This window comes from Indicator indicator, chromosome 7 (assembly GCF_027791375.1).
Source record: "Indicator indicator isolate 239-I01 chromosome 7, UM_Iind_1.1, whole genome shotgun sequence".
Lineage (NCBI taxonomy): Eukaryota > Metazoa > Chordata > Aves > Piciformes > Indicatoridae > Indicator > Indicator indicator.
In genome coordinates, this window is record NC_072016.1 from 5,688,061 (window position 1) to 5,962,780 (window position 274,720).

Genomic DNA, 274,720 nt, shown 5'->3' on the forward strand with positions numbered 1-274,720 from the left:
CCATAATAAGATTTTTGACACAGCAAGGTTTTTTGATTTTAAACTAATCCTCTTATGTAACTCAGTTACGTTCTTTCTCTTGCCCTGAATATTAATCTGATTTTCAGATACTCTTCATGATTTTGCTTCTGACTTTTGCATTCCTAGGGATGAGTTGTAAGTGGTTACAATAGTTTTAGATGGCAGTCACCTGACCAAGCCTACTGTCATAATCTTTTGAAGATAATCACTAAAAATATATCTTCCTTAATCTCCTTTGCTGGATAAGAGAGAAAGAGAAGGATTGGTAAGGGCAGTGTGCTGTGAGTAGTAAGCTGAATACATGCACTACAGGTTGCTTTACCTAGCTTCTTCCAAACAGAAATGCCATCTTTCCCCATCTTAAACAGCTTTAGGAAGCTCTGTGGATCAAGTAAAAATGAAGAACTGGTGCTAGAAAAGGTGAAATTCCGAAATTCAGTCAAAAGGATGTCAATTATTGAGGATGGGGATATTGCAGAGGTCTTGTATCTCATTCCTAAGCAGAGCTTGCTGAAGCAACTACCCTACTTGAATCCAGATGATTACTATTTATGTGAGCAGTTATTTGACACTCCTGAGGATCTGGGTAAGTGAGGATTGTCATCAGATCTTGGCTTTTGGTTGATGCATATGCTCAATTGTTTTACAGTTAGCTGGGTTTGTTTTGTATAGCAGCAAGATACTTTATGGCAGCAAATGTGCTCAGGTGTGGAGAAATATTTTGTCACTGACAGAGAGGAGGGAAAGAAAAACAAGAAGTTAAATTAGAATGTGAGTAGTCAGAAGCAGCTGATGGATAAATGTGCAGCTCTCTTTATGTGGCCATTCTGGGATGAAGTGGGCCTTAATCCGTAGAAATACTCAAACTAGAGAAATACCTTTAGAGAGCAGTGGTAGTGTGGTATGTGTTCCAGAGCAGTGCTATGGGTTTTATGAAACTGTATTCCCTTTCATTTGTTTGAAACCCATTGCCAAATAGTTTCATTTGGAACTGCCTCATTCTTGCATTGAAAGATGTCTTCCTGTGTTCACCTTCTTGTCACTTAAGAGTTTATTAGATGTCTGTTGTATCTTTTATCCTCCTTTTCTAGGCTAAGCAGTCATAATTTATTTAAATGCTCTTTGTGCCAGAACCAGTCCATGCCTTTGATTATCCATTTTACCTGAATTTTTCTAATGCTATTATAACCCTTGAAGAATTGGGGACCAAGCTGTATTCAGTGTGTAGCATAATGTGGGTATGTGTACAGAGTCATAACAATGCTCTTTGTTCACCTCAGTAGTTCCTACAATTTCATTTGTGTTTTTAATTAATATTGAACACTGGCATATTTCTTCATAGAGCTATTGGGGGTGGGAGGACTTATATCTGGAATTCATCAGCTTAACCAATTTGTTACAATCTGTTAAAAATTTAAAAAGCACAAACACTTCTCTGGAAACTCCAATCTATGAAATTGGCTGTAGGTGTTCATCTGAAGCTATCAGATAAATTTCAGAGTTACTCCCTTCTAGGTCTTGTTTTATGGACCTGAGTTTTGATAACCCAAAACATGATTCTTCCAGGGTGATGTGCCTGAAATTTTGCCTGTACTTAGTAGATCCAGAAAATTTGTCACTGTTGAGCTCCTCAAAATGTTCATACTGAATAATTGTATATGGGAGGCAAGTATTATTCCAGCATCTGCTTTTGAGTTTCTTGTTTCATCAGCACCACATTAACACTTAACTCTTCTGTGCAAATAGCTTTTTGCTAGTCAACTCTGCACCCAGTGAACATCACGTTGTAAGAGTATTAGTGGCCAAACCCCATCTGCTGTTTTGGATAGCTGCTGCTTCTGAGTAATCAGTTATCTTAAAACTGAAATTTTAAATAGGGTGTTGCTAAAACATGAGGCAAATATATAATATGGCTGTGAACCAGAAAAAGCAACTCATTCTGCCTTGCTACCCTCCATTTTCACGTTTCACGTTTGTATTCTGGAGAAAACTTCTACAAACGACTCAGGCATTTTAACAAATCACAGTTTAGGAGAGAAAATTAATTGAATGGAGAGTGAATTAATTGCATTGATCAGCTGTATGATCGATCCATGCAGGACTCCAGAGAAATTCTTTGCCTTTGTATAAGGCTGGGAGCCACCATTTTGCACAGGTGTGAGCAATCAAGAAGATAGTGGGACAGATTCTGATTAGCTTTATGCTGCAATAAATAATGCAAATAACTACTGGGGCTTTCTTTCATAGAATCATAGAATCAACCAGGTTGGAAGAGACTTCCAAGACCATCCAGTCCAACCTATCACCCAGCCCTAAGCAATCAACTAGACCATGGCACTGAGTGCCTCATCCAGTCTTCTCTCGAATGTCTCCAGTGATGGTGACTCCACCACCTCCCTGGGCAGCACATTCCAATGGCCAATCACCCTCTCTGTGAAGAACTTCCTCCTCACATCCAGCCTAGACCTCCCCTGGCACAACTTGAGACTGTGTCCTCTTGTTCTGCTGCTGGTTGCCTGGGAGAAGAGACCAAACCCCTCCTGGCTACAACCTCCCTTCAGGTAGTTGTAGACAGCAATGAGGTCACCCCTGAGCCTTCTCTTCTCCAGGCTAAACAGTCCCTTTTCTCCTACAGTTCAGGTACTGTCTAATAGTATAGTTCTTGTGGTCCTGATTTCCTGTGCCATGAGTAATGCTTAGTTGAAAGGCTGCAACTTGCCTGATGTCTTGGCTTTACTTAAATTACAAGAATTGATATCAGAATCTCACCTGCATAGAATAAAAGTGTTGGAATGGTTATTGAAAACTGCTTGGTTGTGAAAGTTGTACATGACTTTAAGATGTGAAAATGTCTGAGTCTGTCTCATAGGCCATGTGCCTGCTTGGGGATTATGGTGCCTCAAGTACTACAAGATTTAGCAGTTTATAAACCCTGCTGAAAGACAGTTTGCTGCCTGTATCTGGCTTTACAAACAGAGATTAGAAATTATGCTGTTTAAGGTATTTGGAGACTCACTAAATATTTTCCACGCTACTCATAAATAGAACCATAATCATCAGGAAAAGTTCTATATCTCTGGGTTTTGGAAAGTCAGGAATTATCAACAAGCCCAGACATATTTAAGATTTGAGAAGGGAGTCTTTTAAGTCTCTCTGATTTAACCTGTGATCTGCTTTTACTTAGCACTTGTACCATGAAGTTCCATCCCCTTCGTAAGGGGTATGTTGGAGGTTAAACTTGTCTCATCAGGTGAATGGTGGCATAATGCTGACAGTTAAAATACTCTAAAAATTGAAATTAAAAAAATAGTGTTCCCAAGAGGCTCTCACTGCTGAAAAGACCCTCATTCTGCATTTCCCTTGAGATCATTTGGCTAAAAACTGATGAGCCACCTTCCCTGATGAGGAAATGATAAGGGGCTGCTTCCCATAAGAGTGATTGCTGGCCACATGATTTCCTGCAGCAAAATCTGTCGTGGCCTGGAAGGCCTGGTTCAGCAAGTAGCTTTGATTCTATGGTGGCCAGACTCTGATACAAAGGATTCTTTAGAAAAATGTCTGCTATTCAGGACAGTTGGTTGCAAAATGGCAGTGGAATTTTAAAGAGAAAAATGTCTTGGAAGTGTGATGTTGCTTCTAGTTGAGATACTGTCATCTGTCACTTGTACAGATGGCATCTTCTCTACTCTTTCAAACTGATTAGCCTTTGGATACAACAGTGGTATACACCTGAGGAAAAGCAGATATGTGCCATATTATCTAACCAGCCTCCTGTGGGAGTTTAGTAACTGTTTATGTAACAGTCTTAGTTTAAAGTAGCACCTGTGAGAATGGCTGCTTGGTTACATCTGTTGGATGTAAAGGAAGACAGAAGGAACCTGAGAGGATGAGAAGGGCATGAAGGGAATCTAGAAAATACAAAAGCAGCTAAGTGATGAGACAGGGAACAGACTGATCTAGTGCAGGAAAATTTAAAGCACTAAGACCATATTTAACCTGCTGGGTAAAACGCTGGCTGAATGGCTGGACTGTTGTGATGAATGAACTTAAATCCAGTCAGCAGCCAGGCACAAGTAGTGTTCCCCAGGTATGTGCTCTGGGACCAGTTCTGTTTAATATCTTTATCAAAGATCTGGATGGGGGGTTTGAGTGAACCCTCAGCAAGTTTGCAGAAGACACTAAGTCAGGCAGAGGTGTCGATCTGCTTGAGGGGTGGGAAGCTCTACACAGGGATCTGGACAGACTGGATCAATGGGCTGAGGCCAATGGTACAAGATTCAAGAAGGTCAAGTGCCAAATCTTGCACTTGGGTCACAACAACCCCATGCAACACTGCAGGCTTAGGGCAAAGTGGCTGGAAATCTGTCCTTAGTAACATGCTGTAACTGTTGACCAGGCCTCAGCTGGTCAGGCAGTGGGACTAGATGACCATTATAGGTCCCTTCCAAATGAAATCCTTCTTTCTCTCTCTCCCTGAGGAATGGGGAGGGGAAAAGAAGGTCTGATTTTTCTGGGTGTATGCTTGCAGGGAGGAGAGGTCCAAGAGCTAAAAGTGATGATATGAGGGAAGACACAGAGAGAGGGTGTTCATTAAAAGAATGGGCTTTACATATTTTAAATAAAAGTTCCAGTTATAAAATGCATAGACATTTTAATCTTTACCCACTCTTTTACATCTAAATTCCTACACAATGCTTACTTGCATTAGTAGGGTTTTCTTGCTGTGTTAGGGCAAGAAAGCTAGAGCCCCAGCTAGGGAAACAAATGGGCACTGCTGTGTGCCCTCTTTTCCATTCTTAGGACCAAGAAGTGCTCAAGATCACCCTAAAGACTGCTGTTTCTTTAACACCAGTCCCTGTGGTGATAAACACAGAAAAGAGGAAGGCACAGATGGAAAAGAAGAATTACAATTTTAGTCTTTGATCTTCCCTGCTAATGGTCTTCATAGTAGCTCCCCACAGAATGTGACCTCCAGCCATAGTGTTTTAATGGTGCTCTGTCAGGTGCCCAAAGCTAAGCAATTTTGAATGACACAAGTGGTGATATGAGGGAGAAAAATCCAGGTTCTTTTGGCATTGTAGTAGGTGGTACTCTTGATGTGCTGAGAGGTGCTGAACAGACTGCTCTTGTGCTTCAGATAAAGTGGTTCTTCCTTTCGATAGCTTTTCAGATGGGTTCCTTCAAGTGAGTGTTCTCTCCTGGCCTCAGTCCCTATAATTTATTTATTTTTAGTAATGTTTTCTTATATGATTGGATAGGAAGTATGCTTTTAGTTTGTGGTGATCAGGTTTGAGAACATTTTGTCATTCTTCTACAGGACAATGTCTGAATTCAGAATAGCCCTGAGAAGTCAGCTAGATGGCTTGAAAACACGCCATTGAATTTCAGTGACTGAAAGTATAAAGTGTTGGGCTAGGACAGATAAGAAATGGAAAATAACTGACCCTACTCCAGACAAGTATCTGGAGGATAATGATACTTATCAGTGTCAGTATAGATCGACTGTATAACCCTGCTAAACCAAAAAAAGTAATTCTTTTTCTGGGATGTGTTAGCAGGAGGTTTGTACAACAAGGTAGATAATTTTCCTCTGTTTCTGTTGTCAAAGAGGACTGCTGGACACTTGTCTCTAGGTTTGGACATTGCATTTTGAGAAAGATATGATAAACTGGAAGTAGAAGGCAGTGAGAATAGTATTAGGAAAAAAGACTTGCGAGAAAGATTAGTAGAATTTGGTTTTCCTCAATCTGAAAGAGTGGAGATAAGTGAGGGATTTGGTCAGTCTTCAGATGAATAAGGGGTTGTCAAATGGAGACGTGCTCTGCAGTGGCCAGAGAAGCACATGCAAGTATGCTTGTAAAAAATACTGTGTAGTGGGTTTGTGTTTGAGTAACACGTTTAGCTGAAACTCCCTAATAATCTTTGCTTCTGTAAATATACACAGCTAGCTTGATATTTTCTTTTTTTTCCTATTTAATTAAATTTAAAACTAAAAGGTAATCACTTAGGACCAGTTCTTCATCCTCCACCCATTTGCAATATGTCTACTCCAATTTAATGCTGCTACGTTTTTTTACTTAAAATATTTGAACATTTAACGTCTCCTTATCTCTTCATTTCCTAGTTCAGATTCCCATTTGCTGTGAAGGAAGTTGTTGCCACTGTTCAAGATCAAACCTAGCTAATTTGCCTAGTGGTACATCAGTGGTTTAGCATTAATCTGCATTAACATAGCATGGTTTGGAGCAACTGAATTCAGCCTGTAGGGCTCATTGCTCCTTTTCTGCCTAAATTCTTTATTATATGGTGTCCAGTAAAGAACAAAATTGCAGTTTCTACTGTTATTAGATGCTATCAAGAAAGATGAGCAGCCTTCAAGTACCAGGGGGTCTGCAAGAAAGCTGGACAGGTGATAGGACGAGGGGGAACAGCTTTAAGTTACAAGAGGGGAGATTTAGACTGGATATTAGGAAGAAATTCTTTAGAGTGAGGGTGGTGAGACTCTGGAACAGGTTTCCCAGGGAGGTTGTGGATGTCTTCTCCAGTGGAGGTTGTCAAGTCCTCCGGTGTTCAAGGTCAGGTTGCACAGGGCTCGAGCAACCTGGCCTAGTGGAAGTTGTCCCTGCCTAGGCTGGGGCAGCTTGAACTAGATGATCTTTAAGGGCCCTTCCAACCCAAACCATTCTGTGATTCTATGAAATCAGCTTTAAGAAGAAAGAAATAATGGAAAATTTTGTGGTTTCCTCTGTGGCTCTATTCATAGGCAATAGCCTATGAATACACACTGCAATAGCAGGGTCAAGGTTGTTAAGGGGAATTGAAGCAAAGATCTCATCGGCTCTGTACTCTCTAATACTGACCAGCACAGGCAGATCTGACTGGAAAGAGTATTGCTGCTACACATCCCCCACTGTTTACAGGGACTCCTGCCTTTGTTCTGTATCTGATTGAAACTTCCTCTCCTGGGTCTGTCATTTGCAGTTGTATAACCTTGGTATTTTAATCAAACAACCGACAGAGAAACGCAGTCCCCGTGCTGGGCAGGCTAGAAGCAGGAGAGCAGGTGTGGCTTGTCCTCCACTGCTTCAAGTGCCAAGAGAGCAAGCGACCCACCGTCTGGGGGGTTCAGAGCCACCACAGCCTCATCCAGGCAGGAAAGGCGCAGGTAAATATGAAAAGGAAGCTGATTGGAGATTGAAGAAGTTGTAACCTTTCTGTCAGTGGATAAAATACTGGTGGCACTGGGATGGGGAAAAGAGAAATAGGAATTCTTATTTCTTCTTCTCTGACAGCCATTGTTTGGATCTTCTCTGTGTATCCAAAAGGTGAAGTAGCAGGAAGACTTAAGAGCAGTGAGAAGGTCTTGGGAAATGGCCGTCCTCACTCCAGTTTTGATATTGGGGCATGGAGGGAGTAGAAGAGGAGAGAGAGAAGCTTGGTACACAGTCTGTTCCCTTGCTGCTTCCGTTCCCATACATCCCTCATGTACTGGTTGAGGAGAGGTTGAATAGTAATTGCTGTTGGCTCCTTCTCCTTTCTGTCTGAGAGGTTAGGATATCAATTAGTAGACGTTTGTATACAGAGACCTTAGAAGTGGCTTTTAGTTTAAGAAAATGATGGATGTTTAGTAGACCTCTGTGGGGTTCTTTTTTTTTTTTTTTCAGTAAAAGGTCAAATAATGGAAGGAGAAGGGAAGGAAGGGAAGTAGGAATGCTCTTCACCCAGGTGATGCAGACAAGGTGCAGCTGAAGGGGGAAGAAGACAATATTACAATGGGAGATTTTGATTACAGTTTTTTTTTTATTATTATCCTGCTTGTGATTTTTCGGTTGCTTTCCTTTAAAGAGCAAGTCTTTATGGTGGGATGCAGAAAAAATGTGGTACCAGGAAGTGTTTATCACTAATTTGTTACCATGTGGATTGGGGGATTGGGGGGGGTGGGGGGTGGGGGGGGGTGCCTATGGTTTTTTCAACATAAAATATAGAAGCATCAAACTGTGAAATGCAAAAAGTATAAACCCAGCTGCTTAGCAGTCTGCATCAGTACTTGGAAGATTCAGTGCTGTTTGTTTATTTTTTAAGTTAGCAAACTCTCCTTTAAGATATGTGCCTCTTTCCTTTGGAACAGAGGCAGTAAGCCGTTTGGTTTGATGTAAATTAACCGTGAGCAAACCACCTTCTGAAGCAGCAGCAGCAGCAAAGTAGCTTTTGTAGTTCTCTTTCAAACATTCCAGTCAGTGCAGAAGCTGGAATCAGTTCTGCCTACTCTGTTTTCAATAACAATTCGTTATGTCTGCTTAGTAATTTTATGATGATCCTATTGAAATAGCAACAAACAATTTAAAAAGAAAGCTTCAAGTGTATTAGCTTTTACACGCTGAACCAAGTGACCTCCCTAGCTAGGAGATAAAATCACAGCCATCAAAAGTTACAGAAGCTGGAGCAAGGAGATAAAAATTTACGTTGCTGTAAAAGCTTGTTTGAATATATTAGTATTACACTGTGTAACCAAGTTTTATCTACATGGAAAGCAAATGTTTTATATTTTTTTAGAGTTCTATTTATAGTTTATTATGGAATCAGAAGAAAAGGAGTTTGTCATTTGTCAGTGTGAAAATTGATTGGTTCAGTTTAAATGTGAGGGTGATACATATTCAGTGTCCACATGACGAGTTGCCTCATCTACAGGGATCATGGACTTGCATTGTTGTATGCTTTGCTGTATGTTGTATTGCTCAGGCTTATACTAAAGGCTAATGCCTAAAGAGATACTCTGTCACATCTCTAGAGACTGCAAAACAAAGACCTTATTTCTTTGCTCTGCAAATTAGCTGATGGCAGGAAGCTGCTTCGATTTGGTGTTTCATGGACCTCTGACGGAGAAGCTCTTTAGACTAGTGAGCCTTTACTACACTGCTGCTGACTTCACTGAGCCAAAAACCCTCTAGACAGGCTGTGGGGCTTATTCTGCAGAGTTAATCCAATTCTGAAGTGGATTATCAATATCAAATCTCCTTAACCTTAGGCATGCACAGTAAAGCATGACACTTGCATATATGCTCTCCTGTTGGGGATTCCTGCCTTCATGCAAGCTATTTGTATTTTTCAGCAGTAATTGTGGTAATGTTTATGGTAATGGTTACTGACAGTAACATAACTCATACACAGCAACAGTACTGTCTATGATCATGATTTGGTTAGATGAATTCAATTTATAGCAGGTGAGTAGTGATGAATTTATATGGTAGTTATTTTAAAAAATACTGAGTTTAAACCACTGCCACTAGAGTATATTGCTGCACTGTATCTCAGTTCAGTGTCAAGTATGTGTGCATAGTGTGAAAGTTCACGCAGGTGTTAGGAAAGCATGATCTCCTTTCTAAGGATTAGCAATAACATAAGCACTTTGGAAGCCAGTTGTTCTATCAATAATATAAACGTGGGGTCAGAGGTAAATGTTTGTACATACCTGCAGTCAGATTACCCATCAATGAGCTTTGCATATTTTTGAGGTCACTGCAAAAAAAAAGGACTAGAATGTAACCATCTTTTCTCATCTGTTTCTAAAGAAAATATGGAGGTTTCAGGAGCTGTGTATTATAGGCTTCTTAATGTTCAGAGCAAAGCCAAGTGTCTTAGTTTCCTTATTTTGTTTTGCAGTAAATGAGACATTACTCTTACTGTTTAGTCTGCATTTTGCAGACTCTTATTGTAATGCAGAATAACAGCCTACTAAGAAAATCTTACCTGCAAGAAGTTCAGAAAGGCAAATATTTTTTAAGAAATCTAGACCTCTTAATACATCAGAACCTGAGAAATTTTTCCTGAGGTGTCTAATTTGAAAGAACATTACATGATTATGTTAAAAAAGCACCCAACCCCCAGATCCTGGCAGGTGGGAATGAATGTGCACTCTGTATTTTGCTGAATTAAGTGATTGATGTGTTTGCTAAATTTCAATTTCATTTTGCTTTAAAGGAATGATGGCAAACGATTGTAAACACCAATACTGCAGACTGTTTGTATTCAAAGTAGCATGACACAAGCTACACAGAAAAGCCCCAGCATAGCAGAAAAGCTGTGGGTAGGACCCAGGCCATCAGGCACTGCTTGTTTCAGGATCAAATTTATCAGGAAGGATAATGTGATTATCCCAAGATGCAGGATTGCAGGACCATAGTGCATCCTCAGAAAGAGCCACATTCCTCTCTGGTGGGTCTGTGTATGTTCCACCTAACTGTTTAAAACTTGTGATAGGACAACACAGAGGGTCTGTGGTGATGAGGTCAGTCTGTGGAGCCTTCGTAGCTCCTTAACATCATACTAGTACCACACAGGGCAGTGTGGTGAGGAGATGGGGTTAAGGAGAGTTTAGCAGCCTGAGAGTGTTGCACAGGCTACAGTGTGAAGTCATACATCAGAGCAAAAACTGTGGAGGGTATGGAAAGAAAGCTTTGGAGGATAATAGATTTACTAAGGGGTACTGTAAACCTGAAGAGACAAAAGAGCAACATGTTCAATGGCAGCCTTACTAAACACCTTATGTCTTTTCTCAGGAGCAAACACCCAGCTATTCACACATAGTGTCAGGAACAGTTTTGTCAGGTACAGGCTAAATTCTGCTCAGCAGTGTGTCTGGGTGAGGCTGACAAACTCCACTGACATCATCAGCTTTGGCCCACTTGGTAGCTTGCCTTTTACACGACAGTCCTTAAGAAGCACAACTGCCTGGGCTGTTTTCAGAAGATGGAAAATATGTCAATTGTCCAAATAGCTTAAGGGAGAGGCATCAGAGGACTAGATTGCTGGGGCAGGGTGTGTTCAAGAGAAATGGAAACCAGGAAAAACTGAATTGTATGGCAATCAGGAAATTCTGAATTGTATAGCTTTTGAGAATGCTTAAACTGGAAACTGTAGGCTTCCCCATCAGGGCCCTGGACCACTGCTGGGTCACAGGTCTTTTGCAAGAAATCCCATGTCAACATTATCAGTTTCCCTCTGAGCAGGCACAGTTAAAACAGGATAACAATTAGAGCCGGTCACCTTTTCTTTAAAAGCATGAGAGGAATCATAGAATCAACCAGCTTGGAAGAGACCTCCAAGATCATCCAGGAGGACCTCCTTCCTGGAGAAGGGACTATTTTGCAAAGTGCCATAGTCAAGACTTTATAGAAACGATGGCTCTGAGCTGACCTAGGCTGGACAGTGGTTAAGCTGTGGAAGCCTGTGGCAGGCTTTCTTGTCAAAATTGTTTGTGCCAGGCTTTTTGCCAGATGCAAGGACATTAAAGAGAAGGTATTTTCCTGGATGTTATTTATTAGAATGACTTTTCCCCTTTCTCTTTCTGTTTTCTAGTAGACTGCTTCCTTCCTTGTTTGATGAACTAGACATATAAATTGATTTTGAAGAAACTGTGTAAAAACGGTGTGCTGATGCTTCTAAGCCATGATCTCATCTGTGAGGAATGAGAGCAAGATAAAATTATGAAAGCCAGCTTTTAAAATGAGAATAGCAAATCTTAAATCATGGCTAAACTGCTTAGTGTACTTTTCCAACATTATCAATGTGCAAGAAAAAGCAAAACAAACTGGTTTAACTCTTTCCCTTTCTGGAGAGATCTCAGTATGACTCTCATGCCTTTTGCTGAATGCACTGGCTGTCTTTCATCACAAAAATAACAGTGACTTAAGCATGTTGTGTAGCTGTAGTGTACTCATTGCAACTCTACCACCCACACTGTGTTCGAGGGAGACTTTCATTTGTACAGTGCAAAAGGTTATTTAAAGAAAAAAGATTCTTTTTCTTTCCTTTCAGTCACCTCCATGTAGCAATAAGTACCAGGGATTTGTTTCTAGAGTTGATATCTGTTTAGCTTTTATCTCCAGTTTAGGCTATCTGAGCAGATTCTGCATTGTGCAGCAGGGTAAATTTTAGTCTTCAGGCTTAAAACAATATGATTAAAACCAAAAACCACCCCAGTGTAAGAAGATGGTATTTACAATACCAGCCTCTGCTCTTGGTATCTCTTTTCTCCAGGAGTAAATGACATTTGACTCGTAAATCTCCAGTATAATTTACTGCAGTCTGTACTTTTTTATTTCAGTACCTAACATTGTGGCTTTCCGTGGCTGAATGAGGTGAGGAAAGGCTTCTATTCAGCTGTGGGTGAGATGAGATACAGCAGTGCTAATCTCTAGCACATGTGAAAAATGGATGTAATGAACCGAGGGAACAGAAAGTCCAGATACCGGCAGGCAGCTTCCCTGTCAGCCAGCTGTGGGAACAAAAAATGACTTATGATCATTGCAAGCCTTTGCAGCATATCTGAGGGTCACAGGAAGGGGTTAACAGGATCCATGCATGTGTATCCACAGGCTGTGCTCTGCACATTAGATCAAACATTTATGAATGAAGGTCAGATGTGCCCCTTCCAAGGGGCCGTCCCCTAAATGTTTACAAAATACTGTTTGAAAAAGAGCTCAGCCTGGCTGAGTTACAACCTGACATCTCTAATGTGTCAGAAATGTGACATAATGGATTATGCCTCAGCATTGGTGGGGTTCAGCCTGGCTCCCCAGCTGAGCCTCAGATGCTATTAATAGTAACACACTGAGTCACAGAAGCAAGAATGTCAGACTGCCTGAGCTGTGCTTTTCTTACATGTTAGGCTGCTAACAATAGAAAGCCAGCCTAGATTTGTTAGAATAGAATAACTATTTTTTTTCCATGCATGTGCCTGAATCTGTGTCTCTCTTTCTCTCTCTCTCTTTCTTAGTTATTTATTTATAAAAGAATGTCACTGAATATGAAAAGTCTTTTGGGTGAGGCAGACTGGCTTGTTTCATTCCTTTCTGTCATTCTGGGTGGCATTTATACAAAACATTTAGAATTTATTTACTGCAAATATTTTTAACACTGTATGCCTGCTCTGATATTTTTTCCAGCAGGTATCAGCCATCTGCTGCTCTGTCTGGCTGATGCCTACAGCTTGTTTCTTTATATTAATTTCTCTCTCCCTACATATAGCAGCATTGAGAAGAAATTCCCCTGTGGAGGTGTAAGCTCCAGTTCAAGTCCAGCTTTCAAAAAAATAGGGGTTCTTCCAGCTCTGGGCTGAACAAAGCGTTTGCTTTAGGATGCAGGATAACTGTAATTGCACTGATGTGATATAACCTAAAGCACATTTGGCACTGAGTTCTGCTCAGTTTGAAGCTATAGCCCACTGAATCTGCCCATAATCTAGCCCAAAATATCTTTATATTTGACCCAGTTCTCTGCTACTGAGATCGTATCTGTGTTTGTCAAGGAATTCATTTCCCTTTGCATTTTCTCCACCTGTAAACCCCAAATGCTGAAACTTACTGGCCAAGCAAAGGAGTGATGGCATAGGTTTGTAGTGGTGAAGTCACTGGTAGCTAGCTAAATGCAGGAATCAAGTCAGCTATAAATAAGGGAAAAGTGTCATACAGTCATAATGATAGAGGGTCCCAAAGAAATCTTGATAGTGGCAATACCTGTGCATTTAAAATAATATGTGAAGTGCTTTTAAATGGGCATTGAGGGGTTTGATTAATCCTATTTCCAAACTTACTTCATACCTCTGAAGAAAAGTATGCTTATAGAAGACAAGCTTTGCTTCTCACCTGAGTCTGACCTGCATCTTTTAATAGAAAACAGAACTATTCTGAATCTTGCTATAGGACAATGAGACTTGGCAGTATTGTAAATGACTGATATGTTGTTGAGTTTTGTTTTTAACATCATATTGCTGATCTGTCTTTTCTAAGGCAGAGTTTAGTGTCTAGAAAACCATAAATCAAAAGGTTAGTTTGATGCCCAGCTCCACCACTGGTGCTTTGTATTGTTGGGGGTGTTTTGGGGGATGAAATTCACATCAAAGTGCTGCTGTTTCAGCACACTGCTCTCGGTTCCATGAGTACTTATGGATATCATCTCAAAAGGAATAACATAAGAGGTATTGTAGTTTACCACTATTTGGTATTTCAGAATACAGTGTGTACCTTGACTCACAGCAAGGATTTTTGTCTGTGATGCTCCCTGGCTACACATCTAAACCCAGATGCTCACTGAGCAATGACTGTTCTCATTTTTATTATTTTTGTTGTTACTTTAAGGTAGTGAATAGAGTCAGTGCTCCCACAGGTTATATGGTTATATAGGTTGCACAGGTTATATGGTACTCTCTTCTGTACTATGGTCAGAAGGCATGGAGAGACTATTTATAGCATGTTTTGTGGTCTACTAATTGGCATTTGGTAGCAGCTTTAAAGTGAAACCAGGAGCGCATAAAACAGTTCTCTCCGTAGAAATGCCATTGTGCCACAGCCTGCCTCAGTGCTTGCCTGTGTTCATCTTTTATTTCTCTTCTTGATCCTGGCTCTGTTTGAGTAAATAAAATAGCAGGAGACTTGGAAACCCCACTTGAGCTTTCTGTGAGTGTTTGACCAGCTCTCCTCTCTCGCATCTTCTCGCTGGCAGTCTTTTGCCAGTCATTCGGAAGCCAATTACATTGCCAGCTCGGTTCTGCGAGGGCAGAGGAATGCAAGGTAGTGTCAGAGGCTGGAAATGAGGGACAGTGGAATTCAGCATTTGTTCCACAGCAGCAGCTGTAGCTGGTTGTTTCAGCACAAGGGGCAGAGTCCGCATGCAGGGTGTGAGCTGCCACTAGCCAGAGGAAAAGACCCCAGTGGAAGAAGATAAGAGGCACAAGAAGGAAAGAGACAGTGACGAGCAATCCAGCGTGATCAGATCTTGGGGGAAATCCAACCAAGGGAAAGAATTCTCTGGAATAAGCTGCCTTTTTTTTTTGTTATTCAATCCACCTCAGCCAAACACTGCTGGAAAAAGGATTGTGTTTAAATTACTTCAACTAATTCTTGCTGCTCCCACTACGAAGACAATTTGTTTGCCATGGTGAGAGAAAAAGGTAATTATGTTTATTGATAGACTGGAGTTGAAATAGCCTAACGTGCCAGCCAGGGTCACCTAAGGTTTAAACCTTCAAATTTAAAACAAAAAATGCTTTGACTGACAGTTAGTGTTTTCCCTTTCTGTAAAACTGATGTGCCAAAACCTGCAATGGATTACACTGATTATCTTTGTACCTGTTTTAGTAAGGGTTAGATATGTAACACACCTAATTTAGGGCATTTGCATAGCTGGGTTCCTTCAGTTTGTACATCTATTCCTTTTTTTTTTATGTGATTTAACTCCAGTTTGCTGTTGATTGTTTTACCTGTATTTGCTACAGTTCAAAGAGCTTTGACCACTGAAGCAGTTAGTTTAAAATTTTAAAGATAAACATTGATATATTCAGCAAGTCTGGACTCATAAGGGTCATATTTTACCTTTTAATGAAAAAATTGAATTTGAATTTTGCAGCAGTAAATTAGATATCAGTTTCAATTACCTGTAAATACCTGGAAATAAAATCTTAAGCCTCACACCAAAGTGCTTGCTAGTCAAAGAATTCTGAAATGGTCATGGGGTCTTTCCTTGTATTAATAGTGGGCTGTAACATTTATTAAATTATGAAAATGTGAAATACATTCTGAATTGTATTTCAGTAGTGGATTGGATGTGAGCTTGAAGCATTACATTATTGCTGAGAGATCTGGGCTCTGTCTCTGTTTTGTGAAAAGGAGGATCTGTGTTCTTTACTTTCGAGGATTCTGCAAAAGATAATCTGGGGTCAATTCCAACTAAGGAAGAAGCAGAAATAAGTAGTGAGCAATTTTCAACTCTGAACACCCACATTAAGCTTTTTCAATGCTATATACGAAGAAAGAAAAAAAGAGTGAATGCAGCTTCATAGATATGTGGATTGAAGTGAGCAGACAGATGCCTTGATAGCTTGCCGTAGCGTGTCAGATGTCAGGAGAGTTCTAGTCATAACCATTACTGATCATTTTTGTTGATGAAAATCAATAGCCCAGCATAAATGCTTTTGGCTACTTAACAGATTCAAGATCTATTCCTTCAGATTTCCAGGATCCAGGTGAACTGTTGACCTGCTACCTCCCCCCCCCCAATCCTTGCACCTGCAGGTTTCAGGATCATTTGAATCAACTATGCTACTCACCTTTCCAGAAAAGTGTATTTTCATCTATCAGAACTGTTGCTTGATTTTAAAATTGGGCTGCTGATTTTCTTGAAGTGTACATAAGCTAGGAGTAGCCTTTTTAGCTCTGCACTCATTTCAATGTGCTTCTGCTCCCCACTCAGCTGATACACAGCTACAGAATACAAGAGTATTCTGTAAAGTCAGTTTTAACATCTTAAACATTGAAAGCTGTCATATACTTGTAAGAAAATTAAAGCAAGCCCATCATTTGTATAAAAAACTTGAGGAAGAAAACCTCCTAGAACCGTGGGGAAAGTTGACAGTGAATGGTTGAAAATGTGTGAAAAAGTTGCTTCCTTTCTTCCTCCCCACCAAGTTCAATCCATTATTTACAGTGGCTATTAATATTGATGTTGGATATAAATGTTTTTCTCTTCACACAGATAGAGAACTAAAATAACTAACTGCCTTCTTTATGCCATATCTCATGACTGCAGAGTGAGAAAGGATAGCATCTGCTAAGTGTTTTGCTTTTCTACTGTATTACTTTCAAATAATCTCTCTAGCAAAGTTCTTTTTCATTATTTCTTGTTCTTTTTTTTCCCTTTTTTGCTCTTCTTTTTTTTTTTTTTTAACTTTCCCCCATGCCCTCTCCCCCATTTCTGTCAAAAGGTCAGGAGTTACTGATATTTTGAAGCTGCTACAAGTACTGCTCTCCAGAGTGGTACTCTTGCAAAATGCAGGGCAGTGTAATACAGCTGGTACCCTCTCTTTCAGCTGGAATTGCTGTTTGGACAGGCTGAAAATGCATTCAGTCCAGTGTCATTTCATAAACATGTTAACTAGGCACTGGAGGGACTGGTTCCAGAAAGAAAAAAAAAATGCAATTCCAATTCACTGAATTGCAACACAGTTAGTAACAGTTTTTAGCAAATTAGCATGCTTCATTATGCTCATATTGTAGAATGGTTGCAGTGTCTGCCTGGTTAGTTCATGCACAACAAAAAAATTCCTGAGGCCAGGGTGTTTTCTGCTGACACCAAATGGCTCTTCCTAAATCATGTCTGACTGATACCACATTTCCATGTCTCTGGCTGTGTACTTACCTATTTCCAATTATGAGCCCTTATTATCTAGTTACTCAGCTAAATTATTATCACTGTGTTGCATCTGAGGGCGACTTTCTCTCTTTATATCCCTTGACAAAAAGTTTACATGTGCATATGCATGCCTTGTTATTAATTCTCTTCTGCAGTTTAAAGCCCATATGGAATAATCTGCGTTCTTGGTGCTGCTGTGTTGAGGTCGATGTGTGAATTGTGAGCCTGCTGGCCATGTTGCTGGGGGATTTAACTGTGGCAGCATCATCTTTTCCTAAACCAAGGCTTCAGCCCTGATTCTTGTTTTCTTGACCAGTCCATAGGAGGACTCTCCTAGCATTCACCTGACAGTCTGTGACACCATATTGGGAATCAGTTTTGTACCTCATGGTACAAATCTTGGATTAGATCATACATGAGCAAACCCATGAAAGGAGAACAGTGTATATTCATGCCAAAATTCTGCATGCTTGGAGGGGTGAGAGGCAAAAAGAGAAAAGGCTAAAGATTTTTTTTGGATTAAGGAACAGGTACAGAGCCTTTATAATTTCTGTTCTTTATATACTGATTCTGTTGAAGGGCAGGTGCTGGCAGCTACTGGGTACCATTTTGCAGTCAGCTAGATTGTTTCTGTGTTCTCACAACTGTCTCTGTGAGTATGCAATTGGTGCTGGCTTTTCCAGTAAGCACCACAGAAGATGTAATTCAGTAAAATGTTAACAAGTTTTCCTGTGCAATTTAGCCTATGGTCTAATTCAGTCTTGCAGACAGACTTAGTTATCTGGTATTTCTTCTTCATACTTTTGATAACACATGATACCAAGAGTTGGTAAAGCATGGCACTGATAACCCTTAAGGTTCTGACCAAGAAGTTTGTTTTTATGCTTGCAGTAGCTCCAGTCTTGTCTTTGCTTACATTTGCATGGCCCAAGAGCTGTAGTCTCCAAAGCAGTTTTTAATCTAACTTTTTCTTTTGTTGAAAATGGAACTGCTTTAGACAGGATTATCCTTGAAGAGCATGCAAAATGTTACCTGTGTGTTAATTTAAAGGTGTTCTCTATTTTGAACACTGTCTTTCTGTGTACTTGCAATCTTAGTGTCTCTTCCCAGCATGAATCAAGATAATGTTTAATAATGGAGTTTGGGCGCTGACACAGTCTCAGTGTCAGGGTTGTTAATGAAACATAGTCTTGATCTGAACTCATGACTTCGGAACTTTTAACCCCAGGTGACCTGGGAAAATCTCCAAGTTTGTTGCTTTTGGAGCACATGACAAGATTATGCAATCACACATTGGCAGGGGGAGGACTGGGAAGCTTTATTTTCTTTTTGCTTCAGTTTACTTACTTTCAAACTTAGTTCTGCTCCATGGTTTACTTTTGGTGATTGGCATTTGAGGTCTTGTTTTGATTAAGTCAATGTGCTACCTGGTACAAGAATGCCACAGAAAAGGCATTTTATAAATATGCATTTAACTCTTGCTGTTAAAGTACTGAACGATAGAGCAGTTCTGTGTTAGAGACTCTTAAGGTCACCTTGGGGAAGTAATTTGATCTCTCCTTGTGTTAATCTGTAAAATGAGGATAAGAACATTCCTCTTGTCTGCCTTGATTATTTGAATTAGAAGTCTTTGGAGCAGAGTGTTTCTTTTACTTCATTTCACAGCTATGACAAGGAATTCTTAGTCCTGACTTTTAATTACTTCTACTTGGGGGGGGGGGGGTGTGGGAAAGTCCAGGGGTAGGTGGATATCTTATAAACATCTTATTATTTTCTAAAGGGAAAACAGCTGCAAAGGAATTATGGTTTTGTTGGCAAATTTAAGGTGCTACATATATCTCTTTCTAAATTTATTTTTAATACTAGGTTTCAAATTGCAGTTCTGGTGTGCAACATTGATAGTGAGAGAAACAAAAATAACCAAGGAGATGCCAGCTCAGGCACTGCATGTTTGCTGGACTTAGTATTTATTTTGTAAATAGCACTTAGTTCAAATGAGGGTAGAAATACTCATACTCAAAGAGTCAGGCAAGCACAGTGTGCAGCCCTCTCATGCCTTGCCTAATGGCTTCCCCTGTTTCCCAGTAGTGGAATTCCATACATTCCTTGCATACCAGCTGCATATAGGAGCCAGCTCTCTGAGGATATGATGGCAGGTATTTTACACTGAGAAATGGGAGAACTTTAGCTGTTGATCTCACTGGAGGGGAGGGCTTAGTGGTTTTAGTCATTAAATATCAGACCACAGACTTCATGGGCTCAGGTAGCAGTACAGGCAGTTAAGCTGTTCCTCCATCTGAAACAGTGCTGTCGACCAGAAAAAAAAAATTAATTTATTTGCAATTAATGAACTGTTAGTCCTTTTAGTTACTAATGCTGGTGTTGAAAAGAAAAGCAAGCAAACAGATATTGGAAAAACATGCCTTAGCTTCTCCATCCCCTTTCTGTTCTCCACTCCCCTTGCCGCACACTATACTGAGTACCTTTGGTGAGGTGAGGGTGACACAGGAGGCTGGGGTTGGTGCATTCTTGTTCCTTTCATTTTGTTGCTCCTTCTTCCTTTCTGCCCCTGCTTGGAGCACTTGGTTTGGCTCAGGATTTCTTCTGCCATGCTGGCCCTCCTGCCCTGGCATTGTCTCCTGTGTCTCCTCCATTTTTCGACATCTCTGGTGCTCTGGCATCTCTCTTGCATTTCTTCCTGAGTGTCTGCCCTTTCAGTATTACTGCACCTTTTTATCTATATGTCATTCCTGAGGTGCTATGTGCTCCTCTGGTTCTATTTTGATGTGCAATGCTTCCATTTTATCCATTGCTGAGCTGCTCAGAGCCAACAATGACCATCCCAATGCAGTCCATGGCCACCTCCTACAGAGGTCACCACTGCAGCACCCTCACTACCAAAGACCTGCTAGTTAGGTTGAACACAAGTGACTAGACTGCAAATTATATGGTTGTTGTCCTTGGATGAGAATTCAAAAGGCAAGGAGTCTTGGCATGGTGAAATTATGCATGTTTAAAATACATTAGGTTATATATTTTTTTTTCAGAAGGGAGGTAGGAAGCTTAATAGGAAAGAACTTGCAAATCAGGATGATAATTTGGCCTGCTACTGTAGGATAGTCAATTCTTTTCCCCTGGTATGCATTAATTTTTCCATAAAAAGACTATGTTCCATTAATCAAAATGTGCAGTGCCCTTTGGGTGGGAGAAGCCAGAGAACAGCATTTTGTTGTTTCTGGGGGCATCCATAACTGATTTTAAAAGGATGATTTATTTAAAAAGTTGGTTTTTACACCTAGAGAACAGTCAGGATACCCCAAAGGATGACTAATCCCTGCCTTCCTTGAGCCTGGCTGGCTCTCAGGGTCGCTAGGGATCTGGCTGAGGAGAACACTTAGGCACTGTCTTAGCTTATTCTGTTCAGCAGAGTACCTTGTTGAGTCTAATTGAATCACTGGGATTTACGTTAAGTAAGTGCTTCAGTGTTGTCTCAAAGTCAACTCCATGGTTGGAGGCTTTCTGATGGTTTTCTGCAGCATTTTATTAATAGCAGTGATTTTGTGATGTATGTTAACTGTGTTGTGGGGTAAGAGACAACTAAAAGAAAAGAAATAATCCTGGCTTCTGTATGGGCTTGTCATACAGTGCTATAAATCCAGTTGCTACAGATGCCTTGAGCACCTCAGTTGTGTGTGTTATCTGCTATTATGTGCACAGAGACAGGAAAACAGAAGCAGGAAAGCTGAGGAATCTCCCCAAAGCTGTGAAGTGAGAAGTGCTAAAATAAGGGTCAAGCCAAGTAGTGCCAGCTGTTGAGAAGTGCAGTGTTGTTGCATTTATGCTCTAGGAGAGCCTAGCAGACAAGATTCTATAAACAAGGTCAACAAGAGAGCTCTCTAATTCCCACTGCTGTGCTGTGAGCACCAGTTCCGTATCACAGATGTTAGTCGAATCTCCATGGCAGTATTGTGGAACTTTGTATTAGTTCAGGATCTGGTACAGAAACAGATCTTAAAATGTTACCAGATTAAAGAATTGATCCAATATAAATTCAGCCTTGCAGAACAGTGAGGGTTATCTTTTATTACTAGTGGGTGAAACAAGAGCCAGTAGATGGCTTATTTATTCAAAGAAGCAGTTGCCTTTTTTTTCTTTAATTTCCCCCCCCCCCCCTCCAATGGCACCTCAAAAGAGGATTTGGTGGATTTGAGTGTCTGCTTGCTCTGCAGAACTTGAAGTGCTAGCCAGAGGAACAGATTATAAAGTGTGTCAGTCATGAGTGCTTTCTCTGTGATAGACTGTTTACCATATAGCATTAAAGATGATGGACTTTTGGAACATGCTGTTGTTTGTTCTTGAAACAACACACCTCAAGGAAAGTGCTGCAAATGTTTGTAGGGTCTAGGTGCCCACAAGGGCAGTTAACCACAGGGTAGGGTCTCTGAAATGTTTGGTTTATCAGCTCTGTACATTACAAAGTATCCTGGGAATCAGGAGCCACTTGAAGGCTGATGTTGCTCATGGATGCTGCTGTCTGGATTTAGTTTGAGGCTGTGTAGCTCAAAAGTGTTTAGAAATGTAAGAAATGAAAGTGGTACTGAATGATGGGCATTTGCAAGATCCTTGATTGAAGGAGAGTTTCTAAGTGTGGGCAACAGAGCTTCCACGGTTTAAAAACAATGTCTGAGGACAGGTTTCTGCAGGGGTCCTGTACAAAACCCTTGGTGATATGTTGGTGGTAGCTGAGGGGAGATTTTACTGCAGATTCTGTTTTGAAGGATCCTTGTGACAGGCCTGTTTCTGTGCAGGCCTTCCCTTGTTTTCATGCATGAATCAAAACTGCAATACATCATTATGAAGATACCAAAAGGTATCTGAGAGACCACTGTCTTAAATAGGTCAGTGGTGCTCCTTAGACAATCTCATGGTTAAACAGCAGGAGAATTGGTTTTTAAAATTAGCATTCCAATATTGACTTATCTCAAAAGGGAATTTAATTCCTTTTACTGTGTGGAGTATGTGGAGTACTTTTGACAGCCTCCAAAAAGGAAGTATAGGGGAACTTGAACTAGAGTTCCCTGCTGCTGGCTAAAATCCCCACGTGAGTTGCTGTTCAGGTAGCAAAGAGGTGTGTTTGACATTTGAGTGATATTCTGGGTAACCACCACTCAGCAGTAAGCCAGAATTTCCATGCTGTCTGAAAAAGGAATTGCTTTTTCTGCTAACTTCAGCAACTGGCTTTTGTGCAGCCTTGAGGATCCTTGAAGACTTGCAGTGAATAAATTGACAATTTTGTCTATTTAATCTTTTGAGTAAGATTCTGAGATGGACATCAAGTGATGTGCATGAGATAGTTGCTCAGGGTACTCTTAGGAGTGTTTGAATTTCTAATTACTCTTGTCCTCACTTAGAAAATGGCAAACCCAAACTACTCTTTTGAAATAGTGACTGGATCTTTTTGTGTGTGATGGGTGTGTTGAAGGCATAACTGGTGTACTTTGGTTATTCTAGCTGAAGAACTGAGTCTGAGAAGCACATATTATGGTGATAATTGAATAGGATATATAGAAAAGTGTCAGGTTTTCATAGGTTTTCACTTTGTTAATCAAGGAGAGATTAAGACCAGAGAGAGAGGACTGTGGGATTAGTCGTATCTCTCTGGATCTAAACCAGCACAGACTTAGGCTATGCTGTCCTTCTTTAGATGACTTTCTAACATGATCCAGCCCTCATTGCTGTGCTTGCCCTGCTTGCTGAGCTCTAACTTTCATCCCACCAACAGCCCCCCCAAAAAGGAGTGTGAATTATCATGGGGGAGAGCTGCTGGTGCCTTGCTCTGTCAGGATGAGTGCACTGAGCAGCTAGTATGCTCTCACATGTACCCTGTGTCACCATGATTAGCACACTGACTTTTCCAGTGCCAAAAGAGATAGTGTCCTACAGTGCTCTGATTGCTGCTGTGGGCCTGTTTGCATCTGCTATTTTCAGCAGCAGGCTAATTGTAAAGGGGGGAAATAGCAATACTTTTATGGAAAATATCAGAAAACATTTAAAAAATATGGTCGATAAGCAGAAGATTTATGATTTTTTTACAACAAATAGCTACTCTGGTTATATATAGACAGTGAAAATAGTTTTAAGACAAATTGGCACCTTGTAGGAGTAATACAGACAAATTCTTTGCAAGATAGAGTTTTAAAATTATTCTTCAGATATGATCTGAATGGCAATAGTATGAACAAACTACAGTCTAGGAGTTTGCCTTAGCCCTTTTTCATACATGTGTAGGCATGCAGCTCACTTGTACCTCTTTAAGGGAGTGCCTCCTTCTGGGATTTCCTGGAATTCCTGAAGATCCCCGTCTGATACCTGTGCCTAGTGACTGCAGTAACTTCTTTATCTCTTCCTGACAGCTTGGAGGTTTGATTTCAGTCTCAGTCACTCTTCAGTCACCTTAGCTGATAGGATTCTTGCAGATTTAAGATTCAAGAATTGAGTCTGCAGATAAGCAAAATGATGCTGCATTTTACAACCCTTCTTTTTAATAGCTGTTTCAGTAACTTCTCAAAGCTCCACTGTGCTGGGCATTTACAAAAGAGGAATTCCTCAGGGAGTGTGCAGGCTACAGACAGGCTTTACAAACCAAAGGTTAAAGATGTTCACCTCTGCAAAAGCACAGAAAGACAGAGGAAATTACTTTATAACTCTTTACAGAAAGAGCTTGAAAAAGGAGTAATAAGTTAGATCGGGTTCTCAAACTTGGTTCTCTGGAGTCTTTCTAGTGCCTTTCATCCCAGAACAGCTGCTTTCCTCACTTCTTGTACTGTGCACAGTGCTTACCTACCTCTGTTCCATCCCAAGCAAGCAGCTGCACAGCTGGAGTAACAGTACAGCTGCTTGACAGCATCAGAAACTGAAGGGATTTTAATTTCAAAACCTTCATGTTTTGAACTCCAAACGATGGCCTCCAAAGCCCTGTCAGGTGTTACAGAGTGAGAGGGCAGAGAGCACTGCTGCCTGGAGGAAGACTTGGTTGTATTTACTGTCTTGGAAATCTCTAGCATGTTCTACCTTCATTACCAAAAGCAGAAAGAAGCGAAAAAGCCCCCATAGCAGTAGTTCCATGCCATTAAATCTTTGCTCTGTTTTTCATTCTTAATAGTTCTGTCTCCAGCTAAGAAAACACAGTATCCAACTGCAAGTTAGCATTTCAGAGCATGCTGCCTGTATTAGGCCGCTCAAGATAGTGCCCATGCCTGTGCTGCTATGGGCACAGCATGATCTCAGTGCTGTGCAAAAGACCCCAGAGGGTGTGGAGCTAGAAGGCATGGAAATTGCATGAAGTTTGAAGTTACACCTGCTTCAACATCACTCGAGGTTTGTTTGTGAAGGTACACATGCAAATGTGAAAATAACCAAAATTCAGTTTAAAAACAATTGCCCAGATCCTCCTCCTGTTTAAATTTAGAGCAAGCTGCTTTTTACTTCAGTTTAGAGCAGAACTGAATGCAGCAGATTTTGCTGTGACCTCTGCTTTGCAGCATGCTCACAGCAAGGCATTTCCCAGAAGCTTCTTTCTGACTTCCAGTAAAAAGTGAAGTGGTTTGCAGCAGGGACATGGAGTCTTGCCAGGAGGAATCTGCAGCTAAGTGTCACTTACTTTGAATCCTTGATTTCCATACAGTTCTGTGTTCAGGGAGAGAATCATCATCAATGAGGGAGGCTGCAGTATTTATTTTTCTTTATTCAACAGCTGTTACTCTTCAGGTAGTTCCTTTAATTTCCATTTCAGAAGGGTTTGGGGTGTGGTTCTTTCTGGCTGATGCAGCAAACCAAATAATTGCTATTAAACCTTTGTACAATAATCTGCTCTACATAAAGCACGACTGACGAGAGTATTAAACTGCACAGCAAATTAATTCCTTCATTTTACTCAGAAACTGCCTTAGATTTTTTCATGTGAACATTAGGTTGTTATTGGTATTTTTTTATCTCTTTTCTTTCCTAATTGTTTTTTTTTTGTTTCCTTTGTAGATGTGGAATTATTTTGAGATGTCTTGAGAGAATGCAGTAAGGAGTACTCTCAAGCTGGTAGAGTTGCTCAGAGTTTCCATCAATGTAATGCAGTTGCAAAAATTAATGAAATCAGCATTGCATGATTCACAAGGGAGTGTAAGGGTTGACAACAGTTGTGGTGGGATGTCTGTGGAGTGATGCTAGCACAAAGCAATAGTGCAGTAACAAAGACTGTCCTCCTCACAGGTGAATGTGCTATTGAGGTTTTTTCTTGTGCTATTGAAGTTTTTTTTATTTTCTTTTTTTTTTCCCCTCCTGAATTAGACAATATAACCACAGCTGTTCCAGTAAGCAGTGTGTATATTGCTCTGTGTAAGTTGGACATTTAATGGGACTTTGATTGGTCTTATTGGAAACCCAAATGAGCTTAAGAAGGAATTAATTGTTCATGAATTAACCATTTAAGATGGTCTTGTAAGTAAGAGTGGAAATCTCAGCCCTATCTTGAAAAGTTCTTCTGTGTATACCTCATGTTTATACACCTTTATAAGGCTCACCTTTACATATCTCATGTATGTTCATTAATAAAGGGAAAAGCATGTCTTCAGGCAGTGCTCAGCAGCTTTGGAAGTTTAAACTGGAACTTTGGAAAAGTTTTGTTGATCTTTTGTAAGTAGTCTCTAAAACGGTAAAGACTCTGACAGCTTAAATTTCTATAGGTACTGCAGCTCTCAAGAGTTAATCATGAAAAGTGCTGAAGGGATAAAAATAAGACTAAATATTCAAAGAAATTGTTGCACATGTTTGATCTGTAGGTCTGCTTCCAGCATCCCTTTGTTCAAGTGTAGACACTCCAGCAGTTTCATTAGAGGTGGTTTTAAAAAATGTTTCACTTAGTAGCCTGGATACTGCTGGTGGAATGGCATTTCACAGAACCACAGAATGTTAGGGGTTGGAAGGGACCTCAAAAGATTATTGAGTCCAACCCCCGGGCCAGAGCAGGGTCACCTATACCAGATCACACAGGAACTCATCCAGGCAGGTCTTGAATATCTCCAGAGAGGGAGACTCCACACTGTTCCAGTGTTCTGTCACCCTCACAGTGAAATAATTCTTCCTCCTGTTTCCATGGAACTTCCTGTGCCTCAACCTCGACCCACTGTCCCTTGTCCTGCCATTGGGCATCGCTAAGAAGAACCTGGCTCCATCCTCTTGGCACTCACCTTTATGTATTTATAAACATGAATGAAGTCAGCCCTTAGTCTCCTCCAAGCTAAAGAGCCCCTCAGCTCCCTCAGTCTCTCCTCACAAGGAAGATGTTCCACTCCCTTATTCATTTTCGTGTCTCTGTGCTGAACTCTCTCAAGCAGTTCCCTGAGGTCCTTCTTGAACTCAGGGGCCCAGAACTGGACACAATATTCATTTGTTTGAAATGTGTTAGAAGGCATCTGCACCTTGCTGCTGTGAGCTGGACTGATAGATACACTGTGTTTAATCTTACACTAAAAGATCCGTGTACTGGTTAGGCTGAGCTGATGGAAAAATCACATCCTGACATGATTTGTATGTAGAGAAGTAGCAGTTCACACCAGTTTACTGGAACTGGTAGATACTTGACTTGAGTTTGTATTACACTACTCATGCAGTAAGTGTGAACGTTATGATATGAAGGCAAATATAAGTCTCAGTACTGAACAAAGAATGTGTTGCTCTGGTAGCATCTCTTCTTCAGAAAGTTAATTAGTTTGGAAGACAGTTATATTGTTAATGTATTTGGATTTCAAACTTCATTAAAGGCAACACAATTCCTTAAGCTGGTGTTTGTCCAGTCACACACTCTCCAATGAATACTGTTTCTAGAAACATGGCAGATGTGGGTATAAAACTCATCAGGACTGACATACTGTCTTAGCTACTTAGGTGACTCCATCCATCCCAGGGCTTGGGAAGCTTATCCTCTGTATGTACTCTCACAGTAAGGTAAATCTCACTGCTGTTAGACCTGGTTAACAGTCAGGGACACTCAAGACAGACAAACTAAAACATTCAGATAACCTCATTTTAGGCTGATAGGTTACAGCTCAGAGAATTAACTGAACTTCACTGTCTGATTTTAGTCCTTTAGAGTCAGGAACATGCCATCCAAAGAGCCCAGAGACCTGTTGTGGCATAGTGGTTGGAACATAGCTTATCCAGATCCTAAACTAATGTCTTGAAGCTAATTATAGTGGCTGGAGTCTGTTGCTATCCTAGTCATGATATAGATTGCCTTATGGCACCATCGCTGGTGGTGCACACTGCCTGAGAACATACGCTCCAGCATGCCCTTAATGTGAAGAGGGTTGATGCAGGCAGAGCCCAAAACGTTTACCATCTCAAGATGTGAAATCTCTGTGAGGAGAGGAGCCAAGGCTTCTATCTCAGGGTTTTCAGACCCAAAGCACCTCACAGTTTGCATGTCCAGTAAGCTGTCTGGACTTCAGTCAGAAACATTTAAATAAGCCACTTGTAAAGGTATTTTTCTTTTTTCTTTAATTCCCTGTTCTGTCCTCACTGATAACTATAAAGATCACCTCTGCCACAAGGAAGCCTTGTGTGTATTGCAAGCAAATCCTTGCAGGAGAACAAAAGTCAATTACTCAGTCTTGACCTACAATGCCAAATCCAGGCTAGTAAGACAAGCACCATAATTAGCTTCACTTAAGAGATCAGTCTGGAATTAGCAACGAGCAGTATTTGTATTCATTTAAATAGCTGTGAAGGCAGAACTGGGAGGAAGTTGCATCACCAGACCAGTCTTGAAAACATTTATTTGCTCTCTAGTAAAGAGCAAAAACTTGTCTCAGATCAACACCAGAAGATCTTGGCATGCAGAGTATACTAAAGTGTCTTCAACATGTGGGTTTGAGAGATTAGAAAATCACAGGTACAAATTTCACACTGCACCATATAAGCCACAGGCAGCATTTGCCCAAATCCTCATTTGAGCAACATTAAAAGTCCACTCTGTTACCTTTTCTTCCACTGGCATCAGGCTGCCTGGACCTTAGAGGGAATTTTCTCATCAGAATATAATTTGTTAGCACTTGTCTCTAGGTTTGCCTCTTACTTTTTTTTTTTTCTCCTATGTTTCCTTGGTTACAAGTTAATAGTTAATAGTCTTGTTTGGAAGAATAATAACTTCCATTCCAGGAATAGTGTTGCATTGCAGACTGTTAGATGAGGTTCACCCAAGGCAAGGCTTTCACTGGCCTGTTATTTAAATGGAGTTGCTAATTGAAACGCTGGTTGGCATTGCCAGCTGCATTCTGTTTGCCAGTATGGACTTGTCCTGGTTTTGCTGGGACAGAATCCTAGGCCAGCCATGGGCTGGAGGCTATTAGCAGCTTTGAGTCACCCAGGATAGCTGACTTGAGTTGCCTAGAGGTGTATCCTGTGCTATAAACATCACACTCAATATAAAGGGGAAAGTTTACTCCTCCCAGAGCTTTCTCAGGTTCCTCCTGAGCTGCCTTCTCTTCCTTCTCCTGCTCTTGAGGACTGCCTTCTTGTTCAGTATGACTGCTGTAACTCTGCTGGGCTGAGTATAATTTTATATACTTTGTACTGACACTGAGATCTGTTTGGCTATTTCATTAAATCCATTTCAGCCTGTGGGTCTCTCTCCTTTGAATTCCTCCTCTCTGCTGGGGAGGGGTCGTTAGGTGACGGAGCAGCTGCAAGTTAAGCCCCAGATATGGGCTAAACATAGGCAGGGCTGAAAACTGCTATGAGGAAATAGTTGAAATTAGGAGAAGGTATTAAAATTTTGAGCATGAGTAGAAGAGTTCAGTCACTTTCTTTGAAGGCTGAGGACAGGGGTGGTGGTAAGAACCAAATAGCAGCTGACATACTAGTTTGACAGGATTTAGAACAGAAAGTATGGCTTGGGCTAGTCATCCTCTATTCTATAGTCACACTGGACTTTTTATTATAAATCTTGTATTTATATAACACAAAATGATAGCAGCCTTTCTTCACTAAAGCATTTATAAAGGAGAGTAATGTAGAAGGACTTTATGAAGCAATGGGGCTTCTTCCTTAGAAATTCATTGAAGAAGGGGAGGAAACTGCTGTAATAAACATGAACAAGGTATCTGCTACGTTGCTGCATAAACAGTAACCTGGCAGGGGAGGTGGGGGGAAGGCATAAACCTGGCTGAGGAAATGTCAGGAATTGATCAGGAAAGGAAAAGAGTTCCAGAAAACACTGAGATAGAACAGTGAAGATGATTCCCAGTGACTGAGAGTGACGTAGGAGTATCGGCGCTCAGTCCTTTGTAGGCTAAAGACAGAGGTGTGGGTAGAGAGGTGTGTTTTCTCTGAAGTGCTCTGATGAGCATCACTAGTTTGAGAGCAGTGTTACAAGGAGGACAACTTTCCACTGTTAGAATGGGATGTGGGAGGGAGATCTGAAGGAACATAGTTTTGTTTGGGAACACTCTGTGTAATACTTCCCACTTCAAAGAGTACAGTTGAGACTCAGTCTTGTTCTAGCTTACGCCTGTGCAATCCTGCTAGGGCCCCAAGCAGCCACAAGACACATCTGAGCAGAAAGTTAAACATTTTTTATGGAAGCCAAATGTGGTGCAGTAAAACTTTTATTATGGCAATGAAATACACAATAAAGCTGACACCAGCCATTCCTGTTCTTGTCCAAGCTCTGCTCAGGGCTGGAGGATAGATGATCAATTCCAGTACTTGGAATTTTATCTCCTTAACTATATTGCAGATGCTTTGGTCATTTCAGTTATATCTTATTTTTATGTAGAGAATCATTTCTGCTAGAATGAAGGGAGTAAAACCAAATAATGATGGCTGGTTTTCTCTACAGATGTGCTTCCTCTGTGTTTGGTGTATGTGCTGTAGCAAAATGAAAATGTTTCTAGTTTAATATAGTCATTCACATGCAGAATCAGGATGCCTGGTTCATCTCATTTCCCAAAACATGTTTTGGAATTGCTTTCCTTTCATTTTTTCCCCTTTGGATTGCATTCTTTCTTGGATGAAAATAGCCCAGTTCTTTTTGCCTTGTGTGCCCATTGGATGGTTTACACACACTCATGATCTTGAAAAGAAAAGCTTAAGCAGTCTGAAACACTTTGTGGCACTGAAACTGCAGAGGGAATTTTTCCTTTTCTTTCCATGGCAACCTCAATGGAAAGAGACAGTGCTTGATGTTAACATCTTAAACTGCTTGTTTATGCAAAGACTACATTAAAAAAAAACTGGTGGTCACTTTTTAGATGAGCATAAAATGTGAAGAGATTCACTTGTATCATGATGAAATGTGTCTGAGAACACAGATTGACTTGCAGGAGCAAATATCCTTTCTGCATGGATTTAAATAATAATTTTGTTTGTTTGTTTTTGGTTTACAGTGGCCCATCCTCAGGAGCCTCACCACCCCTCTGAAAAGCCAGTCATCCACTGCCATAAATGTGGGGAGCCATGTAAAGGTGAAGTGCTCCGTGTTCAGGCCAGACACTTTCACATCAAATGCTTCACCTGCAAAGGTAAGGCCTTGATATTCGTGTTAGAAATGAGTAAACTTGTGCAAATGTTCCTTGAAGCAGTGCTGGAAGGCCTTGCTTCCTGCAACCAGCCAATTACAGGATATTCTCGTGGCTCGGTATCTGAGCAGCAGTGTGCCTGAGTATCAGTGGGTGGGGACAGCAAAGGGTGGGGGGTGAAATGGCTGAATCACACCTACACAACCAGCAAGGTGACTGGAACCACACAGAACAAATTCAATATGCAAACATCTGCAATTTAAAAGAAAGGTTATCACAGGATGTCAGGGGTTGGAAGGGACCCAAAGAGATCATCAAGTCCAAACCCCCTGCCAGAGCAGGACCATACAATCTAGCTCAGGTCACACAGGAACACATCCAGATGGGCCTTGAAAGTCTCCAGAGGAGGGGACTCCACAACCTCTCTGGGGAGCCTGTTCCAGTGGTCTGTGTCCCTTACAGTAAAGAAGTTCCCCGTTGTGTTGAGGTGGAACCTCCTGTGCTGAAGCTTACATCCATTGCTCCTTGTCCTATCACAGGGAGCAAGTGAGAAGAGCCTGTCCCCTCCCTCCTGACCCCCAGCCCTCAGGTATTTATAAACATTTATTAAATCCCCTCTCACTCTTCTCTTCTCCAGACTAAAAAGCCTCAGGTCCCTCAGCCTCTCCTCATAAGGCCTGTTATATGATTGTTGATTTTATTGGGAGGAGAGGAATGAATTTGCTGCCACTAGAAGACTCAAAATAGCACATTCTGCATGTTTATGTGTTAATTCCTTTCCTTTTCAGCATTCACTGGGAGTAAGCTACACAATGGATAATTATACCTGAAAGAGACGGGGGGGAAAAACCCAACTTAGCTCTCTTAAATATTATTTTCAATTTTATTTTCTTCACACAATTCTGTGTAGACATTTTCACATATTTCCCAAACAGTGAATTAGGACATAATCAGACTCTGGCTGCTTTGGTGAATTTTTTTCCTGTTTTTTATTTGGGAAAAATAGAACAACACTAAGCATCCAGGATGGAGTGTCACAAAACAAAGCAAGAGAAAGTGCACCCCTAGTAGCCACTCAGAAATCCAGTGTAAATAGCTGGTCTGGTTTCAAATACTGTGCTGTATGCATTTCCTATTATATTCCTATATGGAGTTAGGGTACATTTAGATGGGATGAAAAATGTAGCTTAAGAAAATTCTGTCTCTTGGAATTTATTTTTTTTTTCCCTAAGTGCTTTTTTTCAAGGATTTGGATAAATTTGGATTATTATTGAAAAAAAAAAAACCACATGTTCATAGAAAGCAGTCTGTCATTAGAGATAGTTACGAAAATTAAGCTGCTTTTAAGTGAATTGATTACTGTAAGTACATACCTGTGTTCAAAAATCACATCCAAAAAAAACCCTGATAGATATGAGAGAAACATGCAGGGTGGTCACTGTGGAGGGTGTGCTGGGCCAAGGGGCAGGGGGAAGCTTTGACCACACATTTTGGGAGAGATCACAGGATGTTAAGGGTTAGAAGGGACCTCAGGAGATTATAGAGTCCAACCCCAAGGTGCCTTCAGTGAGTGAGTGATACAGAGGACCATTATGAAAAGGAAAGGAGCAGGAGACAAGGGATATCTCTAGTAGCTGTGCTGACATCATGACACTTGGAAAAAGCTGAGCTGGATTTTTTAAGCTGAGTGCTGGAAAAACAATTCCTTTCCTTGCTTGTGGTTGGTGAAAGTGTTGGTTTCTGCACAGCCAGTTTGAACTCAGAGGGCCAGTAATGAATCTTGGAGGCTTTTCTCTTATTGTTCATTCAATCTGTGCCTTATTAGTTGGATTTACCAGAAAGTGAGTGTTGTCTTTGTGTTCTTTTGTCTTTCATTGAGAAAAAGGAAAGAGGGGTGTATGGGAGCTTGCTCCAAGTCTTGTTTTGTACCTTATGCCTGAGCTGCAGAACTTGTTTATGGTTGGCCTCTCATACTTAAGTGAATGCAGTTTTTGTTTAAACTATATGGTTATTTACTTATATTTCATGTTTTCTGACCATACAAGTAGGACACAGCTGTGCAAGTAAGTGGGATTTTTCTGAGTCTAATGGAGTTTTAATTTGACATGACTGTGACTCCACAGGAGCTGGAGTTAGACCTCAGTATGTTTTTAGCTAGAGGAAACAATTGATACTGGGACCAGAATATATCAGTTGCATCTACAGGTGTTTTGGTTCTCTTTCTCTTTTCAGTAGGCTAAAGTTTGCTCTTGAGACTCCAGCTCATCCGCAGTGTGACAGACTTTAGTAAGCTCATACTTGTCTGACTGTTGTCACACCTGCTGAAAAAGTTTAAGCTTTTACCCACAGGCAGTCTGAAGGTCTAGCGAAGATGCAGGAAAAAATCAATTTCCACATAAATCTATCACACTGTTGTATAGTAGCAGGGTTTCAGTGTGATCCTGTTCTTACTTCGCTCTGAATTTTGATTCCTTTTGTTTTTTAATTGCTATCCATGCTCTCAACTGTTTGTGCATATCATACTGTTGAGTGTACTGGATGTGTTATAGTCCAGCTTCCCTAGGTTATGCCAGGGATGCATAGGCACTCCGTGACTGCTTGGCATGCGTGTCAGTGGTGCTTGTTACACTGAAGGAACATGGGTGACTTAAGCCCCCACGCTGCATCAGCCAGCTCAGGACATGTGTTATGTAATATGATCAGACAATCGTCTTCCCCTATCATTGGTGCCATGTCCATCTCTGGAATCATTCTCAGATCAGAGTAACTGCTTCCTGACACAGATGACAAGCAAATGGCAAAGATGACAAGGAACCTCCACTGACTGATGTGTTTCCGTACCCCATGAGAAGATGCAGCTCCCTGTTACTCCCTGCCTGTTGAGAACCCAGCCTGTGCTGCTGGTTCATCCTATCTGCCTGACAGGGCTGGCTAGTGCTATTTGTGGCTCCAGATAAAAGCTGATAAAAAAAAAGCAAAGAGCTGAAAATGGAGTGGCCTGTCCCCCAGAAGGTGAGGTCTGCCAGCCTCTCGATAGGCAAAGAATCTCAAGAGGGCAGCAGCTGACTCAGAGCTGGAGTTAACTGGGGAATGATGGACACGGCAGGGATAAGACACTTATAGGAGTGCAGCTCAGGGAGCACTATTCAGAGCAGTTGTCTGTGGATGGTTTATAACACAGGCACTTACCTTGCTAAGGAATTACACTGTTGAGTTACAAATTTAAGTTAAATCTGATTTGGTGTTGCTTTCAGTTGACTAAATAAGTCTTCATTTCTCTTTCACCAGAAGTGCACTACTCTGACCAAGTTGTTAATGGCTATACCAGGCAATGGAAGCAGTAGGCTGAGAGGAGGGAGGGTTGGATAAGGAGGTTGGAGGGAGAATAGACTGAGCTGGAGACCTCATTGTTTTACTCTGTTATTAAGCATTAACAAGAATGAATTAGTAGCTTATGAAAAAGTATAAAGTTGTTTTTGTAAGCATCTATGTAAATTAATAACTTGTCTGGGAAAAGGAAGATTCTTCACTGCAATGTCTGTTACACATGTAAATGTGTGTGGGATCAGGCCCTAAATTGCAATGTGCAGGAACAGACCTTAATATCTCAGTTTAAACTGTGATCTGATACAAATGATAATTCCCTATCATTGCCAAGTGATTAGAGTTTGTTTTACCCTGTTGCAGGTGCTAGGAGAGGAAACTTTGAGGCTAGCAAAATTGCTATAATATGACTTTATTATTAAACCTGTGATTTATCTTCTGGGTCAGAAGGACATGCTGGTTGCAGTACAATGTATTGCTTGACAGATCCAGCTCTAGGCTTTCATAGTAACAATATAAAAGTTGGCATAGCTTGATTTTTGGTACATGTAGAGATTGGTTGCATTATCTTAATGAGATAATGTGGCCTTTGTGGTATGAATATTTGGAAAAAACAGTAAGCTTCCACATGGTAGTTTGAACTTTAAAATATATACATATATATATTTTTTTTATCTCATAAATAAGCAATTCTGCCATAGAAATCTGGATGGTCTCCTAAAGTTTTCTAGTCCTCACTGTGTGGCATGCATGTCTGTAATGTGATTAGGCCATGCCAGGTGAAAATGTTTCCCTGTGTATGAATATTTCACATGGTGTAGCAATATCCGATATCAAAAGGCAATTTCTAACTAATATTCTTAATACTTGTAAGCAAAGCCAAGTCTTGGTGTGCAGGAAGCATTCCACAGACACAGAGTATCCCATGGAAAGGAATTTGTTAGCTTCTATTAAAATAGTGATATCAATCAGCATGGAACTAATGTGCTAATTTTCCACCTTTGGGTTAAATGTCTTTCAAGGCCATGTCAGTATGTGCTTCCAGAAACCTTTCTGGTATATTTAGGTTCCAGGCACAGGCCTGTTTGTTTTATATGATGACTTCTGCAAGGCTACATCATCTGTGGTTCAATGAGATGGATGTGGAAAGGGGAGGGTGTGCTCTGTAGTCTTTGACTTTGAACTGCATCTTCCTTTCTTGAAGGACTGGGAAGAAGTTAGGGTCATGTAAGCAGATATTGTATAAACAGGCTGGAATGTGTTTTAAATCATTAGTTCTTTGACCTTTGATCTGTCATCAGATTCCTTCAGCAGCAGCAAGAGGAGGCTGCAAGCTGGCTGCTGGGTAGTTCATGCTATTAATAGTTCAGTGTCAGTGGATGGAAAGATTATATATGAGGACATTCTCATCATGGATACCCAGTGCAGTGTTTGAAAAGATCTCTGCATTTCCACAAGTACTTCTGAAACAGAGACATGGTAACATAACTGGTGGTTAGCACCTGCTGCTTCCTGAGCACTGGGAAATTATACAAGGTCCCTTGAGGCTCTGAATCACTGAACCAAAGAGCCTTCTTTATGTAAACGCTCTCCAGGCTTGTAATTCTTTCAGTACATGCTGGTTCTGCTTGCCAGCTTGTGAACTCCCCTTTGCAGCCTGGCTATTAAGCAGCCTTTAACATTAAGCCTTTTGATTTTTTTCAAGAGTGTTTGTATTTTCTTTTTTTTTTTTTCCTTCTTAAACCTGTGTCTCATCTTTCATCCAAATAAAAGAACATTTCTAATCATTCAATTACAAAACATTGTGAGGTATGAATGTTCTAACAGAATAGAAATTAAAAGGACAGAAATGTTACAATATTCTGGTTTGGATGGTCAAGACTTCAGGTATCTGACTCAAACTCTTAAAGGATTATGACTCCACATCCTTTATCCATGGTACAAAAATCCCACGGAATGGAATGAGGAAGAGTGAGTTGAGATTTTAAATAAAAGAGAAATCCTAGTTACTGAAGAGATTATTAAACAAATAAAGTGAAAAAGCAAAAAAGGGGTCACACCTCTGATCTGTAACACACGTTACCTCTGTCCACAAGGAGACCTAATGCAGGACAGCAAGAACACATTTAAAGAGCAGGAAATCAGGTCTGAGCAGTGCAGAAAGTCCAGGGAGCTATTCCTGGGAAACTAATGATGGTTAAAATTCCTCCTGTGGTAGGAATTGGGAATCAAATGTGAATTCATGTCTTCAGGTAGCAGGTAAAGCTGCACCTGTGAGAATAACTGCTATTTCTGTGTTTGTTGCTGTGTCTTGAAGCCTCTCTTTCTTTCAGTGGTTCTGATTGATATTTCACTTCAGATTCAGGCAAGGGCCTGGGAAGTTTGCTGTAAGATACATTACTGCAAAATGCCCTTCACCTTCCCATACCTCGTAAGCAGTGGGGAGGGCTTGGTCTCATTAGTGTTTTTGGGATGGCAATGGACTGTTTCAGCAGTGCAGTAGATTTTAAACTATATCCAGCCCTTTAGTGGTGATAGCTACCAGTCACCCTCCACACTTATGGAAAACAGTCTGTGTTAAGGATTCCTCAGGACCCCTTGCTGAAGAGACACAGTGGGTGAGGTGCACAGGCTTTGACAATAGGGCTCAGACTATTCCCATAGTTCTATCTCACACTGCTCTCCCATCCTCTGACCCTCTCTTGCTCATTCACGTTTTCAGTAGCCATTTCCTCTTTCACTTGGAATTTTTTTCCAATTTGTTTTATCAATTTTCATTTAAACCAACAGATCCTTAATTTTTGCTTTAAATGTTGACAAGGAAAAATTCCCATTTTGAAGTGGCTCCTCATTTTGCTCTTGGAGTTTTAATTCTATTAATAGGCATTTATTGACTCTGATCTTAGTTTAGCTGGCCTGAGGTCTCTTTCAGTGACCCAGCATTTGACAGGAAATGAAATTAATTGCTCTGCTTGGCTGATGGTGATGAATTCTGACAGATGCCATGTCAGATTTTAACAAGCTACTGGGTCCCATTGAAAGTAGAGGGCCAGGAAGATGCTTTACAGGTGCTTGATGAGTTGGGGTAAAGCATCCTTAAGAGAGGATGCACAGTTGCTTGGGTTTCTTGTCAGTGCATCCTTCGTTTGCCTGGGTTGGATTAGGTTGGTTTTGTTCTATTCTTACATATTTGGTTTGCTTATCTATAGTGGTTTTAGAGAGATCTCTCCTCTAAATAGTTACAGCCAAGCTATTCCAGGCTGAACTTTGACATTTTCCCAGTGATTACATTTTCTTCAAGGTTCATTTCTCACCAACCTGTAAATGACTTTGATCTCCACCTAGTGTTTAGTTTAATGTGAAAGGCGTTTTAAATGGCTGAATGATTCTTGCCATTGCTTCCACTGTGATGGACAAAACATTGATATTTTAGTTGGGAAGCTGTCATATTGGTACATTCTATGCGGCTGCTTGCTTATTGTTGAGCTCAGGTACTAGCTGTTGTCTGCTAGGTTGCTGGAAAGACTGAAAATAGCTGCATCTCAGATGCAGCCAGGGGAGTTTCCCTGTGCAGTGTTGTTTGTCTCCAGTATTACAGAGAAAACCAAAGAAAGCTGATCTTGTAGGACTGAAGACATTGTTACAGTGTTGACTGGGGAGCTAAGTTAAAACACAGCTCATCTGAAACTTGGCTGTGACTGGTAGTTTCAGTTGAGTGAACGATTGTATTAAATTTTTAGGGGATTCACTCAAGTATCCCATTGAGAATTACTTGTGTCATAATGAAAGTGACACTGAGTAGCCATGCAGACAATATCTGAAATGAAGAGTAAAAGTTTTTCAAAGGAAAAGGAGGGCCTGGCTGAAGGCTAGAGAATGCTTCTTGTGAGGATCCCAGACCACTTTAGGAGAAGACAGGAGAAATGAAGTCTCATCTTTTGCTCAGGAGGTGTTTTAGTTGCTAAACCTTTCTTCCAACTGGTGACTAGCTAATGAAGCAGATTTTAACATCACCTGTATTTGTTTGATGTATATAAAGCTCTTTTGACTGCCCAGCATTGTTTCTAAATTCAGTCTGTTGAAATGAGAAGGGATTCCAGAACCACTGGTAATGCTGGTTCCAAAGAGCTTGGATCAAAATGCATCTCTCATCAGTGTATGGCAAAAAAAATAAATAAATCTCCACTGACAGGTGTGTGACAGTTATCAGGATCTCCATTACAGCTGTTGCAAAAAGCTGGATGCACTTTCTCAGTGGTGTCTTATTTGCTGCAATGGTAGTGCTGCAGCATGGCTTCTGCAGTTCTCTGTTCTACAGTGGTCTACTGATGATCCTTTGATGTACATTCATTCTTGAAATGACTGAAAGAACTAGAGGTTAGACCATCAAGAAAATTAAAAGGAATAAAACAAAGTCAGAGAAAGACTTAGGTCACTTGAAATGTGGAAACTTTAAACTTTAATAAGAACATGAACCCTGTTTTCATCAATACAGGATTTGTTAAGCTCTCTTAGGGAAAGAAAAGATTTTTCCTGTATATTTGTTTAGATATAGATGATAAACTGAAGCGTTGCCAAATTCCTTTCTACCTTCTAACAAGAAACCCATTATGTCCTAAGAAATAAATGTTGTATGAATATTTCCCTGCTTAAGAAAGGGACCATTATTCTGCAAGGCTTAGAAATACAAGAAAGAAAGAAAACACTAACAGGAAATTGGATTTGCATCTCATTTAATGCATGCTGCAGATCGTTAGACTTTTTTGTAATGAGGAGCATTCAGTTCTGCAAACTGAGACCCATGTTCAGAGTCTGCTTGTGTGGTTTTGTTTCTTCAGCACTGAAACAATATTTATTAAACATCAGCATGGATTTATTTTACTAAGGGCCTGGGTTTTCAACTCACTGAAAATGACCCTGTGGAAATCCTACCTACTACTAAGTAGGATCAAATCCTACTTCTGTTCACTTTGAAAAAAATCTGACGTCTTCTTGATCACCATATCCGTTAGTGCTTGGAAGTGACTCAGTCTGGGAATGGTCCTTGTCCCTTGGAGATCACAGGCAATTGGATTGCTCCTGAGCAGCTGTATTTTGTCATAATAGCTCAGACTTGCTTACACAGACCTTGTAGCTTTGATAGCTAACAGCAGCACTGACAGTATCGCCAAGCTTTTTCTGCTTCAAGGATGCAAAATAAAGTTCCAGAGAGAAGTTCAAGAGCAAAAAAAAAAGCAGGCTGATGTTTTCCACACAGTGGTAGGGCAGGACTTTATTGCATCTAATTCCATTCACAAGACAGGCAGGATCATCTGTTTGGAATATGAAATCATTTGGTATACAATATATAGACTGAAAAAAAGGCTGAGATCCTCCAGGAGCTGTCGAAGATAATGGTTTTCTTTTTTCATTTAAAGTAAAATGCTGGGGTTTTTTTGTTTGGTTGGGTTTTGGGGTGTTTTTTGGTGGTTTGTTTTTTTTTTGTGTGTGTGTGTTTTTGTGTTGTTTTGGGTTTTTTTTGTGGTCTCTATGTTTGTGGTACCTCAGGAAACAGAAATGTTCCCCAGTGTCTTTCTCTTTCAGAAGGGAGGTTCTGGTCATGTAAAATGGAATTTCTTCCATTGGATTGAGCAGGAATGGTCTTGGGGAAATGTCATTCTCTTGTGCAACTATTTCTGTGTGATGGATGCTTACAGAATACCTGTGGCCTTTTGCCTTTTCAAACATGATTTGTGGATCACTGCAAAGCAGTTCTTTCAAAGTTGTTTTTTTATCCATCAGTGTATATAGGTAAAAGCAAAAAAAACATAATTTGATGTTTCCTATGAACTGTCATTTTGTTATTCATTTTCTTTGACATATTGGTAGCACAGCAATTGCCTAAATCACATTATTGGGATTTATAGTATGTGCATAGTGATTACACCTGGTTTATCTTCATTGCCTCTGCTCTTCATGGCATGAAGAGTTCTGGGTAGATGTTCTTCCTTTTCATATAAACAATCAAATTCATCCATCTTTTCTGTGGTATTTCTGCAGCGGCCATAAACACGTGCTAAGGCAATCACAAAATCACAGAATGGTAGGAGTTGGAAGGGACCTCCAGGGATCATCCAGTCCAACTCCCCTGCCCAAAGCAGAATCACCTAGGTCAGGCCACACAGAAATCATCCAGGTGGATTTTGAAAGTCTCTAGAGAAGGAGACTTCAAAACCTCTCTGCACAGCCTGCTCCAGGGCTCTGTCACCCTCACTTTGTGTTCAGGTGGAACCTCCTGTGTTCTAGCATGTACCTGTTCCTTGTCTTATCACTGGACACCACTGAAAAGAGACTGGTACCCCTCAAATATTTATAGACATTGATCAGATCCCTTCTCAGCCTTCTCTTCTCCAGACTAAACAGCCCCAGGGCTCTCAGTCTTTCTTCATAGCTCCAATCCCTTAATCATCCTCATAGCTCTCTGTATGACTCTCTCCAGCAGATCCCTATCTCTGCTGAACTGGGGAGCCCAAAACTGGACACAATATTCCAGGTGTGGTCTCACCAGGGCAGAGTAGAGGACGAGGAGAACCTCCCTAGACCTGATGGACAGACTTTTCTTAATGCACCCCAGGATGCCATTGGCCCTCATGGCCACAAGGGCACTAGGACTCCAAGGTCTTTCTCCATGGAGCTGCTTTCCAGCAGGAGGACCCCTAGTTTGTACTGGTGCCTGGTGTTATACCTCCCCAGATGCAGGACTCTGCACTTGCCCGTACTGAGCTTGAGGGGAGTTGATGTCAGAACCATGACTTCTGCACAGGTGCAAAAAGGAGAAGGAAGAAACCAGAACTGTTTAAATCCCTTCCTTTGTACACATCATTGTATTCCAAATGTGGATGCAGTCATATTCATCCTTTCTGATTTGATCTCTGACTCAAAGTGAAAGCAGCTGCCTGAAACAGCACTTTCCCAACCATGGATGTTAACAGTGTGGGTGACCTTTGTTTTGCCCATGTAGCCTAAAGCTGTGATTAGTGATAGGAACACATGTGCTAAATTGACTGCAAAAAACCCTTGTAATGTGGGGTTGCCAGGAATTGGCTTTAATTCTTGCAGATTGGTGTGTGCTTCCTGCTGTGAGTACACCAAAGATGATGAATCTGCTGCTGGGTCACACCATAAGCAGTTCTGCTTGTGCCTGAATTCATGACTTGCCAGTATGAGAGAATTTACCTTATTCTGAGTTACTGACAAAGAGTGATCGGATAGAAAGGAAATTTGCAAAAGAAAAGGGCAATAGAGGGAGCTTCTTTTTAATAACAGTAATCACTATCTTCAGAAGACTTGTCAAATGATTTTATTCTTCATTCTTGCTGCCAGGCTTGAATGCCTGTGGCTATGCAAAAGGGTAGCTTAATGATTGTGAGTGCATGAACACTTTCAATCAAAAGTTGTAGTGTGTTCTGCAAGCAGTGATCTGCCACAGACCTCTGTATGGTACAATGAAGCTGAATTTTCAGAACATAGAGCAAAGGTTGCGTTGGAAGTTACTTCTGATCATCCTGCCTAGGCAGATAAAGAGGGCTGTGAAGACTAAACCACTCCTTGGCAGAACTGGGGACCACAGTAAAGAGACAGAGTTCGTATATGCAGCTTCTGAGGGAGATTCAGCAGCATGCTTGAGTGCCTTCAGCTTGAAGCTGAAATAAATAAACTTGGATGTTAAAGCTGCAAGCTAAATTACAAACTGGAATTTAAATCATAAGCACATGAGCAGTCCATAGCTCTTTATGAAATATAGCAGCTTCTGAAACATCTAGTGTTGACCACTCCATGACAGTATTCCAGTTCATAGACTGTAACCAAAGGATCTGGCAGTCTGAATACTGAAGTAATCCCTGACACGAAAGTAGACTTCTCAGTTACTCCATGACTTACTTGTAAGGATCCATGAAAGATAACTTAGAAAAGCAAACCAATTGTAAGCAGGCTGAGATTTTGCCTCTGGACCTCCAGTGGAAGATGACTAGATGGTCCCTGACTCAGGCAGAGTCTAAGGTGTCCTGGTGTAGAGGTCACAGTATTTTCTCCAAATGGTTACATGATATTGTACCATTACTTTGAAAGAAGAGGACAGAAGAATGAGACAGGTGTTTTCTGGAGATTTATCTGCAAACCAGCCTGGGGCATTTTGCAGCATTACACTAGAGCTGTAACAATAGTTATCTGTAGTTCTCCCAAGTCACTGATAATTGAGTTTTGGCTGCTTGTGGATTTAATGCCACCATGAAATGTAATTTGATTGCACATGGAATATTAACACTTCTAATTGTGTCATTAGGCCTCCAGGACTTGGCCACAGGCAAATAGAGAATTTGCAGTGCCTGCCCCAAACACCTTGGAATTTTAATTTTCAAGGCAGGTAGTTAATAAAATATTAGCCCATTGTAATGGGGGGATCAGAGAAGGGGGTTAGGGAACAAATGCTGTGCCCACTACAGTGTTTGCAATTTGTGGCATAGAGGTGAATTGAACCCAGCTCCCTTAATGATCTTTCATAATTTAATTTTTCAATAGCTCTTTGGGGACCTAGAATACCGCTTATTTATTTTTCCTTGATCACCATATTTCTGATATTAAATATTTCTGATATTTGATCTGAATGTACTCGAATGTTATGAAGTGGGATGAGATAGAGCTGCTTGCAGAAGAAGAGTTGGGCTAGCATCCCAAAGTGCTGTGAAGAGTAGTTTCTCCTACTGAATTACACAGATGCAGCAGTATACAGAGGAGCAAGCAGCAGGAGAGGCTGAAACAAAAATGCCTGGGAGCAGCCATGTGTATATTTAAGAATTCATCTGACAGCTCCTATTTTATGCTTTTTCATTGAGGTGAATAAAGAGGACTTTTTAAAGCAAGGAACGTGAAGCAAGGAATATTCTTGATGCCGTGGGACATAAAGTAGGTAGATTCAAGTATTTTGTTCAACCCAAGCTATAACTGAAGTGTGAAATTCAGTCTCCCACTTCCCGTGGCATTTTCTCTTTGTAGGAGTCGACTGCTACAGGATGGATTGCATTCTGTCTCCTGTGCTGACCAGAAATGCCAATGCAGCACTATGAATATTTTCTTAAAGCAAAACAGGCACCTGGTTGTGATGTGTTTTGGTTTGGATGAATAAGCTGGAAAAACTGCCAAGTCTCTGAAATCCTTGAGTGGTCCTTCACCCTCTTACTGATACAATTTCTCTTCCCAGTATTGCTGAACATGGCCACAAGTCTATATGCAAATATTAGAGTTGCTTATCTAATCCATGAAGTACAAGGGGTACAGCATGTAAAAGATAAACACAAGACCTGTGCAGATTAGGCATTCAGAGGTAAATAGTAGTTGTTAGAACATTTATTTATTCAGAGTACAGGTGCAAAATACTCTGTTTGCTGATAGGCTGACAGAGCTGGGGTTGCTCAGTCTGGAGAAGAGAAGGCTCTGAGGAAAGCTAATAACAACCTTCCAGTACCTGAAGGGGGCCTACAAGAAGGATGCAGAGAGACTGTTTACCTAAAGGCATGCAGGGATAGCATGAGGGGAAATGGCTTCAAACTAAAGAAGAGCAGATTTAGACTGGATGTTAGGAACACGTTCTTTACCATGCGGGTAGTGGAACACTGAAACAGGTTGCCTAGGGAAGTGGTTTGGGCCCCATCCCTGGAGATATTCAAGGTGAGGCTGGACAGGGCTCTGGGCAGTCTGATCGAGTTGAGGATGTCCCTGCTGACTGCAGAGGGGGTTGGACTTGATGACCTTCGGGGGTCCCTTCCAACCGAGGCCGTCCTATGGTTCTATGATTCAATAGCTGTGGGTCAGGATCAGTATCCCAGAAATCAAGAGTATAGTTCAGTGTAACAAATACACTTCGGGACTGCATTACAAAACTGAGGAATTTTCCTGTGTTCCTGGGCAACCTGATCTAGTTGAGGATGCCCCTGATGAGTGCAGAGGGGGTTGGACAAGATGACCTCCAAAGCTCCCTTCCAGACCATTCTGTGATACTCTTTATGCAGTGTCCAATATACCTTTGTATAGCTTCACTACATATATCATGAGGTGTACATATAGTGGAGATATGGTCAGATTTTTAACACTTGATTGTCTCTTCACTGCAGCTTTCTATGTCTAAAACCACATGTCTAAATTAATAGTGTAAAATCCCATTTCTAAATTAATAGTGTAAAACCACATTTCAAAGATCATACTCATTTAAGATGGCGGAGAAGTATTCATGCAGCGATGGTGAAGCAGCTCAGTGTTATCATGGGACTGGAGGAACCATACAACATTTCTCAAATAGTCATTGCTTCAAAAAGAATCAGCACCTTGAAAGCTTCTAAAACCACTTTCCCCCCCCCCCAGGAAAAGTGTGTGCTAATGTATAGAATAGTAAAATATATACTAGTTATGAAATTATATCTTCTGCTCACCTCCAGTCCCAGACATAAAAGCAAGATTCCTTTGGTGCAAATAACTCTGATAACATGATTCACTGGATGATGTGAGGTAAATGAGGTGTTGGCAAGGACCAAGTACTTGAAAGCTATGATTATGTAGATTCCTCCAAGGAACAGCTTATTAGAAGCTCTCATGGAGCCAGAGAATACCATCTATGTTCTGTGGTGTCAAGACATGGAGTGACAGGAGGAGAGAGCAAAAATCTGATAGTAAGGAGCAGGACCACAGGGGTCATATCATTTGTTGGCAGCAGAGACTGTTACTGACATGTATTTTTCCAATCTATTGATGTGATGGTGTTGTTTTTCTTTTTCCAGTGTGTGGCTGTGACTTGGCACAAGGAGGGTTTTTCATCAAGAATGGGGAATACCTCTGCACCTTGGATTACCAGCGCATGTATGGCACCCGCTGCAATGGCTGTGGGGAGTTCGTGGAAGGTGAAGTAGTGACAGCTCTGGGAAAAACCTACCATCCAAGCTGCTTTGCCTGTACTGTTTGCAAGTAAGTCAAGCCTCCCAACTAACATAGCATGAACCTAGTACAAAGAAAATGGGGAAAAGCATCACTATGAGACACAAGTCTCGAGATGTGTTCCTCTTTGGGGAACATTTGGCTAGAACAGGTCTACTGGAAGTCTAACTTGAAGGGTCTTCAAAATACCACTCATTTATTTGGGGGACACAGTTTTGCTATTACCTGTCATTCTCTATTCTCAAAGTTACTCTCACATAGGAAGGAATGCCTATCAGGCTTACATGGTGAGATGATAGACATAGGCTGAGTTGAGTTCAGGTGATCAGCCCAGCGTGATGGGAGAAGTAAGGCAAGGCAAAATTCTGGGTGCTACAGTGGAGAAGCCATTTGGTCTACAAGAACAGTTAAACAATTGAAAACATGGTGGAGACTCATTTTCACATCATGTAAGAACACATGGCTTTGGGACAACCAGGATTCTCCCACTTCTTCCCACATACTATTTCTTGTCACCAGTTTTCAGTTCTACGTGGAATAAAAAGTTTGCTGAGGCCATGTGAGTAGGACAAAAGACCCGTTTTCAACTTATATTTTTGTTTAAACTCAAGATTATTAATTTAGAATGTAGAAGACTGCTTGGTGAATCTTCCACATGCTCTCATAGCCTCCTCATTTGAGCAGTGGAAGTAAAGTGATATTGTGGTGCCATCATGATTCTACACAGGCCTAAGTATTGTGTATATTTACTATATACTAAGCTGAAATTAGGATGGGCATCAGGCTGTTAATTTCTCTGGTTCTGAGCACTGGAAGTGAAATGGACTTTCAATGCAATGCCTGAGGGACACATAAGGAGCATCAGACAGAGATGTAGGTAGATTTCATAGAGAAGGAGAACCCAAAATACAGAGCCTGTTGCTTTACAGTCAAAGGGAAATAGGACAGCCAAGTTCTCAGGAAGTCAGCACCTGACAGCAGTTGAATTGTCCAAAACTTAATGCAGGAGGATGCCATGAACAAGAAAAGCAAGAATCTATGTTCTGAGGAGATACCTTGTTGGAGATCCCATCATATGATGTGTCTTAGTATTAATGTGATAGACTTGCCAGACTCTACCCCTAATCTTTCATAACTATCTCCAATGAGTAGTCCAAGTACTTTGTCTTGTAGCCTGCTACATTATTCAATATCTTTTTCTATTCAAAGGTTTTTGATTGTTTTTGTTTCATTTTAAATAGTCTATGGCTTTACTGCATGTTGATAAACATGGTGTGTGTGTTTCATTTTTATTTCCCAAGGACAGTGTGAAAGTAGGTGACAGTATTAAACATGACATCAATTTTCTGTACATTGACTTACTTTAATCTTTTTATATTGAATGAACCAAGGATGAGTCATTGAAATAAATTCATGAAATGTAGTATTGCTGATGATTTATTTATGACCCATTTAGGAACAGCAAGTGGAAAGGAAACTAGAACAATGCCTTAAACGTTTTGTGGAACAAGCAGATGTTAATTTATTATGCACAGTTTTGGAGTGAGGTGTGGTGTAGAGAGGTCTGTACTCAGCAGCTAAAGCTCCTTACTAAAGATTTGGAGGTAATGAACCTTCTGATTTTAGTGAAATGCTCATATAAAGTTGTTCATCCTCTGTGTTATGCACCAAATAAGATCTACAGCAATGTCAGCTTCTGTCTAATGCACATTCTTAACATTTTGTTGGGTTCAGCTTTCCAGCTTTCATAGTGCATTCAGCCTTTACCTTTCTCCTAAAATCTGCACAGGTGGCAATTACTGTGGTGGTTCTGTAATGGAGATACCCATTTGAAATCTTCAGGAGAACAAATGTGGATAACATTCCGATTTTTTTGCAAACTGCTACATCCACAGTAGCATAGTCCTGTATTTCATTGCTGAATACAGATGCAGTCGTGCATGAGTCACTAGCTCCACATTGCTTCACTAGCCTGAAGACCAATTCCTCTTCTTTCCTTGAGGTCCTTTCTGTACCATTTGAAATCCACAACATCAGGCTGAGATCATCATAAATGTAGCTGTTGTGTCTAAGTGAATTTCACTGTCTGCTCTTGAGATAAAGTATGTTTTTGATAACTTCCTTGAACCAAAATACATAGCAAGTCTAACCTCTACTCTGCTTGCACCCACGAACTGGATTTCTTCCAGTGCCTGGCTCTGCCAAGGCCACATTGTTGAAACTATTTGGCCAGAGTTTCTGTAAAATATTGATTGCCCTGGGGGAAGGCAGCAAACTCAGACATAGGGAGCAGAGGATAATTTTTGGCATAACCTTTGCTAAAATATTTTTTTCTCTTTAACTCTCTAGGCGTCCGTTTCCCCCAGGTGATAGAGTTACCTTTAATGGAAGGGACTGTCTCTGCCAGATGTGTGCTCAGCCAATGTCCTCCAGTCCAAAGGAACTGTCTGCTTCAGGCAGTAAGTATACCATTGTCTTTCTGGAGCCTCTCACTCATCAATATTTGGTTGAAACTAACTTAATGTAATCTTTCCTTTGTTGCTTTTTGTTGCCTTTTTTTTTTTTTTTTGTCCTCTGAAATGTGAGCTATCTTTGGGAACCTTTTTTCTTTCATTTGTTTTTCCCCCTTCATTAAAAGTGTCTGCTACTACAAGTGGGTAGGGACCCAGCATGAACAAATGACTTTTCCTCAATGACTGGATTTTTGGAAGGGCTGATTTTTCTTTTACAGGCACTGGAAAAGTATCTAATGGATGAAATCTGACGTTTCAGGGATGATGGATTCAATTTTTTTAACATATAATTGCACAGGTTTAAGTAGTCAAACTTGAACAGAGAAGATTTCACCTCAACATGAGGAGAAATTTCTTTCCAGTGAGGGTGGCAGAGCACTGGAACAGGCTGCCCAGGGGGGTTGTGGAGTCTCCTTCTCTGGAGACTTTCCAAACGCACCTGGATACATTCCTGTGCATTCCTACCCTAAGTGATCCTGCTCTGGCAGGGGGATTGGACCTGATGATCTCTGGAGTTCCAGCCTCTGATATACTGTGAGACTGTGAAAAGAGGACAAAGGCAGAGGGAAATTAATTTTGTTCTACTGTTTAACACTTCAGTTTAATTAAATTATCCTTTAAATGGAATGTTGCCAGGATTATGCTCCAGAATGATATCATAGTAGTGCTATGACCAGAAACCATTATAAAAAAAAAGCAAGAAAGCAAGTTAAAGAGAATGAAGAAAGTTTGGGAGGAAAACTAACTTGGTTTACTGTTGGGTTTTAATTCTATTTAAAGATAATTTGTATATTACTGATATTGATCTCTGCCTCCGGTAGTTAATTCTTTTTCATGTTTGGAGATTTCTGATTCCTTGCTGGGTTGTACTCAGCATTTCAATCTGTAATGATTTACCCAGTACGGTTTTGTAATTCAGAATGACTAGACTTTTCCTTGTGACTCTAGACAGTTTTCCTTCAGTGCTGGAAGCAGAGTGTGTTTTCTGCTGCTACTTGGCTCTGAGATCCTAGGATTACAAAGTACAACGTGAAGGCAAAGTTGGATAATGATCGTGCTGAGAGGATGAGTCAAGTGAATCTCAGGTTATCTGACTTGCCTGAGACCATGTAATCAGACACTTAGCAGAATGGAAAATGAGAGACTTTTCTTGATATCATGCCTTTCTGTTTGTTAGGTGATACTTTTCCACTATACCTGTAAATTTGGAGCTGAAAATGCACAGGCCTAGTCAGTTAAGGAAGAATTTAGGGGCCTGAGGAAAAAACCTTACAAGACTTACAAACCAGCACAGAACTGTACGAGGTACTTTGGGCACCCAGAGAGTCCTTCTGAGACAAAGGCATGATGGGGAAATTGTACTTGAATCACTGATGTTTAGGAGGCATAATTGGCTAGGAACTGCCAATCTTTCTTTCTTGAATGCACAAGAGGTGCTGTGAAAAGTACAGCTGTGAGCAGAGCAGCCACACAGATCTTGAACACTGGGGGTAGGCACATGAGGTGGTGCCAGCAGTCTGCACTGGTGGAACTCAAACCAGCAGGCTTCTGGCTCAGGGATCATCTTTGAAATTCTGAAGAGTTATGTGTCTGAACACAGTTCAATACACTTCCCTCTTCCTCAGACAGTATTTTCCCTTAGGCATTCCCCTTCCTTATTTCCATGATAAAGCACTTCAGTAGTAAGAGTTTTCTGTATTTCTCTACCTGAGGATGAGCCCTTTCTCTCTTGCTTCCTTGTCCGGGTTCTGGTAAGAAAGTTGTTGTTCTGGTTAGCTTTTTGCTGAAAGGTTGGATCATTTGAGTGATGTGCATAAACTAATTAAAAATTTGCTCAGACAGTGGACTTTCTAGATGGTTAGGAAAAAAACCTCCTTATCCAAAATAAATTAAAAGTGTTACAATCAGCAGCGTTTTCATTTGAAAATTGCATCTTTTAAAATGATGGCAGAGACTTGCACACACATTTCTCTCTTCTTTGGTGAAATAGGTAGTTGTGCCCTATATATGATGAGAGATACAGGAATGATATGGCTTGGAAAGAAGCACAGGGAAGCTATTTCAGCTGCTCTTTCTTTGTAACAGTCTCTTCTGTGAGCTGAGAGCATTACAGTACAGCCAAGACATGGACCAGATTTTCCAAAGTGGCCTGTGTTACGTGTGCATAAATAATCCTTGGTGCAGCTGCTCCCTGCCCAGCCGGCATCCACATGGAAGTTTCACAATACTGTTTTGTATGTTTGTCCTTGTCTGGTTTGCACATTATGTTCTGGTTCAAAGAATGCAAGTTCTCTGGGACAAATGCTTTAATGCCTACCAGTACACAGTCTAACAGAGTTGGATCCTGTCTCACAATTGGAGATCTTAGCTCTATTGTGATATAAATAATGAGCTTAATGCTTAAAGAACTTGTGGGAGAAAGGTGTCTGTGTTAATTATTCTTAGCTCTTCAAATAAGATGCAGTCAGTAAAGCTCCCTGTAAATATCTGAAACTTTGAACAAGGTTTCTGGTAAGCCTCAAGCCTCACCTATTGAAGAAGGTGGGCAGGAAAAAATGGGAATCACCTTTTGCCTTGCTGCCTAGGAAGTGGGGGGAAAAGTGAGGTTGTTTCAAAAAGAAACCAATAAAGCATCAGAATGGAGAAGCAGCAAATTTACTTTGCATTCCTCCTTGACATGTTCTCCAATTCTTAATGCAGTTTTGTATTTGGGACATAAGTGTCCTTTCATTAGATAAAGATGCAGATATTTGCCAGTCTTCAGAAGCGATGTCTGAGCTGATTTATAGGCACTGTGAACTTCTCCATTAGAAGTGGATGCAAAATTCCTTTTAATTACAGTTCTTGTGAAAAAGCTGCAGCTAGGATTTTATTTATGCACTGTTGACACAGTTTTAATTATTTTGTTCCCTTTTTTTTCTTGAGCTGTCTGAAAAGTCCCTTGAGTACTTAGGGAAGACTTAAAAAGAGGGAAGAGTTGGCTGCCTCTTTGTAAGCAAGCTATCTGCAGTGATTTTTTTGTTTGTTTGTTTCTGGGTTTTTTGGCTTGAAAGGGTAGTGAGCAATACCTAACATGGGATTCTGAGCTGCTTCTTTGGAAATATCCTCCAATTTCACACTGTGTGTCAAAGCTACATGCTATGTAGGTATTGTACAAATACTTGGCACAACTGTGGCTAGGCTTTGTGTGTAAGCCACTGAGCCCGTTTTTGCCTTAAGGGATACACTCTCCCAATATCCATACATTTCAGTGAATGCCCTGGATGAGCTCATCAATGTCTGCTTTTGAATATGCATTTTTAAAAGGTAATTTTTAAAATCCTGTCTGTAATTTTGAACCTTAAGTATTTTTGTGTGTGCTGTAACACAGATTTTCTCATTTCATTATTCCTGGCTTATACAGAAACACTGACATATCTCTGGCATTCCAGCCTTCATACCTATGTACAGGTACTGGAGACTCAGCTGAGGATTTGGGGAACTTGACAGAAGGAGCTTGTGTAGTCTTATACCTCTTTTATTCTTTCTTTTTATTTACCATATCCTAAAGATGTACCACAGACATCACTGTGGATTGATTTCAAACACTGATTTTAATCATGTTTTACCTAAGAACCCGGAAACCTTGATTAGAATAACTGATTGTAACCTTGGTTTACATTTAGATTTTTAATTATAAAAGGCTAATTGATAAGCATGAAGATGCTCCATTATCTGTACACATTTACTTAAGCTAATATAGCTCCTAATGACTATTTTTATTCATGATTTATGTGAAGCTTTGTTTGGATGGAAATTGAAATTTAATTAATGAATGGAAAAGGCTTGTGGATTTTATTTTATTTTATTTTTTAAATGTAAGAAACTACCTGAAATTGCCTAGACACATGAAGAAAGTAAATGCAGTAAAATATATTCTTGTTTTGGGACTGCTGATTTGTCGAGGGTCTGTAGCATATAAAAGTGTCTACTTTGGGTCACAATGTCTTTTATAAAGACTTTCCAAGTGGCAGATCTTATACCTGATTTTGTTCAGAGACAGAAAAAAGAAAACAAATCTGATTCCAGATCCTGTTTGGATTTTTTAACTTGAATTTAATTAAATTGTTTTGAATATCTGTATTTAATAGTCCTTTCATTAATCTAAATTTGATTGTAATAAACGTGCAAGGCAACTACATTTATGACTTAACATATTGAGCATAGAGTGGGTCTGAACTTTTTACCCTGCCCTTCTTTTTAAGAATAAAATAAACAAATCAACATGCATGAAATTAAACAAACTTCGGACAAATGGTGCAAAGCCACAGTTCTTTCTCAAAAAGAAGCCTTTAGATTATGCCTACGACTACCCAGCTCTTCCCTTGAGAAATCCGTCCAATGACACTGGCCCTTTTTTATCATTACTCCAAGAAATGTTTTGGGATTTTTTTTTTCTTTTAAATGTTGCAAATTTTGCGCTATTTTCATTTGAATTGCTTTCCTGGATTAATTTTAGTTCTTGCTTTTGTTTCATAAATTACTCAAGTAGCCTCCACTTAGCTATTTCTTTTTGTACAAGGACAGGTGTTTTCACTGCTGCTTTGGATCCTCCTCTGGAGGTATAGAAAGCATTGTTACAAGTGAATTACTGGGTGGTGAGAGACAGAGCAACAACTCTGAGAGAATATACAGGCAAGGGCAGGAAGTTTCTGATGGATGAATTTTCTATCATAAAAATGACTATTCTTCAAGAGGGTGTTTTCAGTCCAGTTTGCCTCTTTCTTTTGTGTACCTTTGTGCTATGTGTAAATAGGGCAGAAACAATTGTGAATAGGCTACACTGGTGTACTATTGGTTATTATTTCCCTTTCCCTGTAACCCCACCTTGAACTTGAGAATCAAACTAAGTCCATCTCCTTGGCTTTTACTGGAGGAGTGCTAAACAAAAGGTAGTTGTAAAGATAGTTCTGGGAGAAGTGCAAGGAATTTCTCAGTAAATGGATGCTGCACAAGGAGGTGTCACTAGTTTGGAAAACAGGACCATAGGAGAGATCGCCAGAGATAAGAGTATTTGTGAAGTGTCATCCTTAGAAAGCCTGCCAGGTAGTAACTCAGGAATCAGAGGTTACTTAAAGAATGGGAAAAGTAAATTAGTTGTTAGCTAGACCTTAGTTTGCAATGGATTACCAGGGCATAAAAACCTTTCTAAAAGTTGTATGTTTCATTCCTATTGTTGGAATTGCTTGTTTTCCAAGAGTAACCACTGGAAATTACCCTAAATAATCTGCAGATGAAGAGATGCAATGTGCTATTGCATGAGCTGGCTGGTACACAGTGAAGCTCATTGGCTAGCTGAGCAATACGCTTGGGTTCTGTGAGTTAGACTTGTGAATGTGAATTCAGCTGGAACCAAGTACTGAAGTGTGGTAAAAGAAATAACAAGTTAAAGCCTAGCCTCAGCTTAGATGTACCTGGCTGTGGTTTATCCTTCAGAATAGTTTTACAGCTGGGACTCTGGAGGCCTTAAGATAGCGTAAAAAAAAACAACAACAACAAAAAAACTTATACAGGAAATTAAACTCTTCTTGTAGATAGTTTGTAGCATGTCTGCTATTTCTTCCTCCTCCTATTTCATTCACCATTTGGTTTTCAGATGTGTATGAAAGACTAGGTTGAAGAAGGGACTGAGGTTGATGTTACAGAAAAATACTAACTTCATGGTATGTTGCTTGCAGGGACCAATTGCAAGAGGAAGAGGCTAAAAGGTCAATTGTTTTGCCTCCTTTGGGAAGGAGGTGTAGAAAGATGTGAAAAGAAGGGAAATACTGTTTCCTTACCCTCTGTAGAAGGCTAACACAAATACATCAATACAGAGGGGAAAAACAAAAATTTCATTGCTAAAATCACAGAAACATTCAGGTTGAAAAAGACCCTCGGGATTACCAAATCCAACCCAGAACCCTATTCTACACAGTTCACCCCTAAACCATATCCCCAAGCACCATATCCAAACAACCTTTAAACACATCCAGGGTTGGTGACTCAACCACCTCCCTGGGCAGCTCATTCCAATGCCTGATCACTCTCTCTGTGAAAAATTTTTTTCCTAATGTCCAGTCTAAACCTACCCAGTCATAGCTTGAGGCCATTCCCTCTTGTTTTATCACTAATTACCTGTGAGATGAGACCAGCACCAGCCTCTCCACAACCTCCTTTCAGGTAGTTGTAGAGAGCAATGAGGTCTCCCGTCAGCCTCCTCTTTTCCAAACTAAACAGCCTCAGCTCCTTCAGTCACTCTTCATAAGATTTATTCTCCAGGCCCTTCCCCAGTTTTGTTGCTCTCCTCTGCACTGGCTCCAGCACCTCCCTATCTCTCTTGTATTGAGGTGCCCAAAACGGGACACAGTACTTGATGTGTGGCCTCATCAGAGCTGAGTACAAGGGGACAATCACCTCCCTACTCCTACTGGACACAGCATTTTTGATACAAGCCAGGATGCCATTGGCTTTCTTGGCCATCTGGACACTCTGCTTACTCATATTTAGTTGCTTGTTGATTAGAACTCCCAGGCCCCTTTCTGCCAGACAGCTCTCCAGCCACACTTCCCCAAGCCTGTTCTGTTAATGAACTAGAGTTGGGGAAGAGCACTCATCATTCAAAATCACTTGAAATTGCATCAGATGAGGAAAGAGCTATTTACAGTAATGACACATCCAAGTTGTGTATCCACCAGTTTCTTAAAAAGGCAAGTCAACGTTAGGCACTCACAGATGGTTAGCGGGGACTTGCGCTGCAAGCAGGGAACACCACTTCGTGCCATTGTGATTTCTTGCCATATTTAGTCAACTCAAAATTTTATTTCCTCTTCAATATTTATTTTGAAAATACCAGAGTTTCCCAACTTGCCATTTAGAATAAACTGTCACAGCTATATACTCCACTTCCCACGGGAAATTTGTTTCCCTCCTTTGTGTGCACCCAGCCTCTTATTGTTAGGTTTTAGGAGTACAAGGTTGCCCACATGGGTTTGTTTTGCCTTTAGCAAAAGGGCAACAGCGCATTGTGTTCCACCAAACATTTCCCATTCTTGCACTGGCAAAGAGGAGGGGTCTGGCAGCAGAGTTCTTGACTCACATACTCAAATCTAAATCCTAGATGTAAAATTCTCAATATTGTGTGTGCTTCTCTGACTTCCCTGATAATCAAATGATTATGCTTTGCACTTTGGAAGCATTTATCATACTGTAAACTGACCAAATGATTTTCTGTTTTTTTTGACAGAAATTTGACAGAAATTGCTTGCTAATCTGGAAGAACCTGTGTGCTATCATCAAAACTTTTAATTTTACAACAAGGTTTTAAAAGGTGTTGTCTGATCTGTCGTTAAAGGGTGGCTGAGGTAGAACCTGGCTCTGTGAGAAATTATAATTGTGCAACCTTCCAACTGCCACAGAAGAGTTATTGGGATGTAAACTGTTTTCCAGCATGACTAGGAGTTATTTACAATGATGCTGCTTGATCTTGATTACAGTAATATTCACCTTTCTTGACTTCCAAATCAGTGGTCCTCATAACTTGTTCTTTAGCTCCAGCTATGTTTGAAAATGTGTTTCTGTGTAAGCCCAACAAGAAGTTGTTTACTTCTTAAACTTAAAAAATAACAGAAGTCCTCCCCATCCCTGATTTACCTGTCTCAGAGCAGGAGCCTGATGGTGTTGTCTTTATAAAACTAATGTGCCTGTGTTTTATAGGGAGAGGAACAGTAATAAAAAGGAGTGTAATAGAAGTGTTATTCCTGTGACTTGAAGGGGTTTGTAGCAGCTTCAGACTTCACCTAGACATGTGCTACGAATCCACTGGGACTGAAAGGAACTATTTGGTGACTTAATTATGCATCATTAAGTCAGACTCTTAGCTCTGTCTACACAGACAGAGTTGGCATGCTCATGCACGTGCCTTTGCATAACCATGTTCATTAGGCCAAAAGCAGGTAGAGGTGATTGCCCCGTGGTGAGCAGAGGATGTGAGGTACGGGTAGATTTGCTAGGAAATTTCCCAAGCCATCCAAATGGGAGTAAAGTAAGACACAGTGTGCTTAGGGTTAATCCAGCTGCATGTGTGCCGAGCCCACCCTGTGCTGTGATCAGGGCTCTCTGCTATTGGCTGAGGGCGGGGGAGGGAGGCAAAGGAAGAAAATCCACCGCTTAATTTAGGCAGTGACGAATGGGTTGCTGTGCAGGATGTTTCACTCCTGGATGTCTGGGCTGATGCAGATGCTAAAAAGGGAAACATATTTTCTCATCCTATCTTTGCAAGCAAGATGTCATCATGAGTGGCAGCTCACCCTGAGCTGTATTTTATAGTGATGCTGATTAAGATGTTTGGGGGGTGGAAGTCTTAATCGTGTATAACATTATAGTGCTGTGTTACTTTCCCTTGTCCTGTCCCCCCAGTTTTCCATGCTTTTGAGGCGGCTGAATCCACACCATAGCCCTTTTGTCCAGGCATTGGCATTTGCTTTTGTATCTGGGCACATCAAATACGACACCCTTCTGGGCTATTTTATTCCAGAACTGTATCTGAAATATGCTAGGATATATCTTCAGATTAAGCAGGCCTAGCCAAGGTAGGCAAAAGACATGACAGGTATGTTTAAGCATATCTGGCAGAGAATTGTGTAAGAGGCTTTTGCTTGGCTAGAAATTGATGCCCTCAGCTAATGCTGTTATGAGAGAAAGTGAATTTGATTTTTAATCACAGTGTCTGAGTGGACATTGCTCATAGAGGCTGCAGCTGCTGGCATCACAGGCAGCTCAAGCAGGCTACGTTGTGACTTGGTAACTATATGTCCAGTGCTCTCAGATGCAGTCTTTTTTATCCTGCTTAGGATGGATTTGGGGGCAATACATTCTTTTCCTGACATTCCTGGATAACTCTCTTCAGATTAGCTCCATGTTGAAGTCATACTTCAGTGCTTTTATTGAGAACTGGCTGTCATACAGCTGAAGAGTCTGGGCACGGACACAAAGCATATGAACATGTGTTACTTCCCATTTCTTAAGGGAATCAGTGCCATGGAATGTCTAGCCTTCCTTCAGCTCAAACCTACTTCTATATAGTGTTTCTTGTGGTATGCCTTTCTTTAGATCCTAAGTGCATATAGGAGCTGTACAGCTCATTCTGCATTTTAACCACTATACTGCACTTCCCTCCTCCTCTTCGTTATCCTGGCACAGCCGAATGTGTGGATGTGGAAGGAATGGGAGTAGGGAAGAATCTGGATTACATGACAAAGAAGCACAGGAAAGGTTGAAGAGTGCAGTGCATATGGTATGAAGCAAGAGAGAACCATAGTGGGAACCATTGGAGAATATTTTGAGAAGGGCTTTCAGATTTTTTTTTTTTTTTTTTAAATAGTACAAGTCTGCTCAGGCATATGGTCGTGGACCACTAATCTTACCTCACAGCCCTTTTGTTTGCAGTATGTGCTGGTTATAGGTTAGACTGATGCAGATTGTGCCTAGTGTGACGCTGAGATCCTGCCTGCATATGCTGTGTGATGACATTCAGCCAAAGGCTTAAATGTGCCTCGTGCAGGCCTGAGACCATAAATGGCTTATATTTGTAGAATTTGGATGAACAAATGGTCTTTTCTTAGCCCAGCCTTATTTGCTTTCTATTTTAGGAGATAATGATAATTGCTAGCTTTTCATGTATATCCCCAACTGCCTTGCCAGAGTTAAAATCAGGTTTAGTTAAAAGCCATCTCAGCTAAATAAAAGAGTACTGGGCTATTAGTTTACTTTGATTCTAGATATTCAACATACCTGTGATACTAGCAGAATGGGAATGATGGGAATGATGTTAATGTACTCTTGCAAAATATTTCAAGGAACCCAGAAAGAGTAAGCAAATGTCATTGTTGCTATAGAATAATAAACACATTATCAACCCCTTATGCTGCACATGAGCACAAAAGTAAGTGCAGCAACACCACCTTTGGCTTGCAAAGAAGCAATTAAAAGGGTAGAGATACTTCATATAACTGGTTTTGGTACCAATAAATACAGGTTATGGAAATCTTCCTATACTGACTGCTTCAGAAATTCAGTTCGAAAGAAAAAAAAACTTTAAAAATATTTCTGGACTCCCTATCTATGAAATTTCAGCTCCGCAGAAGCTTCTTGGAAAAAGCTGGAAAAAAGCATGGAAAACAGAAGATTTTTTTGAGGCAATAATGTATCACAGTTTGGCAGGACCCCAGGTCAGGAATATAGAACCTGGCACACTAGGAAGAAGCTGTAGTGATAGGAAGCTGAGTTGGGTGCTGTGTAAACTTGCAATTCAGTACCACTGAGACTGGAGGAAAGATCCCATTTGTTGTCACAATCAGAAGACCAGTTGAATAGTTTCAGATATAGCATACGAAAATGTAGGCTGGAAGGGACCTCCAGAGCTGTAGTATACTCCCTATACCAAAGACAAAATCAACATACCAGGCCATTCTGACAGACATTTGCTTGCTCCCTCCTCAGCCCCATGCTGGAAATTCCAGAGCCTCCGTTGATGACCTATTCCAGCCTTTGCTGTCATTACAGAGTGGCATGGAGCCTTGAGCTGGCACAGAAGAGCAGAGGGATCTATTACATGATGTCAGTCCTTGTCATTTCATGGTTTCAATTTGTAACATTTGTCCTCTAAAGTCCTTGTATTATGGCATCTTAGGGTTCCTTTTCAAGTCCAAGTCATGACAACATTCTGTGACTTGCATTTTATCACAAAACGCCATGGAGTTTAGACCCTTATTTTAAAGGATTTGAGAAGAATGCTGGCACAAAGGGATGTGCTGCAAAGTGTGACCTGGATATCAAGAATGCACAGCGCATATTTGAGGCTTTTTGGCCTGTTGTCTAGCAAACACAAGTCAGACCCTTCAGTGTCAAAAGGACTGCCTGTCCTCTTAGCAAGTTCAGTCAACTTGCACAGTACAGTCAGGATGATCTTGTGGCCAAGAGAGCCAATGGTATCCTGGGGAGCATCAAGAAAAGTCTGTCCAGCAGGTTTAGGGAGGTTCTCCTCCCCCTCTACTCTGCCCTGCTGAGACCACACCTGGAATACTGTGTCCAGTTTTGAGTTCCCCAGTTCAAGAAAGACAGAGATCTGCTGGAGAGAATCCAACAGAGAACCACAAGGGTGATTAGGGGACTTGAGCATCTCCCCTGTGAAGAGAGACTGAGAGCCCTGGGGCTGTTTAGTCTTGAGAAGACTGAGAGGGGATCCCATCCATGTGCATAAATATCTGAGGGGTGGGTATCAAGTGGAGAGGGCCAATCTCTTTTCAGTGGTACACACTAATAAGACAAGAAGCAACAGGTACAAGCAGGTCGAGGGAGGTGATTCTCCCTCTCTACTCCGCTCTGGTGAGACCCCACCTGGAGTACTGTGTCCAGTTCTGGAGCCCCTATTACAAGAGGGATATGGACATGCTGGAGAAGGACTACAAGGATGATCAGAGGGCTGGAGCACCTCTCCTATGAGGACAGACTGAAAGAGTTGGGGCTGTTCAGTCTGGAGAAGGCTCTGAGGAGACCTTATTGTGGCCTTCCAGAATCTGAAGGGGGCTACAAGAAAGCTGGGGAGGGACTTTTTAGGCTATCAGGTAGTGACAGGACTAGGGGGAATGGAATAAAGCCAGAAGTGGGTAGATTCAGGCTGGACGTGAGGAAGAAGTTCTTCCCCATGAGAGTGGTGAGAGCCTGGAATGGGTTGTCCAGGGAGGTGCTTGAGGCCTCATCCCTGGAGGTGTTTGCAGCCAGGCTGGATGAGGCTCTGGCCAGCCTGATGTAGTGTGAGGTGTCCCTGCCCATGTCAGGGGGGTTGGAACTGGATGATCCTTGTGGTCCCTTCCAACCCTGACTGATTCTATGATTCTATTCTATAATTCTAAGCTTGAACATAGAAGATTTCACCTCAACCTGAGGAGAAACTTCTTTACAGTAAGTGTGACAGAGCACTGGAGCAGGCTGCCCAGAAAGTTTGTGGAGTCTCCTTCTCTGGAGACTTTCCAAACCCACCTGGATGCATTCCTGTGTGGACTACCCTAAGTGATCCTGCTTTGGCAGGGGGGTTGGACCCAATGATCTCTGGAGGTCCCTTCCAACCTCTAATGCACTGTGATACTGTGGTACTGTGATCTTATTCCAGCTGCCTGGGCTTTTGCTCAGCTTGCTCTGCTGCTGTTTGTTGATGTTCCTGGTGTGTGGAGAGGATGTTATATTTGCCAAAACAACACTGAGTATGGGAGTAATAAAATGTGGAAAATCCTTTGTTCCAGGCTGTCTCTGCGGCTTCCATGTGTGCCTCAGCCGATGGGCATGCCCTTTCTGCTCCACTGGTCTCCCAGGCCTTCCCCTCCCTCAGTCCCTCTGCTCCCTGAGGCTGGGCACAGAAGCTGTAGGACAACCCTTGCAGTTCAGTGCTGTCTGCCACATCAGCCTCTGCAGATCCTACCATGTGCTGAATTGCCTCTTACCAGGAAATCTCTCTGAGTGTTCTGTGTTTGAAAGGAGAGGAACGGGGCTGAGCCAGAGATTTCTGATGTGACATGAGACGTTGTGGCATCCTCTGAGACAGGCATTCAGTGCTTCTGGCCTCAGGTTTGCATTCTTCCATCAAAGATTCCTTCAGAATCACAGTGAAAAGTGTGCGTTGCCTACCAAGGCAGTACCAAAAATCGCTGAGCAAGAGGTCTTGTGCCAATTAAAGACCACGAGAACAAGAGCTTCCCGCACCTGCGGGTGGGAGACAATACGCCCTGCCGGGCAGCCTTCACTGCTGTCATGCTGCTATCACTCTCGCCTTGGGCCCTGCCTGCCGACAGCCCTCGCCCTGTGTTCTGGCCGAGGTGTGCCACCGCCCCTGAGCTGCGTGGACACCGCCGGGCTTTGCTGCCACCCAACGGAGGAGTGCAGCATCTTGATGATGCTCACTTGGGCCTTGTTTAGCGTCCTGTGAGCAGCCTGGGGCTCACTGAAAGCAAAGTGAGAAATCACATTGAGTGCTTTAAAAGACAGGAACTTTTTGCAGTGACGATTTGTTTGTACAGAGCTTGCCTGACAGGCTTTGAATCATAAACAGCATGAAAAACAGAAGACGTGCTTTCTCTCTTCTATTGAGTGTGTCTATAATGACAAACATTGAGTCTTTCTACAGCACCTGGGAAGTGTTTGAGGAAAAGAAGACCTACCTTTGCATTGCTGCTGTGGAATTTCCCCCTCTTCAGCGGGTGGGTGGTTAGTGAGGGTTGATGAACTAAAGTAATTGACCATAAACACATTTCTTTGTTTGTTTGCAGATTGTGCTGGGTGTGGAAGAGATATAAAAAATGGACAAGCCTTGCTAGCTCTGGATAAGCAGTGGCACCTGGGATGCTTTAAGTGCAAGGCCTGTGGGAAGGTCCTAACCGGGGAATACATCAGCAAGTAAGTAACCTCTATCCTCTCAGTATGAATTCTTGCTGCCCATGGAGAAGAGCTTGCAGCAAAGTTCACCTTTTGAAATCCAATTTTGAACACCTTTGTGTATGCACCAGAATCTTTGTTCCCAGTGAGAACTGAGCTGGGAAAGGAAACTGGCAAGTGCAACTGAAAGGAGGTGTTTAATGATAGTAGCCTATATTTAACACATGTACAGAAGCAGAGTATATCTCCATGTTCCCACAAAGGATTAGGTGAAGTCCTGCATGTGTTTTCTGTGTTAGCCAGATAAAGCTTTGTGCCATTTTGATTTCTGATGTCTTTTTTAAACAGAGGAAAAAGGAAACTGTCCATTGCTTGCTTTTGCTAGAGGATAAATGTGATGATGTCATTGACCTGATACTGTTTCTCATCTCCATATAAGAAACTAACAAAGAGGGTTTTGAGTGGAAGTGTAGAGGAAGAGAACAGGAAAGGAAACGAAGATACAGTCTGTTCCCTTCTTCAAGTATATAGCAATGAGAAGAAATAGGGAAACAATGAATGTTTCACAAAGCTGTCATTAAAGAATATATAATACTAAATAAAGAGTAGCATCTATAATTTCTCAGAAGTTCAGAGCCTGAAAAATACTCCTAAGCTGTCTCATGTTTCCACTCTTACTATATATGTTCCTTGTTCATACTGCAAAACTGTATAACCTTACACTTAGAAGTAGCTGCTTATACTCTTGCAGGCTACCAAAGTTTTTATTTTTTCCTGAGAACAAAATGACCTCCTATGATAGAGACTTATCTCCTGTCATCCCTGTGGACATAGTTCCATTTACTCCCTAAAACTGTACCACCTGTTGCTGTTGAGAGTGTTCTAAAGAAGATTTACTTCAGTGGTTTGTGCTCAATGCCTTTTCTTGATGGGAATTTAAGGAATAATTATAAGAGGCAATAATGTGAATATGATTTTTTTTTCTTTTTAATTTTTTTTTTCTACTAAAAAAATATTTCCATTGAATTCTCTCCCATTTACCTAGTGCAGTTCCAGACTGAAAAAAAGGCAGTGTTTAAGTTCTGCTGTAACCTGTTTATTAAAAGGTTGTTTGTAATTTGTGGATTTTCCTTTTCAGAGATGGAATTCCTTATTGTGAAAAGGACTACCAAGTTCTTTTTGGAGTCAAGTGTGAAGCATGTCACCAGTTCATTACTGGGAAAGTTCTAGAGGTAGGTGTTTTGTAAACTAGAATTTAAGAATTGCCCTCCTGCAGCTGCAAAGAATACAAAAATTCTCATAGAAAGGTTGGAGTCAATGATCTTAAAAGTCTCTTCCAATTGAAACAAGTCTATGATTCTATGAAAGGTTTTTTCCTGCTGATTTTAGAGCAAAGTTGCTAATTTTCAGAAATATTTGTAATGTTTTATCTTTACAGTTAAGAGAAGTACATGATAGAGAATTAATTGCACTTTTTTCTATGTATCTGTGGTTTCTGTGTTTCTCTTGTAATGTTTTTGTGCAAGGTCTATTGAACTGCTTATTCTGTGCCAGATTTGACATAATTACAGAGGTAATTTGAGTATTGGAATTACCTTTGGCAACCGTAAGTTTGTCAAAACTTACAACATGAGATAGCTCTTCTTAAATGAAGCCACATGATCTGAATTATGCTCAGAGAGTGAGAGGGAGAATGTGCTAGAGGAGGGAAATTATAATTCAGGAACCACAAGGCAGAAAACATCTGAACTGCCCCCTTTTCTTGACTCTCAGCTGGAGTCCTCAATGTTCTCACTGAAACTGAGACAATCTTTTTAGAAATGTGTATCTTTTGTTACCAGTACTGATCTCCATCTCCCTCTGCAAAAATGCAGAGGACCTTCTCTGTCACATTGCCAATGAGATCTAACAAGCAAAACCGTTCTTTCTCTTCCCTGTAGGAAATCCTGTTCAATGGAAAGAACCTAAGGTTTAAGCTCAAGTCTGGAGCTGGGCCTTCACTCTAACTGTAGTGATTTTTAACACTGCACTTTTCCTAGGAAAAAGAAAAAAAAAGCAGGGGGGGAAGCTTTTACATAAGAACATTTGTAGATAAAATAGGGAATAAAAAAAAAAAACCAACTCAGTTACAGGTGTATTTTTATGAGGAAGAAACTGGATGTACTATATGTTTTTTCAGTGAATAATAGAAAAACTTGAAAGTGTTACAGAAATCCAAGCAGCTGGAATTTGCTAGTGAATGTGTATTACAGGTTCTCCTCTTTGTGTCCCATCTGCTACAGATATTATACTCTGTCAGCCACAGTAAAAAAATTTTCAGGTCTGACATAATAGTGGTAACAGCTTCTGGGTTTAGTTCTGGAGGTTTCTCTGGTTTGGTAATCAGAACATTAACCAGGATGGTAGCCACATATAAGGGACACGGAATGAGTGGTGACACCCAGTGTGTTTGTCATGGCATCTACTGGAAGGAAGTACAATTTTTTAATTAGCCAGGCTCTTAGTCTACCTCCTTTGCAGTGTGTGTCTAATTCCTTTGGAGACCTGCGTAGATAATTATTGAGAACAATTTTGAGGTTTCCCTTGAGGAGGAAGGCTGTGTCTCTGGTTTTAATCCAGTGGTCTGCTACCATCTGCTTATCTATTCCTGTCAATTTAGTACTGTGTATTGGTGACACCAGAGTTGCATTCCAGTGCAGGATGCACTGTAGGAGAGAAGTAATTGGATTTGTGAGATCGGGAAGGATAAAAAAAAAAAAAATCTAAAATTATTTTAGATGCACAGAAGTGCTCTAACCTACAAAGCAATACAACCTATTCAGAGGCATGGACATGCAAATGGTAAAAGAGAAAGTTAGTAGAAGCTGTGGAGAGCTGGGATGAAGTAAGCTCTTCTTATTTGGAGCCTGCTGTGTGGTGGATGTCACTACAGCAAGGTTGCACTTGAGCACAGTGCACAGTGAGAAAGAAACATATTTTTTTGAGAGGATCATGAGCTGTATCCTTTCAGAACCAAATATGGTGAGACCAAGTTCAGCTGACCTAGTTCAACCGAACTAGGACTTAGCTGTCCATCATAATCCAAGGTAAGATTCAGGTTATCAGAGACATTCTGTCCTGGGCAAAACTTTGATGCAGTCATTTTGGTCCCAAGGTTGGTTCCTCTGATGACTATTTATTAGCAGAAGAAGAGGAAACATTTTGCTGATGCAATGAAACATTGAAACATATCCAACCTCTTGCAAGAATCCACCTCTTGGAAAACTCAGTATCAGATTTAAAAAAAAAAAAAAAAAAAGAGCCTGCAGAATCAGAATATGCTGATGAGTTAGAAACAGACCGTTATCAATACCAGGAAAAGGCTAAGCCTGCTAAGTTCAGGGTAAGACTAGAAGTTTTGCTTCAGCATTTGTGACTGTTTATCAGGGGTACAACCCATAATAACACAGTAGAGGGCAGCAGTAGCTCTCAATATGAAACTAAAACTAAACTTGAAAGCCTGTAGAAGTCGAATTACTCATACAGCGTAGGTCTTGAAGTCTGACTGCTATCTGAAACGTGTCAGTTGGACAAATCCTTAAAAAATTTCACCAGGGAGGCCAGACAGACATTGCCTACACAGCATTACAGTGTGTATTAGCAGCCAGGATAGTCCATGACCAGAGCTCTGCAGCTATCACCTGGCATTGCAGATGCAGGAGAGACATTTAAGCCCTTTCTGTCATTAAGTGGTGCTTGAAAAGATCAGAAGATACAGGTGAGCAGCTAATAGTCAATAATAAGAGCAATTCTTCAGAACCACAGGCTAGTGGTTCTTGGCTTGGCCTAGAAAAGTTTTACACTGTCAGAAGATGCATGGTTCCAAAGGGGCAGTACTAATGCCTGTAAATTAGGCTAAAGGAACTAATAAATCAAAACTTAGGATGTTAGAAAATCCTGTGTCAGCAAGCATGTTCCCTTTGGGCAGGAAAGGTAGTCCAAAGGATGGGGTCAGAGCGTGACATAAATTCTCTGGTAATAACAGAGATGAGAGATCGGAAACAGCCACGGGGCCATGGAAGATAATTCACAGAACAGGATGCCACAGTTCAGGGAGGGCGGCAGAGCTGTTTGAGGCAGGACAAGTAACAATTTCCTTGTCCTGTACAGGAAATGACCCACAACCTTTCAGTACACCTGAAGTTTTAATTTCCATGAAGCTTGAGAATTCTCACAGGAGGATTACTGTCTTCCCTCTTTGTCTTCTTTGGTGACGTTTCTTTGGCAACTTTTCTTTGGCACATTTGGGTGTTCTTGGTGATTTATATTATGTGGATTTTCTCTTGTCCTGCTGCCTCTCTTGGGAAGGAAACCACATTTTCAGTGTGAATTAGCACAATTACAGGATCTAGGTAAAGGTTATGGCGTTACTGACCAGCTCAATTTAAACCTACTAACATCCATTGAGAAAAACAAGAAACAAACCACCACTTTGTAATTTGCCTTTGTTAATGAAAATGGTAGTAGTAAACTCGCTATTTGCCAATAAAATAATTTGGCAGGAAGAGATTCTGCTGTTTCATCATTCTCACCCAAAGAAATTGGGAGAAGTGTTTGGAGGGAAGTATATAGTGCATTGTGTACAGACTCCTCCCTCTAATGGATCACAAATGATTAGCAGCCTGCCATTGTAGTGCTGCTTTGGTTTCTGCTTTATTCTTATTTTAACTGGGGCAGTCTATGGAAACACTGAAAAACTGAAGGGAGATAAAAGCATAAAATTTAGCATTGGGTTCATAGGTGCTGATGGTATCTATTTTTCCAGCGAAATTATTGTTGGTAGTATTAGTGTTATCATTTTACTATTATTAAAAAGAAACTTTGCAACATCGCAGCTCGCTTTTGTCCCTCAGCATGGCTTAGCTCCTCTGAAAAATCAAGCTGTCTTCTACAAGGATTAGCCAGCAAGAGAGACAGCCACTCACAATGTGGACCTAAGAGTCTTCATCTCAAAAGCATCTATGCTGTGCCCCTGGTAGGCATCCCCAGCAAGCCTACCAGGCCAAGGTTTGCATTCAAACCTTGAGATTGAAGCCTTGAGAGGATGGACCTCCTCCAGCCAGAAGTGGGATCTGCTCAGTTAAGAAATGCAGTACTAGAAAAACAAGACTTATTTGGCTTATATCCATAGATCATGGAAGAATGCTTCTCCCCCCCCCCCCCCTTTCTTTTCTAGGCCATGTATCTATCAACTTTCAGTAGCCATGAAAATGCCACGTGCATTTAAGTCAGCTCAGATACTTATCATGTGTTGTTTGGCACATTACTTTCTGTGACAAACAGTCACAGCTGATAGATGAGTGCATGCCAACACAATAAATGTGATAAGTATCCAACATGAAATAGATATTGTAACTTTCTGGAGCGTATTGGCTATGCTAATACTTGTGTGTCTCAGTGAACGTTGTCAAGGCAACTGAGATGAGTGTTCTTCCCTGGGTTTCTCTGGCAGAAAGGGAATCATTATTTATAAAAAAATTACTAATTTTCCATTAACTCTTCTGAAACATGGTTTTATCAGGCAGTGATGGCATAGTGAGCAAAATTCTGCTTAAGTGTGTAACTCCACAAATCCAAGTAAACTTCAGCACATATTTAGCTATTTGAAAGATGCTGCCTTAAATAATTTCTATTTGTGTGGTTATCATACATAATATAACTATTCCTCAGGGGCTTAAGTCAAAATAGTTAAATCAATGAGAAGCCTTCCACTGACTTCAGGGAATGGTGGCTCATGCCTATATCCATGGATTTCATCTGTGCTTATCTGAAGTGTTTTTACAAAACTTCTAAGCCATGTTCCTTTAGTTCTGCAGAGGGAAGAGATCAGGGCAGAAAGAGGTGGATATTTGCATGAAATCATACAGAAAACCTGAGAATAAGATTTAGGTCTCCAGATTTTCCCTTTTTTTGGCTGTTACTGATGTGGTCAGGGTTTGATCTCAAGATCTAGAGACGCTAGATCTGCTATGTCTCAACTATGTTGCTACTCTACCCATTTATTTTTACAACACTACTTGCTTAATATTCATTTGCAATTAAAAAGCCATCATGTGAGTTCTCCTGGCTGTGCATACCTCGAGTTCCTGTTCTGATGGGTTGCTGACTGCCCACTGTTTCTTTCCTGTGCACTGTTGAAACTTGCACCCAACCTTGTAAGCAGTGGCGTGACGCCACTTTAACAGATGGACCTGCAAAGAGAAATGCCAGGGCACCAGAAGGCTCCCTTGACTTCAGCCTACAAGGTCAAGTTCTAAATGTGTTTTTGATATTGTCATTTATGCTGAGGTTCCCATGGTTTTAAAGAGGAATAGTAATTTAAGATGTGGTATTTAATGGGAAGGAAGCTTAGTACTTGCAGATATTGTTATTTTAATGTGCTAGCATTTTAAGATGGCTCATCTGTGCTGCAGCAACTAACTGATAGAATGTCAATTCTGACACCCTATTTTCTGAAGTTAGAAATAAAGAACAATAATTATAGGGGAGAAAACCAAACAAACCTCAAAAGCTGCAATGATTGTGTAGGGAAACTCTATCCATCTTTAAGAAGCAAAAAACTGGAGCTAAGAGAGCTTGTAAATGTCTTCAAGTGGTGTTTTCAGAGCTAGATTTAGAAACTTGTGCTTTGAGGAGTTCAGAGAAGTTTCTGCTAATTCATTACATGTAAATGAGTCTCTGTTCTAAATAAGTGACTAACAAATAGATGACAGAACAATGCTGCTGGTTCACATAATAACAGTAAATGATTTAGTCAAACAATGTGTTTCTGTTGTTCAACCATGTGCCTTCTGCCAACACTTAACCAGGCAGCAACTTTGCTCTTGTGTTAGTATCCAGATGCTTCAGCTGGCTTTTAGGGAAAATCAGCAGCCTACACGTTTAAGTAATTTATTTTAAGGAGATTTAGCATCATAGCTCACGTGAAAACATTGCCTTTCTTTGCAAGGATTGTGGAGTGCAGAGTTTAATTGGGTACTTCAGTACATCTGTGCATCTGGTCCTGTGTTCGTAGCACAGTACCCTTCCTAAATTTTAGATTTACACGGTTCCTCAAACAGGTTTTATTTCAATTCCATTTAGAAGTGTTGCTTGAAAGGCCAATATATATTCTCCTGCTGAATGAAATATTGAGCAAGGCCATTTTCATAGTGGTTATGCAGGAAATATCACAAAATGTGTCATTTACAGGATTTTAATGATGCAACCTGTACTAGTAATACAGGTGGAGCCGATGTAAAAAAAGACTGATCATATGATGACTTCAGGTGGGTTTGGCTTTTGTGGTATGTTAAAGTTGTGGTAAAATAATATTCCTCACTGTATTACCATTCTGTTTTCATAGCACCTAGGTGTCTGCTGATCTGGGTGTCTTACAGGCTTGGGAGAGGCTTTGCCCTCAACCAGTATCTCCCAGTCACCATTGTCATCTTGACACGCCATAAAAATGTAGGGGAAGAGGTTACACAGCAAATGGGAATCAGTAGAGTTTAGTGCAGGCTGTGCTAGTTCTGTGGTTTGTTTTGTGTTCAACTCGACTGCTGTTAGAATAAATGAGAAAACATGAACGTGTGGCCTGAATGTCCCGGGTCAGATCAGAAAAAGCAGCAGCACATGCTGTGATTGTTTGGCCTCTTAATCAAACTGATATATACTAATGACCACAGGACTTTTTTTATCATGGAAAATGCCTGTTGAGACATCAGGCAGGGTCAGTGCATAGAGCCCAGTGTAAATTCATCAGATGTTGACAGAGTGTCCACAGTGTGATCTCACCCCAAACGTGCAAATAGGATGAAGGGGCACATGTCCCAGCATGAGATGTGGCCCCAGCACTCTGCCTGCATTAAGCTTAACTGGACTAGAGGACAACCTCAGTGCAACTGAGTGTTTCTGACAAAACTAGACTAACACCCAGGAGGTTCTATAAATTCTTCAGAAGCCATAAAAGTAATATTTAATAACTTCCAGAGAAAGAGAGCACTAATTTCATACTCTGCAAATGCCTCTGCCCAAGGGAAAAATGTTCTGAGTTGTATCGACATCAAATAGTGACACACAGAAATGACGAGAAGTGGTCCTGCCCCTGCCTGGGCCGATGTTCTTCCCCCTTTTCCTTTTTCAGAATGAGTTGGCCGTGTCACTGCAGCAGTGGGTTTGATGTGCAGGGAGGATTGTTTGGTTGTTTGGGTGGGTGTGTGCAGCAGTGTCTGAGCGCCAGCAGAGGAGGAGGGAGGCGCAGGGCTGGGTGCAGTTACAGGCACTTCACTGCCAGCCGGTTCGCAGAGAGCAGAAGCCGGCTGCACGCCGCTGCTGGAGTCTGCCTGCCGGGCTGAGGACGGAATGGACCTAGACTGAAGAGTTATTGTCGGAAGGTAAACCCCTTCCTGTGAAACTAGATCTGAACTGGAAAGGGTCATGGTGTTCTTTCGGCAGGGAGAGTGGAGTGTAGCTGTGAGGTGGGACTGAATAGCTTGCAGCGGTATCATAATAGGTTACTTCTACTTTTGTTCCTGTGCACTAGATGGATGGTTTTAAAAGGCTGTGTGTAATTCTGTGCTCTAGATAGAGTGCAGCTAACCTGATTTTAATCTGCCAAGTACTGAGGAGAATGGCATAGAGCTTGGGCTGTTTCTGATTGCAGCTGATTGCTGATGTATGGAGAAACAATATGATTCTTTATCTCAAATAATTCTTTATATAGCTTGGCTTTCCCCCCCCTTTTTTTCCTTTTCGTTTTCTTTTTTTTCCATTTTCTTTTTTCCTTTTTCTTTTTTTTCCCTTTTTTCTTTTTCTCCTTTTTCTTTCTTTTTTTCTTTGTCTTTTTTTTTTTTTTTTAAATATCCCTTCTGGAGATGTCTTGCATTGAAATAAGGTTAGAGTTTGTTTCCAGTTTCCTTGCCTTTTTACTGAGAAACCTGTTTTATCAGCTAATATAGAACACTGGTTTATTTTTTTTTCCTTGTGTAAAAATGGGGAAATGAAAAGTTTAATAACTCAGGGTATGGGTAAATGGTTCAGACAGGTTGTCTACATATCTGAGTAGCAGCATAGTTTTATTTAGACTACCCTTCCCTGATGAAAAATATGCTAGTGTGATTGCCCAGAACACCACACCTTGCACAGGGTCAAAAATCTGGAATAAATACACTGCCAGAAAAATACCTTAAATTGCTTCATGTAAAAATCTTTTTAACAGGATTTTGGTGACTTTTTTTTTTTTTACCCCTTCCATGAAAGACTGAATTTGGCAAGAGAGATACATGTAGTTGAGAAAGACTTGACACATAAAGATGACAAAAGAGTTTCTGAAGTTGACAGAGCCGGAACAGAAGTTCAGTTGCTATGGCAGCATAATCACAAGGCATTAACTTCTCAGCAGTGGTTTGGAAACCATCCTTCAGTCAATTCGAACATCAATAGGAAGGAGAGGAATGTTAGGAGAATGTGGGGATGGTGAGTAAGAGGAACAAGTTGTAACAAGTCATTTGAAAAAAACTAACCAATTAAAGCTTCCTTATTGCAACAGAGGGATTTGTGGAAATCTTGCAGGTGCTTATAAAAATATGGTGTATTTGTGGAAACTGCTACTGTGAGTACTGTGTTGCTTATTAGGACCTGTATTTCCCAGCATGGTATCTGTAGCTTTTACCTTTTAGATTTACTTAAATAATCCCCAGTGTTTCTTGCACTAAATATTACTGGAAAACTTTAGCAGACTAATCAAAATACTTCTAAATGACATTTCAACAGAGGCATTTATGTTAGTATAAAATTTCTCTTTGCCAACAGCAGCCTTTGTGCTACCCAGCCATTCATTGCCTGTATTCCAGTAACACAGCAGATATTTAAAACAAAGTTTTTTCACATCTTAGAGGTGCACATAACACATACCAGTTTGGGTTTTTTTGTTTGGTTGGTTGGGTTTTTTTGTAGAAGAGTAACTTACCTGGATGACTTTATTTTTCTTGTTACATAGCAGTATTAAGAGTTCAATTGCATGGTTGTAGCTGCAGAACATGGCTTGTTCTTTTCTTGGACCACTCTGCTTTAGGGAAAACAAAATACTCTCATTTAGCAGCTCCCATTGCTTCTTCTGTTCATCATTTAAACCTTTGCCTTGTGCTACTGCTACCTGCCACAATCACCCACAATACAGATATAAAACTAATAATGAACCCTGCACCAAAGTACTTAACACTGAAAACAAAACTCCCTTCAGTGCTGGAGTCTCCCTGTCAGTTGGGATGTGATGATAAGGGAGCTTAAGGCAGCATGTAGCAAGACAAAATTGTTTCAGACAGTTATTTTTTTGTTGTTTGTTTCTCCCAGGATAAAAAATTAAGTGGTGAAATACTTTCTTTGCAGGATTATGATCTTTCCTTTTTAAGACCTACTTTAAATCTTCCTGTCAGTGGAGAGTTTGCTACTGACATCTAGAAGAGCAGGACAGGACTTAGGCCTGCCCCCCATAAAAAGTAATTGTTGGGAAGAATGCAGCAATAACGTGTTTGAAACTTGAGAAGTGGAGAAGAACCTGTTGGGACAAGTCTGTATCTGTCACCTGTTTGTAACCGGCTCCATCCCAGTGTTTTTGCTTGATGTTCACTCTGTGAGGATTCAGTCCCCTCTCTTTTGTCTTGTCAGGGTGCTTTCCTGCAGGGAAGAAAAAAAAGGCAGGAAAGAAACCCATAAGATATGTCTGGAATCTCTGGGGACATTTCCACAGAATTAACACCTGCTTTACTGAGCAGGTGCTTTACAGGTGAAGAAATATGACACACTGTATTACGTGGGTGCTTAACTGTTCAAAATGACCAACTGCAGCATAAAATGGGTAGGTTTTAATTACCTGCTCCTATTGTATTAGAAGACCTTCCTGGTGTAATTGTTCTCTGGATAGATATCTGGGATGTATGACATTTGCTAGAAGCTTTTTGCTTTGTAAGAGGGGAAAAATATTACACAAGAGAGGCACCTTTTCATCACCAGCAACACAGCTACTCTGGCACTTAAACTGTGAAACTAGCTTGGGATGTTTTGTGGTTAGCAGAGGCCTCTGAAACAACCATCATAAATCACTTGAGTTAAAATGTCAAGAAATTGACTTGTACCTATAGGAGTTGGAGAGAGAGATTTATTATGTATACAGATGGACTTGCTGTTGCTTTGAATTCTGTAAAGCAGTTGTATCTTGTCTCGAAATGCTTTTCCTAGCAGTGAGGAGAGTAAGGACTGAGGCAGTGAAAAATAAACAGAGTTATCAGCAGTTGAGACAGCAATTGTGGAGGGCCTTTACTGTGTTGAAAACTTAATGGTAGCAAATTCTGTTAGCTATTCCTTTCTGCTTTATATCTATCACTTCCTTCCTGTTCATCACTACAGAAATATGTTGTGTCACAGTTATTTTGTTAGAATATATTTGCAGTGGCAAGTAGAAAGCTTGAATTTAGCCAGAGCTGAAGAAAACAAGAGAGGGAGTAAAATCCCTGTGTCTTGACTCTGGTAAACATCCTCTGATGGATGTTCATGTCAGCTGGATTCAAAGGTATGCTCGCAGTTTTACATCTGTACTTGGAAACTGCGTGTATCACCAATGAGAAAACTGACAAACAGGACCAAAAGAGTGGACTTCTGCCAGAAGAAACAGGCTCTCCTTTTAGCAGAGTACATCTTGGCCATCTGACATTTATTCAAAGTTACTGCATTTGAAAAAGAGACGACTATTTGATTGCACTAACTATACACTGCTTATCTTTGTGCCTTTTCATATTTAAATGTTAGTGTAATGTAAATACTTTGGCTATTTTCCTGAGAAATGTCTGCATATAGTAAAATCCAGGCTCATAATTATATATGGGTGACCCTGGAGTTAAGAGCAATGCAACTGGGAAGAAAAATATGTGAAGAAAAATTTCCTTGTCCCTGGGCTGTCATGTGTTGCTCACTGTGACCTCCTGCAGAAAGACATTTCCAAAGGTAGCAGGTAAAACTTCAGCTGATCAAGGATAAACTTCATTCTTCAGACTTTTTGAAGCCTAGTTGGAATGGCAGTGACTTGTGGATAGTTTGTTTACAAGATCAGGCTCTAGGCACTAAAAGATAAAAATATTCCCTGCTCAATCCACTCCTAACATGTTTTCTTAATAGAACAATTTGTGAGTCTACCAGATACAAATTAGCATTAACTAAGTACTTCATGTCTGCTTTGTTTTGCACAGCTTTACTCTGTTTTATATGCTTGGCTTATTTTCCACAGATGTACTGTCTGACCTCATGCTTAAGTTTCTGTTGCCCCTCCTTTTGGCCTTCACAACTTCTATTTCTCTGTTGTTCTTGGGACACTCCCTCAAAACTGAATGGACATACCAGAATAGAGACCAGCCTTGCTAAATCACAAGCCAAAAGTTGCATGGTTCCTGAAAGAGCTTTCTGACACAAACATTGAAAGACAGTTTTGTGTTAGATGAGCATGAAAATTGGCCACAGTTATTTGGACCTAAGAGTGTGCTACATGGAGGTCCAGCAGGCCTGGGAGATTGAGAATGTAAATTCTGCTTGGCTCTGCTGCAAGCATTAATTCTGAGTTGCTTAATCTCCCAAACTCTCACTTAACTTTATTAGTTAGAAGTGGTTTGCACTTGCCTATGAGCAGGTTAACCTAAGTGTTGCCTAGAAAACTGTCCTGTTTTGCCAGCCTTCATGATCGTAGAGCTGGGCTTGCTGGGTCAGTAGCAATTCAGGCACTGATGCAGCATACACAACCCCAGAACTTCTCCTGGTGTTGCACTTGAACTGTCTTTGAACCACAAGCCACATCAACAAAAGCTCCCTTTTAGCAGCAAAGCCCCTGCTGTAGCAGGAATTTTGCTGCTTAGCCAAGACAGGTCTCAGTGAACTGATATAACTTCGGAGATTTTTCCAGTGTCATCTTGGACTCGGACTTACTCTGCTGGCTTGTTCCGGACCTTGGAGCAACCTGATGTGAGTGTAAGAGCTCCTCTCTATGCAAAGCCCCATGACATGGATTTTAAGGTCAGAGAAACTACTAAAATCATCTTGCTATACCTTCTCTTTTCAAAATCATAGAGCTTTTCCCTAGAAACCAGGTGAAAGTTTATTCTCTGGGAGATTATCCTGCCTTATCATGAAGATCGCAGAGTGATTCTGGGGCCAAAGCAGCCTCTTGCTGCTTAAATTACCTTTTCTATTTAGAAACTTTACCATGGTTTGAGATAAAATTTGTCTAGCAGAAGCTTTTTGATGATATATTTTTTTAATGAGGTTGAAAACTTCATTCTCTTTCCTGCTGTTATCTCCTCCTTTGCTTCTAATCACCTGACTGTTGTGACCCTGTCATCTCTGAAGCCTCCGAGTAATGATTTGACCAAGTCCTTCAGCTTTCCAGCTGAAGACTTGTTTTCACGATTCTCCACTGACCACTGTTCTGTAGGTCCAGATGTATACACTCATCAGTGCTACTATGGTGATGCAGTATCTCTAGTCAAAAGCAAAACCTTTCTCTTGCTTTTCCTTTATATTCTCTGTATACATTAAATGATCAGAGGAGCCAGCCCTTTCAGGTATTCCGAGAGCATTTCCTGGGAGATTGTTAAGGATCTCAGACTGCCTCAGTTCCTGCAGCCCACAACATGGCTCTCAATCTCCCAGGACCATACTTTCTTGATTCACAGGCATATTATGTTAGACTGGGTTTTAATACATAATCGTTTGGTATAGATAACTTAAGCATTGTCTTTGAGCCATCAGCAGATTTATCAGGATGGGTTTTATGCTCTCATCTTGGCCACTAATAGAGGTACCTCATGCCACGGATAGAAGGAAGTAATCCCTGAGGTGTCTGGCTCAGCACAGCCTCCCCCACTAACACATCCATCTGCCAGAGAACTGCCTTGCTGTAGCCTTCTTAAGACTCTTGAGCAACAATTATTCAGCTCTCCTAATTTGTAAATATTGGCTCACGGCACACACTATCAAAAAAATCTAGCTCATGAAACAGTGTCCAACAGGAAAAATGCATCTTTCAGCATTGTCCAATACAGACCAGAAAGGTACACCTCCAGAATACTCCTGCATTTGCTGTGTCCTCTTTCATAGTTTTTCATCTACAGCTCACAAGGGAAGTTTCCCTAATCTGTGCTCTTTTCCCCCCTTTCCCCCTTCTCCCCCAAGACTGTTATTGTCTTTAAACATATTGTCCATAGCTATTTCTTTGATAACTTTAGCTTTCTCATTGGTTATCTTTCCTTCTAATGTAATTACTTAGTCATTGTCTCAGTCCTTATGATATTTCCATGCATCAATCATATGGACCATGGTTACTTTTTTGTTTATTTTAGAACACAGAATTTGGGACATTCAGTAGAATGTTTTTAAAAATTCCTGGGTCTATCCTTCTGTGGTTACTGGACGTTACAGGGATATGTCTGTTCCTTTAATTCCACATGTACATACATGTGCATATATAACACCCAGCAGCAAACCAAGCCAAGGGCCCTTACTTTGCTTTCAACAGGCTAAAAGCTGTGGATGGGATCACTTTCTCACCTTGCTGCAGAGACTGATCACTCAACTGTACAGTTCAGCTGGCCTGTGCAAAGTTCTTGGTGGTTATTAGAGGAGTTTTAGTGGCTGCTTGAGACAAAGTTGTAGTTATGCCAGGATGGGGCTTGACTGAAAAGACCCCTGTCACTATGAAGTTATCCAATATCAACATTGGATATTGCAAGCAAGTAGGAAGTCAAAGCAGAGCTGACAGTGCAGTCACAACTGCTAGAATCTTCCTGACGTAAGACCAGTTGATACTCAGCTGCTGTGAGGACTGTTTCTTATTGCCAGCAGAGCAGTTGCCTAACTGTGTATTTAGCCTGAATCACTGCTCACCTCTTTGCTGTAGGGAAAAATTACATTCCTAGGAGCTAATAATTGTTTTGCTATTAGCAGCAACTAATGGATATAACAATAATGTATGCTGATGGAATTTTCATTAGCAAGTTACAAAGTTTATTAAACATCTGCTAAGGAATATACTAGCATGACTTTGGCAGCCACTGCTGGAATGCTGGGAGGTATTTTTGTGTAAAAATCAGGGACCAGGCAGGAATTAACAGTGGAAGTGTTCATGGCAGCAGGACAGCTGCAGCTTTGGCTTACCCAAAGCAGCACAGCAATCAATGGACAGCTCTGAGGGTCTTCCATGTCTCTCGCATTCACATTGTCATTCAGATTTACAGTCATGGCCTCACGCTCCATTTCCCACTTTCCCCTGGTCTTGTATCTTGCAGCACCATCAGCTTGGGAACTGCCAGTGTGAGCTCTGCTTCCTGCTGTTCTGTCCTGTCTCAGAGGCATAGGCTGTGCTGAGAGCTGTTCCTATTAAGGTCTTGTGGCAGTAGTGTTAAAAACAGCTTTAGAAGGTCCCAGTTTTAAAGATGCATATCAAACAAGGATTTATCAGGCTAGACCATTTCCAATGTTTAAATTGTGTTATACTGCCCTTCCTTCAGTAGTAACAGAGAATGTTGTGGTAGATTCTGAAGCCCTTTGGAAGCTTCTGGTTTTGTATCTGAGCACAGAAACTTGTAGTGACTTGCTGAAGAGATAAGAGCCTGGGAAAAATGAGTGGACAGCTTGGGTCAGGATGTTATGGAAGGCAAATGTTGGTCTTCATAGTGTTTGTGCTGTTCCAGCCGCTCCTGAGATCACAGAAGCCTGCAGAGAAGGAAACAATGGAATTTGATGTTATACCAAACATCAAACAGGGTGGAAGGTTCTGTGACCTCTGCAAGTAATTAAAGTAAAGCTTCACTGGAAAATGGTAGGCTACTGCCACAGTTCCTGTTTTACAATTCACAACATTCCTTAAGGGCTTTAAAAGATGAATCTGAGTTATTCTTTGTGCTGCTCCTCAGTCCTTAAGAGAGTTAAGAAATCAGGTCATTCTCTTCAGAGTCATGATAGAGCTAAATATTTTATTAGGTTTGTCCCTTAAATAGGCCCATTATACCTGCTCATAAAAATTTGACCAAAAATAGAAGGGGATGTGTGTGGGGGGGGGGGGGTGTTTACTCTTAAATGTACTCTTAAAACTACATAGCAGGTTTTGTGATATTTAAATAGTAGAAGAAAAGTAAAGCTTTCTACATGTTTAATATCTTTAAATGTTTAAATACACATTTAATAGGTTTAATAAAGCTTTCTACATGTTTGTCAGGTGACCGTAAAGATACCTTTGAATGGAGAGTGAGTACAGCTGTGCAAATGTAATGCAGCAAATATGCACTTAATTGTGTCCTTTGGCCAGCAGAAAATGTCTGTTGGTAATTAGTTCTTCCTCTACCAGAGCCACTGGCATGTGAGCTCTCCGAGTGGGATTCTTGTTATTGTTCTCTCTGGCTCTTGTTCACTGTTGTTCTGGAAAGAAGGACAGGGCTGAAGGCATGAGTAATAGGAAATCTTAAGTTCTTGTGTTCACCAAAGAGGAAAACATTTGTTTAATCTGACTAGACCTCTACAAGCACTAGGAGAGTAAAAGTTACTCATGCAGAAAGTGGGAGCAGAGAAAATACAGTCCCTGGCTTTTGAAGTACTCTTATCATGGGGTTAAAGCTGTATATGTGCTCAATGCAGGTACTTTTTATGCTGGGTTTCTGGAGCACATTATATCAGCTTGCAAGCAGCTTTTTTGTAATTCCTGGGTCGGAATCATTCTTGCAATCCCCCTCTACTGCCTTACCTGACACCTATGGGCTTCTGGCTTCAGGAATTGCCCAAAGGCGTTTTGATAAAGTGAAGGCATATGAGTGGTGTCTGCACTGTGAAGAGCTGGAGTGCCAGCGGTGTGAGACAGGTGAGGGTCACACAGAAGCTCAGTGCATTGTGTTCAGCTGGCGCTGCAAATCCCTCCCTGCCTCCCAGCTTGCAGTTTACTTTTCAAACTGCAGGCAGTCTCTCTAAGCCTGACACACCGAGTGTGTAACACAATGGCTGTGTTCTGAGACCTTTCTCATTCCAGACAGTCCTACAGGGTTATTACCCTCGCATTAGAGGAGCCTTCAAAGCTCTCTGCAAACAGTGCACGAGGACTTCTAAAACGGCGTTGCAAACTGGTTTAATCAGCTGGGGAGGCTTTATGTCCCAGATGAAGTCATTTAAGAGAGGAGTATGCTGGAAGAAGGCTGACAATTGATAGCTGTGGAGCTTGAAAACATGATCTATGAAAAATCTAGTCTCATTATTTTTATAGGTCTTGGTATTGTCAGAATACATTACTGAATTTGTACTTTTGCTTGTGTTACTTGGGACATGCCCTTGCAGAATGTACTGTGTAGCCCATCACCCATGGAGTCCTGACTGCTGAGCCTCCAACCATCAATGATAAGCCTTAGAGGAGAAGTGCCTGTGCAGTTTTATTCTCAGGATTGGTCATGAGGAATATATTTCTCTAATGGTTTTCCTTGGTAGTGTTTCTCCAAAGTATATTATGAAGGACATTAAATGTTATTTAACCTGTTTTTTGTAGATTGGGAAACTGAAGTTCAGTGTTGCTAAAGACTTGATTCCAGTGTAAGACTTTATATTACCAGAATATATAGAACCTTAATATTATCTAAAATAACGTTTAAAACTATTTTCTTTACATGAATATAAAGTGCACACAGGATACAGTGTACATATTTAGTCATATATAGAAAATAAACAGGACACATGTCACTGGTTAACTACCAATCCATGAGGCTTGCAGACCCATGGAAAGCTACACAAATTTAACATCCCTATATTTATATTAAGAATGACACTTATACCTTTGGCTACTCTTCCTTCATTCTGCATTTTTAAGGGTCTAGAAGTATTTAGTAAATGAGTATATACTACTACATTTCTTTATTTAATTTTCTCTGTCTATTGTGTTCATATGGAACTTGACTAGAGAACCTATTTTATATTTACCAGTGTAAGTAGAACATAAATAGGAAAGCCAGAAGAGTTTGGATATTGCTGTAAATTGATAACTGATGTTTTTGCTTCCACTGCAAATGCCAATTGATTTAACAAAATTTATAGGCAGTGACAGTAACACATAAGTTTAATATTTCATAAGAAATTGCTGTCAATTCATTCAATTCCGTTTAAGAATTTGTATGTAAAGTAAAAGCAATAATTTTCATTATTATTTTTATTGGGTTTAAGGGTTGTAGCTATAGCAAAACCAGCAATTAGTTCAGTGTACTCAAAATTAGTTCAGTGACAGTCCTTTAAGGTATGGATCATAGTTTGTACCTGAAGGTTTGGATTGTCCTAAAGATGTCAATTAAAGCTGAAATAATTCAGAAGCAAACAGAAGCAGTATGACAAGTTAAAACCTGGTGGTTGCATAGCTGTATTTTGAAGAAGAAAGTAACTTGTAACAGCTGGCAGGGTTCAAGATGCCACTTGATAAGTCCTTGTATAGCACAGCTAATGGTAAAGGATTTCTGGACATTAAGTGAACTGGAGAAGGGGTAAGGTGAGCTAGGTGTAGTGAGAAGGCAAGTAGCTTTAACTCTCTTGTGCCTTTGCTGAACAGTTTTCAGAGCAAATGGGCACTGAATTAATGTTAGTTGTTGCTGCCAACAGGGTTGAGATCTAAATCTTACAGTCCACAGTACAGTAGTGTGAAACTAAAGGAAGGTGCACATTTACCATACCAAAAGAGAGTTTGGTAGTCTGAGAAGTGGGCTAGTCCAGATGTCTAAAAAGTGTAAATGTTTCTCAGATGGGTTGTTTCAGAGGTTAATCAATAATAATGCAGAATTCCCCATACTTTTTCCAGTTCAGTGTGTTTAGCTACTTAGCTGCCCTACTGAATACCTTTTGAGAAGCTATGAATTTTGTTTTCAAAAAAATCTACGTGCCTACTAAAAATCTGATCTCTGTTAAGAAGCAGCACAGATATGCTGCAGAGATGTACTTTAGCTGAATGAGACAGGCAGAGTCCAGTTTTATTATTTCAAATTTAATTTCCAATTATTGTCTTCCTGTTTGGAGAAGATCCTTTCTGGCAGTGATTCAGCCTTCTTAGGAATTTTTTATATCTCATTAACTGGTGGTGGTTCCCAGGAGATCAGATTTGCCATCATCTAATAAGTCTGAAATCACTTGTGACAAGCAGCTCTGTGGGCCTCATTCTACTGAAGAACTTTAGGAAATACTCAAAAGTTGGGATTTTTTTTTTTCTTACTGAACACAGATAAAATTGCTGTTCTTTGTATGTACAATATTGTTTTTATGAGACAGAGAATACAGAAAATGATGTTGGCATCTGCTGAGTGCTGAGCTGTCTGAATTGGACATCTCTACCTTTGAAGCCTGGTCAATATTCACAGCCCTAAGCTGCACAGATAGATAGAAATATATATATATATATATATATACAGAGAGAGAGAGAGAGAATATATATGCCCACACATGTAAGTAGTGTTCAAGATGAGAGTAGCTATTGTTTGTTGACAGCATTACATCTCAGATACATGCAGAGTCTCTTCATTTTCTTCTTCTTAAAGTGCAGTCTTGAGTGAAACTGATGGTCCACCTCTGGTTAAATAATTGCTAGAGAGAGTGAGGGATTAAAAAGACAGCCAGCGATGAAAATAATAGAAAGAGAATGAGCATTCATTATGCTTTTCCTTCTCAATTCAATACTGGTTTTGTTGCTTGCTGCAAGCCAAGCATCGGTTCTGTGTTTTCTCCCTCATTAGCTTTTCTTCTTTGAACACCCCTATCTTGTAGTGACCTTTCATCCTCCCTTTAACCAGAGATCCATTTTTGCCTGATAGGTCTCTCTCAATCTGTCGTGCAAAAAGTACTGAATCACATTGGTCTCCTTGTCTGGTGGATGCTGCCCTCTAAGGAGCAGGAATCAGTAAATAGCAGAGGCAGTATCTGAGTGAGAGAAGCGCAGTGTTTTTACAGCTGGAGTGAGTGTAGGGCTTAAAAGCCATAAACTAAAAGCACAGAATGCTCTTCTCTGTCCTTACATGACTAAAGCTCTTGCCAGGGAATTGTTCTTAGTGATAATGAAGGATAAATAGTCATGCCCACAAACACCACTGTCTCTGTGAATAGCTATCTTTCCTGACTTCTGAAATCAAACCCAGGTACTAAGCCATTAAGGCAGGAACAAATGAGAACAGTAAGATGAAACGGTGCAGCTTTACCCGTAGAAAGGCTGGGTGGTGGAGCTGGTTGTCTGGTAGTTGTCAGGTACTTTAATCCATATACTGCATTATCTTGTATAAATACTTTTGAATACTAACTAAGCCTGTATAATCAGGTGAACGAAAAATATGTTGTTGTCCATCTCAATAGACAAGGAAAGGTTGAATTTAGTGATGCTGCAGTCTCGGGTATAATGAAGCAGGAAATGGATTTGATGAGGAGGATGATCAGAGGGCTGGAGCACCTCTCCTGTGAGGACAGACTGAAAGAGATGGGGCTGTTCAGTTTGGAGAGGAGAAGGCTCTGAGGTGACCTTCTTGTGGCCTTCCAGTATCTGAAGGGGGCTACAAGAAAACTGGGGAGGGACTTTTTAGGCTATCAGGTAGTGACAGGACTAGGGGGAATGGAATAAAGCTGGAAGTGGGGAGATTCAGGCTGGATGTGAGGAAGAAGTTCTTCCCCATGAGAGTGGTGAGAGCCTGGAATGGGTTGTGCAGGGAGGTGGTTGAGGCCTCATCCCTGGAGGTGTTTGCAGCCAGGCTGGATGAGGCTCTGGCCAGCATGATCTAGTGTGAGGTGTCCCTGCCCATGGCAGGGGGGTTGGAACTGGATGATCCTTGTGGTCCCTTCCAACCCTGACTGATTCTATGGTTCTATGTTTTACAAGTCAGCTGTGGAGTAAACTGGTATTTTGTGTATGTAACATCTCAGTGGACTCAGGGAAAAAAAGAGGATTTGAGATTAACTTGTTTGAAAAGCCAAAAACAATCTTAAAAACTTTTGGAATTAATTGCTTCTCACTGTTGTGGGCTGTTTCCTAGGATTAATTATTTTATATTTAAAAAATGCCTGCTGTGGACATTGCATGCTTAAGTTTCTGATGTAAGAAAGTTAATGCATTGGCGGCTTTGTTTTCCTAAAGAGAAGAAATCATATTAATATCTCTGCCTTGAATTTTCCTGGGCCTGAAATCTAATCAGCTTTGTTTATTATGGATATCAATGTATTTAAGAGAATGAATGGCTCAGTGGATTTGGATTTGGGTAACAGGATCTAAAGTATTTAACCTGTTTACATCAATAGCTCAAATTCAGCTCAGGCTGTCTGTGCTAGAGTAGCTTCTGAAGTCCCACAGCTGTGAATTAAGTTAATGGTCCCAGAAGTGGCTCTAGAAATCTCTCTCTATTAATACTCCTCTCAGCAGTGTCAGGAAGGCCAAGGAATGAAATGGCAGGTTGAAAACTGTCATACATTGTCTAAATTCATCTGCAACAACAGAGCAATTGACAAAATCCATATTATTTGGCAAAATGATCTTTGAACAGGCTTACACAAATATCTGACTGCAGTGTGACATTCATTGCCTGGACTGTTAGATAGATGGAGATTTTAAAAGGTGTCAGATAGATTTTGGAGGAAATCTTTAAACCACTGATTACTTGAATGGGAAGGCATGAAGAGGAAAGGCTGTTCTGTATTGTCTTGTTTCTTACAGCTTTTTGTCCTAAGTAGTGCTGTTCTCTGTTGAGGACAGGGTACTGAGCTAGATAGACTTCTGGACTGAAGCAGCATGGCAGATCTTACATTTCTTGTCACTACTGTCATGTCATGAGGGCAGTCTTGTGTCATAATAGGTGACCTAGAAGAAAAATGGCAATGGTCTGCCATCAAATAATGAGTGCTCACAAAGCAATGCATTGGTCCCTCATGTCCCTTTTGTGTTTTTGTTTAGGCAGGTGACAAGCATTACCATCCAAGCTGTGCACGATGCAGCAGGTGCAACCAAATGTTCACAGAAGGAGAAGAAATGTATCTGCAAGGTAAGGATGTCTCCACTGCAAAACAAAAAAGTCAGACTTTGTAGTTTTTCTGTCACAGACCTCAGGAGTTTATAAACCATCCCCATGAAATCACAGAATCACTGAATGGTAGGGGTCAGAAGGTACCTCTGGGATCATCTAGTCCATGTCCCCTGAGAAAGCAAGGTCATCCAGAGCAGATTGCACAGGACAGTGTCTGGACAGGTTTTCACTAATTCCAGAGAAGGAAACTCCACAGCCTCTCTGGGCAGCCTGTTGCAGTGCTCCATCACCTTAGAAGGTGACAAGGAGGGTAAGAATGTCTACAGCCATCCTGTCTTCAACAGTGTTCTCATACTTTTTCACTTGAAAGCCTCTCATTCTTATAGGTAACAGTAACAGTGGCAATGTAGTGACTCTACACCCTAGCTGAGGCAGACTGTTTTCTGAAGCAAAAATGAAATTTATTAGGCTGCCTCTGAATTTGGCATCTGACATACAGCTCAGCAAACAGATCAGAATGTGAGATACCAGGCAGAGTGAGAGGGTTTCCCCTGAATTCTGCTGATTGATTCCTGTGCTGCTCTGCACCACGCTCCAAACTGTAAAAGGAGAAACTTCCAGTGGCTTGTTTTGAGTGAGTTTGTGTCCAGTGAGCTTGTTTTGAGTCATGTAGCTCTCATTCCCCATGTGTCTCCTCCAGTTGTTAATCATATTAGCCTACCTTGCCCATTTCCCTTTTATCTGATCCCTTTTATTCCCGTTTATTTTTATGTCTTTCTACAGTAACTTCTTTCCTCTATGTTCATGTTCATCTCTTCCCTCTTATTAACAATCTTGTGGTCCAAAGAATTGCCAAGAACTTTTCTGTTCTTGATCTTTTCACATAAAAAACTGATTTAAAAGTATCCTTGATCTAAATTCCACCTAGTAGGTGGAAGGTAGCATGTGGACTAGTAAGCTACAGTTATTTTTATTGCTTGCTGTAGTATTTAATTAATGTTGGTGGAAAGATGTATAAATGACATTCAGGCAAGCCAGAAATCAACATGAAAAAGGTAGATTTTTTTTGTATATTGTAGTTACATTAGGAAGCTTGCTTGATGTACTGGAAAGGACTAAAAGACTAGGAAAGCAATTATGAAAATGTGGTGGCAGCCATCTTTTGAAATGCTGAGGAGGGATTCCTTCTGGAGGAGTTCCAATATTAAGATAATATTGTTAAGGAATTCCTTTGAAGATAACTTGTGTTATTTTGCAGTGTGTCCTCCCTTGAAGTCCATCTCTCTCATCTCTCACTGACTTGATCCCTTAGTCATCTTACTCCAGCTGTGCACATAAATCAATACCGAAGCTGTGCAGCAGCTCTACATTGCAGGAGCCAGGAGAGGCTGAAAGAGGGTGGGGTAGGAACTGCTGATTTTTGATGGCAAATTGGAGAGCAGTCACCATGTCTGACAACTGGTAATCTTCTTAGTTTCCTCACATCATAGTACCTGAGTCAAGATGACTATGGGTTCATCCCTTGCTGCTGCTAATATGTTTGCAGCTGATGCTGTTTGCACCAGTCTAGCAGAGAGTGGGAGTTCATTGATTGGATAGGCAATGGTGTTAAGTTTCTGCAGATCCAAATAAGACAGAAGACACTGCTTCTGTGTAAACAAGACTACATTTTGTCTCAGCTAAATTCAGGTGATATGAAAGCAAAGGGGGGAGAGAGATACCTGGCTCCTTGATCTGCCATCACTCTCTTCTAGTCTGTATCTCCCTTCCTGTGGCTGTGGATTAATGTTCTTCATGCTCACTCTGTCCCAGAGGAGGAGCAGGCCAGGTTGCATTGCTTTATTGCTCACAAGCTGTTTTCTGACTGAATAATATTATTGCTGAGTGTGCTCCAGACTGTCCTGCCAAAGCTTTCATTGCTGAATTGAGCATGCCTGTAAATGTAAGGGACCTAGAAGCCTTTCCTGTGCAAAGCTCTCAGCTGAAATGTATATCCTGACTCAATCCAAATTGTTTACCCTAGGGTGCAGAATAACAGCATTCCGATTTGAAATAAAAATGCAACACCACAACACTAAAGCTAGAATCTAAATCGCATTACTGATAGAATACATGAAAATAGGCAGCTTCCATCTTACTTCTAGTTCTCTTTTCCACAGGACATGAAAGCATTGTGTTTGCTTTGAAAAACAGTAGTTTGGCAAGTTTGTGGTGGCTATTTGCATTAGAAACGTGTGGGAAACCTGCAAAAGGAGAACATGAGGGAAAAACAGCTTCTGTTTTGGGGCTTTATGTTAAGGATGGTTTGAATAATCCTAGCAGAAGTACTCTGGCTTTGCCCTGTCCAACACAGGAAAATGAAACAGCATCAGACACTTTCTGTTTCCTATTGTCCTCCTAGTGTTATATTTTTATATGGACTGCCTCAGAAAACCATTACTGAGCTAGGATGTTGCTTAGCATTTAGAGGGATGCTTCACTTCATTCTCACACAGGCTTTCAGCCTTATTCAGTGTATAATTAACAGCCCAACTTACTGATACTTAGATTGCTGTATACTGAAAGAAGGATACGTGCAAGATACAAAGCTGAAGAAATGAAGGTGTTGGGTGGTGTCTGCCAAGTGAGCAAACAAACATATGTTAAGACTGGGAATATTGTTTCCTGTAGGAAAAAGAGGAACGATACAGCTTGAGAATTTCATTGTTCCAAGTATTTCAAAACAGACTGGAGTGCTTGGATGAATAACATGTTCAAGTTGTAGTGGCTCAGAGTTCAAGATAACAAAAAATATTTACATTTAACAACCATTAGCTAAGTTTCACCATGAAAATGACATCTGGACTCACTTGCATTTCTTGATAATTTTCAGAGCCGCAGCATCCTCCTGGGGTATCCCTAAAGTTGTGCCAGTTTGTGCGGAATACTGACTGAAAGTGCAGTGACAGCTTTTTCTTTGATGGTGGGGATAGTTTAATAAAGAAGAAACTGAGGTACAGAGGAACAGAGAACATTTTTCTGAGTGACACTGGAAGCTTACAACTGAATTTGAGAGTTAAACCTCAGCCTTCTGAATCCTGGCTCATTGGCCTTATAACAAGAACTCCCTCCCTCTTGAGTGCCTGGATCTGCCTGACCTCCTAAGCAAAAGCACTGGGCATGCTTCTCTCCTGATCTCACAGGCTCTGTGGGGCCCTGGCTCCGAGGTGCTGTTTGTTTACAGAGAAAGCTGTTGGTGCACTTCTCTCTGTTGTCTGATCATTTCCCTCTGCCAAATGCACAGTTTCTTCTCCCTCGGTTTAGAGTCAAAGCCAAACATCTCAGACCCTTGATCCAGAGTCACAGCGTTCTCTCCAGGCTCCCGATCGATGATGATGGTACTGTGTGCTGCTGGGAAGATAAATCAGTCCTGCTGTGCTGGTTTTTACTTCTGTACGGAGCATGTAAGGGCTCATTAGACCGAAAATTCCGGGGGCCCTGCCCCATACCCCTCTGAGGCTCTGAGGGTGGGGTTTCCTCTGACTGCACTTGAGCTAATAGCCAGCAGGAGACCTGGACTCTCCTCCGTTTTGTTACTTTGTGGACAGGGTGAAGAGGGGATATTCCCCCTCCCTGCGGAGAGACAAGGCTCTGTATTGGCTTTGTGGTGACTGCAATAACGTTTGAATCTGACTGCAGTCTTAAAAATCATTTTTAGCTTTTGCTCCGTTTTAACTTGACTAATGCCTGCTAGCAATTTCCCAGCAGTGACCACGCTCTGTTCCAAATGAGAATAAATCTTATGAAGAGCAACTGAAGGCTGTTTAGTCTGAAAAAGAGGAGGCTGAGGGGAGACCTCATCTCTCTCTACAACTAGGATGTTCTGGAGAGCACTGAATATTTTACCTCACTCCTTATGTATATCAGAAAACCTTTCTCCTCAAAATTGCCTGAGAATCATCCATCTCATATTTATTCTAAGTAAAAACCAACAAAGGCACTCGACCCCTCAGCAAAACCAGACAATGAATTAGGCCAGTCTTTCAGAGGAGAAAGACAGGTTGGTGCTGGTCTCTTCTCACAGGTAATTAGTGATAGAACAAAAGGGAATGGCCTCAAGCCATAAATGGGTAGGTTTAGACTGGACATTAGGAAGAGTTTTTTCACAGAAGGAGTGGACAAGCATTGGAATGAGCTGCCCAGGGAAGTAGTTGAGTCACCAACCCTGGATGTGTTTAAAGGTGGTTTGGATGTGGTGCGTGGGGATATGGTTTAGGGGTGAACCTTGTAGAGTAGGGCTAATGGTTGGACTTGGTGATCCCGAGGGTCTTTTTCAACCTGAATGTTTCTGTGATTCTGTGAAATGAGAGCTGAATTGGGGTGGAAATGGTTCTTGCATCTAGCCACTGCTCAGCCCTTGGGGACAGCTGGATATTTCCATTTTTACATCATGGGAGAGAATTCCATGTTTTGGTTCACAAAGAGCAGAGACTTTGTCTTTTTTAGCAGCATGTGTAACTGGAATATGCCATGAGGAAAGGCCAGTGCAACACACACCACTGACCTTGCAGAAATTATGTGTGTGCCAGTACGGTACACTCTGCTCTAGGGAGAAGCTCTTCCATGTTCTTTCTACTACCTGTGTCACACTGGCTTCTCTAGCTTAGTACAGTGAGGGAAATACAGCCCTGACTTTGCTGCCTTGTGAATTTTCCTCTTGCATTTTGCATAATTGCAGACTAGAGAGTAATACTTTACAGTAACTAAATATGACACCTATTGCTTAAGGAAGACTTTCCCAATATTAATGGATTTAAAACTTCCTTTTTATGTGTGGTGCAATACATGAGGGGAGAACAGATCAGGTAACCATGGCCCAGATCTTTTGCTCTTACCCTCCATCCTGCCCAGAGGAACACTTAACTTTCAGTTCTTCCAGCTGGTGCTTACTGATTCCCTTGCTGCTTGAGGCTTTTTGAGTTTTAATTAAGAATGTGTGCAAAGTGTTTTGACAGCCTCAGGAAGAGGCTGCTGTAGATGGGCCAAGTATTTGAATTATTTTGTTGTTGTCTTTCTCATGAGCTAGAATTTAATTACTTGCATAATTCATACAGATTCACCATCTGATGCAATTGAAGGGATTCTCTTTAATAACTGGCTTGTCATGACCAGAACTCATCTGCTTTGCTCTGAGTAAATGTGGGTTGTTTTTTTTTTTTCCCCTCCTTCAGGTTCCACTGTCTGGCACCCCGACTGTAAGCAATCTACTAAGACAGAAGATAAGCTCCGGGTAAGCTGAATTCGTGGCAGTGGCACACCAGACAATTTTTTTGCACACAGTAACTGAATGTTGTTTTTAAAAGAGTGACTTTCTCCATGTTTTTTTTGCATAGCTGTCATGGCAGAATAAACAGTGGAGGCACTTCAGAGGTATTGCTCTGATTTTTAGGTTCACCACCTTCACATACCTGTCTCAGTGCATTGCCTTAAAGATAGTGTCATTTACTGACATACAGACATGGCAAAGTCTCTAAGACACTTCATTTCATATCTCAATTATTGTGAAAGAGAATCTGAAAGAGGAAATGTGAACAGAGCAAATGCTACGATATATTTCGGTATTTTTGCACATATGTATAATTGCTTTATAGCTATCCCCTTCTCTGTGTGGTTATTTACAGCATTTAGAAAATATGAACTCTTCTTCCTTCACCATCCAAATAAACCTCAGCCTAAAATGACCCTAATTTGAATGCCAAGAAGAGCTGCAGTTGCCCTTGGAGTCACCTCAGCATATCCAGACAAACTTTCTGGATCAAATCCTTGATGGCAATAATGCTGCACTCATAAATGCTGGAGCCTGGCTTTTTGCATGCACCAGGCAATTCTAAGCCCATATTCACTAATTCATCTTCAAAACAATTTACTCATTTTGATGACTCATTTGGTCCTTTGAACTTTGCTATTTTTTCTGCATATGAATATTAGAGGCTGTGTATGAACAAAATGTCTTTCAGACAAGGAAACTTAAGAGGAACTGGCATGGAGATACCTAGGATGTCCTGTGGCTCATTCACAGGAAGCCACGTCTTTTAGAATTTATTCAGGTGCACTGCTCTGTGAAACATTCCCCAGGGAGGATTTATGATGGTCTTAGGTAATGTGCAGACAAATTCCTGTTGAGCAGAGTTGATGTTAGTGTGGGCTGTCCTGATAATACAGATACTGGCCCTAGATAGGCATGTGATCTAACATGGTCAAACATCACTGTAGATACCATCCAGTGTTTACACATTGTTCTGTCATGACTTTCCACAAGGAAGTGGAAAATTGTACTGGACTGAATTTTTTTCTTCATTCAACAATCTGAATGTAAGACAGTGTTTTGGCCCTGCTGGAGTGTCAGAATATTTGTGTTTTGTAGTTAATGACTGGGGTACAATACCTCCCTTTCACTTGGACCCCAGAATCCTGCCACAGCACTCCTGACTAGGTTGCAGCCCTTAATAACCTGCTCCAGCTGAACTTTTAAATCAGTTGGCTTATTTCCATTCCCCATGGAAATGGCCAAAGTCCTCTTGAAATATTTTCTTTTTTCTGTCATACATTCAAGCATTTCAGTCTCCTACTCCCTCAGCTAATTTTAATTGAAGTGAGCGATGTAAATGAAATCATGCACCTACAAGGTTTTGCCTAAGTGAGTTCTTGAAGAAAAATGAAGTGAAACAAAAAGAATGCGTATTAAGGGAACATCTGAGAAATCTCATGGCACAGCTATCCAAGGTCCTCTTGTTCCTAGATGAAAACTTTTATGCAGAGGTTTAATGTCTTTAAAGGGCATTGATGGATGCACTGTACTGAAGCTAGCTGGACAGTTGGAGAATTTTTAGCTTCAGCCATACATGATGTCTCTATCTACTCCAGTGTAAAGTCAGGCACCCTATTTTAAAATCAGTTTGAGTTCACTTTGACACACATTTCATTCTGCTTGACGCAAGTGAAGGCAGTAGCAAACAGGTAGGTACAGAAACAAATGAAACTGGAGGCACTATGTGCTATTTGAATATGGCACCACCAAATTACAAACTGTACTTCGACTTTCAGTTTCTTATGGCATACATTTAGATCTGATGTGAGAGTTGGAATCTGTGAGTTGACAAACGTGTGCCAAATGACAAATTTGTGAGTTGACAGATATATGATATAGCCACTTCCAGGCTCAGGCCTAGATTTTCTGGTGATTCTGCAAAAAGCCAGTGGCATGGCCGGATTTGCTCTGATAGGTTTCCTTTCCCCGTAGAGCAAAACAAAACAAAAAGCCCTTTTGCCATTGAAGTAACTTTAGAAGTTTTCAGCAAGTTCTGTTCTCTCTCAGTAACTGAATTGTGATATAAGCTGAGCAGCATTCGAGCTGGTCAGGATCTGAGAGGCGGTTCATATAACAATGGTTGCTTTACATCTTCCTTCCACTGGATGTTTGTGGAGGATTACAAAACCCAAACAAGTAGAAAATAAAGCAACCATATGTATGTTACAAAAATACACACTGCTTAAGGGTCTTTTTCACAACTGTCTGGCTGTTCATAATGCAGCAGGGACCATTAAGTAACATAGATGTTCTAATGGGCAGATTATTATCTAGCAAGTAGATATTAGTAACTTCATTGGGAAAAAAAAAAAGAGCTTAACCACTGAGCTGGGGAAACTGCTTTCCTTTCACTCATTTTTCCCTTTTGTGTTTCATGACAGCATTCCTCATCTGAGTTCTTTTATCCAAAGAGTCTGGTTCTGCGCAGGCCACGCTCTGCAGAGGTTTGCTGTTGTGTTTTCATAGTGTTGAGAATGGTCTTCTTTACTGAGAAGATTTCTTCATTTTTGTCATTCGCTGCGCTTGCTACTACTGCTGCCACACAGCTTCCTTGCTATCACTTGGCCACCATGGGCACTGATGCTGTATTTTGCACCATGTAATGCAGTGTTGTTTGTTAATTCTCACATTATTTTTTTAAATTTTGTTTAACAAAGTGCTTAAAATTAATTTTTGTGACATTCAAATGAGCTTGGGGGGGGGCTGTAGTGTTGTTTTCTTCCAGTGTTGCAGAAAGTTTTTTCTTCTAAAACAAGCAAACAAAAAAAAATTGAGTGCAAATATGGAGGGAATGAAAATTGTGAAAAGCATCTGACTTCAAAGTGATGGTTAAAAAAGCAATAGTTTTTCATGAGCAATGGCTCATGATTTTTAGGAAAAGAAAAAAAAAGATACCATTAGTTAAATCAGTTCCTTTTTAATATGTACTGACCACCTACTCATGAATACTTTTGGTTGATAAAATATTTACAAACTTCCTGGGTTGAACATGTTCCATGTGCTGCCAGAGAGCATTTTCTTCTCTCTCATCCGGGGCACATCCACATCTGAATTGGAAGATCCCTTTCTACTTTCAGACTTCCTTGAGATTGGTTCACATCTACAAAATGCCACCTAATTCCATTTTTTCTCCTTCAGGGCAGTGCTTATTTATCAGTCATGTCTGCTGTTGGGGTACATGTGGCTGTGCTGCATGCAGGCACCTGAGGTAGCTTTCACCTGACAACAAGAATGTACTGGTACGGACTCAGTACAGGCTAGCAGTGGGCAGAGTTCGTGCCACTGGATTTCCATTGTGTCTGCTCATGCTGCCTTCACATCTCTAATTGCAAAGTAGTCCTAGTCATATTGTCAGCCAGGGCTGGATATTTATGTTAGATGCAAGCTGGAGGAGAATGTTAAATGTGAATCTAGTTGAACCTAGTGCTGTGATTCTGGGGGTAGTGCAAGCCCTGTGACTTTTGCCCTGAACCCTACTTTCATCACTTAACTCAGGATGTTGTAAAGCATTAACCCCTCTTGAACACCACTCTCTCTGTTAGCTACAGCAATATCAATACATCAAGAAAATACAGCCATAAAGGGGTGTTGTCAGTGGCCCTAAGGAGGGCAATGTCTCTGCAGTCCTAGGATTTATGGAATTGAATGTCGAGTCTGAGAACAGCAAACTGCAGGACTCCGACTCGTTGTTAGCCGATGTAGTGGCTTTCTGCGTTCAGCTTAGCATGCATGAATCTCTGGTGCTGAAATCCAGGAGCCTTAGGATTAGGAAAGCAAATCCTATCCAATGCATTAGAAAAATATGTAAGGCAAAGTAGGAGCAGCCCATATCAAAATAAGGTGTGCACTCTTTCTTGCTTTGTAGACTCTTTAGGATAGAAATAGCTTAGGGCCAGATGAACATCCTCTTGTGTAAATTTGGTCAGTATTCTGTTTAGGTTTACCTGCTGATTATACAAAGTATAGTTCAAGGCAGATTTTGGCTTCAAGTGCTCTTCTGCAATGTAGACACAAAGATGCTATCACTACTATCATACTATACTTACTGCTATAAACTTGGGCCAAAGGCTTGCATCTACATGAAAATTGTGAGGTGAAATCCTGTGACTTCTTCGAGAAGTTTGGTGTTGAATTCACTATCTTCTGGACTCCCCACTTCATTTTTCTTCTGCTTTCCTCTTAACTCTACTCTTGGTGAAAGCTATGTTTATGTGAGTAGTCTTGTAAAAGTTTAGTAGCAACATGCCTTCAATCATTATGTGCTGAGAATTCCTTCTCCGCCCTCGCCTGTGTTTCTTCAAAAGGAGAATTTAGTTGTAACCTATTAATGTGTGGCCATGTGAGTTTGAACTAAACTTGTTCACTAGTTTTGTCATGATGCATATACAGCATAGAGTTTTTTTTCTTTTTTAGGCAGAGAAATAATGCATGCATTTGAAAGAAACACTCTTGTAAAAGGGGTACAGTTAAATTAGTAGACAGGCACAGTCAGTGCTGTAACACTGAGGTGCTTTACTGATCTTGTACACAGCCATTGACAATTACTGAAACCCATGGGAAGCCTGTGTTTAATGAACCCTGCTTCCAAGACCTAAATAACTGTAAAACCTTGCATTTGCTGAAGCAGAGAGTCAGAGTAGCAAGCGTTGTACTGGGAAAGCCAAATTCCTTGCTATTTCAAAGTTATGTCTGCCTAGTAGAATAAATTACATCCTAATCTGTCAGTTTATAAACATGCTTACTTAAAGTAACTTCTAAGGTTTAGAGAATTTGCTTAAGCTATCATGTTAAATGTTATTAAGTGAAAACATATTCATTCTTCTGCAGCTATTATCACCGCCTTGCATAATGAACTCTATCAAAAAATTAAGGCAGGTACTGTAAATAATGCCATGCCTTTGTGAAACAGTAGTGCATCCAGTTGGCCAGATGTTCTTGGGATCAGTTGTGATCTGGTTGCCTGCACTTGTAAGTTTTTGTAGAGCATGGTTCTGAACATCTGTACTTGAGAAAGCCAGAGCCACCACATTGCATTGTAGCAGCATCTGGGTGATGTGAGTGGCTCAAGTGTAGATTTCTTTTTTTACCTTTTTTTTTTTTTTGAGGAAGTTATTTAGATGATGTACCGTGCATGATGACTTGACAAACTGAGGTAAATGCAGATGAATATCTGAAGCTTTGCAATCTAATATCAAAATAGCAAGTTAATCAGTTTGAGGCATCTGCATGGGTGATACGGTAATTGAGCATTGAAATTCACAGTGAACCTAATAGGATGAGCATGACAGTTGGTATTGCCTCTGCCAGTCTGCCAGTGAAGCTGGTAAAGAACTTTTGCATTGAAGACAAATGCATGGAATGAAGAACAAAAGCATAAAAATAAGAAGTCTATGATAAAGTGGGAAATACTGAGAAGCCTGGCAGATCCTTTAGATGCTTTGTGATATGGATCTTTCCTTTGGCTCCTTTAACAACATGCATGAATTTCTGTTTATTTTTTTCATAGACTTCCTATATTTGATACAGACATGCCATATTGATATATTTGCTACTGTTACATCCATTTGAGTGGAAAAGGGGAAAAAATTGATTTCTCTACTGTCAGAAAGTATGGAGAAAGGTCATGTACCACAAGGAAAAAGAGATCAGTTGCAGTTCATCCTATAAATTGGCTTTAAATTTCTCTGCACAAAGGCAGCATTTTGAAAAGCTGTATTTGAATTTGAAGAATAATCATAGAAAGATTGTTCCAGTTCTGTTTGTAGAAGGCAGCTTAACTTGTTTTGTTGTTGGGAGTGTAGAACAAGTGTCACAGGACTATTGTGATAGTCTAAATTAATGCATTCTTATTAAAGGATGTTTTCTCTAATTTCTTTACCTGTCTTCTTCCAGTATTGTGTGCAAGACATGCTCACATGATATCTCCACTGAAGGGTAAAGGTTAAATCAAAGATGGTTTTCCTGTTTCGCCTGTGCTCTGATCAGCTCTCTCCTAGGGTGTACTTTACTACACTCCATTCCAGTTGCATCGATAGAAAACTTGACCTCCAACGTGTCTCTTGCCACCTGTTTAAGATATAAAGTCATAAGAGTGGTACACAGGGTCAGGGATTCTCAACTGCTGATGAAGATATAATGTACCACCTAATAAAAGCCATACCCTGACACAGATTTCCAGTCAGGACCTATTATAGGTCTGTTAGAAGATTGCCAGCCATAGCGACTAAAACTATGCCAGAGGAACAGCTTATATCAAGGAATATTTCGAGTGTTTTTGTTAAGGCAAGCAGCACAAATGTTTTAAAGTCCAATGCAATTGTCATTAGGGGAAAGTGCAAAGCCTTGAAGCATTCCAGACCATATGGGAGCAGCAGAGTGGGAAATAATCAGCCATCTGGGTTGGAAACAGCCTGTGGAACTCAAAACAAGAAATAGAAGAGAGTGAGGCTAAAAGGGTAAGAGGAGATGTGGAAGTTCTCGTTTTCCTGCACTGTCTTCAAGAGTATGTGGTAAACTTAAGCAAGGTACAGGACTGGGAGCAGAGAGAGCTGCAGAGTTGCAGGTCTGCTTGGATTCCTCAGGAGAGGAATGGTGAGTGCTCAGGCAGTGGCTGGCAGGGTGGCACCCTGCCTGGGTGATACGGAGCTTTGCAATAGGTAGAAGGAAAATTGATACATTCAGGAAGAATTACAGGAAGGACATCATATCTGATGTGTTAACGGGATGGAAATGGGAACTTGGAGCAGAAACACAGTGAGGAAGTAAGGAACAGCAGCTACAACTTGCCTGTCCATCTGACAATGCCTCCTGTCCTCCAGGGTTAAGAGCACCTAAGACAGTTCCTAGCAGGATGTGGCAGAAACTATCTTCTTAATATGTCTTTTCACTGAAGTGATAAATACAATTGATTTTTTGCTTTGCTGAAAATACTTTTAGCAGTGACACTAAGACATAAGGCTAAGAAGATAGTCCAAGGGCTGAGAATTTCTTGTTTTCTAAAGTGATTGTAAAAGACCCAGAGTAAAAAGCAGCGCAGCGGGGCTGCGAGGTAGAAAGAAGCCCCAGCTGCCTCTAACACAGGTTTTCCTACAACAGAGAATTGAGCAGACAAAAAAACTCTTCAAGTATGTCTGCCAAAAGCCAAAGGTAACAGACACCCATAACAATTACTTAATGCTGTTCCCTGCTTTGTAATGAAAACAATTGTTTTCCGTAGCAACCGCAGCAACATGTTACATGTGTCTCCACTCAGGCAGGGCTTTAAAATGTCAGAATGGAAGGGGGGAATCAAGTGTTTCTCAACAGCCAGATCTTCCAGCTTCATTCTTGTAACATTTCCATGAAACAAGTGGTTCTTGTTAGGGTTTTTTGCTTTGATTACATCATGGGGAGGAGCTGAAGGGCAGATGAAAAATGTCTGTTCCTTTTTTGGGATGTAGGAATTTGTAGCTATAGAGAGAAAGGAAACACAAAAAGGTCCACGAGAGAGTCTTCTCAGACGTGTCCTGGAGAGGATTTGTGCCTGTGTCAGTCCATGGCCACATCTGCTCTCTCTTTGATCTGAATCTTCACGTTTTTTGGAGGAGTATGTTCAAAGCCTTTTATTCCTCTGACACTCCTTGAATGTGGCGATTTCATTTCCACAGATGAAATCAAAGAAAGCCTGCTATGACCCACAACTAGTCTTCAACAATTTTGTATGTGGATGCTTCCAATAGCTTTCCTGGCTATGAAATAGCAAGTAGAAAGACCCTGAGATCTGTAGAAGGATCCTTTCAGGAAATGTATGCTGAGAGATAAGAAAAGTCCAGTAGCACTGTTGTGTTCACTCCAAATATTTCCTAAGAAAAATCAGCAAGCCAGGCTGTCAAGCCTTATTTGTCTTCAGTGTGTGCCTGAAGGTCCCTTAGGCCAGTGTCACAAGCTGACGAGGTAAGGACTGTTAACCAAGATTTAATTTTCAGTGACTTGGAAGTATCCCACTGCACTAGGCATCAGAGTCATCTGCTGATGCACTCACTGCTTTGAGATGGGATTTGGTTCTTTGCAGTCAATTAAGGAGCAAAAATCATTCCTGGTTTCTCAGTCATTGACTACCTTGTGGTATCTGCTGCATGCCAAGTTTAGGAGTAGTTGCCACAGTAGCCTGGGTGACTTTTCATTTGAATAGATGTTTTTCAAATTCAGCAGGTTCTCAAGATCCTCACATCTAAGTGCTAAATTATATTGTCTCCTCTCACAAAACTTCCCCCAAGGAATCAGGGTTTGTTTAGTTCTGATGGGGTGTTGAAAATCTACTAAATGTGTGACAGCACTTGCTCTGTAGGGGTGTGATTGTTCACATGGATTTCAGTTTGCAGGACATTGTCATTAAAGGTCAGGACTTTTGCAGTATGGGAAATCATGACATTTCAATCAACACTTTAGCTTTCATGTTGTATCTAGATTGTGCTGCAGGTGTAGGAGACAGCTCCAAGCCAAGGGTTTCTGGTCCTCCTACTTAGACTGAATTCAGCTTGTGTTCATAATGGAAATCCAGTGATTGACCATCTGGAGAGTGATAACGTATGCTGTGCTCCTCTCAACAGTTTTGTCTGCTGAACTGCTGATACCTCTAGCTGTTTGTGAACTAACTAACATTGATAAAATGACCAGCAGAACTATCCTGGATTGTACTTTGTATGGCTCCTTGCACTGTCTCTGGCAGGTCTTGTTTGATTTTGTTCATTATTGTTGTCAGTCTTTTACATTGTATGATTTAGAAAACATCTTTCCCCTCTCACAACACTCCTTCCCCCACAAAAAAAAAAAAAAAAAAAACAAAACCAAACCAGAAAGCCCATTTGTCTCACAAGATTGTGAAATTTGCTTGCATTTGTGTTTACATTTTTTTCCCCTAAATTTAGTTAATTTCAAGATGTATGCAGATTTCTTCACTTAAACCCAAAATCGCCAATGCTAATGACTTCGGGTTGCTCTGAAAAGTTGCTTTTTGTTTTTCAGCCTACAAGAACATCATCAGAAAGCATTTATTCCAGACCAGGTTCCAGTATTCCTGGCTCTCCAGGCCACACTATCTATGTAAGTATTCCTTCTGGTGAGTAAGCTGCCAATCCTTTGCTTGCATGAAATCCCCCATGATGAAATAAATCACTTTTATAGTGATGCTGATCTCCTTATTCCAGCAGGTAAATTGTTAAAACTCTCACCTTGTAGTTTCTGTAACTACAGAATTTCAGGAGGAGGTTAGGCCTTCTCCATGTCACATTTCCTTTGTAAAGATAGAGTAAATCTCTTGAAACCACTTAGTGATATGAAGAAGGATAGAAGGCAGACAGGTCCTCTGAGGTAGGGTTAGATAAGGAGATCTGTGCACCTCAATATGCAGTTCTTAAGAGATCTGCTGTGTGCATGGGAAGAAGGGTCAGCTACACTAAAAGAAGATTTATACAATACCTTCTATTTCAGAAGTCAGATGCTTTGACTGTGGAAGGAAAACAAGAACAAAATGACTTTTAGCATCCTTCTTTTACTAAACAGTGCTGAAAAGGCAAAGCTATTGATGTATTACTCTGTGATTAACCAAGATACAGAGTTTAATATGATTCCTTCAGTAATCTAGCCTCTTCTTTCTTTCTTTCTTTTAGCAGATTTCTTTAACTTCTTGGCCTTGTTATTGGTGCCTTTTAAGCTCATAAGATCCTAGAAATTCAAAGTGGAAATATGTTAGCAGAAGGCTGGTCCAAAACTTTTAAAGGAGTAGCTTTTCTCCTCTTCTTAACACCACTCTTCCAGGCACTTTAGTGTTATAAATGAGAGCACTTCCTCCCCCCCCCAACTTGGCAGAAATGTGCACATGGTGAAAAACTCATTTGTTGTGACTGTACTAAGCTGGTTCTAAAGAGGAAGAAAAGCAACTTGGATGAATAATAGACCAATTCAGGCCTCTCAAACTTGCTGTGTTTCCATATATACAATTTACACTTCCAAGAACTCATATCCATTTAAGACTCCTGTTCCTTGAAATTCCCTATAACCTTTGTTTTCATAGAAAACATGCTTTCAGATAACCTGTACAAAACCCAAGGCAGACATGGAAGATAACAGCCAAGAGTGAAAATGACAGGAAGGCAAGTTAGCAAAAGAGAGTTCCTTGTGAGTGGAACAAAGATGAACACATCCTAGGAAGAAAAGGCAAACTGCAGGGCGAACTTTCCTTTCTGTGGCTTAGGCATAATGTGCTTTTATAGGTGATACTGTAGTGTAAGACACAGAAATTTATCAGTTACCTATATAATAATGCAGAAAAATTGCCAAAATTTACAAATCTCAAATCCTGGGTTTGAGTTAAATACTAATTCTTGAGAGCATTTCAACAACAACAACAACAAAGAGCATATATATTAAAAATGTTCCAAATGCAGATACTGGAACACAGAGCATGTCCTGGAGATAGCAACTGCATAAAGTTGGTATTACCTGTGCTGGTAATACCAACTTTATAAGCTGTATCATAGGAAATTTTAGCTACTGCTCAACTGTAGGGCAACGTGGTGGTCTAGGCCAAGGTCTACAAAAATATCTTTGGTAACATATATTGGATTAAAAATATTTAGATATATTTGCAGCTTATTAAGAGACTATGGTAAAAATGTTACAGAAATACATTACTGTAGCTATGCATTTTAAGGGTTAAATTGGCTTAAGGTATTTTGTTATATCTGGTGAGTAAAAACTAAACAGATTTGAGGCTGTTTTCAGAAAGTGAATTTCCCAACTATTTCAAACCTTACTTCTCTGTCAAAAGTGTTTTGTAGTGTTGCTAATTTATGGCATTGCTTAAGAACCAAGACCAGTGGTTGTTAGGGGATCTTGGGAAGGCAAATGCACTTAACCTGAAAATACCAGGTGTTAGTATTCAGGAAGAAGGGAACTGAATGCAAGTAGAAGCAGCCTGCTGTGAATAAATAAAATATTTAGTAGAATAGTTGTATACCAGCTTGAATATTCATTTTCAGGTTTAATTATCAAATGGATTTCTGTTAGGTAGGTAAGAATGTATGTTTCTTGTAATTTTAAAGGTCCCTTAAGGAGAGATAATAGCTTTCTAAACTACGTTTCTAGCTCCTTCTAGTGGGTGCAGCTGCCTTTGGAACGGATTTCCTATCTCCAGTTTTTTTAGCTAGTCAAGAGCTCCTTGCAGTTTTAGTTGGAAAAGTAGTCAGTACTGTGTAGTATGCAGTTAGAAAGCAGCATATGCCTTAGACAGAAGCTTGAATATAGGTTGAGTGATGAGTGCAGTAAAATTTCAATTTGAAGTTTGGATGCCCAGTCTTCACAAATAGTCCTGCTTGCCCTTTTACTTCCTTGTAATAAGTTGTATTTCCTCTTGTGTGCACAGTTATGAGTTGAATTCTGTCTATGGTCTTCTGCATGGAATCCTCTCATAATCTCTGTAGTCTGCAAACTAAATTGATGTTATCCCACATTTTACATAGGGGAAAACAAGAGCAGAAAGGTGAAAATACTTGCCTGAGGCCACAAAATGAGTCATTTGCAGATGTGAAGTTTCCAGCTTGCTACTGGAAATAAGAAACTTTTGCATTAGATCTATATAGGCCACGTTCATTCTTTCCTAAACTGAGAAAACACTGTGTGCTTTTGCAGAGGAGGGCTGCTGAGAAGAAGCAATCACTTCACACACACAATGCCAAAAAAGGGTTTTCCATAGCAACAGTGTGACAACAAATCATAAGTTGTGTAAAACAGAAATTACCAGTGCATTTGTGTAAGTTAATTTGTCTTCTGTCTTTGACCTTCAGGCAAAAGTAGACAATGAAATCCTTGATTACAAGGATTTAGCAGCCATTCCCAAAGTCAAGGCCATTTATGACATTGAACGTCCAGACCTAATTACTTATGAGCCATTCTACACTTCTGCCTACGAGGACAGACAGGAGAGACAGAGTCTTGGAGAGGTAATGAACCCACCAGCACCTCATTCTGCTTCCTGCTTTGTTCAAAGCCTGCTTCGCTTCTATCTGCTTTTCAAACAACTTCTGGTCCATGCTCCTAGGTCCTCCTGCTGCTGCTGCTGCTCACAGTGCTTTTTGTCTGCTTGATGTGAGTTCAATGGGAACAGTCATGGTGATGCCTCGTGTGCAAAACTGCACAACTAAACAATACAATTAAGCACCTACATTAACCCCAGCCACTGGCAGAGGGGAGGTTTGCAGCATGTCTGAGTGTGCTTGCTCATAACTCACGTGCATATATCCCAGTCTCTGGGTGTGGCAAAATTCAGGTGGTGAGATGAGCCAGCCTGGTGATGTGCTGTGAAGCACTGGTTTTCACAACAGCCTGTGAGGGATGTCATGATGTTCTATGGCAGTAAAAGCAGTGGGATGCTTTCTCTCCTATATGGAAGGGAAATGTATTTCTGGAGCACTTTGCCAGACATACTGGATAAAATTTGAGCTAGGTCAAGATGAAGTGCTCTTCCTCCTGGGAAAGCAGGTTAGCTGTGTGTGAAAATAGTTGCCTCACATTTTAAACTGCAAATGTTAAGTAAGGATTCTTGTAACCAACTCACTACATACAGAAGAAAAAATTATTCTCTTCTATTTCTATTTTAAAATGTATTTCAGGTTGCAGGGTCCCCCAGTTTTCTAAGGTGAATTCCATAGCTGCAATTACTGTTTAGAGGCTCCAGTGCAGATCATGAAGCAGGTTTTGTCGCGTAATACCATCTGACTGTAACTCAGACTTTCTGAGTGCAAATCTAAATGGACGTGGAAATGGATTTACTTCCTTGCAATCTCATTGACTTTACTGAGTGTAACTGAATTGGCAGTGAAGATGAGCTGATGAAGAAGAAAGTACAGTAAATCATGTGGGTAGCAGTGATCTGAAGATACCCAGATCAATGATCAATATTCTGCTTCCTTAGCAAATTGGTCTACCCAGACCAGAGCTGCCTCAGTTTTTCTTCTTTGGTTTTTTTTTAATGTGTTATAGGATTAATCTTTTACATTATAACAAAAATTGGAAACTCAGGAGCCTGTCCAGGTCAGGAATAATATAAGAGATTAACAAATCCGAGTACTACAGAATTTCCCCATCAGATTTATGTTGGTCGTGAATCCAACTGACATCTGGTTCAGAACCACAGAGAGATGCATTGGTGACCTCTGACCAGTTCCGACAGGCCTGACAATTCCAGAGAATCCTCTACTAGTCTCTTGTTAGTCACAGAGGGAGAATTGATCTCACCCTGAGAAGGTGAGCTATTCGTTAATCCTTAAGAGGAAGCTTCTTCTCACTTACAAATCAGTGTATTGGAAGCTAATAAAGAAGTATGGTGGAACCTGCCTTCTGTTATGCTTGTTCTGGAGATAAAAAAAAGCCTGTGGGGTTTTCTTACCCCATATTTTCAACAATATTAAATCCAGTTAATTTCTGGTGACTACAGAAAACTGGAAACAGAAGGAGTCTCACCTTTAGAACATTGGGGTTTTCCACCCAGTGTTACTGCTGACTTCTGTTACCTTGGGCAAGTTACCTCACCTCTTTGTATCTGTTTCTCCTCCCTTCCCTTGCCCTAGTGAGAACACAAGCCCATCAGGGTGGAGTGATCTCTCTCTTTGTGTTTGTGTTGTGGTACTCGAGTGACTACAACCTTGGTACATCCTGCACCAGTCACCATCATCTTTAAAAAAGCAAAGGAGGTGACTGTTTAGGTCATGGCAGGGATTTGCAGGTTTGTGAAATGTGTCTATGTGGTGGTGTTCAATAAAAGCGAACCCTGAGCTTGAGCTTGTGCACTAGAAAAGTCCTTCAGTATGATTGAAAAAAAATAATTCTGAGTGTACAAGGGAGATGTGCAAGAGCCACTGAAGCTAATCCAGTAGCAGAAACAAACCACGCAGTACAGAGACTAGGTTACAAGAAAATAATATACTTGAGTCATAGTAAGGGAGAAAATGCAGTATGAGACTTTCTGCTTTATTGCAATGCTTTGAAAAGTTTCTCCCTTGTTATCTCCTGTTCAGTTCAATCCTAGTCTTGTTTTTCCCGGCGGTCTGTAACGAACAGTGCTTTCTTGTAGCACCATCTAGTGGGACCAGGCGTTGTAGTTACAGACCTGGAGAGAAATGTGGAATTGCACATCCCAATGCGTGCTCTTTTCATGGATATTGAAAGTTTGAAATGAGCTCTCAGGTTTTATGGAGAATGATGTTACAAAACACTGTGTATGATCTGTTTCCTGTGGAGCAAAGTTTTTATAGCTGCTGCTGTTAGATTTATAATGGAGTGGTGGTTTGCACTATAGAACCTGTGCAGTTATTAAGGATCAGGAAAACAAGAAGATATTCAAGGCTTGGATGGAAAGTAACAAAAGCAGTTTTTAAACAGCTTTGTGGAAACTTGCTGAGAAGGAGATGTTCTGTACCCAAATGTAAAAAGTCACTTCTTTCTTTAGATGCTTGACATTCACAGTGTCACCAGCTCCATGAGAGTTAATGGTCTCTCAATGCAGAATGGATAGTTGGATATTTATTGCCACAAATTCTGCATATGTTTTACACTACTGCTGTTGTACATTATTGTAATAGTTAGACTAGAATCAGCAGTTTTGCTTCTGAGACATTATCTTAATTAGGCTCTATAGTTCTGTAATAATTGTGGTCTTATTTAGAATCAAAAGTTGCTTGCCCAGTTTTTTATGGCAATTACATAATACTGACTTCTAGTGCATAAAGAAAATAATTAAATCCTGACCTTCCAGCTTCAAAATGTCTTGTAATTAAAGGGCACATTAACTGCTAATTATACATAGCCTTTATTCTTGTTCCTACCATCAACTTATGCATGACTTTGTTTCATGTCTAAAAGTATTTCTTGCCTCAGTTTCCCTATCTCTGTAAGAGAAACTGTTCATCCTGTTGTGCATATATCTGCCCACTGGCCTTTGCACAGTCCTTTCAATACACATGCTTGTAACTCCTGGCTGTTCTCCTTACATAACCATGGAAGAACACAGAGATTTAAAGAAGATCATATCAAAGAAATGTTGATGACAGCTGCGTTCTCCTTTGCATGAGTATGAAATGTAAGGCCTTGGGGAGAAGCACAGTTTTGCCAGAGTCTATGTGTTGAAGGAAAAACATGCTTCATCCTGGAAGTTCTTCTGTATTTCTGGTTTTCCATGCAAAGCTCTGAGTTAAGATTATTTACTTTTGATTTCCACTTTAGAGATCTCTTTAGAACAGGCATGGTTATTAAATTAATAACTCTTTCTGATTTGATCTTTACAGCTATGTTTTAATTACCACAATGATTAGATGGCTGAGAGGTGATGTTACATGATACTTGACTGAATTAATCACACTTATAAAAATTCTCCCAGAAACTTTAATTGCTCCAATGATTTATGGACCAGTTTCTGAGCCATGTGGAAAAAGCAAGTTCCAGTGTTCCAATGAGCTCAGTAATTTCTGCACTGCCATTTTACTTTTCCATATTATCAGTGTATCCGCAGCAATGTTTAGGCTACCTTTCTCAGACCCAGGACATGCAATGATGTTTTGGTAACCTTATTTTTATGTCTTTGCAGTCTCCAAGGACGTTATCACCTACCCCTTCTGCAGAAGTAAGTTTGGTGGAACCTTTAGGAGCATTATCTTACTAAGATTAGAATTACTGGCTTCAGCAAATGCAGGTGTTAATTTTGTTATCAGCCTGATCCATCTCTATATGCCACAAAGACATGTGTTCTGAATATTGAAACTTAACAAAAATTAACTCTGAAACCAAAATGTTCTTGTTGACAAATTGTACAGGAACTAATGAAGCTACTACTCCTACCCATTTGTTGTCTCTAAAGCAGAGTCATTTGTCCAGCAGAGGTCACTTCTTGTGCATTCACCCATCTTGTGGCACAGGTAGACCCAGACCTCAGGAGCTGGATGATTTACATGAGCTGAAATACTGCTCTAAACATCTGGAAAAAATTGCTGCTGTAACATTTGCAGTTTTGTCTTAAAGAAAGTGTAGCTGTGGTTTGCTTTGGTTGGCTTTTCCCTATGAGTTAATTGAACATCACAACATGAAACATTTGGGAAGCCATTTGTCAGGGTGCAATAGATGACATTATCATTTTGGGGGTGGAAATGTTGCTTATTTGCAATGTGAAAGTTGTAATTGCTACATGCTAACAAAAAAAGTGAGTATAATGTCTTGTAAATCTTCCTGCATTAACATCAGTCATGTCCTGGTTTGCTTTGCTCTGTGGGATTTTCAGGGAGGGGGCAGAGTTTGTTTGTGGGGTGGTGGTGTTATTTTTATTGGTTGCTTTTTCCCCAGGAACCAAGTAAATTTAATTTTGCTGTATAAGAATGTGTCATGTTTTCAAATGCAAGGGGAATCTAATTTGGATACTAAATACCTTTTGATGTAGCTAGTTGAGACACATGGTGAATTAAGCCACAGAGAGCTCTGCACTACAGCTATTGAGTTCTTGATAGTCTTCAAGTTATCTAGCTGAAGGCTGTCTTGGGCAATACACTTCAGGGCAGACATACTTTCAATGCAGCTTCCCTGATGGGTTCAACAGAATGTGGGCAGAACTAGGATTATGTAGCAGTTAATAGAAATTGCAGGTGGAGTTGGAACCTTCCAAGACCAAACTCTCACCCGGACTATAAAATTGGATTTGAGTCTTTGGGACAGATCATTAATAATGAAGCAGGTTGGAAACTTAAGGGATGTTCTTATTTCAGTATTTTCTGCTGATATCTTCAGATTCAAGAAAGCGCTGCTAAAAGCGTGTGATGTGAATGTACATTTACTGGTGAACACTTCTGTCCTGCAGGGTTATCAAGATGTTCGAGATCGCATGATTCACAGGTCTACTAGTCAGGGCTCCATTAATTCTCCAGTGTACAGCCGCCACAGCTACACACCCACCATGTCACGATCCCCTCAGCATTTCCACAGACCTGGTAAGGGCAACTGCACTAGAAGAACAGCTGAAATTATTGGGGTTTTATTATGTCCCTTGCTGGTAGAGCAAAGCGCTTGTGTCTCTCAGTGGTGAAAATGTAGGATTGAAAAATTGTTCTGTATTTTAATATCTCCTTTTCTATCCTTTTTCCCCATGTTATTGATTGGTGCAGTCTTTTGCACTGGACTGCTGTTTCTTACAACATCGATATGGATCTTCTGGTTTTGTTACTGGTTTCTTAATTTATTTATTTTTTTTTTTTAATCTTTGCATATTTCTGAAAGTGAGCAAAACTTTGCAGCAGTGAACCACAAACTTCATTCTGGAATTTGGGAAAAGTGTCCCGTCTTGGAAACCAAAGTTCTGGCTTGGCTGTACAGAAGTCAGTAATGCAGGGTTCTCCCTCCTAAAAACCAATTAATTTAAAGCTCGGTGCAGCCCTAGAATCTCTGATTCAGCAGCAAAAGCCTCAGATACTCCAAACTGCTAGTCATTTTTGAAAACATCAACTCATGGTTCACAAGGTAAATGTCTTAGGGAGAGCCATAGGCAGTCACCTGGGAATATCTAAAGCCCACAAACTTCATTTACTTGTTTAGCAGTGATGTACAGTATAGAAAACGGGCAAGGCATTCAGGTTCCCAGTGCATTCAAAACGACTGGTTATGTATGGGAAAGCAAGAGATGAAATCAAACTGTTCATCCACACCCAAACTGCATTAAAATGTATCTCTAAATGCTATTCATTGAAGACTTTTCAAGACTGATTTTACTGTTTATGGCGATGAATTAAATCTTTGTGATCTGGTTTTAAATTAAGTGATACAATCATGCAGTTTCATCTTCCTTGGTGATTACAGCTGAACAGTTGGCATGCCAAAAGCCCAAAGACAATAGGAGCTGCATTTTTAAAATTAAAGATTTATAATAGAGCCACCACTGTGGAACTTGAATGCTGCAGCCATTTCCTAGTGGGGGTGGGCTGAAAGCAGCTAATTGTGTCTGGCAGTGAATGCCTTATTTGAAGGAGCCAAGGGAGGTGGGACAGTTGCAAATTGTATCTGATACTTAGTGCTGACAACATGACTGTGTTTTAAGATGATGTTACAACTGAAACTGAAAGAGTATGGAAATATGAAAAAGCTGCAAACTTCTGGCTCTTGATTCTGGCAGTTCTGAGGGGATTTTTTCCATTTTCATCAGTGGTATGGACATATCCAGGCCCTATACCAAACTTGACCGTGACTGAGTTTTGCTGTCTGTGCTCAGTTAAGGACTTTCCCCAGAAGCAGTCTCTGTTTGTGTAACTCCTGTGATGGGCAGATGGGCTAAGCCAGAGTTTGGATCCAAATGTAAAATCTTCAAAAGTTCACAGCCTGAGGATTTTCTGAGAAGATACTTGTTCAAACTTCCCTCTGTTCAGATGATCTCATCTTTGGCTCACCTGTTTTCTGTGTCTCACATGACACAGAAGCAATTCTGTGGAATATATGGTTTTGATCTTTGCTATCCTGCTTTGGAGTAATTGTTAATACTACTTAATTATTTTCCAACAGTAATTACGTTGAATAATACACGTGTGTATTTACCTTTTTTCTCCTAATGGCACTTCTTATCATCATGTTATTTGCAGTAGTAATTTCTGTCTCAATAAACCCAGTGGCCCCAGATAACTTCTGTTTGGCTTCCAGCTAACCCTTCAGGGAGAACTGAACCACTCTGTTGATGTTGTCAGCTTAAGGTTCTTCAAAAATTGGAGTGCTAATAAGTTTTGAAAAAGTTTGCAGCCTTTTCCTCGTGCAGTGCCCTAGCTGATGTTTGCAGCATTTTTGGAATGTCTTAAAACAATAGAAAACAGCTTGCATGCCTCTTGACTGACGTTTTTTGGTCAGGCCTTTCTCATAACAGCTGCTTTCCTAACTAATTGAGCATCAATGTTCCTGATGTTTGCATGCTGGTAGCAGGCTACTTTTTGGTAACATGGCATAGATCAGAAGCTCATTAAGCCAATGAATGTTATGCTAAATTATTGATACAGTTCAAATCTGAGCCTCTCTTCTAATACTTCCTGTATTTTTGTCTAACATTTATGAACCCTTCAGTATGTCTTTAACCATTTTTTTTTCTCCTTCCTTCTTTTCAGAATCCTAATTGTTCAATGCCTTCTTTTTTTTCTTCCTTGAAGCCTCCTTCCCTGCCTTTCTCTTATCATTTCTCTTTGTTTTCATTTTGTTCTGCCCCCCGATTCCCTGCTGCTGCAGAGCTGCTCTCTACTGGTGTGCAGCGGTTGTCATACCTGCGCACTAGCAGTCTCAGCTCCTCTCACCATGACTCCCGCCCCAACTCCCCCTTCCGACACCACTTCATCCCCCATGTCAAAGGTAAGGAGCCAGGCCTCTCCAGGGAGTACCCTCCAGGCTGGAGATTATTAGCATTCTGTCAAAGCTAATAAGGTGTATCTCCATAAGGTCGTCGTTGGCTGTATAGCTGAGCATGCCTCGAAATGTGCCGTTACACTTAAAACTATGTTAGAATAGACATAATGTCCTTTCCTTGGAGGAAATATGTCATTTCTAAGGGCCCTAGTTGAAGAGTCATCAAGCAACTAACTATCAGAATACAGAGCACAGCATTACCATTTATTATCTAGAACTTACAGGTGCCTAATTTAGCTTCTTTCCAAAGCAGTACACAGTGATCACTCCAACTGTTAGCATATCAAATTTAAGTGTTGTTTCCACATTCTTAAAAACTGACTACAAATACTGCCTAGATGAGGGCAAAGTGATCAAAAAATACTTTGAAGAAGGAAAAACAATTATTGTGTATAAGGATCAATGGCAACAAGGAAGTTAATAGTTGTTAATCACATTGGCAATAATTACTGCCCAACAAAGTAAATTAAAGCCTCTAGACCTCTCCTCAACTAGTGAGAATCCACAGACTCTGCTGAAGGCAGTAGAGCTGCAGGAATTTGCACTAACTGAGGATCTGGTCATTTCTCTATTTTTCAATCTGTTGTTTTACATGGGTGGATTTGGGGGAAGTTTCCTTCATTATGGCCCTTCAAGGAGCTCACTGAGCTCAATAAACTTCTATTTCTTACTTTCTGTGAGTGTGGCTTTACTTTTATTTGTACTGGAGCACTCTCTGGCTGTGCCATCTCTTCTGTTGGGAGAGAAGGTCATAGCTTGCATCATCTACAAGAGCTCAACAAGAGGCAATTGAGTAAATTGAACATAGATTCTATTCTGGCACTACTGACTAATGTAGATAATCCTAAAATGAAGAGAATGAAAAGCAGTTGCAAGGAAGTTGTTGCCATGAACTTTCAATAAATACTAATAGATCTTGGTGTTATAGCTCTTCAAGCACTCAGATCACCATTACTAATTTTACTCATGCCTTTTCTTAAATGATTTTTGTTAATACACACTTTCAACTTTCCTATTATATCACTGCAAAAAAAAAATCTCACTTCAAACTTAAAATATTGGGACCCTTAAAAATAGATACCCTGCTCATTTCAGCATGCAGTTAATTCATAATCCTTGCAGTCTCAACATTTCTTTGGTGTAAATCCAAATTAATGCTCACACTCTTTCAAGTGGCATTTTTGTTCTTTTTCTGTTGAGCAAACAGCTTCTTCAACATATAAATTAGAAGACCTATTGGAAATCCATGTCTGTTGTTTTTAGATTGTAAAAAATTACCTGGTGTGTAGATCAGGTATGTATCTCAGTCACTGGTACAAAAGACCAAGTGGGATTACAAGCACTGTAGACAAAAGGGCTGGGTATTGTTCTTATCAGATGTCATGTGAGGTGTTACAAGAACCCACAGCTTTCTGAAGATTTTACACAAAGGCCATAGGCCTCAGTGGGATTTGTGTTGTAACTCAGAAAAGCTCCTGAAAGCTCAAGTTCATTTCACTGTGACAGTGTGCATCACCCAAGGATGTGGTGCAGTTGAGAAGGGGCAAGTAGCAAGTGCCTGTGTCTTGTAACTCACATGGCTGAATTGGAAGAGTAATCTTTTAGTAGCTGGCTGAGAGAAAGAAGCAACTTCTTAAGGTGACCTAAGTTTCATGCCTAGGTTAATGTGATAAGAATGTCTGTGTGGTTGCCAGTATATAATTAGGAGGGGTTGGGGGAAGTGGGATGTTAACATTTAAGTAGTGCTGAGTGAAGTCCAGTTGCACTATCTTGTGTGTCCTCTTCAACTACTTCCATGTTTAAAAATAGATATTTTGTTATCTGCTGATGAAGTCGGTCTGGGTTTCCCACAGGGTTCTTCATTTGTCCTCCTTTCATACCACATGTCCAAGTACCCCAACTTTTTACCTCTGTGTGACAGAGAAGGAAGATTATTCAGGCACTAGCTGCTTTTATTGCAACTCCCTGAAAGTCTTATCTGTAGGGGTTTGCCTTGGGTATTCTAGGTGCCTTCAGAGTTTAAAGAACTACTTTATTTTACCTTGTGAGTAACATTTCTCTGTCTGCTAGAGAATTAGACTCTTAAGAATGTATCTGAAATGAGAATGGTGACACTGTTGAGGGTTAATTAGATGTAATAGATACACTTGCAGTGATTCAAAGAAGAGGCATCCTGTGTTCTCCTTTTTATTTGGTCAGCCTTTCTCAAAGCCACTCGTACTTTTATCAGGAAGGTGAACTTGGTATAATTTTTAAAGAAAGATTTCATAAAGTTATGTAATTTTGGGTTGTTCGCTTGGGTTTGGTTTTTCCTTTAGGAATCAGAGAATATGGAACACACCCAAACTGCTTTGGTTGAAGAGGTATAATTTCTGAACTGCATAATGATAATGAAAGTGGCATATGACACATTACACCTGTGTGACTTTGTATCACCAGGCCAGAAGAGCAGACATTTGAGTTTCAGTGTCTTTTCATACAACATAATGCTTACAGAAGGCTCAAGCCTTGTAGACAAGACCAAATGTAAAGTATTTTGAAGCATGAAGGGGCAAAATATGCCTCAGGGACTCTTAGTGAGAGTTTGTTGATGCAACATATATGTTGAACGGTCTGGAAGAGAGTGTAATAGACATCATCTTAGACTTCATTTAATCTCATTTGGAGTCTCCACTGAATTTGGTCTTGTCTCAATAAAGCACTGTCTTTGCTATGAAAGAATCAAAACAAGTCCATGAATGAAAGAAACCCTGACCCTACTGAAATCAGAGACAAAACTCTCATTGAAAGACAGGATTTCATCTCACATGCTTAGAATTTTTCAGAAGCATTTGAGAATATGCAAAGCCCCTGTAAGATTTCAGTGTAAAAAGAGCTCCAAAGTAATTTGTCTTCCTCTGCTCATAGACCTTCCCATAAGGAATCTGCCCACTTTCATAGTGAATTTGGGCCTTGGTTTTTACAGGTTGCTATATTCCTTCCTTTAGGCAGGTCTCTGATAAATATTTCTCTGTGTGTGATAAATATTTCCAGGGGTTTTATGGATGCAGCTGGAAGCTCTGCTCTGGAAAACCTCTGCTTTGGCTGTTCAGTGATTTTCAGTTTTGCATGGGAAGGGCTACACATCTGAACAAGATGAGGAATGGTAGTTTGACAAAATCTGAGTAGGACTTAAGAGTTTCAGGTGCTGTTGAACTCTTTTTCCTATGCTTATTCAGAAGTGGAGCAACTAAATTGCAGGCTGACAGAAGGCTGTGTGTTGATTGCATGTGGGTTTTTTTTTGGCCTGATTCTGTGACCTTGTCTTGTAAATCTCATAGTGAGCCCAGTGGTGAATGCTTCAGAAGGCAGCAAGAACCTGCATTACACTGCCCTATGTATAGGCAAGCAATTATATTGCTGACTGCTAGGGGAACTTGCTTAACAAACTGAGCTATAGAAAATTGGAACTATCTGATGAAGCAAGCAGAATGAAAGGGAAAAAAGTCTCAGAAGTGAACTTCCGATGCTGCTGTGCTCAAGTGATTGATTTTTATATTCAACTTACTCCAGTGTCTCTTTTAACAATCTGCCACCCACCTTCACACACACACGCATGCACACACACACACAATTTTATCCCAGGGCTGTGGGAGTTAGTGTTTCCTACAGTACTGGTGAACTGGAGTGGTTTTGTTGCTTTGTGGAGTTAACACTAGTTATGTCGTATCTGAGACTGCAAGTGAGACTTTCCCATGCAGGCACAGCAAGTAACCCCAATTTGGAGTACACACAGCCCCTACTTTTGTGCAAAACTGCAAGCAGGCCAGCCACGAGGCCATGGGAGGCAGGCATAGGCAGGCTAGCAGCTCTGCTTTCCTGAGTGCCTGTTTGTGTTCCACAGATGATGGCACTGCTTTCGTAAACTGTGGCTGATTTTGCAATTGTATCTGAAGCACTTAAACCTTGTTATGAAAGTTGGCTCCTCAGGGATGGTCTAATGAGAGTCTAAGTAGATGTGCCATTCCCTCCTGCAGTAGCTGGAGGTAATGAGACTGCCATCCCAGAAAGTGTAAAGGAGAGTCATTTGTCAGTACCAGTAAGAGTCACTAGGAGGAGAGAGACTGCATGTGAACCCCAGGAAATGCAAGGCAACAGAGACATCTGTAAAGCAACACATGCAGGATGATCCCATGCTAATTGTCTGCCTGGTACGGTGTGCATTACACAACATTTAGCGGTTCTTTCTAAAGGAATGGTGTAACAGGTACAAAAATAGCCAGGATAGATTTATGGATGTGAGCACACTTTGATTGTGCCTATCTAGCTGAGATAAATGAGGGGGTATAAAGTGAGTTTCTTCCCTCTCTTTGTAGTGTTGGCAATAGAGGCTCAGATTTTGACTACAGATTCTCAACAGTTTAAATATACTTACGACTCCTCTGTTGAGACAAGTCCATAGGACAACAGATCTCTTTCAATTCTTCTCTTCCCCTTACATTTTGGGGCTGCTAATGGGACATAAGAAACTTGTAGCTGAAAGGATGCCTACAATTGCTTTTTTATTGTTTTATAGCCCTTCTGTACTTGTCCCTCTTTCCTAGGGTTTTTTTAAGGCCTTGTACATACTTGAAAGTTGGAGGGGTTTGATGCTCCCCTACTTTTCACAATTGTGGTCACCCACACCCACGCTAAATAAACACCCAAGTGGACAGCTTTTGCTTGCGCAAGTTTGCACAAGTGTGAAGAATGGCACAAAGTACAAGGCAGCAATGTTCTTCTGTGTTACACGCAGTCACATGTTTGGATATCTGGCTACTGAGTCTTGATACCTAGGGATCAGCCAGCATGGTTGTGCAATAGCCCTCCCACCCTGACCGATGTGAACTTTCAGGGCCATTGGATTGCTGTGGTGGATTGTTAGGAGGCCAAGAAATAGTCTTGGTAAGAATAAACTGGTTGAAACTTGGTAAAAATAAACTGGAGAAACTTCTTTACAGTGAGGGTGACAGAGAACTGGAACAGGCTCCCCAGGGGGGTTGTAGAGTCTCCTTCTCTAGAGACTTTCAAAACCTACCTGGATATGTTCCTGTGCGGACTATCCTAAGTGATCCTACTTTGGCAGGGGGCTTGGACCTGATGATCTCTTGAGGTCCCTTCCAACCTCTGAAATACTGTGAGACTGTGAAACTGGAATGAACTGCGTGTGCAAAATGGAGCTTAAGTTTTTAGACATAAGATTGAGATTTTCTGAATGAGCAGTGGTGAAGCATTGTCACTAGAGCTGAATTTGGCATTGACAGAGGTTTGTGGTGGCACCAGTGATATGAGTGCAGTCACCAGATGGGTTGTTTTCCTTTACAAATTATTTTGCCATATAAAAATTTCCTACCAGAGAGCTAAACCAGTGAAAGAGTGTGTAAGGAACAGTTGTGCCTTTTGGTATGGGCTGAGTGACCCAACAGCTATTTTCCATCTCTAGCTTCTGTATGCTTTTAGTTTAGGGCACTGTAGTAACTGCCAGCATCTGCTTCTATTTGCTTGGGAGTTGTTTTCATTTTGGGTTTGCCTATCAACTACTATGCCCTATGTTTGTGACTTTTAACTCTGAATAGCAATCTCTGTACTAAATCATTGCCAAGTAACCTTCCATTCTTCTTTTCCACGCTGCCCATCTAATCACCAGCTACGAGCACACAGCTCCTGCCTGCATGCCGTCAGAATGGGTCTGAGCTGCTCAAATCTCAACTCCAGCCTGAACATTAATTTTTGTCTCTGCAGGAATATCAGGAAAGACAAAAAAAAAACAACTCACCAGGGCTACCAGTTCTCGTTATTATTTGTGTTTATATTTTTGGTTCAACTTCTTTTTCTCCCTGGAGGTTTTGATTCCACTAGTTTTGTTTGGGTTTGATTGGGCTTGCCTTTTTTTTTTTTTAATTTTATTTAATTTTAAATTTGTTATTTATTTAATTGCTCTCCCTCTTCTCATTTTGTTTTCTCCATTCTTTCATTGGAGGCAATGAGCCGTCCAGCGGTCGGAACTCCCCTGTCCCCTATCGGCCCGACAGCCGCCCTCTCACTCCAACTTACGCTCAGGCCCCTAAACATTTCCATGTTCCAGGTAGGAGTTGGCACTGTATGTATCTCGGTGTCCTGTCACAGTGTAGAATGTAGCCTTTGTAACTTTTGTCTTGTCTCCATCTTTTCACACTGTTATCACAGGGTTTACCCTCAGGGTTTGGACTGCACCTGGGCTTGCTGAGAGGAGTTAGCACATTTTAAAAAGGGGAGGTTTGAAGTGATTTTTGCCTGTTCTGTTGGTCAGGTGTTTCACTGTTGGAATGCCTTAGTTTTCAGGGTCTGTTGATGGCCTGTGAGCTGAACATAAGCTATGTAGGGCCTGATTTTTCTTTCTCCAGTTGCGCCAGGTGAACACCAGCATAGTTTTCTAACTTTGGAGGAGTTGCTTTTGGTTCATGTGCAGAAAAGAGTTGAACCATGAGCCAATTACCTGTGTTGTTCATTGACGTTGTTGTGACTTGTTTCAGTGTTGAACCCAACAGTTCTAGCGTAGTGTAGTGTAGGAGATGAGGAGGTTTCTTTACTTGTTTTGTGCAGTAGTTTGGTGTCTTCAGGGAGACCTGCAGGTCCACAAGGATATGTATACCTTAGGGTGGCCTCTCTGTAAAGGGCAGTCTCTGCTCTGAAGTGAGCTGCACAGTTCTTCCAGCCTATGAGTTCTTGGACTTTGATGGAATGAGGCTGTATGTCCCTAGAGTTGGGGACATGCATCTTCTGACAGCATCACTGGTAGCTGAAATCTTTTATTATATCTAATTTCAGGTCCCCTTCAGTCTACCCTTTACACTGCAGAAGTTACTGTTCTTCCTCATTTCCGGCAGATAAACCGTGGGCACTTCCCTTGCAGTCAGTGTGGCCTGGCTTATCTCTAGTAGGCTGTTTTAGCTGCTTAAGCTAACCTGGCTCACTTGGACTCACATAAGCTGAAGTGCAGTTGCATGAATAGCTCTGAGTAATCATCTTCAGCATGGTGGGAGAGTTGTCCTCTTCAGCTGGCACAGTGCAGCCACAGAAGGAGCTGTGTTCCTACTCTTCTTACGGCTTTCTGTTATAGATGTGCGCAAAAGTATTGCATGACTACCCTTGGAATGTTACTACCTATTTGCTGGTCAAGTAGCCATAACAGATCACTAACAACAATTAAATACTTCAGAGTGTGTGTGCAATGAAGTTGCCTGTTTAGTCAAGGATATGGAGTTCTGCAGAGTGAGATTTGCTGCTGTTTCGGTAGAGTTTTTAGGGGTAGCTTTCCTTAGTGCCCAAGGCAAAGTCGTCTCCTGTAGCACTTTAATTGGATCTGCAATACACAGCATGCATTTCTCATCATTTTTCATCTGTCATTCTAATATAACTGAAAGCTGTTTTTCAGGCACTATGTAGTAGCAAAATGGGTTTCTTCATTTTCCAGTTCCCAGTGACTCATTCAGGTCTTCTAGTAAGATTTGGACAGATTTTTGAACTGTAGCACTTGTTTTGGATTAACTTTTGCATTTGTAGCTGTGCCAAGTACATGAAGTGTTGTCTTGGGTGGGAAGGTAGCTTAAACAAACTGGCTCCTGTCTTAGGTTATTTGTAAAAATATGTTAACTTTTGAGACCTGTTGTATACTTACTGCATTAGAGTTCTGGGAACTGTTTTATATTCTGATGTACATTGATAATGTTCTGTGTGGTGGATCTTATATATAAAAAAGAATTACAAAAGAAATAAAATCCTGTGGTTTGAAACTTAGTAGTGGATCAGTTAACAGTGCTTAAAGCATCCCTTTGACTCACCGAAGTGTAGCTGTTGTTGACTGTTCAGGACAGTGTGTTAGGCACCTGTGTTGTTCTCTGGATTTTGAAGTGGATTGTAGGCTCAATGCATTCTCCTCTGCTCAATCCAGCCAGACAGTTGGAAAGAAAATTGAGCTGTTATGACTGAAGCACAATTTTCCCCTGAAGTTATTTGGGGTTGTTCTCCCCAAATGGCTTGTATCTTCACCATTTAAATGTCTTGCTTGTTTGCATTTCTTCTCTAACTTTTGTCCCACTGTTAATCTTCTGAATGTTTAAAATGAATGGTTCATGACTTGGATGCATCTACATCTTACAGAATCAGCTCCAAAGGACTTCATACCACATGGCTTTGACTTTTCACTTGTTCTTATGTTTTGTTTTCTTTAAATAATATTATTCTATATAATACTGGAAATAGCTTCTTGGCTTTTTCGTGTGCCACACCTTTGGTTTTCTCTGTTTATTGTTTTAGCATTGGAGTTGTCCTTACCTACAACTGAAGTAGTTTTCATATTCCCGTTTTTCTGTTTTTCAATTTCACAGATCAAGGTGTCAACATTTACAGAAAACCACCCATCTACAAACAACATGGTAAATGATCTTGCCCTTTTTTATTCCAAAAGTAGAGTGTTTGAATGTATTCAAGTCCTGCAGCCTAGTGAAAATCATTGAGTTTTGCAAGCATAAAAAATAAGCAGTGCAAGCTTGAAACAGCTTGTTATTGCATGCCCTGCTGAGTGATTATGTTTTAAAGCATGTTGTTTCATTTAGTTTAAACCTTGGCCAGGTTAATGTTAATGGCAAAATTGCCATTAACAGAGATTTGCTGTCTCTTTTAGCATTGCAATGCCATTATATTTTCAGGATACAGGTACTGATCATGTTAAGATGGATTAACAACAGACTGTTCTCTGACAGGGACTTCGTGGAACATCCTTGTTTTAAACAGACAAAGTACAATGATTCATTTCAGCAGCAAAGATGGAGATGTTATTATCAGACTGGAATTTCAAACGTAGCTGTGGTTTTAAATAAGAGTCCTGAATTATTGAAGATAATGTAGGTGATTTTATCGCTGACAGGGTTAATTTGCTTCTCAAGCTGTGTGCCACAGCTCAGGTAGTACGCTGTACTTGTTTTTCCAGGAGTTTGGATTCTAGGTTGGACAGCAATGTTAGTGCTCTAATCTTTTCAGCATCAGGGTTGCTACAGAAAGTTTGAAATGATGGCAGAAGCCCTATTGCCAGTCTTTTGCACTACAGAGCAGGGTCCCTGTTATAATGGAGTGTGTTCACACTTCCACTGTGAACAGAAAACTTCAAACAGGAGGTTACTTCTGCATAATGTGGTGAAAGATGGATGGCTCCACTTTGAAAATACTTTGAGTTTGCATCCCTTTGCACACCCTTTATCTGATGAAATGTACTGAGGGTTTAGTAGCAAATCAGCAGTGCTACAAGGTTTGGGTGAACAGTTGGCTGACAGCCATTGAGCTGAGATGATTAGGATAGCCCAGGAAGTCTATTCTGTACTCAGGAGTGAGCATTGCAACTAACACTCCCGTGGTATTGCATCAGGGTTTTTTTCCTCTTTTTTTTTTTGTTTTGGTTTGGTTTGTTTTTTTGTTTTGATTTTGGTTTTGGTTTTGTCTTGTTTTGGGGGTTTTGGTGGTGGTGGTGGTTTTGGGTTTGTTTTTTTTTTTTTTAAGTTTCAAACCATATGCTCATTTTGGAAAAAGTCTTAACATTTTTTTTGTTTACTTTTATGGTTTTAATGTATCTCCTCACCTCCCATTAACATGTGAATGTTTAACCACTGACATCACCAATTCTAATATGTAAGTACTGTTTGAAGTCATGCTTTTGTAAACTCTGACCAGCTTCCCCCATACTTGCAGTTATGCTTAGAGTTCCTAATCATTAAATGCTCAGAATTGCCAATGATGCCTAACACTGATGTTCCTTAACTACCCTGAACATGTTGGATGAGCAACACAGTGCTTCACTTCTGTAACCAGATGTCTTTTTGTTTAAAAAGGAGAAAAGGGCAGGGGGGGAAGTGTCCAGAATCCTTGGGTTTGATATTATAGCTTCATATAAGAGAAGGTGATCTGAGTAAATGGTTTGTAGATAAGAGGTAGATAAGGCTGGTTTTAACGTAAACTAAGTCCTGTTGGATTATTTTAATTAAATTTTTTTTTAATGCCAAGAAGTGAAAGCTATAATGCACATCCTCACATGCTTTTAAGAGGCTTTGGCTTAGACTGGAATTTTAAGTGGATGCTCCACTGCTGAGATATTTTATTGGTGAGATTCATTTCATTGCAAGTGCCTTTCCCTGCCAAGTTGATCTGAATGGTGTTTAGTATTTATTAATAAATCCACATCTGCTTTTAGTACTGCTGCATGCTAATAAGCAAGGGCATGCAGCAGAAAAAAAACATCTGCTGGTCAAATAAACATTTTTGTTTCAGGTTTCTTATTTTGTTTGTTTTGCAGCTTTTCACAGAAATAATTAGCATCAGCAGAGTTAAAATCAGTGCTGTTCCTCTGAATTATTTATTTTCTTGCCCTAGAGGCAAGACAGATCAGCACATCATCAGTTGTCCTTAGGAGATACTGGCTAACACTCTTAGATCAAATTTTCTCGTTGCCTTATCCTTCTAACACTAGTAAAATCCAAAGCTGTTTTGGGGTTATTTTGAGGGTGGGCTTGAGGGAGGAGAGGAAGGTTTGCTTCCAATCTATTGGCAAGTGAATTAACATTACTTGCTTCAAATTGCAATTAGAAAAGCAAAACATGAAAATGTTTGCTTTTGAAAATTAACTTCTTGTAAAGTTTAAAATTTTGCCAAAATAAGGAATACCTTTTTATTGATGCAGAATATTACATAGCTAAGTTCCCTGATTGCCATTTAGATGCAGCTGCTTTGGCAGCACAGAGCAAGTCCTCCGAGGATATCATCAAGTCCTCCAAGTTCCCAGCTGCTCATGCACCAGCACCCAACGAGATACCAAAGATTGAGACAGACCATTGGCCAGGTCCTCCCTCCCTTGCGGCCATAGGTATGCAACAAACAAACAAAACAAAACAAAAAAGGAAACACAAGTGGTGTGGCTTAAAAGGTATTGATAAGCAAAGCAGATTCATACTAGAGCTATAAAAACAAGCAGTGAAGATTGTGTCCACTCCAGATGTTCACCACAAAGTGCAGTTCTTCTGGTGACACCTCTGAGGATCTGTGAATTTCAAGTTAGTGAATAGCACTGAGCAGAAGAGGTTTTGCTAGAGGACTTTGGAATTAACCACAGGGTTATTAACCCATAGAAAAATGTTGTGCAGTTGTTTGAAAGGTGTAATGTCACACAAGCCTGACGTCTTTCCGTTGTTGTCTATCTAATCTCTTAGCCCGAAGCTAATAGCCAACACCGCACAGAAAATATGACTGCTTCCCACCATTGACTAATTTCATGGCAAGAAGCAGTGACAGAAATGGAGCAATTAACAGACTAAACAAGTCCTGATTTTTCAGGCTTACTGTTTCAACAAACTGTAATTTTTTTGTGTGTCATAGCACTACAGGTGTCTTGTTTTCTTTTCTTTAGATCATGCACATCATAATTTTTAATTTTTGTGTGTTGGGTGTTTTTTTTTTTCCCTTCTGTTAATTTTTATTGACCCTATAGCATAAAATAAGCTATCTAGCCTGGTTCATTTATGAAGTCATGTCTGGCACACTGAAGGTGTCCCCTGTTTCAGGTTTCTGTGAAGGAGCATATGGTTTCATCACAATGAGATCTTCATATAGGTGGTGGGAGAGGACCACAGGGTGGTGGAGCTCAGTGGTCAGTTGAAGGGGCTGCATATGCAGCACCAATAGTTTGAAACTGTTCTTTATGTAGGATCACAACCTGACAAACATTACAGTCACCATGGAACATCTACATACTTAAAGCTCTCCTGACAATGCTTGTGACAACTGTGGCATTATTATGTCACTCATTTGAGGTGGAGCCCTTGTTGGAAGTTTTGGCTCTTCAGCTTAGTCTCTAGGCAATGAATGACAACTTTTAATTGTTTCCAGTAAAACTGTTTTGTATGTTTGCCATCAGGTGATTTTGTTACACCTGAGAAACTACAGGACTCTTTGGAAGCTAATGTGCTCCTGGGCATAATTTTATTCAATAATAAGAAGGCATCATACAAGATAAATCACTAAACACCAAACCCACAAGCCTCGTGGTTTTTGGCTTGTTGTCTGATTTTCTGAGTGTGATATTTTGCTTAGAGAGCTAGAATAAGCTCAGCTATCAAAACAGGGACAGTAGACTGCTGTCTAAATGCTTGCAGCAATATCATAATCTGTCTATTGAAAGGCAGATTCCTGGTGTCCAAATTAGCCTGCTTCTCAAGAATATTTGAGAAAATGAAGATTACTCACAAAACAAAAACAATATGGAACTAAACTGCAGAACACCTGTGTCTTCATTTTAGCTTTACCCGATGGATCAAATTAGTTTCCCTCATTTTAGACAAAACATAATGCCTTGTTTATTCCAAATATGAGTGTCCATTTAGGAGATTAATGTATCTTAATTTTCAATTTGAAATGTTAATTCAGATTTGCTCTCCTGAAGTCTAGATTAAAACAGAAATGTAAATCAGACTTCGTTTTTAGGCACCAGTGTGGTTACTGGTGCCATTAAACTCTGTATTTCCAGATTAGCAATCTGAGCTATTTCCTATTGGAATTATTCATGGCTTGCTTGATTTGGAACTAGTGCAGTTTAACTTCTTGTCAATTTTTATAAGAAGGTGGCAGCCATAGGGCAGGCTGGCTGAGTGAGTTTTGGTAAGAGTGAGTTATGAAGAAGGCTTTTGAGTCTGCAAGAAAATACTGCTTTGTTTATTCAGTAGATCAGACTGACCAGTACTTTGAACTAGCATTGAGATCTTCATGCTAGTTGAGCTGATACACAAAGCTGTCTCTGTGCTGTGGTTTTATGGAAGCAGGAGCTGACATGAGACGCAGATCAAGTGGAAGAGAAGAAGATGATGAGGAGCTACAGAGACGCCGGCAGCTGCAGGAGGAGCAGCTCATGAAGGTGGTTATAAGCTCATCCTCACGCTCTTTCCTGACCACCACCCAAAAAGTGCCCTTTTGTTTACTGTAAGCAATTTCTGCTAATGCCTCAATCAGCTTTATTTTACTGATGTATCTTTTTAATTGCCATTTATAGCTCAACTCTGGTCTGGGACAATTGATATTGAAAGAAGAGATGGAAAAGGAGAGTCGCGATAGGTCAGCCCTTTCTGCCAGTCGTTACGATTCTCCAGGTAATTCGTGTAGGCAATAAACTAACAATGAACAGTGAATAATGAACACTACATATGCACATAGCAAACAATCTCCCAGAAAAGACACTGCTGGGAAGACCTCTTGACAGGTGTCTCTCTGTATATCACAGAAATCACAGAAACATTCGGGTTGGAAAAGACCCTCAGGATCACCAAGTCCAATCAAGAACCCTACTCTACAAGGTTCACCCCTAAACCATATCCCTAAGCACCACATCCAAACAGCCTTTAAACACATCCAGGGTTGGTGGCTCAACCACCTCCCTGGGCAGCACGTTCCAATGCCTGACCACTCTTTCTGTGAAAAAAAATTTTCATAATGTCCAGTCCTAACCTACGCAGTTGAGGCCATTCCCTCTTGTTCTATTACTAATTAGCTGTGAGAAGAGACCAGCACCAACCTCTCTTTCTCCCCTGAAAGAGTGGCCTAATTCATTGTCTGGTTTTGCTGAGGGGTCGAGTGCCTTTGTTGGTTTTTACTTAGAATAAATATGAGATGGATGATTCTCAGGCAATTTTGAGGAGAAAGATTTTCTGATATACATAAGGAGTGAGGTAAAATATTCAGTGCTGTTGCACCACATGCACTAATAATAGTCTGGTTTATAAATTACAATAACACATTTTACTTAAACTGGTAGTTCCTGTCATTCTTAAGTCTCTCTTCCCAGGGACACAAAATCAGTAACATTTACCAGCAGGACTGCATATTCCAAACACAGCCAGTGTTTTGGCCTTGGCTGACATTTCTGACTGGGTGTATTCTGTTCCACAGCAAAAGCACAGAAGTCAGCTCTGGTCAGTTGGTGTCGCGGGTTCTTGGCCTCATTGCACGTTTTGTTACACAGCTGTGGCCTTCTCAGATCTCCAGAGAAGGATTTGGGAATTTGTTGTCGCTTTCTTCATCCACTGATCATTGTAGCACAGCAGCTGTACTTCAAGCCAAGAAGGGACAAGATGAGTCTCTTTAGAGTCATCCACTAGAGTAGCTGCCAAGCAATTGAAGATTTCTTTGTGTTCTCTGTGTTCTCTGTTGTATAAGAGTGTTGCCTCTATTTATGGCCTTGGAGATAACTGTGGTTCTCTCTCACTAACTGTAATTTTTTCAGGGCTGGAGTCTGTCTGCTCAACTCAAGAGTTTGTGGTTTTTATTTTCTTATATTAACCTTAGAACAGGTTGGAGGACTACTTTAATGGAGATGTGTCCAGCCCTTTTTGCAGTGATAATCAGTGCAGTCAGCAGTTGCCTTTTGTGAAATCAGTGGTACCTTTCCCAAAGCTGCTTACTGCTGGCAAAAACACTGCCTCAAGTTGTACATTTCCTGCCCTTCTGTGGTAAAAGTAACATTAAAAAAAACAAACAAAAAAACAACACCCCCCCCCCCCCCCGCCAAAAAAAACCCAAAACACCCAAACACCAAAAATTGCATTCTTACATGGATGATCCAGGATCTTGCAGAAGTGCTATTGACCCCGATGCTGACAATCTTTTTATGTATCCATCTTTTTATCTGTATTTAAAAACGCACCCTTGACATTTCTGTAGTCATAGGATCATAGGATGTTAGGGGTTGGAAGGGACCTTTGAAGATCACTGAGTGCAACCCTCCTGCCAGAGCAGGACCATAGAATCTAGCACAGGTAGCACAGGAATGCATCCAGATGGGGCTTGAAAGTCTCCAGAGAGGAAGACTCTACAACCTCCCTGGGTAGCCTGTTCCAGTGCTGTCACAGTGCACACTTACAGTGAAGAAGTTCCTCCTCATGTTGAGGTGGAACCTCCTGTGCTGTAGTTTATATCCATTACTCCTTGACCTATCACAGTGTGTAATGGAGATGAGCCTGTTCCCTCCCTCTTGAACCCCAGCCCTCAGATATTTATAAACATAATGATACAAAAATCATCTGTGCCACTTAAGAATGTGGAATTGAATGGGCCTGCATGACAGCCTTAACAGGGAACCTATCCACTCTGCTGATCTTGGATTCTCCATGTCCTTTATCACAGTCCCATCATAAGATGCACAGCAATACTTTAGCTAGCTAAGGAGTCAAAAGGTATTTGTTGTCTGATTCTTGAGTGTTACTTTCAACTTAATGCAAACCACTTTGATTTTGAGCTTGGTAGAATCAGTGTTCCTTCTTGATGACGTGGCACAATGGCATGGTCAAGCTGTGTGTAGCTTACAGAATATATAGAAGGTTGTGCTGAGTTTGGGGCTAGAATACTAGTTTCCCAAGGTCCATGTGTCTCAGCTGGTTGTGTATATGCTCAGCTATTCTTGTTGTTATGCAAGCTGATTCCTCAAATGTTCTTGCCTTTGGATTTCTGTGGAATTTTTCAGGTAAAAGATTTTTCCTTTCTTCTTCAACAGCACATGCTCCAGCCTCCAAAACTTCTTCTCTTCCTGGGTATGGAAAAAATGGACTTCACAGGGTAAGGAGGTGGTGATTTTGAGAAGCAAAAGGTGACTTTAATTATCAGTGGTGTTTATTTCTGTATTAACTGTACCAGATTTTCAGTTTGGTAAGGGTTTCTTTAAGAGCATCTGAAGTCAAACAAAACCTCATTTCCCTTCCCACAAGCTACATTGTTAGAAAGGCAAGAAAGCAATTGCAATAAACTTTGTGAAAATTGAAGGGGAAATAGAAGGCTTAATGCAATTTATTTCTTCCCAAATATCCATGTCTTAGGAGGTCATGACCTGTGAATTTACATGCATGTCCCTCTTCTGTTACAGCCTGTGTCTACAGATTTTGGTCAGTACAACAGTTACGGGGATGTGAGTGGTGGTGTTAGAGGTAAGGCTGAGGAGCCTTTTTACATGCTGCTTCCTTACTGAACATGCTACACTGTTTGATCATTTCTGCTGTTTTAAGATGGTGAATGTGATTTCTTTGTATTTGCTCAGTGCTTTTTAACTTCCTCTGGGAAACTCAACAATTAATCTTTGCTGATACCTCTGGAAAAGTTTATTTTGCTAAATCTGCTGTATGGAACTGATCCTTGTGTATGCCAAGGCACTACTTTAGCATAGATGCAAACAGCAAGCAGGTAACATGTATATCAACAGGAATATGTAGGTACTGGGCTCTGTTACGGAGTTTTCTTCCTATGAAAATAAAAACTGACAATACTTATGAAACCTATGAATATTTGAGATATTTTGAAATAGCTTGAGATGAGGGAGAGGCTAGTTATCTCCAAAGATTGTTCTCAGCTATCTTAGATACCCTATGAACAAATATCTTTTGTTGGTGCTTGTGTCTCTTTACAGACTGTGGAAGAATCTAGACCTGATAGCAGAATAGAGGTCAATCCTGCTCTAAACATTCAAATTCTAGTTGGCTCTTATTCACTTGATTGTTATTTTTTGTCTCTTAATATTTCCAAAGTGAGTTGATGTTTCTAAATAAGAGTGTTTGACTCTTTACAAATTAAGTTCAAGATAGGAACATTGTGCCTTAGAGAATCAGGTGGGGTTTTTTTAAAGATCAGGTAGACCAGAAGCCACAAGGATTTTCTGGTAGGTTGTGACTGATGCCTGTTCTTCTACACTGCAAAGCTGATGACATTTCTCTTTTGCTTTTCAGATTTCCAGGTAGAGTACGGGTTTTCATCCATCAACTGACAACAGAACTAAATACACCTTACTTGCTTGTTGAAGTCTGAATTCCTGCTGCAGGGAAGGGTTTCTTAAGACAATAGCTTTGATTTTCCTGCATGTTTAAACATAATCACCTTATCAAAGAAAAGCAGGCACAGCCTCAAATTCCTCCTTGTTACCTCCCCAGAGCTGGGCTGAGGCAGCTCACACCAGTTCTGTGACTTGCTCTGTAAAATTCCACTGTCTGTTGATATGAGTTATCTGTAATAGTCCTCTCTGGACAGCTGAGTGTGGACCCAGAGACACAGAGAAAGTCTCTTCCAGAGGCAATTTATTCCCATACCAGGAGCATTAAACTCCTCAGTTTTGCCCTGGAATTCGCTCTCCATAAAAGGTGACTGATCAATAATAGTTTTCTACTGTACTGCCATCAAGGTGTGCTTGCAAATGAAGCCCAGTTACTCAAAATCCTGTCTGCACAGTGTTTTCCAGAGTGGTTTGAATCTGGTTGGCTCCTCAGCACAATCACAATATGAAATTGCAATTGAAGGGTTTAATGACTTGGATAACTTTGTTAATGATGTATCATAATGATGATGATTGTGAAGAGAATAAGATCATGGGAGGAGAGAGGAGTTGTCCATGTATTGTGGTCAAGATGTTATTTCATTAGGGGCAGTACCTGTGTCAAATCCACACCGTTTTACCCTATCCCTGTTTGTGTTCAGAGGACAAATTTTCCATAGAGATAAAAAAGAAATCTGTCAGCTGATACAGTGATATAGGAAGCAAAGACCAGAGAATAAGACTGCTTTGTGTATACTATTGGGTGGATATGAATTAATGCTTATGCCTATTAGTCACGTTACTCAGTCACTAGGATGGGAAAGGGCCCACCTTGGGTCTCTTGGGGTCCACCTAGAAAGTGACATTGGTAAGGCTCTGTGGGGAGGTATGGCCAGCCATAGCTCTGACAGAAGTCTGTGGTGGCAGAGAGGATTAAAGGACCCTCTGTATGACTCAGAATAGTAGTAAATAGTAGCAGTGGCAATGATCTATGTGAAAAGACAAAATATTAGGACTTGAAGGAAGTCTCAGGGCAAATTCACCTTTGTTTTCACCACTACTTGAGTGCCTTTACCCTCTGTGTGTGTAACCTATGTGTCTGATGTATACCTGTATCTGATGCAGTCCCTTCCGGATGGTCATGTCCCTGGAATGAGAATGGACAGAGGAGTATCTATGCCTAACATGTTGGAGCCAAAGGCAAGTGCAGATGTTACTCACTTTCCTTCACAGCAGTGAAGATTTGACTGTGCAGTGCAGATGTGTCTCAGTTCCCTTGTTTTTCTTGACCGTACCTCAGCCCCTGCTCCTTATGTGCCAAACCTCTCCCTTTGTTCTGGACTTTGCCTGTAATAGGTGCTAGTACTCAGGCAGGCTGAGAGCAGCCCAGGTGTGCTTCTTGAGCTAAGGAGACGTTACTAGAGACAAAACAAAGATACTGCAAATGCTCAGCAGCTGTTTTCTGCCAGGCTTCCACTAGCCAAAACAGCAGGCCAAACTCGCTGGGAAAGTCAGGTTGGAAAAGTGATGCAGAATATTGTTGCTCAGAACACACTGCTGAGCCTGTCTTAATTTAAAAATGAATGAAATACATGGATCTTTGTTTCAGATTGGAAGTTAGGTAGATAATGTCTGTCTGGATCTGTTCTTTAGCTCTCAGCACTGTTAGTCTGACACCCTTCAATGTTGAACTCACTATATTATAAATTCTTCAGGAGATTCCTTGAAAAAAGAGGCAATGTCAGCTATGTCTAGAGATGTATGAGTCAAAAATGAACATAAAATACAGAGGGGATTCAGCCAGGACCATTTTAACTTTTATGAGTTTCCCTGTGGCTGATGAACCTCCTGAGAACTGATGATCTTGCCAAAGCTACAAGGCATTTCTGCAGTTAAGTGAGGAGCTTGTTTTGCAATCCAGATTACTACTTGTGCTTCTAAGTCACCCCCAGACAAACTGCAAGGCAATAACCCCAGGTTTATAAGCTGAGACCCCAGTCCAGTGTATATTAACAAGTGGCCCTTGGGGACATCCCCAGCTCCTGAGACGCAGCTTTTTATTCCAAATAATTTCTTTTTCAGTTTAATAGAGATTCTTAGAGCTGCTGTTGCCCTCAGTGATTTGCAATGTTATTTTGGGTGACAAATTCTGTCAGTATTATTAGTGATAAAATTAATGGGCATTTTCATGAGATAACAGGTCACTTTCTTTTGATGTTTATAAAGGGGATGCCAGACCCTCAACATGTACGAATTGGCAGTGGTTTTATTCATGTCAATGGTCCAGCACTAACTTAAGCCTGATAAGAAGCCAACTCAAAGTCAGCATGAACAATGTGCAGAGTGAAAATTAGTGAACTTAAGAATGACCAAATCTTACCAAATGGTTTTCCAGAAAGGACAGAATTTGTGCATCCTCTCACCTCAGACTGGAGACATGCCTTGTTGTGACTATCTAAATATAAAATGTACTTATGACCATAGGTTTTGACTTAAACTCTGCCTGTTTAAATATGAAAAAGCTACATTTTCGTTTCCTATGATGCTGTATATGGTAGCTGCTTCCAGTATCAAACATGAGCAATGTAATTAAAAAATATAGACTTAATTGTACAACTGTGACAATGTCAGAAACTCTTTAAGATCAATTGGTATGTAAGCACACGTTATTTAAATTATTATCACTCATAATAAACTCAGTGGTGTGTTCATTGATGCCTGAATCTTATTGATTATATTTCTGAATGTATTTTACTCTATTTATTTTACTTCTGAAAAGTTCATTGTTGGCAATGGAATGAACTTAATTGACTAACTCTGCACAAAATTTGCTTAGCTGGAATTTCTTCTGATGTTAAAAAAAAGGAATTAAAGGCATTTGATAATAGCTCAGCTATCTCTCCAGGAGAGTCTTGGTGGTCTCATTCTTGTTCCCAATGGCCAGATAAAACAAGACTCATAAATAACTGTAAAGGCTGATCCAATTGCCACTGAAGCCTGCAGAAAAACTTCTTTGACTTTAGTAGGGGTTGGGCAAGGACCTCCTTGGGAATGCAGAACCATGCATTGAGAAGGGCTCTGTCAGATGAAACATGAGCTCTCCTAAGTTGTTCCAGGCATTTATGGAAATGTTTGTCCATGGAAAAAAAAGTCCTAAACCAGAGTTTTATTCACTAGGGATGATTCTAGAAACTGATTTTAAAGCACATGGTTTTCTGAAATACTTTCTAAGAAGCATTGTTTCTATTGGATTAGACTGATTTGAGACCCTCTGACAGGAAGCATTTTACTTCAAACAAAGACCTTGTAAATGTGAAACAAAATTAACATCATTTATGCATTCAGGACTTGATTATTGGCCAACAACTAATATGTGTAGGTTCTGGGCATTCTTTGCAATATAGAGCGAAATGTTAATGGGAGATGTGTTGGATACATCCTCTTCTGAAGCAGGTGAAGGTGCATAGGACAAATATGTCTACAGACATATCTCTAAGCTGTGTATGTAGGGCATAGCCAGGAAGCATAGTGGGCAGTTGTTTGAATTCCTTATCCAAAAAGGCAAAGAAAATAGTGTGTTGGATTCTATTGAATGCAGTGGCCCCCATGAATTGATATCCTGCTTATTCAGAGTTGCTGCTTTTTTAAATGTACTTTCATCTGTTTCACCATTTAAATGCCCACTAAGTTTCTGTTTCCTTAGAGCCATCCACACGTTGGCAACTATCAGTTAGACCAATGTGTGACAAATATATTTATTTACCCTAATAAACTTCCGCATTGATGAATGAGAAGGTACTTGGACTAGAGAGGACTCTGGCTGACCAAAGCCAGCAGATGCATTATATACACCCTAAAAATCAGTGGGATGGGTGGGCACCTGGTGGCTTCAAGATGTGAGGCACTTTGAGCCTAACCAAGTCCTGCTATGCCCAGATTGTCCTGTATTTCATGGAGCTTCAGGGGAAATGAAATAAATTAAAACAAAACAAAAGAAAAGAAAACCCAAGGAAACCTGTGATTTTCTTTGAAAAAGAAAACAAATATTTGTGTGGTTATGAAAATAAGACTCCTTGTGTGCTTTCTACTTTAGAATATAAATACATCTCTTTTTCCCCCTTTTATACGTTGTTAACAGATTTTTCCATATGAAATGCTCATGGTGACCAACAGAGGGCGAAATAAAATACTAAAAGATGTAGACAGAACCAGGCTGGAGGTAAGAGAAGCAAGTTCCTAAATGCTCTTTCCTGCTGAAGTTGTTTGTTGTTGCCCATTTGAAAGCTCAGACACCGGAGTGTGGGGCCTTGGTAGACTGGGAAGATTTCTCAGCTCTAAGCGTGGAAAGAGGAGTCAGAAGGGGGAGGAAACAGCTGCATCTCTGTGAACAGTGCTGGACCAGGAGTCTCCCATCTCTGTCTCCTTACTCATGGACTGAGCTTCTCACAAGCCCTTATGTTTTCAAGCAATTAATTCTATACTTTTAAATTGGTAAAAAGCCCAGAACTGAGGTGGTTTGCAGTCATAGGATCCAGAGTGGAATTGAGCAATATTTTGTTTGATCTTTGGTCATCCTTTAGCTAAAAGTCATTGTCAGCCATCCTTGAGGATTAAAAGTCTGACTTTCTTTAACTCCTCCCTGAGCCCTGTAAGTAAGTTAGACTGGCTGATATCCAAAAATAGGAGGATGTAAATCTCTGCCAACAAATAAAAAGTGTTTACATGTTTGTGGACTAAAAGCAGCCTAGTGGAAGACTGGGGGCATTTAAATTGTTTGTAGTTAATCTTTTGTGGAGACAAATGGGAAGAACCACAAAAATTTGGGTAAGTAACCATTTATGCCCGTTTTTAGACTAGCAGATATGTGATCACTAATCAAGAGTTCAACACTGTGTTATGTTAATGCCACAGGAAGACACTTTCCCCAACCAGTGCACTCTAAAGTGGCTGAACTTGTGCATGAGACAGCACCAAAAAAAATGTTTCATTTGCAATAGAAAAATGTGCTGGACAATTAGTCAGGTCAGAAATCTTCCTTCTCAGAAACTGCCTTTCTGCATAGCTCTCCTGAAACCCAGTCTCTGTTTGAACTTCATATGTAGGCAGAGGTGACCAGGTAAAGCCTGGGACAGGGGCATGCAGGAGATGGGTTTTTGCCTCTGTTCATTCACTGCTCATTGGGTGACTTCAGACAGATCATTTTTCTGTCTCTTGCTTATTCAGAAACCACAACAGTTCCTCTGGTTTCTTTGTAAACTTCTCAGACTTAACAAATTGAACAGAATGGCAGAAGTCATTCTGCCCCTGTACTCAGCACTGGTTAGGCCACACCTTGAGTACTGTGTCCAGTTCTGGGCCCCCTAATTCAAGAAAGATTTTGAGTTCCTCAAACGTGTCCAGAGAAGGGCAACAAAGCTGGGGAGGGGTCTTGAGCACAGCCCTGTGAGGAGTGGCTGAGGGAGCTGGGGGTGTTCAGCTGGAGAAGAGGAGGCTCAGGAGGAGGCTTCATTGCTGTCTACAACTACCTGAAGGGAGGTTGTAGCCAGGTGGGGGTTGGTCTCTTGTCCCAGGCAACCAGCCACAGAGCAAGAGGACACAGTCTCAAGATGTGCAGGGGGAAGTTTAGGCTTGATCTTAGAAAGGAGTTCTTCATAGAAAGAAAGATTGGTCATTGGAATGGGCTGCCCAGGGAGGTGGTGTGGTCAATGGCCCTGGAGGTGTTTAAGAAGAGGCTGGATGAGGCACTTAGTGTCATGGTCTAGTTGATTAATTAGGGTTGGGTGATCACTTGGACTTGATCTTGGAGGTCTCTTCCAACCTGGTTGATTCTGTGATGTTGTGATTTTATCGATTCCTTGAGCATCCAAGTTCTTGAGGGCTTGGATATGTGCAGTGCCATAGCCTTATTATTTCCTGCTTTGGCTCTTTCACAGTGACATGAAATCCTTGTGGTTCACCTATCTCCTGTGGTGTCTTTGGCTTTGACTGACCATTGCCTTTTCTCCCCCCCCCCTTTTTTTTTTCTTCTTGTTTTTTTAAAGCGTCACTTAGCACCTGAAGTTTTCCAAGAAATATTTGGCATGACGATACAGGAGTTTGACAAGTTACCTCTCTGGAGACGCAACGACATGAAGAAAAAAGCTAAACTCTTTTAAAGTCTCCCTTTAAACAACCCAACAACAACAACGATGATGCATGGGATGTTGCATCATGCAGTCCAAACTATTTGGAATCAACCTACTTATCCACCAAAAAAACAAAAAACAAAAAAAAAGAGAAAATCACATAGCGACATCTCTGTCCACAGCAATTCAACAAGATGAACGTTTGTCCTCCTGGAATACAGGGGGAAAAGACCTGGGCTCAGAAACAATGGTAGTTGTTAGAGGTGTCAACCCTGTTACATGATATTACACAAGCTAGGAAACTGTTCTTTCTTCTCCTTCAATATTCCCTTTACTTCTCGCCACAATATGATGGACTTCATTGCTAGTGCCAGGAAGTGCCCTTAGGATGCCTTGTAGACTAACGTAGATGTAATCACTCCAAGAACTGGAAAAGAATATATATATATATAAATAAATATATATATATATGTATGTGTGTTTGCTTGTGGGCACACATGTATTTATATCTAGCCATCTCTCTCTGTGTCTGTGTGTATGTATGTGTATATATGTGTATATATATGGAGAGGAAGATAGATGCTCTGTAGTGAAGGAAAAGCCCTTGGTAACTTATCCTCCTGCTCACAACAGTTTCTTAATTGGCACTGTTTTGAAATGGCATCTTCTTTCTGTGATATACCCAGGTGTGTCTGCCTTCTGGTGAGCAAAGGTGGATTCTGTGCTCACCTACAGGACATACCAGTTCAGTTTCTGGAAAATGGATTCCTTGTATATATTTGCTAGGATTTAGGAAGTGAATTGCTGTCTGTGTCTGTTGTCAGTCTTCCCTCTTTCACACTTTCTGCTTGAATGAATAAGGCTGGAGCTTAACCAGCCCTTTGAATAATTTAAGATCACTTAAGTAATGGGAATGATGGAGAAGAGTCAGTTTTCTTGGTTTTCAGTCTAGGAGATGGGTGGAAGGGGGTGGGAGTGATAGAGTGAAAAAATGCTTTTTTTTTCCAAGTGTGCCCTGGTTCACATCCAGAGATTTTGGGACAGACTCCCTGCTAGTAATTGCTAGTACACACTGCAGTGGAGTTGTAGGATCTTACTTCAGCAGGGAAGATGGTTCTCTGCAAGCTAACACACAAATTCATCCCTCTTAGGGAGGAATGTTTATGAATTAAAAGGTACCATCGAGGTGCCATGCTCTGCCAATAGAGGCTTTTTGATTAAATTGCAGTTGCTGTTGTCAGTATGGCACAGTGCATGGGGCCAAGCACTCTTTTTAGTTCATGTAGTTTTTCACTTGTGCTTGGAAAAGAGGGCACAGACTTTTTTTTCTTTCTTTCTTTCTTGTTTTTTTTTCCTCTCTTGAAGCATCAAAGCTCCAGCCTTGGTTATTTTTATTTCCCTTTGTGCCTGACTTGGTTTTTGAAGACAAAGCAATCGTGCAAGACGGTTTCTGAGCTGCGTTGAACTCCTTATCGCTTTCAGTCTTCTTCCAATATGCTGCAGCTTAAAAAACTGCCTGTATATACCTTAACTGCTTCTGGGCAAGTCCTGTACAGAAGAGGACATGAGCACCAAAGTAAATGAATGAATGCATTGTGGCTGCCAGGTCAGCTTTTTCTCTTCCTTGGTGCTTAGCTGCCAATGCATACTGCACTAACAAGCCCATCTCCTGGTACAGGAGAGGGTCTTTTAGGTTCTGTGTCTGTCAAAGAAATATCAAGGTTTCATTTTTAATGCAGAAACTTTTGGCACTGGAGACTTCAGAACCTTTGTAATTTTTATTATATGAGACATTGGTGTTAAAATCTGGAAGTCAGGAAGGGGAAACAGTCTCATGTAGTTGTGAGATTCAGTACCACTGTGTTGTGTTCTCAATATCACCAAATGGCATTTCACCATGAAATGTGCAGGACAGCCCAAATCCTGCCTCTTCTTTGCTGGTTTAGAAGGTCCTGTTGTAACAGACACTGTGGTTCTTTTGATAAAGTCTGAGTTGGAGATTCAGTATATGAGAGACAGATGCCAGGGGTCAGCACCTGCTCCCTGTCCCTAGAGCCGAGGGAATGGTGAGTCTATGGGACTAGCTGAAGAGTATGCTACCAGGCAGATCTGGCCTCACAGTCTCCACTGAACAGAAGTCTTCAGTGCAATTGTGAGTAAGCTCTCTGGACACTACTGAGATTGCAGCACGGCTCAATTCAACAGATTTTACTTCATTTTTCAGAACAAGCATCTGAAAGGATTTCAAAGAGCCAGTGAGAAGTAAACGGCAATGTTAGGGACGCTGGCAGGTTGAGATGCATTTTCGAGTGACTGCTGAAACCAAATCCATATGAGGAAAGAACAGCAGTGCTGTACCATCAGAGCCTTTGTGAAGGCTGGAATCTCAGAAATTAGTGTTTGTCACCTGCAAGGTATGGCTTGACTTAGAGATGAGCATCTGAGTTTTAGTGCTTTTAAAGTATTAAAATTCCCCAAATTCTGTCAGCCCACATTCTATAGACAATACTGTGCTGCTGCCTGTGAAACACAGTAGACATTTTTTGGTCTTTTAGCCCAAGTCACCTTGACAGTAAACCTTTTTGATCTCAAGGATGTGAGCTGCCAGTCTGTGTTTTTTCTGTCCCCATCTCTAGATTACTGTTGCACTTCTCATAGCATGTATGAACACACTACCCAGTCATTTCAGAAATGACTAAGCCAGGTTGTTTTCTCTCCTCTCCCTCCTCTAAAAAAAAAAAAAAAAAAAGAGTTAAAAAAAGAAGGAACTCAGCCCCTCCTAGTCTGTGAAGAGTGACAGGATAACTTTTATCTCAAGTGAGAATTTTAAACTGATTGCAGCTTGAGATGGAATGAAGAGAAGCCAGCTTAGATGCTGCAGAAACAATCTTTTAGCTGGATTTTTAGGCCACTGCTGGTTTACATCTCTTGGTGTAGACCGTAATCAGTCAACTCACAGCCTTCTGCACTAGACTTAATGCTGCTTTATTTCTGATTGAGAGCATGAAGGGTTTTCTGAGCTTCACTTTCATACCCACAGTTAATTCCCCTTAACCCCGTAATGTAGACATGGGAGATGTAAATGCGCCCAAAGAGATTGCCTGTCCATAAAACCCGGGGTGCAGCCAGCCACAGGATGTGGAGGTGTTTTCTGCAGTGGGCTGTCAGCAATTGTCACTGCAACATCTTCTGTTACTTCATCTGGTCCTCCCACCTAATAGAAACATAGCCCCAGGGAGAATTTCCTTTGTAAGCAATGAATCATTTTCCCAGTATCAATAGAGCAGCATTTTCTTGGGCAGTTCTTTGTAATTCCTCTTTTCAATATTCCATTAAGATGTGTCAGGGATTGGACCAGGTGCCCTTTAAATGTCGCTTCTAACCCAAATCATTCTGTGTTTCTAGGAATATGCCTTAACTACATGCTTATGTTCTCCTGCAAAACATTTGAGCTTCTGATAAAGTCCCATCAAATTTAGTGCTGTCAACACTGAGCACTGACTATGGATTGTTTTCATCTTGGTTTTTGGGGTTTTTTTTCCTTTTCTGTTTCAGGAGTGGTGTAAGAGCAAAGACCTATCAAAACATTGCAAAATAACTAGAAATGTGCAACATAGGATGAAGAACACATGCAGGTTCTCAAACATAGGTCCACATGTAGCATGACTTCCCATTTGGAGTTGAGATCCTATGTGAGTAATTAACTTGGAATTTCCAGATAGTACATAGAGTTGGATAGTTAGATCGTGGCCATGAAGTTCTGAAGGTTGTCACTTGTGTATGTGTTTGTATCTGTGGGGCTGTGGATTGACTGGCATGGTCAGGTTCCCACACCATGGAAGTACCAGGCTGGCCACAAATGATATAATTTAAAAGCCCTCCTCAGGTGTATGTGAACATTTGTGGCACCCATCCCTGGCAGTGCTTAGATGGAAGGGTGGTAACACCCTGTGTGGTAATCTTCATATTAATGAAGAATCCAGAGAACTGCTTTACTGGGCTTTGTGCCCTCTCTAGATACTGGTCTGATAATTTCCATATGAACAAGCAGGGAACTGTTCTGCATTACAGCAGGAACAGCTGGCCATACCCCCTATAGCTGTGCCTTAACTTAGTGTAAGGCCCACCCTACTGTGAGCCAGAAGCTGAAATAAATATGTTGTTCATCATCTCTAAAGACAGTAGAATTAAGCCAACTTGCAGAGCAGACCTGGAAATTACTATGCTGTCCACTATTTCTCAATGAAGCAATGTGATCTATTGTGGTCTCAGTTCTGGAAGCTGAATGTAGCATCTCAACTCTGCCAGTGTCCTACCCTAGACCTGCTAAACAGCTGAAAGAGCACATTCTTGTGAAGAGCAAGTTCGATTTTTTGTTGGTTTTTTTTTTTTTTTTCCCCCAACTGTTTGGTATCATCTCATGCTGACAATCATTTAAGGCAGGTCTTTAGAGGCATCTCAGAAACATACTTGTTTGCAGTTTGGTTAGTAGCCTTTCATGAAATACAATCTGGGATGCCTCATGGACATAGCTGCAGTGTGCCGTGAAAGGTTAGATTAGGAGAACAGGAAGTTTCTGAACAGCTGTATGTGGGACAAGATAGCTCTGCAGTTCCAATAGTGCTTTCACTTCTGTCAAGATGTCCTGTAGTTCCAAGTCAGTGGGCCTAGCACTGAAGTGCTTGCTGCCCTTTCCCTGACACAGCTTGGAAACGCTTTCCAAGCCATGTAGTTCAGATGTCCTGCTGTTCAGGGGAGGTCATTGGGAGCCTTTTTGGTTAAAGTGTGTTATGCTGAAATTAGACATGTTGTGAAGTGAAATCCCTTTGCACAAGCCATGCTTCTCCTAGTCAGGTAATATCAATATGGAGATGGGTGGAGTTGTGGGAAAGAGGAAGGCTGGCATAAGCTTGATTTCTCCAGGGTTTGCCTGGGTAGTGTTTAGCAGAGTTAGAAGAAAATGCAGGCATAAATCTGTGGTATCTATTTCAAACTTGGGGGAAGCCAAGTTTGGAGCCCATCGCTTAAAGAGTGATGTTGGGTGATCAGTTGGACTTGATGATCTCAAAGGTCTTTTCCATCCTGGTGAATTCTGTGATTCTGTGTGATTCTGTAATGGTATGAAGCTTGTTACAACAAGTCACAGAAAAAATAACCCCCTAAACAGTAAAAAAAACCCAACTCAAACAGAACCAAACCTCAAACAAAAAATATTCTCTAAACTTAACATTGCAATGACTTATCTTGGCTCATCCTGACTTAGGAGGAGATCTTGGCATATTTGGGCCATAACCTCATCAAACAGACTACACAGAAACCAGCCTTTCTCTCACTCTGTGATTCATTGCTTTCCTTTGGAATGTATTTGTGGAGGAGGGTGTCTACATCCTGGAAGTTACTTATGGCAGAGAAAAATACCAGTCAATAATAACGATGATGCACATTGGAGAGACAGTTAGGGTTTGACTCCCCTGCCCCCTTCCCTATTCAATTAGCCCCAGGTCATGGTGCAGTTCATGCCCTGTCAAGCTTTTTGGCCCTGTAAACACACCTGCTAGAGTCCAGCATAGTCTCCAGGACAGACACATGACAAGGGCTGAGCTTGACAATATGTGGTATGGTTCTACCCTGTTGCTACGTCATGAAGAGCTAGAGAAAGGTACTGAGCACTGTAAGAGCAGCACAGCACACCTTTCTCTTTTAATGTAGAAACACCCTTATCACTGTGGGTTGCAGGTCTGCTCTAGCTGGTGAGTTTTGCCTTGGGACTTCTCCCACACATCTCTTTTTGAGCACAAAAAGTCTCTCAAAATGCAAAACCACAGAGGTTTTTAGTCATACGGCTTTGCTGCCAGGAGCTATGTGATACCCACGTTTGGCAGGGAGAGAATGGGTATTATTAATTTTAATGTAAGCATCAGTGCAGGAAGTGGGAATGTAATTGGCCATTAATGTTGTTTGCCTGTATGCAAAATACATTATTTGTTGCCCAAAGGGCTTCTAAGAGGGAAATAGATTTCTGCTAATGATTTCCTAAAAAATGCTGGTCTGTGTGAAGAGGTGATACTTCCATGTGCATTGCTCTCTTTCTTTTGAGCTAAAAATGATGACTGAAGGCAAGCAGTAACCTGCTTTGTCAGGATCACCACAGTTATTACAAGTGTTGCTCCCAGGCCTCAGAACGCTGAGGACCTTGCTCCTAGGCATTAGGAAATTAAGCATTTCAAGCAGCAGAAGCAACTACGGGAATTTCAGCAGTGCCTTACTAGGCTGAGTCTCTAGCTCCCTTAGGCTCTTTGGCAGGTCCCACTGGACACTTGCCTGGGCTTTTGTCACTGAACATCCTTCAGAAAGTGCTTCCCTCCAGATGTAAAACCACTGAAATCAGTAGAGGCTCTCACTGACATCCACACACTTTGGAGCAGGCTCTTTCTGGGCTGGCTGGCCCAGGAAGGTCTCTGACTGCTGTGTGTGCCCACAGCAACAAGCTTTGCATGTCATTACCACCAGATCAGTCCTGTCCAAGCAGTGTGGCTTGGTCATTGCTCATAACTCTTCCTGTAAGGGGGCCTTACAGATGGGAGCTCTTTTTTTTTTAAGCTTTGGAAACTGAAACGTACTTTTTCAAAGGTATCTTTTCCTTTAAATCAGTAAATTTTGGCAATAGGATTTTTCCTAATTTTATTTTTCTTTCCTCCTCCCTCCACATGTTACAAACCAGCATTTTGGGGAGGGGTCCCTGTGTTTTTTCTGTTCACCTGTGAGACAGCTCTCTTTCTGAGTCTCTGTAAAAGTGGTTCAGTGTCTTGTCTGTACAGTAAGTCTGCTTGTACACATAATGAAAAGTTGAGCTGGGTTGCTGTTCTGTACAATTAGTGTTTCCACTGTCATACTGCAAACAGCACATACTGCACTCCTGTGCCACTGTAATCTGCATCACTGTTGTATTCAAGTCAATGAATAAAGTTTGGAGCTTTATTCTTAATTGCTGGGTTCATGTTACCTCATTTATTTGTTTGGTGATTGTGGTTTGTTTATTTTTTTTCACCTTTCAGAGTTACATCAAATTCCCCTTACCAAAGAGAATGTGCTTACAAGAAAGAGAGAGAGTGACAAGAAAGAGAGAGAGTGAGATGTGAATTACCAGAGCAAGACAGATGGACAGTTACACAGCTTCAGTGAGATTATGAGAAAAGGTTTGAAAATGGACATGAGGCTTCCTGTAACTAAGTCATGAGAAATAGATATTCCTACAAACCACACAGAAGTGTTAACTTTGTGTGGTCAATTTGTGGTTTAAAAAGACCTGAGATATCATCCAAGTGATGTAGGTCATACTCTTGTATCAGTTTCATGGGCTAAATGGTTTCCTTTATCTTTGCCAGGTCAGACAAATTTTTATTCCCCACCTTAAAAGGTATTTAAATGTCTTAGTATTTAAAGTCAGTTGTTTGTTTGATTGCCTGGAGTTTAAACCTTCCCAGCCATAGTCTGGGTAAGGTAGGGGATGATGTCATTCAAGGACTTAGTGCAGTAAAACACCTCTGAATGTGCTGAACACCCAGGACTTCAGCAGACCATAGCAGCAGCAGTATTAAGCAGACTCCATCTCAGAGGAACCTGTAGCCATTCCTGCCCATGCCTTAGAAGAAAGGCATGTCCAGGGACTTCACTCATTGTTGCACGCAGATATGCCCTGGAAAAGAAGCCACTCATACACAGCTCTCTCACCAGCCTGCAGAGCATCATCACTGAATTAATTTGGGCCTCCTGCAGTTATGGGATGTGGAGCAACCAGAGCCTGAGCTTCATTAGTGTTGGGTTCTGGGCATGTTTGTTAAAGGGAAGGCAGGGTGTGGTGATGGAGATCCTTGGAGCCACTGGAGATCCTTCCTAAAAAGAAACCTCAGAGAAGGTGAGAAAGAATCTTGCTTCAGGTCACTGATCATCTTTGCTGCAGCCCTCTGTTTAGGGGAGGAGCAATGCAGCACACATCCTGCACTGCATCACTGAGCCTACAGAAAGTCCATGCAGCATCAAGATCTGTGCCCTGCTAGCATGTTTCCCATCTTCCTCTTTCGCTCCTCAGTCCTCCGAGACTTATTCTGACCATTCCCTACCTTGATACTCTACACAGGTTCTCTCTCACAGCAAAAGTTCAAGTTCCCCAAGGTTTTACTTCAATGTACTATGTTGAGTATATCTAAGGACTAAGTGAGTCTCAGGTGAGAGCGTTTAGGTTCCATCTTGGAGAGTAAGAGGTGGGGAATACAACACTTGCCCCCTCCACTTCCCAGGCCCTGCTTAGATTTTTGGTGTGTTGTATGTGTGCTGGAATTTGCACAGGGAAAACTCTTCCGTGGATGAATCCAGCCAAGCAGCCTAGTGGCAGTTAGATGCTTCCTTTCGTTTGATGCCTTACTTCAGAGATTGTATTTTTTGCTGCAGGTGGGACAAAACCAAATCAAAATCAGAAAATTAGATTCATTTATTTCAGCTGCTGGAAATAGGACTCAGTGAAGGGCAGAAGCACCAATTCCTTGGAGGTATTTTTACTTTCTATTGCTGCAATGCCTATCTACTGCTAGTGCTGTCCTGAGCTGGACAATTTGTACATCCAGGGTGGAGATGACCTTTGCTTTGAACATTGAATGGGATAATTTTCAACAGGCATGTAGGCCCATGGACTTCAGCAGATCAGCACATGTTCCAGTATCCCTTGTTTCTCTGTTTCCTCTGTGTTTATAGACATTTCCTGCCCAGCCACTTCACAGCCCCAGAAGGGTCAGACAAGGTATGGATGAGGACATAATAACCCATTTTCTGTCCTCTTCTTTTGAGGACCAGCACTGAGAAACTTTAGGATTTTTAGGAAACTGTAACCTCTTGTGATCAAACCTTGGCTGGTGGCTGATGCACTCTACAATGTGCTGTGCAAATTACTGGTGGCGACTGCTGGGCAAACCTGAGACAGTGAAGAGTCAGAAAGACATAGGGACATTTTTAAATGTCTATCTGTTTGTCTGAAAGGCAATCGTAGATTCTAAGAGAGACCTTTCTTCAAAAAAGATTTGTGCTGCTTATTTTCCCTTCCCCTGGAAGACCAGAAAAATGTTTCCTTACTGCTCTGCTGGGCAAGACCCCAGTCCCTGCTTGTCAGCCTGCAGCCCCCAAGCAGTTCCATGTTAGGTGCTCCCTGGGCATCTTGTGTTAGCCTCCCTGGGCATCTCCCCACAGGCAGGGGAGTAAGGAAGGTCTCTGCATGGGTTATCTGCTTAAAACCCCACAACTATAGGTCTACACTTTGGCCTTGGGAATTTCCTACAAAGCTTCCTAACCACAGAAAAGAAAAAACCCAAAGTCTCCCTTTTGGATTGGCCTCACTTAGTCTTGAAAATCTACTGCCTGAGTCTCAGCTGCTTCCCTATAGCAGCGGTGTAGTATCAGCCCTGGGGCATGTCCTGCAAACCCAGGCTCTGGAGGTCCAAAGCAGCAACCTGCCAGCTGGGGATGGTTGACCCAGCAGTAAGTGTAGCAGTTGCTCCAGCACAGCCTTCCCCAGCCCAGAGCTGTTGGGAATATGATCACCATGAATGTACTTCTGTGTATAGAGCAAACTCACAAGGATTCATTCCAGTGAATGGAATGTCCCACTGTCTGACAGTGGGACAGTGCCAGCCAGACTAAGCATATTTTTAATTTCCCTCCAGTTAAATACACAAGCCCAGTGAAATCCAAGTCCAGGTTTTTTCTTTCTTTTTTTAAAGCTGTTTGACCATTTTCCCCTGCTCCCCTCCTCCCCACAAATAATGTGAGGTTTATGACCCCTGAGTAATGACTGTGGAATGCATCACATCCTACAGCCATCTGAAGGCATCTGGCAATGGGAATCTTCACAGCATGTCAAAAATACACAGATAATACCACTGTAAATAGCTAAGATCAAAACAAGTCAAATGTCAAAGCTAATTTGCTGTCAAGTATATAGCCCCAGACCACTTCCCCCTGTATAAAGAGAAATGCGGTTCCCAAGTGTGACTTGCTCCTCACTAAAAGAAGCTTGTTCTCCACCAGCACTCTCCTCAAGCTCTGAATGAACAAGAGCAGTTATTGCCCTTTGCTGCTTTATGTTTCTGTAGCTTTTGTGCTGGCTGCTGCTGAGTCTGAGACTGGGAAATGAAACTCCAGGTTTGCCTGCCATTTTTCTATTGTGGAAAGGGACTCTGGGGAGAGATATTTACTGTTTTCTATGGCGCAGTCAGAGGGTGAGAAGGAAAAGTTGTTCCAGGAGTCCCCATTACAAAGCATTTTTTCACATAGGCTCACTTTTATTTTTTAAGGGCTGTGAGATTAAAGAACCGGCAGCACTGGAACAGGAAGTTTGCTGTGCGTCCAGAGGTCAGGTGGGTCTCAGACAGCCACTGCTTCCAGCTCTCTTTTATATACACACTGCAAGATTAAAATGTACATCCAGGACTGGATGTAGTCATGGTAGTGATGGGGGCCCAAGAGTTCAGGGGGAAAGGAAGAGAGGGGGAGCAGGAAAACGGCTCAGCACAGTCTCTCCTCAGGCTGTGATTTCATAAGACAAAGCACTGGGCGGCTGTTCAGCAAGCTTAAGGTATTCCCACGCCCCCACAGCTTCTCCCTGCCATCAGATATGTCAGCATGACTGCTTGTGGGGTCGCTCTCAGTGACATTCAGGAACTGATCCTGCTTAAAAAAACATCTTTTACTTTTTGTTTCATCACATAGAGTTGTTTTCTTTTTTCCTTTTTTCAAATGCAGTCAGTTCCTTGCTTTGATTAAAGCAGTGGCCTCACAAAGCAGTTGTGCTGGCATGAAAAAATGGGGTGGGCACAAGTGGGCAAGGGGGTCTGAATAAAGAGAACAGAGCATGTTAAACTCTTAGGGATATGGCACACTTTGTGTCATGAAGTCCATGACAGACTGGGCCTATGGTGGCCCTCCCTTAGATCCTTCAATTTCAGCTGTGCCATCACACCTTTAGTTACTAAGCACTCAATTAAGAAGGGTGTAATCGTCTCCAGGTTGAGGTTCACACTGCTTGAGTTGAATGTTTTTGCAGTCAGGAGTGTTTCAGCTGTCACCCCAGAATAAAAGAGGGAAGCAAGGAGATGGACTAAAATCCATTTGCATCTTGCATCCTCTGGGGGAGATGGTTGTTCTGCTGGGATAGCAGGCCAAGTGCAGACAAGCCCTGCTTAGAAGGCTGCTGTACTGGCATGTTATCCTGTGTCCCAACTGTTCCACTCCAGGACCACATTTGAGTGCAGAAAGACGAAACACTGATGTCTGTTTTCCCCTTTTAGGTGTTCCTCATTCATTGTCTTGTGGCTGAGCAGCAAGTCAGGAGACCTAAGTTCAATGCTTTCAGCTTTCTGAACTTGGGCAAGTCACTGCAATTCATTCAGGTTTCCCTCACAGCCTTCGTGGAGTTTTTTTGCAGGAGATAACCAACATGTGTCCCATGGATCAATCCAGTCTGCAGGGTAGGTTAAACCTCACTAAGGCTTTTCATTGAACAATTCATCATCAAGTGTGGCCAGAGCTTTTGCCTACTTCTGCCACTTCTCTTGATAGACTCTGGTCAAGAGCGGACAATGTGGGCTAGAGGGCTAAGGCTGACGTTGGATGGTTAACTATAAAGAGCTCTGAAGATTTTGCACTGTTCTTTTGATAACTGCAGAGGCAAGGGGCGTGGCTAAGCTAAAAAATCTCCATCCCCTGTCAGGCTGAGGGAGTGACATCCTGAAGAAGGATGTGAGGCATTGGAAAGAGCTGCCCAGGGAGGTGTTGAGTCACCAACCCTGGATGTGTTTAAAGGTGGTTTGGATATGGTGCTTGGGGATATGGTTTAGGGGTGAACCTTGTAGAGTAGGGTTCTTGGTTGGACTTGATGATCCCAAGGGTCTTTTCCAACCTGAATGATTTTGTGATTCTGTGAGGGTGGAGGAAGAATGGGTTGAACTCTGTGCTAGGCTAGTGTCCAATGCAGAAGATGGAATAAAGCCTCTGCTTGGCACACTTGTCTTGGTGGGTGTTATAAGGGGGCAGTATCATTTGGATGTAACTACAGTTAGTTACATCCTGGACAAGATGGCCTCTAGTCTTCATAGTTGGGAAGAATAAGGGGCTGGATGTAAATCAGTAGTGCATCCTTGGGCAGCCTAATGAACCACCAAAACCAAAGTCAGGCCTGGCAGGAGCAGACTGATCGGGAGGCTGACTGCTGCTGAGGGTCTTCACACTTAGGAGTAGATCCATTATCTACCATTAATTAGGCTATCCCAGCCCCCCCCCCCCCATAGCACCAGCTTGGAGAGCAGAGTTGATGGTAGAACCAACCCTCTCTTTAGGACTAGCCCAGCAGGGCTGCCAAAGGGAAACAGTGCTCCCCTTTGGCTGACTTCTGGCTGACTGTGGATTTCAGCTAGATACTGCAGAGACAACAAAATGCAGCTGAGTCCATTCAAGAAATTCATTGACAAACGCTTTGAGGTCTTTATGGGAGCCCAAGTGTTTGCTGTGAAACAGGAGGCAAGCTAATAATCAAAGCAGGTTTTCCAATGAATGAACTGCTGCTGAGAAATGCCTGCTTTACAGCCTTGGTGCTATGCTGGATGTTAAATGACTGTCAGGAGCAAACTCTGTGGTATCTCAGTTAGATCTTAGCCTCATGATCATTTATGGAGAAGTCCCAGCTAGCTGAATGAGGACTTCATTATGAAGGAGTTAAGTGAGGTTTATTAATGTGACTACATGAATAATTCTCCTTGCAGTGATGCATTTAGGAGCACAGATATTGTGGGAGTACAAAGCCAGTGTTTGAGATTTTGAATCATTTATAAAAGTGGGGGGTGGGAGGGGGTTTAATGTTTTGGCTTTTTCTGTTCTCTCTACCTGTTCCCCTTCCAAAAAAAAAAAAAAACAAAAACAAAAGCAAACAAACAAACAAACAAAGCTTTAATCCTCCTACTGACTGGGCTTGTGAAATGATAGTGGGTAATTTAAAATAAACTTCTGCTGAGTCCAGTAAATATTGGATCAACTAAATGTTGTGCCATGGTGCTCAGGCAGCCCTGAGCACACCACTTCAATGTTCTGACGTTGCTCCAACCTCTTGGCACTCCAAGTTTCATTTTTCCGTAACTAACTGATTGTTCAGCTTCCTGAAAATTACATTTGTGCTCTTTCTCCTTTGGGAGCAATCCCAGCAGAGGACCCTCTGGAGAATTTTCCTGTGTCCTGCCCCTTCGAGTGTGACAATGGAGTTACCACTGGGGCAAGCAGACCAGCCATCTGACTAGGGGGAAAGCTAGCTGAAAATTTGACCTGTGAGAAACAAATAGTAGCTTTTAGTCATATTCACAAGCCCAGCAGGCTCCAGTGCTGACATAAGGGAAGGGGTGAGGGCAGGCATTACCATGCAGTGGCAAGCACCTCTAGCAGTGCAAGTCCATAGATATGTAACCTGAAGTCAAGTTGCTGCTGTCCTGACAGGCAGCCCTGAACATTTTCATCCTCACTGAGGGTCAGGGGGGCCCTATGGAGGTGGTGGTGGGAGAGTGCTCTCAGCCACCATGACTGCTGGCACAGGGAGGGCTCTGCCCCATGCCCCTTTCCCGTGGTGACCACGCTGCTGAGCCACCTGGGTCTTCAAAGGAACTGGTAAACCATTCATTGATGACTGCAGTTAAGAAAGAGCCTTCAGAAAAACATCTCCCTAGAGACAATCCTGCCCTAGGAAGGGCTGCCCAAAGGATCCCTGCCTGTTGCTGGTGCCCCCATTCTTCTCTTGCCTCCTTCAAGGAAGGACATTCCTGTGACTCTCCTTTCTCCACAGCCCCTGCTCCCCTTATCTCATCTTTCTTTCCTCAATCAGATTGTTACATATGGACAAACATGCCCATTACCCTGCTTTATCTTTGCCAGGCAGACTCCTAGCAGCCTGTGTCTGCTCCCACAGGTTTGGCTTTGTCCCATGACAGTTCTACCAAAGCAGAACTAATCTCTTTACAGGTCCCAGGATATGACTTCTTTTGTCTTCATCTCATAGGGACACCAGGTAAGCTCACCCAGCATTAACTAGATTGCATTTAGTAATCACCACCCCCCTGAACTAAAATGTCTTTAATTAGATTAGCTCACTGTGGAATGGACCAAACTTAAACAACTTGAAGACACTTAAAATCTGCAGATTGTGTTAGCTTTTTCTGGAGATCTCAAGAGAGATACTGAAGCTGTTACTGCTTACCAGCTCACCACCACTCCTCTGACATACATCACCACCTTGAGCTGCAGCACTGAAGCAACTGAAGAGGTGAGCACTGTGTGCAAATACAGGCAGGTTATTTCAAGCAGCCTTCCTTGGTGGCTGAGCTGCAGTAGTGCTGAGAATGAAGTACCACAACAGCAACAGTAGTTGGTGGGTGGCCAGTGAGAGACAAGCACTGAATAGACTTCTGGACAAGATCTCTTGATAGTCAGTACTGTCTATCACCTCTTAGCAGACACCTCTTCCTGTAGCAGGGACTTCCATGTCCCCTTAGTGTAGCTGTCTGGAGGACTGGAAAGGTCTGCTCCAAGATGGACCACATGCACTCATGTAGTCACCTTCCACCCCACACTGTCTGTTGTGGCTGCAGTTCAGTGCTGCCTGAGGATAGGCAGATGATGGTGTGGATGTACAGGGATGGTGGGACACTCTTTGCTCCTGCCACTTGTGCATGAGGTGACACACACCATGGCCTAACTTAGCTAGTAGCGACCCCAGTGGCCTGTGCCCCTGGGCGATGCTCCCAGTTGCTTTCTTCCTCCAAAAACCCCATTTCTGGGCACCTGGCCTGCAGTGTGAAACAGCCTTTGTGTGATATTTTGTCAGCTCCAAATAATTGAAAAAGGCCTACATAAAGTCCTAATTGTGTCACAGAACAGGCTCTTCAGTCATTCATCTTCCTATTAAACTTGTGAATTTCAGCTACTCAGCCCTGTTGGAGTTATTTTCCCCTTCCCCTCCTTCTTCTTTTAAGCTTCTATTTATATTCTCTCAGTTGTCTCTGCCAGAAGATCTCATGTGGATACATTAGGCCTTTTCAAAAGGAAAGTTGGATTACAGCGATTTTTCTCCCCGTAGGACACAACAGCTTCATCATTCATAAGAGAGCAATACACTATAACTTCATTATAGATGGCATGAAGCTGGCCTAGTTAAACAGAATACTTAATGACAGTTGGGAAGGCAGGGGATATTCAGCTCCACTGCTCTATGTGGGAAAAGGGAAATTGCACTTTTTGGTATTTACTGAGGAGGATTTCTTGACTCTTAATTAAATCTGTTTTCACAAGAACAAAAAAAAAAAAAAAAAAAAAAAAAGAAAAAGTGGAAGACTCAACTGACATGGGTGGGATCAGTTACCTGGTAGTTACTTCCACTTTGGCAGGTGGTATGACATATCCTAATGTCTAATATTAATAGCAGATGTGGAGGCTGGAAAGGAGACTCCTTAGCTTCCACTGAAACGACCTGTGGTGTGTCAGTGCTTTCCTGTATGGACCACAGGTTCTTGTTCTTCTCTCTTTCCAACTTCAGCAGTGCTGACCTCAGAAGTGTGGTCTACTTATTGACTTAGGCTGAATAGAAGTGGCTTAGGCCTAAAGAAGCTGTGGGCTGAAAAAAAACCCTTTTTGGGAAAATGCCAGAATAAATAGCCTTCTGTGAGCTCAGAACTTGACATCAGATCACAGTTTGAAGTGATGATGGAAGAGGCTTAAAAAATCACAGTGAAAGTGTAGCAAGATGTAAAAATTAATGGTTTCCCCTATTTTGATAAAACTAGTTTTTCCTCAGCCTGCGTAAGTTATAGTGGTGCTGAAAGGTGCCAAGAGTTCAGCTCTGTTGAGGCAAGTCCTCTACTAACAGCTTAATACTCCACACAAGTTTCTTTGTACCAGCCTGGAAGAGATTTTGGGTTACTGGTAAAATCCACGTGTGGATGAAGTTTCTAATATTTGTTCAGCTGAAAGCCACGATTTCCTATCTGACTTCCCCAAATCTTAGGACCATGGCTGGTTATGTGTCAGAAATCTGTATTGGAAACTCTCAGGGATGCCAATAGCCATGCCCTGTGGCACCTGTGTTACATGCCAAAATACTGTGTATTGATACCCATTGAGGTCTGTTGGTGTAGGCATCCCCAGGAGGAGTTTGGAGCAGGACAAAGAATGCTTTTTATTTCTTTAACTGGTATTGAACATTGTCAAAGGAAAGCTGAGGAGCTTCTCTGGAGAGGGGAGAAGCTCTGAAGTGGCAAATAAGTATAAGGAAGAAATGGCTCCAAGAGGAACAAATGCCCTAGCTGTTGAGCACACTGGTCAGCATGTCTCGTACTTTGGCCAGAAGAAGGTACTCTGTCTGTTGGGGAAAAAAAACCATTTGTGCTATCAGACCCCCCTGCAATTCGGTCTAGAAGCAGTTTGAATTCAAAAACTGAAGAGGAAATGCCAAAGAATAGGAAACCAAGTGAAGCTCATCAAAAAAAAAAACATCCGGTCCTGCTGGCCATGGGAAATCCCCCACTCTCTCCAGCCACCCTCTTCCCAACCACTCTTTTTGGAAACACTTAATGTCAGAGAGAATCCAAAACATTGCTGGAATGTATCAGTGATGAAGCTTTTGTATAGCTGAGCAGCTAAACAGCTCTGGGTTTGTTTGTGTTAGGGCTGATTGTCTTGCCTTTCATTGGTGAAAGTCAGAAATAGTTGGACAGAAGTCAGTGTAAAGCCAGTTTAAGCTGGGTTAGATTTTGGTCATCTCTTTTATGGCCAGAATCATGAAGTGCTTCACAGGGAAGCAAGAAGATCTCAAAAGCAACATCCATAGACAGCATACTTGCAAGTCTTCTGAGATGAATGATTCCTGTCCTGTTCTCCAACAGAGTATTCATTCCTCTTCCAGATAGTAGCTTTGCTTGCAACAACCATGCTGTCCCAGACAGTGCCTCTTCGTTTTCTCTGGCCCTTTCTTCACTGACTGAGCCCTGGCAGGCCCCCAGTTCTTTCCTGGAACTAAGGAACTTGTCTGGTCTGCTACAAAGCATCCATAAAGGCTATTCCTGGGGAAAGATGTTTCATTGCTGCTCATGCTCCTGAGTTGGTAGCCTGGGATCCTGAACACATTTCTGCAGCAAGCCATGTGGCCTCTCACCAAACTGTCATCCTGAGGCCTGAGTGGCTCAGTATTTTGGCATAGAATGTAGAGTCTTTGATCATATGAGTCAGTGTCCAGCTATTTAGAGCTCCCTGAGAAGTAAATGGAGGCCTCTGTTCAATTTCCCAACATCAACTATCCCCTTCACCCTCAAGATCAGAAATTCTGGAAGATGGGCACTATTCAGCAGATCAGGAGTAAAAGATGGGGTTGGAACTAGATGATCCTTGTGGTCCCTTCCAACCCTGGCTGATTCTATGATTCTGTGTTGGTGGGAGCTTGTATTGGGTTTGGCCGAGCTGGAGTTAATTCTCCTCACAGAATCTTTCTAGTGCGATGCTCAAACCTGTGCTGGTTTGAGGCCAGACAGATCCTCTCTTGCCCCGAGAGGGACAAAAGAATGACACTCACACAAACGGATTGGAGAGTGATGGAAAGGTTAAATGTAAAAGCGATTGGTGACACTACAAAACACTACAAGCATAGTGGCAGAGATGTCCCAAAGCGCACAGAGTCCCTTATACAACACCCAAAGGCCTCCCAACTCTTCCCTTCTCCCCAGCCAAAACCCCCCACCATTGCTAGGCTAGTCTCAGGCTGGCCAGGTCTGGGACTGCTCCCCCCTTCTCCTCCTGGTACTAGGCCTAGTCAGGCCTAAGAGACCTTGAGATACTCCCCCACCGTTACCCAACAAGGGAGCATCTCCCATGGGAGCAGAGAGGGAAGAAAGAGGAAGAGAAGGACTTTGCAGATGGATTGATAGGGTGCAGGATTTCTGGGTAGAAATACGCCATTTCCTGTGTCCACCTGATTGGGTTGGACACTCAGGACACTGGAGGTGTAGCTTATGTGGCAGTGACAGGAGGCACCCAGCCTGAACTGCCACAGAGCTTCATAAGCACGCTGAACTCCTGCCTGTGTTTGCTCTGTGCTCCTGGCAGGGAAAATCGAGGACATCCAAGACAACTGCCAAGCTTGTGACTGATGATCCACCTTATCTAGTCCCAGCTGTGTGGTCCTACCTACTTTTGTGGACATGTTCAGGTGGTCTCTTCCTTCCAGCTGCAGGTGCTTGCCATTGACCTGCTGCTGTCTCAGTCTTCCTTGACTCTACTGCGATTCAGCTTGGCTTCCTTAGCTGGGAGAAGAACCTGCCATTTTAGTTTTCCAAAATTTCATCATGAAGTTGGTCCAATAATCTGAAAATGACTCTAGGAAAAGAGATATCATCTGGCCAGAGGTAGAGGGGAAGGAGAGAGAAAGAGAATTCTCCCTTTCAGACAGCAACATTCTTTTACTGCCTCAGTTATCCCTGTGTCCACAGGCTTCATTGCTGTTCAGAGGGATCTACATATGGACAAGGGCAATTTTCCCTTTAGATTATGGAAGCTTTACAGCTCAGCATCGTGGCAGAAGTCTTTGGCTTCCTTGTTTGTTGGAATTTCACTGGACTCACCTCAGCGTTAATCTCAGCTCAGATCTCCTATCAATTGCTCTTAGACAGTTTTATGCCTGCTTCACCCCAACTGTCCACAGACAGGTTACATGCTTATCTAAATGAGTAGCTGCTGTGATATTTGGAAGAAAAGAGGACACCAGTGCACAGACATTGATCTGAGCACATTTCACTGCTATCCTTTCTCCGTCTGTCCTCCCAAGTGCCTTGAGGAGCTTAACAAGACCAAATTAATTTTACTTCTGACTGAGCTTGGTCTTACTGAGTAGACTCCTGCCCTAGGTTTTCACACCTCTGACAAGTGCATGGGGAAGACAGAAAGAAAAGCCCTGTGAAATGACAGATAACCCTTCATACGTGGAGGAAACACCTTTTATTCTGATGAAAGGCAGAAGACTGACCACTATGGACTGCTGCAGTTGGGATGAGCAACACCTGGAAGAAAATACCTCAGGGAGCAGTTCTGCACAGTCCAAGTCTGGTGTGATTTTTCCTGACAGTCTGCATCAAACATAACTTCCCTGAGGTCAGCTCTCCTGGAATGATTCCCTCCATCTTTCACAACAGATTGGTCAACAACTCTCACCAGACTCTCACTTGTGCTTAAACCAGGGAAAGAGCAAGTCAAATGCAACCAGAGAAAAGAAAATCATGGCAAAGATTTAGACAAATACTAGGCATTAAAGAATTTGCTGATGCAAAAGTAAGTGTAACATCAGTAGTATTAATGAAGCATGTACAGCTGCTCAGTGTTAATATTTGGGAAAAAAAGAAAGACCTTTATCATGCCAGGGGATAAAAGAGAGGGTCAAGATTGTGCTTCTGCACAAGGTGTTTAGCAAACCATTGCAATTGTTTATAGAATTTGTTTAAGGCTTCTAAATTTATTCTTTATCCCTTCCCTGTTTCACAGGAAGCAAAAGTGCTGAAAGGACAAGATGGAAGGCCAGAGAAGCAGAATCATATCAGCTGAAAGCCACAGCATGGTGTTTGAAAGCTTTAACCAAAAGTGATAACGTTGCTAGGAGTCAAAGTTTCTGTTAATACACAGCATGAATATGCAAGGAAAACCCCCAAACACATTAAAACAGGTAATCTGTAGTATGATCCTCTGCACTGAAGGACAGAATATCAACCACAGCAAAAAAAAAAAAGAACTTGACCAGGATGAGCTTGGCCCTCAAGGCTTGTCACACCTGAGTCATCACTAATAATCACCACTCATAATAAGGAAAAAGGCAAGGAATACACAGGCACATGGGGAGATGGCTGGTATTTCATTGGCTTCATGAAGCTCCCTCAGGAAAACCAATACACAAACATTTGCTCTGTCTGACCATAGTGGCAAACATCTAGACTTCAACACTAGAACTATTAATTCCTCACACTAAGCAGGGTCTGAGTATTTCTCAGTCTAAACTTCAGAATACAACAGTCTGTTCGGAAAAAAAAAGAATATCCCAAAGTATTTTGGATACTTCCTACTGCAAGAAGAAGGGGACAAACAGGAAGAACTTGTATTCCTCCGGCATTAGTGTTCATCCCAATGTTACTTGCCCAGCAATTGCCATGGGCCTAACCAGCAGTTCTGGGATTCCAGAGCATCCTTATCATGGCTCAGGAAGGGAAGGAAGGGACAAGCAGGGGATCTAAAGGCTCTGGGGCCTGAAGACAGGAATCACAAGTATCTGACGTCTTGATCTTTCCAATCATCTTTAATTAGTTTGTTTAACTGGTGTTATCCTTAATTAGTCTTGCTGAGTTCAGAGTGACTGCTCCTCTGCTTTGAGATACAGGCATGCTTCAAAAGTCTGCAAGGGCCTGCCCTGCTAGAGCCATGAAGTAGCTGGAAAGAGCTCTAAGAGAACTATTCATCCATGACAGATATTTACATAACCTGGTTTTTCTCCAGTCATTGAAGACTGCTGTCTGCTTGCTGGATCTGATGGTTCAGGCACTTGGCTTGCCTGTCTTTTTGTGCAGTAGTTATGTGCTGGCAAGAAACAAGAGGTGCTCCAGCTTCAGCTTCCTTGAGCAGCAGTAGCCCTTTATCTACAATTGTTCTCCTATGGAAAGTTTCCATGGAGCAGAAGTCACTTTCTGTTTCTACCAGACACACAGATCAGATCCTCTGTGAGGTGTCATCCCTGTCAAGAACGGCTTAGTAGGGCTGGGGGGTTGAAATGAGTGGCAGGATGGTGCCCTTCTAGCCTGGCTGCTTGCTTCTCCGGTGATCCAGAAGAGCCTGCTTATGGCTGCTTTCAGAGAATGTGATCCAGAAGAGCCTGCTTATGGCTGCTTTCAGAGAATGTGATCCAGAAGAGCCTGCTTATGGCTGCTTTCAGAGAATGTGATCCAGAAGAGCCTGCTTATGGCTGCTTTCAGAGAATGTGATCCAGAAGAGCCTGCTTATGGCTGCTTTCAGAGAATGTGATCCAGAAGAGCCTGCTTATGGCTGCTTTCAGAGAATGTGATCCAGAAGAGCCTGCTTATGGCTGCTTTCAGAGAATGTGATCCAGAAGAGCCTGCTTATGGCTGCTTTCAGAGAATGTGATCCAGAAGAGCCTGCTTATGGCTGCTTTCAGAGAATGTGATCCAGAAGAGCCTGCTTATGGCTGCTTTCAGAGAATGTGATCCAGAAGAGCCTGCTTATGGCTGCTTTCAGAGAATGTGATCCAGAAGAGCCTGCTTATGGCTGCTTTCAGAGAATGTGATCCAGAAGAGCTGCTTATGGCTGCTTTAGAGAATGTGATCCAGAAGAGCCTGCTTATGGCTGCTTTCAGAGAATGTGATCCAGAAGAGCCTGCTTATGGCTGCTTTCAGAGAATGTGATCCAGAAGAGCCTGCTTATGGCTGCTTTCAGAGAATGTGATCCAGAAGAGCCTGCTTATGGCTGCTTTCAGAGAATGTGATCCAGAAGGGCCTGCTTATGGCTGCTTTCAGAGAATGTGATCCAGAAGAGCCTGCTTATGGCTGCTTTCAGAGAATGTGATCCAGAAGGGCCTGCTTATGGCTGCTTTCAGAGAATGTGATCCAGGAAAGCCTGTTTATGGCTGCTTTCAGAGAATGTGATCCAGAAGAGCCTGCTTATGGCTGCTTTCAGAGAATGTGATCCAGAAGAGCCTGCTTATGGCTGTTTTCAGAGAATGTGATCCAGAAGAGCCTGCTTATGGCTGCTTTTAGAGAATGTGATCCAGAAGAGCCTGCTTATGGCTGCTTTTAGAGAATGTGATCCAGAAGAGCCTGCTTATGGCTGCTTTTAGAGAATGTGATCCAGAAGAGCCTGTTTATGGCTGCTTTCAGAGAATGTGATCCAGAAGAGCCTGCTTATGGCTGCTTTCAGAGAATGTGATCCAGAAGAGCCTGCTTATGGCTGCTTTCAGAGAATGTGATCCAGAAGAGCCTGCTTATGGCTGCTTTCAGAGAATGTGATCCAGAAGAGCCTGCTTATGGCTGCTTTCAGAGAATGTGATCCAGAAGAGCCTGCTTATGGCTGCTTTCAGAGAATGTGATCCAGAAGGGCCTGCTTATGGCTGCTTTCAGAGAATGTGATCCAGAAGAGCCTGCTTATGGCTGCTTTCAGAGAATGTGATCCAGAAGGGCCTGCTTATGGCTGCTTTCAGAGAATGTGATCCAGGAAAGCCTGCTTATGGCTGCTTTTAGAGAATGTGATCCAGGAAAGCCTGTTTATGGCTGCTTTCAGAGAATGTGATCCAGGAAAGCCTGTTTATGGCTGCTTTCAGAGAATGTGATCCAGAAGAGCCTGCTTATGGCTGCTTTCAGAGAATGTGATCCAGAAGAGCCTGCTTATGGCTGCTTTCAGAGAATGTGATCCAGAAGAGCCTGCTTATGGCTGTTTCAGAGAATGTGATCCAGAAGAGCCTGCTTATGGCTGCTTTTAGAGAATGTGATCCAGAAGAGCCTGCTTATGGCTGCTTTTAGAGAATGTGATCCAGAAGAGCCTGCTTATGGCTGCTTTTAGAGAATGTGATCCAGAAGAGCCTGTTTATGGCTGCTTTCAGAGAATGTGATCCAGAAGAGCCTGCTTATGGCTGCTTTCAGAGAATGTGATCCAGAAGAGCCTGTTTATGGCTGCTTTCAGAGAATGTGATCCAGAAGAGCCTGCTTATGGCTGCTTTCAGAGAATGTGATCCAGAAGAGCCTGCTTATGGCTGCTTTTAGAGAATGTGATCCAGAAGAGCCTGCTTATGGCTGCTTTCAGAGAATGTGATCCAGAAGAGCCTGTTTATGGCTGCTTTCAGAGAATGTGATCCAGAAGAGCCTGCTTATGGCTGCTTTCAGAGAATGTGATCCAGAAGAGCCTGCTTATGGCTGCTTTCAGAGAATGTGATCCAGAAGAGCCTGTTTATGGCTGCTTTCAGAGAATGTGATCCAGAAGAGCCTGTTTATGGCTGTTTTCAGAGAATGTGAGGAGGGACATACAATGAAAGTTTGAGGGGTTTTTCTACATACATGCCACTAACACTTGGCTTCCTTTGACCACAGATGTCAGAGGTCTGTGGGCTGACAGGCGCAAAAACTGGGAAATTTTTGTGAGCCTCTGATTGACATTGTCTTACTGCTATTTCCTTGGTGACACCCTAGCCCTGCTATCATATAGAAACAGTGATGCTCCCCACACCACCCTTCCCAGATGGATATGTGGAAATTACCATTTGTGAGTACTCCAAGCTCTTTGGATATGGGTTGATGGCTTGCAAAGCAGGGTCAATGTGCAAGAGGGTGTGTGGTTTGGGAATCACCTATCATCCCCACATGTCTCTGCAAGAAAAGGTTTATTTCCATTGCAGGCCACAGCATCTTCCTGTCCACACTTCAAACCTGGAGCCAGGCCCAACCTCTGCTTTGCCCAGGCCCTAAAGCCTGTGAGTCCTGTGAGGGCCAAAGCAGTGGGATGAGGATTAATCTCAGAACAATGTGACCTTGTTGTGATGTCGTGCTTCAGTGGAAGGAGGACTAGAGCCTCACACAGCCAGGCAGTGGGTATAGCTCTGGTGAATAATGCAGAGCTGACTTCTGCTTCCTTATTTTTCAGGTCCCATTGATTTTCTAGGTGATGGTTGTATCTCTCTCCACAGCAACAGTGGAGCTATCCACCCAGGCCAGCTGCCTAACTTCTCCTCTTGCCATAAAGGCCTTATAATAGGCAGTTATGGCTCTTGTGTCCCCATATTGATGGCCTAATCTTAATTCTCAAGAGAAAACTTCCTGGGAGGTTTGGGCTGGATGTTAGGAAGAAATTCTTTACAGAAAGAGTAACTTGCCATTGGAATGGGCTGCCCAGGGAGGTGATGGAGTCACCATCCCTGGAAGTGTTTGAAATAAGACTAGATGAGGAACTTAATGCCATGGTTTAGTTGATTAGATGGTGTTGGGTGATAGGTTGGTCTTGATGATCTTGAAGGTCTTTTCCAACCTGGTTAATTCTGTGATCCTGTGTCCTTTGTCTTATACTGGATGCTCACTTCTCCAATTATTATTATTTGTGCACTTTCAGCATGGTGGCTCTGTCTTACGGTGGTGGAAGTCAGGCAGCAGAAATGTTAGTGGAACCAAACGACAGAGACATGTTTCTGTGATCTGCTCTACCCCGGAGGCAGGTCCTGCCAGGGAGCCTTAATGAACCTTCTGAAAAGGGAGAGTGCAAACTCACTGGCTCAGGCTGCAACCAGCAGCTGCTCCAGGAAAGGTGGAAGGAGAACTCAAGTTTTCAGCCTGCCTGGCCCGAGGTAGGTTTCTGGCAGACCCCACCAGCCTGGGGTAAGTTTTAGCAGCGGGAGCCATCGGGACCACACATAACTGTTCTGGGATGACCAAAGCTCTGAATGTGCCCAAAGTCCCACTGCAGCCAGACCAAATCCCATTCTAATACAGGGAGCAGACAGGGCACCCCTGGCCTGAGACTAGCGCTGGAGAGCAGCAAGGAGCCCCAGGAGCCACCTCACAGTCTCAGCGCAGCACCCAGGTATCCTCCTTCTGTCACCGTCCCTGAGCTGCTCTTCTCGCAGGGGACCGGCAGCCGGGGGACCCCCGCGCCGAAGAGGAGGGTCCGTGCCGTGCCTCGTGCCCCGATCCCCGATCTCCATCTCGGCCTCGAATCCCCGTTCCCCATCCCGAAGTGCCGATCCCGGCCAGCTCCGCGGCTCCTGGGCGGGGCAGGCGGGGCGGGGCGGCCCGGGCCGGCCGGGGGATCCGGCGCTGCAGGAGCCAGAGACCTCGGGAGAGCGGCGGCGGAGTGGAGTGGTGTTACGTCCCGTCCCGGAGCCCCTCGGGAGCCGGCGGGCTGCGGGGCCCCTAGCTGCAGCCCCCATGGAGAAATACAAAGGTAAGGCCAGGCTCCACGCGTGTCCGTGCCCCGCGGCAGCCCCGCAGGGGGGCCGTCGCCTTGGCGTGCCCGCCGCGGGGACATCGGGGACCTGCGGGGCGGCGTTGGTGGGGAAGGGTCTGTGGAGGGGACAGACCCCCTGACGCGTGGCCGCTGCGACTCGCTGTCCTCACGCGTGGGAAAGCGCGGCGGCGGTGGCTGGCGGCGGGCTGGGGCGAGCTCCGCTGGTAATGCTTCCTGAGGGGGTGCCCAGGGGTCAGCTGCGGGGAAGGGGGTCCCTGCCAGTGGAGCTCCAGCTTGCTTCGGGGGTGTCCGGCTCCGCGGGGGAGGAGGAGGCGGCCAGCAAATGGGGACGACAGCCAGCTCTCGGGAGCGGCCATCCCCACCACCGGAGCTGCGGTCAGCTCGGGGCCGGCTGCGGAGCGGCCCCCGGGAGTGGGGCCAGGCGGTGCCGGAGAAGGTGCGGGACGGCGCAGGCAGGTCTCCGGTCGCAGTGCAGCCCCGCTCGGGGATGTGAGGACCATCTCTACCTGCCCCGGGCACTGCGCAGCGACGAACAGAGGGAATAGTGGGGGAGACCTCTCGTTGTACACCATCTGTGGATCGGGACCTTTTTTTAGCCGCTTAAAAGCAGCGTCTTGTTTCCCTTTTTGCAGCCACTGACTCTGGCTGATGTTGCCTGCTCTGTCTTACTTCCTAAATTGCCCAGCTGCATGAACTTCCCCGCCCTTCTAGCCTTTCTAAATGTGAGCACGTTTGGTGGTTAGGGAGAAGGTAGGTGACTGCCTCCTTGGCTTTCTCCCTAGCAGAGCTCATCCGGACCCGTGGTCACCCACATCTCATTTATTTTGCCTCGATCAATGGCTCTGGCGCTTCTTGTGTGGTGCTCCGTGGTCATTATCACTGAGAATGGCTCGTCTCAGATCTGTATGGCTATGGGCAGCTCTCAGAAACTTCTCAAACTTCAGTGCCCCTTGCCATCTGGGGAGGGAGAAGGTGGAGTGAAGTGCATGGCATGGGACACTCAGACGTGTGGGTACTTTGTGATTTCCACTTCTGCTAGTGTGCAAAAATACCCCTTCAAGGAGGTGGATCCTGTGCTTGTGTAGCACAGAATAATTCTGCAGTAAATTTTATCTGCTGAGAGGAAATGCTGCTCCCCTGGTAACTGCTGTGCTCCTTATGGGGCTTGAACACTTAAGTAAGAAACTTAATACTAGACATATATTCCTGCCTGACTCCATTTGGACTTCTTACTATCAAGCTGGCTGGAGAGTTGGGCAGGGAGAAGAAATTCAGTGAAATACAACAAGGATAAGTGTAGAGCCTTGCATCTGGGAAAGAACAACCCCATGGACCAGTATAGGTTGGGGACTGACCTGTTGGAGAGCAGCATAGCAGAAAGGGACCTGAGGGTCCTGGTGGATGAAGGATGACCATGAGCAATGTGCCCTTGTGACCAAGAAGGCCAATGGCACCCTGAGGTGGATTAGAGGGGGTGTGGAGAGAGATTCTCCTCCCCCTCTACCCTGGTGAGGCCACATCTGGAATATTGTGTTCAGGTCTGAGTCCACCAATTCAAGAAGGACCTCAGGGTTGAGAGAATCCAGCACAGAGCCACAAAGATGCTGAAGGGAGTGGAACATCTCCCTTATGAGGAAGGGCTGAGGCAGCTGGGGCTCTTTAGCTTGGAGAAGAGGAGCCATGAGGGTGATGGAGCACCCAGAGAGGTTGTGGAGTCTGCTTCTCTGGAGACATTCAAAACCTGCCTGGATGTGTTCAGGTGTGACCTATTCTAGAAGATCCTGCTCTGGGAGGGGCATTGGACTGGATGATCTTTTGAGGTCCTTTCCAACCCCTAACATTCTGTGATTTGCAGGCACAATAAGCACAGTAGTAATATACCACAAAAGTGATGTTAAGGAATATATTGCAAGTCAAATGTTGTGGTTTGTTTGATGGTTGTTGTTTCTTGGTGTTTTTTTTTTTTTCCTGGCAAGGTCTGTACAATTCCATTCAGTTCCAGTAGCAAAGCAGTGGGCTCATTAAGATGCAGCTATGTTTTGTATATTGTCTTTTTAGCTGTGCACACTGCTCCCTCAGAGCAGCGAGGATGTTCTGCACATGTGTAATGAATAGCAAGAGCAACTGATTGCAGAGCCTTTTTGTGATGGTGCTAACGACTGTGTGGGTGGGGGAGCTTTAATGAGGCATCACCAGCTCTGCAGGGCAGCAGCAGGTGATGGCAACAACTCATTTAGTGGGTGGGAGGCGTCCCCAGCTTCCCCAGCCTGGTGGGGTGGCTAGAGTCACCTGGGGCTGGTGAGGCAGGTCAGGGGAAGGGCTGGGGGAGAGCGCGTGGGAGTTGGGAGCCCTGAGGAGCAGGTGGAGAAAGCAAGTTTACTAATGAGCACAGGGGATGTGCACCTGTTCTGGTGGGGATAGCTTCTTGCTGCCATGGCTGCTGTGGGGAGATAAGGGGCAGTGGGTATAAACTATAACACAGGAGGTTCCACCTCAACATGAGGAGGAACTTCTTCACTGTGAGGGTCACAGAGCACTGGAGCAGGCTGCCCAGAGAGGTTGTGGAGTCTCCTTCTCTGGAGGCTTTCAAGACCCATCTGGATGTGTTCCTGTGCTAGGTTCTATGGTCCTGCTCTGGCAGGGGGGTTGGACTTGATTTTCAGAGGTCTCTTCCAACCCCTAACATCATGTAATCCTTGCCACTAGCCAAGTGAGCACTTCTGCAGGGAGATCCTGTAATGATAGAGATGGATGGCCTTAGAGAGGGCTGTTGAGCAATGAAGTAGTATTCTGGGAAGAGGAATTTGACTATAGAATCTTCTTACTACTTAAGAAATGAAGGTTGTAAGTATCAGCAAACATCAGCCTTTCTCTTCTTTAAACACAGGCAGAGATGAGCTTCAATCTAAGCTTTAACCTGGCACACACAAGAAGTGTTCCTCCTGTTTCATGGGCAGGATGAAACTGCTGCAGGAATCTGGTCAGGTGGAGTGTGCAGGGCCAGGTGGGGTGAGAGCCTATAAGGCTGGGGCTGGTGACCAGCAGGGTGGCACCCATGGAGCAGGAAGAGCTCAGGCTGTTGGACTTGCATAGTGGGAAGTGAAGGAAGGATTGTGCAACTCTCTTGGGAATGGATTTCCTTTCCCAGCCTCTGCAAAGCAGTCGTGAGGCCAGCTGCATAGGAAGAGGTTGTCTCCTGACTCTTGTGAGGCTATTAAAGCTCTGAAGGATGATCTTGATGTGTGGCAGAGTGTTTGGGTTTTTTTTCCTGCCAGTAAAATATGTCTTCCATTGGTGAAGATGCTGTTTTAAAATCCACCTTTCTCCCTGTGATTTACAAAGTGTGTGTGAGGTATAAATAGCAACAGACCCAGAAGCTCAAGGGGACAAGAGGGTGATCTGCAGAATGCAGATGTAAGTGAGGGTGGTTGCTGTACCTACAGCTGTGTAGTAATAAGGACAGAGCTGCTCATCTCTTCCTCCTCCTCTGTTCCCTGCATTTTCTCCCTTTCTTCCCACGTGTTTTGCCCTTGAACGTGAGACTCATACAACTGTCCCATCTGTGCTGCCTGTTACAGTGGCACTATGGCTTCTCGCCTACTCTTTGCCCTGCTTGTCAGACGTGGGTGACTGCTCTGTGCCCAGCTGTCTCCAGACCCTGGAGGGGGGAGGAGTTGCTGAACGCACTGTTACTGATGAAGGGGTGTGTTGCTGGCACCCTTCCTTACCTGCCATCCCTGTCAAATCCTCTCAGGCCAACCCCTTGTGACTACAGTCATGGGTGAGTCCCCTGGGATGCAGCCCCATGCATGTCGTGTGAAATTTCAAGTGATGTGAGCCTGTTAGAGCTCTGTAATGGAGATCAGAGTGACTGGCAGCCCAGTTCTTCAAAGAAAAGTGGTTTGCATCCTCGTTCTACTGCCCCTGTGCAAAGGCATAAGCTTCACATCTTGTCTGATGGTCTCCCAGGGCTTTGCAGGGCATTGGTAGTGTCTGCAGTGCCTCTCTACAGGAGGCAAGCCTTGCCTTCTTAACAGGAGGCAACAATTAGTGTTGATGAGGATTAAAATGGTGACTTAGTAGAAAGAAGAGGTGTTTGCTTGCTAGTTAACATGTTTTAACTGGGAGGGGAAAGGGGTGTGGGTCTGTTTGGGACTTTGGTATGTGTTCTTTTCAACAAGTTCTTGCAAACACAAGGAGATATGCTTTAGATTAAATCATAAAGTGGAGGCATGAATGAAAGACACCAGTCTTGGTTACAATCTGGGGCCCTTTATCAACTCTTGTTAATGAAAGTCAGAGATTGATTGATTCACAGTAACACCATCCAGGCTCTAAACAAACATATGTGGTTTCTCCTCAGATGAGCATCAACACAGCTGTTGTGTTTAGCTAATTGTCTTGGTGTAATTGGCAACTGAAGAAAACAGGGTGATGTACTGCCCTGTACCAATTCAATCCAATTTTCGGCTGCTGGGTTGAGCCTCCCTTTAAATGCAGTTGAAAATTAATGTCCTGAATAACCTCATAATGAATGTAGTAACTCTCACATGTGGAAAGGGTGAGTTTTGAAGATGGGAAGAGACTCTTTTGGGAAGCAAGCAACAGGAATGCAGAGTCATTTACTCAGCAGGGATTTAGGAGGTGAAACACTTTTTTTGTGACTGTTACCACAGCCTGTCTCAAACAGGCATCTACCACATCCACCCTACCAAGCCATCCTACACACTGTCATCTGTGCCAGCGTAATATTTCTGTATCTTATGGCACAGCTGCATTTTTAATGTAAATAGGGTTCCAGAGGATGCTCTGACCAAGACAGGTTCACTGCAGATGGGCATGAGGCTGTAGGAACGCTCTTACTGCCAGGCCTGGGGCTGGGCTGCTGCCTGTGCTACCCACAAAGTGGTCACTGAGGTTTGCTCCATCCCCCAAGAGCAGCAGGGAGCCATACAAGCAATGGGAGCACTACTCCTGTAGCCTTGGGCTTGGTGCCTGGTCTGTCTCACTACCAAAACTGCCAGAAGCCCACTCCTGAACCTAGCAGTGCTGAGAAAGCTCTGGGCCCTTGCTGTTCTCTGCGCCTGGTGTGTCAGGCAAGTCTCACTGTCATTCCTCCACACGCCTTCGCCGCTCCCCACAGCAGGCTCAGTGCGTGTCCTGCCTGGACAGGGGACCGGGGATACCACCTGAACGAGTTTCTTGTCCAGGGGTTCTCACTGATCGCTTTCATTGAACACCTGCAGCCCAGGAACACAGGGAGTGTCTACGCAAGAGTGCTTGAACTGCTTTGTTTTGGAGTGTGGCTGGCTCTTCCAGCTGCTGGCAGCAGCAATGCTCTGGAGGCCACAGGGTAGCCCACTGCACCGAGGCTCTGCAAGGCTGTGCACCAAAGTACCATTGTCTTCTGCATCCAAATTCTGAACACCTGCTCAGCTGTACACTTGCTCCACAATGCTTCCATCTCACCATACAGCATATATGAAGGATTGAATGACTTGGCTGAATCCCTTATGTTTTTTATGGCAAATGCCAGACCTGTGACCTAAGCTCTCTAACCAATAGCCAGTGCCTTCCTCGCAGCCATTCTGCCTGGATCAGGGGAAATGAGGGATGCTGTTCTCCTGAGAAGTTCCTGTAAACTCTAATTTGCTATAGCCTCTGGAAAGGAAGGAGCCATCACAGACATGGAAGTGCATCTTCAGGCAATAACAACTGGAGAGCCTAGAGCTGTAGGGGGCACCTTGGAGAACCAAAAATTAGAGGTGCATCTATGATTAAAGATGATGCAGAGCACGTGCACTGAGGACATAGTTGTTCCTCCCTGAAGCTGCATGGCTGAAGCACAGATCCAGACCCAGCAAGTAAATTGGGATCCTGTAGTCACACAGCCAGTTTGACAACCTGTGTGTTGTTTACTTCATATTGGAAGTTGAGTCATTTATGCTTTTCTCTTGGGTCAACAGACAGGACAGACTGGTCCAGTCTGTACTACAGAATGTCAGCACAGCTCTGTGGATCAGAGATGTGTCTAACGTGGCCTTTCCCCAAGGAGCTGCTGGTGCAGGTGCATGATACAGCCAGTTTCTGGGCTGGAACCCCTTATTTGGTTCTGGTTTCAGGGATGGATAGGGAAGTGTCAGTGAACAAACAGGTTCCCTGGCAGTAGCCAGAGAAGGCATTTCCATTGTAAGAGCTATGGTGCAATTTGATGAGGGATTAGATTTGGAAACTTCTTGCTGTGTGCTACAGTGCGTGGAAAAATCTTGTGTGAACTGGAGAAATGACTGTGAAAGTTCACAAAAGAAAATTCTGTTTAAAAAAAAGTGTTTAGTAGGAAGACACCAATCTCCCAGTACCCAAAGTTCCTATTTATTTAAAGAAATAAAAATAAATTCACTTTAATCCAGGGAACAGAGCTTTAGGAGGCAAGAAAAACCCCAAACCCATAAGCTGCTAAGGATGGCCAGAGGAGCTGTGAGAAGCTGCAGTGAAGCAGGGCTGGTGCTGTGCATGCAGGCACCCCTTCTACAGGGATGAGCATCAGGGCCAAACCTGGCTTCCCACTCTGGCTACAGCCAAAAGGGAGAACAGCTGTGATTGAAAGCACTGGGAGCGATTTAGCTTGTGGCTGATGGGCCAGGATAGGCATGAGAGCAGCTGTCTCTAAAGGAGGTATGAGTGTGGTAAATCCCTGCTGGCAGGGAGGGCTTGGCTGACCACTGCCTGTGCTGCTGCGGGCTGGGGTGCAGCAGTGGAGGTCAGCTGTGGCAGCACAGGACCCACAATGTGGCAGGGTGCTGCAGAAAGGGGGCCTGGGAACTGCTCTGGTTTGGTCTGAAGTTGAAAAGACGAGGGTCAGGGCTCACGAAAGTACTTTATTCTTTTTTTCTCCTCCCCCACCCCTGACCTCTTGCTTTCTTCGTGGGCAAAATTCCATAGAAAGCATGTCTGGGGATGGGTTGGTGTATGGCAACATTGTCTTTGATTATAAACAGCTCTGCCTGGAAGTAAATGTCTCAGAATTATGGGATCAGACTGTATCTCCCACGTAACATACCGACTTGGCCACTCGCACTTGAATAAAAGACAACATTTCCCCCCTGCCCCTTGGGTGGACTGTGCTCTGTCTTGCTTAAAGTTTTCTTCTGATGTCTTTTTTTGTGTGTGTTTTGTTTTGGGTGTTTTGGTTTGGTTTTTGGGTTTGGGTTTTTTTTTTTTTTTTTGATCCACTTAGGATAAAAATGTAGTGCAAGGCTTTGAAAAAGTCTGGGGAGTAGAGATCCACAAACCTTAGGTGGCAGTTCACCCTGTAGGCTTCTTATTTCTGAGTGTAGGAATCTCCTCCTGAGGTAACCAGGAGCAGCAGCCACCCCCAGAGCAGGAGTGATCCGTGTGCTTTTCCACTTGCTTTTGTGACTTAAGAGACTTAATATTTTAAAAAACTCATATCTTTAGATTTCCAGCTTTGCTAACGATTCGTACACTTAGGCTTTGTAGAGATGACACTGAATTTGGGGTGCAGAGGTGGGCACCTAAGCTGTTGGGATGCATTTCAAAGGTGTTTGCATAACACTTTGGCAGAAGTGCTTTGAAAGAGGTGTATCTGAGCTGGGAGGTTCTTGCAGTTCATGCTCGAGTTGTGACTTGAGCCTTTCCCTCTCAGGCTTAGATGGGGAGCAAGTCTTGGGCTGCACTGAAGAGAGGATCTCCTTCTTGGAGCCTGTATGTGGTCTGAGGCAGCCAGCTTGGGCAGGTGACAAGGGGAAGCATGTGTGCAGGCCCCTGTGAGCTGAGATAAGCTATCTGCAAAGAAATCTCTTGGTTCAAAGCTGCTCTGCAGATCTCATCATTGCTACTTATCCCTACAAAGTATGACAGCCGTTAAGGCCTGGGAAGAATGCAGTGGCTCACAGAGAACAGGAGTTGCACAAGGTTTTCCGTGTCACTGGTAGCTTTAGCTGGAAGTCTCTCCACAAGCATGTGAGACGTGGAGCTTTCTTCTGCTGAGGAATGCAACTGAGCCAGCTGCAGCCCAACAACCTTCCGGTAGCACTGTGGGCTGGCTGTTCCTGTGGAATAAGCCAATGCATATCTCCATCAGTCCCAGTGCCAGACAGCTCCAAATTCTGATGGTCCCATTGTGGGTAAGCTAAAATCAATACTAACGCAGAGGTGCTCTTTGGTGGCTGCTGGTCACAGGTATAAGCAGGAAGGTGGCCACCACTTGTGGTAGCAAAATATCAGAAATGTAGACATTTGGGCTGCCTTTAAAAGCAGAGGTGTGCTAAGCCCAAACTTCTGCAGTGGCTTGTGACAGCTGGAGGCTGTCTGTTCCATGTGTTCCATCACCAGCTTCATCCTCACTACCTGTCTGGGAAGCCTGTCCTCTCTCCTTTATTTAGACCTGGTGTCTTCAAGGACATTTTGCATCTTTGTTGCAACCTTTAAAAATCTGCCTTGTACTCTTGAATGGTGGGAACTTCTGCTCTTTTCAGATTTCTCCATCACCCTGGGGTGTACCGAATCAGGCAGACAGCTGGGGTTGTAACGTACAGTTCTACATCTGCTATAGGATTGCTTGATCCTGGCAGCTGTTGAAGTGTGTTAAAGCCCTGCTGGAGAAGGGAACTCCTTGGACTAACTGAGCTGTCTACAAAGTGTTGGGATGTATTTCTACCTTGCTGTAGTTACCTGGGCTGAGGGGTGGGATGTGCATCCATCTCATCCACCCAAAGCCAAGTTTCTGGTCCCTGTTAGGAATTCAGTATGTGTGCACATGCTAGGGGGTGAAGGAAGCTCTTTTTGCTACAAGAGGTGAGTTCATAGGATCATAGGATGTTAGGGATTGGAAGGGACCTTCAAAAGTCATCAAGTCCAACCGCCCTGCCAGAGCAGGACCATAGAGTCTAGCACAGGTTGCACAGGAACACCTCCAGATGGGTCTTGAAAGTCTCCAGAGAAGGAGACTCCAAGGAGTTGTACATGAAACAGTATGAACTAGGTCTGAGTGGAGATGTGAAGCAAAGGCAGGCTGGCAGGCAAGCCTGGCTACTGCCTGTGGGCCAGGAGCCATCCTTCTTGATCCTGAGGCCACAGAAGAGCAAGCCACATGCCAAGCCAGGTGGCTTTGGCTCTGCCATCTGCTACTGCAGGAGTCTTAGTTCCGCTGGGCAGCACGGTGGCTACGTGCTTTTTCCCCTGAATTTGTTCAGGCTATGCAGGTGGTTTGCCTCCTGGGGCACGTTGCACTTGGTGCCTGGGGCTGTAAGTGTAATCACTGCTGGGCACTTTAGTAGGAGTTCAGCAATCTCACCTGTCTCATTGAAAGATGAGCACAAATACCCCAAAGCAGTGCAGAGTCACCAGTGAAATGCATATGTGACTGTTTTGGGAGGTTTTGGTTTCCTACCACCTTGGTATTTGTGTTCCTCAATTTTCTCTTGCTTCCTTGATCAGGACTGTTGGTGATGCTCAGCCTATGTGCAGTTGTAGTGTCTCTAAAAGCTGATGGCCTCTGAAATAAGTCATCCCTGCAGCACAACTTCCTGTGTACTCTGTGTGTTCTGCTTCCTTCACCCTACCAGTTCATCTGGTGAGGCCTCCTTTGGCTGGTCTACAAGAAAACTGTAGAAAACATGAGGACTAACTGCCCATGATGTTCATAATCAACTGTTACTGGATTCTGTCTATAGCTAAGGAGTTAATAATGCAATCCCATTTCTCTACTCCAAGCTTTTCTGCTGACAAGGATCTGTCTTGCTGAAGAGCCAGGCCTGTGTGGGATAAAAGAACAACCCAAATGTTCTCTGAGGTTTACAGTTAATATTCCCTCACCTTTATCACACAGAATCACAGAATCTGTGAAAAGACCTCAGAGATCAAGTCCAACCTATCACCTAACACCACCTGACAACTAAACCATGGCTCCAAGTGCCACATCCAATTTTTTTTGAACACCTCCAGGGATGGTGACTCCACCACCTCCCTGGGCAGCGCATTCCACTGGCCAATTACTTTTTCTGTGAAGAACTTTCTCCTCACCTCGAGCCTAAACTCCCCCTGGTGCAGCTTCAGACTGTTTCCTCATTCTGTTGCTGGTTGCCTGGGAGAAGAGAGTAACCCCTACCTGTCTACAACCTCCTTTCAGGTAGTTGTAGAGAGCAATAAGGTCTCACCTTAATGCGACAGAAGTTAGCTGACGCACCATTTAGCAAAGCAACACTTGATGATTTACTCTTGAGTTAAGCATGGTATTATTTTATGTAAACACAGGTTCTTACTGCTTCAACTTTATCCCGTGTTCTCTTTTCCTGTTGTAGGACACATGCACATGTAGCCATGCACAGTGTCTTTTCATGAGCAGTGCTAGCAGATGATACTATCTAGTTGCCTAGATGCCACGTCAGTTTAATTTGCTGCAGCTAGAGCTTTGAAACTGTTGCCCCTAGTGAGATAATACTTCTTGGAAATGAGGTTGTCTTTCAGATGCTGAAAGGAATTCTTGGCTTGTTTAGTCCTGGTTGTCCTAATGCAATACTGTACAGACCCTGTACAGATTAAAGCGTGTCGGAAATTTATCAGTGCTTGCAAACGTGGCTTGGCTTATATCTGAGTTTGTGTGAGCTCTAAGGCCTGATTCTAGGAAAATTCCTCAGTTTTGTAATTCAGACCTGAAGTGTGTTTGTTACACTGAGCTATACTCTTGATTTCTGGGATGCTGTGTTGTGATTCTGTCTCTGATCCTGACCCACAGCTATTGAATCATGGAATCATAGAATGGTCTGGGTTGGAAGGGACCTCCAAAGGTCATCTTGTCCAACCCCCTCTGCAGTCAGCAGGGACATCCTCAACTAGATCAGACTGCCCAGAGCCCTGTCAAGCTTCACCTTGAATATCTCCAGGGATGGGGCCCCAACCACCTCACTCGAAACCTGTTTTTCCCCACCCTCATAGTAAAGAACGTGTTCCTAATATCCAGTCTAAATTTGCTCTTCTCTAGTTTGAAGCCATTGCCCCTCCTATCACCACAGGCCTTTGTAAAGAGTCTCTCTGCGTCCTTCTTGCAGAGCCCCTTCAGGTACTGGAAGGCTGCTATTAGGTCTCCCTGGAGCCTTCTCATCTCCAGGCTGAACACCCCCAGCTCCCTCAGCCTGTCTCCATAGCAGAGGTGTTCCAAACCCCTGATCATTTTTGTGGGCCTCCTCTGGACCATCTCCATCAGGTCCATGTCCTTCCTATATTGAGGGCTCCAGACCTGGATGCAGCACGCCAGGTGAGGTCTCAGCAGAGCAGTGGCAACTTGTTAACATGGTGTGTCATCTTGGCGCTTGGATTATGGTAGCTAGTCAGACCTTCAGCTCAGCAGGCTCTTCATTTGATCACCCGTGTATGCCAACATACCAATCACATCCATGTAAAAGGTTACCCTGGCTGACACTGAGCTGCAGGAGTGGCATGTGTGAAGCAGAGCAGACCTAGTACTCCATGCTGGTTAACTTCAACGAATGTAGTTTTTGGATCAGGTTGTTCAAACAGATGCTCTCTTTGCATTTTGGATCAGGTTGTTCAAACAGATGCTCTCTTTGCATGTAGAAGAGGTCTATTTCTGGAGACTGAAGTGGGAGTTGGCAGGGCAGGGAGAAGCAAAATGGCAATCACAATTCCCGAACGTTATCCTAAAGGCTGATTTCCCACGTCTGGCTGAGAAGAGAAACAAATGCTTTCTAGACCCAGGAGGCTCAGCATTCCCCAAACCAGAATGATTTATTTTTAATTCTCATAGTTCACTGGAGCTCTTAAACCAAAAGAACAGTGACAGTTTTATTAGACTGCTTAGAAATAGCTGCAGTGAGCTTTGGGCGGTGCTGAGGCTGAAAATCCTCACGCTGTGTGGTGCTGTCTGGGTCTGTAGGGAGGGACATTGAGGCATCTGGATATCCATGATTCCTGAGAGCCCAGCCATAGCATGGTCAGGGTCAAGTTTGACTCTGGCTTAAATTCTGTGTTAAATGGCGCTGGGTTTCACATTCCTGTTTCTCTGGACAAACTGTTTCAGCCTTCCTTCAGTTCTTTGGGTTAAATAATGGCATTCCCCTATGGTTATGTGCTGGGTTTCTTTAATTTCAGCTGTGGTGAGTCTTTTATTCTCACAGTGGTCAGTTACAAATCCCACAGGAATATCAAGGCCACAGGGACTGACAGGAACACAGCCAGGTGTCAAGCACAGGGAGTGGTCCATCAGGTGTCCTAGTAGTGCTGTGCAGTAAAACACAGTTAGGCTGTTTACTGTCTCTTTAAATCTGGTGTTGCTCCAAAACCAGGGTAAGAGCCATGGACTGTTGTGTACCACCTACAGATCACACCTTCTTACATCAGTCATCTGGTTGGTATTTCCATTAGGAAATATGTAGGTCTGGGAGATACTCCAGCATTCTCTTCAAGGTATCCTTATAAAGTTTAATTCTGCTCAGACAATCTCACACTGACATTTGTGATTAGCTTTGCAGTTTGCTTTCGTTCCCATGCTGGACTGAGGTTTTTGTTGGACATGCTCTGTTTCCAGCATATGTTCTTGTTTTTACTGATAAACACAAATGGCTGTTGACCCATGTTTGGAGTAGGTGAGAAGGGCCAAATTAATTCCTGGTGCCACTCCAGCATAGTCAATGGCCTGAGCACAAGGACCAGACTGGATCTAAGGTTTATATTAGGTTTGCCACAAGTTTTACCATTTTTTTATTGGTACATTACTTAACCATATTTCTAGTGCAATTATTAAAGATTCCTTTGAGATGCCAGGAGATTTAATTTTAACATAACAAAATCTGCCTCTTGATAGAGGAGGAATGTAGAGCTGGCAGCTCCTTTGCTGAGCAGAAATGCTAACAGTTTCGGGTGCTAATAGCACAGATGCAACTGACCCTTGCTCCAGACATAATTATTTGGGCCATGAAAGATGAGGAGTGTCGACCACACTGGAGACATGCTTTATGAAAGTGCAGCCAAATGATCTGTGGAGACCTCAGCAAGGGCTGAGGGCCTCTCATATTGAGAGCTGTGGAGCTAACAGTGGAGCCTGCATCACGGCACAGACCCGATCTGTCCACAGTCTGTCCTTCAACTTCTCTGATGGTTTGGGCCAAAGCCTCTTCAGCTGCTGATGAAATGGTGCTCCTGAAAGTGTTTGCTAATCCCACATTCTGGGTTGGAATTTCAAATTTTCTTTCAAAGCCTTAATTGCATGATTGCTTTCCCTTGTTCATCCCCTCTTATTCCCAAATGTTCAGGCTAGTTCTGCCATAGTACTGAGGGAAAGAAGTAAAATATTCCACTCTGAATATGTAAAGGGAGCCGCTGCTTAGAGCCAGCTTCTGGCTGAAAGAGTGAAATGCCAAACCGTTTTATTTCAATTGAGCAGGAGAAGCTTTGATCTAGAGGAGATGACTCGGTTCGGTCAGTAGCAGGGAACAATTCTTTATAGTGAGTTTAGTGGAAGATTTAGGTTATGATGGCTGTGACACATCAGTCATAGCATATATTATGTGAAAACAAAACCCATAACATCTGAAATTAAGTGTGGAAGCTTTTCTGAAAAGAGAAAAAGCACTTCTGATGTTGGTTGCCAAGTGTTCTTGAAGCCAGAAAGGACTGGGGGTGGGGGAAGCCCATTCCTATCAAGACAGGAATAATGAGCAACGTGGACAAACTGGGAAGGAGAAAGACTTCCTGCAGCAGAGCTCAAGCCAGAGGTGGGAAGGTGGGGCCAGGATGAGAACTGGAACTTCCTGGCCCCAAGTCAGGCTCCATAATCCATGCCTGCTGCCACCCCTTCCCCCTGATTTGACGTGTCCTCTGTCACAGCTCACAGCACTCTGGATGAGGAGGTAGAACCCACTGGGTCCCAGGGTCAGCTCTGGTTGTGTGGGGCTGGGATGGCCAGGTCCTAGCTGCTGAGCTGCTTTTATCCTGTGCCAGGTGTCCAGAGCCAGCTCGGTGCAGCTGTGTTTTGTGGCACTGCAGCTGACCACATAAACACAGCTGGGCCCAGGCTGGGTCCCTGTGCCCGCCGTGGCACACATGCCTGGGGTGAGCGGTGCGAGTTTTGGCTGGCGTGGCCAGGATCCAGGGGATGTGGTGAAATGCATCTGGCTCGACCCTGCAAGCTGTTGGCAATTCCCAGTGCAAAAGGAAAGTCCCCCCCCAGAGTTCATTATTTCTGCAGCTTTATTCTACATCCAGCCACTGACCTACATTGTGTTCAGTGCTACTGTCCTCTGTAGGCTAAGAATGAATGCGTGGGGACAGAGATCTACTTGAAAGGGTCCAACAGAGAGCTACCAGGATGATTAGGGGGCTGGAGCACTGCCCTCTGAGGAGAGGCTGAGAGACCTGGGGCTTTTTAGTCCGGAGAAAACTGCGAGATTTAATAAATGTTATCTGAGGGCTGGGGGTCAAAAGGGAGGGGACAGGCTCTGCTCAGTTGCACCCTGTGATAGGACAAGGGACAATAGATATAAACTACAGCACAGAAGGTTCACCTCAACATGAGGAGGAACTTCTTCACTGTGAGGGTCACAGAGCACTGGAACAGGCTCCTCAGAGAGTTTGTGGAGTCTCTTTCTCTGGAGACTTTCAAGACCCATCTGTGTGACCTGTGCTGGATTCTATGTGCCTGCTTTGGCAGGGGGGTTGGACTCGATGATCTCTTTGGGTCCCTTCCAAACCCCTAATATCCTGTGATCCTGTCTACCTGGAGAGGGCCTCAGAACATTTCTTCATTCTGTGAAGCCACTGTGTGCCAGTGGGTGATGGAGACTTATCTGGCACAATCACCTTGTGAGGTGTGCTGCTATCTAGCAGTTTGTTCCTGCTGAGAAGGACGGTCCAGCCCTTAGGCTTAGAATCCCACCTCCTTGTCTGCACCCTCTCTCGCATTTGTCCTCTTTCTCACCAGCAGGCAGCTACTGGCTTCTCACCAGGTTATTTTTGTGCTGGCTCCACTTGGTGATGAACTGGGCAGCAATGGGAGTAGGAGTGGCATGAGAGGGAGAGGGACCAGTCCTCTGGGTAGCAAAGCACTGTCAAGTAAGCTCACTTGGTATGTTGAGGATGTTCACGTCCTTCAGAGACACCTGCGTGCTGTCACCACATGAAACCCATCCTGCCTCTCACAAGTTTCACAGCCAACCTGTGCTCAGTGGGAGCTGCTGTCCTGTAATGTCACTGTGGTGGATCAGGCTTGTGTGTGTGTGAGTGCAGAGGTTGTGCTTATGTGGTTCAGAAGTTCAAGGCTTGCAAATAGAAAATGGAGAGAGTGTGGCTGGAGGGAAGCAAGGTCCTCAGCAGGTGCTCAGACAGGCAGGCAGCAGGGACAGCCCTTGCTGTGGCTAGGAGGGCTCTCTGCTTGCTGCAGCTGGTAGAGGAGTGGCCAGGGTAGCCCTGCCTGCCTCTGGCAGGGTGTGCAGGTAAGGGACTGACCTGTTGTAGTCATGGAGCAGGGCAGGAATTGCAATACCTTCTTTGAGGAGAGAGGTGTTTTTGCCCTGGGCAGGTGTGAAGGGAGATGACACCTGCTGTCCATTCTACAGCAGGAGAGGGCTGACAGCTCACAGATGTCACCAAATCCTCTTCTTCCTCTTCCAACTGTCCTCTGGATATATCATAGTTTGGTTTGCTTATGCATTTCCAGGAACTACCACTGTTGTCAAAGTCTTGCAGAAACAGAGGGAGGCTCTTTCTATGAAGGCTTGAGGAGCAGATCACATTAATTTGTTTTCTTAGTCATAATGTGGCAGTGGTTTCCCTACCACAGAGGAGACTTCTTCAGGCCAAGAATCCTTCTGTTAAATTATGTCTTTCTTCTCCATCCCAGTCTCTTCAACAGAATAGTTCTGAATGCATTTTTATGAGGCTTTGCTATTTTCTTTCAAAGGGATGTTGAGCCTCAGCCTCCTGCTCAGAGCAGGGCCAACACTGTACTCTAACCAGGTCACCTGAGGAAGATTTGTCCTGTCAGGTCTTGAAAACCTCAGAAGACATGTATCTAGTTGGCACCTCCCTGTTTCACTCTGTGTCCACTTCTTGTTCTTCCACCATGCACCTTTCTGGAGAGCTGGGTCTTCTCGTTAGGGTCCTTGTGAGTATTGGAGAGCTGCTCTTAGGCCCCCAGACCTTCTCCAGTCTGTGCAAGCTGTGCTTAGCTGTAACTTGTGCCTTCTTGCTTCATCTCAACTCATTAGTGCCAGGAGCTGGATGCAGCTCATCTGATTGTAGATGCTCTGGCCTTTCCTACAACTTTCCTGAGTTACTTATCAGGGCAGCTTTTGTGTTGCTGCTGAATAAAGTGCTGATTTGACAAGGAATTGTGCTTGTGCCTGTACCTGGACTCCTGAAAATACAAATAAGATAGAGCAGAGAAATGGGAAGTGTTAGGTGAATCTAGGCTGTTTTCTGACTAGTATTCTCAGATGGGACCAACACTGTAATTGATTTTTTTTTTTTTTCTTTAAACCTTAACCTACAGAAGTGTTGAGGTACTGCTGCTAACTGCAACCATGTGAATCTGCTGATGCTGATAGAAGCTTGCAAGGTTTCTTGGATTAAAGTTAACACAAAGATGGAAAATAAGTTTAATGAAGGCAGAAAGGAAAAGAAAGGATATTGCAGGGATGTGGAGGGGATTATGTTTGATTGTGTCATGGAGATTAAGACAGAACTGAACGGACCATGATATGTAAGCAAGTGAGAGGCTAATGGACTGAAAACGCATTACAGTTTTGGCTAATCCTGAGTAACCATCCAGCAGTAGGTAGCTGAACATTATGGGGGTACCCTCAGCTTCTGGTGGTGCTTTTGACATTCCCATGCTTCAGGTTACTCTTCTCTTGAGTGACTTTACTATAAGACTGTGTTGTGTAAATTGATGGCCTTCCCTCGTGGCACAACTTGAAAATGAAAGGAAAAACATTTTCATAGAATCTTAGAATTATCAGGGTTGGAAGGGACCTCAAGGATCATCCAGTTCCAATCCCCCTGCCATGGGCAGGGACACCTCACACTAGATCAGGTTGCTCACAGCCACATCCAGCCTGATCTTAAAAACTTCCAGCGATGAGGCTTCCACCACCTCCCTGGGCAACCTGTTCCAGTGTCTCACCACCCTCATGGTGAAAACTTCTTCCTAACATCCAGTCTGAATTTTCATGTGAATAGCACTGGTAATGTGTATGTTACCAAAGAGATTGGAAAAATGGGCTCCAGTTCTCCAGGAAGTGGCCAAAAGGACCTAAGCAGGGGTTGCTGATTTATCTGAATCAAGCCACTGGGAGCTTGTGATAGTTTAACTGTTGAGGAAAACAGTTCTGTCTCTTGGCTGGACACAGAGAATATCCTTCTCAGCTATGAAGCTATAACCTTTGCAATCAGCTGAGGATTTTGCACAATTTCCAGATCCCATAAAATGTATGTTTATGAGTTCTAAATAGAAGTAAAAGTACCTGAAAAATTGAGTACTGTAACAGTTATTAAGAATTCTTCATGTATGCTGTAACTTCAGCCCAGAATTGGTGGCAATCCTCAAAGCTATAGGTATATGCAACACTGCAGGATGGTAATGGAGGTCTCTTTTAAAGGGAAAGAAATTGTTGTGGTAAACATTGTATCAGAAAACCAAAACCAATAGAAATTTCTGCTTGCAATGAAAACTGTGATTTTTAAAGTATAGGACAAAGAGATCATAAATAATAAATCCAGCAGGGAACAAGGAAATCATATAGCAACTGCAAAAGATCCAAACATATGGAAAATTCAATTCTCTGGAGAATTAAGTCACTATTATGTAATCAAGATCAATGGGAGTGAACTGATGTCAGTATTGGACTGGCTTAATGCATGGATGGAAAATTGTGTCCTCTCGGAGAGACCTGCTAATAGGAGTGGAAGCTCCATCCATGCTGCATTTCCATTAACTGTTGGGGATTTTTACCTAGGAGGAGCCTGAGCCCAACCCAGCAGAAATAAATAGTGTTGCTGCTAACCTGAAACTGATTTGGGGTCTGAATCTAGATGATTTGTAGAAGATGGCAAACAGTGAGAGCCTGTGATGAACATCTATCTTGCACTGGCTGTTTGGAGTGAAGCTTGTTTGCCATCTCTCTAAGCCTTTTGGTCTGCAAGTTGTCTACCCATCACTCTAGTTAAGGGGCTACAGTGACCCAGCAGCCTTGCAATGCCCCTACCCCAGAAGTTATTTCCTTCCCAAACCCACAGCTGTGGGCTGGGAGGGGCTGTACTCGGCACCAGGAGGAAGGGACATGCCCTGTGCCTGGGGCATAGAGACTCTGGCATTGTTGCACATTGATAGCATTGCAAAAGTGCTGAAAGGCTTTCTAGACTTTTGTATGGCATGACTGTGGTCCCATGACACAGGTAATGTGGTGGGGAAGGGATGCAGAGCAGCAGAAAAGCCCTGGCAGCCACACAAGGTGTCCCAGTGGGGGCCATGCAGGTCAGGCACCTAGGAAGGTCCGGTGCTTGGTTCTGTGTTATGAAAGGACTCTGTAGCAGCAGCAGTCTTGGAACTTGTCCCTGAAAATAAGCTGTCATTAGCCTGGCAGCTGTGCAGGAAACACCAGAGCATGCTTTCTGGGGTGAGCACACTGCAGTTGGTGTTGCTGAGGTATTGTCCTTGAGAGTGAGTGGCACAAATGCATGGTCCTGGAAAATGCACTTGTGTGCTCTGGGTAAGGGAGTGTGCAGACCAGCTGGGCAGTGCACCGTGCCATGGAGCCTCCCTTTGGAAGAGCCACTTTGGGTCAGCACAACTTAGAGCCATCTCCCTTTGGCCATCTTGAACAGTGCTGATTTTTGGGCACTTTGGCCCTGAGAATCCAGCCAAGAATCCTTGCTGCTGATCTTAGAGCCAGAAGGAGGGGTTTGGGGCATTGTGTTTTGGGCTTTTTTTTTTTTTTTTTCTGGTTTGTAAGTGAGAATTCTGAGGGGTAAATGGTATGCAGTGGTTTAGTGAGACATTCCTGCTCTGGGTAACTTGGACAGTGAGATGGTGATGAGGGCACTGCACTGTGACTTACTGAAGATGCATTTTAGTGAGGAGCATCAGAAATACTGATTAAACAGGATCTTCTACTGGGAAGCAATGGGAAGCATGCAAGACTCTTCTCTGCATGAAGTAAGTTTGATGTTGCGGAGTATTACTGTGTAAGCAATCATGCCTCTGAATCAACAAATTAGGAAAAAAATGTCAGCTGTTAAATGTTAATGGATGGAGCTGATGCGTGAAGTGAGTGTGGGTGGTTTCAAATCATCAGAGGTGCCAGAGGTGGGGAGAAAGTTATGAGGGAAAAAGGGATGGGATAGTCTGACTGTTTCCAGTCCAGTGAGAGCCTGAAGGGAGTGGGCAAAGTGAGTGCAAGGTCTCTAAGGCTGTCAGCACAGGAGAGGACCACTTCACACTCACTGGAAGGGGGAGCTGCCACATGTGCTCTTTGCTGTTCCCCTAGCCAGCTGCTTGGTTTATACCTTCTCTGACAACCGCCCTCTGAGCCAGTTTACTTTTGTCAACCTAACAGGGAAAAAAGAAAACAATGAACTAAACAAAAAAAGCCTCAAAACCAAGCCTTTTATTGCATCTATCATCCCCTGAATTGGAGCTGATATGGCTCAGTGCAGGGTGTGATAGACACCATGGCAAGTACAAGGGAGGGCTGAAACTACAGTAACAGACAGAGAAAAGAGAGAGGAGCACAGGGGTCTCATAAACTCTGGGTTCCTCATTTGGAAAGCTTCTGGATCCCTGCAATAACTTTGGTATTTCCCAATGTGAACTCATGGAAGGGATATGGAAGGAGCTATTACAAAGCAAACAGACTTATTTTCAGTTCCTTGGACACTTACACATTTCTGTTAAGCTGAACTCAAGAAACATTTTCTTTCCTATGGAATAATGCTTTTTAAGATGGTGCTGGAGAAGTGAAGACACGCTTGGCTTTGTGATTAATGTTAAAGTGATTGCAGCTACTTCCTGCCCTGCAGCTATGCAGATCCATTGAAAGTTGGCCAGTGTCTTTCCTGAGAAACAGCTGCTCAGAAATTTGGGAGGAAAAATATTTTATTCCTCACATTCTGGCAGATTTGAGGCTCACCAGCTGGCTGTGAAACATGCCAAGGATCTGTGCTGTTGTGGAAATGTACAGTAACTGGGCATAAGTAGCTCTAAGCCCTATTTGGACTTAAGTGTGAAAATGTCTTAATGCTGGGAAGCTGTTGAATGTCTCTTTCAAGGCAGAAATAAATCAGAAGGGAATTACTCTGCCTCTGCCAACAAATAAACTCACTCTGAGGAATTCACTGACCTTGTTTCCACAGCACGTCTTAGGCTCTGCCTGTTGGTTTGGAGCTGTCCAAGCCCTCCAAGGCCCTCATGCTGTTAATGTCTATGTTTGAAATACAATATGCAACCTAAAGCTCTGGTTCTTAAATTGGATTTTTTGACAATGGTATCCTGGGATGCATCAAGAAAAGTGTGTCCAGCAGGTCTAGGGAGCTTCTTTTACCTCTGTGCCCTGCTGAGACCATACCTGGAATACTGTGTCCAGTTTTGGGCTCCCCAGTTCAAGAGAGACAGAGACCTGCTGGAGAGAATCCAAGGGAGAGCCATGAGGATGATTAGGGGACTTGAACATCTCCCCTGTGTGGAGAGACTGAGAGCCCTGGGGCTGTTTAGTCTGGAGAAGAGAAGACTGAGAGGGGATCTGATCAATGTCTATCAATAGCTGAGGGGTGGGTGTCAAGTGGAGGGGGCCAGGCTCTTTTGGGTGGTTCACAGTGATAAGACAAGGAACAATGGGTTCAAACTAGAACATAGAAGATTTCAGCTCAACATGAGGAGAAACTCTTTCCAGTGAGGGTGACAGAGCCCTGGAACAGGCTGCCCAGGGGGCTTGTGGAGTCTCCTTCTCTGGAGACTTTCCAAACCCACCTGGATGCATTCCTGTGTGGACTACCCTAAGTGATCCTGTTTTGGCAGGGGGTTGGACTTGATGATCTCTGGAGGTCCCTTCCAACCTCTGATATACTGTGATACTGTGACTGTTTGCACCCATAATTTGTGTTATTTAAATCTGAGGACCAAATTCTGACTCTACTGAGAAAAGTCTCTCACTGACCTCAGTGAAATTAGACTCTAGCCCTCACAGGCTGAATTAAAGAAGGAGAGGTCCACAGAATTAAAGAGGTGGACAGAAGCTTTCTGTCAAAGTTAGCCTGGTTCAGCACATGCAGATTTTTGGGTGGCTTTATTGCTTTTCTTCTTTTTACCCCAAGCAAACTATTCTGATTTGCTTTTCTCAATTCCTGTCACATCTGCAATATGGAGAAAAGTTTATATCTAGTATTTGCCTGCTGTAAAGCGAAGATTTTGTTTGCTGTAAACTGGAATGTGTTCAGCTCAGTTTTAAAGCCTGTCTTCAGATGGAAAACTGGATGTTTCCTGGCTTAGGATGGAGTAGTGATGCTTTGCAACAAGGACAGCCTCGTCCAGCCCAGACGTGTGTCTGGACTGAGATGTTATGGTCCTTGTGGGTGGACTGTGAATGAGTGGGTTACAGAGGAGTAAATAAGGGTTGAAGTTTGGGGCTCAGGAAGTAAATGATTGTTTGTACAGTTACCTGTGGAGTTTCCCAGGGATCTGCCCTGGGGTTTATCTCTTATCTGTGACCTGCTGGAATAGCCAGATACGCTTCATCAAGGTGGGAATGGTTATAACCCAGACCCTGAATTCAACATAAATACAAAATACTCATCTGAAGCACCTTCCAGGGGCGTGGGGAGGGGGGAGGTGGTGCTGGGGAGACCCCTTCTCTGCAGACAGTGGGTGAAGGCTGTGTGAGCTGGGTTTAGCCATGGCGTGAGAATTCTGTGTACACACCCTGTCTGGCCAAAGCCTCTCTTACCTGGGGCCAGGATCTGCTTGTGTGTGGCTTTTACAACAGGACCAAGATTGCAGCTGCTGCAAGTAAAGGGTCTCCAGGCAGATTTCCTCCCTCTGGTTGGCACAGGCCAGTCTCCTTGCAGCAACCCTGTCCGTTGTTGAAACTCAAATCAAGATTTCTTTGATGTCAAGTGAATTGTTCTCATGGGATGAAGTTCAGGCTGCAAAAGGCCAGAGCTTCTTTGGATCTCATCCAAGACTTTAACAAAGCAGCATCCACCTGTTTGTATGATTTTGTATACGCTATAGAGAATTTCTGAACAAGATGTTCTCCTAACCCTAGGAACAACAAAGGCCAGGAGAGAAAGTGTAATGCACTAGTGGGAGGCATTCAGATGCTGCCAAAATGGTGTGATGTAACCTTGACACAGTGCCAGGGTTTCAGCTGTAAACTGAATGCAGGTGAATACTGATTTAAATACAATATCTACCACATCTGCTGTTTGGTTTAAGGCAGCATCTACAAATGCAGGTGAGGAAACCAGATTCTGTCTGTCTGGTGATACATGAGTGTTCTTATCTCTGTGTTTTCATCCCAAACCAGAAACACAAACAACCCACAGCGGTGCATGCTCTAACAACTCCAGAAAGAACACCAAACACACCTACTACTTATGTTTAGGTTTTGGTGAGTAGACAGCTTGGGAAATGTTGGCTTGATTATATTATACCCTCTCATCTTACAGCCTTGGTGCGTGTAAAACTCTGGTAACTGGCCTAGTGGCCAAGGGCAGAGTGGTGGATGTTGTTTATCTTGACTTCAAGGCTTTCAACACTCTCCCATAGCATCCTCATGAGCAACCTGGTGAAGTGTAGGTTAGAGAGGTGGTCAGGGAGGTGAGGCAAAAACTGGCTGAACTGCCATGCTCAATGGTTTGTGGCTGGAGATGTGAAATCTAGCTGGAAGCCAGTTACTAGTGATGTGTCCCAGGGGCTGACACTGGGGCCAGTGCTGTTCAACATCTTCATCCTCAGCTGAGAGGGCTGAGTATGTCCTCAGCACTTTTGTAAGTAACACAAAACTGAGAGGAGTGGTTGATGCACTAGGTGGTTGTGAAGCTGTTGAGAAGGACTTCACCAGTCTGGAGGAATAAGCCAGCAGGGATCTTCTGAAGTTCAAGAAAGAAGTTCAGAGTCCTGTCTTTGTGGAGGAATAACCTCAGGCACCTGTGCATGCTGGGGTCAAAGAGCTGGAAAGTGGCTTTGTTAAAAAAAAACATGTTAGGTTCCTGGTGGACACTGAGTTGAACATTGGCCAGCAGTGTGCCCTTGTGGCAACAGGCCAACAGCCTCTGGGGTTGTTGCCAGCAGGTTGAGAGAGGCAGTTTTTCATTCATCCCTGGTGAGATACATGGGGAATGCTGGTTCTAGTGCTGTCATCTCCAGTGCAAGAAAGATGAGAACATAATGGAGCTGGTTCAGGAAAGGGTCGTGCAGGTGAAGCATCTGTCACAAGAGGGAAAGCTGAGACAGCTGGGACTGTTCAGCCTGGAGAAGAGTCAGTTCAGAGGAGAGGATCATCACATGGTAGGGGGGGGTAAAGAAGCTAGGTAGGCTCTTAGTGGTATCTGGTGAAAGGACAAGAGGCAATGGACACAAACTGGAATAGAGGAAAATTCCATTTTAATATAAGGAAAACCTTTTTTTCCTGTGAGGACTGCCAGAAGCTGGCATGGGTTGCTTTGAGAAATGTGCTGCAGCTAGCCCTGCTCCAGGCAGGGGCTTGGGTTACCCAGTCTCCAGAGGTGCCTGCTCACCTCACCCCTGGGTGTAGTAAAACCTCTTGGTTGTCAGCACTGTGCATAGTCTCTTTGAAAGGAATTTCTGTGATCGGTGAGGAATCTGGCATGGAGCATGCATTACTCCAGCCCTAGCAGCTGCTCATTCTAGGTACACCCATAGAAACAGAGAAGGAACTTTTAAACAAGAGTATGTGATCCATCCTGCAGGGCTCCTCCATAGGGGCACAGTCTGCATCGATCGAGGGAGTTTGGCTGCTTGGAGCAGGGGCTGTGTTCCCATGACAGGCATGGATGATCCCATCACACTGCATCTGCTTCTCACAGGATCACAGAATCAGGCAGGCTGGAAGAGACCTCCAAGATCATCAAGTCCAACCAATCACCCAACCCTATCTAATCAACTAGACCATGGCACTGAGTGCCTCATCCAGCCTCTTCTTAAACACCTCCAGGGCCATTGACCACACCACCTCCCTGGGCAGCCCATCCCAATGGCCAGTCTCTCTTTCTGTGAAGAACTCCTTTCTAAGATCAAGCCTAAACTTCCCCCTGCACATCTTGAGACTGTGTCCTCTCCTTCTGTCACTAGTTGCCTGGGAGAAGAGACCAACCCCCACCTGGCTACAACCTCCCTTCAGGTAGTTGTAGACAGCAATGAGGTCTCCTCTGAGCCTCCTCTTCTCCAGACTAAACACCCCCAGCTCCTTCAGCCTCTCCTCACAGGGCTGTGCTCCAGACCTCTCCCCAGCCTTGCTGCCCTTCTCTGGACACATTCCAGCATCTCAACATCTTTCTTGAATTAGGGGCCCAGAACTGGACACAGTACTCAAGGTGTGGCCTAACCAGTGCTGAGTAGAGGACAGAATGACTTCCCTGCTCCTGCTGGCCACACCATTTCTTGATGCAGGCCAGGATGCCATTGGCCTTTTTGGCCACCTTCTGGCACACCTTCTGGCACACTCCAGGTTTGTGTGAACTTGTGGCTCTTCAAGCTGTTCTGCAGATGAAAATCTCTAATGTCAAGAGTGTACTGGGAGCTGGAGGAAGAGGCTTCTCTGTGCTGAGGGATTTACTACCTCAGATTTCCTCGAAGCACAGCTAAATGTGTCTTGCAGCAAGGTGGTTTCATCAGCAGTGCTGCTTGGCTGGAGGGAAAACATTCTGTTTTATTTGTTTGGTTGGTCCAGCTTGAAGTCTCCCTTGGCAGATGAGTCGATTCCCAAGCACCCACACATGGTTGTTTTCTGTTCCATTGCCATCAGTTAAAAGTGAGCTCCCACCTCCAACCAGCCACAGTTGATGTGGGCAGAACTGCTGGCCAGGTTGCCCTCTAGCCCAGCCAAATATGGTCCTTGCCATGTCGATCCTCCTGGGCTGCCCTCTAATTTTAGAGGGTTGGAAGTGTCTCTGGGATGTTCCTCTCCAGAGGAACATTGAGGTATATCAGGTCTCCTAGAAGTCCTGGCATTCAGCCAGGCAGGATAGACTTGTAGTGGAAAGGCACATCTGTTACTCCTTAAGTGTGACCACTGTCAAGGTTTCCATCCCTCCAACCAAGCAGTTCTTAGCCAAAGGCTCAGAAAGCTCTGATTTTTCAGGAGGAGAGGGAAAAGGGAGTAAGTCTTCATGATTTTTGTTTTAACTGAAGAGATTTATTTTGGTTTAAATTGCAATATATCGAGTCAGTGTCTTGACACCCACATCTCTGTGTGTGTGTGTGTGTGTGTGTGTGTGTGTGTGTTAGAAGCTGCTGGAGAGCCTGGTCAGACAGGATGCTGTGTGTCTACTACAGCTTTGTGCAAGGTGCACCTTGCAAGGAGCTTTGCAAAGCCATATGCTGTGGAGGATGCAGAAAGCTCCTGTGCTTGGCTTCACTGCTCCAACATTCCTGCTGGAGGGTGAGAGTCTGCCCAGCAAAACAAATGACATTGTTTTCACATGGTGTAAAACCACTCCCTCCACCTTCCCCTGCACCCCTGCCTGTATCCCTGCTGTAAGTCCTGAGGGGAAGCAGCAGGCTGAGTCATCTGGCACTGCCTGTGTATTTACAAAACAGAATGGCTGGAACACTGCAGAGGCCGGGAGGAGAAACCAATGCACAAAAGGTCTTGGCCAGAGATGGGAACGTGGGTTCCCCCCACGTTCCTTTCCTGTCCTCAGCCTTGGTTGCCCACACAGACTGCCAGGTTTCAGCTGTGAAGTGATCAGTAGGAGCCAGTTCAAGACAACCATTGACGAGGCATCAAACTGCCGGGCTAGATCTGCTTGTTTTTTCCCTGGGAAAATCTCATGTATGAGCTAAAGGTGGGGACAGAAACATGGAAGAATGAGTGCACAGGGAAGGGCTTTTGAAGATCTGTGATGCTTGCAGTGAAGAGAACTAGTTGTGGTCACTGCACTCACCCAAAGTAGTGAGGTAGTTGCCTGTGCAGCTCTGGCCATTTCAGCTTTCCCTGTGTTAGCTGCAGGCTGGAGCAGCACAGCTTGCACAAGTGAGGGGCACAGCAGGCTTGCTCCCAGTGCCACTTTGGAGTGGGGGTAATCTGTTCTGGTGGATATACAGCCTGTGCTGTGACACGGGCTGATCCTGGCCTCATTCTGCACCCTCATGGTTAGCTGGTTGGTTAGCAGTTCTCCACGTTCCCTCCTGTCTCCTTTCCTCCTGGAACAACAAAATCAGAGCAGGGAGGTTTAGTCTGGTAGAGTTTTAGTCTCTTCTTGCTCCACCTGCTCTGGCAGCTGATCTGCTGTTAATGAGGAAAGTTGCCTGGGGATGCCATTTACCCAGGGGAGGCTGCTCCCCCCTGTGCTGTTGCATTGATTGCTTGTGGAAGCTGCCTGTCCAGCCTCGCCTGTGGGTGCTGCTATCCCTTCCTATGCTTTCCCTGGGAAAGCTGCTCCCCAGCAGAAGCACTGTGTTTGCAAGATACCTCCTTCCTGGAAGGGGCAGGGTGAAGTGGCTCCTGGTCCTGTATAACAGGGGGTGGCAAACAGTGGAGGAGAATTATAGTGGGCAGGGATTGCTCCTTTCCTCTCCATGTATCTCACTCCCACTATGAGAACAGGGAGTTTGCTGCTGAAGCAAATGGGCAGGAAATGGGAAGTGAATAAAGGGAAGGGGCTCCTTCATGTGCTGTAAGTGTGACCTCTGGGATATGCTGCTCAGGCCAGAGTTACTGCTGTTAGCCTTGCTGTTAAAGAGGGCTTGCAAGCTGGATGTAACCCAAATGTGCCAGACCTCAAAGCAGTCCATCTGCATCATGCCTTGTGGCTAGGGGAAAAAAAACAAACAAAAAACCCCAACAAACCAAACCAAAACAAAAAAACCCCAAAACAATCTGCACTCTTGCAAGAAATACAAAGCAAGTATGTCATGGGCTCCAAGGGCTTGGGGGAACTGTACAGCAGCTGATATGGGGCAGTGTGGCCTTGAAGGCAACACCTGGAAAGCCTAAACGTGTCCTTCAGAAAGTGCAGCCCAGAGTGAAAGAAAACCCTCTCCAAGGTGCACTGGCAGTGTTTCACTACAGACTCACTGTCCTTCCTGGTTGGAATTGTGTGCCATGCTGGGACTCAAAACATCCTGGGATGAGATACCAAGACACAAACCCATGCCCTGAGCCCTGTAGGCTGGGTTTGCAGGTGGGCTGCAGTGGATCTGCTCTGCTGTGGAGTGCCAGTATCAATTTAGGCTTCTTGGCCCAGTGTTTTCCACCAGTACTGCATCCCTCTGGCTCCCTAGAGTCCTGGTCTGGAATTTGAGGCCGGGGGATTTCTGTTAGTTTGTGTGAGAATGTTTTATTAATTTTTTCCTAATCACATACAGTCCTCCTCATTGCTCAGGCTGTGACTTTCAGCTCTCTTGAAATGAAAAGAAAATGCATGTTTGTCTTCCAGCACCTTGGGAGCCAAGGGAAGCCTTAGCCAGAGCCAAGATGTAACGTGGCAGTGCAAACTCTTAATATCTGATGTTCCCCCAGATTTGTAATTGAGAGTCCATGATTTTCCCAAGGTTACCAGAAGGACATGATCCTTTAGAACTCACTTGTCTGGCTGCCATAACACTAAACCTGTTCCTATGGCAGTGAGCTGATTGCTGTTGGGTTTTGTGCTGACTTTGGGGGGGATAGGACATGACCCTTTAGAACCTACTTGTCTGGCTGCCATAACACTAAACCTGTTCCTATGGCAGTGAGCTGATTGCTGTTGGGTTTTGTGCTGACTTTGGGGGGGATAGGACATGACCCTTTAGAACCTACTTGTCTGGCTGCCATAACACTAAACCTGTTCCTATGGCTGATCGCTGTTGGTTTTTATGCTGACTTTGGGGGTTGGGGGAGAGTGGTTTTAATTTTTATTTTTTCTGATGAGTGCTGCTATATATCTCCCTCTTTCCTGATGCAGCCAGGGTCTTAGCACAGTTTCCCGGCACCATAGCATCCCGTAAGAGCCCCAGGCAGTGCCAGGCACTCCGCAGGGCTGTCGTGAGAAGCAGTCCTTTTCCCAGGGGTCTGTCAGTCCTAATACCATCTCCAGTGGCTTCTGTAGGGGGCTGCTCTGGGGCTGCTGCTCACTCATTTTTTCTCATAGTATTTTTGTCAGAGGAATGCACCTCCTGACCTGCTGCTTGCAGGGCTGCCTGGGAGAGCGGAGCGCTGGCAGGGGGGTCCCGGCCATGCTCCAGCTGCGACCCACCAAGCTGCTCCTATTTTGGGACCAGCTGGGTGTTTCCAGGTCCCCTGGGTATGTGCCGCATTGGCCTTCTTGCCTTTCTTAATGCTACTTGGACAATAAAGAAGGCCTGGAAACCAGCCATAATTTATGATCTATTTTTACATTGGGTAAGCAAGAGACATAATGTGTCCTGCTTACCTGCTGCCTTGCCCAGTTTCAAGCACACAGGGAGGGCTGTGCTGGTGCAGGTACACCCAATTTTTTTTTTTTTTGCCTGGTTGATACTCCCAGGCCACACTTAGTGTAGTGAGGGAAAGAAAAGATATTTTTGGCCTACTGAGAATTTGGGTCCTGCTCTCTGCTTGTAGTGGAAGGTAAAATGGAACAAGCACAGCGTGCATCTCAGGAGCTCCTCTCCTTTCTGCTTGCTGGTTGGAGGGCTTCGGGAGGTTTTAAAGTGACTGCCAGTTGGGAGAGCACAGGCATGCTCCTGCCTGCTTAGCACTGAGACAGCCCTCCCCCAGCCTCATCATGGCTCAGATCCCACAGGATCACAGAATGGTAGGGATTGGAAGAGACCTCTGGAGATCATCTAGTCAAAGCAGGATCACCTAGGGCAGGCCATACAGGAATGTGTTCAGGTGAGTGTTGAAAGTCTCCAGAGAAGGAGACTTCACAACCTCTCTGGCAGCCTTTTACAGTGCTATGTCACACTCAGAGTACAGAAATTTTTATTCCTGTTGAGGTGGAACTTCTGTGTTCCAGTTTGTATTTGTTACCCCTTTTGTTAGCACTGGGCACCAGTGAAAAGAGACTGGCTTTGACACCCACCCTTAAGGTATTACAGACATGGATCATACTCCCTTTCAGCCTCTCTTCTCCAGGCTAAACAGACCCAGGTCTCTGAGCCTTTCTTCATACAAGAAATGTTTTATTCCCTTCCCCTAATCATCCTCGTAGCCCTTTGTTGGACTCTCCAGTAGTTCTCTCTTGAACTGGGGAGCCCAGAGCTGGACACAATGCTTCACTAGGGCAGAGTAAAGAGCCATCACAGACCTGCTTAAAAGTGAATTGTATGTGCAAGGATGTGCTGTCAAGGGATGGAGTTAACCACCTGCTCGACTTCTTTAGCTGAATCAGGGCCATAAGGAGGCCAGTTGCAACAGTACAGCATTTTGTAAACGCCTGCTCCTCTAAGCTGCTGAAAGATGGGCTTATTAGTCCTAGCTTAAGGGAAATGCCTGATTTTTAACTCAGCCTTCAGATCACCTGCTTCTACTCTACTTGGTACATGCAGGGGCTAGAGGCATGCTTCAGGTTAAGTCTAAGTCTAACAGCTGTGCTGGACGGGGTGGCTTCCTCCAGGCTCTTCAGCTCCAACTCCAAGTCATCCCTTTGCATGTCTGTATCAGTGTGTCCTGGGCTCCTCATTTCCCTCTTCATGGGCATCCTGAAAAGTTCTTGTTCAGCACAGCTCCCATCTGAAGTCCAGATGTGTCAGCTCAGCAAGACATCCTGCCTAAATATTTTCAAACACAAGTTTAGGGTTGCCTTGTGACTCTTGGTTTGGGAGTTGTTTGTTTTTCAGTGCTGGGTTTTCAGTCTTGTGGCTGCCCCTCTGCAGCAAGGTCAAACCCTGATCTGACTTTTACCAGTTGGACTGGGAGCATCTTGAACTGAGGTGGGTGGCATGGAAGGGAGATTGGAGCAGACCTCATGTCCACAGAGTGCTCTGAAAGGTGAATGAGAACACAGTGGCTGTTTCCTAACCCAAATGCTGGCATGGGGCAAGCCCCTTGCGGAAGCTGCTGGGTCTCACCCCAGCAGGGTGTGCTTGCTGGAACCACAGGTGGCAGTGGGAGAGGGAAGGACAGCAGGCAGGTTAGGACATCAGTGGGATTTTTCCTTCTGTAGTAAGAAAAAGGAGACCATGGAAGCACTTCTTTGCAGCAGTCTGTAACTTCTGAAACAGGCTGTGGTGTGCAGGAAGAGGCTGATTCGGGGGCTCCAGGCTGCAGCTCCAGGTGGGGACCTTTTCCATGCACCAAAGCAGGTTTCCTGGCAGGATGCTGAACCAGGATACAGGCTGGCTTGGCCAGCACTGACCCCTTTACCAGAGCAGAGCACTGCCTCCATGGGAGATGAACTTCAAGAATACCCAAGCTTCTCCTGTCATTAGGAGAGTAAGAGATGAGTGGTAATGCAGCCGGAGTTCAAATTTATTGGTAATTCCCAGCTGCTTTGGGCTTTTGGATTAATGCAAAAGGGCCATAAACCTAGTCTGCTAGTGCAGCTAACCAGGAGCTGTAAGGGCTTTGTAGCACCACTCTGGGATGAAGTTGTCAGAGCTGCCCTGATGGATCTGGCCTGGGGGAACTCTGCTGGCAAAAATAAGTCTAATCCTAGCATCCTCTTGCACTTACAGCAAGTAGAAGGCAAGCAGAAGGGTTTTGTTTGTTTGTTTGCAGAAAATCCTGGCCCATCAGGAGCTTGCTGCTTGAGTAAGTGAAGCCTCACAAAAGTGTTTTTCATGAAAGTTTCTCAGGTTCTGGCTGATATTACTGATTATAAACAGCCTTTGTGTGGTGGTGCTGCTCAGGAAACCCAAGTCTCCAGACCTGAGCCTCAGAGATCACTGCCTGAGGAGCAACAATGTCATGTATACATATATGTGCAAGGGAATGACTAAAGTGGGAGAGATCAGCCCCAGAGTGTTGCCTGCCTGTGGTGCTGCACAATCTGAGCTCAGTTTTGGTTCTGAGTCCCTGCCATCCTAAAAGAGTGCCCCAGTAGCCCAGTGGGATTATAGCTGTCGAAGGGTGGTGGATATTGTCTGTCTTTTTTTAAAACAGACAAACAAAAAAAATCAAAGTTTGGTCTTCCCATTGAGCATGGAGTGATTTGTGGTTTCCCATTTCATTAAGTACAGCTCACATTTGTTTCACTTTCATCTTAGTTTTTCTCTGTTTTGGGATTCCCCAGAGCTGGGCATCTGGATCTGATATGAATTGGGAAATACCTACACCATCTGTTTGTACTTGCATGAATCTGGGAGTTTCCTGACAAGAGGATATCCTCCTCCTTTCCTGTTTTAATTTAAACCTTTTTAGTAGGCATCAGTGGGTCTCTATAGCTCTTTAATGCCATGGTGGTGTTGGGTTGACATTTGGACTCGATGTTGAAGGCCTTTTCCAGTCAAGATGATTCTGTGATTCTAAGATACAGCTCAGGAAGATATCTGTGGTGACTGCACAGCAGTAATGTGATCTTTATGTATACTCTGAGCATTTCTGTGCTCTCAAAAGAATGTTCCTTAGATGTAACCCAATTTATTCCAAACCTTCCAGCTTCCAGTGCAAGTCTAAAGGTCATAGAATCATAGAATTGTCAGGGTTGGAATGGACCTCAAGGATCATCCAGTTCCAACGCCCCTGCCATGGGCAGGGACACCTCACACTAGATCAGGTTGCTCACAGCCACATCCAGCCTGGCCTTAAAAACCTCCAGGGATGAGGCTTCCACCTCCTCCCTGGGTGGGACCTGTGCCAGTGTCTCAGCACCCTCATGGTGAAGAACTTCTTCCTAACATCCAATCTGAGTCTACCCATTTCTATTTTTGTTCCATTCCCCCCAGCCCTATCATTACGAGGTTGAGGTAGATCTTTTCAGCCCATTGAGCTGGCATGGCTGAGGAGCATCCATTTCCAGGCAGTGACTACAGGGGTTGAGCAGTGTCCCTTTGATTTATGGCCCAAACACCCAGGTGGCTGCTTGCATGTGGATCAGGCTGTTGGTACTGCTGATACTCCCTGCACCAAACTTTGAAGTGGCATCTTGGCTTCCATGGCAAGATGCCTTTGCCAGTCTGCCTCTATGTCCTGAAACGTGGCACCTTTAGTCCCTTCTTGTGGTAATTTCTCATTCAGAAGTAGCTGCATTTGTACAAAGATTGTTCTCTTTTCCTCAAAGCTGTGTCAGGAGCCTGTGAAAGAGAGGCCCTTCAAGATCTGTGGGGGGATAAGTGACATGGGGTGAAAAGATCTATTCCTTAGAGAGCATGGTTGGATCCACCAGCCCGAAGCAGATGGGATCCAACACAGCTTCAGCTACATACAAAAGAAGCATTTGAATGCTGAGACAATTTTCAGTAAATACTTCATGTTATGACATCCTGTGAGCTTCCTCAGAGTGTTACTGGAAGCTTGTTTAAGCTTGCCAAACTTCCAGCATTGTTTTTTTTCTCTTGCACACTTGACAGATAAGCAACTTGAGCTCCTTAACTGCAGCTGCCCACGGAGATGGGATTGGGGCAGACAAGAGGGACTGGCTGTGCCAGGGGCTGGTGCTCAAGCTCATTCCTCCAGCCTGACTCACCATCTCTCACCTGCACCCTGTCCAGACAGCAGGAACTCTGTTTGCCTTCACAGGGCTGTTGACTCATTTGATCTGTCTCTGGATAGAAACCATTGAGTGAAAGAGCCTCTACTGTAGGGGTAAAGGGTCAAGAAAATGATGAGCATTAATGCCTTCAGGGAGGAAACAGATGATGGCCCTGGTGAAACACCAGCTTTGGCTTCCCTCCAAAGCTGCAAGTCTTTTGGTCTTGGACTCGTATTGCAGACCTCTAGCTTTGGCTTTTGCTTTCTCAGAAGTTTTGAGACCTCTTGGTGGAAGGGGCTAAACATTGAGTTTGTTGTGAGGTGCTTCATCTTGCCGAGGAGTGCAAACCTTCCTGCTGGTTTCAGCTGCAGTTTTGCTATTGCAGCCTCATGTTTGTTTGAATCAATTGTTCAAAGGCTCTTGAGGCATAGCAGAAATGTCAAAGCAGCAGAAATTTAGCAATAATTGTTGGTGACTAGAAACCATACAGTGCTGCACTCTGACTAACATCACACCTCTTCAGCTGGAGCACCTGGCAGGTCAGTCACAAACATCAGTGCTCATGGACCCTAGAAGCCTTTGAAGCTTTGCCTCAAAGAAAAACAAAAAACAAAACAAAACAAACAACAACCAAACAAAAACCCCCAAACCTGTGATGAAGGAAGATAAATTGTGCCATGTACAAAACCAGCCCTCTAAGAAATGTCTTCTCTCTGAGGGGTTTGCAGAAACCCTCTCCTCTTTGGGAATGATGAAAGCAAGACAGCTATTTAATAAGCTGAAAAGAGAAATGGAAGCAAGAGGCACCTAGTTTTTGAAAGTGGCACCTTTCTCGTGTTTTCAGCAAGCTGCAAAAATGTTCTGAGGCAGAGATATTGATGAAACTGCATCTCTAATATGAGCTAGGGAGCACTGCAAAGCTAAAGAAACTTTTTTTTTGGCAGCAGTTCATCTTTCTTAGCCTAGTGTACTTGCCCAATCTGCGTCCCTTTTAAATTCTAATGACTTCCTCAGGCACCACAAACACTCTGGCCTTGTCACTTCTCCTTTTGAAGTTTGCTTCCCATAAGGCAGTTTTTCTGAAGAGCTCCTGCTGTCAGTCAGCTAACTAGTCCAAAACACTCTCCTGCTTCAAAATCATTTAATTCCTCTTCAATTCCCAAGAACAGCTCCCCTGTTGCAGGCTGCTGATTCATGTGAGAAAGGTAGCGTGCCTTTGTGCCAGCTGGGAGGGCAAATTCCTGCAGCCACCCAAAATAGGGCAGAAAAATGGAAAATTGAGGTGGCTGAGGTGGGAAGCAGGTGTCTAGATGCAGAAAGGTGTGTTAAGAGAAAAACGTCTATCTTGGTGAAGCCATAGTCTGAACATCAGTCAGTGCTGGGTGTGTACCTGTGCCAAAGCTTAGGGCATCGATCCCATCACTGAAATTCTGTGCTCTGACCTAAAAGACTGCCTCTGATGAAGGATGAATGTTTTGCACTTCTGCAAAGTGTCTGACCTGTTTAACTGCAGGTTAAACAGCAGGTTAACTGTTAAACTGCAGATGAAACCTTTCCCAGGTTTGAAGGACCAATCTATCAAGTGCTGCAAAGGACGAGTCTGCCCAGTGATACCAAAGCTAGCAGAGGCAGAGGTCTCAGGAGCACCATGCTGTCCCAAGATGCTGTTTCCAGGATCTGAGCATGGTCTCTGCATGGTACTGCTTTGTGTGAGCATGCTGGCCTGCTTGGGGAGAGGTGGAGATGCTGCAGCAGTGAGGGATAGAAGCTGTCACATGTATTTTTCTTCACTGACCTTCCTCCTGCTCCCTTCTTTATCCCCTGCTTATATCTGCCTATCCCTGCCTCAGTGTAGATGTGCTGGTCCTCACTGAGGTGTCTTGGCCTGCATCAGGGATTTCACTTGACTTCTGCCATTTTATACCAGCATGGAACACTCATCCTCAAATGCCCTTTTGAGATGACACCTTGAGGCAGGCATACAGAGGATGTGGGTAAAACATGCTGGAGGGTTGCCTCTGAAGTACTCTGGATGAGCACGGATAACCATGGACAGGGTTATCTGAGAGGTTCCTATAGGTCTAGTTTTTATTCCTCCACTTTTCTTTCCCCCTCAGGAGGGGGAGTGTATGGAAGCACGAGTTAGCACGTCCCACTTGGAAATTTTGTTATTCAAACTGGGGAGGAAATGTAGATTGTACATCTCTTGAATGCCATGGAGGAGCTGAGGAGTTTGAAGGCTTGAACAGCCCTCAAGAGCTTAGCAGCTCTTGCCCCTGTGGTTTCTGATCTGCTTTTTGTGCAGTGTGTGACCTGTTCAGCAGCTCATCCAGTAGGCCCTAAGAGAAGTCCCTGCTGAAGGCTGAGATGGAGCTAATCACTGCTCCCTGCCCTTTCCCTCTGAATACCAGGGCAAACATTCCCCCTTGGGTAGTTTTTCAGGTGGGTGAGTGTCATGAGGCAGTGATTGTGAGCAGGCAGCACAGACCCCTCAGTGCCACTGTGAGAGAAATGACTGTCTTGGGGTGACTGCTGGACAGAAATCTTGTTTTGGGGGCAAGCAAAAGCTTATATTTGGTTTTCTTTCAAAGTCCTAGTGATGAAGGACTAGGCACAAGGACAAGTAGAAGCTTTTCCATAATGGAGCAGAAGGATGAGTGGTGGTTACCTCCCAGTTGCTGCTTGAGATAGGACTTCAGGTGCTCCTTTCCCTACTGTAATAACACAAGAGGATGGAGCAGTGTCCAGAGAAGATAAATTCAAATCCCTTCAGTTAGGGCAGAGATTTGAATCTACCTGCCCACCTCAGTGATAAGGGCCAGAGGGCAACTGCCTGGTCTTTGAGGATTCAGCCTCCTCCCACCTGCTATTTTTGTCTTTCCTTTTCATTTTTTGTTTGTTTTCTTTGTTTGTTTTCTTTGGTTTTGTTTGTTTTGGGTTTTTTTTTGTTTGTTCTTTTTTCCCCTGAAACAAATTAGTACATCAAAATCACGTTTACTTTATTTCAGAAAAATCACATTTTAAATTGTCTTCAATGAATTCTGCAACAAAATCTACATGACCCTAAAAGTGGGGTGGGGTTTTCCAAGTAATTTCATTCCTTCATCTGACTGTCTGCTTCTTAGAAAGCCTGGGCACGCAGATAACAGTTAAATAAATGTAATTGCAGCAAGCCACAACAGAAACCTTCCCTGTTTGGTTTTTTTTTGTTTTTGTTTTTGTTTTTTTTTTTTTTTAACCAAGGGTATTGGAAGGCTCTGTGGCTTTGTACTCCCTGGCTGCCTCAGCTTCACCTTTGGGGCTGGAGCTTAAGTACAGAAGTGATGACAGAAAAATGAAAAGGTTAAGTAGATGTTAAGGTGATTCCTCCCTAAGCAATATCCAAATGTGCTGCTCCCTAAACAAGGAGGCAAAGCAACATCCCTGCCTCCTGTTTTTCTTTGGGCTGCCAGCAAATTGAACAGCCAGCAGGTTTTGGTACCTTCTCAGCTAAACTGGAAGGTTTCTGGGTTGGCTGTGGCTGGCTGCTCCTTACTAGCTAGGCAGCAGTTGTGAGGATAGAACCACAGAATCATGTATGGAACCCTAGATGTGCCTCTCTTCATGCCTGTGAGGACTGGAAAACCCTCTCAAGGACAGTTCCTGCTTTGGGAGATGCTAATCATGTCCTTGACTGAATTGCTTCCAGCACTGGAGGCAGAGCTGTGGACTACCAGGCTGCACTTAGCAGTAAGTAAAGAGAGTTCCTTCAAGTCATTACTTTCATTAACATCTATTATTTATTAGTATCAAAGCTTGACTGTGTTGTCTTCACTTTTTTGGATGGAAGACATGGTAGCATGGATTTGAGCAGGGGCAGTGTGGCCTGCCCAGGCTGCAGGGAGCTGGGCATGAGCTGCTGACCCCAAACCACTGCTGCCTGCTGATGCTGCTCCCTTGGGCATGAAAGAGTTCTCCAGATAACCCAGGCAGGAAGGGATCCTCACTTAATGACATAAGTGTTCTTTGGCATGTAGTGATGGGAAGAGTGAAATGCTGGGCTAGGTACATTACAGCCAAGCTACAAGGATGCCTCCAAAGTCTGTTAAGAGGGAGATGAAAGACTCAAACTCGAGTTTAGAAAAGCTCCAAGGAAGCTGAATTTGCTGGAAGGGCTAGAATGTTCATCAGCAGTTTCTTGTCACAGATTTTCTGCTGAAATGGTAAATGAAAATAATGATCTAACTCTTAAATCTGTGGTAGGATTACTGATACCTTTGGCATATTTATGTAAGGGGTTTCAGGGATTTAATTTAGAGTATTGTTCCTGGTCTGGATAACTGGCTCTCCTTCATGTAAACAAAGTGCAAGACAGACAAAGTAAGAAAATCCTTTTTATCCAGTAAATGGTTGTTTTGCTGGCTTGAGAGCTGTCTTTCATTTTCCCATGCCTCACAGTCAGGATAGAAAGGGAGACGTTTTCCAGTTCACATGGGAAAAAAATAAGTGCCATTATTTGTTCTGGTTCTCTCCTGCCTCACCCCCTCTGGGCTCCTGTGGGGCCCTGCTGGAGAGGAAGGCAGAGGTGCAACATGGTGGTTTCATCCTGAACCTCCTCTTTCCAACCTGTGCATCTCCATGAGTTTGACTTGGTGCTGTTTGGTGATGAGATTGAAGCCCAGGGTAGTGATGGCTTCTTCTGTGACCCTGGAGATAAAAAAAAAAAAAAAAAAAAAAAAGGGTTATTTCTTAGCCTTGGTAGCTCTTTCTGTGCTTGTAAGAAATTCCCTCATGCAGCAAAGCAGCTGTGGGCAATGGGACAGAGCCATCACCATGAGTCAAACCGTGAGGTCACTGCAGAAGTTGCTTATCTCAGTAGGTCCATGGCTTTTCCAGTCCCTGCTCCACAAGACTGATCATCACACTATGTGGGGCCTGAATCTGTAGGGAGACAAGCAGGAGCTCACCTTGCATCTCCTCATGCAGTGGTGTGCAGATCCAGCATGCTGGCATCCTAACCCTTTATGCTGACTGCTTCCACACTGGCTTGCATGTTACTGTGTTACTTATCCCTCACCTGGACACTTTCCTGTGCAACCTGATCTAGGCATACCTGCAGTAGCAGAGGGATTGGTCTAGGTGATCTCCAGAGGTCCCTTCAAACCCCTACAATTCTATGGTTCTCTGATTCTATGGTTCTCCAGGAGGGGGGTTGGACTGGAATATCTCCAGAGATCCCTTCCAACCCCTAACATCCTGTGATCCTGTGGTTATCTCAGTACACTCCTGGCTTATGACAAGTATTGTATCCCCGTTTTCCCTCCAAGTAGTGTCACCTGTGCTTTATCAGGACACATTTCTTTCATGTGATGAATGGGACATGTAGGAAGAGCAAAGTGGATGCAGCCACTGCATGCACTGGGTGGCCTGGGAGAGGCTTTCTTCTGAGAGTTTTCCACGTGAGTGATGCTTGTTTTCCCCAAGGCAGCTGATCCTTGTTTCTTTATGAGTATTTGGAAGTTGCACAGGCAACGTGGAATAGTAACAGAGATGCCAAGTGGTACTGAAAAGTTGAATAGCATTTGATAACCTGTTGAGTAATGGAAGTGATGCTTGGGGTGTGAAGGAGGGCAGAGCCTTTGTTTCTCTGGAGCATGGATGCAATGTTTGGACAACATTGGTGTTTCCCCACACAGCATGTGTCTTGAAATGGCTCACGTGGTACCCAGCTGCTTTGGTAATCCAGAGTGAACAGGGGAGCAGCTCCTGGGAGGCTGCTCTTCCACTCTGGCTTCAGTGAAGTGTCACGTTGGAGGTATGGGAGAGGAATTAAGGTGGCATCCCTTGAATGTAAGAGTGAGGACATCCAGCCCTCTTCTCACACTATCCTCTGGCATCTGTGCCTTCCCCATGCATGTGGGAAGGTGGATGGGAACTGTGGCCTCTGGTGGTGGCAGGTGTCAGAGCCCTGTTGGGAGATACTCACTGAGCACAGATGACTCATGGCAGGAGAGGGTTTATATTTTGACCTCTGAAGTACTTTGCAGTCATTTCCTAAGCCTTCCCTTTCCACACCTCTTAACCCTCAACTAGAAGTTTAATAAATGTTGGTTTGCCTGGAATCTTGTTAAGAAGTGGAGTGAGCTGTGGGCTTTGGTCCTTGGTGATGTCTGCAGATTTAGAGGGTGATTTTTTTTTTTTAATTTTATTTTCCTTTGGTGATGGTGGTTTGTTGGTTTTATCCCTTTTTTTTTGTTCCTTTCTTTGAGGGATTTTGTCTGCTGCTGATTATACACTGAGATTCCAGAGTTGCACATTACTGTACCAGCACTGCTCAGTACCTCAGCCACACGATGCTCTCTCCTTGTGTTTAGGCTCCCAGGTTACCCTGAAGAGGCTGGATAAGGACTGTGTGCAATGTTTGTAGAGGGATTGAGCAAGATTATTGAGAAAGAAATCCAGCAATCAATTACAACATTGCTGCGGCCTCTACCAGCCTATCCTGGCACACTTCAAGACACTTTTAAAACCTGTTTTTCCCCCTGCACTCTTGCAGTAGCTTTGTGTAGTCATTCTGCTTCTCAGCTGTAGGAGCAGTGGCCCAGCCCTGGCTGTAGTGGCCAACATGACTTGATCATAGGATGTTAGAGGTTGGAAGGGATCTTCGGCGATCATCAAGTCCAACCCCTCTGCCAGAGCAGGACCAGAGTCCTTGCTGCAGAGGAAGTGAAAAGGAAAAGCCCAGGGTCTCCAGGGCTCTATGTCTGTCTTTCTCTCTGACCCCCAGGGTTCTTGCTTTTGCTTTCTCAAACATAATTGCTTTCCCTTTCTGTTATGTCTCTATTGTTTGCTGGAGAAATGATGCCATTAAATCAACAGAGAATGGTGGGAAGGAGCTTTGATGTGAGGCCTTCAGAGGGCGTGGGCGTGTGTGTGTGTCCATGTCCTCTCTTAGAAAAAGCAACACAACTCTCTGTGTATCTGGCAGCTTCCTTTAATGCATGGCTTGCTTGCAAGAAAGGAATTCATCTCCAAATATTTTTTGCAGCTCATATTCTTTATTTGTATTGCAGGTCCTACTGTGGGGTGTTGTTCACCATCATCGTGATGGTTAAGTTCACGAGACCTTGCATTTTCCCAGATGCTCTTTTGGGAATGTGGTATCCCAGACTTCCTTTTTCCATGGGAAGAAGGGGGGCACTGTGGGCTCTGGCAAGCGTTAAGACAGCTGTGTGCCCCCTGTTGTGCTGATGGTCTGTAATGCAGAGTGTAATGCTTGCCTCTAAACTTAGCCACACAGACTGATGAATGAGGATGATGAGAAGTCTGCCACAGGACTTGGACTACAGTCGTGGTCCTTAACGAAGGAGCCTTGGCTCCAGGAGCCTTGGCAAAGACCTGAGCCCAGAAGCAGGTGGTGTTACCTTCGTGAGGCAAAGACTGCAGTAAGGTAGGGGAGAAAGGGCTGGGCTGAGCAGGTGGCTGCAGGATGCCTCCTTGTGCTGAGTTCAAGCAGTAGAGCACCACATGCTTGTGTGTTGTAGTTGATTTTATTTTTTTCATGTTTCTCTTTCTTGAATGCAGCCATTGTATTTGATCAGACACCCCTTAGTAGCCCCTTCCTGGCTATAGCTATGCATTACAGTAGACAGCAAACAACAGATGTCCTTTGCAGGTCAGGTGGTCACCAGCCCCTCAGTGTGAAGTCAACCACGTAGTGATGAAGAGGATAGAAAAACAAGACAGAAGAAAAACTAAACCAACCCCCCAATCATAGCTGAAAACTGAAAGAGTAAGTGGGGAGGGGAAGGGGCAGAAAGGAAACCAAACGGCAGAAAGGGCTGCGGGGAGAGAAGGGAACCAATGGTAGCAGCTTTAGAGGAAATTGTCTCTGTCATGCCACTGCAGGATTCAACTTGGCAGCAAACATTGTTTCAGCTTCATACAAACTGTTGGGATTGCTTTCTTCCAAGCTGGGAAGAGAGCCCACTAGGCCCTGTTTTGGGGGATATTTGCCTTAAAAAGAGTACTTTCTTTAACATCCTGCCCTGCCTGACTTGGTCCACATTTTTCTAGCTGACAGTTACCTTGATCTGGTTTGCTCCTTACCCTTTTGACTACTGCACTGATGTTTCCTTTAGTTGCTTCCCTGATGTTTTCCTGGCTGGGTTCTGCCCCAGCAGGAGTTACTGTGTTATGCAAGGGTTAGGTGACCTGATCCCCTCCACATGCTGAGGATGAAGCACTTCTCACGGTGACAGTTCAATTAACCCCAGGTCCCAGCAATTTTCCCTGGCACTTTATGATATGTCCCAGATTGCTGATGCTATATGCATCACTATGCACCTGAGCACAGACCTGCAGTCCAGGATGATTGAGGGACTGGAGCACTGCCCTATGAGAAGAGGCTGAGAGACCTGGGGGCTTTTTAGTCTGGAGAAGACTGAGAGGGGATTTAATCAATGTATATAAATATCTGAGGGCTGGGGGTCAAGAGGGAGGGGAGAGGCTCTGCTCAGTAGCACCCTGTGATAGGACAAGGGGCAATGGCTATAAACTACAGCACAGGAGGTTCCACCTCAACAGGAGGAAGAACTTCTTCACTAGGAGGGTCACAGAGCACTGGACCAGGGAGTCTCCTTCTCTGGAGACTTTGAAGACCCATCCGGATGTGTTCCTGTGTGACCTGTGCTGGATTCTATGGTCCTGCTCTGGCAGGGGGGTTGGACTTGATGATCTCCAGAGGTCCCTTCCAAACCCTGACATCCTCTGAGCTTGATGGACAGTCTCCTATTACAGCATGCTACAAAGGGAAGAGGTGCTGGCATCTCTCAGATGTCAGCCAGCAAATTTGGCATTGTGAGGCCTCCAGTGCTCCCATCATGGGAAGGCTGAGACCCTTTGCAGAGACAGACATCCCTGTATCGCCCCCAGACTTTCATGTGCATAGCCTCCACTGCATATAGCAGAGCACCATGGCACTCAAACACAAGACTACTCTGTAAAAACTCCTTACAAAAGAGTAGTTTTCATGTTTTGCCTCTCTTCTTTCCTACTCCCTTTTTTTTTCTTTTTCCTTAGTTTTTCTTGGATGCTGTTTCCCACCTTCCAGCGGAGGGAAGAGAAGTCTGTTGTTTGCTCAGCTCACTAGAAAAAAAAAAAAGGCTTTGTGTGCATTTTCTGCTGTCATTTTGTTAAAGTTCAGAGTTGCTAGGCTGGAGCTGCTGCTTCTCAATACAAGTCTTGTTCGAACTTCCAGAGCAGCCCACGCAGAGCTGCCTGGGTTCATCAGCACAGTTCACAGCCCACAGCCAAGGGGAGACATTGTTTGCCTCTCCCCTTCCATGATTCAGACTTCACAACAAAGGCAAGCCTAATGCTCCCAACGTGAGTGTGAAGCCAGGCAGTGCTGAGGTTTAGGTGCATCAGTAGCAGCAGTCTGGGTGTTTTGCTGGTTTTTTTTCTTTCTTTCTTCTTTGTGAGCACTCACTATGCCTGAAAATCAGACACCTTTGTGACAGTGGTCATAGCTGTCTGACACTTGTCTGGTTTCATAGGGAAACTGTGGAAGGAGTTCTCCAATTTTAGTTTCCTTATTTTCAGGGATTTAAACTTGTCTAGGGTTTGTGAATTTTACCTATTATTTTATCTAATCTAGTAGTGATTCTCTAAGCAGAAAGTTCATGGTTTACCAGAAGCTTGCTGGGGGATTTATGATGATGATGATTATTATTGTTTTATTACTGTTGTTGTTGTTATAATTTTTACATTATATTATTAATTATCTATTAAAATATATATTAATTAAATATAAAATATATTAATTATACTATATATTGATTATATTATATAATTATACTAATACTTTAAATTTTTTTTCTCTCTTTTGTGGTTTGCTTTGGGGTTTTTTGGTTTTGTTTCTTTCATTAGGCAAATATGGCACTTGATTTGCTGTGAGGAGAGTTCTTTTCTTTTCTTCTCTCTCTCTTTTTTTTTTTTCCCCTATAAATACCTGTAATTATTTTTCTGTGGAAAAATCAGAGGAGTTTCAACAAGACAACAATGGGCTGGACTTTTTTTTATTCTTTTGCCATGAAAAGCAAATAGAAGCAAGGCTGGCCAGTCATTGCAGGTGTACCTGGGGGAAGCAGAGCCTGGGTTCTGATAATCAAAGATGGTAAACTTCAGTCCACACTTGTGTGCTTTTTCTGCTGATCAGCCTTGGTGAATGCTGGTGGGGTTTGGGTGTGGCAGGGATGCTTTTCAGAGGAGCAGACTTCTGGGGCTGCACAGAGATTTTACTTCTTCCTGGTGCTGTATTAGGGTGAGCTGTTTGCCACATGTCCTTCCTTGCATTACGTTGCCCATGCGTGCCTAAAGCTGGCAGCATCCAGAGCAGGGAAGAGGAGCTGTAACTGCTGCAGAAGGGCCAAAGAGCCTGAAGCCAGCAGGATGAGGAGGGTCAGTTTGCCTGAGGAAGGATCTACTTTGCTGTTTTGGAAGGTGGCCCTGTGGAGGGGTCATCCAGCTGTTACAGCTGTCACCATCCACACATCTGCCTTTCCTCACAGCTGGGGAGAATGGCCTTCTCCAGCTGTCATCACGGGTGACTTTTCCCTCTTGCAAAGGCTGACTGTTACTGTAAGACTCCAGATTAGCCAAGGAGGCCAGGGATGGGTGCTCCTGATCTTCTGACAGCACTCTCTATTCAGCAGCCTGAATGCTGTCTCTGTACCCTCCTGTCCTCTCTGCCTGCTCCTCAGCTGCCCTATTGATTTTATGCAGTGAAGGAAAAAAAAGAAACCCAGGCAAGAAAGGAACTGCTTTCTGCCAAAGCAGCCTCTGGGGAACCCCAGTGCTGCCAGCTGGGGATGGTCAGAGGGAAATGGGGGCTGAAAGGCTGCTGTGGGATGTACTGCATGGAGGAGGCAGGCTAGGAAAAGTGGGGGTGCAGAGATACTCTGAGGTGCTCCTCAGGAGCCCCTCTGCTCTGCTGCCTGACACTTGCATGAATCAGGAAGGTATAATCACTTTTACTATCTCTGGACTTGCAAGGTCTTTGAAGCTTGGCATGCCACAGGCTGCAGGTATTTACCAGGTGCCTTGTGCCAGCAGTTTAGCTCAACCCCTTCTGGGAAGGGTGAAGACCAAAGTACCAAACCCAGATCCTGCTTCTGGCAGGAGGGTGGGAAATCTGCCAACACTTTGGGATCCAAGGAAGGGTAATTTGGGAGGGAGGTCTCCAGGCTGGGACACAGGAAAGCTAAGTTGTGTTCCTGATCTGCTGGGGAATATGCCCATATCTTTGGACAAATTTCTTAATCTCTCAATGCCTTAGCTTCCTGTCAGCAAATGATACTCCTTATCTTTCACCTCTCATCTCAGCGGAGGAAAGAGTTTGTCTTGATATGTATCTTATTACAGTTCTCCATCCAGTGGCTGGGGCCCCTCTACCTTGATAAAAAATAATTGAATTCAGATTAAATGGCCTAATGTAATCCTGTCCAGTGGTTGCTAAAACACTTGAATGAAAGTTCCTTCTGAGCCTCTCTTTCCATTTTCTCATAAGGCCAAGACGTGAAGTAATTAGATGTAGACATAGCTTGTTGTTGTAACACAATGACAAAGATCAGTGATTATTGGTAAGAATGGCTTTCATAATCTAGTTTAATGGTCATTTACCTTTCAGTGACCTTGGAGTTAGACAAAATTGGCAGCTCTTTCACAAGGAATGTGTTTCCTCAATGGGGGCTTTGCAAGCTGCTGCATTTTTGGCTCTGGCTGCACATGAACTGGGATAGACATTGCTGCAATGCAAGAGACTTTCTGTCTGCAGTGAAAGGCCACAGACTCCTGCCAAAAGAAGCCCTTGTCAGTGCTCTCCTACTGCCACTGAACTGCCATTGAAACATCCACTGCCTTTCCAGCAATTCTTTGCACATTGCTGTGCCCAAAGTTGCAGTCTTCAAACAGAGAGAGCTGGAGCTCCTCTCCTATGAGGACAGACTGAAAGAGTTGGGGCTGTTCAGTCTGGAGAGGAGAAGGCTCCGAGGAGAACTTCTTGTGGCCTTCCAGTATCTGAAGGGGGCTACAAGAAAGCTGGGGAGGGACTTTTTAGGGTGTCAGGGAGTGACAGGACTAGGGGGAATGGAGCAAAAATAGAAGTGGGTAGGTTTAGATTGGATGTTAGGAAGAAGTTTTACACCATGAGGGTGATGAGATACTGGCACAGGTTTCCCAGGGAGGAGGTGGAAGCCTCATCCCTGGAAGTTATTAAAGCCAGGCTGGATGTGGCTGTGAGCAACCTGATCTAGTGTGAGGTGTCCCTGCCCATGGCAGGGGTGCTGGAACTGGATGATCCTTGAGGTCCCTTCCAACCCCCAAAAAATAAAATAAAATAACATACATAGAGTCAGAGGGCTGCACAGGAGCTCCTGTAAAAAAGGGTTACCTTGCCTTGGAGTAAACCAAGGGAGAGCATCTCTCATCATCCAGTTGAGTGCATACAAGACAAGCTGGTAGTTCTGGTTGCAACTCCCATTCTTGACATCTTTATTATATTAGATCAGTAAAAACAATGTCTTTCTGTACACTTTAAAGTTCAGTTCTTCCAGTCATGATCATCTGCTCACTGCAGCTGCAAACCAGTCAGCTTTTCTCTTGACTGTGATGGTATTGCAACTCTCTCCATCACATCTTGCAGAATCCTTGTGGGTTTTATCCAGTGACTGATGCCTGTGGTCATGGAGAAAAAGTCTGTGATATGAGCTGTGCTGTGGAATCTAATGGTACCCTGTATCTCGTGAGGAGATGGAGTAGGTGATAGTCTGGGTCTTGAGAGGACACTGTTCAGTAGTGGTATTCACAGTGACCTTGGCCAAGTCCCTTAATTCTTCTGGGACAATCTTAACCTTAGAGGTAATCTTCATGAGGTTTTCCATGAAGGAGGTTGAATTTCTGCAAGTACTATGGAGGTATTTATTTGAGATGGTGACAAAAAGATTGAGTCACCTGGGGGTTTACAAAGATGTGCTGTGGGAGCTGAGCAGAGCAATGTAGCTGCGGAAGAAGGTTTCTCGAAGGCATACCGCCTTGTGACTTGGTCTTCTGCCTGCTTATGATCTCTCATTGTGCTGCTCACAGCCATTTGATTTTGCAAACACTTTCCTTGCATCTGTAGCTCCTGTCCTTCAGAGCAAGCCTAGATGCAGGAATCATCTCTTTATGTGTTCTAATTTCTAAGGAGTTAGGAGAGGGAAACAATGCAGCTTGGAGGGAGAGCCGTTCGTTTCAGGCTGCTTTGGATAACCACCAACCTGGGTTTGCCATGAGCATGTTCAATACATCATCACCACAGCATGATAGGTCTTCAGCTGAGATCAAGCAGTGTTTGCCAGCATTTGAAATCCTGAGATGGTTTGACATACATGGGCTCTCAGCTGTTGGTAGTCCTATTGACCTGCTGTGATCCTTGCTTGCACAGAGGATCTTGCAGACCCTCATCACATTAATTCTTCTTACTTCTCACATTCATCACTCTGATAAGTATTAGCTTATTCTCCTTTTGATATGAGAGAATGAATGGTCACATTCATTTCAGTAGCAGTTTATTTTTGCAGGTATCAGGTTTGGATTGGGGGTGTCCAGCTGAGATCAAAGTGATACTTGCATAGAAACAGATGGTTTATATGCTTCTTTTCACTCAAGAAGAGCAAAATTAATCTCTCTTGAGTCTCTAAAGCCTGAATCCATTGAAGTCTGACAGAGTCTTTCCACTGACCTCTGTTGCCCCAGGATCTTGTCCTAAATGAATTGCTTTGAGTCACTAGAAGCCTGAATTCAGCTTTGGTGGGCTGGAAAACGTAACCTACTGTAAGGGCTGTGCTATTCATAAGCACTTGGCCTTGTGTCTGTGCTAGCTGTGAAAGCCTGGGAGAAGAATAAAGTCATTTTCTGCAGTTGTGGGGGTGGAGGAGGGAATGGGAATTATATCCCAATCCCTGCAAAGATGCTATCATGACACTCATGTTAGTAGCTGCTGGGACCTGACTTGCTTCTGAAGCTTCAAATTATGTTTAGGTATCTTCTCTGCTGTTTCTTCTGATACGGTTCCTGACACATAAATGTTCTGTACCCCAGGCCTGACTGGCAGGAACTGGCTTCAATTTAAATTTTCTGAAGTGGGTTGCTGAAGTAGATGAATGAGTACAGAAAGGCTGTGATTTACCTCAGTGAGTGTCAAACTTGGAAGAAGCAGGGTCCTTGAAGCTTGAGAGAAGCTAGTGGTGAGTTGTGTTAGACACCCAAAGCATGCAGCTGATTGTTTAATGACATCAGTGGTATCTAACATTGTCAACAAATACTACCAGTTTCCTTACAGTGTCTGAAAACAGCTGTTGTTTCTTGAAGTGATTCTTGCTTTCTCTGGATTGTAGTGGGTCGTAGCTGGGCAAAACAGCAGCTGGCAAAAGCACTGAAGTTAACACAGAGTGATACAGCCATGATCCATTCCCTACTGCTCCTAAATCAGACCAGAAGAGGATTAATTGAAAGCAGATGTTACAGAGCAAAGTGTGGAGCACTTGCAGTTGGTAGGATTCCTTAGAAGCCATTATTGATTGATCTGCAGTCATTAGGCTATGTTACAGTCAAGCCACTTTGAGAACAGCAGCATGTTTTTCAATTAATAACATAAACCTTTATAGTGCAGTTCCTGCTTTATTTCTCAGTCCTCTAACCCAAAGAAGGGTTACCTGGTGGCTAGAGATGGGGGAGTAAGAAAGGGAGGTAGTAGCACTTAAACTAGATATACTTCAGGTATTTCGCACTGTGAAACCAAAATATTAACAGTTTTCTAGTTCATTGGCATGAACTGGGACTCACAGGGGTACCATGGGAACACACAGCATGGAAACACTGTAAGTAAAGGGCATAGAGCATTCCCCAGTTAATTATCTCTATGCCACATGCCTTGGTGGTGTGCTGAGGAGTCAGAGAATCATAGAACTGTCAGGGTTGGAAGGGACCTCAAGGATCATCCAGTTCCAACCCCCTGCCATGGGCAGGGACACCTCACACTAGATCAGGTTGCTCACAGCCACATCCAGCCTGGCCTTAAAAACTTCCAGGGATGAGGCTTCCACCACCTGCCTGGGCAACCTATTGCAGCGTCTCACCACCCACATGGTGAAGAACTTCTTCCTAACATCCAATCTGAATCTACTTATTTCTATTTTTGCTCCATTCTCTCCATTCCTATCACTCCCTGACACCCTAAAAAGTCCCTCCCCAGCTTTCTTGTAGCCCCCTTCAGATACTGGAAGGCCACAAGAAGGTCTCATCAGAGCCTTCTCTTCTCCAGACTGAACAGCCCCAACTCTCTCAGTCTCTCCTCACAGGAGAGGTGCTCCAGCCTTCTGCTCATCCTGGTGGCCCTTCTCTGAACACCTTCCAGCACCTCCAGATCCTTCCTGTAACAGGGGCTCTAGAACTGGGTGCAGTACTCCAGGCGGGGTCTCACCAGAGTGGAGCAGAGGGGGAGAATCCCCTCCCTCGACCTGCTGGCTATGCTTCTCTTCATAGCCTGGTTTACAGCCTGGCAGGGGCAAACCCAAGCTTTGGTGCCTGTCTGCCCTGCAGCTCCTTAACGTCAGGGAGCGATGGAGGAGCCTCCACAGGAGGAGCAGCCTGGGCTGAGTTTTCCACGCTTTTCCCTCACGCCAGCGTTCTTGCATTGCACTTCCTCTCTCCACATAATACTCTGTTATTTCCTCTCTGGAACTGGCTCCTGCTGCTGCTGCTAATTAGCCCATGATAAGCTTCGGTGTGAACAAAAGCAAACAATTAAATGCCTGTTGCTTCAGCATGAGCCCTGTCAGGGAAGTGATTTGTAGGTGGCCAAGCTGAGCAGCACCTCCTTAGGAGCAAAACAAACCTAATGGCCTGGTTCAGCTGCTGGGGCTGGGGAGTGGTGTGCCTGTGTCACTTGCTGCAGGTATGCCAGGATGGCTTTGGTACAGCAGGTTTTCCTGGGGCTGACTAAGATGCTGCTTAGTTTGGGGTCTTCAGTCCCATGTGCTATAGTGATCTCTGTGGTCACCACCAGAGCAAGTTGCTGAATTCTTGTATGGGGGGATTTTGGAGTGGGCTTTCTGTATGTTTTTTTAGGAAACACAAACATTTTCAAATTGTTTCAGGCAGAGGTAGAAAAGGAGAAGGTTTGGAAACACAAAGCAAAAAGCAAGGCCTTTGGTAGATCCCAATCCAAATGTGGTTTGTACAATGTTTGCCAGGACTCAAGACGCTGCTTTTGTGTAATCTCAGCCCTAATGCTCAAAATCCCTCCAGGTGTTCCTCCTTTGAATGAAAAATCCTATGGGCAGAATAAGTATTTACATATGATTTTACTGATGTATGAACATACTGAGGGAAGCTGGAGACTTTTTTTGGTTTGGTACTCACTCTTTTTTTTTTTTTCTTCCACCCCCCCCCCCGCCCCCCCCAAGTCTGGAGAGACAGCTCAAGCTGGAGAATGAAACATGAATTGTTCCTGGGCAGAGAATTAATCTATGACCTCTTTTGGCGCATCACCCAATTGCTTTGCCAACAGTTGTCTCTGTTGCCATTGTAGCTCTGGAGCAGCTGCTTACAGAACTTGAAGATTTTCTGAGGATACTGGACAAGGAGAACCTGAGCAGCACTGCCATCGTGAAGAAAAGCTTCCTCTCTGATCTCCTGCGAGTCTACACGAAGTCCAGTGGTATGGGCAGGGAAAACCAGGGGTGGGGTGGTGGTGGAGTCTCATGGGAATTGCTATGGGGTCTTGAAGCAACATTTTCCTGGAGATTGGTGGGAAGTGGAGACATGAAACTTAGGAGGAGAAAATGAAATGGAGATTATTTTTGCAGTGACCTCTATTTGTTTATGTAAAATTATTATAGTTATGTGTCCAACTTTACAAGCAAAGGATTCCCAAGGTTCCTGATCCTTTCTGTTTTCCTTATTAAACCTTAAGTTTATTTAATCCACTTTATAAGATACACAGGATGTACTGTTTGGCCAAGTTAATGTTTAAGTAGAAATTTCAGCTTATGGAATTTCCTGGCTAGAGAACATTTAATTTTTCTGCTTTTTGTTATTGTTTTGTTGTGTGGGGTTTTTTTCTGTGCATTGCCTCAACCATGTTCTCCCCAAGTGTACTCAGCAGAGGCAGACACTTTACATCTGCCTTTGTGGAGAAACTGCAATGTGAAAGCAGTGTGGTGTGGGTCAAGAGTTCACTTTTCCCTTTGCTTTGCAGGTGGAGATGAGGAATATATTTATATGAACAAAGTGACCATCCACAAACAGCAGGGGGACCAGGAGAAGCAAGACAAAGGTAGGCAGCTGAAGGTTAATGGTTGTATCATGCCTAATGGGGTGATGAAGGCACATGCCTTAGAGCCTTGCTTTACCAGTGGTGGCCCCTCTTGGAAGCTCTGAGGGCTGAGGCAGCTGATGGTGTGGAAGGACTACTGTTTTCATAACATTCCCTTAGAGATAGTGATCCTTGCCAACACTGTGAGGTTATTCCTGGAAGTAGGGCTTTGGAGGACGTTATTTTTGGGATAAAAATGTTGCCTTCTAAGGCCTAACGCTCCAGTGCCTGAAGTATTTAAGGAAGCCTTCATGTTTCATTTGGCCACAAAACAAGTCCCTTTACCTCCCTGAGACCTTGAAAGCATGTGTCTTCTCTACTGTGTTCCTCTGCATTAGTCCAGAGGGCCTGTGCCATCACAGCCCTGCAAGGTGAGTTCCCAGGTGCACCCTTGCCATCTGTGTGGGTAGAACACTTTCATCTCTCAGGGGGTGCCAGAGTTCTGTGGTGCATAAGCCAGGAAATTAAACCAAGGTAAAAATATTAATTTCCAATTTAGATTTCCCAGGTTTTGAATTTATAACATGGAAAAGAATGTAATTGTCTAAAGATGTTCTTGCTCTTTGAAGTTCATGGAATCATAGAGTGGTCTGGGTTGGAAGGGACCTCTGAAGGTCATCTAGTCCAACCCCCTGTGCAGTCAGCAGGGACATCCTCAACTAAATCAGGCTACCCAGAGCCCTGTTGAGCTCCACTTTGAGTATCTGCAGGGATGGGGCCCCAACCACCTCCCTGGGCAACCTTTTCCAGTGTTCATCACCAAAGCTGTTTCTGATAACTATGTGGAGTGAGACTATCAGTGACACACATCTCATTAATGCACTCCTAGTCAGGAGCTGACCCTGCCCCAAAGTTTCTGAGCCAAATACACGAGGCAAAAGGATACCATCAGAGCAGCCTGCTGCTGAGACGCTGCTCCTGCAATAGTTGGGATAGCTTCACTTGCACAGTTGTTTGCTCTGGTTTCATTGGTTTGTGGTTGGGACTTTTGGTTGGTTGCTTTGCTTTTTTAAGCTACCTACAGCTGACTTTAGGTTAACTTCAAATACTCCTGAAAACAGGATGTCCTCCCAGATTACCTGTGCAGCTCTGATGTGATCCCTGGGTGATGCTGTAATGCTCTGTACCGGAATTGCACAGCCTCCTGGTAGCTCCCAGCAGTCGAGCAGCAGGAGGAGCATCTCTTTGTATAAGCTCTCGTTTGGATGGGTATAAAACAGAGTTTGCTCTGATCCCATCTGCCAAAACACATTGGGGGCAAATTGCAGACCATTTCTTTTTAGAGTTGGGTCTTCCATTTCAGGCTTTTTCCCTATCAAAGCCATGAGCCTACCCACTCAGTTGTTCCCTGTGGGACCTGGCACTTCTCTCTTTTTCTGTTTTCAACAACCTCCCTATTCCAAGTAAAACTTCTGAGTTATTTGGAAAGGCTGAAGTCAGTGAGACACATGTATGGGATCTTAGCCACAGCTGCAGCTGGGCCCTGGTCACGCCTCTGTGGCTGGATGGAGAGGTCTCTGCCTGGTCAGTGGTGGGACTTGCAGGTTCAGGTTTGGCAGATAAAGGAGATCTTAGTATCTGCTGATGCCAGGGGCTGTGATACAGATCTCCTAGTGATTAATCAGCTCCCTTTACCCCTTTTATCTACTTCATTTCACCAGAAGCTTTTGACGGGATGTGGTGACCACAACCTTGTGGCTGAGGCCCATGGGACCTCTCATGACCTGCAAGGTTTCTTCAGCACTGTAGCTGTGCTCAAGCATGCTCTAGCAGCACAGGGTGAAATAGTTTCCAAAGTAGTAATATATCAGCTCCAAAAGTCCTCCGCTGTAAACCTTAAAAATATGCTAGTTCTGCAAAAAACATATTTCACTTCATATCTACTTCCAATTTCATCAGTAAGTATTTAAGCTGAACTTTTTATGGCACAGTAATTAAATTCACTGCAGTGAGTGATGAAGGCACCATCACTGACTTGATCTCATTTGCTTGAGAAACACAGCAAGTCTCTACCCTGCAGGTTCATGTGAGCTAAATGCCATCTCCTTCTGGAAGAGGGATGGAGGTGCAGAAGTTTAGGATGTGCAGTGTAAGGCTCCTGATGGTGCAAACTGTGGGTCTCTTAGGCCAAGTACCAGGAGACATTCACTTTTACAAAGAACAGAGGCCACAGAGAAGTAACAATTAGTACAGATGAGAAATTTAGCAGGATCTTGGCTGGGTTTCCTTCTTCCTTCCCTCTTCTAAATTCTTTCCAAATTGCAGGTTTTTGGAGAGTCACCTTGATCAGAGGACAACTGCAAACTGTCTAGGAAAAATTACTCCTTCCCTCCCTATCCAGTAAAGAAACAACCTGTGAGCTGTGGTGCTGATGAGTGTAGCAGAAGGAAGGGATATGTACAGCACATGCTGTGTGGACCCTTCATGCAGAAAGCATGCATCAGGTGCTTGTCCCCACAACATCTGCCAGGGGTTTTATCAGGATGGAGATTAAAGGGATGGTTCTTCCTGCACAGAGCCTGAAAATCAAAGCTGCATCACATCCTACTCTGCTTCCCAGCTGGAGTCTGTGGAGGTGGGCAGGTTTCCAGCAGGGTGAGGGCAGAAGCTGTGGTCTCCATGCTGTCCTCCAAAGTTGGTGGGAGGAGGAGGAGCTGCTGGTAGAGAAATCAAACGGTATTTTCCTGGCATGGTGAAGTTCAGTAGGGTGACTTCTAGGTCTGCTGGAGAGTCAAGAACAGATGGCCACCACTTGTGAAAGGGTCTGGCAGTGATTTGTGCCTCTGCAGTGATTTCTTTTCTGTGGAGCTGAGCATGGGAGGTTCTGCCTCATGCAGGAGGATGCAAGTAGGTCTGTCTCTTCCTCTGCTAAGGAGGCTCTGAAAAAGTTCCCTTCATGGACAACTGTGAGTGCAGAGATAGTCAACTCTTGGTGAGTAGCCCACTGGGGCTTTAGGAAACCTCAGCCCTGTTTCTGGTCATTCCAAAAGTAGCAATAGCCTCAGCAGCTACTCTTGATGGAAGTGTTCACCCTGAGAGTGACATCTACTTGGACAGACTGAGAGTTGGGGCTGTTCAGTCTGGAGAAGAGAAGGCTCTGAGGTGACCTTATTGTGGCCTTCCAGTATCTGAAGGGGGCCACAAGAAAGCTGGGGAGGGACTTTTCAGGGTGTCAGCGAGTGACAGGACAGCCCCAGATGTGAACAAAGTGATGTGGTTTCCAGCTTCTATTTTTAAAGCCCAGAAACATGCAGCAAAATTCCTGCCCAAATCTTGGAGGCAGGCACAGTGCTAACCGCTGCTGGGCACTGTGCAGTGCCTGGGTGGTTTCTGTGTGTGCCCACGGGATGTGGCTGCAGCACCAGCAGCTGACTGAGAGAGCTGCAGCATCATCAGCTGGCTGCAGATCTTGGAGCTAATTCCCTCACTTAATTTACTGGGCTTGCAATATCTGGGCACCTTAGCCCTGTTTCTCCCAAAGTGTCTGGCAGGAGACACTCTCTACCAGGGGACTTCCCCTCTGCACAGAGTAATGCCTTCAAAATCCTTTCTCACTTATTTGTGCCTTGCTCCCTCTTGCTCCTGAGCATCCCTGCATTCTCTCTTCTTCTGTTTTCAACACATCTTGGAGGTCGTGGGACTTGGGCACTGGTTTGAGGCCACCCAGGAGTTCTGTGGTGGGGGAAGAGGGACTGAAGACAAGCCTTCTGAGCCTTCCAAGTACCCTCCAGCTACTGAATCACTCTGCATTCAGCTGCTTGGAAAATCTGACTTTCCAGAGGCAAATGCAGATGGCCTGGAGCGGTTCTGCTGCCGTATGCCCTTTCACACGTTCAGCCTGGGCTGCTTCAGGAGCAGCTCTGCCTTCCACAGCAATTAAAGCTCTGTTCTGGGCTGGCTTTGACAAACTGTCCTGCAGCCCAGGTAGGCAGCGACCTTTGCAGCTCGCTCTGGGAGCAGGGTGGTGTTATCTCTAGTTTTGTGGGAAGCCAGGAGAGGTGGGGGACAGCCACTGAGCTGCCTGCTAGCAAGGACTCAAGTGCTATGGATTTCCAGGTACTGTGTAGTGTCTGTCCCTGCTGCTTCTCAGGACCCTTTAAAGTTTCAGCAGGGGGTCTGGGCCTCACAATTTTCCCTCTTGAAGGAAAAACCATGTCCTAAAACCAGAGGCCAGCTCTTCTGCTGGGGCTCCTGGTGCCACATTCCTGAGTATGACCTGAAATGACATGGTGGCCCTGCAGCACTGCCTGTAATTGTCACTCTACCTCCTACTGAAATAGCTCCTCACTGTTCCTGCACAGCTCTGGGTAGCAACTGCTCTGCTGGGCAATGCCACGTGTCACCAATATCATTGTGTTTATGCCTTGCAGCACTGGATAGGAAAAACTCCTTGACCAATGGAGACTCAGGACTGCATTTGTCCCCTCCTCAGAAGAGCCTGCCAGACCTCCCCCCTCCAAAGGTAGGTGTGGATTTCACTTTGGGGGTCTCCCTCACTGGCAGAGCCTCACACTGGTTGTACAGCGCACGGGTCTGTGAGGAGGAATCACTGGCACTCTAGATTTTCCCATAGGGAAGCTATAAGTTGAGCCAAGGTCCAGTTCAACACTGTCAGCTTTCAGTGAGATTTTGTGCAAGTGTGGTAGTTTAGGGTGCCAGGTGGTTTAGCTAGAATGGCTGTCCTAGAGAGGAAGACTGGTCCTTGAGACCTCAGATGTTGCTGTTCAGTGGTTGAGCCAATGTGGGAATCACTGTAGTGATTTCTGGATATGAAAGGAAAGGAGGATTGGGAGGAGGGGGAGGCATGGAGGAGTACAGAGTAGTGCATCTGTCAACCATAGAGGAGGATCTGCTTCTTTCCCAGGAAGGAGGATGTGGGGTGAGGCCTTAGGACTTCTGCCCAAGGGACTGTGTGGCTCAGCTGGAGTTAGCTGAAGGAGCTGGGGAAACCAGCAACAGAACAAGAGGACACAATCTGAAGCTGCACCAGGGGAAGTTTAGGCTCCAGGAGAAAGTTCTTCACAGAAAAGAGTAATTGGCCAGTGGAATGTGCTGCCCAGGGAGGTGGTGGAGTCACCATCCCTGGAGGTGATCAGTAAAAGCTTGGATGTGGCACTTGAAGCCATGGTTTAGTTGTCAGGAGGGGTTAGGTATTAGGTAATAGGTTGGACTTGATGATCTGTGAGGTCTTTTCCAACCTGGTTGATGCTGTGATTGTGTGAGATCAGATGGGATGCAGGTGACACACCCTTGAGCACAGCACGGTCACCTGTTGGGAACTGCTCTAGTCCCAGAGAGGCTTTGCCCTCACAACCAGCTGGGGATACAGTGCTGGAGCTGGAGCCCCCTGGGAGCATCAACCAGAGCAGGAGCTGCTGTTTGGCTTTGGGACTCTCAAAGCTGGATCAGGGGGTGGCTGTGGCAGGGAGGTGGGCAGGAGGAGCTCAGTGAAGTGCAGTGAAGCAGCCCTGTCACTGTGGTTGTGCTTGGTGCAGCTCAGCTTTCTGATAGGGCAATCAGGAAGGAACAAGGAAACAGCAGTCCTGGAATTTAGCTGAGATTGATACCTCAAACATGTGTCTTCTCCCAGGCCTGTTCTGGGAACTGCCTTCTCCCACCTGCTTGACACTGGAGCTAACCTCCCTCAGACAAAGCAGTCAAGTACCTCCTTGCTGTGGGCATCTGAGCATCAGTGAGCTGTCAGCAGCCAAGATATCTGAGCTTACTTCAAGGAGTGGAACTGGGAAGGGCTTTAATGTGGTCCCAGTTAGTGAGTGGAAGTTGCTGCTGTGGGGCAGTAAATCTCTGTCTGTTTGCTGTTCTGGAGCAGGCAGGAGCTGTGGCCAGCTGGGCAGTGCAGGAGGGTGCACAACTCTTTACACAGGAGGTTAGGAAGGGTAGGAGAGGACCTCAGAATATATCTGTCCTAGCTCTGTGGGTTTTGTGTGGTTTGGTGATGTTAAGGTACTCTGATGCTCCTCTGCTCCTGCCTTTTGTGGCACAGGACCAATTTGGTGCTAAAGCTCAGCACAGCAGATTGTCCCTGGTGTTCACTGACACCACTGGGCAACCCAACAGGGGTGGCCCAGCTGGACTGCACTAATGTCCTTGGGTTTGTCCCAAGGCAACCTTTGAACAATGAGCCCTGTAGGCTGTGGCTTGGACGTCAGTGACCTTTCCTCTGTGGCAGCCCTGGCAGCTCTGCTGCTTTCCACAGCCATCCACAGGGACAGTCCCATGATGCAGATGCCCAAGATGCTTTTATTTGCATGCCCCATTGTGCTGTAACAGGACAGGCAAATGTTCTGCAAGGGCCAGCCCGGCTTAGATAACACACTATATACTCTTTGACTTAGAGACAAAACAACCCCATGGCTTTAGGGAAAGAAAAGAGGAAAAAATAGCTCTGAGGCAGCTGAGGTGCAGTCCCACCTAGTCCCTGTTGCATTCCATTGTCTGGAGGAAACAAAACAGAGCAGCCCCTTCCCTACCACTTGTGGGATGGTGTCACATAAATCCACAGTGTTTCTTTCTGTAGGCAATTTGTTTGTGGTTCTAGTACAATATGAGCTGGCTGCACAGAGGAGTCCACCACAGGTGGCAATTGCAGACACATTCCCTGATCAGGGAATGGACAAAGTAAAGCTTTGGAGCGGCTGAGTTTGGTTTTGCTTCTTTAATGCATCAGGACAAGTTCCTAAAGCTGTAAGATTTTGGAGGGAAGTGTTTTCCAGTAGCATGTTCTACGTGTCTCTGAAAACCAAGCTCAGAGTCTGCTCATAGAGTTTGGCAGACTCATGAAGGAAGGAGTTTCATCCAAGACAGTTGAGAAGTCTGCAAGGTTGGCAGAGGCGCAGGCAGCTCACCCATGTGGGAGCAGAGACACATGATCTGGGCCAGTGCACTCAGGGTACCTGGCTCCCACAGCCCCAGCAACCATTCCCCTTTGTGGGCAGTTGCTGGCCAGAAATTCTGTTCTTTCAAAGCTGCCTTTCTACTGGGCAGCAGTACCTGTTAATGGAAGTATCCAGGGCAGCTTCAAAATGGCATTTGATGATGCTGGCATGACCTGCAAAGGGTTTTGCGTTAGATTGCTTTGCAGTGCTGGTGCCCAGTTGGCCCCCCAAACCACCAGGAGCAACCCCATGGGCTGGCAGGAAGGAACATGCATGATCCATGACCTCCAACACTGCTATCTCTGCAGAGAGAAACGTGCTCTTCTGCCTGTGCTCCTGGGAGGAGTAGTGCTTTAGCCCTTCACACACTGAAGAGCCTCTGCAGGACTTGCACAGGTCTGGGTCAGCAGGCAGTTCAGTGCTGTGAGCCAGAGCACACCATTGTCAGATGACTGGGGGTGGTTTGACCTGGGTGAGGAGAGGGGGAACACAGGGATGCTGCTCCCATGGTGGGAGATGGGTGCCACGTACTTTGGGAAGAGTGTGAGCTGTGCACTCATCCTGCTGTGGTCTTCAGCTCTGATGTCTTACATTCTACAGCTATGTAAATTATTGAAAAGTAAAAACCTTTGTTTCTTAACTTCCCTTTCTATTTTTTTTCCCCTTTCTTCCCCTCATGTGTTGGTGTTTCTAAGGATCAAGGCACTGTTTTTCCTGCCAGCCCTTGCTTGTGTTTAGGGAGGGGTTTGGCAAGCACCACAGGGATTTTCCAGCACTTGGACTGTTTTCAAAGACTTATTTTCCATCAGTGTTGTTTATCCATTTCCTTTGTTTTCTGCTCAGAGCACAATTAAAGATTCTTGATAGAGAACAATTAAAGATTTTTGATATAGCACAATTAAAGATTCTTGATATAGCTCCTAAAGCAAAAGATTTTTAAGCTGTTGGTTTGCTATCAGTCAGAGATTTGGAGATGGGTCCAGTGACCACTCAGGCCTTCTTTTTCAGTGTAAAGCCAGGACTGAACCAAATGTCTGCCCTTCTGGCACCCTGTGAAGATAATCAATAGCACAGAGGATCACCCCCAGTTATGATGAGCAGCTTAGGGGGGGGTCAGTGCAGTAGGCAGAAGTTCACAGCAAGGCTAGGGGGTTACAGTTACTGCTTTGAGGAAACATGTGAGTTGCTCTTCCCAAGGCTTTCAGCAATATTAAAGAAAATAACATTAATGAAGTAATTATACAGTAGTTCCAAACAGCTCCTTTATATCTGAGCCAACTGTGTGCTGGAGATCCTCAACAGCCTCTTTCTTCCCTGTCATCTCAGCAAGGTTAGGTGCCCCCATTGTTTTCCAGGATCTGTTTTTACCTTAAACCATGCTGCTTATACTTCTTCATTTGTTCTGCAGGTTCCTGAAGCAAAGCAACCCCCGGTCCCCAGGATCGAATCCCCGGAGGGATATTACGAAGAGGCTGAGCCCTATGATGTCTCTCTGAATGGTACATCACAGCTAACTCTTCTGGGGGGTGGGGGGAGGATTTTCCTATGGGAGATAGAGAACTTCAGGTATAGGAGAATGAGTAAACAAAATCCAATTCCAATTTCTTACACCTTTTCTGATGCTGGCCACGCTTGGTATTACTGGCCAGCTGGAAAGAACAGACTACTGAATCACTCAAGGTTTTAACTTTCCTAGAGAAATAAGTAGTATACCACAGTTAATATAATATCACTCTGAAATCTTATAAACCATGATGGATTCTCTTTGGATGGATGGTTTTCTGGCAGCTAGGCTGTAGTCATAGAATCATAGAATGATAGAATTGTCAGGGCTGGAAGGGACCTCAAGGATCATCCAGTTCCAACCCCCCTGCCATGGGCAGGGACACCTCACACTAGATCAGGTTGCTCACAGCCACATCCAGCCTGGCTGCAAAAACCTCCAGGGATGAGGCTTCTACCACCTCCCTGGGCAACCTGTTGCAGTGTCTCACCACCCTCATGGGGAAGAATTTCTTCCTAACATCCAATCTGAATCTACCCACTTCTAGTTTTGCTCCATTCCCCAAGGCCACAATAAGTTCTCCTTGGAGCCTTCTCTTCTCCAAACTGAACAGCCCCAACTCTCTCAGTCTGTCTCCCCAGGAGAGGGAGGAGCTCCAACCCTCTCATCATCCTCATGGCCCCTAGTCAAGATACAGCTTTCTGTTCTGGAGTGAGCTGTGACACTGGTGGCTTGTACTCATGTCCTCATGCTCTAATCATCCCTTTGGGGCTCAAAATCCATGGCTCTGTTGGTCTGTTAGACGTGATAACTGCTTTTAGAATTGGTTGTTTATTTAGCTCTGTGTTTTGTGGCACTTTAACCATCTCTAACTTTGATTCCAAAGCCACGCTTCCTGTTGAGGGGACACTCTGTGTGTTCCCTCTGCCTGAGCTGACAGCTCACAGCCATGTCCTCAGCAGTGCCACTGATACCTGGCACCTGTGAGCTCCCTACCTCTTCAGAAGGAGGTTGCTGCACAAAGGCTGAGCTCCCAGATTCTTGCTTTTTACAGAATCACAGAATCAACCAGGTTAGAAAAGACCTCAGAGATCATCAAGTCCAACCTAATACCTAACACCTCCTGACAACTAAACCATGGCTCCAAGTGCCACATCCAAGCTTTTTTTGAACACCTCCAGGGATGGTGACTCCACCACCTCCCTGGGCAGCACATTCCACTGGCCAATTACTCTTTCTTTGAAGAACTTTCTCCTCACCTCCAGCCTAAACTTCCCCTGGCACATCTTGAGACTGTGTCCTCTTGTTCTGTTGCTGGTTGCCTGGGAGAAGAGACCAACCCTCACCTGGCTACAACCTCCCTTCAGGTAGTTGTAGATAGCAATAAGGTCTCCCCTGAGCCTCCTCTTCTCCTCTTAAGATGATCCTGCATCCTTCTTTTGGTGAACACCCATCATGAGAAATTACCTTTCTGATCTGACAGCAGAGCTGATCTTATCATCACTTTGTGATCCATTTAAGCCCAAATGAGGCAGATTACATTGCTCTGCTGCCAAACCAGATCTCTCCTCCTCAGCCTCGACTGCAGCAGAGGGGGGTGCAGTGACATACATGGCATGGGGCAAAGCTGAGCGAGGAGAGTCAAGGCAAGCAAAGAGCTGAGAGTTAAGAATAGAAGATCTGGATCTTGCCCCTTGGCTGTTGAATCTGAGCTGCCTGTGAGAGAAGCTGAGTCCTCTCAGCCAGTGTGTATCACTGGGCTTTGAAGCTCCCTGCCAGGGAAGCACCAAGCAGTGCCCCTGTTTGAAGTGGTCAAGGTTCAATGTATCCAAACAGCTCTCGCTGCACCTTGTGCTTCTGGACAGCTCGTAGCTCAGTGAGGGTCACTGTTCTCATGGAGGCCTAGGCTACACCAAAAATGGACTGGTACAAAGATCTTCTTTTCTCTGAACCCTTTCAACTGCACTGCAGCTGTGAACAGGAAGATCTTGCCCAGCTCAGGTGGGAGAAGGTGCAGACTCATCACAGCCAGGGTGAAACATCCCATTTGGCATGGTGGAGAGGTCCCTCCAGTTCTGCCGTGTGTAGTTTGGTGCCAGCTCTGTTTTGCTGTAATGCTCTGGGTTGCTTGGCTGAGGTCAGAGCTGTGATGTCTGGGGCTCAGGGGTGTGAAGGCAGCACAGGTCACTGCAGCCTCATCCTTATGGGGAGTTTCCAGTTGCTTACACTGTAAGATAAAGGATTTTTTTTGTTCCCTGCCAAACACTGGGAAAGCAAATAACTAAGAGCCATGGAATGTAAAGACATACTGGATTAGCTGGAGTGTGGCCACAGGTCTGTGTGCCGGGAAAGACAGGTCATGTTATCCAGGCAATTCCATAAACTCTTGTTGTGTTCAGAGCCTTGGCTGGCAGAAGCAATTAAGTACACACCCGGCTTAAAACTTTGCTTTACCTTGGTAGCCTGCTGCTCAGAGGTGCAAGCACAGCCACCAAACACTGAAATCCAGGCCAGTCAGATGCCTAAGGAAACGAGATTGGAGCCCAGCATAAAGAGAGAAGAAACCCATGTGATGGGAACAGTCAAAATGAGGTAGTTCAGCGTGCTGATGGGGCAGCTTCTGGCTGTGTGACAAGTGAGCTTGATGTTTTACCAGGCAGTATCACAGCCAGAAGTGAAGATAGGAGCCTGTGAAGCGAGCAGAGATGGGGCATGCAGGCCCAGGCAGTCTCTCTCAGCTGAGGTGTGTGCTGCCTTTGTCTCTCATGACTGCTCACCCACCAGTCCCCTTTGCAGGCCCCAGCAGGTCCCTTCTCCACAAACTGCCTGGTGTGCTATAGTGCAAATGGCTTTTTCAAGTGAGAAGGGAGGCAGCTGTCATGTCCACGAGAATCTCTGTGCTTTTTGGCAACCTCATGTTTGAGGTGGTGCCTTGGGGTGAGTGAGAAGAAGGATCAGGGAAAGGTGTGGGACAGTAGGTGTGTGGCAGGAGGAGGCTGCAGGGGCTTGGAAGAGGACGAAGCATGGCATGCTGTGCAGAAGGAAGGAAGGTTGGGTAGCAATGCTAGGAAGCCACTGCCGCCCTGGTTTGCCTCAGGAGATCAGACTCTGAATCCCATGGCACATGGACAAACCTGCAGGCTCAGCCCTGCACATTGCCTCAATGAGTACAAGAGTGGGCTCCACAGCCCTTTTCTCCACCTTCATGTTGTCAGATGGCAGTAGTACCTGTCCTACATGCAGTGATGCTCATTGCCTTGAGACCTTGGTGTGACTGCTCTTGCCAAAGGGCAGTCTAGACATGCATGGGTTTGCCCTGGCCAAACATGCTAAAGCCTGACCCTAGTAATCTCAAGCCTTCTGTGCTTACTGCTGTCTTCCACAAGCTGGGTGGGGAAGGTCCAGGGAGCTGCTGGTGGTGCTGGTGACAGAATTTACAGCACAAGCCTTGGAAGACACCCACCCATCTCCAAACAAGTGAGGGTAGTGAAATCAACCAGAAATAGGAACACACTAAAATTAGAGGGTGCACTGCCAAGAAAGGACATCAAAGCCAACCTCCAGATGGGCTGAGGAAGCAGAGGATTCGTGCAGCATTGGAGATGGGACCCAGAGGCACTGTGAGAGGCTATGGGTGAAGTAATTAAGTGGGTGGGCAAGACTGCTGAGTCTTGGGGACCCACTTCCACCAGCAGGATTCCCTCCCACCCCTCTGCTGGGGATGCCTCTGCCTTTCATTTCACAGCTCCAGCAAGTGCTGCTGCTTCCCTTTCCTCCTGGGCCTAAATGTGTTAAACCCTTATCATCCTGGTCCTCCTCTGCGTTTGCATAACTGAAGGGTGTGATAAGAAACAGTGAAACCAAGGGACTGCCGAGGGAGCAATCATTCTAACTGGAACAGCTCATCTGCCCTGGCTGATTTTAATTACAATGATTGTGTTTTAAAGGGAATTGCCTTGTTTGAGAGGATGGGCTGAAAGTGTTGCCCCTGCTTGAAGGGGATGGAGCAGCCTCACCGGCTGAGGGGGGAATGTGGAGCTGAGATGGACTGACACCTTTGTTCTCCTCATTTGCTTATCTGTGGCTTTCTTTCTTTGTCTTTTTTTCTCTTTTCCTTTTGCTTGTGCAGGTCTTTTTGGTAGGCTTGCTGCAGCTGGACCCAGGCCAGGGTTACAGGTTACTGAGGGTGTTATTTATGCCACGATAACGATGGGTATGGCATGTTTTACAAACCTGAAGTGCCTTCTTTTCACAGTTAAACCAAAACCCAAACCAAACTCCAGCAACTCGGGTTTAGCAAAGATGATGAGGTGGCTCCCCCTCACATTGCCCATTACATGCATGGAGGATCATCACCTCTCCCCTCTCTCTGCCCTTGCTGATGTTTTTTGTGCCTTTTCCTGTGCTCAAGACAACAATGAAGAGAACTTCCCTACCCTTTATTCTCCTGGGTCTGGCCACTGATGTGGAGCTGATATGTGGCAATGCTGGCTGTACTGATAAGTAGCTATTCAAGGTGCTCTATTTGGGCAGGTGCAACTCTGGCTGGAGCTTGCTGCACCATAGTACTGATTTAGCTGCCTGGGAGGTTGTGGGAAGACAAACAGGAAAGCAGAAGTGGATTAGATAAAGGCATCCAAGAACATGGCTGCCACTGATGTTGCTTCAAAGGGAGGATAAAACTGTGGTCTTAGTTGAACTTGGAGACCAGCTGTATGATTTTGGGACTAACTGAGCTTTTGTAGTCATGACAATGATGCCTCAAGTCACCCAAGCAAGGTTTGTTCCCAGTTTGCCAGCTACACAGGCTGGCAAGCACCCTTCCTGGAGCCACAGCAGAGTCACTAGGACAGCAGCAGCTCTACTTAAAGTAGAGAAGGGTACATCTCATGAGTACTTGTGGTTGTGGGTGATGCACAAAGGAGCAGCCAAGGCTCCCTTAGGAGAAAAGGTAGCAGACTGACACCTTAAAGTCTAGGTGAGGGGCAGCAGAGGCACCCAAAAGGGGCCAGAGGGGTGGTTAGTGATAAGCCCCATGTTGACAAGGATGAGATTTAGAGGACATGGTTCCCTTAGTCATCCTTGCTGCTGCTGCATAAAGAAGGGTCCCCATCAGTGCAGAGGTTCAGCTTCTTGGTATTTCTGGGTGAAATACCACCTCTTAATATATTCAACACTTTTTGTTTTTTTCTTTTTATTCCATCTGAATTTCTGCCCAGGGTGTCTGTGGCCAAGGTCTGTGTAGTGATAATGCATTGGGGAGTAAGATTTTCCCATAAAAGATACATTCAGGGTATGGAGATGGTGAGCCAGTAATGTGCTGGCAGCACCATTCAGAGGCTTTGAAGGGGAGTATTTGCTTTTTAATAAGGTAATGTAATTAGTGCAGCTTTGATCACTTGAGGGATGTTAGAGAGAGAGATTTCACTGGGGGCAAGGCTGTAGCTTTGTTACTGCATCTCAGTTCCTTTTATTTTAAGAACAAATAAACCCAATTTAAGAAATATGCTTCAGTGAAGCTTCTAATGCCTTTTTCCCCCTTTTCTAGCTGCTTTTCCTCTTCTTCTCCTCCCTCCCCCCCCCCCCCACCAATCTGATACTACTTTCATGTGGATATTAACATTTGATGAGAATCAAAATTAGATTAAATTCTGGTGAGAGATACTGAGTGATATTCCTCTGTGCTGTTTGGTAGGACAAAGAAGCAAAACCCTGCACAGATGCTGCCCAAATCTTGCCATCTTGCTGTGTGAGCTTACCTGAGCTGTACTATAAACACCAGCAGAGCGTTGCAGATTCCCCTGCAGTCAGTAGGAACACTTTAATTTGTTTCTGACAAGTCTGCTGCCAATCACCAGCTGCTCCCGTCAGCTAAAAACTCCAATAACCTACAGTGATTGGAGCTGAGTATTGAAAATCCCAACTCACCCTAAATGTGCAGCAATCTGCTTGAGAATGAGCATGAAAAATGTGGTCACTGCTATGTGCAGCTGCCACTTCTTATGACTAATTTTTGCTACTGCAACAGTGTCATTAGCTGAAAAGTCCTGTGCTGGCCCTCAGATGCTGAGTAGAAAGAGGGGACCTGTGCAGCCCAGAGAGGAGAAGTGGAGTGATACACCTGGAATGCTGCATGGTCTCACAAGTACCATTTTCACTTTTGACATTCAGAGGCCAAGGGCTGATTGTGTCTTGCTGGTGCCTTAAAAACTGTGAATGTTTGGCTTGAAGTGGAAAGTAGAAAAAGCATCTTTAAAAGGGGGGGAAAATGCAGCAAACATCAGATAAATATCTAAGGGAATGTTCTCAAATTTGTAGTCTGTTGAGAAGTGTCTTTTGAGTGTTTGCTAACTGAGATTGTTAGGCACAAAACATTGCAATGAGATTGATAGTGGCCTAGCAATGAGGGTTGTTATTCCTATTGATTATCCTCCTGTAGGAGAGCCTCAAAAGACATATCCCTACGCTGGAAGCTTTTGCATGTGTGAGCATGGCTGAGGCAAGCAACAGGCTGGGAGCTGTCTTAAAAAATGTATTTAGTGATGGGGCTTTGCTTTTGTTATAGAAGATGGTGAAGCTGTGAGTAGCTCCTATGAGTCTTATGATGAGGAAGAAAGCAACAAAGGCAAATCAGCGACTCATCAGTGGCCATCCACCGAGGCCACCATTGAGCTGATGAAGGATGCCCGGATCTGTGCATTCCTGTGGAGAAAGAAGTGGCTGGGACAGTGGGCAAAACAGCTGTGTGTTATCAAGGACACCAGGTTGCTGGTGGGTAGATCCTCCACTCTCTGCCTGAAACAAGCTCTTTCCATGAGCTGGGGAGGGAAGTGGTGCCTCAGACCATGTTAACTAGCTGGCAGAAATCAAAGTGCCACTAGAAGCAATGCTCCAGAAACCATGTTCAACAGATTTGGGCATCTCCTTCCATTTTCAGCAGGGATAGGGGCATGGGGCTGCTCAAGGGGGCACAGGGGCCAAAGTCTCAAACTCCCGAAATGCCTAGGGATGTTTTGGGGGGAAACTTTTTGAGGTGGTTAAGCAGAAAGGGTGCTTATCCCACTGGCTAACGACTTGTGTGGTACCTGTGAGAGGTATTTCGGACTATATACAGGTGTATGTAGATGTATGTGTATCTCTACATTGACAGATGCCCTGTCCATAGTCTGTGTAGGCATTGCAGCCTTGTAGGACCTACAGGACCTTCCTGTGTTCAGTGCACTTCACACATGGTGCTGCACTGAACCACTTCTAGGGTTGAGTTCATGCCAGTGTGGGAAAGAGAAAGCTTCTCAGCCTCTTACCTGCCCTCTCACCTTCCTTCCCCAGTGCTACAAGAGCTCCAAAGACCATAGCCCTCAGCTTGATGTGAATTTGCTGGGCTGTACTGTCATTCACAAGGAAAAGCAAGTGAAGAAGAAGGAGCACAAGCTGAAGATCATCCCCATGAACGCTGATGTCATCGTGCTGGGGCTGCAGAGTAAAGACCAGGCGGAGCAGTGGCTCAGGGTCAGTGGTGCTGGCAGCCTCTCTCTGGCTGACTTAGGCCCAGCAATTTCTGCTGGCTGCCTGCTGCCACATCAGGGAAGTCCCTGAGGTCACAGAGAGTGTAAACTGTGGGTCTGCTGTGTAAACCCAGTCTGCTGTGTTTCTGCCTGTCCTGGGTCAGGAAGAAGTATTGATCCCATTAGTGCAGGTGTCTCACAGGCTGTGGCTTCCCTTCTGCTCAGGTAATCCAGGAGACCAGCGGGCTGCTGTGTGAAGGAGGCAGTGAAGGCAACCAGTACATCCCGGATTCACAGCGGCTCAGTTACCCAAAGGTACCCCCTGACTACTGAGACAACGACCACTGGGGCTTCTCCACTCTGTTCCTTTCATAAATAATAGTGGTAGGTGTAGCCAGTTTATCTGAACAAAGACCATTGGGAGTGCAAGCAGCTGGACAGGAGCGTGATTGGAACAATCTTCATTTGCCTTTGCAGACTTAATTTTGTTGCCGTATCTTTCCTCCCCAAACTGACTCAGCATTGGGCTCTCATCCATATAGGGCAGCAGCTATTATCTCATCCAGTGGGACAGTTGTGCTCCTTGAGAGCTTTGGAAGGGACACAGAACTTCACATGCCAGGACTTGGACAAGTTTCTAGTCCAGGTTTCAGTGGTACTCCCCTGAGGGAAGCCTTTTCCAGAACAGTAGTAGGAGAAATAAATCTTCCTAAGTCTCTGATGGACACCCAACTGGACCTGTTTGGGCACCTAGGCAGTTCCTCTGCCCACACCCTTCTACAAGGACTGGCAAATGCCACCACCAGCCAGGCTGCAGGACCACAGAGTGGCACCTGTGGTGCCACAGCTTCACCTTCTAGGTGAGCCCAGATGGGGTGGTTCATGTGCTGGATCTGCCCATGCTGGGCTCAGAAACAATGGGGAGAACACAGTCTGAGTGGTTGGGCAGGGGATGTCTGTGTGAAAGGCTCTGCTACAGAGAGGGTGGGACCTCATCATTTAGGTGGGGGGAAAAAGATACTCAGGGCAGGTGCTAGCTGGAAGAAGAGTCATGTGCATCTGTGGAGCTTCTGTCTGGTGCTTGTTGACAGGTGGAGGTATCTGAGAGGTACTCTGCAGCCTCCGAGAGTGGGAGCAGCACAGATGGCCACCCAGAGACACCCGAGACAAAAGATGGTAAAACCTTACCCTGGGGATCATGGGGAAACCAGGACACTGACCCTGGATGTGGCAAGGGTTTCTGTAGCTTCTCCTGCCACTGCCACCTCAAACTGCCCTGATGCAAGGTGAAAGCTACATGTGAATTTCCTGCCTGTGCATTTGATTTCAGTGCTTTTTTACCCATAATTAAATGACAGGTGGATGTTTGGGTTTCTTAGTTACAGAGTTAGGATAGGGCTTGAGAAACCTGAATGTGATACCTGCCCTACCACAAAGATTCTGCACAACTCTGGGCAGACCACTTTGGGACAGTTTGAGATGGCTGAAATGCAACCTAAGTGACTTTCCTCAGATTTCTGCAGAGGAACTTGGAGTGCCTGTGTGAAATGCTGAGCTGTCTCCAATGGGACACTTACACTTTCACACTAGGGCATCACACTCTGAGCTTTAAGCTGCATTCCTCAGCTATAACTTGGGGCAGGTAAGGACATCAAAAGAGGAGATGCTCTATTAGAAGGATTGTGGCATCCATCCATATGTTGGAGAGAGGCAAAAAAAAGAACTCCATACTGGGGACTCACTGGAGTGGGCTGCTGAGTCCCTTTAGGCTGGGACTTCATCATTTTGTGAGTAGAGTGTGAAGGAAAATCTGGATTAAAAACATCCAACTTGGTTTCTTACCAGGATTACATGATGGTTACACAGCCATGTTTAGTGTGCTCAGTAGGAAAACGGTGAAGAGGCTCTTCAGGCATAAGCTTCCCCCCTCCCCACCTTAAGTCCTTCTTTTAGGAAGGAAAAAGATTTGAATGCTGTAAATATTCATGGTAATGGTTTTTTAAATTCGGTTCTTTGCAGGGTAAGAAAGTGAAGGAGGTTGGCACCTGCACAAGAGCTGTGCAAGCAAACTTCCCACAGCTCCTGCAGCAGCTGGTGTTTGGTCAGAGCTAGCCCAAGTTTAAAGCAATATAGATTGTCTGGCAAATCACTTAACTAGGATTACTGGTGGCATCTTGCTTGTCATCTCCCTGGGCTTTGGACTGTCACAGCCTGTCCCTGAGCTGCAGCTTTGCTCTCTGCCAAGGATGTATGTGCTGCTGCTGGGTGCATGACAGCAGTGCAGGCACCTTCAGGGCAGGACACCCAGCTGGGACAGCAGGCTGTGTGTATGGCTGTGAGTTGGGAAAGTCATGGGTTTTTCTTTTTCTTCTCTGATAGTTAAGAAGAAGGGCACAACTGGCCTGAAACTGAGCAACTTGATGAACCTTGGGAGGAAAAAATCCAGCTCCTTGGATAGCCCAGAGAGATCCCTGGAGACTTCAAGTAAGTGTCATCATGAGCCCCTTTCAGGGCTGGATCTTGGTGTGCAAGGTAGGATGAGCACTAGACATCATCCTCCTCAGATGTGTGTGTGCCAGGCTGTCCTTCCCAGGGAGGTTGCCTGGTCTGGACCAGTAAATCCATTGTGCTGGATTGTGGTGTCTCTTACACATTAAGCTGACTGTGTGGCTTACAAGGGTGGGCAATAGCTTGCAAGGTGGCCCAAGAGGAAGGGCAGACTATACCAGACATGCACACAGAGGGCCTCTGTGCTGCTGTTCTTGGGCATCAGCCCAGCCTGCTGGAATCAGGATGGAGAGAGTTGTGTGGGTCACCTGGTATTCACCACCTGGGACTAACTTTATCCAACCATCTGCAGCCAACTTGCTGTTCCAAATCTAACCTGAATTGCAAGGGTCTCATTTTGAACAGACTTTTACCTTTTTCACCCTTTTTCTTAGAGGTAGAGACAGTTTGTGCTTTTCCTCTTTGCCATTACCTGTGTCTTTGTGCTGTGTGGTAGTCTCAGAACTTACAATGAGTTTGACTCCCCTTTCCTCACGCACATGACTGAGAACTTGTGTTTGCTTGCAGGCTACCTGAATGTGCTAGTGAACAGCCAGTGGAGGTCTCGTTGGTGTCAGATCAAAGATGGTCACCTCCATTTCTACCAGGATAAGAACCGAAGCAAACTGGCTCAGCAGCCCCTGAGTTTGGCAGGTTGTGAGATTGTCCCGGAGCCGAGCCCTGATCATCTCTACTCCTTCCGCATCCTGCACAATGGTGAAGAAAGAGTCATTCTGGAGGTAGGGGCTGCATCTCCAACAAAGCTCTGCTTTAACTGCTCAGCTTGGGTGTCTTAGTAGGCCTAAATGCCAGTGAGGTCCTCCAGTCCAGCAAAATAGAACCTGTAGTCTGGGACTTTCATCTGCCTGTGGTCACCTAGAGTTTTCCCACCTAGCTGGTAATCCAGGCTGTGTCAGATGCTGGTGCCTCCAGAGGACAATTCAGCCTTCATCTTAGGCACTCATCTTAGGATGGGATGAAGGGTCCTTTGGAGGTGCCCATCTCTCTCCACTGACTATAGGATAACCTTGGATGATTAAGTTATAGGTGGTGCATTTTAGATGGGAGGAGTGGCACTTTAAGGGTTTAAATCCGTGGTTAGGAGTCACAGGAAACTTCATTTTCTGAAAACAGAGATTGCCACAGGTCATGCATCCCAAGTAAGCCACTCACAAATCTGCCCCTGAAAGTGCAAGTGAATTCATCTCCTTCTTTTGCCTGCATCCAGGACTCTTTATCTCTAATCTTAGTTCTCTCTGACGACAGCACGATTACAGTAGGAGGTGGACAATGTGAGCAATTTCCTGTATTTTTCCAGTGGGTGGAATATTTATAGCTAAACAACTGACTTCAAGGGCCTGCCACGAAGTTTGAAGGTGTTTTTGTTTAGCTTCTGATTCAGGGCATGTCTGTGTCTATGAATTTTGCCTAATTACAGATGTGAAGAAGAGGTGCTAGGAAAACGTACTTTTTGTGAATGGAAGAATCTGTGTTTTGTTGGGATGTCAGACTCAATCTACAGACTGGCTGGCAGGCTTCCCAGGGACTGAAGTCTCTGCTAAATAAAACAGATTGGAAGCTTAAAATATACTTTCCAGTTTGGGATTTGCTTGCCCTGAATTTTGCTTTGTGCTTACTGCTTTAACTCTTCAAACCAAAGCAAAAGATGGCTGCGTCCACCCACTTCTTGCCTCAGGTAGAACCCCCACCCCCTGCTACTGGGAAGTGCATGTGGCTATTTGCTAGAGCTGACTTCAAGGCACCACATTGTAACTCTTCATTTTGCACAATGTCAGATTGCTCACTGCAGCTGGGACTTGGACACTGACTGTGGTAAAGCAAGGGGCTCTCTTTGATGTTTTCTGATCCCACTTTAGACTCTTCCCTTCCCATCTTCCTTGTGCAAGCAGTCCTGGAAGGGTTTTGGGCACTGACACAAGTATTCCGTGGGCTCCCTGAGGTGCTTGGGTCTCCTTGCATGTGTGTTTGCCAATCCCATTGCTGCACTCTACTGGTGCAAAATAAACCCCACACTCTTGCCTCACTAAAGCTGCCCTGCCCACCAGCACCTCCAGCCCCAGAGACTTCCCTGACTTTCATAGGCAGCTGAGTTGTTTGCTGCTAAAAGGAAAATGCAGACTTACTAAAAATGCCAGGAAAGAGTTGAGGAGCTGCATTCATCTCTCTTCCAAATTTGTGAATCAGTCCATACACAGAGCTGTACTTTTGTCTCCTTTTAATGCAGCCTCAGGCTTAATCTAAGCACCCAACAGTTCATCTCTCCCTTTGCAAGGCCAGAGGACTGCCAGCATGGTTCCCCACCCAAGAGGAGCTGCTGTTGCAACCTGCACTCTCTGTCTGATCACCTTGTAGGCTAAGTCCTCGGAGGAGATGGGCCACTGGCTGGGCCTCCTCTTGTCGGAGTCAGGTTCTAAAACAGACCCGGAGGAGTTCACCTACGACTACGTGGATGCCGACAGGGTCTCCTGCATTGTGAGCGCTGCAAAGAACTCCTTCTTGTATGTCAGCAGGAACGGGTGAGGGGGTGCAGGACTGGTAGAGGGGAAGCAAGCTGCAGAGAGAGTTCCTCTGCTTGCAGGAGGTTGGCTGCTGTGGGAACAGGTGGTGCATTCACACCTGCAGCTCAGGCACTTTCCTTGAAAGTGCAGTGCAGGACAGGAGAGCTTGTCGTTGTCCCACCGTGATGCATCGAACCTGAGCTGCAGCTTACCACAGTGCTAGGGGCAGTGCACAGGTGGCTTTTGCACAGGCAGGGTAGTGGGCTTGGCTGGAAAGTGCAGGGCAGTGGGCACCCAGTAGTGTGGCTCACTGGGGCAGGGTGGCTGTGCTGCTGCAGTGCTGCGTCCAAGGGCTGGGCAATAAAAGGAAAGAGCAGAGGAGAAATACAGCCCCGCTCTGGTGAGTGCTGCTTAACAGGCAATGGGAGCTGCTCTGCCTCCTCGTCTTCTGGCCCTGCCCAGACCCCAGGACTGCTGTGCTCAGGTGGCCAAAACGCAGCACAGCCTGCAGTGAGACCACTCCCTGCTGATGGGATGTCCCTTGCTTCCCCACAGCCTCATGCAGAGGAAGTACTCTGAGCCCAACGCCTACATCGACAACCTGCCCAAAGGCAGGATGCAGCAGGAGGAGCTGTATGATGATGTGGATCTGCCAGACCTGCCTGCGGTAAGATGCCCACTGCTGCAGGCGGCTGCCCTGCTGCAGTCAGCTCTGGGGAGACCATGGGCAAACATCTGCCCCTGGGGAAGCTCCAGCAGTGAAGGGGGAGGTTTTTGCAAGAGCATAGAAGGGGATTCCCAGCCCCTGGGGAAATCCAGGTTTTTGCAACAGAGCAGAAGTGAGTCCTGGAGAGGAGAGATGCCTGTGGTGATAGGATGAGGGCCAATGGTTTGAAATTAGAGAAGAGTAGATTTAGACTGGACGTTAGGAAAAAGTTCTTCACAATGAGGGTGGCTGAGCATTGGAACAGGTTGCCCAGAGAAGTGGTTGAAGCCCCATCCCTGGAGATATTCAAGGTGAGGCTTGATGGGACTCAGGGCAACCTGATCTAGTTGAGGGTGTCCCTGCTGACTGCAGGGTGTTGGATTAGATGACCTTTAGAGGTCCCTTCCAACCTGGGTGATTCTGTGATTCTGTTTCCAGCAGGGTTGTGTAGGCATCCTCAAGCAGCTGGGGTAAAATACTACTATTTCCATCAGCAAACAGCATGGATTATTTGGTGATAGATAGTGTGTTGTTGGGAGCCCTGTCTATCAAAATTCATTTTGATGCCTGTGAGAGCGAGCCCTGTGTATAATGACAACAACGACAGGCTGTGCTGGGGATGAGAGAGGTTGTTACCCTTGGGAAAGGCAAAGAAATCTGGCAGGGGTTACTAGATGTACAAGAGCATTTGACTCTTGCATGGTGCTGCTGCTATCATTGGAAAGATCTATTGAAGGAGAGCAGAAGGGGCCTTTCCTTCAGTATACCAAAAAGCCCTGTAAGGGATGAGTTAGAGAATGGGATTTTTGGTCCTCTAAGGTTTATGGAAAATACTCTGGGTTGCCTGAGCTGCTGCTGCTCTGCAGTGAGATGGTTCCTGTACTTATGGCTGCATCAGGTGGTTCTTTTTCAGGGGAACATTCTCCTTTTGCAGGAAGAAGTACCCAAGAGTGAGAGCAAATCTGAAGTTGACCAAGACAGAGTGTACCTGGATCTGACCCCAGTGAAGTCCTTCCTACACTGTGCTAGCAAGAAGTCATGCCAGCCTTCCCCCCTCAGCTCACCATCTCTAGAAAGGGCTGCCAACAAGGCTCCAGCAGAGAGCGCAGCCGAGACAGTCGTCCTGCCTAAGGAAGCCGAGCCCTGTAGTAAGGAGATGGAGACCTCTGAGCAGGTACTGCCTGCACCTGTGGGGTAGGGCTGGGCTTAATCAGTGAGCCAGTTCCCCATACCACATCATCCCACTTCATTTCCCTCCCCAGAAACACCCAGAGAAGCCAGAGCCTGAGGAGGTGCTGCCACGGATGCCCGTGGTCAAAATCCAGACACAGCAGCAGAACATTGCCTTCCCCCAGCCAGCCCCTGAGCCACCAGCAAGCAAAGTGGCAGCAGGCAGTCCCCAGCTGGTGCCTGCACACCGGCCCAAGATGCCACTGCCAGGTGAGTGGGCTGTGCCCATAGATAGCCAGTGGGCCCCTACTGACACTACTACCCCTCTACTCTGCCCAGCTGAGACCACACCTGGAATCCTGTGTCCAGTTTTGGGCTCCCCAGTTCAAGAGAGACAGAGACCTGCTGGAGAGAATCCAACAGAGAGCCACGGGGATGCTTAGGGGACTTGAGCAGCTCCCCTGTGAAGAGAGACTGAGAGAGACCTGGGGCTGTTTAGTCTGGAGAAGGGAAGACTGAGAGGGGATCTGATCAATGTGTGATCAATATCTGAGGGGTGGGTGTCAAGTGGAGGGGGCCAGGCTCTTTTTGGTGGTTCACAGTGATAAGACAAGGAACAATGGGTTCAAACTTGAACATAGAAGATTTCACCTCAATGTGAGGAGAAACTTCTTTACAGTGAGGGTGACAGAGCACTGGAACAGGCTGCCCAGGGGGGTTGTGGAGTCTCCTTCTCTGGAGACTTTCAAAACTCACCTGGTTGCATTCCTGTGCAAGACTACCCTAAGTGATCCTGCTCTGGCAGGGGGGTTGGACCTGACGATCTCTGGAGGTCCCTTCCAACCTCTGATATACTGTGACACTGGAGCTCAGAGGGAGGTGGTAGTGCTCTAGGTGTGGGGTTTGTCCTGTGGTTCACCTTGCCACTGCTATACAGTAGTTTTACAGTGCCCAAGCGGCTGAGGGGTGTCCAAGTTGGCAACTTTGCGGAGTTTCATTTGTTTTGATCCCAAGCACCTGAAAAGTTTTCCCCTCCTGCATTTTCCCCTGGCTGAACTTGTTTTGGTGGGTTGCTTCCAGCAGCAGCAGTGGAAATCAAGCTTGGCAAGAACAGAACAGAGGCAGAGGTGAAGCGGTTTACAGAGGAGAAGGAGAGGCTGGAGAAGGAGAAGGAGGAGATCCGGGCTGAGCTCACCCAGCTGCGCAAGGAGAGGCGGGAGCTGAAGGAAACGCTCGGGGGCAGCACAGGTAGACCAGGGCAAGGGGTGATGTGTGGAAATGAGTCAAGGTGGGCCACTGGGGAAGGAGTTGGGCTGTGAACCTGGCCCACCTGGGACCAGAAGGGGCAAGGAGGGGAGATCTGGTACTTTGAGCTGAGAAGTGCCCCAACTGCACTGGAGTGAAAGCTTGCTCTGCCACAGTCCCTTTTGGGGTAAATATAGGAAGGACGTGGACCTGATGGAGAGGGTCCAGAGGAGGGACGCAAAAATGATTAGGGGCTTGGAGCACCTCTGCTATGAAGACAGGCTGAGGGAGCTGGGGGTGTTCAGCCAGACCTAATAGCAGGCTCCCAGCACCTGAAGGGGACCTACAAGAAGGATGGAGAGAGACAAAGGCCTAGAGACAAAGGCCTGCAGGGACAGGAAGAGGGGCAGTGACTTCAAACTCAAGAAGAGCGGATTTAGATTGGATGTTAGGAACAGGTTCTTTACCATGAGGGTGGTGGAACACTGGAACGGGTTGCCCAAGGAGGTGGTTGGGGCCCCATCCCTGGAGATATTCAAAGTGAGGCTTGACAGGGCTCTGGGCAACCTGATCTAGTTTACTGCAGAGGGGGTTGGACTGGATGACCTCCAGGGGTTCCTTCCAACCCAGACCATTCTATGGTTCTATAAAAATACACAGGATATGCCCTGGTCCCTGCTCTCCTCATGTGCCCCCCAAATTCCTGGCCAGCACCAAGTTACCCTTTTCTTTACAGACAAGAACCTGGAGCAGAGGCTGAAGGAAATAGAAGAAGAATGCAAAAAGAAGGAGAGCAGGAGAGTAGACCTGGAGCTGAGCCTGGTGGAGGTGAAAGAAAACCTGAAGAAGGCAGAGTCTGGCCCTGTGACACTGGGCACTGCAGTGGACACCACACACCTGGAGAATGCAGCCCCTCGGGTATGGGGCTTGGAATGCACAGTGGCTTTCCAGCAGCTGGGCAGTCACATTGTCTCAGCCTGCTTAATAATACGATAATTAGCAACAATATGATATTATTATATGTAATCTTATAAATGGTATCTATTATATCCTATCTAATACTATGCTAATTATTTTATATAATATAGATAATAATATAATGAGGTAACAGCAGTGATGGGGATGTGAAAGGGGGCTGGTGGAGCTCAGGCAAGTGGCTGTATTTCCCTGTGGGACCTTGAGCAACACCCTCTGGGAGCCATACAGGCCTGGACCCAGCTCTTCTTGTGCTCAGCGAAGCCAAGGAGTTTCAGGCATGTAAATTCCTTTGTGGGAATTCTGCTGCCGTGAAACAGTGATGGCCATCACCTTATCCCTGCTCTGAACTTCTGAGTCCTCAACACCTAAACCCTGATCCTGGTGGTGTTTGTTTTGAAACTGAAAAAAATGTTCCTCAGTGCAAACAGGATGGGACTGTGACTGGGAGATGGTGGGGCAGGGCATCGACCTCTCTTGGTAGTCAAGTCATCACCATTCCTATTATTTTGTTGTAGATTCAGTCCAAAAGTGCCAGTCCAGCCATCAGCACAGAGAACTCTCCTGTTAATTCAGCAACAGCTCTGAAAAATCGTCCTTTGTCCGTCATGGTGACAGGGAAGGGAACAGTCCTACAGAAAGCTAAGGTAACCACACCAATGGAACAGGATGAAAATCCACCTGGGACAGTCTGGAGCACAATGGCTGTGCTGCAACGGCGTTGTGGGAGGGTCTCATGGCTGAAGAGCATCCCTGACCCAGCACCACTTGGAGAAGACCTGCCTGGTTTTCTCCAGCTTTTCACCTGGGTTTGCCTTGGCTGTGATTGAAATGAATAAACGTGTGTGGTGCTTGTAATGGAGAGACAGCCCTCAGCCACCCTCTGGCAAAACAAAAAAATACTCCAGTACCAGATGATCAGGTTGATCCTGCACACATTATGGCTGCTGTGGCTTGCCAGATTTGCTTTTTGACTAATTTGCCACTTTTTGCCTTGGCAGGAATGGGAGAAGAAGGGAGCCAGTTAGAACCACGCTTTTCAGAGATGGACTAAAGACTGGAACTGGCCATGCATGGCCCAAGGGGATTTAATCATCTGTGGGTGGAGGTTGGGTGTGGAACACAACCACACACCAAGTGCCTCCTCCACATCAAGCCAACTGCTCAGACACAGCAATGGAGTCAAGAGCTGCCACCATGAGTTACCCAAATGATCTCGCTCTTTCCAGACAAGTCCCAATCATGTAGCTAAACCAATAACAACCAGTGGCAATCCTTGCATCAAATTCCTAACCCAGTTGATGTAAACAAGAATGTTACTGTACATAGGGGTGTTTTGTGTATTTCTACCTTGAAGGTTTATCAATGAATTATTAAGGTTTCTGTATTAGTGACAGTAGCGGGTTCAGAAAGGGGCCTCTGCTATTCTTTATGTCCTGGTGGTCTTCAACCTGTCATGGCAAATTGCAGTCAGCTAAAGTCTCACCTGTCTTGCTGTCAGTCATCACTCAGCTGCATTTCATCCACTCCCTATGCCTGAGCAATGCTTGACTTGAGACATGAAGGAGAAGCACAGAGCAGCCTGGCCAGGGGATACTTAATGGCTGTCCTGATGCATCCCAGCCTGTGCTTACTCTACCAGTCTGCTGGAGATCTGCCAGAATATCAGGGAAGATCCCTGCTCACCTTGTGCTTTAAGCTGAGTTACAGACTGCAGGCACCAGGAGCTCTGTGGCAAAGATGATCTGCAAAGCAGATTCAGTTAATTTTCCTGAAGATATTGGTCTGTGGAAAAGAAGAGGGGTTGGCGGGGGGGGGCAGGGGGGGGAAATCAATCAATCAATCATATTCACAGGTTTTTTAGTAATTATTTACCAAAAGCTCAGGCCTGCTCAGCTGTTGGATGGGGAAGCTGGATTCTAATGTTTTCTTCAGGGTAGCAGAGGTACAGCTATTGCTGTGCTTGTGCCCCAGCTGTGAGCACCACTTTGCTGATGCTCTCTGGCCCTCCCAGAGCTGCAGCTGTACAATCTGCTGAAGACATTCCCTTGCTAAAGGGCTCCTTCTACATGGGCAAGGCTGAGCAGCCTGACTTGCTCCCCTCCTTGATGACTGCTGGCTGTCTTGGTGCTGTCACCTTTATTTCCAAATTGTTAAACTTAGCATAGCCTTTGGGCCCTCCATAGCCCACCCCCCTCTGCCCTAGCCAAGCTTTCTAATGAAAGATGTTAAGACATTTGGAACTGCTAACCTTAGAGACATTTGAAATTTGAAGGGGGATGAAAGTGTCAGAAATCCATGCACATGCTCCTCTGCTGTCATGGCTGATGGCCTGGAGACACTTCTGCCTTCCTTCTCTTGTGGTCCTGGAGACACCTCTGCCTTCTTTCTCTGATGTCTTTTCAGCACTGGAGCCCAGGCTCAGTAACTGGGTTGAGTGTGCCAGGCTGTTTTCCAACCCTACAAAGACAAAGCAGTGCTGGTATCTTGGCTGAGGTGTTCTTTAGGTGCTGTGCCTACATGCAGAGCAACAGCCAGGATAAACACAGGCAAGCAAAAACGTACCCTCCTAACCCTTGAAAACCTTTTACAGCCTGAGAACACCTTCTTTGCAAAGCCCCAACACCCCCAGGATGGGGGTTTGCAGAGCTGCCACACCCTGAACTGATGGTGGCATTGGAGTGAGGAAGGATGTGCATGAGGGGCTCCATGCTTGTCTGCCACCACCAGAGCTGAAATGCAACAAAGCACTTGGTCAGGGTATCCTGCAAGCAAGGAAGGTGACCTCACTCCCTTTGGGATTTTTTTGTCTTTGAAAGTCTTTGCAGCAGTGCAGATGGAGGAATTGTTAATCTCAGGCCTTGGGATGAGTACAACAGCTCCAGCTGTTTGGCCTATTGCTGTGCAAAGTTTGCACATAGGAAAACCTCATACAAATAAACCACTGAAACTTCTGGCTCAGGACCCCAGGCTTTCTCTTCATAGCACAGGGAGGCCATGGACACCATGAACCTTTGGTTTTGACCCATCATGAGCTGGCAGCAGCCCCTCTCTACACCCTAAATATTACTGTGCCCTTACCATACACCTTGCTGTTGTCCTCCAGAAGTTGTCCAGACATTTCACAGTGCTACTGAGACAGCAATGGATGACAGCAGCTCTGTTCTCCTCACCACAACCCAGCAGGCTTCAGTGGTCCTGCTGGGTTATCATCTCCATCAAGGGATGATAAACACAGGCAAGTCCTAAGCAGCACAGGTTCCCCAGACAAGAATGTCTCTGTGTCCCTATTGTTTTCCTAGCTCCAGGCATTTCCTTTGTTGTAACTGTGACCTATAAAGTGGCTCTTTAGAGGGTTTTATAATAAAATGTTGAGTATATTATGTTATGTTGTCATGTGGCTTCTCCTCCCACTTCCCATTAAATCTCAAGTACAGCAAACTCCAACACTTAGTTACTACAAAGTTCCTTAGCTATGCAGTCTACACCTGCAGTGGACTAGATGTTAAATAATTTATCCCTCTAACGTGACTGCACCTTTTTGGACACCTAACCCACTGAAAAATAGCAATAACCCTGACAGTTTGCATGAATACAGGTAACAGATTCCTACCTCTGCCTCTGGAGCACAATCCTCTTGCAAAAGAGCCAGCAGAGACGGCAGCATCCACTACCTTCCTCTGGCCACTAGATAGCAACTGTGTGCAACGCTTAGCCCCTGCTGCAGCCACTGGAGGGAAACCAGGATGGGCTTCAGCTGGAAAGGAAGGAAAAGAGTAAAGAAAATGATCGAGGCCAGTCTTTAGAGGGCAGGCACCAAGTCTGCCATAAAATCTTTTACCTTGCAAAAGACCTTTAAAATCATCGAGTGCAACTGTTAATCCAGCAGAGTCAAGTCCACCACTAAACCACAGCACTAAGCACCATGGCTACACATCTTTTAAATACCTCCAGGGACAATGACTCAACTGCTTCCCTGGGCAGCTTGTTCTAATGCTTAACAACCATTTAGGTGAAGAAATGTTTCCTAATATCCCCTGGTGCAACCTGAGGCCATTTCATCTTGTCTTGTCTCTTGTTACTTGGGAGACAATCCCAGTGGAGCATCCTCCTAGCTGCCAAGGGCCATGGCTGCACCCAGACTGAAGGGCTTGCTCCCTTGAGCACCACAAAACCCTCATGTCTGACCCAGGGCAGTCTCATCCTACAAAATACCACATGGAAGTATTAGAATGGTCAAGGTTGGAAGAGACCTCTAAAGGTCATTCAGTCCAACCCTCTCTGCAGTCAGCAGGGACATCCCCAACTAGATCAGGCTGCCCAGAGCCCTGTCCAGCCTCACCTTGAATATCTCCAGGGATGGGGCCCCAACCACCTCTCTGGGCAACCCTCATCCAGTGTTCCACTACCCTCATGGTAAGGAACTTGTTCCTAGCATCCAGTTGGGCCCAAAGACATAGCTGTGTAGGGAGGCAGAGCTCCTGCTGCTACTGCAGGTTTAAAATATAATAGAATGGTTATGGTTACTGCTTTGTCAGTTACTCTCAGCCTAATTCTCACCTGTGCACAAGGCAGCCAGGCCACTAAGGGACTTGCAGGGTACCACAGGCAGAAACCCATCTTCTTCTGAAGGAAATTTGCTGCTACAAGCCAATTTTCTTTTTTTCTTTAGCAAGTTTCTCACCTTCAGTTCTTGCTTTGGGTACATGGAGCAACTCTGTAACAGATCCTGGAGAGTCACAAAGAACATGAAGAGAGCTAGCAGGCACTTTGATTTTCCTAAGGCACAAAGTGCCAGAATTTAAAGGAATAACTTAAAAAAAAAATCTGCCTCTTATTGGTGAAGTTAGCTAAAACATTTATGCAAGTTTGTCTAGAGAATTAATCAAACTAACTTACTTCCACTTAAGAGAGTAAGACTGCAGGTGTTCTGCAGGCTGAAGAAGCTTTAAGGGGCACATCAGCAGAGCTGGTGCCAGCTCCCTCTGGCAGGGACTGAAGGCCAGCTGCCCTGCCCCAGCCTTTACAGTACAGGCACCAAACACATTTACTCATTACAAGCTGGCATGATTTTGCTTGCTAAGGGAAGGTAAGACTAAAGGGTGTGAAATTCACAGCACTTCCTTAAATCCCAGTTTCCTAAAGGCTTTCCTCTGAAGTCGGCATGGTGCCCAGGATCAAGCAAGGCTCATCCAGCAATCCTACAGAGCAAGGGTAATTCACAGCCCCATTAGTAACAACAGCCCAGACATCTAATGACAACCTGGCACAGACAACATCCTCTGTGCTCCCCTGATGCCAGACAGGACTAGCACTGCCTTTGCAGGGAACCCACCCTCCCTGGTGGCCGTGCCAGCCCCAAACACTGACCCAGCCTTAAGGGAATGAGCTGCCATCAGGTAAGTTCTCATTAAGTATTTGTGATTGAACCAAAGCAAGACTGTGAGAGTGAATTTAATAAGGGAGCACGTCAGAGGTGCAAGCCACTTACTTACTCTTTTTTAATTAAAATTTGCAAGAGAAAAGGCCTAGAATTTAGCCAGGATCTTCAATTCTGATTTTTAAAAAGAAAACAGCTCCAACAACTGCTCCAACAACAACTGCAGTGTCCTGCTTGCTTGTGGGACCAGCAGCAAGTCCATCCCATATACCTTGATCTTCGTTATCAGCTTGGCTTCTCCCATCTCCCCCAGTGCCCTGCCACCTTCTTACCTTGCAAAGTGCTTTGTCCTGTACAAAACGAGAGCTGGAGGATGCCAGAGCACATCTGAGCAACCATCCAAGGCTTCAGCAATCAGCTGCATTTAGGAGGAAGGTCACAGCTGCAGCCCATGTAGATCACACACACACACACTCAGGGATCCCTGGGGCATTTTGGGCACTGAGACCTCAAGCCAGATGTACCAAGGGATGGGTTTAGGAACCAGCTGAAACTCCTCCAAGAGTTTCCAATCTTTCATACCATCTCTACTCGAGAAACTGATGCTCAGGGTTGGATGTATCCCATCCAGCATTAAAATGTTGTCTCCAACATGAGATTTCACAGCATGACTCCAGAATCACACAGGCAGTTTGTCTTTCTGTGCTTAAAACCAGCAAGATGATACAAACACAGGGATTCCCCCAGCTCAGGACCTAGTCAGAATCACAGAGTCAATCAACCAGGTTGGAAAAGACCTCAGAAATCATCCAGTCCAACCGATCACCCAGCCCTATCTAATCAACTAGACCATGGCACGAAGTGCCTCATCCAGTCCTTTCTTAAACACCTCCAGGGATGCTGTCCCCACCACCTCCCTGGGCAGCCCATCCCAATGGGCAATCTCTCTCTCTGTGAAGAAAGAGTCAAGTATCCTTTGTCCCAGTACAGCCCATGCACTCCAAAAACGTACTTGCTAGCTAGGTATTGAAACAGGGAGAACTTACAAAGGTTATACCAAGTGTTATTTGCACCGGGAAAAGCACTCAGCAGCACTGTCCAAACTGTCCTGCAGACATCAGAAAAGGCTTCAAGCACCTGTGTGAGGCTCAGAATGCACATCCCAGCTCCAGAGTTGAGTGCCAGCAAGGCAAATACACTTCCTTTTGGCAGGGAAGACCAGTCCTCAGAGAACAAGCACCTGTGGGGAGCAAACTGATGATGCTATTAGACAAACTAGAGCAGAGAAACCACCAGGGAGCTACAAATCCAACAGGGCAGCAAGGGTGAGAAGTGGTGGTCTCTGACCTTATACACAACAGAAGATGTGCAGGGAGGCTGGGGAGGGTTTTCAGAGCAGTCTGACTGGAATCCTGCTCGCTCTGTGGGCACTCCTGCACCATAAAACAGAAATCACATCTGTGGTGTCAGCTGTGAGTCTGATCTAGCCCTTTCTCCCCATAACAAGAGATGTCTGAAAGCCTTACAGCAGAGGCAATGGTTAGCTACAGCCCTGCCTAAGTAAGTCATATTCACAAATGAGTTTCTCTTTCTATCCCAAATGTCAGCCCTTCAACTAAGCCTCTGTTTCTCTGTGCCTTGGGACACAGACAATCTACTGAAGTGAGCCTGAATAGAGAGAGGGAATTCTCCTTTCTCCTTGCCTAGTTTCTCCCACCAGATATATTGACAGTGCTGCTCTTGTCTCAGTGCCAGCTTTCATCCCCAAGAGTGCTTTCAGACAATTCTTCTTTGGACAATAAACCTGCAGAGTAATTTGTGCCTCTCTTTGTACATCTAATGTTACCATTCAAACACGGAGCCAGGACCTCTGGGCAAGAGGATTTTTTCCCCTTCTGGGAACAATTGATTTAATTGTCATCAGTGCTGGCAGTCACAGGTAATGTCTCTGCCTTGGCCCTCAACAGAGTTGCTCCTTCTCTCCCAAGGTGATGGACACCATGGGAAAGGCAGCAGAGAACAACCCAACAGTGTGAACCATGGGCCCTGGGGGAGCAATTATGTAAATTTTACAGCTTTAGGGGCAATTTGATCTAGTGATGCAGAGAGGCTGATGCTCTGAAGGATGCAGGCATGTGGCCAAAGTGTCTTTGAAGACAAGTTAGCCATCACAGCCCTACCAGAGGCCCAGCTTGAGCTGCAGAGACTGCTGCACTGAGGACAAGATCAGCTTTAAACAATGAGAGGAGGCAGAAATGCCATTCAGCTCATCCATCTGGGTTTAGGGCAGGACAAGCACACTGCTGTCCCCAGCCAGCTCCCGAAGGAGTGCAAAGAGACATGGCAAAGCTTAGAGCCATGGTAGTAGCACCTAAATGAAGAGGTGAGACTTGACATGGAACAGGCAAAAAAGAGTAAGAGAAAAGGAGAAAGCAATGGGAGAGAGAAATGGGCAAAGGAGAGAGCAAAGAGGTGTCCAGGAGGAGAAGAAAGGAAAGGGTGGATGGTATCTGGGAGGACAGGTTCAGGTATCTTCCTTCTCTGACCTGCAGTTGCCTGCTATGGTGATCCCAGCACCCATGCAAGCTGCTCAAGAGGTTGTCCTGGTCCTGTCCCCTCCACGTCAGACCATGGCTGGCAGGTAAGAGTGAGGCTGGAAGAGGAGGAACGAAGTTAAACCTGAAAGCAGATAGTCCAAAGACCAGCAGGGTGGTACAAACCATGGCTCCATTCAGAGCCTACAAGAGCCCAGACACTTATCTGGAAATGGCTGGGGAATTGTCCTTACCTGGTGTGTTTGTAGCAGAGGTAATTGGACTTGACCTGGGTCAAATCCAGGAGGAAAACAGCCAACACACCTAGTAGTGAGATACACTGACTGTCACAGCTCTGCCTCAGAGTTGCATAAACCATTAGAAGCTCTTGCAGAAAAAACAACTTTTCAGACCTCTCCTTACTGAAAGTATGCAGTTACAAAATGCCCATGGAGCTAAACTCCACATAAATTCAGAGGAGAAAGTGGCATGGGGGACAACATACAAAATAGAATGAGGCTCATGATGGATAGAAACTACAGCACAGGAGGTTCCACCTCAGCCTGAGGAGGAAGTTCTTCACTGTGAGGATCACAGAGCACTGGAACAGGCTGCCCAGAGAGGTTGTGGAGTCTCCTTCTTTGGAGACTTTCAAGACCCATCTGGATGTGTTCCTGTGGAACCTGTGCTAGATTCTATGGTCCTGCTCTGGCAGGGGGTCTGGACTCAATGATCTCCTGAGGTCCCTTCTAATCCCTAAGATCCTGTGATCATAATGAGTTCTGCCTCCTCTTCCTCTTGTCTTACTGCCTGTACCAAGCCATTCACCCCAGCACCTGGCTGCCAGTGAATACTCCTCATACTCTCTTATCCACCTTCAACAGGAGCTCCAGGATTGCTCAGACCATCACAGATTTTCAGACCACCTCAAAGATCTCTCAAGAAGTCTGTTACAATTTGAACAATTTTATAAAAACAATAATTATAGTAATCTCAGAGCACTCAAACCTGGATGAGGAAATGCAAAATACCAACAATAATAAATACTTCCACACAAATATTTACTTCAATTTAAAAAAAAGAAAGGGAGCACCGGGAGGTTCAGTGTGTGCAACCCGCAACGGCCTCAGCACAGTCCCTGTGCTGGGGCAACAAAATCACTGCCAAGGACAGGGTCATGCCTGGGAGTCAGAGCATCTGTGTCAGTGTGTCTGACCCCTGTGCCTTTTGGTGTGTCCTGAGGCTCTGGAGAAGTGCTGCAAGCCACCTGAGCTCCACTGCACACGGGAGTGTGAAGGAAGGAGCAGGGACCTCGGAGAATCACCGCGGAGAACTCCTGTGGTGGAACAGAAACACACAGATGGGATAAGACCTTTAGGGACCTTTTCAGCAAGACAAGGACAGGCTGGAGAGCTGGGCAAAGAGGAACCTAAGGAGGTTCAACATGGTAAAGTGCAGAGTCCTTCATCTGGGAAGGAATAATAAACTGCAGCAGTACAGGTTAGAAGGGAAACTGCTGGAGAGCAGCCCTGTGGAGAGGGACCTGGGAGTCCTGGTGGGTAACAAGTTATCCATGGGACAGCAGTGTGCCCTTGTGGCCAAGAGGGTCAATGGTATCCTGGATGCGTTAAGAGGAGTGTGTCCAGCAGATCCAGGGAGGTTCTCCTCCCCCTCTACTCTGCCCTGGTGAGGCCACACCTGGAATATTGCATCCAGTTTTGGGCTCCCCAGTTCAAGAGGGACAGGGATCTGCTGGAGAGACTCTAATGGAGAGCTACCAGGATAACTGAGGGCCTGGAGCATATGCCCTATGAGGAGAAGCTGAAAACCCTGGGGCTTTCTAGTCTGAAGAAGAGAAGACTGAGAGAGGATTTAATAAATGTTTATAAATATCTGAGGGCTGGGTGTCCTCTCATTAAAAGGGAACCAGAGCTTTCCACCCCAGGAGTCAAGGAGAGTTTGTTTCTTCTAGGAGAGCAAAAAGGAACAGAACAGAGTGGAAGAAGATTACCAAAATTATTAGACCTTCTTGGAGTCCCCACACAGTCAACCCAGTGAATGTATAACCCAGGGCATAGCTTCTTGAGAAGCCTTTGTTCCCTTCAGCAGCCCAAACCTTTCCACTCTCCCTGTGACAGAGGCCATGTCAGCACCAAGACCTGGCCAGCTGCTACTCTACTTGAGGAAGAGGTAGAGATGTGGGATCCATTCAAGGGGGCTGAGCAGAATGGCTGCCATCTGCTGCACCGATACAGGCTGGGCAGGGACTGGCTGGAGAGCAGCCCTGAAGAAAAGAGCTTGGGAGTGCTAATGGATGAGAAGCTCAACATGAGCCAGCAGTGTGCACTTGCAGCCCAGAAAGCCAACCAGAGCCTAGGCTGCATCAAGAGAAGTGTGGCCAGCAGGTCAAGGGAGGTGATTCTCCCCCTCTGCTCAGCTCTGGTGAGACCCCACCTGGAGTACTGCATCCAGTTCTGGAACCCCTATTACAAGAGGGATATGGACATGCTGGAAGGTGTCCAGAGAAGGGCCACCAGGATGAGCAGAGGGCTGGAGCTCCTCTCCTGTGAGGATAGATTGAGAGAGTTGGGGCTGTTCAGTCTGGAGAAGAGAATGCTCCGAGGTGACCTTATTGTGGCCATCCAGTATCTGAAGGGGGCTACAAGAAAGCTGGGGAGGGACTTTTAGGAAGTCAGGTAGTGACAGGACTAGGGGGAATGGAGCAAAAATAGAAATGGGTAGATTCAGATTGGATGTTAGGAAGAAGTTTTACACCATGAGGGTGGTGAGACACTGGAACAGGTTGCCCAGGGAGGTGGTAGAAGCCTCATCCCTGAAGGTTTTAAGGCCAGGCTGGATGTGGCTGTGAGCAACCTGATCTAGTGTGAGGTGTCCCTGCCCATGGCAGGGGGGTTGGAACTGGATGATCCTTGAGGTCCCTTCCAACCTAACAGTTCTATGATTCTCTGATTCTTACTGCTCTCACAGTGGGGTCCTTCCCAGCCGTGGCATTCGCACCGGTAGCTCCCAGGCCCAAGGATGCAGACCCCCTGGTTCATGCACGGGTTGGGTTTGCACAGGTTCACAGGGCTTTTTGCTTCTGAAAAAAAAAAAAAAACAACAAAAACCACAAGAAGAACAGCAGGCTCAGGTACATCTGCAGAGTGTTAATAGCTAGGACCCAGGTCCACCAGGAATGCTGCAAAAATAGCAGCCCATGGCAGGGGGATTGGAACTGGATGATCCTTGAGGTCCCTTCCAACCCCAACAATTCTATGATTCTACATCTCAAACATCAGGGAAAGTCATCTGGAGCTAATGGGATTGGAAAACCACATTAGCATAGCAGAGTGCAAGCTCACAACCCTGCCTTGACACAGCTGACAAACTCCTCTGTTCTTAACCTAGAGAAGAGGAAGAGTGTTTTGCTAGATGTTCCAGGTGAGAGGATAACTTTACTAATAAATCTTAAAACACTGGCATCAAACAGGCTGGCAAAGCAAAATGAAGCTTCTTCAGAGATGTGCACTGGACACATGAACACCTCCATGTGCATGAGCACCTCCATACCCATGACAGCTGCTCTCCAGCACAACTTGGTGGTCCCTGTTTGGAGTAAACATGCTGTTTTGGCCAGACACCCTTTCTCTCAACTCAAGCCTAACGTTACCATAACATCACCTTAAACAAGCTTCTTGTACCTCAGGGATTCTATCCTTTGATGATCCCAAGAACTTGCATTTCCATTAATCAGGTTCATATATATATATATATATATATATATATATATATATATATATATGAAAAATACTTGGAGATTTTTTTCTCCTAGACCTTGGATCTTTTTTTTTCTTTTTTTTTTTTCCAGTTGAGCCTCAGAATAAATACAACATTCCAGGTGTTCCAAGGCAGGGTCTGTTTCTCAATTACTTTTCTCATGATTCATAATCTTTTTAAAGTCCTTTCAGAGACAATGGTTCTGTTATTAAGTCTTAGACTTGGGAGTGAGACTGAATGAAGTCCTTATCTTTCCATCACCCTTGGTCCCTTTGCTTATCTAGTACAAACAGGGATTACCTGCACATGAAATGAAAGCTGCAATTCAGTCTCAGGAAATGATATGTTACTACCCTGACTCTTTGAACCTTGCCATCTCTTCCCCTTCATCTGTGGTGTTAATTTCATGGTACAGCAGATTGTTTTTAGAATAAAACAGCTGAAAGTAACACTGCAGTTAGAGCACACTGAAAAGCTCCAGGTAGAAACCCTCTGTAGAGTCTGCCAGAAGATCAGCTCCTCACCCCAAAGAGACTATGTTGTAGTACTTTCCACCCCTGAAAGAGCCATGGGCATGCCCAGAGATGAAAAGGACCTTTGACTGTGCTGAAGCTCAACATACTTCTTCATTTGCTTTTACAAATGGGTTGAAACAGAGCAAAAGCAAATAGCTAAACATTAAACTTGGACTATTTTGAACGAGAATCAAGGCACAGCATTTCAACTAGAAACACTTTCACCACCACTGTGTGCAAACCATAGCTGCTACCTCTTCTGAGAAGCTGATTTCCATCAAGCATGGACACTCACACGCAGCACACAAGTGCTTCAAACTTGGTAGCAGAATCAGATTTTTCCCAGCTGGGGACTGGCCCTCAGGACTCACAGTTTTGAAGAAAGTGCATTTTCCTTTGCACAAATATGAGCTGTGACACAAATATTTGAAACCTCTTCCCTCCCATTTTAGAGATGAAGATTTGGTGCTGCAAACAAAATTAATCACAAGTTGTCCAAAGGCCCTCAGTTTAACAGTCTGAAGGCTTCCAAATGCACAAATTCTGACATTATGATTAAATCCTGTGCAACACACAAAGTCTTGACAGCCCACATGAGAACTTCAGTAGCAGGACAGTAAGGATGGACAGGAGTCACAGAATCACAGAATTGCTTTGGCTGGAAGAGACCTCTAGGATCATCAAGTCCAACCACTGACTAACACTACCACAGCCATTGAACCATGTCCCAAAGGGCTTTGTAAGTTTGCAGATGACACCAAGCTAGGTGGAAGTGTTGATCTACCGGAGGCTCTACAGAGGGACTTGGATAGATTGGATCAATGGGCCAATGTTAATAGGATGAGCTTCAACAAGGCCAAATGCCAGGTCCTGCACTTCAGTCACAACAACCCCAAGCAATGCTACAGGCTTGAGGAGGTGTGGCTGGAGAGCTGTCTGATAAAAGGGACCTGGGGGTTCTAATGGACAAGCAATTGAATACAAGCAAGCAGTGTGCCCAGGTGGCCAAGAAAGCCAATGGCATCCTGGCTTGTATCAGAAATACTGTGCCCAGCAGGAGTAGGGAGGTGATTGTCCCCTTGTACTCAGCTCTGATGAGGCCACACATCAAGTACTGTGTCCAGTTTTGGGCACCTCAATACAAGAGAGATGTGGAGGTGCTGGAGCCAGTGCAGAGGAGAGTAGTGAAGCTGAAGATTAAATCTTATGAGGAGCAACTGAAGGAGCTGGGGATGGTTAGTTTGGAAAAGAGGAGGCTGAGGGAGACCTCATTGCTCTCTACAACTACCTGAAACTATGATTTTTTTTTTTTTCCCAGCAAGAGTGGTCAGGCATTGGAATGAGCTGCCCAGGGAGATGTTGAGTCACCAACCCTGGATGTGTTTAAAGGTGGTTTGGATGTGGTGCTTGGGGATATGGCTTAGGGGTGAACCTTGTAGAGTAGGGTTCTGGGTTGGACTTGGTGATCCTGAGGGTCTTTTCCAACCTGACTGTTTCTGTGATTATGCCTTCAGACCCATCACTCTGCAGCTCTGGGGAAAAACCTGTTGAACAAGACAGCAGAGACCTATCTCATGGACCAGCACTTGCTGGCTGCAGAAACGTGTCCCATGAAGCACCCCACAGCAACACTGCAAGGGGTACAGTAACAAACAGCAAATTCTGCAGGTTTAAAGCAGTATCAGAAAAAAAGCAAACTCCTTTTTTTAATTTCATGGAAGGTAGAACCTAGACCTAGCAGGGCTGGAAAGAACCATTCAAACTAAGCCAAATCTCACTCACTCAATTGAATCTCAGGAAAGTTGGTTCCTGTTCCTCTAAGATTGCTTTGGACAGTTTCCAGGTCTCTCTCTGTCATTGTTTTCCCATCTGCACAATAGAATCATAGAATCAGTCAGGGTTGGAAGGGACCTCAAGGATCATCCAGTTCCAACCCCCCTGCCATGGGCAGGGACACCTCACACTACATCAGGCTGGCCAGAGCCTCATCCAGCCTGGTTGCAAACACCTCCAGGGATGGAGCCTCAACCACCTCCCTGGACAACCCATTCCAGGCTCTCACCACTCTCATGGTGAAGAACTTCCTCTTCACGTCCAGCCTGAATCTCCCCACTTCCAGCTTTATTCCATTCCCCCTAGTCCTGTCACTACCTGATAGCCTAAAAAGTCCCTCCCCAGCTTTCTTGTGGCCCCCTTCAGATACTGAAAGGCCACAATAAGGTCACTTCAGAGCCTTCTCTTCTCCAGACTGAACAGCCCCAACTCTCTCAGTCTGTCCTCATAGGAGAGGTGCTCCAGCCCTCTGATCAGCCTTGTGGCCCTATGCAAAAAGGTAGTATTGAGCTCACTCTGTAAAGCATCAGAAAACCTATGATAATGACAGCTGGTGGCACCAGCATAGAGACCAAGGCTAGGACATTCTCTCACCTTCACAGATTCTTTCGATGATGAGGTCTTGGTAATGCTGCAGGTCTCCATAGGAGGAGACATGGACCAAGTATTCTGGAGAGCCAGCAACCCTCAGCAGCACGTCCCTCTGCGCGTCCCCAGCAACAACCACGAACACCAAGACGCCGTTGTGCCTGAGCTGCTGAGCTGGGGCAGCTGCCTCCTCCATGCCCCCTCCATCGGTGAGCACCACCACTGCCTTGTTGACACCAGGCCTTGCTCCTTTCTGCACGGTCATCACGGCACCAAGGATGTGCAGCAAGGCGCTGCCGGCAGAGGCCGAGCCCCCGAGGAACGCCGCCTGGCTGATGGCTTGGAGGACAGCTGCACTGCTCCCGTGGGCGTCCAACGCGAACACAGTCTGAGCTTTGCTGCCATAGACCACAAGGGCAATCTGGGTGACGTCCCGGTTGATGCTGAAGTGCAAAGAGCTGCTCCTGACAAAGCCTCTCAGCCGCAGAAAATTCTCCAGGCCAACTCCAGCTGAGGCATCCACTGCAAACACCAAATCAAGAGACTGTGCCTGGCAGCCTGGATAAAAAGAGTTCAAACAAAGCATTTTTCAGAATCCACATGCACTCCTTCCTGAAGACAAAAAAAAACCAACAAAAACACAGTGTCACAAATGAAGCTCTGCAAAGTCACCAACTTGGACACCCCTCAGCTGCTTGGGCACTGTAAAGCTACTGAATAGCAAGGGCAAGGTGAACCACAGGACAAACCCCACACCTAGAGCACTACCACCTCCCTCTGAGCTCCACTGTCACAGTATATCAGAGGTTGGAAGGGACCTCTAGAGATCATCAAGTTCAACCCCCCTGCCAGAGCAGCATCACTTAGGGTAGTCTGCTCAGGAATGCATCCAGGTGGGTTTGGAAAGTCTCCAGAGAAGGAGACTCCACAACCTCCCACAGCAGTTTGTTCAAGTGCTCTGTCACCCTCACTGGAAAGAAGTTCTCCTCATGTTGAGCTGAAATCTTCTATGTTCTAGTTTGAACCCATTGTTCCTTGTCTTATCACTGTGAACCACCAAAAAGAGCCTGGCCCCCTCCACTTGACACTCACCCCTCAGCTATTGATAGACATTGATCAGATCCCCTCTCAGTCTTCCCTTCTCCAGACTAAACAGCCCCAGGGCTCTCAGTCTCTCTTCATAGGGGAGATGCTCAAGTCCCCTAATCATCCTCATGGCTCTCCCTTGGACTCTCTCCAGCAGGTCTCTGTCTCTCTTGAATTGGGGAGCCCAAAACTGGACACAGTATTGCAGGTGTGGTCTCCCCAGGGCAGAGTAGAGAGGTAGAAGAACTTCCCTAGCCCTGCTGGACACACCTTTCTTGATGTATCCCAGGATCCCATTGGCTCTCTTGGCCACAAGAGCACATTGTTGTTCCATGCAGAATTTGCTGTCTACCAGCACTCCAAGGTCTTTCTCTGTGGAGCTGCTTTCCAGCAGGGCAGCCCCTAACCTGTCCTGGTGCCTGTTGTTATTCCTCCCCAGATGTAGGACTCTGCACTTGTCCCTATACACAAACAAGGGCACTGATCCTTCTGTCCTTCCCTCCTCCCCCCTGGAGTCCAGGAGACCTCCTCATGGATAGACAAACTTGTTCCATGCCCATATCACAGTCTTACCTTCAGGATTGTCCACGCTGCATATTCTTCTCTGCAGCTGTGGGATCCTGTTGAACAAGTCCTGGGGGTCTGAGTAGACAATGGTCTGCTTTGGATTGCCAGTCACCTTGGTCAGCTCTGCTCTCATGAAGCTACTGCCTACACCAATCAGAAAGAGATCTTGGTCCCTCATATACTTAGCAACTTCTGCCACTGAATCCTGGGACTTGGAGTCAGTGAGCAAGACGACGACACGTGGGAGGTTATCCTGCTCGTCTGCAAAGACTGGACTGCTCCTAAACCCATGCTGTGCGATGTACTGCAGGGCTCTGCCTGTCAGGGTTCCTCCTCCACTGAAATTCAAAGCATCAATGCCCTTCATGAGGCTGAATGCATCCTTGTGTTGGCCCACTTCGATGGGTATCCTGACATGGTTATTGTACTGGGCCACCCCCACGTTCATTGGCGAGTCCTGGCCCATCACTGCTTGGAGGAACCTCTTGAGGAATGCTTTGTAGCGCAGGAATCCTTCCAGCGTGACCCCTGCTGAGCTGTCGATCAGGAAAAGGAGGTCCACGCTGCACTCCAGCCTCAGCTTTGGTGCTGAAAAGGAAGGCAGCAATTTGTCATATGCAGAGCACCTCAGCTGAAGGTGTTCAAGAAGCGTGTAGATAGGGTGCTTTAGGATATAACTTAGTAGTCATGACAGTTGGGTTATGGTGGGACTCAGTGATCTTAAGGGTCTTTTCCAACCCTTATGACTCTATATGCGTGAGCTGGAGGACAACTGTGCCAGAAGTGCACTTTGATTTTGGTTGGATGCCATATAAGCCTTTAGAAACAAGAAATACCTGTAGGAATCTGGGGGGATGCCTGAACTTTTGGTTGGCAAACTTCAAATTACAGGTGACAACTCCAGTCTCTTAGTACTCTGGGGAAAAGACTTTGAGTTTCAGTATTAGATATTGGAGAAGGGAGAGAGTCCAAGCACCAGCCCATCATCTGTAACACCCTGAGACACTTCAAAGTGGGAGTCTTTGCTCTGGAGCAAGGAAGTACAAAGCATTTTTTGAAGATCAGGACCTTCCTGGGTTTCTTACATTGAACCCCCAAGATCAGGAGTCCCTCCTGGGCCCATGTGTGCAGAGAGGGGACCAAGAGGCATACCTACATCTCTCCCAGTTTCCTGTTCTCCTGCTCACAGGACACCTGCATTTAGAGCTAAAGGCAGGCACACCAGGGTGAGACTGTTGGTATCGGTGCTCTCCACATCCACAAACTTTCTGAGCAGCAAGACTGAGCCAATGAGCCTGACACAGTCACAGCCAGCATGAGAAAAAACTCGGCCTGTCTCCCAGAGAAAACCTAAAGGCTACAGCCCAAGCCCAGTTGTCCCTCTGGCCACACAACAGGCACTGCACAGGCTGGACAAGGCCAGCAGGGAAGGAGGAAGAGTGCAGGTTCACACCTACCGCAGTGGACATCTCCTCCATACCCCACTGGGCAGAGGCAGTGGTATTTGTCCAGTCCCTCTGGGACACACGTGCCTCCATTCAGACATGGCTGGGAATCACAAGGGTCTAAATGGGACCAGGGAAAGGAAAGACAGGGAGTCAGCAGGATGCATGCCCCTTCCCATTCTGTGCCAGCGTGAGCATCGCCACTGGTGGAAAAGGGTCACACCTCTGCCTCTCTTGCTGCAAGGCCATGTGCACCCTCACCTCCAGGGCAGTATCATTTTGGGGTGGCTCTGCAACAGCTAGCAGTGAAGAGAGCAAACCAGACTGTGCCTTCCCATCATTTCCTCAGTGAGGTTATGTTCATGTACATACAGATTTGCTGAAGGTCATGCAGCACTGCCTGATTTACACCAGCAATGAAGAGATCAGAGTCTGGCCTGCCCTCTGCTCAATGTTGTACTGGCCAAAAAAATAAAGCCACTTTCATCTGAACCAGCAAAATCATGGGGCTAAGGTCAGAAATGAAGGACCATAGCTGTTTCCACAGCTGCAAAAATATGCTAGTAATCAGCAAGTGTCAGGTTCTCTGCTGCTGCTGTTCATGGTACCAAGTGAATGAGTGGAGGCATCTCACTGCATGCTCCCCAGCTGGAGAGCAGTGACTGCTTACAGGTACTAGGAAGCTGCGTAAGCTTCTGCCCCAGGAAGAAGAGCAGCTGACAATTAACTGACTCCTCAAATCACACAGTATCACAGTACATCAGAGGTTGGAAGGGACCTCCAGAGATCATCAGGTCCAATCCCCCCGCCAGAGCAGGATTACTTAGGCTAGTCTGCACAGGAATGCATCCAGGTGGATACATTATGAGACTCCACAACCCCCCTGGGCAGCCTGTTCCAGGGCTCTGTCACCCTCACTGTAAAGAAGTTTCTCCTCATGTTGAGGTGAAATCTTCTATGTTCAAGTTTGAACCCATTGTTCCTTGTCTTGTCACTGTGAACCACTGAAAAGAGCCTGGCCCCCTCCACTTGACACCCACCCCTCAGATATTTATAGACATTGATCAGATCCCCTCTCAGTCTTCTCTTCTCCAGACTAAACAGCCCCAGGGATCTCAGTCTCTTTTCATAGGGGAGATGCTCAAGTCCCCTAATCATCCTCATGGCTCTATGATGAGGAGATATTTCAATCCAAAACGATCTCTGGTCATAAATAGCCACAAAACAAAACCAATCTGGATGTACTATCAACTTCTTTCTAATGATCACAATCTCTCAATTGGAAAAAAATTATTAGAAGTAAAATCTCTTTTTTTTTCCTTTTTTTTTTTTTCTTTAGTCATTATCTTTCCTGCTTTGTAAATAGATGTTTAAAAAAAAAAAAGGCTAAGTCCTACCTGGACACACAGTTCGGAAGCATCTCGATGGGTGTTTTATCAAGACTTTCTTCCATCTGAAAGAGGAAGAATAAAACCTAGCATGGATTTAAAAAAATCAAATAGATATCTTTAAGGTTGGCCCTTGCTGTGTTTTTCAATGAAACAATTTCCCCTTTGAAACAGCAATTTTTCAAAACAAGTGTTTTAAAATAAAATCTCCATTCTGAATGGTGTGGCCAAAAAAAAAAACCAGCAAAACCCACACATTGATTCATCAAAATCTGCTCTTTTGGCTTTGAATTCTACTTGAACATTTTTACATTTAAAGTTGATGGCTGTATTTCTAAGGCTCCAAATGATTTTTTTTCCAGTTGCTTTTTGTTCTAAATCATAATAAAAAGAAAATTTTTTACAGTGAGAATTTCTTATTCAACATTAATTCTGGCATCTAACATCCTACCGTGACTAGTGGATAAGCAAGGTATGGGCTGAGAAGAAATCCTCGGCCCTCAGCTGTGCCTCCCTGTGGGATTTTTCCAGCTGCCTCCATCATTTCCCTACCCTAAGGTGACATGAAAAACCCCTAAGCTCTAGAGCAGAAGTGTATATTTGCTGTATGCAGGAAGGCAGCTAATGTTGGCTCCTGACACTGAGATGATTTCTGCTTTTTTTCATCCCTGGTGATGAGGTCTCTATTTCTCTAACACCTGCAGCTTCATCTTGCTGCTCATTTTCCAGTGCTCTGCATTAAGGCTGCTCAAACTTAGGGCAGCTATGACCAAACCTATCAGTTTTGTGATGCTGTAAGCAAGCCACGAGCTGTTCTGCTTTCCCACTTTGGCTCTGAGGTACAAATATCCAGAAACACTCACAGCCATTAGGAGATGCCTGAAGTTGTCCACACCACCATCCCCCAGTATATCCATGCAGCAAGCCATCAATGCACAGCCCAGATCTGGGATGACTTTCAGACATTAATCTGACTGCCTAGCATTAAACAGACACGTGAGGCACCTCTTCAAAGGGAAAACAATCCCCCCTCCCACTTTCTGTACACCACCACTTTCACTCAGCAATTCTGATCAGCAAAGAGAGCACGAAGCTGCCTTTCCCTTCACAGCTCATTTTTAATGCATTTCTCCTGCTGTACTGCCTGCAGTGACAATACTGTTTTGAAGGACCTGACATGCTTTATGGGTTTTCAGCTCCATTCTCCTCTCCCCAAGAAAGAAGGCATTTTCCTCATGCAGCATTTTGTGTCCTGGTTTTGGTGCTGCCACACTATGACTGGGGGGATTGTCTGCCAGTGACTGGAGCCTCCCCTCAGGGCAATACTTTCCAAGCCCCCCCAGGGCAACCAAGCAAAGGCAAAGGGACTTCTCCGAAGGAAAAAAACCCTGTGCAGGTAAAACCAGGACTAGCACCAACACAGGGAACAACCTAGAAATGCTCTACAGCAGAGTCAGCACAGAGATGTAAACTTCAAAACATCTCAGTTCAGCAGGTAGGAAATGAAGCCTAATTTCATCTGTAATATTTGTGGTACTCTTGGGCTTCTGCTTGCCTCTGTTCCTTCTCTGACCCTCTGTTTCTCAGATCAGCCAATGGTCAGAGCAGGGAGTGACTGTCTAAGCCTAGATAGAGATCATGTTTGCATCAATCTTATGAGGGACCTTCAGCACAGCAAAAACCCATGGTCAGACAAAAGCCTTATCGCTGTATCTCTCACTGTCTTAGGGTAACGCAGTCCACTCTCAACAATCCCTCTCTCCCACCACAGATGGGAGGGAAAATAACACAAAAACCTCTGGGCTGAGAGAAAGAGTTGAATGAGGTGATGAAACGCACGATTAACTTTGCTTATTTGCAGGAAAGCGCAGCAAAAAAAAGCAGCAGCAGAAGCCAGCTGCCCCCACACCCCCTGAGCTGCAGCCTGCCCAGGGGAAAGGAGCAACACTCCAAACCTAGAAACCAAAACCTGCAACCAGAACAGGAAGCCTCTCACATTACAATCTGAACTTCAAACCCCATAATACTTAGCTCCAGCCAGCACTTTCATTTTGAAGCTGCCATGACAGCAGCATGGTATTGAGTATCAGCAGCAGATTCAATGCAGTGCATGACCCTCACCTGCTTCCAGCCCCACTCACTTTTAGAGATGCAGGTGCCCAGCTTACCTGTAGAAAGGGCACAGTGAAGCCTGCACTGCCTTTGGCTGCTTTGAGCCTTTCCAGCACACATAGTTTCCAGCCAGCTCTTTCACAGTCTCCAGGGTCCTGCGTTCACAAGGGTGGGATTCAACTTTGCAGCCTGTAGCAAACAACAAAGGCAAACCAGGATCGATTGCCTGAAAATAAAAGGTTTGTGTGGGAGCAGAGCAAGACTCTGAAATGGCTTAGTTTTCCTCATCTACCAGCCAGCAGCAGAGCAGGCAGTGCTTCAAAAAGCCTCCCTGAGATCCCAGAAAGGAAATTTTCTGCTGACTAACTCTCCAAACTACCCCACATTCGGGGGTGTTCACTCTTTAGCCTCCTTTGCTTTGATATAAAACTCGTATTGCTGAGTTCACCTTTCAATGACAACTATTCAGCCCTTCTGGTGCCTCCACTATTCATGTATTTTGATTTTCTTTCTTTTCCCCCTCTACAATGCCCTAGTGAGACCTCACCTGGAATACTGCATCCAGTTTTGGGCTCCCCAGTTCAGGAGGGACAGGGATCTAACTCAAGAGAGTCCAATGGAGGTCTACCAGGATGCTTAAGGGACTGGAGCACTGCCCTATGAGGAGAGGCTGAGAGCCCTGGGGCTTTTTAGTCTGCAGAAGAGAAGACTAAGAAGGGATTTATTAAATGTTTATAAATATCTGAGGGCTGGGTGTCAAAAGGCAGGGGACAGGCTCTGCTCAGTTGCACCCTGTTATAGGACAAGGGGTAATGGATATAAACTACAGCACAGGAGGTTCCACATCTTCACTGTGAGGGTCACAGAGCACTGGAACAGGCTTCCCAGAGAGGTTGTGGAGTCTCCTTCTCTGGAGACACTCAGGACGCATCTGAATACATTTCTGTGCGACCTGTGCTAGATTCTATGGTCCTGCTCTGGCAGAGGGGGTAGACTTGATGATCTCTGGAGGTCCCTTCCAACCCCTAACATCCTGTGATCCTTAAAGACCTCTAGACCACTCTAGTTCTATATTTTCTGCCCCTTTATCCCCCACTACATGAGCAAGGACTATTCTCAGAGGTGAACTGAGACCCAGAAAGATCTAGGACACTGCAGCTTGCAGGTATTTGGAGAGGCAGCTGGCAAGCATGCCATGCAGTTTGGGCAACACAAGTGTTAAATTATTTTTAAGTGCACACTTGCTAATTCCCTTCTACACTTCCTGATGCTGCCTCATTTTTCTCACTCAGTGACATGGTCCAAGCTCAAAGCATGGGCATGACAGTGGGGCCAGGAGCCAGGGGTTACCTGGAGCAGTGGTGCTGCAGACAGAACCAGGGAGGGTGCTGTACAGGCCGTTGGCAGCATCGTTGGCATCCCCAGCAAAGAGGACATGCTGCTCAGTGGGCTCACTAGCCAACACATACAGCTCCTCCCACCTGGCAAGCAAGAGGAGGGTTCAACCACTTAGTCATCTCCAAAGAATCCAGTATCAAAACAAATCCTGTGCAGCAAACAGCAGATACAAAACCATGACACCCTTCAAACAGCTTTCAAGGTCCTGGCTGTGTTGAGTCTCAGGCAGCAGCACATAGCCCTACTCAGTGGCAGAGTGTGGTGGGTTGAAATTCCCCCCAACATAGAATTGCCAGACCAGCTCAGCTGGAAAGCAAATGAGGCTGTATTTACAAGCAAAACTACAATCTAAAATTTGAAATGCAATGAATATGTACAAAACATACAATATTTACATCTATTTCCAATTTATAAACAACACAAGAACAAAAGCAGGGGGCTACCAACAGCTTCCCCCTCCCTCCCCTCCCTCCTGTACACAGGGCAAGAGAAGAAAGTAGAAAAGCAGAGGCAGTTGTTTGTTATCACTCAGCCACAACAAAGCAATGCAGCCAAGGTCAGCAAAGCCAGCAGAAGCCAGATGTTAGTATCTGCTAGAGTGAAGAAACTAGAAAGAGAGAAATTAACTTCAATCACAAAATTAACCAGGTTAGAAAAGACCTCAGAGATCATCAAGTCCAAACAAACAGCCAACACCATCTAATCAACTAAACCATGGCACCAAGTGCCTCATCCAGTCTCTTCTTAAACACTTCCAGGGATGGTGACTCCACCACTTCCCTGGGCAGCCCATCCCAATGGCCAATCTTTCTTTGAAGAATTTCTTTCTAAGATCAACCCTAAACCTCCGCTGGCACAACTTGAGACTGTGTCCTCTTGTTCTGGTGCTGGTTGCCTGGGACAAGAGACCAACCCCCACCTGGCTATAACCTCTCTTCAGATAGTTGTAGGCAGCAATGAGGTCTCCCTTGAGCCTTCTCTCCTCCAGGCTAAACACCCCCAGCTCCCTCAGCCTCTCCTCACAGGGCTGTGCTCCAGACCCCTCCCCAGCCTTGCTGCCCTTCTCTGGACACGTTCCAGCATCTCAACATCTTTCTTGAATTGAGTGGTCCAGAACTGGACACAGGACTCAAGGTGTGGCCTAACCAGTGCTGAGTACAGGGGCAGAATGACTTCCCTGCTCCTGCTGGCCACACTATTCCTGATCCAGGACAGGCTGCCAGCACCAGTACCCCCAGGTCCCTTTCCACCTGGCTGCCCTCCAGCCATTCTGTCCCCAGCCTGTAGTGCTGCATGGGATTATTTAGACCTCATCATTATTTTCCTTTTTACCCCCAATGGTAATTTATTTACTTTCCATCACTTTCTGTTCAAGATCTGTGGCAAATTTTCTAGGCACAGCCTGAAACTACCACCAAGAGCTTCCTTCACCACCTCTGGTCTTCCTTCTACACCAGCCACCAAATTAGTGTTTCTTCCATGACTGTGTTACCCCTAAATTCCCCTTTTCTCTTTCCAAAATTCTTAACTGGCACAAGACCATCTCCCCCTCTGGGTAGCTGGGCTTCCATTTTACACTCTGTGGAAAGTTTCCTACCTTGGAAACTTGATTCCTACTGCAAAAACCATGATGTGTCTCTCCTTCACCTGCACTGCAGGCATTGCTGTGGTGTCCTGGGACTTTCCATCAGAAATGATGACCAGGACTTGGGGGACACTTGAGTTTCGGCCACCAGGGAATCCCTTGTGGAGAATATACTTCAGAGCCCGACCTGTCTCTGTGCTCCCACCTCTAGAAAGAAAAAGAAATAAAATCAGGAGAGTAAAAATCAAAGCTTTTCTGCTACTGAACTTACCATCTGATTTTCAAATGTCTATCATTTGGTAATGGGGAACTCAGCCTGTTTCTGCCTCCTGGTACACAACACATCCACAGAGACATCTAATTCTGTCATTCCTATCATCTTCTCATCCATAGGTCTGACCTACTCATCCTTACCTACCTCTTCTCCATCCCAGAGTGGTCTCCAGAAAACTTCTAACACACAGCAGAGTGTTTCTGCAGTTGAAGCAGGAATCAGAACTCTCAGATATTTGAATATTTTTTTTCCAGTTTCAACAAGTCTCTTGATTGATTTTGTTTTTCCATCTGAAAATTGCAGTCCCTTCATTAAGACTGGAAAAGCTGCTTCACAATAACCTCTTGTATTGCAGACAGAAATGCAGTACAAGTGGGCAGTCAAAACCGATACAGGCTGGGCAGGGACTGGCTGGAGAGCAGCCCTCAAGAAGGGCACTTGGGGGTGCTGGTGGATGAGAAGCTCAACATGAGCCAGCAGTGTGCACTTGCAGCCCAGAAAACCAATCAGATCCTGGGCTGCATCAAGAGAAGTGTGGCCAGCAGGTCAAGGGAGGTGATTCTCCCCTCTGCTCAGCTCTGGTGAGACCCCACCTGGAGTACTGCATCCAGTTCTGGAGCCTCTGTTACAAGAGGGATATGGACATGCTGGAAGGTGTCCAGAGAAGGGCCACCAGGATGATCAGAGGGCTGGAGCACCTCTCCTATAAGGAGAGGCAGAGAGTTGGGGCTGTTCAGTCTGGAGAAGAGAAGGCTCCAAGGAGACCTTATTGTGGCCTTGCAGTATCTGAAGGGGGCTACAAGAAAGCTGGGGAGGGACTTTGTAGGGTGTCAGGGAGTGACAGGACTGGGGGGATGGAGCAGAACTAGAAGTGGGTAGATTCAGATTGGATGTTAGGAAGAGGTTCTTCCCCATGAGAGTGATGAGACACTGGAAAAGGTTGCCCAGGGAGGTGGTGGAAGCCTCATTCCTGGAGGTTTTTAAGGCCAGGCTGGATATGGCTGTGAGCAACCTGATCTAGTGTGAGGTGTGCCTGCCCATGGCAGGGGGGTTGGAACTGGATGATCCTTGAGGTCCCTTCCAACCCTAACAATTCTATGATTCTAAAATGGTTTCCTTTCTTATGATGCCTACATGTGCTATAAGTTCTTGTCATGTATCATCCTCTTCCTTCCATGGGACCTTCTGCCATTCTTAGACCAAGAGCTAAGACAGGGAGCTGTAAGTCCCAGCTTGTAACTGAGAGTCTGCAGTCCACCAGTGTCCAAGGTCCACGATTTCTCCTCCCTGCTTGATCTGCAGGTTGGTTTGATTTTATAAAAATGTCATCTGTCCATCTTGTAGTAAAGGTCCCGAAACGTTGAAGGTTTCTTAGTATATCCCTGGAAATTCAGAAGGACTGAACACAAAGCATGCTTTCTTCGGGGCTTCACCAGCACCTTTTACAGAGTAAATGTTAGGAAAAGCTACCCAATGCTCCAGCTGTCTCATGATAAACTCAGTTAAAAGCACTACTCTCATCTGCCACATTGCTTGCCAGCATCACTGCTACCATAGACAAGGTGCACCAGCCACTGATGATCACAAAAGCTGTACCTGTCACTTCTTGTTTTGGAGATGGAAAAAGCACAAGGCCATTTAAAACTTGGCACAAGTTGTCCACTTCAGCTCATGGTTAGGCCACACCTCAAATACTGTGTTCAGTTCTGGGCCTCCCAATTCAAGAAAGATGTTGAGATGCTGGAAATTATCCAGAGAAGGGCAACAAAGCTGGGGAGGGGTCTGGAGCACAGCCCTGTGAGGAGAGACTGAGGGACCTGGGAGTGTTCAGCCTGGAGAAGAGGAGGCTCAAGGGAGACCTCATTGCTCTCTATAACTACCTGAAGAGAGGTTGTAGCCAGGTGGGGGTTGGTCTGTTGTCCCAGGCAACTAGCAACAGAGCAAGAGGACACAGTCTCAAGCTGTGCAGGGGGAAGTTTAGGCTTGATCTGAGAAAGAAGCTCTTCACAGAAAGAGAGATTGGTCATTGGAATGGGCTGCCCAGAGAGCCCAAGGAAAAGCAACCTTGAACGCAATATTCATAGAAAAATAAGGCTACAGCTTACCCAAGAACAGCTTTAGTGAAAGATGCTGTAGGCATCCTGAGACAGATTTCTTGTGAGATTAGTAAAGAGTAAGATTTGCAATTGGGTGCCTCCTTCACCCATGAGCCCTGCTGAGCCTGTAGACACTGGAGCTATCTGTTCAAAAGCCATGCTGCACATCAGCACAGAGACCCAAGGAGGGCAAAGAGAAGTCCCTCTGGCAGCAGAGTGCACCCAAGAGGAGAGATGCTAACTGCAGGCAGGCAAGGGTATGACCACTGTCTGCACAGTGCTATAGTCTCTTTGGTAACAGCACACTGGGTGTGAACTGGGAAGGAGCCTCTCATTGCAGAGGGTGCTGGAAATAAAGCAGAAGGGAATGAAAAGAGGAGTGCTAAACATGCACAGAGGTCTAGGAGAAGCAGGACAAGATGTGGTTGTTTTTATGGGCTGCACATGTACTCTAGCTGTTATTTCTTGCTAGTAAGCTCTGTGGGGTGGGGACTCTCCTCCTCTGCTTTCAAGATTTATCTTGAAATGACTACTAGAGATGGCTGCCCAGAACTGGGCTCCATGTTCTATTTATCATGAAATATCATCACAATTACATACTAAATTATTCTCTCTGTCAGGCTCAGGTAGACATGATTACATGGTGAGCCAAACACTTGAAGGCATGGGTAACCTAACAGAGAGCTTGGAGAAGAGGTAGGAGATGGTCTCACCTCTGTCTTGCAGGTTTGGTGGACTGTGCAGCTGGATCCCAAGGTGGCTGGGTGAAATCAGCCCTGGCTGCCCCAACCCCTCACCTGCCTCCCACACTCAGAGACTTAGGCTACCCAGGCACACCAGCCCCTGCTACAAGCCACCTGATATGACCAACTAAAGCTTCACATCAACCTCCTATATTCCTCATTCAGTCGTCATCAGGCTAAGATCCTGCTACAACACAACACAATGAGCAAAAGCCTGCACTTTGATCCCTGCCTTACAACACGTTATCTCTTTGCTGTGGAGAGCTAAACATTTGCTCATCTCAAAGAGGTAAATCCTGCATAAACATAAGTCTCCCTCTTCCTCTCTTGGTAGTTCTCCACCTGCACATCATGAAATGCCTGTAATATGTCATGCCCAACTGGACATTTGGTACTAGAGAGAGCTCAGCTCCCTGGGAACATGCTCTAGACATGTTGGTAATTAAGCCACTAGAACAGAAGAGACATTTACACATCTTCAAATTCTGTCCAAGCTCTGCTATAAATCACTCCCTATGAATGCCTTTTAGGTCAGCTTTTATGTCCCTTCAGAGCAAGCAAAGGGGCATCAGGTTCTCATTCAGCTGTGTTGACACAAAGACATCCCATTAGCTTTCTGAACAACACACCTGAATTGCTTAATCCAGAAAAGCATTTCGTCATGCCCAGCTTCATTCTTTTCTGTCTACCCTCTATTTTCACCAAAACCTTTTTAATTCAGTACCTGTCAAGCCCTTTTGCTTTGAACTTCTTTCTTTAGGTACTTCCTCGTTTGCACTCCATTATTTCAAAGTATACTCAAGGACTGTATGTTCCTAGCATGTCCAAATCTGCTGTTTCCTGACCAGATGTCAGTAGCTGTCACATGCTTCAGTGAAAAGTGCTGTGCATGAGGGAAAATATATTGTGCCTAGTCAGTTTGATGACTAAATCTTGATGAACTCAATAAGCTGCTTCCATGTGAGCCCTGAGGATTAGAAAAAGTTAATGAAGAGTCTCTGCACCAGAGCTCATTAAATTCAGCTTCTTATCAATTTCCATTTGGAGATGGTTTTGATGCAGCAGAAGAGTGTTTAAGGAAGTACTCCAATAAGGATTTTCTGAAGCTGAAGGAGATTTGGATTTCACCTGCTGCCTTTCCTCAGGAACAGCACTAAGAAAGATTCTCTCCTGTAACCAGCCACTGACTTCTAGGAAAGAAGGTCACAAGAACTTTAGCTTCCAAGATCACCACTGAATTTGGCTGCAATTGGCTAGTGAATTGAAAAGCTATTTGGACAGCATTCACAGAGACCAGCAGTCTCTGAATAAGTCACAAAAGTTTCACTTTGGTCTGGTGCTGCCTCCTTTCAAGTGCTCCCAGTTCCGTGCTTGGAGCACAGGGCTGGAGTCAGGAAATGCCTGGCTGGCCAAAGGTTCATCAGAAGCACATCAAGAAACCTCTCAACCAAGACATCAAATACCCTTTTTTTCAGAAGCCAATTGGAATCCATCCCTACTTTATCTACTTTGAAATGTCAGCTTTTCATTTGAACTAGATGAAATGGCCAAGCACAATGTTATTATTTCTGTTCGATCTGTCAGCATCCATATGCTGTCGTCACGGAATTTCAGTGCCAGACATCAAACACTGCTGCACTTTCTCTGCTCTCAGACTTACAAGCAACAGCCAAAGAGGAGGAGTGTATCTTGTTTTCTGGTAAGTTCCTCCTGTAACACTACACAAGAGGTTTTCTTGATTTGATAAACTTATCAAAATCAGTCCAACACAATCCAGCCAATTGATCTTGCTTGAAACAGTCAGAAGTGAATGGATCACATTTGCTTGCAGTAAGTACACCATGCTGAGGGCAGCAGACATCCATGAGAAGTGTTGAGCTACCCTTTAGCCCTAATGCAGATCAGCTAAAGGAAGAGCAGATACCCACAGGCCATAGCAGTACCTAATCTATCATCAAAATGAGTGTTATTTTGAGGTGGTTGTCAGATGCTTCGTAGATCCAAATGTATTTTTCAGAGGTGAAGAATTTGGACTTCAAGCGGCTCTAAGGGCTTCTGGCTCCATTCCCTGAAGTCATGGGAAAACATCCAAATCTTAACATTCCAGAAGAAAAAAGGTTTTTGAGCTGAAAATCTGATCCTCTGGAATTCAGCAGGCACATATGTAGATATTATTAGGGACCAGCAATTCATCCTCACCTCGTAGGACAAAGGAAATGGTATCCATCAAAAAAAGAAAATGCACACTGTCCTGCCCTTGCTCGACCATGGGGCAATGCCACACTCACTTTTCCTTAGCAACATGGAACCCACCAGCTGGCACAAACAGAAAAGCCTGCTGGGAGGGTCGTGGAAAACTCTTTGCTGTTTACCACGTTATAGTGGGACACCAAAAACTTTCTTCCCTATGCACCTCCACTGATGAAGACAGACCAGGCTGCACGTTTTTAGCAGACTGGATTATGGACCAGAGCATCCCTCCTTAGAGGCATCAAATTGGTTTGTGCATAGCAGAGGTGGAGATGTTTGGACCTCAAAAACCTCTCAGAGATCATTCATAGCCCAGAAAGAGAAGAGCTGTAAAATAAACTGACCTGAACACCACCCTCTTGATTCTCTCTTTCAGATCTTGTTTGGTCAGATACGAATCCAAGGGGAATTCAAGGTGGGGAGTTGAGCCAAACTGTATCATTCCCACACGGATCTGAAAGAAAAGGTTAAAGATTATCTATGAAAGATGTCTGTCAGAGTTTTGCTCTTTTGAGCAGTTCACAGATTTGGGAAGACTAAACTGTATCAAGACAAACTCCTGTTTTCCACACTGAGCCACTGGCACTCCCAATGAGCTTCAAAGAAGAACGTCAACACCAGCACTACCTATATAGGCTATAAGCAAGTCATAAAAGTTCATCTGCAAACAATGGGAGCCTCTGCTGCAGTTACAGGCAGCTCAAGATCTATATTTAGCCATTCAGAGCAGCTCGTAGCTTCAAGGACAATAAGTTTATAAATAACACCTTTTGTACCAAGCCAGTTATATGCTCTGTAGGCAACCTTTCCATGACTAAAAGCAGCCCCCTCTGGCACTGAGCACAGTAGGTGGCACAAAGCAATTATTTTTCCACTACCTTCTCTAAACTCCCCTTCTATGTTTGAAAATGCCTGAAAATGCAACCACACTAAATTGTCTGTGCTGGGCAATATATCCAGCATAATTCACTGAAGCCTTACAAGAGGTTTTTATGGAATGAGACAACTTTGAAGGTGAAAAGGTTAATGATTTTCAGTCCAGTCTGTGTGAGAACTAACAGAAAGACTAGAGGAAGGATGGGATCTAAAAGAGCCAACCTACCAAATCTGCAAATATTAAATGTTGCAGGGGTCTTTGGAAGTTGAAATCACCACTTCCCTCCAGCATTTTCTCATCTAGGACATCTTTCACCTCTCAGATCTCAGACAGCACAGGAAGCTTTCCACAGCTTGGCAACGCTGAGGAGGAGTCACCACCCATATGTGAGGCTTGGACTGATGCAAGGTGGCTCAGATTAAATGGACATTCCCTTTTTATGGCTCATACTGAATTGACTGAAGCAGAGACTTGCACCTAGGAACCAACTTCAATGCAGACCTAGGCAGTAGAATCTGAACATCTCATATTTGCAGATTTGGTGGGTTGTTGATTTGAGCCCAGGTCCAGAACAGGAGTGGATGAGAAAGAACTTGGCAGAGTGTCCCAGTTAGAAGTGAACACTCAAACCAGGACACACAGCCACACCTGCCCATTGATCTTGGTGTATTTTATACCAGGTATCTGTAAAGACCAGCTGCTTGGACTCCAGCTGGCAGCCCCAGCTGGCCAGTCCTGTTCTTTTCTCTCTGGTGAACACCAGCATTAAGCACACTGCACCACTAGCAGCTGGGGATTCTGGTGACATCTCAGAGACCTATAGCAGTACACAGATCCCCAAACACCTCACTGTACATCTGGTGCCTTTCAATGAACTCTTTCCCTTCTGCTCTTTTGGCTTATTTTGGCACAGAGCCCTTCTAGAAGAGCAGAGCAAGAGGACTGTATCATTTACCTCTGTACTGAAAGGTGATTAACTTCCCAGAGACTAATTCCACAACTTTCCAGGGAAAAAGAATAAAAAGATACAATTGTTTTAACCTATGAACATCTACACCAAAATAAAGATCAGTTAAAAAAAAAAATCCCAAATTATATCTTTAACCTGAAAGTTTATGTCTTCTCAGGACAAAAATGTAACTGCTTAAAATCTGTAAAGATACAAGAAGTGTCCTCCAATCCTACTGCTTCACAAACTTGTCCTGCATCTTCCTGAAAAAAATCTGACCCCGTGGTAGCTGCTAGGTTGAATTTTGCAGTTTCACTCAGCATGTTATCACTGCCTTTCCACACATTGCCAAACTGCTTGAGGCTAAAATGAGACGTTCCTGACACTCACCCTGTCTGGATGGATGTCGAAGGCATCACAGAGCTTGCCTGCAAAGTGCTTAGACCTTTCAAAGCTTCCTTTGCCAATGCTGTAGGAGCCATCCAAGAGGAAAAGGACATCTAAGGAAGCAGAGCACTGCATCACTAGGAGAAAAAGATACATAGTGTGAAACCACATCTTATCAGTCTCACTCTCTGAAAGCAGCCAGACCAGACAAACAGGCTTAGCAAGGACAGACTGGGGCAGCCAGGGGACAGCCCAAAGCCCCCATGCATCCTTGGGCTGGCCTGAAGCAGGGCCAGTTCAGCCCTCACACTCTGCAAGGCCTTAGGTTTCAGGTCCCCAGCCTGGCTTCAGCAGCTCAGTGAAGGCAGGGGAGCAGCAAATCCAATGAGTCAATGCAGCAATGTCATTGATTTTAGGGAGAGCAGCTCTCATGGTGAGGACAGAGGGGTGAGCAGTGGGGAGAGGTGGGTGAGTCTGGTGGGACCTGCGGCCTCTCCCAGCCCAAGGCATGCACATGAATCCAGAAGGTGTTTGCAAAGCATACAGAATCTCATGGAGCCAGATGTGCTTCCCCTGTGGCATGGTTTTCAGAACACACTCTTATTTTTCTAAACACAAGCTCTCTGCAGAGCTCTGAGGCACTGACACAAAACACTTTTCACACACACAAAAATCTGCCTTTTATCCCATCTTCAGAGACGTGTCCTTGTATCACTCCTGTGATCCTGTGAATATGACCACTCCCAAAAAGCAAGCTTCTGAGGTGCTTACACTGCAATGGAAATCCATCATTTCACTAATAACAAACAAGCAAAAAAAAAAAAAAAACAAAACAAAACAAACAAACAACAAAACAACCACACAAACCCAAAAAAGCCCCACAACCAAATCCACAAATGAAAGAAATCACCTCTACAGCCTTTACCAGAACCAACTTCAAGGGAAACCGAGTCCAGAAGCTCAATATGGTCAGCAAGAACACCAACTTTTCAAGACCCCTTTTGATCTGTGCCTTTTCTCTGTCCCCATCATCATAATTTTTATTATCACCCCTTTTTCTTTTTCCAGATCAGTCCTGCTAGCAAAAACTTATATTTATAATTGAGGTTTTCTAATACCACATTATGAGGGATGGAAAGTTGTAAAGCATTCCCTTCTGGGTCACTGGGTTTTCTAATAGGGCAACCAGCCTTGCCCTGGAGCACTGTGCTGGGGACAAGCTGGAGCACAGCCTCTCTGCCAAAGCCATCCCAGTTTGTCAGCCCTCACAGCTGATCCAAACGTGGAGCTGCAATAGCCTGGATGCTTGCCCACAGCCACTGACCATGGCAATCTGCTTAAGTGTACACAAAAGAAACTGCTCTCTCCCCAATCCCACTATGGGCTCAGCAAGGAGAAACAATCTTAAGGTTGCTCTAGAGGTCAGCAGTGTGAGGATTGGGGATCACCAGGCTGCAGGAAAAACTAATTTATCAGACAAAATAAAAGGATGGCTAGCAGGAGAACTCATGATCTTGGAGGTCTCTTCCAACCTGGTTGATTCTGTGATTCTGTGATACAGTCTGTAAGTATCTGACTGCGTGGACACCAAAGGAGCTGTAGGGAACATGGTGTGCTGGCCAGCCAGAGCCCAGCTGTCCCCACTGACTGCATGGTGGCTTTACAGCCTGAACAAATCAGCCACAGGAGAGGTCTGATCACAAATCAAGTCTGTAATTAAATGTGGCTCTTTAAATCAGGATTGCTTCAAACAGGCTCTGAAGGAGCTGGCAGAAACACCCAACTGGCAAACAGTCAATTTGGGAAAGATGGAGTAGGTCTCTGAAGAGCTAATGCCAAAGAAGGGGAAAAGTTGGGCTAGGGTAGAAGCAGCCACAATGCTATGCTTGCCAGAACATTGCTGGGGACTTTATGGATTGAATTGAGGTCAATAGATAAAAATAATAAACAAAACTGGGTAGGGAAAAAAACAAACAAAATAATTAACAAACAAAACCAAAACCACCCAAACAAAACAAAAAAAAAACAAAAAAAAAAACAACCCCAAACCAAAAACAGAAACCCCCCCTACAACCACAAAAAAAATACCTCAAACCAAAACAAACAGATGGAAGACATTCAGAAAGTAGATGACTTGTTTTAAAAACCAAACTTACACTGGCCAGCAGCTGAAATCTTGTCAATCACCTCCTGGTCAGCATGAATTTCTTGCATACCCAAGACCAGCAAAACTGTGGGATCAAACAGATAATCTCACCAACACCAGAAAGTGCCTTTTAAAAATATATATATATAAAAATGCATGCAGGCTGTCATCTATAGCAGCAAAAATGCTCTTTTTTTTTGTTGGGTAGATTTCACACTTGTTAAAAAACCATTTGGTGACAGAGCACAGAGGTGTATCTATGGGAAGAAATTCCTTCTAGCAGGGACACAGAGAGCATGAAAACTGCAAAGGACCTGACTCCAGTGCACAGGAGAGTCCCTCTGCTCACCATATGCAGGGATGTAGTGCAAGAACAAGAGCTAGGCCAGGCTTCAGCTCCAAAATTTACAGTCACAAGCACTGGAGACATCAAATAATTGCACTGGATAGATTTATGGACTTGAAGTATCATTACAATATCAGTTTTCCAATATCAATTAGACATTTCACATACAAGTCAGCCACAGGTGTTGGGATTCTTAAAAAGCTGTTTCTCCAGGCATTATTTTCTCCCCTTCTGCATGAAACTGTTTCAGAGCCCCCAACTCAGTTGTCATTCCTGGGAACAAAGGACTCTAGCTGGAGATGGAAAAGCATCCATGACAGACACCACTGGTGCAAAATGACATCTTCAAACATACCTTGGGAAAGCAGCAACATGCAGATAGACTCAAAGGACAAGACGCTCATGGTGACACAACTGAAAGATGGGGAATAAAAAAAACAGAGAGAGAGAACTATTAATCCAGTTCTGAAGCTGGTTTCTCTACTTGCAGCTGATCATCTCCTTCCTGGTTGTCTTTTGTGATGAGCTTAGAAACATTTGGTTGAGGGACAAAAGCAACTCCTTCCCTGGGGAGAAGGCAGACAGAATAAAAAAAAAAAAAAAACCAAACATGACAATGAGGGAATGATAGTAAAGATCTCCCTATGTGCTCATCTCCTTTCTTAGCAAACTGGAGGAAGCAGACTTCACAGGGAAGGGAGAGACTGCCCAGCCTCCCCTCCTCTCCTTTCTCCCACAGCCACCTGGACATCTACTTTTCTCCCTCCTTTCCTCTCTCCACCTCCTCCCTCTCCACTGCATCTCCCTTTCAGAGAGGAATCTCACTAGGGTCCCCCACTGTCTTTGGGAAACAGGTGGAGAGCCCAACACAACTCCTTCCAGGCTTCACCAAGTACAGAGCAGAGCCAGATCCCCCCAAGCCCACCATCACTTGGGGTTCTGGCTGAGACATCCCTGCTGAGGAGCACAGAGAGGGAACCTGTCCCGCAGCACTTGCCTTGGCCAGTGCTGATGCCCGTCCTCATCACAGGTCTTCAACAACACTCAGCCACAGGCTCTTTCATTTTCCAAGGACTGGCTTTCTGGGGAGGTATTTTAATGTATGTGTCCAGTAAAGTCAATTTTCTGCTCATTTTTCCTTTGAAATCAGCAAGGCTGCCAACACGTGGTAGGTGGACTTCAGTGACACTTTCAAGAATGTCCAGATTTAGATTGAGCATGTCTGGCAGAAGCCTTGGTTTTCTATTTAAAACATGGATATTTATTTTTTTATCCTCTGGGTGCCCTCACTTGAGCAAACTTGACCAGATTGACACCAAGTCTCTGCCTCTCTTACTGCAAAAGCAGATCTTCATATAGTTAAAGGCAAGTAACTGTTTTTCTTGATAACCAGCTCTATTAATTTTTCCCAAGAAAATAGGAAGGGCTTTTTCTCAGAGAAGACTTGTCTCTGTAGCGAGGGATGTGTTTAATAAGCAGCCATCAAGAATTGGTATTTCTTAGTGAAGCCTCCCAAATAGGTCCATTCCCATCACTCCAGGTGCCCACTCTCTGAATCTGGTAAACCTCGTATTTCAGAGCAGCGAGGGGTCAGAAAATGGCTTTCTAGGGTGTCCCGCAGGTCTCCCATGCTGCCTGTCCCAGCCCAGCTTCCCATTGCTATCATCTTTAGACACGTCTGTACATTAACTCCTGCAGAAAGGAACATAATCAGTCGAAGGAAGGAGCCAAGTGGTGGTTTCTCTCTGTCTTGTTGTTTGATCTTGGACTGAATGTCCAGTGCTGGGATCTCATTCCTCAGTTTCCCCGATTTTGGACATTTTGTACCAGCAATCCTGTGTTTCCATGGGTGGGAAGATCCTACCAACACACAGGCATGCTCCCAGTGCTGCAGGGTGCTCCAAATCCCCCCACCTTCCCTCATTGTCTATTAGCAGAGGGCTGAATATTTCACGTTTTGGCTTGAACAGATTGTCTAGGAATATCTAAAGGGGTGAGCAGAGAGCAGTGAGGGCTCTCCCTTTCACACTGCTCACCCGTGTTTCGGGGCCCGCTCATTTTGTCTCCGCCATTCTGGGCGCTCATCTCTTGCCGCTCTCGCTCACTTCTCCCCGGACCGGCCCCGTCAGCCGTGAAACCTGCCTGCCACCGCCAGCATGGGACCGATCCTGCTCGGGAGCCTGCCAGCAAAGCCGTGACCCTGCCTGCCTGGGACATGCCTGCCGTTTCACCTCTCCCTGGGACCGATTGCGGAAAGCCTGAGCCTCGAATTGTATCACAACTGGACGGTTTCTGCAGCCTGTCAGCAGAGAGAGGGAGCCAGGGACCATCTCCAAATGCCTACTCTGATTCTCCTGAGTAAACCCGGCCTGCTCATAGCTCCCTAAGGGTTATTGGTCGGCCTTTGGTTTGTAAGTGGGTGAAGCTATTTGTGCCTGAGCCTTTTCCAGTCTATGAACTCTCTAAATTGTGTCCAAAATTGCCGTAAGCATCCTGGAAGAATTTGCGACCAAATAGAACCTGTAAATAATTGTTATCAGTTTTGTACATAGTTTTGAAGCAGGGTTTTGGGAAAATAAAAATAACTAGATTTTTATAATTCTCGCCTTGTTAATTTAACCCCAAACTAATACACCCAGGGACATAGAACTTAAAACCCCAGGACACAAGCCAAGCTTTAAGCAACAGAAACTTCTCCTCTGGGCAAGCTTTTCTGCTCAGAAGAGTAAGTAAGACAACTCAAGTTACAGGTTCGTCTTCTACCAGAGCCTTAGTCTCTGCCCTCTTCCTCAGAACCTCTCGCACCCATCACAGACACATTCAGTCAGAGCAAAGACACATGAAGCTGATGCAGCTGTCTGCACATCACAGCCCTCACAGCACACAAAGCAAGACACCTGTAGCAGGCCATGCCCAGTTCCTGCACAGGACCAGAATGAAGAGGGCATTAAGCATCATTAGACATTACAGACACAGTAACGCACTGAGTCTTGCAGTTCTTGAACCAGCTCCTTTACCACCATCCTCCCAACATCCTCATCAGACTGCCACTGCCAAATCAACAGATCACAGAATGTTAGGGGCTGGAAGGGACCTTGAAAGATCATCCAGTCCAATCCCCATGCCAGAGCAGGATCAGCTACAGTAGGTCACATAGGAACATGCCCAGGTGGGTCTTGAATGTCTCCAGAGGAGGAGACTCCACAACCTCTCTGGGCAGCCTGTTCCAGTGCTCCATCACCCTCACAGTGAAAAAGTTTTTCCTCATGTTCACGTGGAACCTCCTATGCTCCAGTTTGAACACACTGCCCCTTCTCCTATCATTGGACATCACTGAGCACAGCCTGGCTCCATCCTCCCAACACTGCCCTTCACATCTTTATGAACATGAATGAGGTCACCCTTTAGTCTCATCTTCTCCAAGCTAAAGAGCCCCAGCTACCTCAGCTGTTCCTCATAAGGGAGATGTTCCACTCCCTTCAGCATCTTTGTGGCTCTGTGCTGGACTCTTTCAAGCAGTTCCCTGAGGTCCTTCTTGAACTGATGGACCCAGACCTGGACACAATATTCCAGATGTGGCTTCAGCAGGGCAGAACAGAGGGGGAGGAGAACCTCCCTTGACCTACTAACCACAGCCCTTCTGATCCACCCTGGGATGGCATTGGCCTTCTTGGCCACAAGGGCACATTGCTGGTTCATGGTCATCCTTCTGTCCACCAGGACCCCCAGGTCCCTTTCTGTAGGCTGCTCTCCACCAGGTCAGTCCTCAGCCTATACTGGTCCACGGGGTTGTTCTTTCCCAAATGCAAAACTCTACATCTCAAACTTGCTTAAGGAAAGGGAGGTAAACACAAAACATGACTTCATCTAGGAAGCCCTTGAGTCCCTCTGTAGCTCCAAGCCCTGGCACATATCACAGAGCTAAGGTCATCTTTTTGCCATGCCCTGAGGACACTCTTTCTATTAATTAACCCCAGAGCAAAGATAAGCCTCTGTTTGTAACCAGATGTGACAGGTGTGGGGGGGATTTCAGGCTGTTTTCATTAAAAAAATTGCTAGGTCAAGATGTTTCAACAACCTGGTCTTATCCTGGACGTTAACCAACTAATTTGCAGGATGAATTCCTTGCCTTTAAGCTCAGCTAGACTCTCAGTAGCAGGAACTGAAAGAAAGCTTCATCATCACCCACTGCCCTTCAGCACTGGCCCAGGATTAGCAGCATCCCAGGAACTTTAGAGAGCAGCTTTGCTGAGGGATGGAGCAGTGAGTGAAGGACTTATTTTCATTTTCTCTCTTGGCCATTAAGAAAGGGAATTTCAAAAACTTCTCTATTTGTACTGAGTCACAAGGATTTTCTTTAATATATTTTTTAACCACACTCAATCAAAACTCTTGTTTTTTGTATAACTTGGTCACATAAATACAATGACAATTGATGCAAAATGGAGAGTGTAACCGGATGCACCTTATTCGGAGGAGTGAGACCAGAGAGGGGAGAGAGAGGCAGAGTGGGGGCAGCTCTTCTCGACATGTATTTTCCCAACATGTCTTCATCTGCAAAACATCTGACCTTGCTTACTCTTACTAATGAGACAGGCCCAAACTGTGACTTGTAGATAGAGTGAACTCAATACTACTGGCCACCATGGTCTACTGGATGTGGAACCAGGTCCAACTACACGGCTGCACCTATGACAATGCAAGCACCTGGCTGACAAGGGATCCAAAAAAACACCACAGGCTGCTGACTGTAAGAAATGGAAAAGGCTTGCAGCTGATACCATGCACTTTGCTAAACTTGCCTGGCATGAAACACCACCACAAGTTGCTATCCTGACTCTGCCTGTATGGACACACCCCATTTCTACAGAACAAGAAAGCTGGGGAGGGACTTTTTAGAGAGTCAGGTAATGATAGGACTAGGGGGAATGGAACAAAAATAGAAATGGGTAGATTCAGATTGGATGTCAGGAAGTTTTTCACCATGAGGGTGGTGAGACACTAGCACAGGTTGCCCAGGGAGGTGGTAGAAGCCTCATCCCTGGAGGTTTTTAAGGCCAGGCTGGATGTGTCTGTGAGCAACCTGATCTAGTGTGAGGTGTCCCTGCCCATGGCAGGGGGGTTGGAACTGGATGATCCTTGAGGTCCCTTCCAACCTTAACAATTCTGTGATTCCATGAACTAATGTCACATGCACTACTTGGGGGCAAACGTTACTCTTGTACTAAGACAAGTAGAAGATACTTAAAAATACTGCTGTTATTAATTACCACTTCTTCTCATCTCAAAGACATGGTTTGCAACAAAAGACATCTCCAGCTCATTTTTCAAGCTGTCCCCCCTTTTATTTAACAGTAGGGGAGAAAGCAGAAAAGATTATGCTGCATATTCATTAAAGCATGTTCTTCACAACATGAGACTGCAGCTGTTAACTCTCCTTCAGCACTGCTCTGCCTGCTGTGGAGAATGTGACACTGCCTTGTTGAAGGGAGCCCACTGCTCCTAAAGGTGAGACATTCAGGTGGGAAGAGATGATGCCACTTGTGCTGTTCCCTTTTTCAGTCTCCCTCAGCCTCCCTCTATCCTTAAGTAAATTTTTCTTTTTTCTTCTTGCCCATGTTTGGAGGCAGTAGGCCACCTGTTATGGGAATTCCAGGGATCCTCTCTGCCGATCAAGCAAAAATTGAAGGGGAGCAGAAGATGACACAGAAATGCTTTAACTTCTCCTTAAAACAAAGCTGAGAAAGTTCAGTCTAAAAACTTTGGACAATATTGTTCTCAACGTGATAAGCAAGATCAAATTTCCATAAGATGTTCTTCAAAACGACCTTATTTATTCAGCCCCCATGGTTCTGCAGAGAGCAACAGTTTTGACAGGCTCTATTCCTCCCTGCAGTAAGGGCTCCTGCACATAAAGAGACCTTGATCAGGCAGCACTGCTCACATGGGGTACTGTCACAATCAACATAGTGCAGATCAGGTCTTGTATGACCCACAAGTTACAGAACAAAAGACACTTGTCTGACCCAAGAGCTCATGCTGAACTTACTCTGTAGTTTGTTCTGACAGAAGTGCTCATGCTACTGACTTTGCCTGTGGCTAGAGCAGTGGGATTGTCTCCATGAATGCCTCATCTTTTTTATCTTTTGCTGGAAGCCACATGCAAGACCACCCAAGGGAGCCAGAGCCTGCTTCAGCATTGCAAGCACTCAGCACTTGCTTGCAGCAGCAAGAAAGGAACTTTTCATGGAGTGGCTGAGGAAAAGTGTACAGAGATCTGTAAGAACTTGCTGTCTTAGGACAAACCAATGGCAACATAAATAAATATGCAAACAATGTAATTGTATGGAGGTTATGAAGGAATGCAGACAACTTGGTCACATACTCTGCTGAGAACCACTAATCTGAGGCTATGGGTTCTGGTGCACTTACTATAATTGTCTCCTGTGGCTGCCCTGAGCTGTGCAAATTTGAGAAAGCTACAGCTGGGTGCCTGGCTGGGAGCCTCACTGGCATTGCCTTGCACCAGCCAGAAACATCCACACCTGAGACGGATCAACTGCTACCTGCAATAGCAGGTGTGAATGGTTCCCAAACAATGAGGTGGGAGAGTATGCCACAGCCTGCACCCTGGAAGCAGGCAGCTTGCTTTTGTGTTATCAGCAAGACTACATCTCACTGCTTTACTCCTTAGATACATCACCATGCCCCAAGAATACCTTTGTCCAAGAACTTCCCAAAGGGACAGGAAAACTTCAGGTTTGTCATTTCATCTTACAAGATAAAAAACCCCACAACTGTTATTTTGCTTGTTGGCATCATTAAGAGGCTCCCCTGCACGTGTCCCCAGCAGTGCCAGAAGGCACTGCTCAAGGAGTGTTAGGGTGGTTGCTGACAAAGCCAGGCATTTGCTGGCTGGCTTAGAAGGACAAGCCTCACAGCAGCACAAGTAGGAATAAGGACTGCTATCACAAGCTCTTGAGGAAATAAAATTCTGGTCTGTCCTTCCCCACACATCTAATGCTGTTGAAGAGAAACTGTACCTTTCCATGTTGCAGTGATTACCTACAGCAGAGGCTGGAGAGAGAAGAAATGCCCTTTTGACACCTCTGGTATTCAGTTTAGCTCTCAGAATACAAGACATGCATGATGCCAAGATGTTCTTGATCATCTCACACCTAGCCCCGTTTACAAAACTAACACCAATTCACATTATTCTCCTGTTGCATCTCTGTGAGCCCTGAGGACAAGCCACAGCCTGGGAATGTTCTCCATGGCATCACTCCAGCAAACATGAACAAGCTGTTACCTGCATGCATTTTCAGGGCAATAGTCTGTGGGCCCTTCCTAAAGGAGCTTTAGGAAGTGAGACTCTTCCATGGGTTTGCTTTGGGTTTTTTTTTTTTTGCAGAATTGGGGTAGAGTCAAAAGAGGTTTGTTGTTTGTTTGTTTGTTTTTTTAAGTTTACTTATTCCTCTTTGAGTCTTCCTGGAAGACTGACTATCTTTAGCACACACTGAAGATGATGTGGTTAACCATGCCAGCACACTGCATGAGGAGTGGGTCAGTAGGCACATGGCCTCTCTGAAGTGGGAAAACACGTGGGACTTGTTCTCCAGTTGATGCCTCATCCTCACTATGCAAAATAAACAAAATGGAAGTCAAGTTGGCAGAAGTCCCCATAAAATTATTTTTACAATTTCCAGGTGACATTTTAATGTATGTTCACATTTTCTTAGGCAACTTGGAAGCAGGGTCCTGCCCTGTTTCCTTTCCACTCCGAGCCACGGGGGAAAGCATCTTCATCCTTCTAACACACTCAGAAACCAAGATATAGAGATATTGCTCACAGGTGCTTCAATTTGTGGCACACCTGGGAACCAGACCGAGACTCTTCCTCTAGCCACCATCAGCACATCAGGAAAACAGAAGGAGCTACCCTAATGTCTTTAGTGAAGTGTCTGAACTTATTACAGGTATCATTCCAGGCCCTTCAGTTCTTGCTTGGTCAGGACTTGATCAAATCGTCTTTGTGTCTTCTGCAGAAGGCTTTTTCACTAAGCACATGAGACACAAGCTGTCGGAACGCCTGCCCTGTCAAGTTCAACCTAGCCGCACCCCGAATTTACTAGACGTGCCATTTAAAGCATTGCGGCACGGGCTAGGGCTGGTGGCGTGGATTTTTTGTTACATTTTTGTTACTAAAATTACCAAATCCACCTTACCGAGCCCAGGAGCAAAGCTCACGCCCTCAGAGACACCGAGCAACTGGACCAAAGACAAACAGGGGCTGGGGCTCTCCCTGCCCCGGGTGCCAGGTCTCCTGAGATAGGACTAGAGCTCAGCTGAGCAGCAAGGCTTTTGCGTGGCTTCAACCATCCCCTCCCTTGCTCCTGACCGGCACATGGGCTCTGCCGCGCCTGCCGCAGAAGCGGTGTCCCGCCGGCCCTCCGCTTTCTCCCAGCGCCCCGCGCAGGGGCCCGGAGAGGCTTCGCCACTGCCCCGAGGTCCGGCCGCTGGGGGCCTGTCCCCCGACGCGGAGACTCACCCTGCTGCGATCGCCTCCTCGTCCCGCTCAGCAGCTGGCCCGCCTGCCCATATACTTTGCCCGGGCTCCGCGCTCCCGGCCGGGCTGGGAGGAGGCGGCGGCCCCCACAGAGCCGGAGCAGCCGGAGGAGGAGCCGGGCGGGGGCTGCCCCCGACGCGCTCAGCCCCCTCCGCTTTGCCACGGGACCGGGAAGGTTCTGCAGCCACCGTCGCGGGCCAACGAGCGCACTGCCAGCCACTCGTCTTTCCCAAATGGTACCTAACCTCCAAATCACAGGACTCAGATATTACCAACTAAAAAAAAAAAAGTTGAATTGCGTTTTACCTTTTCTCGGCAAGAGTCTGGAGGGTGTAGCCCTTGTACAGCTAAGGGGTTTGCAAGCAGCCTCCATTTACATTCGGGTTTATATTGGCTTCAGCTGTTCTAGCCTGTTTGTTGCACCTGCATCACATCATGCCATGAGGATTTGGGGGAAAACCCCAAACCCAGGAACACCTGTACTGCACTAGCTTACATTTAAGAGTCACACAACATCAACAAAGGACAGCTGAACACACCAACCCTTGTGCCTGGCACACAGCTTAACAGGCCTGGAGGCAACCCCAAGAAGAAGTAAAACCACAGGCTGGAGGTGGTTTTGCACTATCAAGACCCACAAAGTAACTTTATTTGGTAGTCAACATCTTTTGAGACTCTTTACCCTAATGCTTGTTTT

At 44.2% G+C, this 274,720-nt stretch overlaps 3 protein-coding genes across 3 annotated transcripts; 2 read left to right on the top strand and 1 right to left on the bottom strand.

Annotated features, from left to right (window-relative positions):
- Positions 1-7,163: 7,163 nt before the first annotated feature.
- On the top strand, positions 7,164-131,284 carry ABLIM1 (actin binding LIM protein 1). Its single transcript, XM_054382205.1, has 25 exons — positions 7,164-7,186; positions 30,642-30,776; positions 44,906-45,089; positions 47,409-47,518; positions 60,910-61,036; positions 62,154-62,247; positions 83,004-83,091; positions 88,284-88,342; positions 90,448-90,462; positions 90,802-90,864; positions 97,406-97,501; positions 100,243-100,398; positions 104,037-104,072; positions 105,294-105,423; positions 113,859-113,963; positions 116,245-116,292; positions 118,620-118,766; positions 120,715-120,806; positions 120,942-121,047; positions 123,435-123,496; positions 123,801-123,861; positions 124,654-124,661; positions 125,859-125,933; positions 128,872-128,952; positions 130,775-131,284. The coding sequence occupies exons 3-25, from the start codon at positions 44,983-44,985 to the stop codon at positions 130,886-130,888; spliced, it is 1,980 nt and encodes a 659-aa protein (XP_054238180.1). The 5' UTR covers positions 7,164-7,186; positions 30,642-30,776; positions 44,906-44,982; the 3' UTR covers positions 130,889-131,284.
- Positions 131,285-205,998: 74,714 nt separating this feature from the next.
- AFAP1L2 (actin filament associated protein 1 like 2) lies at positions 205,999-232,966 on the top strand. The gene is made up of 18 exons (XM_054382326.1): positions 205,999-206,075; positions 210,485-210,582; positions 214,419-214,509; positions 218,644-218,727; positions 221,080-221,285; positions 221,844-222,023; positions 222,245-222,334; positions 223,111-223,195; positions 224,399-224,503; positions 225,095-225,306; positions 226,940-227,085; positions 227,641-227,752; positions 228,726-228,965; positions 229,054-229,231; positions 230,042-230,209; positions 230,943-231,124; positions 231,706-231,828; positions 232,183-232,966. The coding sequence occupies exons 1-18, from the start codon at positions 206,021-206,023 to the stop codon at positions 232,207-232,209; spliced, it is 2,382 nt and encodes a 793-aa protein (XP_054238301.1). The 5' UTR covers positions 205,999-206,020; the 3' UTR covers positions 232,210-232,966.
- Positions 232,967-240,297: 7,331 nt separating this feature from the next.
- Positions 240,298-265,861, bottom strand: VWA2 (von Willebrand factor A domain containing 2). The gene is made up of 13 exons (XM_054382327.1): positions 265,813-265,861; positions 265,122-265,196; positions 262,969-263,102; positions 261,097-261,206; positions 255,402-255,596; positions 253,757-253,887; positions 252,463-252,595; positions 250,304-250,359; positions 248,919-249,026; positions 247,468-248,049; positions 245,815-246,366; positions 242,073-242,195; positions 240,298-240,431 (listed from the first exon to the last, which is right to left on the bottom strand). The coding sequence occupies exons 1-13, from the start codon at positions 265,859-265,861 to the stop codon at positions 240,298-240,300; spliced, it is 2,382 nt and encodes a 793-aa protein (XP_054238302.1).
- Positions 265,862-274,720: the final 8,859 nt, after the last annotated feature.

Coding starts and splice junctions, on each gene's coding strand:
- VWA2 (XM_054382327.1), bottom strand. CDS start 265,861: ATGAGCGTCTTGTCCTTTGAGTCTATCTGCATGTTGCTGCTTTCCCAA. Junction 263,103..265,121: donor GATTTCAGCTGCTGGCCAGT/GTAAGTTTGGTT, acceptor TTTTTCTCCTAG/TGATGCAGTGCTCTGCTTCC. Junction 242,196..245,814: donor CATCGAAAGAATCTGTGAAG/GTGAGAGAATGT, acceptor TTTTTTTTTCAG/AAGCAAAAAGCCCTGTGAAC.
- ABLIM1 (XM_054382205.1), top strand. CDS start 44,983: ATGTATGGCACCCGCTGCAATGGCTGTGGGGAGTTCGTGGAAGGTGAA. Junction 113,964..116,244: donor TAAACATTTCCATGTTCCAG/GTAGGAGTTGGC, acceptor TCAATTTCACAG/ATCAAGGTGTCAACATTTAC. Junction 116,293..118,619: donor ACCCATCTACAAACAACATG/GTAAATGATCTT, acceptor ATTGCCATTTAG/ATGCAGCTGCTTTGGCAGCA.
- AFAP1L2 (XM_054382326.1), top strand. CDS start 206,021: ATGAACAAAGTGACCATCCACAAACAGCAGGGGGACCAGGAGAAGCAA. Junction 218,728..221,079: donor TTATGCCACGATAACGATGG/GTATGGCATGTT, acceptor CTTTTGTTATAG/AAGATGGTGAAGCTGTGAGT. Junction 230,210..230,942: donor AACGCTCGGGGGCAGCACAG/GTAGACCAGGGC, acceptor TTTTCTTTACAG/ACAAGAACCTGGAGCAGAGG.